This window comes from Pithys albifrons, chromosome 6 (assembly GCF_047495875.1).
Source record: "Pithys albifrons albifrons isolate INPA30051 chromosome 6, PitAlb_v1, whole genome shotgun sequence".
NCBI lineage: Eukaryota > Metazoa > Chordata > Aves > Passeriformes > Thamnophilidae > Pithys > Pithys albifrons.
The window spans coordinates 5,520,385-5,772,147 of NC_092463.1; the positions used below are offsets into that span (position 1 = coordinate 5,520,385).

Here is a 251,763-nt window from a genome sequence, read left to right on the forward strand (position 1 = left end):
CTGCCCTTCTGGGAGAAACAGGGATGTTCCTCCAGATGTGGAAGGCTGATCAGTGCACTGAGTGTTTCCACTCCCAATCTCAATCCCAGAAACTGAAGAATATCATTTTCCCAAGTGATGTCCCCAAAGTCACCACTGCTGCAACTTTCTGCTTCTCCTTATGGTAGCAAGGAGGGAAAGCACACAACTTGTAGAACACCAAGCTTTGCAAATTCCTTTAACTCTTGAGTGCACACAACAATAAGAACCTCCTGAGGAAAGGTGCAATCCTCTGTTCTGAGCAACACTTTTTATTAAAAAAATCATAAATCCCTTTAGATGTTCCCCTTGTTTATTAGCTTCTGAGCTGACTGTGCAACAAATAAGGCTAAAAATAGCTTACAAAGGCAGGAATAATGGGTGTAAAACATTAAAGATCCCAAGTATTATATATATTCCCTGATCAGTTTTGTGGGCTTTTGGAAGTGCTTGGCTTTGCAGAGGAACCTTGAGGATCTCAGTGCCAGCAAGGCAAGAAATAACACAAATAACAAGTGGTTTCTCTCAGTGAATTCACTTATTCTACTGAATCATAGCTGTATCCTGCTCATCTTTCACCATAAACCTGCAGAAAACACACAGATTGTTCTGTGGTTGTGTCTATTGCAGGTTGCACTCAAAGATTCTGGGTTTAAGGCTCAGCAAAAAACCCACCCTGAGGTGTGCAGGGCTGAGCATAGAGTGGCAATGTCCACAGTAATGGGGACAGGAGCAGGATAAGTCTGCATGGACATGCCAGCCTGGCCCAGGGCAACACGGCACAGCGCTTCCAGCTCCCTGGGACAGAAGTGCTGGAGTGTGTCACCACCTGCATTCCTTCTGGTAGAGCTGCCTGGCGAGAGGGGGTCTTTTTGAGTGACTCCCATGCTGGATCTGACCCTCAGCACACATCATGTGTCAGAATTCCTTTAGCTGTTGAGTTCCCCTTGTTAAACCTTCTCTGGCTCTGGTCACAGACTCCTGGGATCCTGTTCACTGAGATCATCCATCACTCCTCAGCTAGTCCAAGCAGGCCCTTGTGTTGTGCCCTGAGGTTTCTGCTACTTTCACTTTGATTTCCCCAGTGACTCATCCATTTCATGCCACTGAGGGGGATTTACAGTCCATCTTTCCATGTCACTTTTCCTCCTGCAGGAAGCAGTGTTGATTTCCTAGGAAAAAATATCTAGAAGTGCAGAGCTCTTCCCTAAGCACTTCAGCTGGGGTGACTGTACATGCTTCAAGATTCAGGCAGTGCATGGCCAGCAGCATGGGATGAGAAACCCATTGCTCCTTTGCAAATTTGGAACAGCAAGAAGGTTGGCCATAGTATGGATAGAGCATGGGATGAGAAACCCATCGCTTCTTTGCAAATTTGGAACAGCAAGAAGGTTGGCCATAGTATGGATAGAGCCTTTTCCTCCCACGTCCAGCACAGCACAGCTGGGCATGGGGTCACCTAAGCCTAGATCCCATTGTGAGTTACTCCTCCTGCAGAATTTGTGATAATTTTATTCTTCCAGTGCTTAGTTACTACCTTGTGGCTCTGTAACTCTGAAAGCAGATCTAGATGCACACTCATCATTTATTATTAATAGTCAGAGTCGCCACATAAAAATACAAAAGCAGCTGGAGTGAAGAGGCAGTTCTGCTGCTGAACTAAGCAATCTGCCAGCATCAGAACTGATCTCACCAGGCCTCCAGGCTGCAGCTTTTGCAGCTCTGGAACATGAGCAGCCCAGCCACTAATCAGCCAGTGTTGCACAAAATTAAAGCTTTCTGATGTGCTTTCCAAATTACTCATTTCAGACTCTCCAACAAACCTTTCAAAGAGCAGCATGGGTTGAATCTGTCTTTCAAACGAGGTTACAGAGAGATGCTCTTAGGGCTTGCACTGCATCAGGTGCAACCTTTACTCCGAATGCTTTTATTTGGGATTCTGCAGTCCTGGAGGCAGAGTTGCTGATCTCATTAACAGAAAGAGGTTTTTCTTAGGATCATTAGCAGAAAAGCTGTGCTCAGGTCTCTGCTGACACCTACTGGACACACAAACCAACACCAGTGCTGAAACAGAAGCAGTAACTGGGGATTTTACACCCAAGCTATTCCGGTTCTGGTGATGCATGACAGGTGTTATAACCCATCAGGCTGTCACTTAAAAGTACGGCTAATTGGACTGCTAATTGTTCACAGTTCATAAATTATGCACACAGCATTTGCTTTTAATGGAGACTTCATACAGAAATTGGGAAGAGAGTGGAAAATAATTACTTGAATGAATCTGATGATTAAACCAGAAGGAAAACTACCACTTGCCTGTAGTTGGAGCAGTACCTTCTAAAATGCTTGTCATTCATCAAGACTTCATGTTTTCCTTGTAAAATATAATGCATTAATACAATCAGTGGCATTTGTATCATCATCAAATAATAGGTCACCCTTAAACTGAAAGTCAATATGCTGGAAAGTCAACAGGGGACTAAAGAGCCCATTTTTAATTTGTCTTTGACTAACATTGTGACTGGTATTCAGGGTTGAACTGATCTTCAAATCATGTTAACTGCTTTGTTTCTAATGACAAACATCCTACACTGAATAAATCATGGGATTTTTTATGAACTGGGGTTCTAAGAAGTGACCCAATATCCTTGAGACTGCAGTTTGCCTTGTCCAGGCTCATCTCAAGGGAGGAAAAAGCAAAGAGCCACAGCTGGAGGGTTGGAGCCTCAGAGATGGCTTTACAGTGTCTAAAACTTGAGTGTCTTGCTGCCTTCTGACATCTTCAGCCCAAAGGGGCTGAAGGGTGACACCAACATGAGCATGTGAGAGATGTGACAGTGATGTCCAAGAGTGGCTTGGCCAGAAGGCAATTAATACAATGTTTTCTTACCTGGGAACAAGCAGCTGTGACCACGGGCAGAGTTTTCAGAGTGCCAGTTAAACACTGAATTAATCCTCTGGTCTCTTTCTCACAGATGAACACACAAAACTATTATTAGGTACAGGAACAGACTGACACGCTGGTTTGTGTGCCAGCATGGCCAAGGCCTTCTCACACACTCTGTAATGTCAGGTGAGAGGCAGAAAGCTTCAGCACAGCTGGGACACAACAGCATTTTGGCAGGCACCTGCAGCCTTTAGTGTGGTTTATGTGTCTCCCTCTCTGCTGTCTGTGGTTTATTTAAGACCCCTCACTCTGTAGTTGTGTTTTTTAAAGCATACTTTTCAAAATGTGGCTTTAGAGACCTATCTACCTCACTTGTTCATAAGTGCTGTGATAGGAGGAGAGGCTGAGGGAGCTGGGGGTGTTTAGCCCAGGGAAAAGGGGGCTCCAGAGAACCTTCTCACTTTCTACAACTCCCTAACAGGAGGATGTAGCCAGAAGGGTGTCAATCTCTTCTCCCATTTAACAAGTGACAGGATAAGAACACAATGCCTGAGATTGCTCCAGAGGAGGTTTAAATTGGATATTAGGGAAACTTTCTTCATGGAAGGTGTTGTCAGTCACTGGAGCAGGCTGCACGGGGCAGTGGTGAAGTCACCATCCCTGGGGGGCTTTAAAAGATGTGTAGATGTGGCACTTGGGGACATGGGTTAGTGGTGGGCTTGGCAGTGCTGGAGTAATAGACTCAATGACCTAAGAAGTCTTTTTCAACTGAAATGATTCAATGATTCTGTGATTATGAGAAGTACAGGCCAAGCACAGCTTTAAAACACAGGCTGGCTTTTTACTGGAGCTGCAGCAGGTCCATGTCAAAAAGGATCTGGTCAAGAATCTCCCCTTGCTGCAGCCTGATTTAGTGTTTCACAGAAATGTGCTAATTTGTGAGGCCTCAAAGACTGCAGCCTGCTGCACTCATTCAACTCTTCACATACAAGACTAACATGGCACTAACCAACACTTGATAAAAATGTTTTGAAATCTGTGTTACTCCAGCTTCACTAACACCTTCTCGCTCTGTTAGTTCACTCCTGATGCAGCTCCCAGGGTACTTCATGGTAGACCTCAGTCCTGGCATCCCCAGCCCTGCTCTTGCTGGAAGTAATTTCACAGAAATGTTTACCTGGCCTGAGGTGCACTGATGAGGGCATCAAATCATTAGAAAACTAAGCCAGCAGGAAAAAGAGGGTTGTTTAGTGCCTGAGCTGGTTAGCAAGAGTCAGCTGGGGTGGTGGGGACTGAAGGGAGAAGAAAGATGGCCAGACCCAAGCACTGAAGGAAGCAGAACCACACTTTTCAGGGACTTCTAGCCACATCTGTATTGTAAATTATCCCACATCAATCTTGTTACCTCCTGCAGCTACCTAGGTAAGAGTTAAATCTAATCTCACCATTCACAACCCCCTTTTTTCATTTACACTAGCCATACCTTGCTGTGGAAGGACAGGTATGCCAGAAATTCCTGTCCCACCCTTCCAATAAGCCATCACTGTGGAAAGATATGAGTTTTGTCTAAACAAGTAAGAAAACGCTGCTCAACTTGCAAAATCCAGTAGCTGCAGGGCAAAGTAGCAGTGCTGAGTAGTCAAAGGTCAAATCTTTTCCCAGTGGACTTCAGGAGCATGACAGAAGTTACAGTAAATGCTTACAGCATGGAAACCAGCTGCATTAAAATTTCACAAACAAACAGGTATTATCATTCATCTGGCAATGTTTTACAGGAATTCCCTTCCCAAGGCTGGCCTGAGAATGATGCCAGGCTGAGACACTTTCATTTCCTGCACAGAAGACAATTTATTTCTTGTCTCACAAAATAATGACAGTATGTTCATTTGCGTCACAAACAGTTGAAAAATTCGATAAAACTGAAACATTGTATTTTTAAAGCCTGTACAAGGAAAAACACTGCCTGTCTCTCACACTTAACTCTGGCAAAACAAAGGAAGGCCCAATCTTAGTTTCTGGTTCAAAATACTAATTTAAGGCTTTAGGCCTTCAAACAAAAAGGTTATACTGATAAATTAATACAAATTTATGCCATGCAAATACACTTCCATTGTTTTATTTTCTTTTTTTTTTTCAATGGCAAACAGAGCTGGTTTTTAAATATTATACTCCGGGGGATTGCTGCCATCAATACAGTAATACCTGCTCTCTGCATATACACATTTTCACATGATGAAGAGCACACAGGGAGCACATGGTATTGCTTTACCTCCCCTTCAGATACCTCCCTCACATGACTTCTCTAAACACAGCTAAACTCTTAGAGACATGAGACACTTTGGATGAGCTCAAAAAGAAAACACAGCTTGTGCACAAACTCAGTGACACCACAGCCTACGGTCACGTCCTTTTCCTCAGTCTGTCTGAGGAACTCACGTTTCTTATATTTATAATATTTTGAGTTGACTGTACCTGCAAAAAAATAGAAAAGGGCACTGAAATTCTGACAACTGACATTTCACTTTCCTTTCCTTCCCACCAGTATCTTACGACTTCCCTTTCAAAATTACTTTTTTGGTATGCTTCAGTTTAAGTTAAAAAAATAGCCTTAACAGGCAACTTTTTTAGCCTGTCTTACAGTCTATGACTTCATGACTATTGGCACTTCCACATATAATGGGTTAAAGCAACATTTTCCTGCCACAATGCATTTTTCACAGTGTGGTGTTTTCAGAGTGTCTTCCAGCTGCCAGTGCTCAGCTTTCAGTTGCTTTTTTGGCACTTAAACAGTTCACAGTCAGTCAGTTTGGGCTGCACTGGTGTGTCAGCCTCTGAGCTTCACTGTGGCACTTTCTGCAGGACTGGAGCAAACACTGTTTTCTTCTTGCAGTCGAGCTCCTGCGTTGACTGGGCTCAGAAACTGCCATCAGTGCGTCAGACCTGCTGAAAGGAAAGGGCTTCCTTTCCCTCTGGAGCTCTTGCTGCTCACAGTCTGGGCCACCAAACCAGAGCTCACACACAGGAGAAGAAACCACACTATGGCTTGTGTGCAGTCCCATCTCTCCAATTTTCTGGTAGTCTGGCTGCAAAGGGCTCCAATCCCTGGGGCTTCCCCGTTTTCCTCCGTGACAAACGCGCTGCCCAGTGCCTCCATCCCAGACCCCCATCCCCTCAGAGGCTGGTGTCGATGGTGCCTGCTCTGGCCTTCAAGGTGGTCTCAGAGATGGTGTCTGGCTGCCCATCCCGACAGAAGAGCACAGCGGGAGTCTTGCAGGCCCACATGGCCACCTCTCCCCTGCTCGCCGGGCTGGAGGAGGACAGGGCGCTGCCCGGGGTGCCGCTGTGCCGATTGATGTAGCGTTCCCGGACACGGTCAGCCCGGCCTCGTGGCTCTGGCTGGCGGCTCGGGACCGACAGGTAGGCGACCACGTTGTTCCTAGTCCTGTAGCCGCCCTCCCGGCTGCGCCGCAGCAGCACAGAGATGTTGGGGTTGCGGGCGGCGTAGATGAGCGGGTTGATGGCGCCGTTGGCCCAGGCCATCCCGCTGGCCACAGCGTCCATGGTGGGTGAGAAGGGCAGGCTGCCAGCAGCCGCAGCCAGCCCCAGGATGCAGTAGGGCCCCCAGCAGCAGATGATGGAGACGATCATGATGAGGACGGTGGTGGCCGTGCGCATCTCGCCGTAGGCGCGCAGCAGGTGCCCGTAGGTGGTGAGCGGCCGCACGCGGCTCTCGGCCAGGCGCACCGCCCGGCAGATGTTGAAGTGGCAGAAGCACATGACGGCGAAGGGCACGAGGTAGCAGAGCACGATGAGGGCCGCGCCGTAGGGCGGTCCCAGCCGTGAGGAGCCCCAGGGCAGCACAAAGATGCACCTGTAGGCACCGGGACGGGCTTCGCGGTGCCCCTCGCCCGCCAGCCCGTACCAGGGCCCGGCCAGCGCCAGGGCGCACAGCCAGACGGCCGCCAGCAGCTGCGCAGCGCGGCGGCGGCCCATCTTGTGCCGGGGCTGGCGGACGATGGCACAGTAGCGGTCGAAGGAGAGCAGGGCCATGGTGAGCGTGGCGGCGATGCCCAGCCCGGCGTGGAGCGCGGCGCTGGCCAGGCACAGGCGCTGCCCGAGGAGCCAAGCGCCGGGCGGGCGGCCGAGCAGGCTGAGCAGGGCCAGCGGCAGGCACAGCAGCGCGCCCAGCAGCTCCGACAGCGACAGCGACAGCACGAAGGCGTTGGTGACCGTGCGGAGCTGACGGTGCCGGGCGATCACCAGCACCACCGCCCCGTTACCCAGCGCAGACAGGGCAAAGATGAGCAGCAGCGCGGCCGCCTGCGAGGCCAGCGCCGCCGCCGACCACGCCGGCCCCGCCGCCGCCGCCGCCCCGCCGCTCTCGTTGCCGCCGCCGCCCCGGGAGAGGTTTCCCGGCACGGCCGCCGCCGGCTCCATGCGCAGCCTCATGCCCGGCTGGCCCCGCCGCGGCTGCGGAGGCGCTGCCGCCCCGGCCCCGCTGACGTCGCTCGGCCTCCGTTGCCCGGGGAACCGGCCGGGCTGGACACGGCGGAGCGGAGCGGAGCGCAGCCGAGCGCGGGGCCGGGGCACGCCGGGCAGCACGGCTGGGATGGGCACGGGGACCTCCCCTCGCCCCACACCGGCGTCCCCACACAGACCCTGTAAGCTCCTCTACCCTCCTGGCCCCTGTCCCCGCAGCCCTCTCCACCACGAAGAACCGGTTACCCCCACTTTGGCAGGAGCCGGGACTACCTCACCCCACACCGGCGTGATTCCCATCCCAGAGTCGGGGATAGGTCCCCACAGACCCTTTCACCCCCCAGATCCTATCAGCCCCTCTCCCCTCACAGGCCCTCTTCCCTCACATCCCTCTCCCCTCCTGTCCCCATCCATCGCGAAGGACCAGCTACCCCCCCCCAATGCTTTGGCAGAGGCTGGGACCACCCTGCTTCCCACTCTCCAGACGGGATTGAGGGATCACCAGCTGTACCGTTGAGGGATCAGGTCAGGGACTCCTAAATGGGCAGCACGACCCTTCCCCCCTCTCTCAGCCATGCTGGAGCTGCCTGACCCTACCTGAAAAGTTTCTTAGGGATGGGGGTAGTGAATAGCTAAAGAAGTTCATGGCTGAGGAGCTTCCAAATGTGCTGTGCTAGGCTTCCTAACTTGCTCTCCCAGCTCTTTCCCGGGAGCCAGGCTGGTGGCTGATCACAAGGGAGATGCCCAGAAGCTGAAAACACATAGTGGAGTTTGCTCCAGCAAGCACAGAGGATGTGCATGTCACTTCTTACTCCCCTGGACCAGAAGCTGTACAGGATTTACCCAGAGGTTACAAGAAAACTGCAAGCAAGAGCCCCAAACACTATCCTAAAAAACCTTCATTCTCAGAATGAGATTTTTGTTTCTTCACATTTCAACATTGTAATTGTCAACTTGGCAGAAGAAATTCCTCCCAGGCATTTCAATGCCAAGCTCACCAGTGTGACTTTCTCCCTTCTGCTGGATGAGCTACTGGGAGATGATCATTCTCATTTTCATGTCTCATTTTAACAAGTGCACCCAGATACTCCCACAAGTGTCTTCCATAAACAAGCACCATTTTGTCCAGAGACACGGTGAAAATCACAGGCCATGAGTGGTCTAAAGCTCTGCTCCTGCCACTGCTAATGCTTGATTTGGCTTTTCCATTGGCAATCCTCCCTGGAAGGATTCTGGCAAAGCAAACACTGACTGCACTCCACTGCACAAGCTGGCCTTGGACTGAGACAAAATCATCAGTAAATAATTAGCAAAAGTCATTATGGCTCAGACCTTCAAATACAGCTGCTGCTGTTGAAAGTTAACCACGGGGTATTTGCAGCCAGTGGTCTGAGATAAGCTAGAGAGGAAGGCTTAGGGAAGCAGCATGGTATGGACATTCAGTGAGGACAGTGGAGAGTTCTGATGAAATCCCTGCATCCAGCCCTGGAATGCAGGAGGGGTCTGGTGGAGTGAAGCAAGTCTAGTTGACAAAGTGGGTATCTGGACAGGCCCAAGAAGGGAAGCTGGGGCATGAGACAGAGCAGCATGGCTGGCTGAGCAGGAGGCCAGGCAATTCAATCCAACAGCCATGACACTCAGCAGAATCCTGGAAATGTGGGAAAACGTGAGGAGAAAGGAAGTGTTTTCAGCTGGCATTTAATAGGAATCTGGCTTTGAAATTCATAATTTGCAGACATAGAGAAGGCACGTAACTTTGAAGACAACTCTCCATGATCAGCTCCGACTACTGTGAATTACTATTAGAGGGGAAAAAAAAGAAAAATGTTATGGCTTCTCAGAGCAGCCCATTTATGCTAATCACTGTGCACCCAATATGCTAATCACAACAGGGCAACACAGCTTGTTATCTTGAAGCACTGCAGATGCTGTCAGACCATCCAAAGCTGTTCCTGCTGCTCTGGCACATCACAGTGAGCTGTGTGGAGAAGCAGAACAGAAATCCATGGGCAAGAGAGGTGCAGCACCATCAGTGAGACTTTGCCATCACCCATGGCTCGGGTCACTTGAACAAGAAGCCGTATTTCAGTGGGTCCTCCTCCTCAACAGTGAAGGTGGCTGTGCCAGTGTAAAAGGCTTCTCCTGAGACTTCCACAATGACAGCATTGTAGTCCCCAAACTTGGCTTCCTGCAGAGGGATTAGGATCAGGACAGAGGGGATAAGTGGTTCCATTTCTCAACTCCACAAAATGCCAGTGCTACCCAGTACTTATGCAGATACCCCTCCCCAAGCACTCTGCCCATCCCAAAGTGTGCAGCAGCCATGCAAGACAAAGAGGTCTTACTGTTATTTGCTTCTCTCCTTGAAAACCTTGAAAGTGTGAGGTTTGTGGAAGGGAAAGACCCCCCAAGCACCTCCTCCCTTCCATACACCCTTCCCCAGGCACAGAAAGGTCTTTCTGCTTCTACACTGAGCCAAGGCAACAGCAGTTTTCCAGCAGTCCTTGAGAGAGGTGGAAAGATCAGCACAAGCCACTTGCCTTCACTGCCTTCCCAGTGAACAAGGACCCTGTGGTGCTGCTTCGGAAGGTTCTGGTCTGATTCAGCTGGATGAGTCCCTTATGGTACTGCAGGGCAATGCGAGCTGTCACACCTGAACCTGTGGGACTTCGGTCAACCTACACGCAGTGGAGAAGATAAATCAGGCTCTAGTATTCTGGGGTTTAAGAGGAAACAGTATTGCTCCACTCAGATCTCTCTGCCACCTTTATACTGTGCTTGGGGGAAACCCCTCTAGCCCAGGGTTTTGTGCAGGATCCACAGTAACAAATGAGAAAAAATGAAGCAGGAGCTTTGGGGTACTTCTGGATTGTGATTAGCTTTGTGATTAGCTTTGGCACACTTATAGGGATGGATGATCTAATAGTTATTGAAGCTATTTAGGAAGCACCTGAAAGCTTACCAGCATCATAACCGAAAGACTGAGAGGGACAGAAGCCACCTGAACCATTCTTATATAAGGCAGGATCAGTTTTTCTTACACTGAGAGAGCTGCTGGCCAGTTTGGTTTTTAAAACCTCCAAAAACAGAGTGTTGCAAAACTTCTGAGGTGACCTGTCCCAGTGCTCCATACTCCTCACTGCTGGGAAGTCCAACTTCCCCCACCATTTATGTGATACTGCAGACAAGGACAGAATTTTATATCCCATTTCTTGGCTCTGGTCATCCCCAGAAACTCCTCCCTTAGATTAAGACTTTAGGGACATGAACTATGTTGGGATCCTGCCTCAGTCCTTGAATCCCTGGGAAATTCCCATCAATGGATTTATAGGTATAAACCTTTTTAAAATGCCACCATCTAAGATGTGCAGAAGTATTTCTGCCTTTAGGAATTAAAACAGGACGTATGAAGTGACACTTGGCTCTTCAGACATTTGACAGCAGGAGAAACAATCACTGCCCAAACTGAAAGCAGAACTGTCCTTCTCTGCAGTGGATGCAAGAGGGGACAAAGGTGGTCCCTCATGTGACTGCAAAGAGCCTGTTTCTGTACCTGTTCATCTGCAAACACACAGATGTTTGTGGTGGGCTCCTCACTAAAGGCATCTTTCCCATCTGTCAGTATGGTGCCATAGAGGAAAGCCAGGTCTTCACTTTCAGGGTGATGAAGCTTGAACTGGGAACAGCACAGAGAGGGTCATATGCAGCAGCACCATGTGCAGCAGCACCATGTGCAGTACAGTTTTCATGAAGAGACCAGAGGAAGGGGATAAGGCCACACTGCTGCATTTCCACCTCTGCTTCTCTAGTAGCAGAGGCAGATGCAGCAGCAGGAAGGCAACCTCCTTCTCACATCCTTGTAAAGACTCTTAACATTCATCAAGGGGCTGGAGGGATGGGACTCCCCCCCCACCATCCTGAGTGTCTCAGTCTGGTGCAGCCACCCTGAAGGGAAGGTGCAGGGGTGCCACAGTGCTCTCCCATACCTGTTTCTTCACCGCTTCTGTCACTGCACTCGCTGCACAGACAAGGTCTCTGGTCTTTGAGGAGCACACATCAAGGCCCAGCTGCTCAGCGCTGAGGAAGGCATAGAAAGTGCCACCGTAGCCGATGTCAACCACCACCTTCCCATGGCCAGGGACATCAATGGCCAAGTCTGAGCAGAGAAAGGGGAGGGAGGTGAGCAGTGGAAACCATACTGATCCATGGGCTTGCACACGGAGTGAAGGAACCCAAGGGCAGTGGACAGGGATGATGACTTGAGTGCTCCCATGCCAGAAAGCAGCATGTTACACCTTATGCCATCCCTGACAACATCTGAAGAACATCGGAATCGGACAGGGATTTGCCAGATGCCCCTCAGCCAGGCCCCCAGCCCCCCAAACCCCAGCGCAGCAGGCGCGGCTCCCACCGGTGGCGGCGGCGAAGGCGGGCACGCTGTGGAAGCGGACGGGGTTGCCGCTGCGCTGGCCGTCCCAGGGCACGAAGGCGGTGACGGGCCCGCAGGGGCAGCGCAGGCGGACGGCGGTCTCGGGGCGGGAGGGCTCCGGCACCAGCCCGTAGTCGAGGGCGAAGCGGCCGAGGGCCAGCACGGCGTGGCCGCACATGGCGCTGTAGCCGGCGCCGTGCAGGAACAGCGCCGCCAGGTGCGCGCCCTCGGCGGCCGCCTCGCCGCGCACCACCACGGCCCCGTACATGCCGGCGTGCCCGCGCGGCTCGTGCACCAGCGCCCGACGCACGTGGTCCTGCGCGGCCGCCACCTCCCGCCGCAGCGACAGCAGCGACAGCCCGCCCGCCGCCGCCCGCTCCGCCGCCTCCAGCCGCGGGAGGATGCGCAGCGGCTCGCCGCCAGTGTGCATCTCCACCGTCTGCAGCACCGGGCCCGAGGGCCAGTGAGGCGGCAGCGTCCGCCCGGCTCCGGCGGCACCGACACCGACACCGACACCGACACCGACACCGACACCGACACCGACACCGACACCGACACCGACACCGACACCGGTCTCCGCCGCCATCGCTCGCGCGCCCCCGGGGCGGCACCCCGGGACCGGGACCGCGCCGCAGGCCACGCCCCCATCCGAGACCACGCCCCCGACCGAGCTCGAACTATTCACAGAGGCCGTACCCCATGACGTCACTTTCCCGCCCAAATACACGCCCCTGTGAGGCCCCGCCCACGGCCGCGGCACAGACCACGCCCCGTCCTGAGGCCCCGCCGCCATTAAATGACCACGCCCCCTCGCAGCTGCCACGCCCACAGTCCAGGCGGAGCCGATGCCGTGGCGGAAGCGGAAGTGCCGCGGCGGAAGTACCGAGAGGGGCGGTTGCCGGGTAACCGCGATGTTCCGCGCGGGTAGGACAGGCCGGGAATGGGGAAGGGAAAGGAAACGGGAAAGGGAAAAGGGGTGCGGATTGGGGTGGAGGTAGGGATGGGTTGTCAGCGACTGGAGGGGGCTCGGTTCCTCTGTCGGTAACGGCCCCTCTCGGCCGCGCTCTCCCCGCAGCCGTGGACATCCAGCCCGCCTGCCTCGGGCTGTACTGCGGCAGGACCGTCCTGTCGGTGAACGGCTCTCTGGAGACCTACGGGGACTGCGGGGTAAGTGCGGGGCTCGGCGAGGGGACGGGGCGGCCCGAGCGGCCCCGCGGGCCCGGCCCAGTCCCGGCACCGGCGCGGTGGGGCCGCACGGGACGGGCTCAGCTCCCCCACCGGAACCGGAGCTGCTCCGGGACACGGGGCCCGAAGGAGCTGCTGCAGGCTCGGTGCGAAACCCGAGCTGAGCGGAGGGTCTGGGATAGCGGGAACAGAACGGGATGGTGTGGAGAGCGGCCCTGGAAGCCCAGGGGTTTAATGGGATGTTATTCCTAAGGGAGAGAGCAAGATCCAGGGAGGGTGGGAAGAAGGGGAAGCAAGAAACCGCTCAGAACAGTGTTTGTGAGCAGCCTGGTGGGTGAGCGGGAGGTGGGAGAGGAAAATGGAATTTTGGATGAGCCTTTAAAAGATGCTTCACCTTTGTTTATATCAAGAATCAAGAGCTAGAGGGAGCAAGGCCAGTGTAAGCTGAGAAATTACTGAGGTATTGTTTCATCTCTTTAAAAATCAAGTCTGTTTCTTGCCCAAGTGCTGCTTCAAGCTGTTTGTCCAGGAACTTCCATGACTTGCTGTTGGTACCAGGGTTGTAAACACCATCTCTGCTCTCTGTAGGTGTGTCCCAGAGGCCAAAGGACTGATGACAACAAAATCTGCAGGGAGTGTGTGGGATCCCCAGACCGCTATGACTGGCTCTACCTCGGCTTCATGGCCATGCTGCCCCTGGTGCTACACTGGTTCTTTATTGAGTGGTATTCTGGAAAGAAGAGGTTTGTGTGCCTCAGCTACAGATAAGTTGTTTAAAAGTGGAAGTCTTGTATCCATGAGTGATCAGTCAGAGATGATAAATTGATCTGACCAGCAGTTCTTAGAACCCCAGAATGGTTTGGGTTGGGAGGGACCTTAAAGACCATCTATTTCTACACCTCCTGCCATGGACAGGGACACCTTCCACTAGACCAGGTTGCTCCAAGCCCCATCCAGTCTGGCTGTTGGTTGAGCTGATATGGTAGCATATAAGCTTTGAGAAAGTGTCCTGCAGATCCTTTTTGCCAGTCATTACCCTTGGGGCATGGTCTGTATCTAATGTGGTCGTGCCCAGGCTGTCTGGCAGTTTGGGCTGGGCTGGGTTTTCCAGTAGGCAGGAGCAGTGGGTTGTGTCACTCTCTCTCTCCTGGGCCAGACCTACCACTCACAGAGGCCCTGGCCAGTGGAAGAGAATGGATTTGAGTTCTCTCTTTTGGAAAATGTAGTCTGGGCTTTGGTCTTAATAGCAGAGCTGCTGTGACCTTCACATTAGCATGGTGCATGAAGGAATTTCTGAGAAAAGGGAGTTTAAACCCACAGCTGCCATGTGGCCATTAGGTGCTAGACTGGAACTTTTAAGAAGTAATGACTGGAGCAAACTCAACTGTTCTGGGATTGAAATGAGATGATCTTTAAGGTCCCTTCCAACCCAAACCATTCTTTGATTCTGTGAACACTGAAAACATGGGAGACTGGGAGAGTTTAATATATATATGGTCTTTAAAAGGATCTGCATCTTTGAAAATGTTGCTTATATCATAGCTAACAATATAACACTGTTATTAATGTTATATCATAGGTAACAAATACCTGAAGGGAAGTTCTGGCCAGGTGGGGGTTGGTCTCTTCTCCCAGGCACTCAGCAATAGGACAAGGGGGCACGGGCTCAAGCTCTGCCAGGGGAAATTGAAGCTGGAGATGAGAAAAAAATTCTTTCCAGAGAGAGTGCTCAGGCATTGGAATGGCCTGCCCAGAGAGGGGGTGGATTCCCCATCCCTGGAGGTTTTTCAGCTGAGATTGGCCGTGGCACTGAGTGCCATGATCTGGTAAAGGGACTGGAGTTGGCCCAAGGGTTGGACTTGATGATCTCAGAGGTCTTTTCCAACCCAATCAATTAAAAAAAATGCAGTGTGTTACCCTCACTGCTGCTTTCTTTGACCTATTGTATTTTACACTAAATTATCTGAAATTCTAAATGAGTTTTCACACTCAACTCTTTATTGAAGCAGAGCTGTACTAACTTTGGTCACAGTGGATATTAACTCTGCAGAAGGTTCTGTTTTTCAGTCAGTGTTCAGATTTCCTGTAGAGTTAGGATAACAGTAACTCTGTGTGTTGTTCCACAGCTCCAGCGCGCTGCTGCAGCACATCACGGCCCTGCTGGAGTGCAGCATTGCAGCACTGGTCACCCTGCTGGTCAGTGACCCCGTGGGGTCCCTGCACATCCGCTCCTGCAGGGTGAAGAAGCTCTCGGACTGGTACACGATGCTCTACAACCCGAGCCCTGACTACATCACCACAGTGCACTGCACTCATGAGGCCGTCTATCCCCTGTGAGTGTGAAGCCTTTTGTGCTCCTGTCTGTCCCTTCCTGTTGTACAGCTGTGTTTCTGTTCGTGCCTCTTCTCAGAGTGTTCAGATACAGCTCAGATTGATGAGTATCAGTCCCTGAAGTCTTTCATGCATTGAGCTGTTTCAGGCATGAAACATTTAGCAACATTTTCTGAATAACCAGAGAAGGTGGCATAGTCCAGGCTATCATCTGGGTTGGAAAAGACCTCTAAGATCAAGTCCAACCTATGATTGGCCACCACCCTGTCAAGCAGACCAGGGCACTAAGTGCCAGTCGTTTCTGAAACACTTCCAGGGATGATGACTCAACCAGCTCCCTAGGCAGCCCTGTTACAATCACTCTTTCTGTGAAAAAATTCCTCCTGATGTCCAACCTGAACCTCCCCTGGCACAGTTTAAGACTGTCCTCTGGTCCTGGCACAGTTTAGCTATGAGGCTCAAAGCGTCTTTTTTTCTTTTTGTTTTCCTTTGCTACATCTTGACCGGATTTCCCCCTTGGAAAAGTGAGACCATAATTTTGTGTTTATATTCTTTGGTTATAAGTTCTTTAGACTTCACTGAGTAACCCCAAATTCTCTGGTTGTGCCTTGAATCTTCATAAAAAAACTACATTTTAAGGAATTTCTCTTTTTTTCTTTTTTTTTTCTCCCCAGGTACACAATTGTGTTTATATATTACGCTTTCTGTCTTGTGTTAATGATGCTACTTCGGCCTCTCCTGGTTAAGAAAATTGCCTGTGGTTTAGGAAAGTCTGATCGATTTAAAAGCATTTATGCAGCACTGTACTTCTTCCCCATCCTCACCGTGCTGCAGGCTGTGGGAGGAGGTCTGCTCTGTGAGTTCTCTCCTAATAACACTCATAAACATACCTGTAAATGTACACTGAGAAATAATTATGGGAGGGAGGGAAGGGACACTTTGGGAATAGGGACATTGTTTAAGGTTATTGTGAGGAATCTCACCTGAAAAGGCTGCTGATGTCCTCACCAGGCTCCTGACCAGCACTGCTTTGCCTCAGCCAGTGCTGCTAGAGACTGTCTCTTTCCCAAAATAGGAATAGAAGGGGTTATGAGAGGAAGTTACTTCAGAGGAAGTTAATTCTACTTTCTGCTAAGGCAGAGTTTGTCTGATTTTGGAGATGGATGGCAGTGTAAGTTTGGGGAGACTGGCTATTTTTGGTTTAGCTTCCAACATCCTTGTTATGTGTGGAGACATGCCACAAAATCCCCTCTCAGCCTGACTACTTTTCTCATTATCTGCTTTTTTCAATTTGTGATTTAAGTGTAGAATAACTCCACCAAGAAAGAGAAATTTGAAAACCTCAGAGAACACTTGCAGAGCTGTGCTTGGCTGATCCTTACTGCTGTGCACGTGTCATGTGCTGATGAGAGATGGGCTGGAGTAGCTTAGCTTGCTTCATACCTCTGGTTATATGTGGAAAATCCCTCTGTTGGACTGTAAATCATGCATTTTTTTTTCTAATGTGTTCCCTTTTTTCTAATGTTTGCCTTTAGATTATGCCTTCCCATACATCATCCTGGTGCTGTCCTTGGTTACACTGGCTGTGTACATGTCTGCTTCTGAAGTGGAGGTGGGTAAACATGTTTCCTATGTTAAAACTCAGAGCATAAAAGACTCGAATGAGCAGAGACAGCTTTATCTCTTACCTTTTCTGAGTAGTGTATTCTGCATTTAAGCCTCTTCCTTTATGCCTTCTCTTGGCTGGAGGAAGCTCCTATGAGACACTGGTGCTGGAAGGGCTCAAACCTCAGAGCCTTCATACAATCCCTGTGCTCCACCTATGACATCTCTTAAATATCAGGAACTGGGGAACAGGCTACTAACAGGATACTGTGTTTATTTTACAAGTCTTTCAAGGATCTCCTGGTGAGAAAGAAAAGGCTTGTTGTCCTCTTCAGCCACTGGTTGCTTCATGCCTATGGAATTATCTCCATTTCCAAACTGGATAAGCTTGAGCAGGACCTGCCATTGCTTGCCTTGGTTCCTGCCCCTGCCCTCTTCTACTTGATAACAGCGAAGTACACGGAGCCATCACGCATCCTCTCAGATGGTGGAAATGGACACTAAAAGGAGGCTGTGTCAACCATCCCAATGATATGGATTAAGCAATTTAGTCAAGCTTTGGAAACTTCTGTTTTAAAAGAAGTTGTTGATGTACCAGACTTCTGGTGAAATGCCTCTGGGTGAGACTGTATAATATGAAAAAGCTGCACTTTGTATCCCTTGTAAGTATCTGGTATAGATCAAAGGGAATGTCTTTGTATCTATTTATCACTGTGAATCTGTATAAAAAGCTTGTGACACACTCTAGACAGCAGTTTGCTTGTGTATGTTTATTTCCTAATACAAATTTGAATTAAACAACAGAGCCTGGTTTTCAATAGACTTTAAATAAAAAAAATAGAGCTCGAATATACCAGAGTGCTTGTTTTTCTGATCACATACTCTAGCTTCTATCCCCCCCCAGAGGAAACAGACTGTCTTCATTTTATCAAAAGATAAAACACGTGCCTGATTCATCATGATGTTTGGGTCTGACTGCTGGGTAAAAGGAGAAAAAATGCATTATAAAGTTCTCTATAAATTATAGTTTATGCTCTGTGTGTTTCTTGTAGGGAGACCTCTTACCAGAGAGCATTAAGTAGATTAGATGAAAGGTTTTCTTTTCTTGGTGGTTGGGTTAAGAAAAAGAATTGGAGTCTCCTTGTTTCCCTAAAGAAATGATATTATCTGTGCTCTACCTTCATCAAAATCTTAATGTGAACACCTTGATAAAAATTGCTAAAGCTCCTGAGGCTGTTCAGAAATGTTTGGCCATGCTGAGCCAAATATCCACTGACAGACTTAGTCTTTTCTCTGTTGTACAGGAAAATGCTCAAAGTGTGTGTCCTGTATATTAATCACCAGTAACTTGGTGCTCTGGAGGGTCTAGAAGATGCAGAGCAGCACTGAAGGGCTAAACACATGGGGGAAGAGTACTAAGATCCTACCAAATTAAACTCTTCCCACTGTATGGATCATTTGCTATAAAAGTGCTTATTTCTATAATAACTGTGGCAGTAATGCAGTGCCTTATTTCCAAAATGCAATTTTACTTTTTATATGGTAACTGAAATACATTTATGCAAACAAGAAGAACAGAAAATTGAAATTCATCTTTTGAATAAAGCTCTCCTCTGACCATCCGTTCAGAAGATCTACAACAGAGTTGAGTTAAAATAGGGCAGATTGCTGTGCCAAAAAAGCACCATAAAAGATACTCTTAAAAGAAAGTCACCTTTTTTGTTTTGAAATAGTTAACATGTTACCATTAAGCACTGTCATGTCATTCAGGATTTTGCCTTTCCTGACTTGTGGTTTTCTGCTTCAGAGTTCAGTGAAAAAAAATCTTTTATCTGCACATTGTCTGTGAAAAAAATAATTACAACTGAATATTACCACAGTTTTCTAAGTATTTCCCAAAATGTTTCACTATTTCTAGAAAGATCAGGAAGAATAAAATGAGTTTTGGCTTATAGAAATACAAAGGTTAATGTATTCCTCTAGACATTTCCTCTGACATTAAAAAGACATGTTTTCTTTCAACAACATCATCCATTTCACCTTGTTGAACAAATTTTAACCTTTGCAAAATCACAAACCACTTGTGTCTGTGCTACCAAATCAAATGGATGAGGGTGCTGAAAACAGCCTGAGCAGCACAGGTCATACCCAAACAGGGGAACCCTTCCTTCTTTGCTCCCACCAAACTGGGTAGACTCAGTCATGTTGGATCAGCTCTGCCAGTACCCAGCTGTTTTCTTCCTGAGGGGACCCTTTTATTCCAGATATGTGATCAGATAGGGCTGATAGCCCAGGGCCTGGAAGGTGTACAGTGTATTTTCAAAAGTGTATCTCCCACACTGCACAGGCTATTCCACATCTCACCTGCATCCCAGCCCCCTCCATGTGGCAGGGAAGCCTTTTCCTGCAGTCCCTGACTGAGCTCAGCAGACATAGGATCTCAATTATGCCTCAGGCAAGTGCCTTGTCCTTGGATATTCCTCTTTGTTTCCTTCCAAATTAAACACACACACACTCCACACAAAGGGTGGATTTGCTCTGTGATGTTTATGTTTCATCCTCTTTCACAGCTAGTTCTTTGTATAAGAAAAAACAGCAGAGAATTTCATACTGAGAAGGGACACTGTCAAGCTTCGATGTACTCACCAATTTCCATCTGTAGTTCTCGGTGGTCACAGTGTCAGGTTTCCTGTTGATCTCCTATTTGTCTCAGTCCAGCAACTTCATGGTCTCTGCATGGCTTTTCAGCTGGCCAGTTGCAGCATCATGTTTGATCCACATCTCATTCCTCTTAGTAATAAACTCTTCACTGCTAACAGAGCTCTATACAGAATCTTTTAGAATAAAGTGAAAAGGGGTTTGTTGTGTGGCAGATTTCATTTGAAAACTTCAAAGAACAATCTGAGACAGCTTTTTTTCCCTTTACCAGAGAGGAGGGAGAGATAGAGACTGGGGAAGCAATTCCTTATGATCCCCGAGAAAGGAACAAGGTCTGACATGCAGTGACCTTCCTGCTGCTGCAGTGTCACCCAGTGACAGGAGCATCCCTTTTCTGCCACCAGAGGCTCAGGTGTATATGACTGGTTTGTTGTGCCATTTCCATTCTAACAGGAGTGAAGAAACAGGTCTCCCTTTTCTGAACAGACAATTTCCATGTTGATGTGCTTTCTGTGGAGGTCAGCAGAGAGATTTGCCCATTATCAGACCACTGGTGCACAAATCCTGCATCTGATCAGCCTCATAAAAACCCTTTTTGTAGTTTATTGAGCGTTTCCCCTTGTCCTGTTGCTGTTTGCCTGGGAGAAGAGCCTGACCCCAGCCTGACTACAACCTCCTTCCAGGGAGTTGTAGAGAGTGAGGAGGTCCCCCCTGTGCCTCTTTTTCTCCAGGGTGAGCCTCCTCACCCCCTCAGCTGCTACTCATAAATGAGCGTCTGAATAGAAGCTGGTTCACAAATGCCCTTAACAGCTTCTTTTTGATTTGCTCACGTGCCCAAGGAATGCAAAACCAAACACAAGGGCAGCTTGATTTAAATGCTGGGTTAGAGCTGAGCTGAGACCTTGGGTATCCCCAGGTGGGAGCACAGCAACAGAGAGAAAGGTGTGTCCCCAACCCCCAGCCTGTCTCGCCCAGCTCCGGTCTCCATGGTCTTTACTGTGAGGAAACAAAGGCAGTGGTGGAAACTTTGCAGAAGCAGTGTAGTAAGTCATAATTTATTACCACATCCTCCTTGAGCTCCCCAGTAGTTTTGATTGACTGCTGAGTGGCTCTTTTGACCTCGTCATCTTTCTTTTCTACAAAGTAGAGAAAAGGGGTTCTAGACACTGTAATGACTGAACATTAGAGTTGGGTTGTAATAAATTAAACTGGGCTCTATCAGTAAGTGGCTTGTTTAACTGGTCTGGCTTTTTATTTATTTATTTATTTTAATCTTCTATACTTTTGTTTCTCTCTGGGTTTCTTCCAAGGTTAGCCTGCTTATATTTCATTCTTTTCCTTTAAGTAGTTTTTCAGTTGCAGTTTTGATGTCATTCTTTAATGAAACTAAATATTAATCAATAATCTATCCAAGCAGCATTTAATGCATTTATAATTCAACATATCCATGGGAAAGAAAAAAACCAGAGAAAAGAATACTGAAAATAATCTCAAGAGGTCATCTTAGTCCATCTCTGCTCTACACCAGAATCAATTAGACCTAAGTACCCCTGACAGATGTTTGATTTGTCCTTAAAAACCCCAGTAGCAGAAATACTCTGTCTCTGCAAAGCTCAGACAACTGTATCCAGGGTTTTACTGTGTGAGCTGTCAATGCTTTCTTGGGGCCTTTTTTTTGTATTAAATCTGTTCTGTTCTCAGTTATTTGTCTCAACAAGTGATCAAGGAGGAGAGCTTATGTCTTGCTATGAATGTTTATTTATTTGATAGCTATTATAGGCAACACTACTATGTCTTCTCTTACATTTGCACATTTTAAATGGAAAAACTGCACATTTTTTCTTTTTTTTTTAATAATTTTTAATGAACCCCTGGATCTCAAAAGAATCTACATCTTCTTCTAAAAGAGATGATCAATACCAGACACTGGACTCCAGCTGTGTCCTGTATCAAAGCCAGCTAGAGGTGAGAACTTCACACCTTAAGCCTTTCCAGGCTACCTGTCTTTTCATAACAGACTGGTCTGACAGTTGCCTTTTTCATTGCTACAAATCTTTATTGACTTATTTTCAACTTTTCAGCTTTAATTCTATTTATCACTGTCTAAATATCTCCCTCATGATGAATTTGTACAAACGTTTCTACCAAAATGCAAAATTGTGGATTTTATAAAAAGATATTATTAGCTTATCTTCCCCCAAATTAAATCTCTAACTTCCTAAAATAATTCTGAAATCCACTTTTGCCCTGCAGAGGGTGCTCCGGCTCTTATCATGTTTGTCATCTGCACATATGATAAGCATTTGTTCTATCCTATCATCTCAGTCCTTAAGGAGAAAACAGATCAATTCCAGTATGAGAACAGACCTCCCACAAAGTAACAGGAACCATTACTTTATTTAGTCAGTAAAGCACAGGTAACAATTACCCAGGATGATTTTTCCACCTGCTTTTGTTCAGCCTGAAAAAGAGACAACTGAAGTGACGTACAATAAAGGTGTGTAAAATCACACACATCTTTTGCAGAAGAAGATGAGAAGACAACACTGTTTCTCATAGCATAAAAACTGCAGACAGCAGGTTTAAAACAAAAGAGAATTATTATCATTATGAAATAAATTATATAAGTTCTTAGGGAGGATGAATGTGTATGTGAGCCAAAAGAATCAATCAGTGATAGGAGAATATTGCACTGAAGATCCAGCATAGCATAAAATTCCACCAAAAGCTATTTAAATGCAGATATCATCTTCAGCCAGAGAAGTTCCTGACATCCCATTTGTCATGGAGATTATAGAGTAGAAGGGTCATTCTATATTTGACTGTTCTTATATTACTTCTCCCAGCAGGACTATTGATCACTGCAGAAGGCGGAATCCTGGTAGGGCCAGCACTGAGTCTTACCCAGTACAGCTATTTTGGGAACTGAAGCTGATTTGAGCTTCATTCACCTATTCCTGATGTGCACTTAAATATAATCATGGATGGCTCTGAGTGGCCAAAAAAAGGTCTGATTTGATGTATGTGCATCACTCAGCATAATGAAGTCTCACCTTGATTAGGGCCAAGGAAAGACAAGTCACAAATTAAATGACTTTTCACTGGAAAAATACATCTCTTCTGTTTTGCTGCAGAAGGTAAAAACACAGAAAGGGAGAAGAGGAACAATCTATACAGACTGGGAGAGCTGAAGAACAGAGAGACAAGATGATACCAAGGAAACAAATCTGTACAAAGGAATGAAACTGGGCTCAGCATGTGCCGTAACACCAGGACTGAACCCACTTCTGTACAGGACTACAATGTCAAATATGCTGCACTACATGTTTTTGTTCCCTCTGAGACTCCGAAGTCGGGTAAACCTGTCACATCCACTCCTGTGATCAAAGACTAGAAACATCAGAAAAACTCAAAGTGTAAAGTATAGATGTTTGGATATTCTCATGAGCTTTTTTTTTTAAAGGACTGTTGCAGAAGAATGAGTAAAAAGAATAAAAACCAAGTAAAATATGGAGAACAGATGAAATGGCTCCCTTGGCAGAAACAAGTGTGTGAAGCAGGCAGAGAAAGGTGATCTAAGTCTCATTTCTATGGACTACTTTGATATTGTGCATCATTGTAATGCTACAAACAGAGCACAATGAGCTTGATCTGACTCCTGCAAAGGAATTTATTCCCCTCACACAGACCACCTCCATGAGACAGCATTCAGCCAGAATCATTTCAAAGATGAAAATAGTGCAGAGCAAGTACAAGAAAATACTGAAAGCTCTGAAAGAAAAATGGGGAACAAAAGGCAGTTTCAATTTTTTCATCAAAATAGGAGGAAAAAAACCAAAGCAGAAAATAGTTAGAAAAGGAGAAAATGTTACAGTGTGTCACTGACTGAAAATAAGGTTACAATTGTTTTTTCGATTTGGTTCTGTCCCAGACACAAGGGAAAAAGCAATCCTCTGATTGCACTGTATTATATGTGGGAAAAACTCTTTTAGAATCGATCATGTTAAGAAAAAACAGAGTGAATACCAAGGTATGCTTAGTATCCCTTTTGTATGTTCTGCACAGCTCAGCTGTCACAAAAAGTATGGGAATGAGTCCAGCATAATGGTTCACTTAGCAGGAACAGTCTCATCCCTGATTTTTAGGGAAGTTTGAGGAGTTACATGACCAAAGCTGCCCTGTGTGATGTGGGAGCACAACCTCCCCACCAGCAAAACAAGAACAATCCTCAGGGCCTGCTGTAAATCTGCCTTTCTAAGGTCAGACGTATAAGGAGGATATTTCCTGCACTCCTGGCACCCAGTTTATCCTGCCTCAAATCAGACTATTGACCAGGAGTCAGACAGTTTCCCTGGGGATAGTGCATATGTTGAAGACCAAAGGAGCACTCAGAATCTTTGAAAGCTGCTTAGTTCATATCCAGCATTTCAGTGCCCTGCTTTCTTTGGGAAATAAAGCTCATCAGTGTTTTAAGGAACACTAAGTAGCCTTGGGTGATGTCTTGACCACCATCACTCACTCCAGTAGATTTACAACAACAAGAACTCAGAGGAAACTTAGACCAGTGTCTAAAATGGGGAAGGCTGGATGATGAAGGAATCCTGGGATTGTGGGAATGCAGTATCAGTGGAGGGAAGAAGGAGTCATGGGGCTTGGCTAATGGAGGCAAGAGTGGGAAGATGAAAGTGGTACATGATGATTGGAGTCAGGACTTTGGATGGTAGGAATGCTGTAGAAGAGCAGCTGGAGTGGCCATGGGATGGGGGGAATGTGGCTCCCACCCAGTGCTGCCTAATGCCAGTTTGGCAGAGCTTTTAACGGACCAACCTCTTGTTTGATATGTACAGGTCTGGAGAAGAAGTTATGAAGTTAAACCAGCTTTGGACAGATGTGTGTAGAGCCACCACTAGTTAGATTTTCCCCATGTGCAATAAAATTTAACAAGAAAGCAAAGGAAGAAAGGAAAGAAGGAAGAAGTGCAAAAAACCCTATGAAAACTGCACATTCAGCTTTCCAGACCAGAAACTCAACCTCATCTTTGTTGACAAATCCCCTCACAGTTCTCCCACATCTGTCTGCCCCATTCTCTTACTGCTCACATAGTCCCTCCCAATCAACATCCTAATCTCATTCCCACTATTCCCTTGCATCCCAGCACACAAGACCACACCCTCAAGCTCATCCCACCTCTCATTGCTCCTGAAGTCTTTCAACATCAGCCTGCGGCCTCAGTAGTAAAAACTGTGAGACAATAAAAATACTTCTCTTACCTTTCCCAGTTTCTTATTGAAATTCTTCTCTCAAGCAATTTCGGATTGTAAAAGCAATAACTCAGAATTAAACTGAATCCAAACTAAAGTAAGCCAATGTAGACATATTTAGGAGGGTATTAAAAAGAAAAAATAAAAATTAATAGAAAATTTTCTGTTCTTATTCTCAGGTCCCTCATGTGAACATAAGCTACATATTTTGAGCTCTATTCCATTCAGGTATCTTTATTCATTAACTGCCTCTAATATATCTGATGAGAATAAAACCTGAAAAGAAGTCAAGGACTTACAGAACTAGTAGGATTTCTACTATCAGGTCTTAAATGACAAGCCCAGGAATGTTTGTGGGGAGAGGTAATATTTTCTATAGAAAAAGCACAGAAGAAGAAAGTAGATGCTTTTAGTAAGATAAGTTTTACAGCAGCAGGTCTACAGGATAAAATGGGGAAGCTTGAGCACAGATTTATACTTGTTCCTTGGATTGTGTATTTCTGTGTTTTACAGGATGCACTCAGATAAGGGATACTTGTTTTCTTTTTTTTATCTCCTATACAAACCAGTGGTCAGGCAAGAAGCATCAGCCCACTTACAGAAGCATTTGAAAAAAGAAATCTGATACAGAAGAGGAGAATACATCAAAGAGAAAAAGAGGAATAAGAGGCCCCAAGATCTTACTAGACTTGCAGCAAGAAAATACAGAACCAGAAATCCATATTGACCAGGCTTTGGGAGCATGTGGCAAATCCTGTGATGGGAAAAAAACCCAGATACTTTCTTTAACTCAACCCAACCGAGTTGTTATAAAAATACAGCACATAAAAACAAAAACAAAAAAAACCAAAAAAAAAAGAAAAAAAGGGAGAAAACTAAAAGAAAGACAGTGCTTCTGTTACACTCAGGCTCTGAAATTCTTGGCCTACAGCTCTCTGATCATCACCACATTCTGACTGTTTGGATCCTTGAAACATGTGTATGGTCATCTTCCCTAGGAAAAATGTTTCTGCTAAAATTACTACTCAGAAAAGTAAAGCCAAGGCATTTATAACTGCCTACAAGATCAAGGGCCATGGCCGGATGCTGGCTGCAGCTCATTTTTTACAGTAATTACATTGTTAATTAATGGCAATATTAATTTCAGGAAGACATTAATGAATTAGTTCTGCCATCAAGAAAAATTGCAGAATTCGGAGCAATGATTTTTCCCAAGTTTCCAGGAACTCGTGTTTTCTTCTTAGTAGGAATTCTTAGATCAGGTTGTACAGGGAAATGGGTCACATGGGAAGAGCTTCAGCTTTGTCCACATGACTTTGGTCATACAACCCTTCAGATGGCCTGTGGCAGAGCAGGAGAGAAGCAACTGTGGAGCCAGCTTGGAAAATGCTAAATTGAGGATCTTCACACTGGGCAACATGGGTGTAACACAGACAAGCCCATAGGATATAGAATCATAGAATCACAGAATCGATTGGGTTGGAAAAGACCTTCGAGATCATCAAGTCCAACCCTTGGTCCAACTCCAGTCCACTTACTAGATCATGGCACTCAGTGCCACATCCAAATATTTGGATTATTTTGCTTGTTCACATAGTTTTTGATGCTATTAATCTCAAGTAACACACAGAAAAATCTCTATGCCATAGCAAAAGTCTCACCAAGGTGGAATTTACTTGGTAACTTTTGGTACATTCTAGAGTTTAACAGTACATATTAGGAAAAATTTCTCCCCTGAAAGGGTTGTCAAGCCCTGGCACAGCTGCCCAAGCCAGTGGTGGAGTCCCCCATCCTTGGGGGTATTTAGAAGATGGGTAGATGTGCCATTTGGGGACACAGTTTAGTGGTAGGCTCAGTAGCACTGGCTTAACAGAAGGACTGGGTGATCTTGGAGGGCTTTTCCAACCCAAATGGTCCTGTAAGTATTCCAGCTGATAGGATGGTGACAGCATGTGCAGGGAGAAATGACTGACTTTCCTACCATGCAGATTGCTAGAACATCAATATAACTCTAGTCCAAAGGCTGTGAATATTTGTTCCCTGACAGCTAATTCAGATTAATTCCAGCTGTCCTTCAAGGCTTTACTGTGTGCCCACTGAAGAGTTTCATTATATATTTGACATACTTTATAAATTTTGGCTGGCTCTTCTTAAATATTGGGGGAAAATTTTTCCAGCAAACACTGATGCAGGTTTAGCAAAATGATCAAATCAAATTATCTACTACACCTTACTTATTTTCTGAGAGTGTCTATCTTTTTAAATTCTTTTTTTCCCCAGTTGCTTGCTTTTTTCTTTCAGTTTTGCTATGAGAATTAAATACAGCCCATAAAAATAAAACAGACTATGTGAAAACAAATGAAATTTCCCAAACAGCAGATAATGAATCCCTTTACTGCCACTGGTGGTACTTTCCTTTTTTAAAAAGATTTCCTAACATTTCTATGAGACTACTTGTTTTCTAGCATCTCTGAGATTTCATAGTCAAAACTATAAAAATTAGAAAAACTACAACCTACAGAGAAAGAATACTGGGGAACAATGGTTAAGGCTGTATTTATTGTTCTTAGTGACTAAAAGAGTTTAACAAAATAATCAATGCAGCTTGGTAAGGAAAAGCTGAATAAAATGAATCCTTGCCCATCCATACGTTATCAATAGTAATTTACACACCATAAAGCATGACATGTACCAGTACTTGTGATAAGACCATCTAAGACCTTCCATTCCAAGGAAGAACCTTTCAGTTATTTCTATTATAACTTTTTCAGAGTTTTACTTTTTTCTGATATGGTTTTTTTTTCCACCAGTTTCATTAAAAATGGAAGGGCTGCCTGCAAGCACTAGAAGAACAAAGAAAGCAGGGCAGGCTTCCCTGAAGAATGGGCATTGTGATTTATTTTTGAATAGCTCCAGCAGAATGGCAGAAGGTGACAGGAACATGAAAGCTGGCAGTGAGAAAACAAATATCTCCCAAGTCTCTGTTGGAGCAACTCTCAAAGAGAAAGATGGATCTCTAGCCCAGCTCCTGATTCAGAATTATTCTAGTGTCCCTTTTTTAACTGCAAACTATGATTTTTGATGAGGAATTTGCCTCAAGTTGTGGCAGGACAGGTTTAGGCTAGATATTAGGAAAAATATCTTCTCTGAAAGGGTGGTCAGGCATTGGAACAGGCTGTCCAGGAAAGCAGTGGAGCCACTAACCTTGAAGGGATTTAAAAGACATGCAGATGTGGCACCCGGGGACACGGGTTAGTCGTGGGCTTGGCAGTGGACAGTTGGACTCAATGATCTTAGAGGGCTTCTCCAGCCTTAAAGATCCACATTTCTGTGACCCTTGTCTGCAGCAGGTCCTTAAAATTAAATGCTGAAAGGGAAACTCCCTCTGCCAGTGTGCAAAGCTGCAGAGTTTTCCCCAAGCAGCTCAGCAGGGCTGCAGAGGGCAGGCAGCAGCAGCAGCCTCTGCTGTTCCACAAAAAAGATCCTAAAAATCCAGCTTGCTGCTGCAGCAGAGGGTTGCCTGAAAACATCATTGTCTACCTGCAGGGGTGAGGGCCAAGCACTGCTCACTGTGTTTTGATAACATTTCTGTTGCCCTTAATCACCTTGCCAGTGTGATTTTCCATACATCCCACGGTGCAGGATTCTATCTTTCCAAAGGGTTTCTTTGATTCTCAGGCAGGAATTCAATTCCATAAGCAATGCTTCCCAGTGCAGACTGCAGCTGATCTTATGCAGCTGATCTTCATGTGCAGCAGTAAAAAGGGCTAAAAAATAAATTAAAAATATGCAGAAGCTTCTTAGCTCTAAAAACCCATATAGAAATACAAGATAATGCATTAAGGGATTGATTCATAATCTTTAATTCTCTACTCTTGGTGCTGTCAGCTGGTAAGGGATAGCTGTGATTCTAAGACAGTAATATCCCTGAAATCACACACTCATTTCAGCAGTTTAGTCTTACCACATTTTCCCTGAGTCATCTGCATTTATCAATGAGAAGAAGCCTGCTCTGTTCTCACTGAGAAACTGCTCTTATTCATACTATTTATCTAAGAAACTCTTTAGACATACAGTAAACTGAAAAATATTACTCCTTTCTCCCCAAAAAAATTTCTGCACAACCAGCTCTTGTAGCCAGGGACAAGAAGCAGGATCACATGGCTTGAAATTCAGTATCTTTTCTCCCAGAAGAGACACTGATGTGTGGAAGGGAAGAGCCTGCATGGAGGCACTGGGGATGAAGCTCCTCTGTGCAGGGGCATTGTACTACAGCATCTCTTCTGCTTTGGAGGTAACAGTTGCATTAGGGCACATCCAGCACTGCAAAAATACTTTGGGAGTGCAGGATGGGAGCAACAAGTCCAAACAACTGTTTGACTGCAAAGCAGCCACTGTGCTGCAAGCAGAGAGAGGTGAGGGAGGGAACTGCCCATAAGAAAGCAAACAACAAACATCAAACATAGCTAGGGAAAAAAAAAAGAATAAAAGAAAAAAGGAAAGATCTGTTTCTTGATGAAATTCAAGCTGATCTAACTCTATAGTATTCCAAAAGGGCCAGTCACACTCTCCCTGGCTCCCCTGCCACATCTCATCCCTTGTCCTGTGCCACCATGAACAGTCATGCAGCCTCATGGTTAACTGGGATAAAGAATTCCAACTCCCTTGCTTCTTCCAAGAAGAAGAAACCCTAACATTCACCTAGGTCAGCTCCATGACCAGTTTGTTTTCTGACTACAGTGCAAAGAGAAAGGTGGTGGCAGAATATGCCTTGGCCATTTTAAAAGTCAAGATGTACCTAAGAAAAAAGAGAAATAGAGCTCAAATTTTATTTCATCTGGATTTGAGCTAAGGCTTTAGCCTCCCATCATAGCCAGTGGAGAGGATGAGGAAATTCCAGCTCATGATGAGCTTCAGCCCAGAGAAAAGAAGACTCATGGGAGATCTTATCGCTCTCTGCAGCTCCCTGAAAGGAGGGTGTAGCCAGGTGGGAGTCGGTCTCTTCCTCCCAAACAACAAGGGACAAGACAAGATGAAATGGCCTCAAATTGTATAAGGGGAGGTTTAGATTTGATATTGTGGGAAATTTTCTTCCTTGAAAGGCTGGGCAGGCACTGGCACAGGCTGCTGAGGGAAGTGTTGGAGTCACCACCCTTGGAGATATTTAAAGATATGTAGATGTGGCACTTGGGGTCAGGGGTTAGTGGTGGACTTGGCAGTGCTGGGTTAGTGGTTGGACTTGACCTAAATGACTCTGTGATTCTTTTGACTTGCTGTAAACATCTGTTCTGGGATGAAGGATGTCTAGAAGCGCCTCTTTGCTGTCTAAAGGAGACAGTTGACAAGTGTTTGGTCAGGTGAACCCCACCCAGAAGCAATGTCTCATCACATAAGTATTACTATCCCTACTTCCCACAGAGGGAACTTGCAGCACAGAGCACTCAAGTGCTGGAATCAGAACGGAGTGCTGCAGATATCTAGTCATTCCTAAAATGCTTGTGTGTGGTCTCCAGTGAAGATCTCTCATTTACACTTTTAGGTGAGAGAATAACCCCTCAGTATTATCATCAGCAAGCACCTATCTTCTTCCATTAATAAGTGAGTTACTTCTAGCACTGAGATTTATTTTATAAAATACTTCAAATTTTTTAAATGCATATAAAATCCAATTCTCTTGTGGTTTGGCTTCTTTTTTTTCCATTGCTGGTTAAGTCAATACTACCTGTCATTTCTGCAATAATCTCTCCTGGAAAAACCTGCATTCTGAAGCAAAGATTGCTGTTATTTATAGTCTCCTCTAGACATTCAAGTGTATGACTTTGAATTTATTCCTGATAATTAAAAAAATTCACAAGTGATCAAATAGGCACTTTTTCCTAACTAAATATTTGGTTTTTTAAAGTTAGTTGATACTGGATATTTTCTATGTCGTTCTCCTTGCTCAACTTCCCAGAAAAGTGGTGGCTGCCCTATCCCTCTAAGTGCTCCAGGCCAGGCTGGGTGGGGCTTGGAGCTACCTGGTCTAGGGGAAAGTGACCCTGCCCATGGCAGAGGGATTTAAAATTAAGTTAGGACTGGTCTTTAAGGCATCACAACTTATGTATAAAACCAACCCCATCTTTCTCCTTTGCTTTTGCTGGCACTTAAAATCTCCTGCTGAGACACTGCGGAAAGAAATGATACTGTTGAGCTTTGCTGTCTACAGAGCCAGTTTTGTATCCATGCATATCAATTATTCTCATTTCCTTGGGAAGGTGAAATATTTAGAGGTGTAAAATAAATGTGTAAAAGGTTTTAATTTCCTATGAGTTACATCCTCAATTAGCTGAAGCAGTGACAAAGAAAACAGCTTTATGATTTCAGCACATTACATAAAACACTCATCTGATAAGACTTACATAGAGCTGGTCTGAAGCAGGTGATTCAGGAGAAAGGAAGGTTTTAGTAGGTTTACACTAACCTAGATAAATACATTATGGAGATGCTTTTAAAACACCTTCAGTTTGAGGCCATTCTGGGTTTAATGGCTTCAATGGTCTCCCAGCAGTTCCCTATGAACAGCCATCCTCAACTCATAGTTGCTGTCAGGTCTTTTATTATCAAGCCTGCCACAGTTCGAGAGGCATTAGGACAACATTCTCAGGTACATGGTGGGAGTCTGGGAGTTGTCCTGTGCAAGGCCAGGAGTTGAACTCAATGATCCTTGTGGTTCCCTTCCAACTCAGGGTATTCTATGATTCTATGGATCTGTAAATCACACAATGCAGTGGTTTCAAGGAAAGACAAATTGTTAAAAAAGACCTCTTTGCACCCAGCCATAGGGCAAACCACCCACCTACTGAATGATGTGCATCTGCAGAACCCACAACCATCAGTGGGTTCATCCTCACAGCATCTCCAACAGAGGGAGGTGTTGTTTTTCTCCCTTTCCCCAACAGCATTAACGTCCTTATGATTCAAAAAACTCTACATGAGAAGACCTTTGTCTTCCAATGATTTTTGTGATGCTTCAAACTAAGTTGCTGTGGATTCAGAGCTTACAGTTGCACAGAAGTAAACCATGAAGACACTATGGAGTTGAAACAAGAACTTCAATCCTCAGTCCTAATTTACTTTGGTGACCATAAGACCCTTCCTCTTTTTACTCTGACAGAAGTCTGTGCACACCTCAAATTTTCCTACCCCTCCTATAAATGACATTTCTGTTCCCCATTAACACCCCAGCAGGTGAGCTCCAGCTTGGACCAGGTGTGTGATCCACACTAGTCAGCTTGGCTTGTTCTGTCACAGACAAACTTCTGCAGGCAGCAAAGTGTGTGCAAGTACCCCCACCTTCACCCCAAACTGCCTCTCTTGCTCTGGTGGGGGAATATAACTCACACAAAAGACCACTTCTAATAGTACAACCATGAAAGATTAATTCCATGGTTACCGACTAATTCAATCCTGTATATTTGAAACGAAATATTAAATTTTCCATACCAATTTCTTAATAGAAGCAATTATGTCTTCAAGACACTGCACAATTTCCCCACTGAATGCAGAGCCTTCATTTTCCAAGTGTTCTGCTAAATGAAAAATGCAGTGAAATTAGAATGTATGGTTTTTAAGCATCAAATACTGCTCTATTGTTCTGCAAGAATGAGTCTGAAAGAGAAGGATTTTTTTTAATTAGTTGCTAAAGCTGTTTTCCCTTGTTGTAAAGTAGGTCAGCATCTTTCACACTCCTCCTGCTGCACAGAATAGGCAGATGCACAAGTGGCTTTTGAAGTCCACAGGACCTGGTAAAATTTTCAGTCACAAAATGCTTGCAACTGAACTTTTGCCATATTAATCTTTTAAAACAGTAATTCAGAGAAGTTTACAGAGGTTATTAAACTGAAGTAAAAGCTGTGGATCAAAATAATTTCCCTTTAAGCAGGGTGTAGCTAATCTTTAGAATTCTTCCAAGCAGTCATGTCTTCATTACATCTCTTCCCAACCAAAAATACTAATCCGGATTCATCAAAGCCTGAAGCAAGATTTACATTACTCCAGGAGCTACTCTTTGTGTTGTAAATTTTAATTTATCTTGAGCTGGAATAATAAATGAAGGATTTGAATTCAGCCAAAAGATTATTGTACCTGTTACAGCAGCATGAAATTTTTTTATACCCTGATTTTGTAACAGAGTCTAAATCCTCACAGGAGGAGGAAAAAGAAAATTTGTAATCCGTGAATAAGTGAACTTGTAGTGAAGATAAGGCACTGGGCCAGCTGAGATGAGAGATCTGCTTTTAATCTCACCTACTAACTTGTCCATTTCAGTGGGATATTTATCCAGAGGTGGTGGGAACAGAGACCGGCATCAGCCACAACCTCTGCCTTACCTGCCCATCCCCATCCCCATCCCTGGCAATGACCTCCTGCCAGCACAGCATTTTCTGGGAAATGTCACCAGGAGAGATGGAAAGAACACCCATATAAACAGCAGATTTGGTGTTCTATAAGAGCAGTTACTGTTCTCTAAGGGCAGAATTTCACCAGTTTCACCAATTCATAGCAATTCCAGGCAATTCTTTCTAACAATAACAATCTGAAATCACAGTGTTTTACCACCTTCAAAACAACAGACCTATGAGCCATTTTCCTCAAAATAAAAATATTTGAGTCCTATTGTGCATAAATGAAAATGCTAAAATCTGACTTAAGTTCTGCCTGTGAAGACCTTTCTTCCAGTCCTTCAGGTCATCTCTCTTCCATGGTCCCTCTTGATTTCTTTTTATCTGTTTGATTTTTTCCTCCTTTTATGTACTAACATTTTCTTTCACAAAGATCTGTATGTCCCAGAGGAAACATCTCCTTTGGAAAAAAAATGAGGACAAAGCATTCAGGTATTTTCTGTTTATTTCTATGTCTGTTATTAAACCAAAACTAAATGCCAGATGTAAACTAACATTAGGGAAGTAAGGATTTCCCAATGCAGGGGTTTTATTAAAACAAAAAAGTTCCTCTGAAAAGTCTTGCCATTTTTCACTACATGCTGCTCCAAAATCCAGCCAGCCTTTGTTTCCAAACTCTTCTCTGCCAAAGTTTTTCTCCTAATCAAACCTTTAAGCCCTCTAAAATGGCAAAAAAATCAAGGACACAGAATCACAGACTATTCTGAGTTGGAAAGGACCCACAAGGATCATCGAGTCCAACTCAAGTCAATGGCCCAAACAGGGGATTGAACCCATGACCTTGGCATTATGACAACCAAGTTTTCACCAACTGAGGTGATATGCAAAAAAATGTCAGCTGTTCCTTTTCCATCCCTCCTGAACTCTGTCACTGAGTGCCACAGGCACAAACTTCTGGCTTCAGAACAACATCAGTTCATCTTCCCTGCACATCTTGCACACCATGTTCTCCAAAACTATGGAATCAATTAGGTTGGAAAAGACTCTGAAGATCACCAAGTCCAGCATTTCCCTCACCAGTGCCAGGCCCATCACTAAACCAGGTCCCTGAGTGCCACAGCAACATGTCTTTTAAATCCCTGCAGGGATGCTGAGTCCATCACCTGCCTGGGCAGCCTGTCCACTGCCATCACTGTCACACGCAGCAGAGTGGTCACTGCTTTGTCCTCCTTGCAATCCCTTCTCCTGCCTCCAGCTCCTCTGGGCACAGGATGAACTGCAGCCTGACAGCGGCCAGGAGGGCAGAGTGCTGAGGTCATGGACATTTCCTGATGAAGTGTTTCCACACCACCTTAGATCTCATAAACCAACTCATGTCACCCCAAGCCATTTTTTCTCATGTGAGAATGCTTTTTGTGACCTCCTGGTTATAAATAAGCTCTTCAAGGGACATTACAAACATACAGCACTTGAAACGGAGCTGGTGAGATAACGCCCTGCAACCCACCTCAAAGGCAACAGGGAAACTCAGGCCCCTCATTCCATACAGTTCTTAGTCTGATAGCTGAGGCCTCCAGAAGTGAATATTTTGTGATAAACATCTAAAAGCACAAACTGTGCCCAATCCTCACTATTTGTAAGAATCCAGTTTTGTTAGACAAGAATAACCTTCCATTACAGTTAAGCAGATTTGACAGTGATGGAAAGTTTTGAATGTTCTGAAATTGGACTACTTGGAATGATAACCAAAGGCAGTGTGGATTCCACCCCTTGAGACTGTTCCCTCATAATACACGTCTGCCTCTACATCTCAAAGAGGAGCATTTTAGAGCCAGATAAAACTTGTTTGAAATGTGTCTCCTGGTACTTAGTTTATTTGGTGCTTTTTCTCTGGGCAACTATATTACTCATAGAGCAATTTCCCTTGAAGAAATCCTTCTCCTGCACAATGATTAATCTTGCCTTCTAAAACAAATTTATTCTGTTTTTAGCCATTACTTCATCTCCTTCACGAAGGCCTTCACACCGAGTTGCTGATTGTGAATTGTTCCAGCTTGGCATCCCTGTAATCCATCCAGGTACCCTGACAGCAGGCTGTATTTCTTACAGGAGTCCCTGTGATAAATGTGATTTTATAGGTCACATTTATCTTCCAAGAAAGCCCAACAGCTCCATAGGCAGGTTCTTGTCTGATACAGCACAGGGAAAAAAAATTAACATTCAAGACAGTTCAAGAGCTTCTAACCTCTCAAGACCTGAAAAGAATGAATTTGTGCTTTGAGCATATTTTAAATTTCCTTCTGCCTGTAGATCCCATGCCACATGCTCACTTCAGAGGCGGAGGGGACAATAAGCATCTCTCTTGCACCACCTGCCACAGCACCTGAACCACCGTGTGAGCTGCAGTCGCTTCCTTAATGTGCCACCAGACTTGCAGGTGAAGGAGAGTTTTTCTCAGTGCTGCCCTACAACATCAACAGTGGTGACAGAGAGGTTTGTGTCACAGGTAGAGGCTGCAGCTGTCCATGAAAACCCTTTTTTAAGTGCAGCTTCCAGAAATAAGATGTAGTAGAAAGGCTCAAAGAGAAAAATACCCAGACATCTTCACACAAATGCTTGCCAAAAAGTCTTGGGAGTCCCACAGAGGAACCAGATGGCCCCATATGTGATAGTAAAACCCAAAAGACAAGGAGGAAATGCATTAATAACCATGGCAGCCATCTCATTAGAAACACATGGCACACACATGGCCCTTCCCCACCAAACACTCGCAGTGACTCTTCTCTTTGGATTTTACATCTCTGACCTTAACCCCAGTAAACAGCAAAAGACAGTCCATGGCCACTGTAGCCATGGGGACCACCTTGGCCATATTTTCTTAGGCAGATATTTAAAATGGAAAAAAATAGTAAAGGCAAAATAATACCCATTTTCCTTATTAATCCTTGGCTCCACACATCCCCACATTAGAAAACATGTACAATACAAGGAAAACATCATCTTACAAAACACAGTGCATACAGCAACTCTAGGTTCTAGCAGTTAAATGAAATAATTCCTGCCTTGGAAACTATGCTGACATCTCAACCTTTCAAAGTGTGCACGATTTCAAAAGAGAAATAATAATAATGCTTAGATTCTTTATTTTCTTTTCTCAGCCTGCACCTTGCAGTTGAGTTGCATTTTGAAGTTTTCTGTTTAAATGCCTTTTTTACACTTATCACTGTAAAATCAGGGCATCTAAGAATAAATATCCTCTATTCAAAATGGTAGATAGAATAGTGACTGTATGAGGCAATATCAGGTGGAACTGCTGATTGTTTCTGCATGAAATAAGCTGACAGAGACAAAGAATCAGCAGGGTAGCATCACCTCTTTAATTATCTAAGAAAGTCTCAGAAAATGCGCTGCAACTTTCCTCTGGAGACAACCAGCTTGACAGGAGATGGTCCCATTTTTTACATAATATTTATGGAAGCTGCCACCTTGCCAAGCTGTTCCTGGAGACCTTTGTTCCCAATCAGTATCAATTTACAGCTCAGCAAGGGACAATCAGCAAAGGTGGTGCCATCCTTCACCTCCAGCACTCCAAGAAATTGCTTTGGAAATTGAACTGTGCCAAGAACAGCCACATTTTAAATGATCTGCTCTTAAACCTGTTCTTTGGGCACACACACAGGACCTGATCCCATCTCTCCTCCTGATGTTTGCAAGAGATGAGGGAAATCAGCACCCAGTGCCTTGTAGATTGTAGTAAGACTCTTCTGCAGTTTAAATGTGCAAAGTATCTCCAGTTCACCCCAAAAATAGGTGTCTTCATGTCCCTGCAGGCAGAATATCATTATCTGGGTGAAAGTAGTAATCCCTCACCATTATCTGGGTGAACATCATAATCCCTGGACTAGTAGAAGACCTGCCCATAGACCTGGACTAGTAGAAGACCTATTCTACCTGTCTTAAAAAAAAAATCAAAAGAAAACCAAAAGGAAAGAAAAAAGGTCATTGCATGATGTTAATGGTTTCAGTTGTGTACCTGACTAAAATATAGGCACCTCTGGGCCAAGTAAATATTAATTTAGAATCATAGAATTATAGAATCTTTATGGTTTAAAAGACCCCCAAGATTATCAAGTCCAACCATGAACTCAGAAATACAATGCCAAAATACTGAGGGCAAGTGCTTCATTCTCCTGGTGAGTTTAGCTCCTCAACTGAAAGAACTAAAGGTTGTTTCCTTTTTAAACAATAAAGCATTTCTAGGTAGAAAACGTAACCATTCTTCCCAGTTCTTTTGGATATATTGCAGTTCTGCTGCCGAGGTGGCACAGATACCTCTATAAAAATGTATCAGTGGAATTACAGATTTTAATGGAAAAATAATAGTATTTTCCCTTTTTTAATAAACAATATAATTTTTTATGTGGAAAAACAGCCTCTAAATCAGGACTTCTGATGTGAAACAGTAACAGGGTTTTTTTCCAGCAGATATTTCAAGCCAGGGCTTCACTAGAACTTAAAACAGTTCTGAAGAGTTGCAAAGGACTCCAAACCCTTCAACACTCAAATGAAGAAGTCTAGTGACTCCTACATGAAAGGCCCTCCACAGGGCTCTCTCCTCTTCTAGAGACATGCCTTTTCCATTGCCATCATGCTGTCTCTGCAAGTCAAATAAAACCTTATCTGCAAGTGTTGCTTTCAAACTGCTGTCAAAGATGAGGGTGGTAAATAAGGTACAGACATATAAAGTGCATAAGCAGAGGATAAGTCATGAATTGGGATGGTTTTACTGCTGCTGCAGGACATTTAAGCCAAGAAATACCCTGATTTCTAGCCCCAGATTTCTAGGAATTTATTGCTGCCCTGTATCTGAAATAAATTTAGCTACTGCAATGATCATCAGATGGGGACAGACAAATCCCTGCCCAGCCTTAGGTGAGAGTAGCTGGGCAGTGCAGGGCCAGCTAAAAGAGCCAGCAGGATGTTAGGCCTGAGTAAGCAGAGGTAGTTTTGTCTAGGAGGGTCTGCTCTCTCCTTCCTTGTGCTACAACTCCCAGCCTGAACCCGGATAAAGCAAAGCATGATCAATGTAAATGAAAATTTGCATCTCTCGTGAATCACCTGCTTCCTGACAGGTTTATTAGAGTAAAAGCTAAGAAGGGAATTCTAGGCTATTTCTTCCACTTTTATTTACTTATGCCAAAAAAACCCCTTGAGTTTGTTTGCACTCATTCCTATTAACCCATCCATCACAACCTAGATGTAATCTGGTTTCCCTTTACCCTGCATATGAAATGGTGTCACAGCAACCAGGATTCATGGGGGGAGACATGGACCAGCCTTTCTTTGCAGCACCTTCCTAACTCCCAGGAAACAGGAAGAGGAATGAAGCCCTACTTGAATTTGCAAAAATTGACAAAAAGCCTTTAAAATTTTGTCACAAGTTTAATGATGGCATCACTGGTGCCTGGATGTCTCTGCTGAGCCTGGAATACCTTTATTGGGATCACAAGGATTATCAGTTAATAATAAATTAGGAAAGTAATCTCTTCTTCCACCAGAGAGGGGGCCAAATTTTGAGTTCATGTGATCTGGAGAGAGCTTCTCTGACTTCAGCAGACCTACCTGTCCATATCCATGTAATATTCTCTTCCTGATAAATAAACACAGAAATTCTCTGATGGTTAATGCACTGGTGCAATAATTGCTGGGGAGATAAAATGTGTGTGATTCCCTTCCATTATCTCTTGTAAACTTACTTTTTTTGTAAACTCATTTTTCACATGGGGAATTGCCACCTGCTTGTGTTATCAAGACACTTGGCATTGTCTGCAATTATTTCCCACCTTGAATGACTCAGAGATTCACAGTGCTCATTTCTAACTCCTATTTGGGAGTGAGTGTTAATTTCCCCAACCAATAATAAATTTTAATTTACAAATGAAACCCATGGAATGCAATTTTTTTTTCCCTACATCATCATTTGGCAGCTTAATTAAGCACCAGCTTAAACAGATTTTAGCCTTCCTGGGTTTTATGTCTAATATACATGTAAAGAGCAATTATATTCCACTTTCCCAGCCTTTGGTTTGCTAAAGTAATAAAGATGAACACTTTTGGAGTCCATTCCTGTTATAGCCCCCACGTTCCCTTGGATACCCCTGACAGCACTTCTCTGTCCCACTGAGCACTTTCACATCATGTTTGACCAGTTTCCTCACCAACATTTTTCTAACCACCAACCTTCTAGACAACAGGGAATTTTCTGTTATCAATCCAGGACAGAACCCTGTGATGCAAAATATCACCTGATTTGTACTGCTCATGGGCTTCAAGACTATCCAGCTTCTTCTCATATGGCACCCCAATGGTTTCCTCTATATACTTCACGACTTCTTACCTTTAGCAAAGCTCAGTAGCTTCTTTATTTTCATTTTATGTGTGAAAAATTGAGATATGGCTGATATTTGGGAAAGTTCACTACAGACCTCTCAATTTTAAAGCTGCGAATTACCATCTTCTCATGGAGCTCTCTTCTATTAATTGATGTTTTATCTGCTTCATTCATAATTTTTCTTGTGGCACCATATCCATGACACCTCAGCCCCAGGAACATGGGTGTTTAGCAGCTTCTCTGCTTGGGTTTGGTGTTAGTTTTTTTTCAAAACTGAAGTTATGATACTGTAGTTCATCCTGCTTAACAGAGACCGCAGCATTTCCCTCTAGAAGACTGACTTACTCAAGTCTCTTGTGACTGGAGAGCTGTAGGAGTACTTTGGCTAAATGGCAGTAGGAACAATGTTTTCTTTTAATTTGCACTATTGGTATAGGATGTGAGTCACAGACTTGTGATTGCTGCGGGGAAAGTGGGCGAGATAAAACACTCGAGATGCAGAGAGATTTTTGGTTATATGATGATGTCAGAATTAAAATTTAAGATGATTTCCTGAAAGTCTGGTGCTCAAAAGCAACAGTAGTACTATCAGAATTTTATATTCCTTAAGGGTGTTTCTAAGCTGGCATGTGAAAACATGGAGTTTACTTTTTGACAGTTCTGCTCTCCGTAGATCATCACATCGCTATATTTCAACTGAAAATAGTTGTAAATTGTTTAGTTTTTTAGGGGGAGAAGCTGTGAAGAAGGTTTCCAGGACTTCAGGACATTCCATCTTAAAGGAATATAGGAGGTGCTTCCCCAGACAGGTTGTGCTAAGAAGGTTACAGTCCACCTCTTCCTAAGTGCCTCAAAATTTGCTGATCACTGACAAGCTGATGTTTGCTGGTAATGGCTCAGTAATTATGTTTAATTGGTGCCAAAAATGATAGTTTTTCACTCAGCCTGACAATTGTGTGGATGGTGGTTTCTTTAAAAAAGCATCTGTGGAATTAGGAGAAATGAAATTATGCCTCATGTCTAACTTGGCAAATGAAGAGTATTTTGTGTAAAGACATCTGCTATTCAAGTCACTCCACTGCCTGAATGTCATATATCTTTTTTTCTTTTTTTTTGTCACACCTATAAAACATTACAGTAATTTTTGATGAGACCGTAGATGACCTGTTGCAGTGAGTCCAGAAGAGGCCACAGGATGTTCAGAAGGCTGGAGCACCTCTGCTATGGAGACAGATTGAGAGAACTATGGTTGTTCTGCCTGGAGAAGGCTCCAGGGAGACCTTAGAGCCCCTTCCAGTGGCTAAAGGAGCTCCAAGAGAGATGGAGAGGGACTTTAGATAAGGGCCTGGAGTGACAGGACAAGGGGTGATGGCTTCAAACTGACAGAAGGCAGGGTTAGATTAGATCTTAGGAAGAAATTCTTTCCTGTGAGGGTGGTGAGGCCCTGGCACAGGTTGCCCAAAGAAACTGTGACTGCCCCATCCCTGGAAGTGTTCAAGGCCAGGTTGGATGGGGCTTGGAGCAACCTGGTCCAGTGGAAGGTGTCCCTTCCCATGGCAGGGTCTTGGAACTGGTTGAGCTTTAAGGTCCCTTCCAACCCAAATCATGCTGAGATTTGCTGATTCTCTGATTTTTTTGACTGGTCTGGGCTACTTTACATCACATTTCACCTAAATTAGAGGGCTGTACAAAAGAAGTAAAATTGTACCTAAATCCTCTTTACAGCTCACTCATAAAGAGAAATACATGCAGAGGGACCTTACTGTGAATGACAATTAGCTTTGCTGGACTGAATTATTTTTTCATCTAAAACAAAAAGACCCATGAGGAGGCATAAATTGGAACCTTGAGGATGGAACACTTTGATACTCAATGAACGCAAGAAATGAGCCTGACTTGCTGGTTAAGGGGCAGACAGGAGGGAAAAGCAATGAAAGCATGTCAGCACAGGGGTACTTGTGCTTTTGGTTTTCTTAGACAGACTCCTTCTGCAGCTCTATCCATCCTCTAATCCTGACCCTGGTCCCCGCAGGAGCAGGACCCCTCCCAGTGTTTTGGCTGAGGCAGATCAGGAGTGAAAGGGAAGATGAGAACACTGGCAATGCAGAGATGAGCACATCCTGGTGGCAGAGGGCTTGCCCCAGTGCTGGACAGGACAGCCTACCCACATACCTGCCTGCCCAGGTAACTCCACCTTGCCTTGCACGCACATGGTGACGTCCCCAAATGATACATCTGGCATACATGTTGATTTAGCACTTTCTAGGGGAGCTACAGAAGTGGTGAAGGCAGCTGGCAGTTCCTTCAATCAGATGCTGACCAGAGGGGAGTTCCCACAGTGAGCTGGCTGTTGCCTTGCAAGCAAACCTCAAAGAAAAGGAAATCAACAGCTCAGATAATTGAAACAAGCACTCAATACCATGTACCTACTTACAGTCAGTTCCCATTTCCCTGTGCACCTGTGCAGAAGGGTCACCCACTCTCAGCATCTTTCTCCTGTTGTGTCAGAGAGCAAGGTTCAGCCACTCTCTCCTATGAAGGTGCTGAGCAGCAAGGAAACCTGGCAGAAATTAATAGAGCCCATTCCTCCTTCTGTTTCAGGCAGTGCAGCTCTTGACTCTTATCAGTGGACATATCTCACCCTTATCCAAATACCATATGTCCCACAGTGGCTGCTTGTGCCAGCCAGTCTTACTGGGCTCCCTCACACCAGCAGACTCTGATTCCCAGCATTCCAGGAAGCTTGTATGCAAGTTCCCTAATGGAGCATATTTTAATTCTCTTCCTAAGAAAATATTATATTAAAAGGAGCCAGAAAGAAATACATCACACTTGGTCTTCTCAAAGCTGCACTGGGCAAACAATGGGCACAAGCTTGCCACATATTTCCCTGGATCCATATGGAGAAAGAAAGGCTGATAAGCTCACAGTTGACTGACTTGTAACCCACCAGGACATGGATGGGAGCCAGCTGCCACCTGAAAGCATGCAGGGTCACAGCAAAAGCTATGGGGAAGCAAACTCTCTTTAACTGGATTAGCTGCTCACAGAATATTGTATCATTCTTATCTCCTCTCCAATTCCAGGGTTTTCCTGACACACACGTGTTTTATGATCTTACCAGATTAATATTAAAGAGCAGAGGGAGCTCAAAAGAGATCAGTAACAGCTCAGAGGCAAATACATAGGCTAGAAAAAAAGTGGAATACTGCTTAGGCCCTGAGAAGCAGGGAATCAAAACCAATGATCTCAGAGACTGTTCCCATTTCACAGCAAACTACCAATGGATATTCATTTCAAGGTACAAGGACAGACATTTAAGTGACAGAAAGCTCTGATAGAACTCTTAAGTAACCATTGAACCTCTTCTTAACAAGCAGCAGTATAGGACTGGGCTTATAACATTTCTGCTGGAGAAGATCTTTTAAAGCCATAGAGCATAAAAAAGACACATGTAGATGTTCTAACAAAATTTTTTCTCCTGCCAGCACTCCAGCCACTCCTGATTTTCTATCCCCAAACCAGAGTTAAACTAGTTTCAGCTCAAATTAGCGCAGTCATTTGGGCTGGCTTTGAAAGGTTAGGTCAGCTCAGCAGGTAGACCCATTATCTTCCTTGAAAGGCAGCACCATGTTGAGCAGATCAAAATGCAGCTGTATTTACATTAGCCAGCCAGTTCCCAGCCATGGAAAGGCCTGGTCTGCATCTGTCCTTGCATCTAAACAAGCCTCCCAGCTCTGACATCTACCTTAGAGACCTCTCAGCTTCCTCACCAGAAAGGGAACATCAACATTGCAAACACTCCAGAGATAGAGACACAGCTTGGGCCAGGTATTTAGACCACACCTAACTAACCATCTGAACAATCTCACTTGATTAAGTGGGTCGTCAAAACATCCATCACTTGCTTATCTGATTACAGCAGCCTCTGAACCAGGAGGACAAGCTGACTCCTGAATCACCACTGATGTGATGTCCAGGTTCCTCAGCCAAGGAACATTTTGAAGAGAAATTAATGATTTAATACCCTCCACTGCATTTTACCCAGGCAGAGTGAGCTGCTTCCCAGGTCTCACCTGCATAGAAACCCTCACAAGTTTGCTGCTCTTACTGTGTAAGCTTGTATACTCTTGCTCTTCACTTTAATTGCAAATGAAGATCACAACAAAAGGGCTTTGCAGCCTGTGTATCTCAGAGCACAGCTCAGCTCATGGATGTGTCATTCTGGCATCTTCAGCTATCTACTACTGTAGGCACACTAAAATATTCTTAAAAGTAGAGCTCAGTGCTGGTTATTTTTCCACTCACTTGTTTGAAAACCATAAAAGATGAATGTACAAGCCCTCCCCATAGTGCTGCTCTATGAATGAGACTTACCAGGGACACTAAGGGTGTCACAAGCTTTCACTCCCCATATGCACAAGGACTCTGTTACTGCAAGTTGTGTAGCAGGAGTTAATAGAGGTTGGCTTTCTCCAAGCTTCCATGCTCCAAGGTATCATGGAAAGTGCTGCTGTGACCCCAGTAAGGGGTAGTGGCCATGGGCAGCGTTAGCAAACCAAACCCTGGGTTAAGCTCTCTGCTTGTCCCATATCCCACCATAGCCTTTCCAACTGGTTCCACCCACCAGATTAACCCTCCCCAGCTGCTCAGCAGCACTTGCAGGTTGTTATTATGGAATATATGGAAAGTCAGGGTGCCTTAAAGGAAATCTTGGAGCTGGGTTGGAAAAGGGGATGTGAGAATCAACAGAAGTAAGGGGTTTGTGGGGGTACAGTCAGCATGATGAGGGCTTGGATTGGGGCACAGTGGGGTTTGAGAGAGGGTGATGCTGGAGGAGACAAGAAAGGGGTTCTTGGTCTCTATTGATTTAGGCTCTTAAGAGTATTTATACTCTGCCAGAAGGTTTTATTTTGCTTTATTTCCAAATATGCAGGAGATGCAGCCTTTAAATCATGCTTAGGATTCAGCATTGCAAAAGGCCTGTCTTGGATATAACTGCACTGGTGTTGTCAGGGAAGAAAACGTTTATGGGACCTGTGGAATGGGACACGAAATGGGCTCATTTTCAAAATCAACATGTTGGTCCCATATACTCATCTTGTAAGTAATAAGAATTGTGAAGGTCAATCCTCAAGAATGTTTATGTGGTCTGTACTACCTTCCTCAGAGACACAGGGAACTCTAAGGCAGTTAAAGCTGGAGGTACATTGAATTGAATTTTGACTTTTAACTCGAATTTTAACTCCTGACTGCAAACTGCACATGCTGAACCAAACATATTCCATGTGATCAAAAGCAACTTCTGCCCCTTCAAGGCACTCAGTTTTTCATTGAGGAAAAGTGTTCCTGTATCGCTCCAGGCAGTTTTTCATGGAGGAAAAATGGTCCTGTCTAGCTGCAGATGACATTTAAAAGTCAGTCCAGTATTTTTAAATATGAGCAAAGAAGAATTTTTAATATAAAGCTGAAGTGAAAATAATGTTATTTGAGACTCATCACAAGAATTAACGAGTCCACAGCCATAGCAAAGTTTCTAACAACTCCTCATGTGCATTTGGTTTGTGCTTTTGCACAAATAGAACTGCAGCCAGACCTAGGACAGATGTCCCCATGTCTGTGACTAAATGAGATGGTGAATTAATGAATTAACCTAAAGAAATACTTTAAAATTCAAAAAGTGATTAAAAATCCATTTTTTGTAGAGAAAAAATCAGCATAAAAACTTTTGAGACAGAAAAAGGCAGTGATTTAGCTGAAAATATTTCAATGTTTGCATTTTTATGCAAAAAAATAAATTCCACAGGTGTGGTCCACAAATGGGCAAATTAAGCACTTCACCAATTGTTTGTTTTGAAGCACTCTGGATAATTTTCAACAGTTGTTTCTTCTCTTGCCTGATGGTTCTCAAACACCAAACACCAGTTTTTAAAAACCTTCACTTTTGAACAAGAGTAAATGTTTATTTCAGTTCCCAGCCCCTGGATTTAGTAACAATTCCACAGTTTAAAGCAGATTTCAAAGAACAGCTTTGGATAAGAGAGTAACTTGGTGATAAGGAAACTGCAAAGTCCTCTGTGTTGTGCTGATGCCTCCATAGTGTGCTGCTCATGATTTGCACAACATGGAAATAGAGGAAGGGACGCTTATCTGATATTTTCTACACCACCACCAAAAGAAACAATGTGCTAAGATTCTTCTTTTATTGCCAGATTCAAGTGTGAAAATATTAGATGAGCTACATCCTGCTAGGTGTGTACTACTCGTTGGCCTGCACCATTTTGTGAGGGCGAAGTGTGTTCAGAAGTCCAGGGGAAGAGACAGAAAATGCTCCTTTCTGCACTGTCTGTGTCCAGTTTGCAAATGTCCAGATAATCCCAGTGGCAACAAGAGGGAGATCTTTTTACATTTAGTAACATTTATTTCTGCATTCGGTATCAAGTACATAAGTGCAAATATTCAGAGTCCATATTAAGTCCATTAGGAACTACAGAGAATGTAATACAAATCGTAATAAATTGAACATGCTGGAACTTTCCAGTTACCATACATGTAAATCAGCCTGTCAATCCTTTACGACAAAAGTACTGGGTTTTGTTTCCTTTTTTTTTGTTTTTTTGAGTTATACAAAACTGATTACCATAAGTACCGATTACTGTTTATTTTATTTGTGCTGGAAAACACTAAAACATCAGTCTACAATTCTATATAGTTAATAAAGATGAATCCAACCAGCAACCCAGTGACGTAGAAGCAATTTTAACTATTGCATCAAGTGCGCTAAGCAGGAAAGCCCCTAGCCACATGTAACATTAAAAGTTATAGAAGCAATGCCAATAGAAGAAGGAAAAACACTAAAAAAAAAATTAAATAAAGAGGTCAATATTATTTAGGCTCTCACCATCATGCACTTTATAAGCAACACAAAAAACCACATCTAGTACACTTTTCTCTTTACTATACTTTTAGTGCTTGACACAAGTGATTGCAAATATTCTAAGTGCAGAAGCAGTAGGGGAAAAGCACTGCTTCTGAGTTTTATGTTTCTAAGATTATGGTGTTGAGGAAAAAAAAAGAATGATAAATTTGCAGTAAAGTGTAAGAACAGAGCTGCTTCACTCCAGATTTCCCCATTATTCACTGCTGTGGTCGATGAATTCTTGCTGTCTTGCTTTACTCTGCCTTTCTCTTAGCACCTGGGATTTTAGCTTGAATCCTAGAAATAAAGTAGAAAAAGAAAAAGAAGGCTTATATGGTGATGCAGTTACTCCATTCCAGTGGATCCCCACTTGGATTCCTATCCAGGGTTAATCTCTAGCTCACACTCAGTGTGTTCTCTCAACAGGTGGACTAAAGTGTAGTAAGAAAAAGAAGTGATGCCCATCTGTGTGTTCTTACAGGCCTGGGTTTTGGTGATTCATATAACCATGGGGTGTGCTCAATGTCTTCTACCCCACTTCATTATTCCTCTACAGTCTGCTGTCTATAGAAAGACAGGAATTAAATTGCAAAAAAAAAAAAAAAAAAAAATAAAAATCAGTACAAACCTTTAGTTCTGCCCAGGGATGAGGATTTTGCAGAATAACAGAATTACTTGCTGTAAGGAGACCCTGGAAGTCTTTGAATCACTTTCTATACGAGGCAGGACTATTGCCAATGCTAAATCATGTTGGCCATGTCTTTGTCGTGCTGCATCTTGAAAACCTCCAAGGCAGGAGGTTCTGGATCCTCCCTATGTAACCTGCTCTAGTCCTAATCTCCTAGTGGAAAACTTTCTCTTAATGTCCAACATCAACCTCCTAAACTAGATTTATATTGTTGCTCCTTGTTATAAACAACACCTGCCACTACTGAACAGTTTGGCTCGATCATCTTATAACTTCACATCACGTACTTAGAGGGTCCTATGAAATCACTCCTTGCCAGGCTAAATAACCCCAGTTTCCTCAGCAGCTCCTCATGAGTCATTTGCTCTCTGTACCCCACCATTTTGTAGCCTTCCACTGGATACCTTGTTTTTCACCCAACTTCTGCAAAGCCGTGGAGAAAAACTGCTGAGATCCATGGATCTACTTTCCAGATCAGCCGCCCTGCTTCAGTAATTCTCAAGTTTGGAGAGCTACGCTTAGACCCTCACTGTGCCCTTAGAGATCCCACAAAAGCTTTCGATAAAGACAATGCTTAGGGAACTAGAGCAGACTGCATCTAAAATTTCATCCATGTCCTCCAGCCATTCCATAGAGGTTCATAACACTAAAAATCGTGGTGACTCCATTGTGAATTTTCTTTCTGTAACAGGGTGGTGTTCTAATTCCCACCTTTTCATTAATGGTACTATTAACTGCCTGAATGTAAAAACGCAGGCCTGGATTGGGCAGTGGAGAGGGGAATTAATTCATTCCTTCTATTTGTCCTGGGCAGGTAAAAGAATGGAAATGAGTCTCTGTTTGGGCTGCTCTGTCCACAGTTCCCCCAAATGGCAGGAGAAGGGGGACAAGGATGTAGAGTCACAGCTCTGCATTAATCTGCACTCAGCTGAGGAGCTCTGTGTTTCTACAGGGATCTGCCCTCCCACAGCCCCTCACATTCCAGGATCTGGGAAGGACATCATTGACAGGACAAGGTGTCCCCAGGAACCACCCACGCCTCAGCCACCCCCAGTGCACCACAACTTCACAGCAAGAGTTCTGGCCAAGTCTGCTGCTGGACTCACTTTGCCACGACAGTGTTCATGTGGGTCCGCACAAGTCCCAAGTATTGATCAATCTGTGCCTGCAAAGAGCAAAACGACACCAAGTCAACCAGGCAACAACAAGGCAGAACCACCAAGACACCCGAACTGCCCTGTAAGGACAGACTTACCTGGTACTTGTCATATACAACAGGGAGAGTAAACATAGACACCACAGCTGAGGAGAAAAAGAGCACAGTGTTATATTCCTGCAGACCAGATGCCTCCAGAGAAGAGACCTACTTCAGTGACAAACATGTATCATGACACTTGGTCAGCTGATCCACCAGGGATCTTTGTATTAAAAATGCACTTGGCTGAAACCTCCCAAATATGGAATTTCCCCCTGCTCTGGGACTATTAGCTGCAAAGCCAATAAACCGCAAATTAGTTCTGGTAGGAGGGACAACGTAATGGGATAATGAATATTTACTGGGAAGGGAAATAAATGTTGATGGTTTAACTGCAGGGAAGGCTCACGGAGGATAGGGTGTTTTGTCTAAGTTGAAATTGTGAGGGAGTTTAAGATAAAAATAGATTTTAAAAGAAAAGCTGATTTTTACCCATTATCAGAAGAGTCAGGCCATTGAAGAGGGCTCCCACGTAAGTCAGCAGCCACATTAGTACTGCAAACTAAATTAAAGATGGATCATTACATCACCTCCAGTGCTGGCAAAAGAAGGAATTAGGTTGCTTAACTAGCTAATAAAACAGTACATTAGCCTTTTTTAGTGTGGAAGGGAGTTGTTAAATAAGGCATATTAGGAACTAGATAGTCTTTCTGGGTGTATAAACACCATTCTCCATTCTGTTCACTGCTTCTCACCCTCCTAGCTGAGCTTTCATGTGTATTTAGGTCTTAATTGGATATATGTAGGACTCTGCATTGAGAATGGCATAGGCAAACTTCTGCACCCAGTTTTTATGATGGCAGGAGACATCAGGTTAATCAAAGCCCCAGAGTGGTAATTCCAGGTACTGAAAACTCTTGATGCTGAGATAGGTACATTTTCCTAAAAATCTTTACTAACTTAGGAGCCTAAACCATGTCTGCTCTCTTAATGATTTTTCGTTTGCTCTGAAGAACACCTGCTTGGGTGTAAAGCTGGAAATCAGTAATTCTTTCAGCAGGGAGTGAAAAAAGACCTTCCCGCACAGTAGAAAATGCCACAGGTAGAGAAAATCCAGATTAACAAGGGGAACACCATTTTGTAACAAAGTAACAGAAAGCATAATGCAGAGATGCTTCTAGAACTGTGGTGGAGCTAAGCTCGTTCTGCATATTTATAAATCCTGTATTACACATCAATACATTCAAATACAGAGTGCCAAACCTCTAAAGTGCCAGAAAAAAGAAGTTTTTAAATCAGAAGGGACAGCAACTTTTATGTCTGGAGCTACACAAAACTAGGTTTCATGACAACCCTGTCAACATGGGAAGCAGCTCTTTGAAATGTAGATGGATCCTCTAGAGAGGGTTTAAAAATACTTAAAGCAATCCTACTTTTAAAGAATCCACAAGGTCCTGAACGAGAAAGAGTCTCCTCAGCTCTTTGACTGTGCTGTTGACGTATAGCTGGAGACAATCTGTGTATTTCTGGATCTGGTCCTGTGAAAGATTCATCTCCATCTCCAGGTAGGCTCTGCCAGAAACACAAGTCAGGTTACAAACCCAGGCAGGTTCACCCTCTCCCCATGCAGAGCCTGGCCTTGATGGGATCTGTCTTTTTAGCCCACCCAAAGAAGGATCCAAATCCTAGCTGAGGGGTTTCATAGAATCACAGAATGGATTGGGTTGGAAAAGACCTCCGGGATCATCAAGTCCAACCCTTGGTCCAACTCCAGTCCCTTTACCAGATCATGGCACTCAGTGCCATGGCCAATCTCAGTTTAAAAACCTCCAGGGATGGGGAATCCACCCCCTCTCTGGGCAGCCCATTCCAATGCCTGATTCCTCTCTCTGCAAAGAATTTTTTTCTGATCTCCATCTTAAATTTCCCCTGGCAGAGCTTGAGCCCATCGTGCCCCCTTGTCCTATTGCTGAGTGCCTGGGAGAAGAGACCAACCCCCACCTGGCAACAACTTCCCTTCAGGGAGTTTCCTTACAATTTTCTGTGCTATGGGCTCTGCCTGTGAGTCACAGCTCAAACTGACCCAAGTGCAGCAAAAGGAGCAGCACCCCAACTTTCTTTTCAGTGCGTGTTTTTTAAAACCACATCAGTTCCATGACTTGGTTTACCAAGTAGTTGGCACAGCAGAGGAGAACGGATCACTGTTCTCTTGGACCAAACACTACAGACCCTGTGAAGGGTGGAGAGGGCACCAGCATTGGGACTGACACCATCACCTAGGTAATGGGTTGCTGTATAAAAGATACAGATAGCTTCCCTCTATGCCAAATAGATTGTGCCTGGAAACAATACTCTTCCTGCTTGCAGAGATACTGCATTAGCTCTAATAAAACTCTCTTTTGCTGTTTGCTTAAAATTTTCTGGATACTTTGAATTTCAGAGAAAAAAATCCCATGTCTTAAGAGGATGATGATTTTTGTGTTGTTTTTTGCCTCTCCAGGATCTGAGCCAATACAGCATTACATCTCTTGGAACACAGAACAACAGAAAATATTAATTTCTGTTTTGTGAGCAAGAAAAGAATTTTATCCAGTATAAAAGCAGCATCTAGAGAAACATGATTTGCCACTGGGAATGGATCCTTTACAAGACAAACAGCTCCTGGGCCATGCCTGTAAAGCACTCACTTGAAGGGGTGGCCCTCGTCCGTCTTCTGCACAGCCTGTAGGACCGATTTGTAGATTCTGAAGCTAATGGTGGCCGAAAGGCCGGCGAGGGCCAGGTAGGCCACGACGCTGACGACGCTGAACTGGGTCAGGGAGAAGAGCAGCAACAGGAGGCTGCCAAACACGATCCCTGTCTGCTTGATGTCACGCCAGTACAACAGGTCGATAGCTGGGGAGAGAAGACCAACATGTTAAAGGCGGGAGCTGGAAGGGCATCAAGGATGCCACCACAGCCACAGCGATGCTTGGAGTCCTTGCAGGAGGGTAGAAGGAGGAGTGATGCTTCTGCTCACACCCAGCATCAACAGGAACTCCTCAAGAGAAGCAGCAAAGTGACTTGAGTGACGCACTGAGGAAATTACAACTGATGACCTACTTGAAATCCTTGTTTTCCTTGCGCCTGTGCCTGGGTTAGATAAGATGGATGAGTATCTCCAAGCACAGCACGGTGGGTGGGTCTCTTGCAGCAGCAAGGAAAATGCAAGCTGGGGTTTGTGTTGTTGCTAGGTCTGTATGGAAGATTTCAACCTACCTTACTCAGTCTGGAAGCCCTGGATTGTTTTTTTGTCACAGGTTCAAATGCCAAATCACAGCATTTCCCAATTTTGGTTGTCGGTAAATGAATGAGAAAGGTTGGGACTAGCCACCATAAACAACTTTCCCATTCAAAGTTTTGACAATATAATTTTGTTATTTTTTAAGTTTTGAGACAGGAAAAGACTCCTGGTTTTACCACTGCTTAACAGTTACATGCCTAAGGAAGCATTTTTCAGATAAGGCCTTAAAATACAGAATCAAACTCTTTTGCTACTCAATTCCAACCATCTCAGAAACACTAAAAACAAAAAAGGCTTTCTGCTTGTTATGTAACCTTCCTGTCCATGGGGGGTGTTGGTTAGAACAAAACAAGTGCATAAAACCATTTTCGACTACTGTATTTTTACATTTGTAAAGCAGTTAATTTTTACAGGGCTTTTCACCCACTTTGTATAGTTTATTTCAACCTTTCCAGCAAACAATCTTACCAGCAGGAACAGACACTATAAAAGCAAAATTTTATAAAAGGATTGTGGAATATCCAGTCCACAAAGGTGAATTTAATTTGCACATACCTACAGCCTTTTTCTGAGAGGACTCTTTATCCAGCCAAGGAACATGCTCATGACAATCTAAACAAAACGGCTTTAATTTCACACAAGTCCTCATGAACAGCTTGAACACACCACCAGTCAAACAGATTTCATAGATACCACTTGTCAAATCATTCTGAACAAAGAGTAAATTCAGGAAAACTGCAAGCTGTCAAAAAAAAAAAAAGTCACAGATACAAAAAGCAACAAAATTAATCCAGCCCAGTAGTTCTTGTATCTGATCTCCAAAAGCTGTGAGTCACCACATCTTGTTTGCCTGAGTCAATGAGGTATATTACTCATTACTATTACATGTATTAGTGCTGCATTTCAAAGCAATGGGTTTGAATGTAAAAATTGCTGTTGTATTACTGAGCTCTTTTCTCTCCATGCAACATGCACATCCTACTATATTCTTTATCAATATACAATACATCATAACATTTTACTATTTCTAAGTGTCATCTCTCAGCATTAGACCTGCAATCGTGAGCACACACGACTAGATCTACAAACTGCATGGAAGCCACAGGACAAGAGATCTTGGTGCATGTTTGGGGATCCTGGGTGCTAACTTCAAAAAATAGGGACTGGGCTGGAGTCTTTCCAGATATATGCCCAAGCCTCCTTCTTGCAGAAGCCCCAGGGCACGGAGCAGGGGATGCTCCAAAATGCAGTAACAGAAGAGTGTGAGCACACACCTGTATCAGGGATGTTCAGCAGCAGACAGGGATGTATTGATACAGCTGGAGCTCCACAAAGTGCTCACATTATTGAGGTGCTGCAGTAGGCAACTTGCAAACCATCCTTACAAAATGGCATCCAGAAGACAAGTGTGCAGGTTGTACCACTTTTTCATATGCTTTTTCAGTCAAGGTGCTGCAAAATTCGGCAGCACAACAACCTGGGGTGTTTTCCCCAGCAAACAGAACAGGATATATTGTAGTTACTGTCAGGGGGGTGAGGCCCTGGCACAGGCTACCCCATCCCTGGAAGCATTCCAGGTGAGGCTGGATAGGGCTTGGAGCAACCTGGTCTAGTGGAAGGTATCCCTGGCCATGGCATGGGGGTTGGAACAAGATGATCTTTAAGGTTCCTTCTATGCCAAATCATTCTGAGGTTCGGTGATTATTCACAACCTTTTTGTGCTTAAAAATCATTTTTGTGCTTAAAAATTCAGAGGCCATTATTGGAAATTTACACAAGCCGCACTTTAGATACTTGAATTTTCTATCACACAAAACCTCCACATAAAATTAAATAAGCACAGGTGAGCTAACTCAGGCACATCATCTGTTGATGACAGAAAAAGGCCACCTACCAGGGGAAAACACTCCCAGGGACACAGGCAAGCAGAAAGGAAAACAAATGAGAGCTGAGCCAACAAAAACAAACCCCACTCCAGCAGGGTTCCCTGAGTCAATCCCAATTAATGGTAAGACCCAAAATGAGCAACAAAGCCTCTTTTTTTTTTTGAGGATCTTCAACTCGTACTCCTGCAGACTAGCTGTGATCTGTATTCTCATGCAGATACCAAACAGCATTTTCTCGTTCCCCTCAAAAAGGAAGATGCCGAGTTACTCAAGGGAGACTTCACCAGGTGTGTGTCTAACCTGAAAGTTCCTGCCAAGGAATGACTGGGATATTTACTAAGCTGTATCAGGTAAGGAAAGGGTCAGAGCGAGATGGAGAGCAGCCAAATGACACAGTTCTGGGGACATGTGCATGACCAAGAGAGAAGATGAAAAGGCAGCTGACCTCCTTCACCAGCCAAATGAGACCTGAGAGAGAGGGATCCTGTGTCTTTTAGACCTGAGGCAAATATTCCCATGTGCATGGAAAAAATATGTGCCAACTCTAGGTGGAAAATCTCAGCACAGAGCAGGGAGATACGAGCTGAATGATTGGTACGTGGCTGTCCCACTGCCCAGGTACAGCCTGGGAACACATTCCCCACCCCACAGCCTGCCAGGTCTGTCAGGATTTTCAGGGGCAGGAAGCACATCTGTCCTCTCCTTGTCTCCCTCGAAGGGATGGGGCTGTGAGACTGCTGCCATGTCCAGCTGTTTGGGCAGGATTTGCTGCTCCTGCAGCCGTTCCTCATCCTCTCCCTTAAGGAGAAGGGAGTGAGGCAAACCACTTTGCAAAATGTGATGCAGGAGGGAGGGGATTCTCACAGCTCCTTGGGCAGGGAAGGGGGAGAAGAAGAGTCCAGAGCTAGAATCCATGGAAACTTGTGGAATCCAGCCATGATTGGTGGACTTCCCTGAAGAAAACACTTTTCTTTTTTGCTGACAGGCCTCAGGGATTTGAGCTGTATCAATTCCCCTGGAATTTGGATGCTGCTAAAAACACCTGAGCTGTCTGTCAGAGGCATGTTTTCTCATTCAGTCACAGCTTCAGTCACTTCAAAGGCTTTTTACATTATTGGAACGGAATAGAATAGAATAGAATAGAATAGAATAGAATAGAATGATTTCTGTTGGAAGGTACTTACAAAGATCATCTAGTCTAACTGCTAGACTACTCCAGGGCTGACCAAAAGCTAAAGCACATTGTGGAGGGCATTTTCCAAATGCCTCTGAAACACTAAAAAGTTTGGGGAATTGACCATCTCTCTATCAACCCTGTTCCTGGGTCCTACCATCCTCTTGGTAAAGAAATGCTTCCTTGTCAAGTCAGTAGTAAAACAAATTTTTTGCCCTACATTTCCTTACATAAACAAATCTCCCTTATAAGCAGGCAGAGGTACACTGGGTGCAGAATCTGGGATCCTTTGCTTGGGTGCCATTTCCTCCTGTAACCATTTACACGAGAGATAAAACACCTAATACATCAGTGTCTGGTGGTGTAAATGGAGACCAGGCAAAGGAATGAGAAATTTGCTTCTTCATCAGCAAGGGAACCCAGACTTGGGTGCTTCAACCCCCTTCAAACCATTTTTCTTTTTTGCATTCTGAACAGAAATGAAAATGAAAGATGAGGTCACCCACCCCATTTATATGTCTGCTTTGAGTTTCACCTCATCCTATATTCATGTAAAACTGATTAAGATACCATAAAACTCCCTCAAACATTCACTGACCCCAAGAGTTTACTGCCCTTCAACAGGTCACTATGTATAACTGGTGGCCTGAGTCTTTGACAAGGAGCAGCTCCCTGTTCCTGCATGAATCCCTTCCTTGGCATGCTGAAGACACAACCACCCAGGCTCAGAGCAGCCTCCCCAGCACATGGGGACACAGAGGGTACGAGGATGAGCTGGACTTGCAACATTTTGCACACACACACTCCTCTGCAGAGACACTCACCAAGACCAGCTGGCCCCATGCTCGCCCAGCTGAGACAGGCTTTGAGCTCAGCTCATAGGTGGGTACAGCATTCCCCAGATAAACTGAAGAACGGAGGATCCCTCACAGCATGAGTTAATGACATAATAATGAAGTGCTTTGGTCAATCTGTAGGGAAAGAATAAAAGGTCCTAGTGCAGTGCAGGGTCCTGCAAGCTCTGGACGTGCTGCTGATGGTGTGTGAGGGTGTGCACGGCGCTGCCCAGACCCCACTACAATGGCACAATTCTGAGCAATGCACACTGAATATGCATGAGGCAGGAGCCTGGTGCCACGTGAGGCTGTCGATATGTGGTTTGCACGCAATTGGACAGGGGCTCAATCTGTTTGGCTGAGGCAAGATCCACTTCCAAGAGCCAAAACGCCAACTTCAAAACACCCAAAGTTTGCAGCTTGGATTTGCAAGCAGAGTTTGGGCACTGAAACCAGCCTTGGCTTCAGTGAGGGCTGAGTTCCTGCTGTTTTGGAAATCACTACTGTGAAATCCTGACCATGCCCATTAACATGCAGAAGCTGTTCAGCTGCAGCTTTCCATGATCTCCCTTTGGCCTCTTGGAAGGAGGGAAGCAGCCTCGGTCACTTTGCACTCTTTCCAGTACAACTCACCAGAGCTCTGACTCATTTGCAGAGGTATAAAAGGACTCTGGGTTTTGCCAGAACTGCCTTAGACTCAAAACTATTCGTATTTATTATGGAGGACTTGCCAGCCATCTCTAACACAGGAGCATGGCAGGTCACTCAATGCCACTGCCTTTGAAGAATTTTCCTGGAGAAGTGTGTCTGATGAGCTGTTTATCTGAAAGTATCGCCTGCTCATGTTTTTTAACTCACAGAACTTGTAAAATCTTTCTCACATAGTCTTTTAGTTGAAAGAAAGAGTTTTCAGGGTGCCAAATTGGTATCTCAGCTATACTTTATGGCAAAACCTCTCCTACATAAATTAATGTGATCCTCCATTTGGGGCCAAACCCCAGACCAGCAATGCACAAAGGTGAACTCTGTGATACAAGCAAACACTTGTCAACATGAGCAACTGGTAAATATCCATGTTTGTGAGGCAAGTTAAAATTAACCTCACAAATGTAAGAAACAGCAGCAGCAGGCAATGCTTGTGCCAGCAAGGAATGGCTTGTGAGTACAGTGTGTGAAAGCTCTCGCAGTTCTCATCGTGGCTTTCAGCAGAAAATGTTTCTGCTCCTCACAACTTGGTATCAAAAAATCTAGAAAACAGATGTGGGGGCTGGAAAGGGCAGTGCTGGAGCAAGGGGTGAACCATTTGAGACAGCTGAGGTGAGCTAATCAGTGATGCTCCTGAGTCCATTCTCCCCAGGACCTGGTGGTTTATGTGGTCCCCAGAAGCATCATGGTGTGAGGCAGCTGCAGGCTCAAGGTCTTGAGCCAAGATCCCAGAGGAAAACCAGAGGATCCAAACCAACTGTAGCTAAAATGTCCTCACACCTTCAGAATCCCACATGGTTATGTTCTAAAAATATATTTTTATAAAAGAAATGGGGATCTCTCCATTCTGCATCTCAAAGAAAGATGAATGATTTTAAGATAAAAATTTATGAAGATCAACTGACCACTGGCTGGACAATTCACATCTTCCCCAGCTTCTCCTTCCTATACTCTGAAAATCTCTGTTCTCATCTTTTGACTTTTCAAGTTTTTCCTTTACTGCAACAACTGTGTGAAAAATCAACATTCATCGAGCAGCATTTACAAGGAAGTCAGTACAAAAAGTGTGGCAAACCCCTGGTATCCAGGCTTAAAATGAGGCCCACGGGCCTTGAGGACTGTATAAAAGGTTCTATACTCTTCAGCATACTAATAATATCCCTGGATCTGATCAATGGGTTGTACAGCTTCACTCCCTATCAAATACTAGTTTTAAAGACAAGTGAGAACAACCTGTCTACACACACCCTTTAGTTCTGTACAGACTGTAATACTATGACTTCATAAATATAAATGACTTCATAAAGCACTTTTCAGACCTACTGGGAGTGAAAAGATCAGAAAACATAATTTAGAAAGAACAATCTTGTCTATAGCATTGTCATAAAAATATTTGACAACAAATGCAACGATGCTGTAGGGTTTTGAGTAGAAATAAATATTGCTTGCACTCAAAGCAAGTTCAGTTTGCAGCTTTAACCACAGGATGCAGGACAAGGCTTTCCTTCTTCTCTCCAGTGAAGGATCCAATGTGGACACTGCTCCTCTCCCCACAACAAATCTGATTCTAATGCAATACAGATGGATACACAGTTGAATGAGCAGTCTGGTGCCTTCAAGAGACTGCTGTGATGAACAGCAGAGCCAAGAACGGATATCTGTGCTGTTTCATGAGGCATTATCTCCTTATCCTTCATCTCCAACCTTGAGGAATCTCTCCCTGCTTCTACCTTTTGTGAACACTCTGTCCATTAACTTCCTGTTCAGTTCAGCTTTGTGTCTTTATCATCCACCTGTCCCAAGACTTAACTTGAAAGTTCAGACCTTCTTGGTCCCCAAAGTCTGATGAGAGGATACCTGGAGCAAGAACAGGACCAGGGAAATGGAAAGTTTTTATACTGCATACCTTCCACATTATATATCCTACTCCATTTGCAAGATCAGGATGTGAGCAAAAAAGTACTGGTTGTCTTATATGAGGCACCAAAGTGGGTTTGGGTAGACAGAAGAGGATTGGCAATAAAAAGTCAGCCTTACAACTACAGCACACAGAAGCGCATCACAGTATTATCTCTTATTGATATTATTCATCAATGTTACTTTCGCTGTTAATAATGATTATGCTGTTTCTATTTTCATTTTCACATGAGAGATGTTTGAATACAAGGATTAAACACAGCAAACAGCAGGAGAAACACACACCTTCTGCTCACAAACTGTGTCACTACCTGCCTTGGATAATTTTTGTGGAGGATGACACTGCTCCCACCTTAAGTGAGCAGAAACCGAGGAGACCAAGCAGAGCCCCTGAATGCACAAAATGCCATTGAAATGTTGAGATTTTCCCAAGATGCTGCTGGACTAAAGTAACAGACATGGACCCTCTCTAATTCTATCCAAACATTTGAAAGTCTTCAGACTTTCAAAATGAATTGTTCAAACCTGTATTATTTGTGATAATTAAATGTGATGTGGAGAGAGTATCCTTTCTGATATAAAAAAAGCCTCACCAGAACTCACTACCCAGAGACCTAATGAAAACAAAACCAGCTCTCCAATGTTGCCTTCACTTATTGCCCCATCAGCCTCCTGCTAGAATTTAAATTATTCCTCAGAGAATACCTTAAAATAACCTTATTTGGGGGGAGTTTTAACCTTGCTCTGGCAATGAAAGAATATTGTCCATCTACTTTTAAAAGACATGGTGCTAAGCAACCTGGTCTAGTGGAAGTTTTCTCTGGCCATGGTAGGGGGTTGGAACTAGACAGTGTTTAAGGTTCCTTCCAACCCAAACCATTCTATGACTGTGATGGCACAGCAGGTGTGCAGAGCTCATTATCTCACTGATTTTTTTACCTCCTTGATCAAGGTGTTTATTGGGATGGTTGGCAGACAGTGTGAGGCACATTTAAGAGATTTGTTCTCTAACCTTAAGCTCTCAATCTTACAGTTGTATTCCCATCAACAGGAATGTGATGGAAAAAGAACTGACAGAAACCAAATTGAAACTAAATCTGAAAGCGGAAAATCTTGACAAATTTCAATCTAATTTCACAGGAAATAATCTGTGAAACTAGGAAAGAAATTCCTCATCAATTAGTGTAGTTATGTGAAACTATTAGTTAACTTGGTTGCACCAGGTGATGACTTGGTTGCAAGATTTTAGCCCTACCAAGAACCAAATATTGGGATAGATTTTTATTGTGTGCATCCCAGCTGAGAGATCAGCCCAGACTATTTTCATAAAAGCACTGAAGGTACCAACTGGCTGAAGTTTTGCTTTCATTATAAAGCTGTAATTAGATAGGCTTCACAACTGTCAATAAGATTACAGATTAACAGCATGAATCCATATTATTGCCACTGAACTTTTTTGGCCTTAAAGTGGGGAACGTCACCAGGAATAGTTCCCATGATCCTTTCAAAACCAATGAGGTAGGGAAGGTGGTTCTCTGAAAACAGCTGCCAAGAAAATGCTCATCAATAACTCCAGTTCCATCAGAGTTATGTCATCCAGATGAATTTGGTGAAGTCTGCAGTCCTTTTCCACATAAAGTTAAAAATGTAGATAATATTTAGGATCATGTCTATGAGCTGTTCACAGGCCTGTTTTTCCAGATCTTTACATTCTTTTTTACCAAGTCTTGCAGTAGGTTGAAGCTGCAGGAACAGGCATGTCACCTGTGACCACACAGGAGTTGGCATGTAGAAGAAAAGACTGGAAAAGGGAACACCCATGGAGACCAGTGTACTGACATCAAAAAGCTCCACCAAGCTGGGGCAAACTTGGGCACTGATGTCTTCTCTCTGGTGACCACTGATCTCTTCTCTCTGGTGACCAGTGACAGGACCCAAGGGAGTGGCATGAAGCTGAGGTTGAGGTTGGCTATTAGGAAAAGGTTCTTCCACCAGAGGGTGGCTGGGCACTGAACAGGCTCCCCTGAGGACTACTTGCACCAGAGAAGTAGTCACGGCTCCAAGGCTGCCAGAGTTCAAGAACTGTTTGGACAAGGCTCTCAGGCACATGGTGGGATTGTTTGGGTGTCCTGTACTGGGCCAGGGGTTGATCCTAGTGGGTGTATCCAACTCAGGATACTCTACAGTTCTATGTCCCTCCTAATCCAGAGAAACTTCTCTAGCAGGGTGTGAGGATGTGTCCTGCTGGGCTGGGCTGAGTGCCTGGGGAAGGCACAGAGGTGCTGCACCACCTGAAGCTGGAGGCACACCTCAGCCAGCAGGTGCCCTCTGGAAGCTGCAGACCTCAAGTGTCACACAGCTGGCACTGGCTGTGGGTGGCCCACAGCCACCAGGATGCCCAGTCAGAGCCGTTTCTCCGCACGCTCATGCATTATGCATGGCTCCATCCCAGCCTGCTTCAAATGCATCACCTTCCAGTGCGGGGAGATGACTTGGGCGTGGAAGGCAGCTGCAAATCCCCAAAGCCATCCATGTTAATATTTCAAATTAAGCAGATGCCCAGCAGGGCCAAATTACAGTCCTGCTCACCCAAGGGCTGGATTGTGATCTACTACTGCTAAAATCACGCTGCACCTGCAGGATGGACAGGTAAAACAATGCAATATTTCTGAACATATGCAACAACAGCAGTTGATTCACTGCAAGGAAAATAACAGCACATTGATTTAGCTGGGCAAAGCCAAAGCTTCACCAAGTGTCTCTGAAGCTCCTCAAGGTCCCCACCCAATTTTACACAAATTATAAATACTATAGGATCAACCCAGTGATACAGGTAGTTGTAAGCTTGACTGTTTAGTAATTAAAGCTTACATTAACCTCAGTGTTCTATCTCCGTAATTTCAGTAAAAATATGCTCTGTATTTATCAAGGTTTCTGTCTGCATCTGTTTTGTTCACAGACACATTACAGAGTTTTCAGGGAGGAACCATAATTCTATTGACAATGAAGCTGGCAAAATTATACAACTCCAGGTTTGCATGAAACTGATATTCTGGGTTGAGACAGAGACTACATGAATAATAGATATTAAAAGAATCAATGAATTGGGTCTTTATTCTTCTGAATTTTAAATTTCTTCTATTTTATCTGGACTGATCAAAGAATTTTGCTGACAGAAATAATATTCTATGACTATTTAATGTTTTCTGCAGGATCATTTTTGAATCATAAAGCACTACCCAAGAATAAGAAAAAAATATGCAAATGATGTGGAAGTGAGGCAAGTGATTTATCTTAGCTGCGTTGATTTTTTTCAGAGCTGGGGCCTTTTTCAAATCAGCATGGGACATATTGTGTCATTTAATTTTCAGCATATCTACCACAGTTTCAAAAATGAAAGCACTGAAGAAACCTCACTATTATTATTAATTATTAATTCAACAATAGCAGCATACTATTTATTATTCCTACTTTTTAATTTCTGAAAAAAATTTTTTTCTGTAAAAAAGGAAAATACTTGGTCTGCCTCTAAATACAGGTGGTACAGCAATCTGACTCAGCAAACCAACGCTTTTATAAGAATCAGCAAAATATTCAGTATTTTGAGGAAAAATAAACCAAGCAAAATCCCCAAGCCCCACCCTGTGAGGAAGTTTATCTGCAAAGCTCGGATGAACAGACCCTGAAGTTTGGTTGTGACTCTCCCATATAAGCTTAAGGAATCACGCAAACCTATGGAAAAGCCTTGCCCTTGATAACGGTATGGAAAGCTGGAGCTGCTGGAGCCTGGCATTTAACAGGTGCATCTATTTACTTTCCAGCTCCTCATCTTCTTTTAAAACCTCGTACATACAATTAGATGCTGAATTAAGATTGCCAAAATATCAAGCTCCCCAGAGACAAGTGTCTGTCTAAGACATCTGCCCCTCCCCGCCCCTCCCCAAAAAACACTTTGGCAAGGTTTTCGAGCTTCTGTTACATCGAGCTGCGTTTACGAAAACTATGTCTGCAAGCATCCTGGACCCTTTAACGAGATGATGCTCTGGAGTTCCCTCTCTCTCCCAGGGACTCTGTTGTGAGCATCGACACCATGAACTGACTATTCAGCGTAAACATGCACCTTAAAATTAAAAAATACATTCGAACAAAGCCTGTCCGGAGCAGCCAGCAGCCTGCCCGGCAGGATCAGCCGCGAGCTTTTCTCCCTCTAATCTGCCCACCGAGCAGCGTCACAGAGACTGTCTTTTATCAAAACAAAGGCTGGATGCTGGCTGGGAAGTGTGAAGCCGACTAAAAATGGCTGAAAAGCTGCCCAAGGCACCCGGGAAGGTGGCCAGCCCCACCCAGCGCAGACACCGACCCGCTCAAAATACGCTGAAAATCAGCCCAAAAAGGAGATGCTATTGTTCCCTTCGCCTACGCGGCAGCGAGACAACACTATGGCAGCGTTTCACCCCCGAACGCCTCAGCGGAGCGCTCGGCAGCATAATCAAAGGATTAATGTGGTTTTTTAAAGCAATCCCAGGGCAAAGTAGGAAGCAGGGGGCAATCCCGCGGCGTCCTGGCGCTATCGCCCTCCTTGCTAAAGCTGCGTTTTCTTTGTGTCGACACTAGGCTAAGCCTGGCTCTGGGTGTGTCCGTGGGCAGGAGGCACCCAGGCACCCAACGCCACCACCTCCAACCCTCTCCCAGCCCCAGCGGGCACCAATTCACCGTCACCCGGCTTTCCTAAAGCCCGAAAGGTAGGGAAATTATGCCAGCGAGATCCCGGCGGAGAGAGTCAAGGATGAGAGATGACGCCGCTAACGGCAAGGGCGGATGCTTTGGGAATGAGCTGTAAGGTGGGAAGGGAGGACCTGTATCCTGGATGCTTTCAGGCTGAGACTGCTGGAGATGGGAGAAATGCATTCTAAGAGTTAAGGGCTTTTAATCTTTCTTTCTTAAATTACGCCCAAAGAAAAGCTTCATGGGGGGGACAGAAAACAGCATGCAAAGGCCCACAGGTGAACAATGCAAAAATGGATGGATCCTGCCTTTGCCTCCTCTGCCATGCAGTCCTTCTAGCATGCAACACTAGAATAGATATAATACCCTGACATTTCCAGTTGCTCCAAAGACAGTCCATCTTGGTGGAATCGGCACTGGCTTGCATCTCGGAGAGCTGAGGAACTGCCGGTCCTTTCGTCGGAGGCACTGCGTTACCAGTCAGGCATTCCCGAGCATGGGTGGGTTAGTGGGTATCGCTCCCGTCTCCCCGCTCGGCTCTGGACTGATGCTGTAAGCAGCACAGGCGGAGGGGGAGGGCATATTGTACGCGCTGCGGTCTCCACTGCAGCAAATCAGCAGTGTGATGTGGTTGCCCTAGGGAGCAGGCTCCTTTGAAAAGGGGATGCAGTCCCTTTTCAAATCAAAAGCTTGCGCTCGGCGGCTTAGCCTCCTAAGCCATGGAAATGGTTAAGGCAACCTGATGGCAAAGAAATAAAAACAAATTGGGTGTGGGTGGAGGGGCGGGGGGGTCGGCGGAGGGTGAGCGGTATTTCCTATGTGTCTCTACTGTTGTGTCTATTCGTGTTCCAGAAATTTCTTGACAGTGATGGAATCTGGTGTTTTCTTCATTTTTTCATTTTTTTCTTCTTTTTTTTTTTTTTTTTCACCCAACCCCTTCAGATTTTGATGCTCCCCCCTCATCTCTGCCCAGCTGGGTGAGGTCAGGGAGCAGGCAGGAAAACAACAAGGTCAGCATCTGACCCCAACAGGGCAACCCCCATATTGCTATTTTTAAAAAATAGTAGAAAACAGCACAGTGCCCAGGGCATAGAGGATCACCCTTTTCCCTCTGCAAGCACAGGGTGACCCGTGTGGTTCCCCATGCCAAGCCCTGCTACACCAGGATGCTGAGGAGTCCCAGCTGCACCCAGGTTTGGTGTTGAGGGTATGAGAGCTGCCTCCTCTTGCTGCATAAACCAGGATTGGACGTGGAATGGTGCAGGTACACAGAATAATTTGTGGGAAAAGCATGTGCTTTCTGTGAGCTCACTATCAGCTAAATTTTAACACACCATGTTCTTAGCAGAACATGGCCTCTGCCTCAGTTTCCCCAGCAATAAACTACTATAAGTGGCCTTGCAGGGACATCATAACTAAGCAATGGTCATACTTGGCAAATACTGGGGGGAAAATGCTTTGCCAGCCAACCTGTTTGCATTTTCAGAATTTGGGGTGATTATTAATTACTAAGAAACTCCCCCAAAAGTCACCCCATTTCACTGAAGAGTGACTGAGATAATCTCACTTAGGCCAGTCATCACTGGGAGAACAACCCCAGCTGGAGACAGTTTTAATCTTTTGGACCATGACAGTTTGTGAAATAATTTTACCTTAGCCGTGTTATATTTAATTTAGCTTTTTTGTATGGAAACAGACACCACCACAGACACAGTGGGTCACATACCTATTTGTATGGGGGTTTGAAGCTCTCTGCCCTTTTGGCTCCAAAAACAAATGGTCTTTAATTCCTGAGTTAACAGGTATCTCCTCCAAATGGCAGTAGTAGGATGACACTTACCCTCCTTCAGGTAACTCATCTCATAGAAGGAAGCCAAAATTTAAGGAGAGATTCACCATACTGTGATCTTATCCTTTACCTCAGAAACTCTGCTGGGCTTATAGAGGCCAGTAGCTATTCATGTTTCTAAACCACATTTGAAATCCTCCAAAACATGTACTTAGGCTTGAATCCAGCATCTTCAGTCCCCTAACAGTGAAATAATTAACTAATTGGTGCAGAACTGGATTCAATTGTCATTGCATATAGTAGGATTAAATCATCTACAAACAACTTTACAAATCAGGATTTTGTGTTCTTCCTGGCTAAACAGGTTGGAAAGGAATGACTTCTAAGCATGGACTGATTGGTTTAGAACCTTTGCAAAAGCGGAGAATCTATCTATTGATACATTTTGATACCTTTGCAAAAGCAGAGAATCTCTCTATTGATATACACTGCAGCTCTGTGATGGGATATTTACAAGCAGTGTATGTGAAACAGAGCCATCATTCACATGAAACTCCTAAATCCTTGAGAACCTGGAAAAAAACCAAAGAGACCCGAAGTATAGTGCACAGGTGAAGTTCATGGCTATTGGGCATATACCAGCAGCAACACACTAGTGAGAAGGTAAAATATCTCTGCTTAGTCTCACTGTAATCCACATTTCTCAGTTAGGTATAAAGGACAAATTCCCTTTGGACAGAAGAGTGGTCCATGTACATTTAACATCCTACTGATGATTTCTCTTTGCCTTCATTGTAGGAATTTTTCTTGCCCCAGGCTTCATGTCTCCAATTCCTCTTCCAGGCTACCAAAATGAACCACACCATCAGGTTTCCTGCTTAAATTCTTACTTCCCTTTGGAAAAGTGTCACTTCAGACCTGGCCCACATGGCTGGACTGGCCCACAGTACTTCTAGAACTACTTTAATTCATAGGCACCAGAACCCATCACTTCATCACAGTAACAAGAACACTGCATTTGTGTCAGAAACAACTGAACTGGAACTGTAAGATGAACATACTTAGAAAATGTACAAGGGCTGAGTAAGTCTTTCAGCATGCACTCATTTATCCCAGGAGCTGAGGAAGTGAGGGACAGAGGCAGGTGAGGAACGCTGACATAACACTGTATGTGTGACTACACAGACATGTACAACAAGTGCCAATCATCCCTGCTGGATCCAGGACTAAAATGGCTATTGATAAAAAATTTATTTCTACAATGAGAATTTAAATTATGCATTCAGTAAATTGTGAGCCAGAATTAGGGCTAAACATCTGGTTATCAATAGACTGAAGGTAAGAACTGCTTCTTTGCACCAGAACTAAACCAGGACCTCCAACTCAAACTCTACTGGGCAGACTGGAAGGTACAAATAAGCATGGCACTACCTGGATCTGAAGGGTGAGATGCACAGAGATCTTGGCATCAACCACATGACACTGCAGTGTTGGAGGAGAGCTTTCCTGTGATCATGAATAGAAGCAGGATGAAAAGCAGCAAGTGGAATTTGCTTCCCTTCCCTTCAGAGCACTGTCCATTGGAAGCCTCCTTCTCCTGTGGATGTTACTGAAATTATTACAGATCTTAAGATGTGTTAGTGAGGTCATATGAAGCTGTGTTGATGGCACAGCCACAAGCCAAGTGAGCTCATCAATATTTGTATGTCAATTAGTTCTGCTGGAGATAATGATCAGTATATGTAGGATGCGTAGGGTGAGGACTAGTAAAATAGTTACCTGGTTGCTTTCAGCCCATCCTAACCTTTCATTCATCGAAACCTCTGGCTAAATTAATACATGAGTAGGATATCAATGTCTTCCTCATTTCTTTCTATCCCTACCACCTCAGCAGAGATCATAGAATCATAAAATCACAGAATAGTTTAGACTGAAAGGGGCTTTAGAGATCATCTAGTTCCAAACCCCTCGTCCATGGATGGAGTTGTCACCCAGTAGACAAGGTTTCTCAAAGCCCCATCCAACCTGGCCTTGAACACTTCCAGGGATGGGGCACTCACAACAGGGAGGGCTGGATGAGGTGCAGACTGCAGCTCAGCAAAGGACACAGGGCACCCTGCCATGGTGTGTGGGCCACTGGAGTCCTGCTGCTTACAGGGACACAAGAAGTCCTGCATCAGGACTCCAGCCCTATCTTGCTTACCTCCAAACGTCCTCCCACTTCCACAGTGACCCAGCCAGCCTGCATGGTGAGCTCTGGTGAGGTCAGAGTTAGCGACATGTAAGGCTTTTTAGGTAAATATACTTGAGTGGACATAACAGTCCTTAAGAGCTCAGAAGTCCTCACTGTTCTACCACAGGAAGGATCACACAGGGAACTAAACTTCAGGGCTGTCCCTTAACAATCCCACTGGAGAGGAGCAGTGGAATTGGTTTCAAAGACCATTTAATGACTAAAAATCCAAAGACAGAGCTGAAACCATCGCTAGTTCAGCTCCAAGTGCAGTGACTTTGAAGACACTTTGGACTGATTGTGTTTTTCGGAGCAGCGCTCTGCATCGCTGCACGTCAGCGCTCCGTGGGACACATTGAGGGCAGTGCCAGATCTGCAGCGTGGTGCTGTAAGATCCTGACATTTAGCACTTTAGGAGAACAATAGCATTAAGGGAGATCATTGGGTTTTTCTTTTAAGCTAATTTGTTCTTAGCATTAGCAACAAAAATAGGATGCTATTTTAAAAGTTGCATTAATATGTCTCGAAGCTCTAAAGAGCAATGGAGAATTTTTGCCTGAGTACTCCAAGCCAAGGGCAGCCAGCAATTACATTTTCCGTGAGGAGGCTGTCAATAGCAGAGGGATGGGCCAGATCCTGGCTCTGATCTCATTCTTCTCACTGTCTTGTGCTCATTCTTGCACATTTTTCTGGTCTGCAGAATCACTTAGAGGCAGCTCAAGTGATGAGGCCATAAGCTGGGAGATGCTGATGGGCGTTTCAGGTCCACTACTACACACAGTACAGGGTGGTACATAGACAGCTGCATCCTTGCTGTCTTTTGCCCAGGTCTTTGGTATTTTCTCTTAAGAGATGCAATGCAGTGATGAATTACCTTTCTTCTCAGGTCTTCAGACCACTAAAAGAATCAATAAGCTGGTAAAAAAGACAATATGATATTAAACTGACACAGTTAAATTCTGGAGCTGAATACTTTTAAAAAAAGAAGCCCCATGTCCTGGCCTGTCACACAATGTTCCAGGTTCTCTGTTATTTCTGTTTTAGTATTGAAGTGTTTAGGTTTATAAGGGTTTTTTTGAAATCATCAACCAAAATATTAGGGTAATTTTAAGATGTGTAGCTAAGCTTCTGCTCTGCTGCCTCTTTCACTTTCTGCTCAGCAGAACTATTCTTCATAGCCATTTTTGCTCAAAGTCTGAGATTCTCATAAGGCATTCAGCAGTAACCACATGACATGAGTCAAGTAAGTTTGTGAAAAAATCACACATGAAGCTTTGTGCTTGCTTCCCTGCCTGGGAACAAGGTGGCCTTTCCGTGAATCCTACTAAGTGAGCCATTTGGGGGGAAGTCCTTAGATTTGGTACTATTGTTAGGAAACAGTTTTGAACATCTGATGTGTCTCAGTGAACCTGGCACAGACCCTCTTCACAGAGATGACTGGGACTCCTGTGGTGCCATTTGAGCTCCCTGATGACTGCAGGCAACAGCTCAACTCACACATAAGAATCAGTTTTGATTTACTTCTGGTTCTTCAGTAGGATAATTTCTCTTGGTTCTTTAATGTTATTTTTGAACTGTGAGGTTCACAGAAATGAAGGCTCTATTCCTGCCATTGACCTAGAAAAGTCTTTTGATTCTTTCCAGTGGGACTATTTTACAGTTGCTGGGAACCTTAAAATCATGAGTTTCTCTCCTCTGGGGGAGGCAATTGCTACATCTTCATTCCTCCTTAAAGATTTGATCAGTAAAGCTGAAGAAACCCTAAAACTCTGGCTGACCTTCTGCACTCCCCCATTACAAAGGGCTCTCATGGCACTTGCAGCCTACTCCCATTTTCAGGCCTTCTGCTTCTAAGTGTGTGCTGTGAAATTTTTCTCTCTTACAGCATTGCTGGTGCTGCAGCTGGCATTATTAATTCCATTTCATTAACTGATCTTCCTAATGCACTGGAAGACAAAAGAGAAGACAGTCCTGAGACCACAGTGTGGCTGAGCCTCAGGAGATCTCTGTTCAGTCCTCTCGTCCGCCACAGGCTTCCTACGTGACCTTGGGAATCATCTCTCTTAAGTCTCCGGGTCTGCCTGGTCTATTTAAATTTGGGGCATTGTCTGCTTTTTAAGTTTTGTTTTTGCATCACCCAGCACAACATCTGCGGCTCTGACAAAGGAGCCTCACTCGTTTTTGCAATACAACTTGCAGGCTGTCGTTCTTGGACGAGGGGAGATCAAGCAAGGTTGTAATGAAGGATTGGGATTGCACTGCTCTTGGAAATGGTGAAATCCTGCCCAGTGCTGTGTGAAGATCCTGGGGGATCAGAGGAGCCTCCTCTCTGGCCAACCGTGGCCAGAAGAGATGACAATGATGGATTTTTAGCAAAATCTCAAAGTGAAGTCTGATGGCCAGTGCCTGAGCTGGGGAAATGAGGCCTGGGTTTTGCCACATGGCAATGCCACAAATCACCAGGGACCCTGTCCTTGCCTGGGCAAGGCCCTGTGTTGGAAATCTAGGAGGTGGCCCTGAAGCAGCTTGTCTTGCTGGCTCTTCCCTTGTGCTGGCACCCTGTAGGGAAGGCACAGCCCCTTTGAGATGCTTTGCTGGGAGAAGGAGGCAATAAAAGGGAGAAAAAAGAATGTGAGCAGGGACTGTGCCAGTACAAGCACATGGCATGTGACGTGGTGCCCAGAGAGAGCCGTGCCCCAGGCAGGCAGCCCTGCTGCAATCCAAAGTGCTAAGCCAACACAGCTCTGCCACACAGCAGCACTAGAAAGGTCCTGTCCTGCCCTTTGCTCCTCCACATATCCAGGTCCTGAGCTCAGGCAGCTCTGGTGCACCCCCAGGAAAGATGTTCCCACAGAAATGCCCAAATCTTTGCTTCCGTCTTGCATGGCCACCCCTCACTCCTGCTCTTCTGAGGTCAGGCACAAGTTGTGAAGCTCCCGATGCTGATTCAGGGGCTGGGATGCTCTGTCCAATAGAACTACAAACTGTGCAAGCGTGACTGCAAGCTAAACCAACAGCCTGGAGGCAGAGGCTCAGGAGTATGAGGTGTCATTTGCAGCAGTGCCACAAGCCCTTAATTTAGGTTGAGATTCTTATAAGCAGCCAGGGGTGCTTGCAGGTGAGCTGTGGTTTGCAGCATTTCTGCTGGCTCCTCTGCTCCTGTACCCGGCACTCCTCCTGCCAGCCCAAATCAGGCTGGAGGGGAAGGTGCAGAATGACAATATAGACCAAGCCTCCTTCCCCAGCCCCAGTTACCCCCCAGAAATAATTTATTTTGGGGAAGGGTGCCACCCAGCAGGCCCTGAGCTGCTCACCATGCTGGAGAGCTGCTTCAAGCATCCCACCATGGACATCTTTGCATCCCCACCCCACTGCAGAAGGAGGCTGGCAGTGTAAGTGCATTAGTGATGGAGGTGTGCAGATGCTGTGGCCATGCACACACGGGCTTGGCCGACACACAATTGTCATGGCAACCCCAGCTTTCCCTGGAAAACAGCAACAGAACACTAATACACTGCTGGATTCAATAGCCACACTGCCTGCTCCATGGATGCAAGACACCTGGGTACCAAGATGCCACAGCTCAAATCATAGTCAGGCTGGGAAGCCAGCTGTTAATGTGGAAAAATCTTGGCTGAGGTTACAGAGGGAGCAGGGACAGGTCAGACAGGGGTAGATTAAGAAGAAGCTGCTCCTGTCCTAAGCAAATGCAGTCCTGAAGCACTTGCAACAGAGGAGGCAGAGAGTGTGGCTGCTTCTTGCAGCAATGCTAACAGTGCTGCATGGCACGAAGGGCTGATGGATAAGGAGTGCATTAGTACTGTCCAGGGGAGGGGGGGGAAACAAAAGGAGAAATGAAGGACATAAAATAGTGGTGTGTAAGCCAGGAGTGCCAGTGCAAGGCTGTGGGAGGGAGAAAGCAAAGAAAGAATACGAGCAGGGCTCTAGTGAGAGTCAGGATGAGCACTGGCTAGAGAAGTGCTTTGGACAGTGAAGCAGCACTCTGAGTTTTAAATGTTATTATAGGCCTCTAGGGTAATTAGAATAATTAGATCAGTAAAGGATGTGCCAGAAGTGTTGGCTGAAAAGTGGTCAGAGTTGTGTTTGCTGGGGAAACAAACAGGAAAATAGTTTTGTGGGGGTTTAGGGCATTGATTGGAAGAATAGCTACACAGAAAAGCAGTGGTGGTTTGAGTATTGAGGGGCTGGCTCTGCCCTGGCTCATCCCCTCACGGGGGCAGTGGGAAGAGGATCATAGATATTATGTATATATCTTATGGAAGACACCATAAGCAAGGTCAAGCAAGCTGCCAGCATCCAATCAGCAGAATATGCAATGAAAATCCTCACCCTGGAGCCAGCTCATTAGAAACTTAAGATCAGTCATCCCTAAAACTAGTTATCTCATGCAAACAGAGGCAAAATGAGGAAAAAGAGAAGAAAAAAATGCAGAACTGCATGAAATCCACTGAATTTGTGGAAATGGGTTTCTCTCTGAAGAACAGATCCTATCTCCAAGTACTTGAATATGATATATCCTCGCTCCCCCTCTCTGCACACAATGAGAAAGTTCTGATTTGGATGCTGACATCAAGTATCTGAGAAAAGACAATTTCCCATTCTCAAGGCCAAAGGATTAAAGATGGATCAGCAAAACTCTTTCCCCTTTAGAAAACAAACCAACAAAAAGTCCTAAGGAATTCAGATTTCCCTGATGATATCATTAAACACCAGAAGGCACATTTTCCTGATTGCTTCTGCAAAAGGAATGGTAGCTCACTACTCTGGGATGAGCATGAATATAATAGGAGGTATAGGTGAGTTTGAATGTATATATGCCAAGTAGAGTTATTTCCCATCTTTATGAATTAATAAGCATCATGAAAGTCCACTGGACAAAAAAGAATAAGGGTAAATTTTTTCCTTATTGACAGTACCTTTAACCATTCTGCTGCAGAAATAGCACATGGATATGGTAGAAGCAGCAGGAATTTCAGAGTAACTGTGTAGATTTGCAGAGATCCAGAATTAACTGTTATCCCAGAGCACTGCACATGAGCAATGAGAGGTAAAAGGATAACATGCTACATTTTCTGCATGAATAGTGAATTCCCTTGCAACAGGTTTGTTTTTTTGCAGAAATGGGGGAATTCCAAAGAGAACAGGAAAACAGATCTGGGCAAGCATTGCAAAAGGTCTGCTGGGATTTCAGAACTGCTCTCCTGAAATGTTTTGCTACTTGCAAACATTTAAGTACATGGGGCTTTGATGAAACTCCCTGACTGAGACAGGTACCACCAAATATCTCTTTGTACCATATCAGTACAATTCATTCTTAATAAATCCATCCAGGTACCAAAAGCACAATATCCCTGTGTCCCATCTGAGGTTTTTACATTTCATATGCCAGGTACTCAATGTCTTGCAGATGAATCAGAGATAAAACATAACGGTGTGACATTAATTTTAAATTATGGTAAATTCAAGAAAGCTACAACTTTTTATTTGCAAACCAAACAAACCCAACCCCCAAACTCAATTGCAGTGTTTTGTTTTGGATGAACCTCTCCTCTTTCACAGGTGCAGTAGATGTGATCAGCTCTCTTGCTGAATGCTGGGCAGAGCTCTGAGTTTTGCTGGTCCTCAGCACCTGCAGGTCCAGGCTTTGGAAACCTCAGCCTATGCATACCCCCAGCAGGAAGCTGAGAGACATCAGCCCTGTAGATTAGGATGGGGGCCAGAAGAGAAGGATTTACTTCATTTTGGAAGCAGCAGCTCTCATGTTTTCCAAAACACTTACTTTTCAAGTGTGCTTTTTTTTCTCTTTCTTTTCCCAGATCGCCTGACATTTAAAGTGATCAAAGCTTCCTGTGAACCACAGCTTCTAAATTTCAGATAAATATAGCACCCTGCTCTGCATTTATTTGTTTTTCTCAGGTCGCAAACCTGCAGTCGAGACCTACTTATTCTGGAGCAGGGAGAGCTGCTGCTTTTCACCACGTGCTTCAGCAACTGGGGAGGGGGAGAGCAGAGCCCTGTGTGCAGGGTGCAGCTCTGCTCTGCTTCCAGCACAGGGTCTAATCCTGCTCTGGCAACTCGGAGCAAACAAACCAGCAGCCCCCGTGTTGGCTTGGGGAGCCTGAGGAGCCCTGGAGCGGGCAGAGAGGAAACGGAGGCGTGATGCTTGGAGACAGTGCATGGAGGGGAGGATGGAGATGGCCATGGCTGAGCATTGTGACATGCCCAGCCCACACTGACACACTGGAGGACAACTCTGAGCCCTTTGAGCCATGGTGAAGCTCTGTGGGCACTGGAGAATGGGTTAAACCACATGCAAGGCCAGGAAGGACCTGCCTCCACTCTCCCCATCCCGTCCCTCGCCCACCCACCCTCACCCACTCAGCCAGCCCAGCACAATTTATTTTGGCCTCCCCATTAGCTGGGAGGTAAACGTGGCAATTACTTTGCACATCCAAAGTGTCAGAACCCTTTGGCACATTTCCCTGAAGCTAAATAATTAATGAAGAGCTCTGATTAGTGTGAATGTTGTGGAATCATCAGACAGCAAAGAGTGACATTTATTTTTACCTCTTGATGCCTGAGACAGGGCTTTGTTAAGAGGCCACGAATGGATGGGGCTTCCATACTTCCCTGCAGCTGAAAGTGCTTGGCTTGGGGTTTATTCTGGAATGAAAGGTTTCTGCCCTGCTTCGTACTTAGACTACCACAGAGAGAAGCAGCCCTCAAAATTTAAACACTTTGCAAGTGATGGAGGATAAAATACACTTCTTTTCCATGTAGGAAAGACATCCCACTTATGGAGTGCCCAGCAACTTGTTCCCCTCAGTGCCTCATTACAGGCACTACATCTAAGAGGGTTTTTTATCCTCTCACCAACAAACAGGGTGAAGTAGAAGATATTGGATGTGCAGCTGCCAGGAGTGAGGGTAAGATCCTGCAATCCAGACCACCACAGCAGGATCCAGCCCCATGGAGTCATGCCTGTGGCAATGGGTTTCCAGCCTAACCTCCAGTGCCAGTGAGCTGGTGCCCCAGTGGGGTCAGAGAGTTTCTAGTAAGAGACTGCTGCATTAGCGACCCAGGAGCTGGTGGCTGTCACCTGAGGCCCATTTTCTCCTACAATTTCTTTCTTTCTGAATCAATTCCCCATACCAAAGACACCAGCCCCCAAATACCTAAACTGAGCCCTGCCTATGCCATGCAGGTCTGTGTGAGCTGCTGCCCTTTTCCCAGCCCTCCCTCATTTTGCCATCAAACTGCAAATAATCTGCTTTTTACCATGACCCAGGGAGGAGAAAGGCTGCCCAGAGAACACATGGAGCTATTACATGTACAAATTGGGTATCTTTGGGGTGCTAAAGTGCAGAGGAGGGTACAATCTTCACCTCTCCAAGGAGGAGATGAAACTATAGCAAAGGGTTTACATAAAAGCTGAACTCTCCTGATCTCAAATGCCACAGCCATAATGACACCATCTCCAAAACCCACTGTCCTTGCCCTGCCTCATGCATTTCACCTCTGAGCAGCACGTTCACATGCTCAGGGATGATACTTTCAAACCTCCACATCAACACCAGTCAGGCATCTTGAAAAGTTGCCTCTCCCTAAAGGGCTTTACCCCTCACACAGAGTTTTGTACAAACAGGATGTAAAGCATCCTTGCAAGGAAAAGCAAGTAGTTTGGAAATCATGTACTTTAAGTCTGTGCCTGGTTTTGCTTCATCCAACATGTGTTTCCATGGAAGCAGAGGAGGGAGCAGGCAGCCTGTGGCTGCAAATCACAGCTATCTCACTGCCTGCTCCCGAGTCTGAGGAGACAAATGGATCATTAAAAATAAAACAAAACTGAAATTTAAAGCATCCCTTTTGACAGCAGATAGCTGATATTTAGTGCTGCAATTCGTTTAATGGACTGGGGTCCAAATGCATCACAGCCAAATGAAACTGAACTTGGGCTCAACCTCAGAGGAAATGAGTATGCGCCGATTAAAGTGATTTTTATTCTTTTGTTGATCACACTGGTGTAGTGATGGTGTGAGCACAGAGAATGGCAGTGCAGCACACAAAGGCAGTTATATAAATGGATTAAAAAGATGTTTTCAGCATTGTTTGGAGGAGTATATCGCAGAGAAAGACTGAAACAAGGATGGTTTAGAAAATGCTGATTGTTTAGGAAAATGAACGGTTTATGTATTGATCCAAACCTGGTTTGCTGATCTCAGGACTGATTCTCCTGAAGTCAGTCTGTCTGTCTGTCAGTTGTTCTCACCAACATGTGCTCTGAGCAGAAACTTATTTTTGACTATAACCACAAAGTTTTCTTGGCCTTAAACAAGCATCTTGAGGCATCATCGCATCTCAAGAAAACATGCAGTTCCTAACAGCTTGCAAACCAGTTGCAAATACATCTTGCTGCTGAGCCAGGCATATTTCACTGGGAGTAATTACCACATATCCTCAGGTAAGAGCTGCCTCCTACTCAAAATGTGGCACTTGGTGACTTGAATGTAGCCGCTTTTGAGCGACTGAGCTGGATCTTTCCAGTGGCCTCGTGAGGACTCCCAGCAAAGTATCAGGGCTGATATGTGTGTGCAGCCATTATGTGAGCAAATGCAAAATGTCCTTCCTGCATTTATCCCCCTCAGAAAACTATATATCTGTTTTACAGCAGCCTGCCTTGTCCCAAAAGGCAGCAGGTTTTCACACCAGTAGGTACTTTTTTCTTGACTACCGGGCAAGAAAAATTAGGCACCCTTAGAAAACCTGCCAATTAGGAAACATGGTTGCAAACTCTGGGGAAGTAAAAAAATCCTGAGTTTTCAGTGCCTATGAGATTTCCGCCCCACAGCTCTGTGTAATGGATTTGGAGTTGTTGTCTATAACAGCCTGAATGCTGAATTTCTGAATACTGTGATCAATACTCCATTGAATAACAATACCTATTATCTAATGACAGCTCTGTGTGCTTCTAGTACTTAAGTTTAGTAGATTGTTTTCAGGGGGAGAACTGCAAAAATTCGAAGAATGGGTCAAATCAACTTGAGTTTTTTAGAAACTACATCCAACAGGGAAATACGAGAGATGAAAATGAAACTATTGGGGACAGTGAAGAGATTTAGCTTGGATCATGCTGATTCTACTTCCAGAGCCTCCAAAGGTCCAAGAGAACTCTATACCAGCAAATCCAGTTGAGCAAATGGCAGTACCACCAAAGGTATCCATCCTTCTTTTCCTTTTGCTAAAAAGGGTGTTTGAGATAGCAGACCCAGAGAGGGTAGGGCTCTGCAAACACCTTTATGCACAGGTTGGAGGCAGAGTCAGCCATGGTGCTGGTAACAGTGTCCTGGCAGGACCTGCAGCAAGTAGGGAAGCACTGGGGTTGGTTTGCATCTCTGGTTAGTGCTTTGTTGTCTTCCTCTTACCTCTGGGAATTGCCTGGTGGTACTGGCTGGTACCATGAACTCTGATAATCCAGGATTTTTCCTTTTAAAAAAAATATGTATGTCAAATCATAATAATGATTTGTGCATTATTATGATTTGATCAAATAATATAATACCATAAAAAAACCACAATAGTGATTTGTGTCTTGTTTCTGCCTATGCCATTGATAGGTGAGCCAATGAGTGTCCACTGGGCCCAAAGGCCTGAAAGTGAAAGCCTCCTGTATCCCATTCTCAACCTTGAGTCCACAAGGACATCCTTGGGGATGTTCACAGCCAGGTAGGATGGGGCTTTGAGCAATCTGGCCTAGTGGAAGATGTCCCTGCCCCTGATAGGGAGGTTTGAACTAGAAGATGGGCTGCCCAGAGAGGGGGTGGATTCCCCATCCCTGGAGATTTTTACACTGAGATTGGCCGTGGCACTGAGTGCCATGATCTGGTAAAGGGACTGGAGTTGGACCAAGGGTTGGACTTGATGATCGTGGAGGTCTTTTCCAACCCAATTGATTCTATGGTTCTATGATTCTAAGGTAGTTAAGGTCCCTTTCAACCCAAACCATTCCCTGATCCTATGATTCTATGACAAAGCTCTGCAAGTTTTATAAACATGTAACTCAGCAAAGGAAGAACAGCGCATTGAAATTCTTGGACCAAGTGGGAAGGAACTGAAAGGTGAGTGGAAAACTAGTGCAGATGAGTCTGCACCAGGAGGATGTCAGGAAAGCATTTGCCTCCAGACAGTCTGGGATATTGATCTGCAGTCACACAGCAGCCCATGCTGGACAGGAAGCATCATCAGAAATTGGCTGAGGGAAGGGGAGAAAGAGGTCAATAAAATCAAGCCGTGTGTCAAAGGGAGGAGGCAGGAGGAGGCTACCAGGGCAGCCTGTGCTGGAGCCACGGGTGTTTACCTCATGCTGTGTATCGGTGACCTTGAGAGTGATGCCATTATCTAATGGTGCCAAATTGTAGGAGGCACAGAACAAATTAATTACAAACAGGAGATTAGGCTTACGGTCTGATAAACAGCTCACGGAGTTCAATGAAGAGAAGTTTTAATGAGATTAAGTGACAAAGCCATCACTTAGAAGGAAGCATTAAACAGGCTACAGACAAGGAGAAAGAACTGGGGGCGAAGGCAGAGAACTATTAAAACCATCTGTGTTATTAAAAGAAGAGTAAACAAGGCCTGTGCCTCTCAGGGAGAAAAGGAGATGATAGTAAGGCATGCTGGCACAGCCGGTGGGAACTCCTCCCGTGAACGTATTGTGTGCAGCATCTGAGTCAGACTCGGGGGACCGGGATGGAGCACAGCAAGGGAAACCCAGCACACACTTGGGACTAACACGAGGAGCAAAGCACTATCTGGCTTGGTATAAATAACTGCAAGCAAGAGCCCTGAGAAGCAGTGCAGGAGGCCTGGGTGAGTGGGGTGAGGCAAGACCTTGGAGCCAGAGAGGGAGAAGAGCTTTGTCGGGGTCCAAGAGCAAATACAGCAGGAGATTGGATGGTAGCAAACAAGAAAAGAAACAGGCTAGCATTTAATATGGCAGGCTAAGAAGGACAGCTCTTAAATAATAATAGCTACTGCTAATGATGAATAATTAAAGCAGACCATTTGGTCTTCTGGCCCTTACGTAGTTCCGTTCCTCTAATGTACAGCAGAAGCATCATTTATAGCATGTGGCAGGAGGAATCTTGTGCTGGCAGGGACTGGCTGTGCTTCATTTCCTACCAAACCCACTGCACCCTTTTCCATGAGCTGTATTTAAAGCTGAGCCCAAATATATATAACTACCTGAAGGGAAGTTATAGCCAGGTGGGGAATGGTCTCTTCTCCCAGGCATTCAGCAATAGGACAAGGGAGCACAGGCTTAAGCTCTGCCAGGGGAAATTGAAGTTAGAGATCAGAAAAAAATTCTTTGCAGAGAGAGTGCTCAGGCATTGGAATGGCCTGCCCAGAGAGGTGGTGGATTCACCATCCCTGGAGGTTTTTAAACTGAGATTGGGGGTGGCACTGAGTGCCATGATCTGGTAAAGGGACTGGAGTTGGACCAAGAGTTGGACTTGATGATGTTGGAGGTCTTTTCCAACCCAATCGATTCTATGATTCTGTGATATAATGGGAGTGGGAGCAGCTTTGAATCAGACTGATCAGACATCTGAGGTGTAGAGGGTGGAGATAATGTCCCATGTTCATGTTACCTCCAAATAAAGGGATAAAACAGTTCCTGAAAAGGAGAGACAACAGCAATGGCAGACTTCTTGTATTTCATTTTTATAAGGAAAATATTTTATAAAGAAAATTTTAAAAAAATATGTGTCCTCATCTTTCCTCTTTGTGATGGGATAGGTGCAGTTGGGGTACATGGGGCTGACTGACATCATCAGGCATGTGACTCACTAACACCTGAGTTTACCAATTCTCACCTTTCAAATGGGTGTAATTATGGAAAAGGTTTGGGAACAAAGCAGAGCAGACCCCAGACCCCTCATTTTTGTCCCCTCTCCCTCGTCTTTCCACCCACCCTTCACGTGAAGAGTAACAATCGTGAGGGGACTGGGGGACTGAAGAAAGGAGCAGGCACCCAGCAAAGCACAGCTGTCCCTTGGCCACCACAAAATGGTGGTGTTTCCTGCATTTAATAATCCTCTTATACTGAAATTCATCCTGCATACTCTCCAAGGAGAGTATCTTACTGCTTGCTCTTACCATGGCTAACAAAAAATCCTGATCTTGATTGGGTCTCCAGGCACTACAACTAAAATAAGATCTAAAAACAATGATCAGCACAGAGCTTTGTTTTTCCTAAAAAATCAGGGAGCAATTTGTGCATGTTAAGAAACACATGTAGCACTACAGCCTTTCAAATTCATCTGCTATTCCCTTGACTTGCAATGCAGATTATCCAAATGCAGATCCCTGGATGCTCTATGATATGCAATTCCAGTAAATATTTACAACTTCTCTCTTCCTATTTTGGGTTGAAATATGCTAAAAGGATGCACAGGGTGTGCCTCAGCATTTTACAGCCTCTTCACTTTGGTCAGCAAAAGTGAAATCCTGCAGGAGTGACAGCCTGAAATGTGTTGCAATCTCACCTTACTGGAAAGATTCAAACCCCCAGAGCTAAATCTGATTTTTTTTTTAATGTACAAAACTAAAGTGTGTGGCAGAATCTTCTTTGGTGATATGATTTGTCAAATCTCTTTAGCCTTCACTGGGGATTACCCAAGATAAGCTAACAGAGGTGGACGCTCCCCATTTCTTAGGGTCTATCCTTGAGGAAGGGAGAACCAATCCTGGGAAAACACAAGCCTTGGTGGTTTAGTATGCACATGGCTGTGCATGCTTCCTTGTTGGCACCTCATTTTCCTGAGCCAGCACTATAGGGATGAGATGAAAACTTGGCCCACCTGGCTGGACTTGGATGTGAGATCCTGAGGAAACCTGAGCACAGGCTGGGTGGGGGCTGTAGGTCCTGCTGCTGAGTTTCTGATGTGATGGGGACCAGGAACTCAGGGCTCACCACAGCACACCCCAACAAGGACACCTTTAGAGGTGGATCAGCTACAAATCCCAGCTGCCACAACTGTTTTATGGCATTTTCTGGAAGTGGATGAGATGGTCTTGTCTGGTGAGAATGGCATAGGGGCTTGCTCTGCTTTTGGCTCAGGAAACAGAAAGGAACACTGGACTCTGCGGGAGCCCAAAGAAACCGGAAACATGGTATTTGGATGCAGCTGAGCACAGCTGGACCTGCTGATGTTGGGTTTGCAAAAGCCCAGACAGTTCCTGCTGTATGTGTTTCTGCTGCATGACTGACCCCTTGCTTTCTCTGCAAAACCTCCCATTTAGCAGCACTGGGAACTCCACTGAGAAAGCACAGAACAGGCAGGAGGAGATGGCTCAGGTATAGAATTATAAATACAGGTATGATACAGATCTATGCCTGACTCAAATTCATGAATAGAAACTGAAGCTCTGAACTCCACTCTTGCCCACAGGGCAAAAGCAAACCTCACATCTGAATAAATCCTGAAAATCTCAGCTGCCAGCATCTCCAAATTAGAGAGCAACAACAGGAGCTGAAGCCAAGTGATCTAAATAGTTTCTTCCAGAATACCCAGGAGGGCACAACTATATGCAACATTTACACAGTGTTTGAGGCAACATTTCTAGCCTTAGCAGACAGAGAGGTGCCAGGAAATGATTCTACTCCCCAGGCAGAACTCAAACCACAGCATAGCCAGGTCTGTGAGGCCATGATTATCACATCGATCTTTTCAGCCCCACTCCATGTAGCATCAAGCAAGAGCTAAGAGATGACTGCTCACCCATGGTACTCCTCTTGGCTACAGCTGTCGGTTGTAGTGCAGTGAATACTGCAAAGGTAATGCCCCTGCCCAGACTGTCCCTGAGAACAGAGTCATAGCCCAACCATCCTAAAGAATAGCCTTTAGTTCCCTCCTTTCCTTCAAACAGTTTGATAAGCCATTGTTTCCCTGTTTCTATGGGATTTGAAGTGGAGGGAAGAGGGGGAATACCTGCAAACAGCTGCCCAGATTCAGAGAGAGGGGCTATCACCTGGAGAGGAAGCACTAAGAGAAGGCATTGCAAAATTTGTGACTGATTTACCAAGGGGTGCAGGAACAGAAGAAAGCAAGACTCCTTTAAGAGGGGTAAGAAATGGCATGTTCTCCAGACAGATGTGTTGGATAAAGGTTAATCTTTCAGTCCTCATGGCTCTACCTGGTATATGAGTTGCCCCATCAATGTTTCCAACCCCAAACAGCTGCTTGCTGGCCGTTCCCTGCTCTTCACAATGCCTCCCCTCAAAGGGGTGGTCTCACATCCCAAAAGGAGCTAATCTGGGCCCCTGTGTGCAGGGCAGGAACATCCACTCTCTCCTTTACAAAAGGCTTGCACCGGGCAGCAAATGGCACTTAAAGGATGGAATCTCAGGCCAAATCCTCTGTGACCTGTGTGACATTTGTCTACCACATTTTTTAGCATTTTTTCTCCAGCATCCCCCTTCATTTCCTTTTGCAATGTCAGTTTGCCCAGCCAGCTCAATGAATAATTCAGCACCATTAAGCACGTGCCAAAGCTGTTTCAGCACTTAGTAGGATCAGTTCTTTGGTCTTTTTTCCATTTAAACTTCATTCCAACATAATCTCCCTTTCATTGCTGCTGGAGGAGCAAGATCTACAAGTAAAAAGCACATTGGCATAGCTATATGGAAATATAACTATATATATGGAAATCACCCCTTTGATAGGAATGGTGTGCTGCTACCCGTTCTGATGGATGCACAGTGCCTTGCTGCTCCTGCTAACTGCTGCTTTGAATGATGGAAAAAGCTGCTTGCCTTTTTTTTTTTTCCTCCCACAGACATCTATTGGATGTAATGTTCAATAACCAGGCAATAAAGATGATTTCACAAACCAGAATTCAGAAAAAGCTGAGGTCATTTCCCAGGTTTGTTGTGCAGTCCTGGTGTTATTGCAGTGAAATCAATTCATCACACCCAACAAATCAATTAATCATACAATGAATTAGGCAGGCTCAGTCCTTTTTCACCAGCGTTTCTAGACAAAAGGGTGTACACGTGTTTCAGCATTCCATCTATAAGATAATTTTAATTTCCTTCATTGCTTTGCCTGGGAATTTGGACAGAGTCACTGTCCCTCACTGCCAGCAGACAGTGCTGGGAAAACTGGGGCTCTCAGCATGGGCAAAACCTGTGGGGTCGCTGCTTCCAGCAGCCCTGTCACTGTGACTGAACCATCTTTACTGCAGTCCCCCAAAATGGCACCACTGAGTATGGACAGACCCTTTCCCTGCAAGGACCAAAGGCTGTTTCTGTGGAACATCAACTGCACACACAATTCCGAGTCAGTTTGCATGAGTACCATGTCTGAGAGCACCAGGCAGCACAGTCAGTGTGTATATCCAGCTGCAATAGCTGTCTGTGCACATGACTTGCAGAGGTGAGTGCTCATTTCAGAAGGCACAATTGCTACTATGGCTGTTATTAAATCCCACTCATTTTATGGCTCCCCAGTTGGAGCAATAAACCTCTGACTTTTAGCTAAGGGTATACATGGCCCTGCTGTTCCAGCACCAGCAGCAAAACTCCAGAGGGCATCCCAGACAAACAGGGAAGGCAGCCCATTCTCTCCTCTTGGGAAGTAACTTCCAATCTTTGGACAACTCTTGCACTTAACCTGAGCAAGTAAGCAGAGCTGCTCATGTTTCAGTGGTACGTTAGCTGACAAAGTAACCTTCAGAAATCCTGACTATTGATCTCCTCTGGCTTTTCTGTAAGTTCTCCTACCTTGTTTGTTGCCCAGATACAGCCCTTGTTTTGTTGATGCTATCAGCATTTCATTAGGATGTATGCAAGGACTCACCCCTGCCTCTGGATGGAACTGTCTGTATTTCCCAAAGAGAGCAGAAAGACCTGTGTGTGCAATGTCTGCCTCTGCCAGCATCACCCACTGGGTGAGCAGAGATCCTGAGCTGCTTTGAAATGAGTCCCTGAGAAAACGGTGTCTCAAAGACTGGGTTTTGATCTTACACCATAGTGGATTCCCAGTAACACCAAACAAAGCAGAGTATTTATGCCAGCCAGGCTGGGATGGTACCAGACCTTGGAAATTTGCTTTATCCCTTGAATTTTGCAATCTCATTGCACCCTCTATTCAAAAGATAAGAAGCAATTAAAAAAATTTACATTTTGCTCATTTGTATGAAATGTGCTGCTCCAACAGTGTTTATATGCAGCCAGATGATGTAGCAACAGCAAAAGCTGTTTTCCTGGCAAATTATTCTTAAGGATCCATTTTGAAAGAGGACAGTCTTTACTGAGATTCCTACTTTACCTGGCAATCTGGATAGTGTAATGACAAATCCTTAATGCAAGCTCAATTTGCTGCCTTAGAAGTCTTATCTCTTTCTCTCTAAGACATGGCTTTTTGCAAAGGTAATACTGATTATCTGTGTCCTTTTAGTGCCTCTCAAGTTACCCCAGTTCAGAGAGCTCCTGAGGTCACCTCTTGCTGCAGTTTGCACTCTCATGAACTGAGTTGGGGATTATTTTCATATGAACTGTGAGAAAGCTTGTACATCTTTTCCAGTGATGTTGGAGAATTGCAGGAAGGTACTGGAGGACTGGCAGCACTCAGATGGACATAATAAGTTTCCATTATAGATAGGATTCCTTCCAGATGTGATGGGAAGCAAACACCACCAGCTGAAACCTTTGGAAGAGACCACCAATTCCACCCAAATTCTCGTGGCACCATCTGGGAAAGGGTTTTTCTGAGCAAGTGACACCAAAGGGCTTTCTGTGCATAGACCTGTGAGATAAATTGAAGCTGCAAGGAAGATAAACCCTAAAATGAGATTTATGGTTAAGCGAAGCAATCCAACTGGCAGGGCTTTCCCCCCCAAAAAAAATGTTCACTGCTGTGGAAGGTAGCCTGAAATTAGTCTTGCTTTGTGTCTTCTGAGCCCTGAACAAGCAGGCAAAAACTTAGCTCTCTTGGATGGAGAAACACCTATTTCAGAAGCACAAGGATCTCTGGATGCCAAATTTTCATAAACAGTGCTCAGCTGGAGCCTCCCTAACTCAGAACATTTGTGAAATCTCTCATCACTACCAAAATGACAAATCTTCACTTTCAATGCTACAGCTGATTTAAGCAACCTTGACATCCCCAAATGTCCCCATCACAAGCAGGTTTGTGTCTGGCAGACCTGTGGTGGAGGCAGAAGATGATTGGCATGCAAACCAACCTGTCTTCTTGTAGCACTGGGGTTTTTCCATACTTGTTTGTATTCCTCACATAAATAAAATGGTGGATATGCAGAACACCAGAATGACCTCTCACTGCTTCAGTTCCCATGCACCCACTGAGCTGCTGTCAGAGCCAGAGGGGGAAGAAAGGATATGTGTGATACCTCTCTGGTAAAAAATAGCTGAATAAATTACTCACGTTGAGTAAAGGTCATGAGAGTTAGAAAAAGTAAAATAGTGGGAAGTGGTAACCAAGGTAAGATCAAGAGTTAAAGTGACAAGAACACAAGACACTTTCTTCATGGGGAGATTCAAGCTCTTTGTATTGTTAGACCATTGCATATCCCTGATTTTCGACATTGCTCTGAACTGACATGAACTCAGCAGCCTCCCAAGGAAAAGAAAAAAACTAAATCCCCCTTTCAGTCAATATTGCTATTATGTCCCAATCAGCAGTGCACTCTCAGAAGCTAAAGAAAAACACCAGTAAAATCAATACCCACCTCCAGGTTTTATTCCCAAAGGAAATCTGTCACACACCCACCCTTCCCTACAGTCAAATACATTCTTTTTAACCTCATGCTATCTACTAGACACAAATAGCAATGCTTAGGAAAGTCCTTATCCTGCTTAGCATCTGAAGAATTAGAGCCATCCTAACAGGTAGACACATTCAGAAGTTTGCATTCCACCTCTCCTTGAGACCTAGAGAGGTATCAGAGCTTAATCATAAATTAACATCTGTCCTGAAATGAGCCCAAACTCTTCATTTGAATTAATCACTGAAACTGGTGAAAACCTATGATTCCTGGCTCACAAAGCATTGCAGAGGTTCAGAAACAGCATTTCTAGGCCAGAAAACAAAATGTTCCAGAAGTTCCCTGCGAAGAACTAAACTTATGAGAAGACTGCATTAATAAGCAAAATATTATGTGCTAATAAAAGCAAAATGTTTTTATTTTTCCTTCACCTGATCTGTATTTTAGTATATAAACCTTCCTAAGCACCTTCTCAGCTAAAAACTTGAATTGGTGTGGATGTCTTATCTCTGAAAGTGCTCCAGGCCAGGTTGGATGGGGCTTGAAACAACCTGGTCTAGTGGAAGGTGTTCCTGCCCTTGGCAGGGGGATTGGAACAAGATGATCCTTAACATCCTTCCAACCCAAACTATTCTGTGATAGCTCTTTTAATATCAATCACAGGAATGCCATATAAGTGGTATAGTTTTTCCCTTTTGTTATATATGGCTTGAGTTTTTTTCTTTATTGTTTCTGTATGTCCAGAATAAAAACCCCTCTTTACTGTATACTGTGTCAGCCACCAAAAAGCTATCATTGCTGGCTTATAGGTATTGCATTTCTCTGTCAATAACAAATCTCTGAGGTCTGCTGGAGCATCCAGGCAAAGCATTGCTACATCAAGGCCTCTGCAAAATCTGGCCACCATCAGCTTGTCAGTGTAATAGCCTTGTCTGAAAGCTGAGTCATGAATTGCTGCCACCACAAGACACTGAATGGGACATGGTGTCAAGATTTTGGCTTTAAAAATGTGTTTAAACTGTGACTGATTTTGCATTCAAGGTGTGTCTGAATGAATAGAAAAATGACTCCTGAAGAGAGCAATTGTCTCTGTGCATCCTTCCCCAGGAGCAGAACTGAGCCAACCTTGGGTGCTCAGCCTGGAGAGGCATGGACGTGGATATGGACATGGGCAGAGCAAGCAGTGGGGTCACAGAGACAGTTTTTTGCACAGAAAAAGCCTTTCTTCTCTGTACCTCTTGCCAGCAGCAGGTACATGTTTGTATGGAGATACCCATCAACTTGCTGTGCTTGGCTTAGACTTTGTCCTGCATGGCTTTGATATTTAAACATTTGTCATAACCATCAGGCACCCTGCATGCAGTTTAACAAGTGGCTTTTTATGGGGTTTTGTTTTGTTTTGTGGGTTTTTTACTGGTCACCCTGTAATCTTGACTTGGCAGAAAGATTTTATAAACACCATTTTGTGTCATATTTATCAGAATGACTTGTACACTTCTGTTTGAGTGCTGCGACTGATGACAGCTCATCAGAGGCAGTCGCTTCCTCTGAAAGGGAAGATACATGAAAACAGAAGTATAAAGCCTGTAATTTTTTATAGCTCAGTACTTAACACATACAGGCAGTGGAGTAGAGAGCAGTCTCAAGAGAAGACATATGATCCTCCTACATTAAGCTATGCCCAATTTTAAAAGCACCTCTGAGCATCCAGTCACTGTGTTTAAGACAGTTTGACACACAGGCATTAAAAGTTTGACCTTACCCAATAGATGAGGAGTCATGTTCACAAAAAGAGAAAAAAATCAGGGGAGGAAACAGATGCTAGAGGTGAACTGGGCCAAATACTCAGGCTATGGATAACACAGGCTGTGAACTGAAGGGGGGGGGGGGGGGGGGGTGTATCAGATTTACTGATGCATTCCTGAAGGTCATATGAAGGTCATATTCTGATAAATGTACATGGTTCTAACTGCAAGAGGGATTATTGCAGTAATCACCCTGATCCCAGCCACTGCCCAGGCAAACCGTTATCTGAGGAGAAAATCCCATGTTCTTTGCTTTGTTCTGATCCATTTCAGGGTTCAGCCATGTGTAAATGACCACTCCTCACTTAGGAGACCCTGCTATGCTCCCACCAAACCAGGACTTCAGGAGGAACTCCAGAGTTAGCATCTGACTACCTATCAGCTCTCCTTGTCCCCTGTGCAACTACTCCTGTGGCCATAAAGGGCCAAACTCCTTCCTCCCTTCCTGAAAAAAACAGGGTCTGAGAGGAGTGGAAGAGACATGACATACAACACAAACCCCCCCAGTGTGCACACTGGTTGTTTCCACCACCACGACCTGCACATCTCCAGGTTTCTCCAGCTCAGCTCTGGTTGAGTTATCACAGCTTGATGGGGACAACATGTCAGGTGGCAGCTGAATTGCATGAACTGGCTAGAAATAGAAACTGGCTAGAAATAGAAATTATTGCATGAACTGGCTAGAAATTATGTCCTATCAGGTGTTCAGAGTAATTTTTTAGATTCTTTGCATGGAGTGAAACCTGAATGGCAAAGCAGATGGAAATCAAGACCTCTTGGTCTATCATCTACTGCTAAACCTCCCAAAATACCAAGAATGTACTGTGGAAGGGGTGAAACCCTGGTATAAAACTGTTCTCTGTTAGAAAATCACCCCTCACTCTGCTGCAGCTCTGTGTGCCTCAGATGCTTTCATTTAAAACTCTTTTCTTACTCTTTATTGTTTGTTTTGGTCAATCTAGCCAATAAATAGCTGATTGACCTTTCCCCCCCCCTAATTTTAGGTTGTAATACCTGCTTGTGGTTCTTGGAGAACACTGTGTCCCCCAAAATTCATCTGCTCTGCATTAGCAGAGCCCACTCCAGCTAACATCTAAGACATTCAAGTTCTCAATTTCTCAGAAATAGGCAAAATTTTCATAGTTCACTTTATTTTTAACTCTAGGCTTTTCCAACTGTTCAAAATTTCCTCCCTTCCTATTCTTATGTAGGAAATTAAGAGTCAAATGAGTCCAAGTAGGGAAAGATGGGTCAGCACAGCCTGCTGCAGAAATCTGAACAGACATTTCCAAGCAATATGGAAGCCATCCCTCTTGCAGCAATGGAACTCAGTATCATAGAATCATGAAATAATTAAGGTTGGACAAGATCTCTTAAGATCATCAAGCCCAACCATTAACACAGCACCACCATGTTCACCACTAAACCATGGGCCAAATGTGCCTTTAAACACTTCCAGGGATGTTGAATCCACCACTTTCCTGGGCAGGCTGTTCCAATACCTGACCACCTTTCCTGTGAAGAAATTCTCCATAACGTCTAATGTAAACCTCCCCTGGCACAACTTGAGGCTATTTCCTCTTGTTCTGTCACATTTTGGGAGAGGAGACTGACCCCTACCTGGCTAAAACCTCCTTTCATGGAGCTGTAGAGAATTTTAAGGTACCCCCTAAGCTGCTTTTCTCCAGGATAATATCATGCTGCTGCTTGCAGAGGGCTCTAGAAGCTCATCAACGTAAGGATGATCTCCATGCAAGTAACCTCCTGGAATTCAGCCAATGGTAGAGAAGAATAGAACAACAAGACTGTTCAGAAAGCTCAAAAACATAATCACAGGGGAAAAAATGAAGAAACTATAATTGCTTAGCCTAAAGTAAAGAAGGATGGAAGTATGGCAACTGTTTTTGGTAGATACCTGGGAACTGGTAAAGGATCTGCCAGCAGAGGCCTTTCCAAGTGAGTCACAAGCATCTGTCAACAGTGTTCTACCAGCAATCCTGGCTGTGGGCCAGGAGATGGGCTCTCAGGACCTTCTGAAGTTCCTGCCAGCCCATGCTACACTGAATGGTATCTGTTCTTTACTCTGCTCTGTGCCTGCTGCAAATGGCCCTGAGGCATCATCACAGGACTGACCCAGATTTTCAGCCTCCAACTCTCAGCTACCCCAAAACCCAAAACCTCTGCCTTTGCTGAAAAGGTGGACAGGCCAACAAGCCCCTGAGCAACCTGACCAAACTGCTTGAAGAGCAAGGGGTTGGGACCAGAGATCTCCACAGGTCCCTTTCACCTGAATTGTTCCATGAGTCCAAATAGGTTCACCAATCTACTCCCAAGATTTCATGGCAAGGCCAGAACTAGATTCATATGTTTACTTCTCTGGACAGATTTTATCCCACTCCTCCTACAGCATCACAAGGTGCAGACACTCCACTCCCAGGCAGGACACCCATCTCCCCTACACCTTTTCCAAGCAGGGACTTTCCAAAGGATGCAAAGCTACCAGAGCCCCATAAAAAGCAAACTGAAGCACGCAAAACAGATGGGCCAGAGTGTGGAGGCACTTACAGCAGATGGCACTGAAATATTAAACTAACATTACCGTATGCTTAAGCCTTGGCCTGGCTTGCTGCTGATTGCAGAGCCAGCCTGGTGAGAGCATGCAGATGAGAAATGAGCCTCAGATTGCTAAATCACCCAACCAAACATCCCCTTCCCACAGAAAAATGCCTCACTAGCAACTCCACCAGCAGCAGGGATGTGCTAACGCAATGCAGGCAATGTTTGGATGAACAAAAAGCATTCCCAATAACTTAAATTCTTTCCTGGATCTCTGCTGGAAAACCCTCTCCTTGAGAAACTATGTGAAATCAGTTTGTCTGTGGCACCAAATGGGGGGACACAGTGAGAGATCAAAGGGGAAAAGCCCACACTGCTCAGTGTTTGTTCACTCTGTAACAGCCATGGACACCACGGGACAGCCCAAGTGGAACCACAGAGGAGGGAAAACACCTTCTTCAATCCAGGGAATTCACCAGTGTCACTCCACAATCACAAGGGATCCTGACTGCAGGTTGTGATACTACCTGAGAGACACCAGGTGACCACATAAAGATGGGTGGCCCTGAACCTTGGTGACTCTCATAGGTGCTCAGAGCCACAGCAGCCACCAAGGGTGTGTGGTAAGGACACATTCTTGTAGGGGACTAACCAGAGTAATGCTTCAAAAGCATAAGGCATCAAAATCAGAATGCCTCATAGCAGGATGGCATAGGACTGTGCTGCAGAATAATGCACTTGAAATAATTAATTTTGTTTGACTGTGTTTTCAGCAGGATCCTGCCTGGAGACTGGGTCCTGACAGTTGTGTCATCTAACATGTGAGTGACAGCCAATCTGACAGCCCCAGCCCTGGGTTTGCCTTTTCTTAAGTGAAATTTTGCCATAAAATAAAAATAAAATTAAAGTAAACATTACTATGAATGTCCACATCTTTTTGTTTTTATAACATGGGCTCAGCCATCTGATCTGCAAGGTAACAAGCTGCTGCACATTTTATTAAATGGACCAAGGAGAAGGAATCTCCCAATACTGTCACTGAAGGAAGGGCTGGGGAAAGACATGCTGCTCCAGCATTAGGGAAATCTCCACTCAGGACCAGGTCCCCAGGCTGTGGGACACCATCCTAGCAGAGAGCAACCACCAGGCACTGCAAGAGAAGACAGGAAATGACTCGGCCAAGAAGGTTGCCTTGGTCCAGGCTTCTTTTGGGCTTCTTGCAAACTGCCACAGGCCAAAGGATGGGTATTTCCAGGACAGCAGGTCTTTTTTGAAATTTCCTGTATGTCCAAGCCATGTGGAAGTCCAGCAAGTAATAAAAACAAACAAACAAAACCCCAAAACAAAAACAAACCAACCAACCCCAAACCCCCAAACATCTGAGCTGGCATCCTCCCTTCCTGCAGAGGCACAGCCAGATGTGCTCTTAGCCCTGTCATGTAAGGGCTGTGTCCATCTCTGGAAAGAGGTGCCAGGAGTGATGTGAGGGCAGCGACAGCCAAAGAGCAAATGTTTGGCCACTGCTCTGCCTTTCCTTCTGCGCTCTGCAGAAGGAAAAGGAGTTGGCAGCTCTAACACAGGTAGCAACTGCACAACTACAGCCAAAGCCAAGCCTGTCTTGCATCAAGCAAGGCGATAATTCCGACCACGTGGAAAACTGAGAGAGGCTGCTTGGCAGATAATGGCATGGAAGAGCTGCACTGTCAAATCATGATAGTCGGCTCCAGTAAAATGGAGGTAGGAAGTCACTGCCCATTTTTGTTGTTGCCACTGGATGGCAATAGACGTTAAGCAGAGACATTGAGTTATCACTGCGCAACCCATACACGCACTTGCTGTGCTCCACCTTGTTATTTAGGGGGATGGCCGTGGTTTAGGCATGTCTAGCAGACACACCAAAAACGTCTCCGAGGCACAAAGCCACAGGCTGGCAGCAACACAATCAGTAAAACCGTTCCTGGGATCAGGCTGAATCTGGGCTTTCCCTCTGCACAGCTTCGCCATTTATTTCCTGCACTCAAAATCAATTTTTGTCTTGCCAGCCCTGGGCAAACACTTCTGATGAGCCATGAAAAGTATATTTAATGCCATAGATAGGAGTGAAAACGCGCTTGGTGGGATGGATTACAGTACTGTGCAGTGAAATAGTTAATGTTCACATGTGGAACTGCTGGCTGTTTTACAATTACTCATACCTGGCTATGAGCTGCGAAGGGCCACAGAAAGATCTATAGCAGGGTGTCAAAAAAACAGCCAGGCATGTTGAACAGCTTCATTTGATCCATCAGTTTCTTATGAATCTCCAGAAGCACTGGGCTAGCACTGTCTTGCCATGGCCATAGGGGGATCAGTGCCCACCTGGACTATGTAATTATCTCTAAAACCTTGTCTGAAGAAGGTGGCAGCATAATACTTCCAATGTGGCATGTAACAAGGAGTTAATGGAAAACAATTAGGGTTTTTCTGTTTCCTGTCTTTAACAAGTACATAGTCACATCTTGTTAGTATTCTCTTAATGACACATAACTAAAATTAAGTCAATTTTCTTAATGAACAAATGAATGATGACACTGTTCCTGCATGATGACATTGTTCTGCTGCCCCTCTGTTGTGCATCATTGCCACATCTCCCTCTGTTCTCATCACTTTGGCTGAGTGTGGCCTGTGCCAAATGCCTGCCAGGTGCATCTGAGCTGGAATATGACACATATGTGATGCTGTGATGTAAAGCTCTGCCAGGACCTCAAGCTGGTGTTAGGAAAGCAGTTCCTGTTCCCTTGGATGTGCTCTGCCACATCATTTCCCTGCCAGCCAATGCAGTTCCAGGCTGATGGAGCCTGGGAGGACTCATGGGGACACTGTGGTTCCACCAAGCCAGTTAACACATCTCCAGTTCACCTCTGATAATGACGAACTGCTGAGAGGTTTCATGTGAATTCTCCAAGTGAAGGACAAGCTCTCCTTTCTGAAGACAGGAGAGCCCCATACTCTACCTTCAACATGAAAATTTAACTACTCCCCAGACACAGCAACTCACTCATCTATGACTGGAGGGCAGTGTAAATTGGACTCCATTATCATCTACACTTTCTTATCTTGACCACACCTTCCCATACCTTGAAATCAGCTTTAAAAAAGATACACAGGTTTTAGCAACAATGCTCTTGAGAGGCTTTATGTTTTTGTTTTCCTTGCCATGGGCACCAGTGTCTCAAGGGAGAAAAGCACATACTGAAATAGTCTTCTTTGCACCACCAGGTAGTAATTAGCTGTCCTGGGAGGAAAAGTTCCTGCAACTACTGTCCTATGGGAATAAAGATAGGAAATACAGATACCCTGTGACACAGTGCTCACAAACTTAGATTTTCTCTGACCACCATACTAGAACAAGTCTGTTATCATGAGTTTAGGCAATGACAGAAATTCAAAGAAGCATGAAAGTTAGCCCCAGAAACTCTGAATACAATTAAGGGAGACTGAAAAGTGAAAGGGAGACTGAAATCTCAAAATTGAGGGACAGGCCACAAACTGGCCCTGTGATAGTCCCCAGCCACTTTCCCCAATCCAAGGCCAAATTGCTGGTTGTCTGCCCAGAACAACACACAACACATCATGGTTCCAGAGACCCAATGTCAGACACTGCAGGAGCGACGTTTAAGGTAAATTTAGTCAGCCCTACAGTTTCTATGGTTTGGGTAGGGCCTCATCTAGTCCTGAAAAAAGGGAATTTGGGAAAGGGGAAAGAAATGTCTGAAGCTCACCCTATTTGTCAGGGAGATGAGATGCACAGCATGACATTGCAAGCTCTGAGAATCTGGCAGGAAAACACACTTACAAGCAATAATCATGTGTTTCTTATTCAGGCTATTAATTTCATTAGTTAATTAGTGCTAAGAATCAGTATAAACATATTTTGTTATGCTGCAGATCTTGCAGTCCTCAGCACATCATGCAAGTTTGGGCCGTTTCCTCACTAGACTCACATGCTTGGGCTCACAGCAATAGGGAAATGGGTTTAAGTGTGCCACTTACACATGCCTGCCACATCTCCAGGCCATCACGTGGGCAACCTCTGCACAAATGCAGACAGAGGAAAAAGATGCTCTTTAAGCAGTGAGTATGGGATTCTCCCCTTCCTCCAAACTCTATCCAGCTGTTTGCAAGGAAGCAGCAGCTCTTTGAGTCGTAAAAACAACATCTGACAAGAGTCATGGACAGTCACTGCCCTCCAGCCCAGCCAGGGGGGAAAACAGAGGGGCAGCAGGGCAGGCATGGAGCAGCCCAGTGTCCCTTCCTCGCTCCCACACCAATCCAGACAGCCAGAGGCACACAAAGGTCCTGGCAATTTAAAGCTGATATCTTGCAAAGAATAAAGTGCCTTTTTCTCTTATGGGTTTTGTGAACTAAGCCTGTTACAGGCTGCAGGGACCCCCAGCCATCTCACTGTGCAGTGACCATGGTCCTCAGGGTTCAGCTCAGATTAAAACCTGGTGGTGCTGTCTCTACAGGTTGGTGGTTCCAGTTAGACCACAATGCCGGGCACAGAAAGCCTGGACCTGGCTGGCTCTGTGCTGGCTTTGAAGGGATCCCATGGGCAGACAAGTGCCCTCAAACTCACCTGAGTACCAGGGAAGTGTCCTGCCCTCCCAGTGCTGGATTAGGAAAGGAGCTCTCAGAGGGGTGCCCTAAGGCACTCAAAGCTGGGATGAGCCACCCACCCCCCTGCACTGGAAGCGTAAGCAAACCCCCTCATTATTAAGGATGGAGGGTGTCAGACACCATGAGAGAGATCCATTTAAGCTGCATGAGCTTCAGTGTCATAGAATCACAGAATGGTTTGGGTTGGAAGGGAACATAAATATCTAGTTCCCAATCCCCTTCCATGGGCAGGGACATCTTCCACTAGACCAGGTTGCTCAAAGCCTCATCCAACCTGGCCTTGAACACTTCCAGAAAATCCAGTCACACCAAACCCAACTCCTCTCCTCCTTCAAATCTTTCTTTTTTCCTAAATGTATTCTGAAAACCATTATCCTCACACTTCTGAGAGCTGCAGCAACACCTGCCTGACTGCACTCCTTCCCTGGTACAAGACAGGTAGTATTTCAAATTAAAAACGAGGATTTGTTCCTCTTTGTCCTCCAGATGTCTGAGGTATGAATCAGCCTTATAGTGGGGTTCCTGCACGATCCTGTACCTATATGCTTAAGCATAAAAATTATTGATGCTAGTACCCTTTTTTTTTATCTAAGAGAATGGCCAGGTCAGCGATGATGTGTTTGTTACAGACATTCCCAAATCCCAGCTGAGTGTATCTAGTGCCAGCAACTCCCCCTGTTTGGCACTACTAACACATCCCCTGCAAGGAACAGGCGCTTCTCCCTCCTCCCTCTTCTCATCAGCACTGCAAAAACCAACAAAAACATCTGCAATTACCTTTCTGCTTATTTAAAAACGGCAGTAGGAATGAAGCCAAGGGACTTCTTTTGCCAAAGTCCTTGGAAGACACTTTACTTTGGTTAACAACAGTTTCTTCGATGGGTTTCTTCAGGATTACTCTTTCCTTCAGCTCCTCGGTGCTGACGGCAGAGGTCGGGGGCTCAGCGTCTATTTTTGGTGCAACAAAGGAGCTTTTCAGGTAGGACGTGGACTCTGCCAGGTTTTCCCTGTTCATCCGGCTCTCTGTCATTTTAGTGGCTTCATAGTCTGAGGCGTCAGTGCGTGAGCTGTTCTCCTCCTTGATAATGTCCATGACCTTGGGCTTCATCAGAGGGGAGTCCTGCTCCCTCTTTGGGCTCTCTTCAGAGGCTGAGGAGGCATCACAGGACTCGATGATGAGCTCACTGTCAAGCTCAGCCTCCCGCTCCTCCCTCAGGATGCTGTACTGGATGGAGGGGGAGGCGGGTGATGGAGGGGGCCCTCCAATGTGGCTAAAGGTCATGTAGTTGGAGTGCAGCACCTCCTCGGCAGCCAGTGGGTCCTCTGAGACCAGCTCTATCTCTGAGTCCCCTGACTCAGCACTGCTGGCCTCGTTATCCACATGTGAGGAGGTGGCGGGGCGCCCAGGTTTGGCTCGCTGGTCTTTCTTCTCGGTGGGAAGGGCTGGGGATCGCTGCACCTCCGAGGTCTCAAAGGAAAAGCTTTTTGCTTCCTTGATGGCACTGATGAGCTCATCCTCCGATAGGCTGCCTTTGCCCTGTGACTCTGAGCCAGATGGTTCTGCTGCCCAGAAAGAAAATGGGGAGAAAAAGGAAAAAAATTAAGAATCATCTTTCCTGGATGCTTAGGGAACAAACACAACAGATTTCACAGCAGCATGTTTCCCCCAGCAAGGCTGGTAACACAGGCACTAAGTCTCCCCACCTGGGATGACTAACCATAATAACAGCTTATCCTTACAGAGCATTTCCCATGCATGTACTCTTTATAAAAGGAGTATCATTAGCATCATTTACTGAGGAAAAAGCTGAGGTACAACACAACAGTGGTCACTGCTTGATCAGAGGCTCAGCACGTGGTTTTCAGCAGGAAAATCACCAGTCATGAGGCATATGGGCTCATGGCACACATGAAAGCATCACATTGTCTGTTCAGGGGATATTGACACAGGTCTGCTCTGGGACAAACACACAAACACACACACACACACGGGTGGTGGGTTCCTGACACTGCTGATCCTAATAACCTATGTGTAGTTACTAACAGTACTAATAGTTTTGTCTAACTTTCAGGTATGGATAATTCCAGGTCAAAAACTTTTCTCAGTTTTGGTTTGGGTTTGGGGTTTTTGCTTGGTTGAGTTTGGTTTTTTCAGGTTTGTTTGTTTTTAGCTCAGTTGGGTCCAAGAATGAAACTAATGTTTTACTGTAATTCTTAATATAATTGTGAACTATGTTAACCAAAATAATTACTAACTTGTTACCCAGAATTCAAAACAAAGAAAATCAACAAACTTGTCTGCATTTTCTGGCTTGCCCTGGGGGAAGATACACTCAGAGGGTGAAAATGAGCAGGTGAAAAGTCTGGCTGGTCACTCAGGATTAGCAGGGAGCCCACATATGTCCTAGAAGGGAGAACAGCCCCAGATTTCCCAGCTGTTCTACCTCCCTGTATATCCCTTTACCATGTGGGACATTATAATGAAATAACAAAGAAAATGAAATTGCATGTAAAGAGCTCACAATAAGAAGCAATGGAGGCAGCAGGAGGTGCTTCAGCAGCTGTCTTGAGTTACTGCATGGGGAAAAGGCTTCCCTTGGTCATTCACAGAGCATCAGCCAGACCCAGACCCAGACTGCACCTGGTGCATCAACTGCAAGGCCAAACAGGCCACCTGAGCCTGTCTGTGCCCAGGGGGGGACCACGGCAGCATTTTCCACCCATCCCCATTCCTTGCTGTCACCTGGGCACCAACACCTCCTGATCACCCATTTCCACTTTGAACTTCCCTGACCCAGAGACCCCTGTCATCCACACACATCTTTTGAGATGGAAAAAAAATGGCTGAATTCCCCAGTCAGGTTGAAACAGCCATCAAGCGCATGTGGAAATTTGCCCTTTGGACTCCTGAGTGCTCATTCTCTGATTTTAAGTCATTATGTATGTGATGGAGCTCACTAAATGGCATTGCAGGTTGTGAGGGGTCAAGAAAACCATTGGGAAAATAGACCCCCAAGTTTCTTCCTGCAGATGCTGGTGAAGGGGCCCATGGCAGGACACTGCCTGCATCCACATGGCTGGGCAGCACAGTGGAGTGGAGAAAGTTTTCCAGCCCTTCAGCTGCAGGTGGGGAGCCCTGAGCTGACCTGTCCCTGGCTCCTGGTGAGTACTGGCCATCAGCCCAGCCCTGCTTTGCAGGCACTGGCATTGGGCCCCTGAGCCCACCCAGCTCTTCTGACCACATGAGGAAGCTCCCTTAGAACAGAGGGTGGGAAAGAGACCGCATTAGATCTGACCTGGGATAAAACAGCACCAAGCCTAACAGAGTTCAAGAAGATCTTGGACAACTTTCTCAGGCACATGGTGGGATTCCTGGGGCTGTCCTGTGCAAGGCCAGGAGTTGGACTCAATGATCCTTGTGGTTCCCTTCAAACTTAGAATATTCTCTGATTCTATGAAAACCATTATTTCTGGATACTTTCTGACTTAATTTCTCATGGCAGTAATGTAGCTGATTTCTTCCTATGCCTTTCCCAAGATAATTAAGGTAAAAGGAGGTTTTGATAATGGCACACCTGTGCCACCACATCTTCTTGGGAAGTGGGCAAGAAAACACCCTCCCCACACAATTGCAATTTTGGTGTGTGCATCTGCCAACACACATCATCAACAATTGTAAGCATGTATTGCTGGCATGTCTGCAGCTCCTTTGATGAAACAGCTTTCTTGTAGCACATCCCTCTTGCACAAAAACGTCCTTCTGCGCCCCAGAGTGTGGCCACGGACAGGATTAAGGTGTTGGGGCTGTTACAGTGCACTCCTGTCTGGATGCTGGGAAGGTTTTGTTGCACTGGGAGCTTGTGCATCCATCTCTTCTGGCTGGAGAGAGCTGTGCTGCTCTCCTGCATCCTGCCCGGCCTGTGTGAGCATTTTCTCCCTGAGCAATGACTTAATCTGGCACGGGTCCAAACGGGCATGTGACTTCCAGCTCTCGTAGCGCAGCAACGCGACGTCCCTGGGCTTCACCCTGCTCCTGCCTGTGCTGGCAGTTTGTAACTCTCAGCCATGGCATTTACCTTGTGAATAAAACAGCCCTTTGTGGCCAGCAGCAGGGTGTCACATTTACTGCTGGCACGGGGAAGGGTGTAAATACCCGCAGCCTTTCAGAGCCAGAGTGGCATAGGAACAGAGCGAGTCTTCCTTCCCCAGAAAGATGACGGCCAGTAATTAAAAGTAAAATGTCTTTAAAAGTCTTGATCCAAGCAGGGGGTGGCTGGGGACTTTGCCAGAATGCTTGAGGGGCACCTAGGAGTGGCAACTTTGCTGGGGCACTAGATAGAAAATAGCAAGAGCAGGTTTTTAATTTCTTCCTTGCTTTTGAGTGCAGTCAGGGCACAGCACATCCCAGGCTGTGGGAAAGGGGGGAAATCCAGAGGAAATACCCCTTGGAGCCAGCCCTTAAAAGAAGATGCCTGTTTCTGTCCTTAACACAATGGATAAGCAGTGCTTCTGGCTTTCCAGCATTGCGATGTGAGGGAGTGGGACAGCAGTTTGGCCAGCACTGGGGATCTTCGCCCACGGAGAGGAACATTTCCGTGCTGTCAATTATGCCTTGTGCCTTCCAGTGCCTCCTAGAAGGGCAGGAGCCCTGAGGCTCTATCACACACTGTTCAGCTATTTCACTAGGATACAGTTATGAATTGTCCCAAAGGCAGTCTTGAAGAGTTGCCAAAAACTGAATAAATAACAGTTAGTGTCTGAAGTCCCTAATTACCCTGAAGTGCCAAAAAAAAATTTTTTTTTATAAAAAATGGCATGTCTCAGGAGTAATGTGTGATGTCACCCAGTCAAATGAAAGAAAAATGGTACTCTAAAGTCTATTCGTCATCTAAAGTTTCTGGCTGATGCAGGCAGGATAAACTCACAGCTGTGGTGGATCTTTACCTCCTTTTTGTGTGTGAAAGTGTACAAATGCACACGGAGGTTTGGATAGGAAGTAATTCTCTGCGGGTATGGATTTCCTCTCTGGGTAGAAATCCCAGACTGCAAGGAAATTCTAGATGATTTTTTTTAATGCTTCTATATGCCATCAACGCAATGGAAATTTCAGCTCAGGGATGCTCATTGTCAAATGCCAGGTGTTTACTGCCAAAGGATTTTGATCCAGGATGTTGAAGTGCAATTTCCAGGCTGAATATTTTGCTTCCTGTCACAGAACATTATAATATTTTAAAAAGAATATACTGTCGTATTTTAACAGTGCCTTATAGAGTAGTGTCCTTTCCAAATCTTCGTTCACAAAGCCTAGCCATGATGATGATGATGATAAGGTAAACAAGCAATAGATACTATGTACTACTGCAGTAATCAGACAGTAAGAAAATTTATAAATGTGGGATTTTGGTAGCCCTGCAAAAGAAATCAGGAGCCTTTAAGAAACACTGGCCCTTTGTCCCTCCAGTCCTCCTTGCAAACGAGGTGACAGCATTTCCCTCCTTGGCACTTTATAAAAGCAGCACTCTCACATGAAAACAGCACTTCATTTTAACAATTTAACCTTATTTTCTGTGAAAGCATAGAGGTGTTAAGTCAGCCAATAAAATTTTTAAAATATGAACCCAGACACTCGTACTGCCCTGATTCCACACACCTCATTTCGCCTGGGGAACCTGGACAGTCACAGTGGCCAGGACACTCCCCAGTCACCAGGATCCAGCGCAAACCATGACCGAGGTGAAGACACTCCCAGAGATAGACACCACCACACCATTTCCCTTTGAGGAGAGATCCCTGCGTGGACAGGGCTCACCAAACCTGGACCTCTTTCCATACAGCAAGGGCAGCCCATCCTGAGCGACGTATTAGTAACGGACCACAGTGTTTGAATTTCCCTGCAGTTCAGCAACACAAAGTGGTGCATAAGCAGAGCAGGAACATCTGCAGCCATAAAAACTCACTAATTTCCACTCACACCCTGTGGGGAGTGACAGTGTGTGTGTCTATCTCTTAAGGTCTGAGATCACTGATAATGCATCCTTAAGGACCAGAGAGCCATGTGTAGAATGTGGGATACCTTGTAACCAGTAGAATCTTTCCATGTATGTAAGGTGAGGTAACTAACCAATGGTGTGCCAGCATGTTATATACAGGAGTAGATAAAAGAGAAGCTGTAACTAAAAATAAGGTCTTTGTCTTCTGTAAGCCTTCTGATCAGACTGTAGTCTGAGTTGTCTCTGCCTCCTCTGACTGCTGCAAATCTACCTTACCCCGATAAAGGGTGACCCCAGTAACACCCCCTTACACCCACCACACAAAACCATAGTAATTCTCCAACATGCAGGATTACAATTGCAACCACTTTGAATAGCAAAAAATAGTGCCCTGCACCAGCATTACCTGTGCCAGAGGATGGTGGCGTGACAGACCCTGGGCTTTCATCTTCTGGCTCTGACACTGTCACTGTTGGTACCACCTCATGGCTTGGCTTCAGACCAGTCTCTGGCTGAGTTGGGCTTGTCTCTTTGCTGGCAGCTTCCCTGGTGCTTTCTGTCTCGGTGAGCGTGATCTTGACAGGGGCTGTAACCACAGAGGCACTGTGCTGATCTCCAGACCTTCTCTCTTCCAGTGGGTCTTGCTCTTTGTCTGCCTTCGTGCCCTCCGGAGCGATCCGCTGAGGTTCAGCAGTGTGGGGGGACCCAGTGGGTACTCCCCGGTACGTATCAATAAGGTCTGGGCTCTCATCTTCTGAGTCAGAGTCATGTTTTTCTTGGTATTTTATTTCTTCTGATCTACTTATGTCCATGTATTTATAACCTTCTACTTTCATGGGATCTGCTAAGGTTTTATCAACTTCAGTAGACTCTGCAGGGGTCATCTCTATTCCCGAATCTGAGCTAAACAAGCCACGGGACTCAAACCCAGTCACATCTTGAACGGGATGCCCCAGAGTGTTAAACCCCTCTGTGCTGCCCGAACAGGCAATGGGGCTGTTCTCCTGCTGATAAATGCCCGTGTAATAGGTGGAGTCCCGCGGGGTGGTGTAGTGGACATCGGAGATCAGAGAGGTGTAGAAGGAGTTGTCGCCTCCATTGGCAGTGGAGCCATAGTCAAAGAGGTGGGATGAGGCTGTGACACCTAAAGCAAAGACACAAAAATGAAGCACGGTAAGAGACAAGTGCCTGCATGCATCAAGTTTTCTGCAAAGCAGCAGTCACCTCCTGCTGATTTTAAATTCGGTTTGTGCACCAGACTTGGCTTTGCTTGCAAGCTCTTTGGGACTGTCTCTTTTTATACCTTTGGGCAACATAGTGGCACAATCTGTCAGACAAGGCTTCCAGCTGCTGGTTTATCTTAAAATAGCTGTAAATTATCCTGATAGTTACTAAGCATTCCTGGCCAATGTTTTCCCAGCCTGTGACTAAAAACTTCAAGTGATGGCAATCTCACAACCTCCCTCACAATCCATCTCAGGGGCTCATCATCTGATATGCTATCCTATCCTGTCCTGTCCTATCCTGTCCTCAAAGAACAGTCTGAGTTGGCAGGGACCCAAGAGGATCATTGAGTCCAATTCTTAAGTGAATGGCCCATACAGGGATCAATCCTGTGCCCTTGATGTTATTAGCATCATTCTGTAACCTACTGAGCTAGTTCTTGAAAGAAATCTAATATCCAATATAAAAGTGTGTGTGTGTGTGTGTGTGTGTGTGTGTGTGTGTGTGTGTGTGTGTGTGTGATTATTTTAAATACAAAGACTTGGAAGAGTTTCATCCTAAGGAAACTTTTCATTAAGAAAAAACTTCTGCTGGACAGAAATTGAGAGGAAAAGTTGGTAAGCAACTTTAGATTACATTTTCTCATAAGAGTAGTCACTCTAAATTTGTGAAACATAAAGGCAGAGACTAAACGTCCTCATTTAATGATTTCCACGTGTTCAGAAATCTCTACCCTGTGTGCACCATCTACAAATCATGCTGGCATGAAGGTGGTTAAACCTCAACCCACACCCATGCATAATTTTCCTAGGCTGCCTCTAATTCCCTCTGTCACACTTTCAGTTCTGGGGATGACACTAATTAAATTAGAAGCAATGGCCACTCTCTCTTTGCAGCGTTAGTATAAAGCACACAGTGCTTGACAACAGGAACAGCAAGATTCCCATGAGGGAGGTGGTAAGACAGATTTTTATAGAGGTTGAGGGAATGTGGCGAGGAGGAACAAAGCCAATGTCCGCAGGAGCTGCGACGGGAGGGTGTAGCCTGTTAACCCCTTGTGTGCTGATGCACTCTGCACCACAGGGGCTGGCTGGCTTTCTCTGACCTCTCCTCATCACCTGCAAGGATTGTGGGCCTCCTGACCTGCTCAACATGTGCCATGTCTTGGACTACCACACACAGTGCAAACTTCATAGTGGCAAACTGCCCCCACAGTGCAAACTTCAGAGTAATATTAAAGGGACATTGCTGCAGCTGCAATGCCAGAAGCTGGGAAATGTCAGTGTGAAAGCTCCTGAGCTACTTGCATTTGGGTACTTCCTTTCTCCATGCATACACAGAATTACACTGTCTCTAGATACCATCACAACTGCCTTTCCCACAGCATTAAGCACGTGCAGCACATTTAGTGAGCCCCGAAGCAGTTTTCCCCCCCAATAACACTGTACAGTGTGTAGCTGCAGGCTTTCTTTTACTGCACTGCCTGACTGGATTTGACATGCACATCCCAAGCCCTGCACAAAGGCAGAGTGACCATTTCCCTCTTCGCATTTTTGCTCAGCGTTATGAAGACTTTCAAGCAACTTCTCTTCCTGGGCTACCTTTAGGGTGGGAACAGCACGTTACTCCTTTGGCCTGGGGAAACCTGAGAGCATAAGGGAAAAGCAACCTAGAAGTGCCACACCTTACTTTTCAGCCTGCCTGTGCTCCCTGCTCCTCACCCTCACTGGCTCTGGGTGCTGCTTCTCCCCCACTAGTCCTCAGTGCTCATCTGCTCCTCCACACACCATGCTGACAGCAGCTCCATCCCCACATCCTGAGGGCCCAGGGATTCACAGCAGCTTCTTTTGACCCAGGAGAGCACAGAGCAAGGGGAGCTGCAGCAGGTGAAAAATCATCATCACCATTCCCAGTCATTCCCAGCCTTCACCCCTTGTGTTCTCACTGCTGTGCAGCACCTCACAGAACTTCTCGTGGAAACATTTATCATCAAGGCATGATCTTGCTGCAGAGTGGTGAGGGTCACTGTGGAATTCTTCCTGTATATATGAATTTGGGACTTATTTTCCCCTCTCTATGTAACTTTACATTTACCTACTCTAAATTTCACCTTCTATTTTGCTGCCAGCTCACTCAGGGCTGCAAGATCCTTCTGTAACCTGCTGCAGGCAGCTCTCGTCTTCACTGCTCCAAATGACTCAGTCCCAACAGCAAAGCTATGTGAGAATGAAGCCTTAGAGGAAAACCACAGTGGAACCAAAGCAGGATAAGGGATAAACTAGGCTGACCAGCACCCAGATCCTACCTGAGGTCATCCAGTGCCTCACAAGGACAGCTCATACCCCAAGCACTAAATTACCAGTAAGCAAAAAAGGGAGAGGTTCATTTCCTTGCAAATGCTTTTCTTGCTGAACTTGCCTTTTTGAAAATTATCCATAAACAGGCTTGGATTTTCACAAATGTGTTGGTTAGCTGGAATTATCTGATGCATTGTTTACAGCAACATATTTCAGGCTGTGAATTGCTGACTACAGACTATTCATGCCTGTTGCTGCCAGTATCTGCTGTTTGTAATTTACTATTTGTGCTGGGTGAGTGGCTGTCTAAATCCCGGGGTTTCAGGGCTGCTCTTTCATTAGATGCTTCCTCAGTGCCTACTGGACCCCGCCAAAGGCCACTGAATTCACTAGAAAAGTCCCACTGACTCTGAGTGGCTGTGGACCAGCTCAAGAAGATGCCTGTGGAACACTTTTCTGCTCATGAGAAATACACTGTCACAATACAATCAGTGAGAAAATATCCATTTTTACAACCATCCCTGCCTTGCTAGCAAAGAGGGAATACAGAGTAAAAGGAGATGGAAGTTGCTGTCAAACCAATATTCACAGATGCTCCTTACAGCTTCTATTTGGGCTTTGTCCACAGTATATGTGAGCCAGATGCACAAGCATTTGCAGCTGATCAATAGAGCAGTGAAAGGGTTTCTGATGCATTTGTGTCAGGTGCTTCATAGCAGGAGTTATAGAGAGTTAGAAGTGCTCACAGGAGAGCCACAGTGATAGACTGGGAAAATATCATTCTATTCTTTAGGTTATTCATCAGCAGGAAATAAAAAATAACCCTGAAATAGACAACAAAAGCATCACATTTTCAAATAATACAAACTCAGTGCTGTAGCAGGTGTTAACATGAGAGTTGATTAATGGAATGGCTGTCAATCATAAAGCTTTTTTTTTCCCCTGCAGTGGTTTTGCAAATAACAATGAAACCAGAAAATGCTTCTCCTACTGGGGTTCAGGAGGAGAGACACTTATAGAGCATGTCAGCATGTTTGAGCAGAGGATTCACATTAGCAGGACATATGGGGATTCCTGCTCTCAAGGCGACAGCAGAGTCAAAAGCACTGAAGACAGCTGAAATTGCCTAATTAATAGGATTTAATGCAACTCTCTCTATCCACTGGGAATGATTTAAAGCCATTGGTAAAACTGCCTCACTTGGGAAGCGTGAATCTATCAGCTATTAGGCTGGCTATTAAAGACATGGAAACCTGTAATAGCTGAGCAGGCTTTTGCTGAAGAATAGTGAATTCAGAGCCTGGTGATTAAGCAACGCCCTCTCTGACTTTTAGTTTATTTGGTTCAATATCCGTGGGAAGGAGAAGCCTTGAATAGCGCCGGTAATGGATGACAGTGTCAGGTCTGAATTTACCCTTGTTACAAAGGGTTGGGCTTTTTAAATCTGGATTTCACTCAAAACTGCCCAAAAACTTGCCTGCCAATTCAGGTACAGGAAAGTTATTCAGGTCCTGAGAGCAGCAGTCCTGCTCTGTCGTAATATGAGCCCTGGGGAAATAATTTCACTTCCTGGGATCAGCTAAGAAGCAATGGGTCTGATTCAATCACTCGAGCACAGCTGAGATGCTCAGCAAGTTACATGTGTTTCCATCAACTGTAAAGAAAAAAAACATTGAAAAATGACTGTTTTGTTTCCACAGAATAAGTGAATGCTCCAGCAATCCTCTGCTAAAGCACTGGATTTAGACTATTTAGCAATTGACATAGGAAATAATTTAGAAATCAATGGTTCTGTGCAGAGTTACTCTTAATTTAAGAAATCCAGCTAAGACCCAATTTGGATTAAGGCAAGCTCAACTGCTGCAGCACACTGGAAGAGGAAATAAAAAGTTGGCTGCAGATCATAGACAAGAAAAAGAGCTAATTTAAAAAAATATATTTTTTCCCCAACTGGAGTATTCTCAGTCTTCTTAAAATTAATAATTTCCAAATGTTGTGTTCAATTTTCAGTAAAACAACCTGTTTTCATATTAACCTTTCTTAATCTTCACATGAAATTCTGGTAAACTTGAGGCATAGACAGGCTGACACAGAAGGATATTTGAACAACCTGGTGTTGTGGAAGCTGTCCCTAACCATGGCAGGAGGGTTGGGATGAGATGATCTTTAAGTCCCTTGCAACGCAAACCATTGTATGATTTTATGACATGAAATATTTCTCTGATTCTGTGACATGAAATTTCAGTTCCCCAGAACAGCTGGCAACCCTGCAATGTGAGGTTCAGTATTTATTGCGTGTCAGTGATTTGGTCAAAATCATTAATTTTTCAGAAGAGGAGAGAGAGAACTAGTCTTTAATTAGACAATGCCATTTTTACAGCCTGGAGCTGTGCTGAAAAGAGAAAAGCTCTTTGGCTGCAACTGCAGGAATCAAGGTTTCAGTGACCTTTTCAGACAAAAACAGGATAGTGGGAGCAAGCTGCTTCCAGCAAATTCCTGTAGGTCTTTTAAATAGTTGGCTCTGACTTTTGCTTTGGATATTGAGTCTCAGGAGTCATTACTGGCTACCCCAGGGCAGGAGGGCTGGTAGCTCCCAGAAGCAGGGGTTCCCCAGCTCTCTCCCATGTCCCTGCAAATCATGACCTCCTGGCAACAAGGTCCACCTTGTCCCATTTGGGCAGTCCTTGACCTGCGTTAATCCATAGTCTAGAGAAAGTAAAAAGCCAAGTCCCATAAAAAAGGGGAGTACTTTTTTTTTTATCTGACCCTAAGTGATTCTAGAAGGTCTGTCATACCTCATGTCACTGCCAGTACCTGAGCTCTTTAGGTGTCATCCAGAGATTTTAGATAACAAAGAGGCCAAAGCTGAGCAACAGGAATTTTCCAGCACATCAACTTTGCTCTGATCCAAGACTCCTGAAGGCACCTCAGAGCTCAGGGATATGAATCAACTTGCTTTGAGCACTGAGACTAAAGCCTGGTTCTTAAAAATACATCCTATATTCTTTTAAAGGCTCAAGGAGGTAGTGGGGCATTTTGCCAAGCTTTTTATTTTCTAATTACCTAAACAGGCTGATTTCATAGCAAGGCTATGGCATCATGGCATCCCATTGCACCTGACAGTGATGCAGGAGAGTTCCACTGCCTAGACCTTGCCATCACCTAAACAACTATACCTGGAGATCAAACCACAGCTGGAAAACCTCTCTGATGACCAGCAGAGACATGTTTCTCAGTTCTTCATCAGTAGTTTATATTCCACCCTCTCCTTCATTTTTCTCATTCATACGTGACCATCAGGTAAATGCATCTCCCTGCTTTCTTCAAAACACACAACAAAAGTAGCTATTAAACAGTCCTGCCTTTTCTGTACCACATTTACAATTTTGTCATCAGCCACCAGTGAAAAGCCTGTGCTCTTTGTGGAAAAGCTTAGCTCTTTTTATTCCTAACTTGCCCTTAAGAAAAGGAGAAAGAAAAGGAAATATTTTTTCCTATTCTTTTGACCCTGATACATGATATCTCATTATTTCCTTTTAGTGTCCCAACTCAGTGACCTCCCTCTTAAAAACATATATTGCCCTACTGTGGTCTCACCTCTGGCCATGTACATCTCATACAGATGTTCAGTGTTTTACCACTTATATATGTCTCTTCACATTACACAGATGGACCATCGCTCCCAACTCTGCCTCCAAATTCAAAGCACACCCTGTTTTCTTGGATCCAGACCAAACTGGTTTTCCCTCTCTGCTTGATTTCAAGTCCAACTCAAACCTCAGGAATGCTCCACAGATTTCCAAGTGTCCTTTGCTAGTACCTTCCTGGCAGCAGCAAGGGCATCTTGCAAAAGTGGCAGAAGCATCTCTCAGCCCCAACCCAAATCACACAATGCTTCAAAATAGGCTGGTTACCCACAGGATATTAGAGTGTATCACTTGGGATCCATGCTCTCAATTCTGCAAGACTCTTCTCCAGGGACTGCCTAACCCAAGACACTTCAATATCCATGTGAAGCTCAAAAGTATTTGAGCGCTGGTGCATCAACTCAAGTAGAGTCTGAGACCCAAACGGTTGAGAACTCTCATGACAAGCAGAGGCATCACTGTGCTTTAGATGACACCACTAGATCAGCTCTCACTGTACCTTGGATTAGCCTTTCTCAATGCCCAGAACCAGCTGTTAGCCCTGAGATATCCCACTTCCAGATGCTCTAGGTTAGACACAGAGAGCAGCAAGCTGCTTGCAGAAGAGCCACACCAGGCACACAGTCCTGGAAGCTGTGCCAGCTATTCCAAGCTGCCAGGAGATGGTGCTCTTTGTTTTAGCTCAGGATTTCCAAACCCACTTTACAGGGTAGTAACTTCTTTTCTTCCAAAATTCTCATAATCCTGGCTACAGGAAAGATAGAAGTCCACAAATCACATTGGAAACATGAATGGCCATACCCTGAGAGTCGTTTGAGGATTCATTTGCACAATAGATGCTATGAGAAAACTGGATGTATCAGAAGGATATGTGTTCCTATTTTATTATTGTTTCCTCCTGGTTCTCTGCATGGGTCCTGGATGTGTTGGGGAAGCTCAGAGCAGCAGGAAAGCTGCTTCCTGCTGTCTCTGAGCATCTGACACTCTGAGCTTAGCTCCTGGGGAAAGGAATGAGTCAGTGCATCAGCTGTGCAAGTTATTCATCCTTCCCCTCGAGATCCCACAGCAACCAGAGGAAACATTGCCATGCAGAAAGGCAGGTGCTGTCTCCTGCACAGGTAGGAGGGCAAAAGGACAGGGTTTTAAAAACAGGCTTAATTGTATTGACATTTTGATTACTCCATCGACTTCACTGGAGTGGCTTCTGATTCATCCCACCGGAGATGGAAGCAAATCCTAAACTCAAACAAGTTAATGATAAGCTTTGATGCATGTTAACCCCCTCCTCCAGGTCATTTTGCAGAGGATATGAGTTACTATGGCCTCCAGCCCCTGCTGGAGTTTTATCACTTTTCCACAGCTTTATCTGCCTATTGTAAGCAGGCATTGCAGCTTCCAGTTCCAGGGATACCCAGTTTTAGTCCTCCACATGCTAATTATATGGGGGAATGTGAGTCAACTGAGATCCCATCCCCCAAAAACCTTGGCTGCTGAGGATGAGCATCCTTTCTCAATTCCCCACCTCCTTGTAAGCACAGAGGCTGGAGTTGGGGACAAATTCTTTTCAGGGTCCAACTTGTGGAGGCCCTAACACTTTTGGGAGCTTCAGTTTGTCTGCTTGAGACACTCCCTCCAGCAGCAGGTGGCAGGTCACCATTATGTTACACCAAAGCTTGTTTTTTTTCCCTGTGGCATCCCAAGGCCCTGCCTGGGGACTTGTCTTGTTGCCCCAGCCAGCTTCTGGTTTCTTCCAGCAAGTGAGCAGGCATGGATCAGGTCCTGGCTCTGCTGCAGAGTGCTACAGCCCTGTCTGAGGGAGGGAAGGATATGCAGGAAACACTGCTGAGCTTTAATAAGATTAAGACAGATCCACTCTGGGGAGTGCAGGACGCACTGTGCTGCCGGCAGTGCTGTCCTGGCAGGTTGTTAGCAGCATCCTCTCTTTTGTCATGGATTTTGCACCACAACAGCTATTATCTCCCTGACAGTGCCTCTCTAAAAAGATACCAGTGTCCACATTTTTGCTGCTGCTGAGTAGTCACTGTGGGTATCATGGTGCACCCCAGACTAAACTAAGTCAAATAGAGGAGCGGGGCTTGATTTAGTGATGCTGAATGTCCTCAGCTCCCATGGATATCCAACAGAGCTCACATCTGCCAGGGGATGCTCAGCAGGTGCCCCAAAGCCAACCAGCCAGTGTGCAAAATGATTCAGCAGTTCCCACCCCTGCATGCCCTCCAGGCTTTCTGCTTCAACAAATGGTCTCAGAGAGCTCTGGCAGTAAAACCCTGGTATAAGGTCCGTGACAGCCCTCCACAGTACTCGGGACAGCATGAAAAACATGGAACATTGAAAAAGGAGCCTTGAGAAAAGCACAAGAGCAGTTTGAAATATGCACAAAGATTTGAATGCTCCTGCTAAGTGTGCAGCATTAGCAAAAAAAAAAAGAAAAAAAAGGATACAAATATCACTTACTGAGCTTCAACAAAAGTTTGGTTCATGAAAAAAGATTTTCACTCTGAGGACAGTAACATGATTGGTCAGTAGGGTTCAGTGACACTAAGATACTACCTAAAGTACCATCAAATGCTATTTTCTAAGGAAAATTAAAGCTTATTTTTAAGATGAATTCATTCTATCTCAGTATAGGCACATTTTCCCTGGAATGATAAAACTCCAAGTCCCAAAAACCTCCTCCAATCACTAAGTGCATTAGCACCTAAATCATGCTTTTCAATGATTTGAAATGGGGCCCAACTCCCTTTAAAGCACTAAACACCAACCTCACAAAATCGACATGTGTTTGACCAAGTCTCATTGATCTTTAAGTTCTAAAATACCAAAATCCCATTTCCAGTATGATACAGGAAATCCAGCTGCTCACTGTTTTAACCCTCAGACTGCTCCAAAGCAGTCAGTCACATTCTGAACTCAGACCTGGCTGTCCTCCAGTCTCTCCTGCAGAAACACTCTCTCCTGGCCAGCCTCCCTCCCAGAGCCCCCTCACAGGCACCTTCAGCTCATCCAGCTCCACCTTTGCTGGGTCCCAGTTACTTAAAAATTCAGCTTCTCACAATTACTGTAAGTCAATCCTCAGCCACCTGGCTGCAGATTCCCAGTTGGCCTGGAAAAGGGAGAATTGCCAACACCAGCTGCTTTTGATGCTGTGATAAACCCAGGACAGAAACCATTGCCCTGCAGCTTCAGGCTCCTTCACAGGGAGATAAAATCCAGTGTTTGAGAAGGGCTTTTGCTGAAATACAGGTTTTTGAATAAGAATCTGGCACACATCTGGAGGGGCTGCCACGTTTTCTCTATGCTCCTTGTACCTGACCACAACATCTCATGAAAAAAAATGAAAGAAAAGGCAGAAAGGGTTGCCTTGCAGTTGGTCTTGGCTCCCCAGGGTTGAAGCCACTCCAGCAACATGAATCTTCCAGGGAGACAGAGTGACAATTGCAATGAAGTTCAGCTGAAATCACTGAGGGCTCTCAAGAGGAAAATTAATTTTGTGACAATGCATAACACCTACAGTAATGTGTCAGGCACAGTAATTCAGGGAGAAAACCAGCTGTCAGGTACTGCAGGCTGGGGTAAATCAGGAGTGACTCCACCAAAGGCACAAGAGTTACACCTGCATAAAGCTGTCACTAGGGAAGGAAGTATGAGGCCCTGGGAGCCACCAAATAGAGTCTGAAGAGAAGACATTACGGGCCATAAATCAGGATCAAATCTAATGCCCAAGGGGCAGCAGGGAAATCTGGGTCAGAGAGGACACGGCAATGCGAGGCTGACGCAGGCAGAGACAGAGCTCAAAAAATTCACCATCTAAACTCTCTTTTCACCCAAAGTTTTCCCACTATAACATGACCTGCTTCGGAAAGACCAGAGGAATAGGTATGCTGGATCCTGGTGTCTACTGGCAGCAACAGAAACATTAGAAGGCCCATTGAGTAGGATCCAGAATACATAACATGAGAAAATATTTAAGTGAAAAAAAGAGAAATGGGGAGGTTCTGCTGAGACAGGTGAGGCTGCAGACTCTGATCCAAGCACTAATGTGGTTTCCTTGCACCTTAATTGAATTCTTTCTATTTCTAGAGGGTGGTGCCACCAAGGATGCACGTGAAAGTTAATCAAAAGGTTTTCAAAAGTATGTTAAACCTCTCAAAGTACTGCAGAATGTGGGGCAGAGCCACCGTAGTCATAAATCACCATCAACCTGCTGGCACCATCTTCTTCTTAAGGAGGATGGGGCCCATATGTGCTATAACTAATGCTACACATGTCCTTGCCTTCAAGGTCTCTCCTTTCTATACCTGCCACTATGTCTTTTCTCCTATAAAGTATGAGTTTACTCCAAGCAGAGACAGGAAAATCCTCCCTAGACAGCTCATTTCCCTGAAGGATGTTTTTTGAGATTTATCCCACACTTCACTCTAACTTAGTGAAGAACTAATACAACTACAAACCCCTCCATCCTCTGGCTGTGAATCCATGACATCAAAACTATTCACCCACTCAGGAAAGCAGCCAGAAATTTTGAAGTCTGTGCTTTGAGTGGAGGCATAATTAAGATGTTTTAACATTGGTTAGTTTGACTGTTGCCCTTCCTGAGAGCCCAGGAGATGTCCTGCTCCTTCCTTATTCAGCAATACTCCACCTCTTTTCATTTGCAAAGCTTGAAGGATTGCAAGGGTGCTGTGGGACCTCTGTGGTGAGCTGGGGCCTGGTCAACAGGCTGGCTTGGGCACATTTCACAGACACATTGGAAATCACCTACCACTACTGGGTAACCTCAGGATACTGAAGACTCACCCACTGCTTCCTGGGGTAAGGAAAACTAGGACATGGCTATCTGGCTCTGGCCCTTTTCTGTCCAGCAGGGCAGGGATAGGGACACTGTTTTGCTCTAGGGCAGAGAGCTGCTGATCACTGCTTCTCTGGAAGAGCAGAGGAAAGCCAAGACAAAGTCCTGCCTCTGCTGTTTGCAGGGAGACCCAGCTCCCTGCAGAGTTGGTGGCTAAATCACAATGTTCTGCAGATTTAAAGACAGCAGAGGCTGCACTCCTGAAAGCTTCTGAGATCGTGGCAGAGCAACCTTGATTCAAACCAACCATTTGCTGGAGTTACTGTGTGTAATTAAAGCAGGAGGGGGGCAGCAGCTTGACAGCAGCGCCAGGACCAACCTCTCTGTCAGGAGCTTCTCTCTGCACTCGGCAGCACAATCTGGTGTTTGAAAAGCTGGGGATAATCACACAGATCGTGACGCCTCGTGCAGCTTTCCCAGAGTCTCTGCTGCATGGGAAGGGTCAGGAGCCAGGCAACCGTGGAAGCTGCAGGGAAAGGCATCAGCAGCCAGCACTCCCTTGGCTCCTCCTCTGCCCGACCTCCATCTGTGTGCTGACTGTGCCGCTGAAGTACCTGTGGAGCAGTGATGGCCCACCACTGCCTCACCCACAGCTGCTGGAAGATTTCTAGGAAAAGATGCAATGAAAACTTAGATTTCCAGTCACAGAGAGGGCTGTTTTCCTCCTTAGAATGTCCCTTCCCCCAGTGAAACACTCAAGACTACAAACCTGTTGCCATCATGACCTGAGCACTGAAATAGTTTCCTATTCAGCCAGGAAGGTTTCATATCCTAAACAACTGAAGGTTTTTAAGAGTAGCTACAGAAGTAAATCTTGAATGCTGTCAATAGAGGTGCTCCTGCTTAAGGGGACAGGATAAATACATGACCTGCACAAAAGCTCTCCTGCTTCAGGCTCTAGCACAAGCTGCTTTTGGATGACAGATATCTAGCTGTGAAGACTCTTCCATGCCCACAGATACACCAGGTACAGCACTTCAGCTAAGACAGCAGCTTCTACAACAAGTTCTGGACAGGAAATCTCTGCAGATATTGCTGATTCACCCAAAGGTTTGTGCCACAATGGTAAAAATGTCCAAAGAGAATACAAAATTATGGCAGACAGTTTTTCTGCAGTGTTTTCAAAGAGATAGAAGAGGACATCCAGGAAACTTCAGGGCAAGTGAAGCCAACATGTTCTCTGGGAAAAGCCCATTTTTAGAGTCTACCACTGCGAATGAGCCAGAGGGCATTTGGAAGAGCACTGCTACTAGGTAAGATCAAGGATTAGAATCAGAGAATGGTTTGGGTGGAAAGGGACCTCAACAACCATCTAGTTCCAGCTCCCTGCCATGAGCAGCAACACCTTCCACTATCCCAGCTTGCTCCAAGCCCCATCCAACCTGACTTTGGACACTTCCAGGGGAGGGGCATCCACAGCATCTCTGACCAACCTGTGCCAGTCCCTCAGCACCCTCACAGCCAAGAATTTCTTCCTAATGTCTAATCTAATCCTGCTCTCTGTCAGTCTGAAACCATTCCTTCTTGTCCTGTCACTCCATTCCCTTGTAAATAGTCCCTCTCCAGCTCTCTTGTAGCCCCCTTAGGTACTGAAAAGCTGCAATTAGGTCACCCCAAAGCCTTCTCTTCTCCAGGCTGAATAACTCCAACTTTTTCAGCCTGTCTCCATAGCAGAGGTGCTCCATCCCTCTGAGCAGCTTCGTGGACCCACTCTGGACTCACTCCAACAAGCTGATGTCCCTCTTGGGACCATACAGATGGATGCAACACTGTAAGTAGGGGGTCTCATCAGAGTGGAGTAGAGGGGCAGAATCCCCTCCTTTCACCTGCTGCCCACATAGCTTTTGGTGCAGCCCAGACACAGCTGGCTCTCTGGGCTGCCAGTGCACCTGGCCAGGTCATGTCCAGCCTCTCTGGCTTATGCTTAAAAAAAAATCTAATGGCCTTCTTGGCTATAATCTTGGTTTTAAGAAGTAATGGAAAAATACTTGCTAAATGCATCAGTGGAACACTCTTTCCTCAGGGATGCAGCATATTCCCCTTGGGCAGAGGCTTGGAGTGCAAGTGTGTGTACAGTGCTGCAGATTGAGCATGACTGAACACCCATCAGGATACTAAAGGAGGCAAAAGGCAGCCCCCAAACAGAAATAAAATAAGTAGGAGCTCATGAACTAACCCTTCAATATAAAATAGAGAAGGTCCCGCACAGAGATGGACAGGGCAGGGAGAAGAGGCGCCTGCTATTTACCTGTTCCTTGTTCTCTGGCACAGAAAAACCAGGAGCCAGGTATTTTGTGGTTTATTTCCCTCATTTAGGAAGAGCACAGAAAGCAAAGAAGCTGCTGATGGCACAAGTACTGGAGGACAGGACACTAGAGACCAGTATGAAGGAGAAAGGAATAACAGGGATAAATGTACATTGTATGGAAGGGGAGAACAAGATCACAGTCTATAAATACTCTCAAGGTACTGCTATAAGCAAAGGGAGGGAATTAGTCACAGTCTTAGAGGATGGGAGAAAAAATGGCTTGAAGTTAAAATATAAAATTAGGCTACAAGTCAAGGTGTATGTCTTGATGGAAAAGGGCAGAGGAATCGAACAGGGAGCACAGGGGTGCCCATATACCATCTCCCCATTACAGCACATCTGGATGGGCCTTAGCAGGGAATGAACTCCAGTTCTGCCCTTTGAGGTGGTTCCAGATGTCTTGTTCTGGCACCACTGTCAATAGCCCAATTTTGCCTTTTGTAAATCAGCATTACAGATGAAAACTGGGCAAATAAGAGACTTTTTGGTTTGGCAAGAGAGAATATTAAAGGGAAGTAATTCTGCTTGGAAATGAGCTGTAACAGTTTGGGGGGGTTTCGGGGGGGGGGGTGTTAATGATTTTTTTTACGTGAAACAAAAACAAACCAATAAAAATCATTCTAGGTCAAATCAATTTAATTTGACCTGAAGCTAAATGTCAGATCTGGTTTACAGCAAACTTCTAATGCAAGAGGGAAATGCTGTGCATCAGGGTGTCCCTCATGGCAGCACGTGCAACACGGTGCATAAGGAGGGTGTCCTTAATTTTCCCTCATCACCTTTTATCTTCTACCCTAACCTCTCCCCAAGTCCAATCAGTCCTGCATAGAACCCGTATGACCGAAGTCCTAAATGATGCTCAGACCCATCTTAGCTCCCAGCATTTTGGATTTAAGCCCATGAAATTATTCACCACATTGTACAGTTGCTATGGTAACGCCCTATTGAGTATTAATACGAATCACTGTCCCAAAATCCCACGTATTGGAAGGAGTTGTGCAGGAGGGGTAAGAGCAATCTCTGCCTGCACAGCTTTCCATTCCCTTCACTCCCAACAGCAGATGATCCAGGCAGGGGATTAAACTTGTCCTGTTTCCTCAGCACTATCAGTTATGGCACTGAGTTGTGGAGGACAAACAGCAAAGAGAACTCCCACTTTAGGCCCAGTTTGTCCAGTGCAGCTTCTGTTTAAAGCTGCTCTTTCACAGCAACTTGCTTATGTATTTTCCAGAAGTGAATGAACAAAATTTAAAATCAGGCAATGGGTATTTCTGGTAGTCCGAGCAAACAAGTCAAAACTGAATCCCTTTCTCCTCCTTTGTTCACAAGAATTTAGAGTATGACCCTGCAGACATTAAACTTTTCAGCAAACCTTTCTGAAAACTTCCCTTTCACTAAAAAGAACAATCAAATTTTTTCCCAATGTTGAATATTAGAATAGTGCAAATTCCTTAGCAAATACAAAATTAAGTCAGTACAGGGATGAGGATGGACAGAGAGCACTGGATGGAGGAAGAACCAGGCTGCACTCTGCTCAAAAACACAAGTAACTACATTTTTCCACTAAAGTTTTCCAAGAGAAAAACTGGCTTTCAGTAGTTAAATACAACTAATTTATTAGGCAATGGCTTTCCACAATAAATTAGGAATTTCAAGAAGTTTAAAATAGCATTTGATGTCTTATCCAAATGCCACATGGCTCAGGTGCTGCTTTTCTTACTGTCCATGAGGCCAGCAGATCCTCACATCAGACATGGGGCTGTAACACAAAAAGAGCTCCCAAGGCCCACGCAGCTCCACACAGACCTGAAATATCCCAAAGGCAGTAACCAACACTGGGGTTGGAACTAGGTGATCTTCAGGGTCCCCTTCCAACCCAAACCATTCTACAATTTTTCTCCTTTAAAAACTGGAAACAGGAGATAGGCTGGAAGTTGAGGATGGGAGACTGCATGAAGAGAGCATTTCCAACAGGCTATTTTTAACCTCACTGGCTCGAATCCACTTACCCTGGAGCCATTTAACACTGTTTTGTAGTGTGAAAGGGTCTTTATGTGGATAAACATTCAGGTCTGTCACTGTAAGGTACTCATAACATATGGACAGACTCTTCAGTTTTAACATTTTCATCCAGCTAAAAACATCAGCTATAGCCTTAAGGATTTTATGCCATTTTTGACCACGTTGATAAACATAAACAGCCATTCCAGTGAGATTTTTCCAACTGCACATCCAGGATGCCATGAGATGCCTCCTTTGGCTGCCATTCCTGTTCCCAAGCCAAAGGCTGTGCTGGCAGCCCAGGTCAGTCCCCATCTTAGGGACTCTCAGTCTCCTGCCTGGACCTGCTTGAGGTATCTCCATGTGGGTCTCATCCAAGCTGAAGACCAAGGTCAGCTTAGCCTTCAAAAGGGAAAGCAGAAATGGCTTTTCCATCCTAATGACACATTTCATTCCCCAGCCCAGTTTACCCAGTCTCTGCACCTTTTAGCTAGTTCTCAAGTCAGCTTTTAACCTCACACATAGATTTTGGCCATCTCTGTACCAGGTGACTAAACTGCACCAGAGATCTTTGATACTTGCCTGCCCCAGGGGCTACATGGGCAGAGCACTCCCAATAGATTGGGGGTTGTGATAATGAGAAGGAAACAGCTGAGAAATGCAAAGGATGCAGAGACAAGAGGCAGAACAAGGAGCACTCGCTAAGAACAGACAGAGGTAGTGGGAGAGAGGAAAAAGATGAGGTGTGGAGAGGGGTGGAAAGTAGAGGGGAAGAAGGACACTGGAGAGGGAGAGAAATAGGTAGAGCAGAGTGAGAGTTAAATGAAAGAAGAGTGATGCAGAAGAGTTAAAGCCACGGGAACAAAGGACCAGAGAGACAGAGAAGAAAGCAGAGACTGAAGTATGAAATGGGTGAGAAGAGACAGAAGAAATTTTAGGAGCTCTAGGATAGACTCACATACCTGTCCGTATGAGCACTCTGAAGGTTACTACATTTGATCTACTCTCCCCTCATTCATATTTATCCCTCATGCATTTCTGGGACACTATTTTTAACCATGTACAAAACCACACTAGGAGCTTTTCTCACTTCCATTTTGGAGGAAGGGCCAGGCACTTCCCAAGCGCAAGGCAAATCTCTTTTTAGAATAAATTCAGAAAGACTATCAGAGCAAACCCAACGCCTATGAATAAATAACTCTGTTCCTGCGGAGGAGGCTGTGGCAGGGAGCTATTCTCAGATGCGCACACAGCCCCAAAGAGGAGGATGTTTGGGAGTGAATGAGGAGGTGGTGCCCTCCTGCATGGAATTTTACCTGCCTCCTCATCCATTTTACCTGTCTTCCTGTAGGGAAGAAGCTCTTCCAGTCTGGAGCAGCAAAGAGCACGAGGTACAACACATACACAAAGGCAGAGGAACATGGTGAACATGTGCAGGTCCTGCTGCCTGGACCAAGGCAGCAGCTTCTTGCACCATGGCCATGCCAGTCTGCTGGGTAACAGCCCGAGACAGGTTCAGCAGCTCCAGACTGATGCTATTTTTCTTCCACATCAGGTGTGGAGCAGGCTCAGTGCTGGAGGGAGCAGGGAGGCAGGATGCTTTGCTCTGTGCTGCCATCCTCATCAGCAGGGCCAGGATATTGCTGGCTAACACAGCTACAGGGGGCAACACTGGGCAGGGAGAGGATTAGCTTAAGGCAGAAATGTGCTCATTTAAGGCTGAACCTTCCCCCAGTGTCATCTATGTGCCTGAATCAGTCAAATAAGCTGTTGTGTCCTGTTCCTGAACATTGCAGCTGCTGTGCCCCTCACTCCAAGCATCAGCTGAGGATGATTTAACCAGTTATAGGAGGAAGAACCAAGAAGTTTGTATAAGCTGCTGATCCCTTCTTGGGTAGGACAACAGGGAAGGAAAGGATTGAGTCTGAGGAAATATCAGATCCAGTTTGTTCCCCTTAAAGCTGCTGGAGGCTGACACAATTTAGGCCTGCCTTAAGGCTGCTCTAACTCTAGTTAGGGTCACTCTCATCATTCCACATGAAGTAGTCACACATGGAGATGTACAAAGCCATTTCTAACCACCTTTCCCCCCAGCCACATGCCATTTGACCATACAGCACATTTAGCCTGCTTTGAAAAACATCTGTCTCCCTCCCTGGGAGGTGGCTGGGGTCAGCTGTGAGCCAAGACACAGGAATTAAACAAGATCTGACAGGACTCATGCAACAATCTTCTGACTATTCCACTCTTGTTATGTTCCTGCTTTTTGGCTGCTGTATTTCACTGATTATCTCAACTGTGCAGCCTTATTCACCTGGAAGTGTATGAAGGACATTGATGAATTTTTTAAGATGGCACCAAAGGCATCACTTTCATGAGAGGTAAAAACAAAACAAGACTTTTGTCCATCTGCAATCCAGCTTTACTTCACTGCCTCTTACAGCAGCTGGGCTGACAGAGATGCATCCTCCTGAGAGTCCAGACATTAAACCATCAGTAATGTGCATCAGAGTCTGAGTGCCTGCACAGTTTATACTCATTAAATTGATGTGCAATCTTAAGATACAGATTCTTGTTTAAAAATTGGTAGGTTTCCTAATTCTGCTCCATTCTCAAAGTCTCTGGGACTGGACCCCCAGAGGGCCTGACAGCAGCAGAAATGGCTTTAATGAGTTAGCACGCTGGGCTGTGTCTTGTGGCCAGAGGAATATAACAGAGATTTAGGGAGAAGGCAGGAGGGTGAAGCTGGGTGGAAATGCAGCAGCAGTGCTGAACTCCAGATAGGATTGTGGCTGAGCAGCAGAGGCTGTGAATATGCAGAAGTGCTGCTTGATGATAGAAGCACATTCTCCAAGTGAATCCAACTGCTCTTGCACATGCAAAAGTGGAGAATGCACAAGTGTCCATACAGGAATCAGTCTCTCCCAGGGTACTCCTCTGCCATGCAAACACATGCAGAGCATGGGCAATGCAGGAACACAAACATTAAGAAGGTTTGACAGGTTGCAGAGTTTCAAACACAGCCTGCCTGGATGCCACACCTAAAGAAGGAGATGGATATCTCAGATCTGAGTCTTGCTGACAGCCTTGGAAATGGCTGAAGATCCCTCCTGCTCATCAGAACTTCAGCCCTTGAAAATAAACCTATTTCCTATCAGTGCTTGGCAGGAGATGGCAAGAGAAGGCAGCCTTTCCAACGGGCTAATAGAAGTTGGGTAAATGCCTCCCAGATGTGCCAGGGCTCATACTCACCAAGGTGATACACTCTAAGCTTCTGCCTTCTCCAGCCCCACCCTGATTGGCATCTCCACGACCTTCCTCTCAACTGCGCTTTTTGGGGTCTTCATAAAAGAAAAGGACATCTTATTTGTCTCCAGCTACAACACTTTTAAACCAAGGAGTCTGACTTTTGGACTCACACAGGAGCCTGCTGCTTTCCAACATGTTTTAAGGACACTTGATGGGCAATAGAATCAGTTTTCAACAAAATTCCAAGCTATAAATGGAAAATGTTGGGATCATGAGGTAGTGCCATCCCCTTCCCCAATGACAAACACTGTCACAGGGCCCTTTTCAGGACATCAGCCTCTGTCTTAGAAATCACTTTGACTTTTGGTTCCTTACACCAATTAGAAAATTGTTCCACAACACAACTGCTCTGATATTCAGGAGTCTCCTAAATTTCCAGCCTAAATTTATTCTTCACCAACCTACATCTATAAGTTTTTCTGTCAGCATCAGGTTTTGCCCCTGGAAAGTATTTATAGGATGCAATCATTCCCTTGGAGCTCTGATTTTGCTAGACTGAACAAATTACTGTCACCAGTCTCCTAAGGAAAGCTCTCCACCCTCGGACACTGTATCTCATGGAGAGTCCAGGATACCTGGTGCCTCGCTCTGGGAAGTTTCTGTCTTAAATTCTTCTTCAGTGTGATGACCTTTAAGCCACTCTTTAATGGTGTTTCTACACACAGAAACACATTTCAGTGCAGTGCAGACAGCTCACACCATTATTTCAGTTGGCTGGAGTAGCATGAAAATCCACTGATAGCAGTAGGTCAGTTTCTAAAGCATTATTCTTCTTGGTTCGGCCATCATAATTTCTGCTCTGGTATCTTGAGAGGAAGGAAAATACTAGTAAGAGTCAGAAATTATGCTGAAATTGGAAGCATACAGCACTGTGAGGGTCAAGAAAGCAGTTACCAGAGTTTCCATGGCAAGTGTGGCCTCACAGTAAATACCATATCAAAGAATCAAACCCAAACTACTTCAAAACACATCCATATGTACCTATGTGCATTCACACCTCCATGCATATCCCTTTCTCTCTCAAGCAGAGGGATTAACTCCCAGCCTCTAAAATTGCTGGAATCACATTTCAGGATGACTACCACACTCAGTGCCTTTGTGAAGTCTCTACATCACCATACTTGAAATGGAAAGCTCTGTGCAAGTCAGAATGCTCCCACTGAATTTTAGTGAGAGCATCCTGGACCATCTGTTGGAGATTAAGACCACAAGGGAGAAGAGCATTAATAAATGATCTGCAATTCCTACCCTCCTCCACTTTGAAACATTGGGGGGGATAAAATATTCCCAACGCCCAAATGCACTTTTCAGCAATAAGTAATGAATTAGTTGAGCATTAAGCACACAAGAAAAAAGTTTAATGCAGAACCTGAGCACCATCCTATCTCATGGGGCTATTGTTTCAGCATGAAGAATTATATATAGCTGAGTCTTTTTATTAGATTAATTCAATTCTTTGGCTGCTTAGACTGCTGCTGTATATCCTTTCTAAATCAAGTTTGCTTTTCTATACCTGCAGCTATGGTTATCCTGCTTATTTTCCTGTGTATTCCACTGTGAAAATCATGATTAAGTTCATTTGTCATAAAACAAACATGATGCCATGAATGATAAATAAACGCAGAGTACTGCAGGGACTGGCAATGCAGCTCAGCTTCCCTGATGCTGGGAGGGGTGGGGAGGGTTTGTGTGTCGCTCATGTCTGAGATTAGAAAGCTTCCTAATGAAGAAATTTGCCTAACAAATGATGTAATTTCTGGCAAAGCCACAAGCCTAATTTGCAGGGAAGAGCCCAGCGACCCCAGCATTACCTCCCCAGGCGCACAGAGGAGGAGTTGCCTTGGCTTGCTCTCAGGCCAGGAGGACACAGCACAGAGGCAACAGCAGGGGCTGCCTGCCTGGCCCCTGCCCCTCAAACCCACGTGCATGGGCTGCTTGCACCCACAAACCTCCCCAGGGTTCTGAGTGGGACATTCACCCCAAGGGGACACTGCCTGCTGTCACCGTCACTGCACACAGGGGGATCCAGGGAGCCCATCCAGTGCTGCACACTCCCCCACTCCTGCCCCCTTCTATCTCACTTCCAGAAGACCAAGGGGATCACTGTAACAGTCACAGCCATGTTTTGTTAAATACATCTCAGGATAAACTATCATATTAGGGAGTATTTCACCAGAACCCATGAGAAGAGCCCCAGCCCATATCCAGCTCCAAGCCAACTGCAGATGGCTGGGGTTTCCCACCTCCAGCATGGTACCTTAACCAGCAAGCTGTTGGGATGTGTCTCTCACCATCTTTCCCATCCCAAACTTTAGGAGGTGCTAAAGCAGCCCGGCCCACCTCCAGGAAAGTCACCCCAGCACCCCAATGAGATCCAGGGCATGGACAATTGGAAATGAGGCCCTCAGCTCTGCTGGGTACCACAAGCTCCCTCTCCCACTTCTTTCATCTTCTGGGTGCTGCCTATTTTATCACCATCCCTGGATTTCAGTACCTGATGGAATTGAGGCCCATTTTCCTCATTATGATTATTTAACTGGAAACAAGTTAAATGCTAAGCTCAGATCCCAGAAGACAGAGTTTTGTGGCCTCCCCTGGTTGGCAGATGAGGTGGATGCCTGCTGCAGTTCCCACCCTGTGTTGCTCTGCTCTTGCTTCCAACCTTTGTGCCGGAGTTTCCATTGCTGTCAACTTGATCTGCACCAACTTGCTTACTTCAGCAGAGCCCACAAGTTCTTACTAAGAACTCTTAATTACTTGTTTAACACAAAACACAGAAATAGCCAGAATACAAGCTCATGCTTTGCTCAGCCATAGCAAATAGAAAAAGCTGTGACTCACGAGCTATAACAAGGTCTCTGCTGCCAATAAATCAATCCTACTCAAGCTCTTCCTGCTCCAGTTCCCAGCCCACCCAGGAAACTTTCTTGCTCTTAGGTTATCTCAGCCCTCAGGCTATTTCTTCACCTAGCAAGCCTAAATAAAAACATTTTTTGCCATTTTCACTGCCCTCTTGCTCCACAGATCCTCAGGCTCACTGACATGTTTTCCACTAACCTCACACTCCAAGGCATCCATCCATGGGTCCTCGTGCTCAAGGTCATCTCTGGAGCTGACAAGTCCTAAACAAAAAATCTGCAGTAGTGGCCAGTCAGATACTGCAGACCAGCTAAACACAGCAACACAGCCACTGAGATGTGAACCCCTGAGAGCTGCTCCAGAGCAGAGACAGGTCTTCTTTCATCACAGGACAATGGACAAGACTGAGATAGGAACCACCTGCAAAAATCCAGAGCAAGTTTATGGCCTCTCCCTAAGAGTTGCCAGGGAGCACTCACTCTGTTCAGCTGTAGGTTAATCCTGCTTCATTTACCTTACTTACAAGTACCACCACCATGCTGGCTTTATTCCCCAGTCTCTTCTGTGTTCCAGAGGGGGTTCAAATTCATCATTCCCAAAAATCTCTTCGGCCAGTTCCCTTCCTAGCTCCTTCCATTATAAAGCTCAAGTTAGTGGCTGTCCAGTATCCTCTCATTAATGCAGTATTTTCTCTTCCATCCATAATGAAGGCAAAATGCAAAGCTAACCTGCTTCCCTCTCCAAGAGCATCACCTCCTCTTTCTAAAGCCTGTCAGACATGTGTTTTCTTGCCTTTCTGACTCACTGATTGACAAGGTGTCCTCTCTTTCCTTAATTGGTCTAATTACATGCTGTCTGCTGCGCTGTGAGAGCTGTAAATAAAAAGCTACTCACGGGATCATCTCACTCTGTACTGTCCTCCAAAAGCAGCCCATGAGTCTCCACAGCCTCTGCTTGAAGTGCAGACTGGAGATACATTTGGTGCAGACCTACCTAACCAGTAGGTCTCTAACATGGAAAGGCAAATGCTGTTAGTTTGGGGGTGTCTGTAGGAGCTCAGCACAATATTTAGCTGATCACAGACCATTCCTCATGTACCTAAACTGCTCTCCACATCCAGCTGCATAACTGCAGCAAACCGAGTCCAGGTCTGATACGAACTGTATTTTTACCTATAATGTTTTTTTAGGCATGACATCTCAGTTTTGCAGCTATTCCCATATTTTAGGCCTAACTGAAAGTTCAATTAAGCCAGGTCTAATTGTTCAGTCAGGTCACCTCCATCCCCTATAGGAACAAACTAGGGGAGGAATTAGTAAGTTTCTACAAAACTGATCCCAGAACTGGTACAAAGACATTCCAGCTACAAAACCCTTGGGGATTATCCAAACAGCACACAGGGAGACAGGAAGACTGTGCCGAGTGCTGGGAATTTTCCCACAGATATTATTAAACAAGGAGAGGAATTGCTCCTTGTGAACAGAGTCTCAGTGCTTTTTAAATTCAGTCTCAGAAAGACCTGCAGCGAATCGATGCTGCATCTCTAACTGCAGAGTGGAAGCTCCCCAAACAACCAATAATGGGTTTTGTCAAAACAATTAAATTATAAAATGCATTTTTAAGAGTCACCAAGTGACTGGCAACACTAGCAAGACAGACAGTAAAAAAAAAAATTCTAACAACCTGCTGCTCAGTGAAGAAGACACAAACAGCAAAGCTCCCCATCAAGATGCACACAAACAGCTCAGGCACAGAGAGTGGAATTTCACAACTCTACACGGCAGTGCTGCAGGTTTGTATCCCCTTTTCCTAAGGCACGGAGCACTGCAGGCACAGCAGAGCAGGGACAGTCCCCCAGCAGCAATCCAGTGCTGCAGTCACTTCTAGAGAGAGTAACGTTGCTGGAGAGAGTGACCCTTCACAGGGCCAGTCCAGCAGAGCAGACTTCCCATTTTACAGGTGAGAAATCATGGGATTGAAAATTTGAATGACCTGCCCAAAGCCACACAGAAGGGTCAAGGAAACAAATAGTCATTTCAAGTCACTGCTCACCCCACAAAATGGGTGTCTATAGTGTGTTTCTTCACTTGTGTGCACTCAGCAGGTGACTCCTTACAGCCCCAGCAAACATTGCTGAGGGCTCACACAGTCCTACTGCAGCACCATGTTCAGAATGCACCCAACGTCTTCAAAAAACAATGTTTTGGAATTTTAAAACCTCTTTCAGGGCATTACTCTTGCATTTAAACAAAGTAGCAGCAATGGAGACACTTTTATTGAGCTTGGTCTAAATGTGATCATAGTAGTTTTTTCCCCCTCAAAAGGAAAGGTCCATCATTGTAACTTAAAAGTGGAGGTAAATGGGTTCATGCAGACACCCAAGGCAGCAAGCTCCTCACTGTAGAACAGACTTTGTAACCCACTAACCTGACATATGATGGCAAAATAATATCTAGCTCTTAGAGCGTCCTTTTCATCAGCACATCTAAGAAAACTTTCTAAATGCTGGTTGTGTCAGTGTTTGTAACTGCCTGGAGAACAGGGAGAGCACAACGAGAGGGATTTCTGAAGATCGCTTTGGAGCACCAGGTTTGATCAGTACCATCCTACAATGGGAAAAATCGACGCAAAGGCTGCTTAAATTCAACAGAGCCGTTATGCAAACTTCAAGGGGCTTTGAAGCAGAACACCAGGGATTACTGGAACTTTTGCTACAATTGCTTTTACAACAATAGAACCACATGATGATGATATGCTTTGCCTTGTACATCTCCATATATCCAAGAGCTTAAAATGAACTGTCATTGTCTGCTCCCGAAGCACATCCACAATGCTTCTGTGTGTCATATGTCCAGCTCTAAGTGATGAAAAGGATCCCACATCAGACTAAAGAAACTTTAAAAGACCAACTTAGAAAATGCCTTTCCTAAGGTTTGGGGCTCCTCAGTGTTTTGCACAGCACATTCAAGCTTTAGAACAATGCCATCTGTCATGACGTTGTCTTTTTTGAACTGACACCAAGAAGGATGGGATAGCCGAAGCCTCATCAGTCCCACTCAGATGTCACACCTTGATATCTGTACAACAAGAGATCTCTGCAAATAACTTGGATGAATCATAAAGCTCATGAAGTGCCTTGGGCTTTTGTTTTGTTTTTTTAAAGGTAAACTTGCTACAATATCACACATTTGTGTAAAACACATTCCTCCCAGAGAACAAGTACACTCTTCGGATGCAGAAGGTCCTCTGTCTACATTTGCCCTTTAACTGCATGATAAAGAACCTCATTCTCAGGAATCCACAAGCAACCAGGCTGTGAGAAGGAAAAGAGTTTTAAAGTGGAGGAATAGATATTAGAAAAAAAAATCTTGACTGTGAGGGTGATAAGGCACTGGAACAGGTTGCCCAGAGAAATTGTGGATGCCCCATCCTCAGAGTGTTCCAGGCTGGGTTGGAAGGGACTTTGAGTTACATGATCCAGTAGAAATTGTCCCTGTCCATGGCAAGAGGGCTGGAATGAGATAATCTTTAATGTCCCTTCCAACGCAAACCATCCTTAATATGCATCTACTGTTCTTCTGCAAGAAAGAATTGAACTAAAAGTTCTTGCCTTTAAATTAGCAAGTACCACTTGTCTGCAAAGCAAGTGGAGCCAGAGGAGATAGAACCATGTCCAGTCAGCATGAATCCAACTACCAGCAATTCTGGTGGGAAGTGTCATGTGAAACACCCTGCATGGAAAGGCTGGTGATTGACCACGAAGCATTTCCTTACTGATTAAAAAAATCAACAACCCACAACTATATGTTTTGCTGCTCACCACTTTAGCTAAACCATACCCTACAAAAGTTCAGGTTTTATGCCAATCAAGAAACAGCAGTGTCCCACGTGAGACAATCTAACACACACAGAAAAGCACACAGGAAAGCAAGCAGAAGTCTGTAACCAGTCAGTCAGACTTGGAAGCAGTGAGACACAGGCTCCACTGCTGGCTCCAAAAATCACTTTATACATCTTTAATAGCTTATAAATAAAGCAGCATATGAACAGGGACTGAAATTGGGTCCTTTGCCTTGGAGGTGTGCCTGAAGCACTAGTACTTTTCATCTCCAATCTGGCTGCATGCAGGCTCCTGCACTTACCCTGCTGGGGTGCAGGTTGTACCCAGCTCTCCCAAAAATGAGGATAAGGCACTAATGTCCTAGACAAGGGAAGAGTCCCACCCCATCCCTTTTCCTTAACTCAAATACTCTCTTCATCAACTATTTGGGCTTTGCAAACTCTGTGCCAATGGCCTGGGTGCCAGAATTGGAACTGCAGCTTTCTAGATGGCAAGTTCAGTATCTCCAGACTCACCACTGCTGTGCAGACACAGTTGGGGATGCAAGGGACCCCCAAAAGGAAAGGTGTTTGAGGAAAGCCAGGGTGGGACCAATGGCTCTGTTCTGAAAAGGCTTTGCTCCCCATAACATTTATTAATATCTCTTTTGTTCAACTCTAAGAACAGGGCAATGTTTTAAGTGCCTTTTCTAGCCCAGTGCCAAGAATAAATTAATGATGTGTATTAATAATATACCACATTCTTAATGAAGCTAAGGCCATTTTCTGATGCATAAAACAGTAAGCTAAAAATGACTAATTTTAAAATCAATACAAAATTCACTCCCCAGTACTACCTCATAAACTATAACTTTTATGCTGCATCGTAAATATTAGATGAAAGTGGTTGAAAAACTCTGAGAAAGTTCTTCGCTTCAATCTCAGAGGTGAGCTGCAGGTTTACAAGTGGTTTTGGGCCTCCTTAGAGAAGGAAAATAGGAGAATTACTGACCACAGTGAAAGACCATTCAGAGGACAATGTTACCTGGTAATACACGAACAGCACATGGTGGATAAACACAGAGGCGTTACTTTAACTTGCAACCTGCAGCACAGGACACCACCAATGCAAACATTGGCTGCCTCCTCTCCAAATCATCCTGCCTGGTCCAGGTCCACTCATAACATTCCTCTCTAGCCTCTGTCCCCTTTATTCACCAGTAACAGTACACTAAAACCAGTATGATCCTTCCCCACTGTCTCCAGTGTGCTGGCTTAAATCCAGGAAAACAGGTCTGTCCTGGCTGGCAGTGCCAGCAGAGGGACAGTTGGGGTTACCAGATATCCAGGTGAAGAGGAGCAAGGGAAGAGGGGATCCTTTTTGACCTTCAGGCCTTGCACTGGAGCAGCAATCTCATGCTGCACTTTCCCACACTCAGGTCTGACTCACCAGCCATCCAGCTCTGTGAAGCAGAGTTGTTTATCCAAAACACAAGCACTTCAGAGAAAAGCACCCCAAACGATGAAACAGGTCATGCCAGGTTTACCAAGTACCTGTCTCTCTTTTCACCCAGACCATAACGCTAAAAAATAAAAACAATCCAGGAACACCAGAGAGCAATTGCCCTGGGGTTCCTCTTGGCCCATCTCTGGCTATAGAGTTTTTGTTGGGGGCTTTAGTGGGGTTTTTTGTTGTTTGGGGTTATTTTTAAACCTTTTCTGGTTGCATCTGTGAACACAAGGACCATGACACATAGCACAGCAGTATTTGTGAAGCATCACCCAAGACTGTGTATCCAGAGCTGAGGTATGAGAGCACTCAAGGGTTTCTGAGGGCATAAAACCTTCTGGGATGGGACCAACAGACATGGAGGGTGTAGTCAGACCTCTAGACTCCCTGGAATCAGTTCTGACCCACATTCCTTCTTAAACTAGCTAAAGCTGTGCTAATCAGCCCACCCACAGAAGACACAACTAAGCAGACAAATGATAATGATCCAGTTTTTGAGCTGGACAGTTGTGGGCAAAGAGACCCTCACAGACATGAACACAGGATGCACAACCTTAAGAAGGGCATTTTCCCTGCTTTTGAAAGAAAAGAGTAAGCATTCTTGCTCTCAAATCTTTTTTGCTTCCACACAGATGAAATTTACCCTCGGTGCTTTTCTGACAAGAAGTGGCTCTGTCTGGCTCTTAATTTTGGAGAAAAGGCCTGTAACCCTCAGCTACTTTAATTGGGAGAGACCACTGAAAATAATAGGTTTCCATCAGTAAATAACTGTCTTACTGTGTCAGTAAGAGGACAGATTTGCTCTGCATGAGCTCTTACACACAGAAACCAAACAGATACATGAATGTGGGTGTGCAACATCACCATTGAACAACTTGCTTGGGTTACACTAATCAGGAGGATTTGAGCAGTTCCAACACTTAAGTACGAGCCCCACACAGACCCTCATGGCAATATAAAGGCTGATTGTCTGTACTGCAGGTATTCATCAACTATTGCAAAAAACTGGGGGCTCACTCCAGCCTCCCTTTCACACAGTATTAATTAAAAGGAAACCATGCAGGTACACTTTGGCCTGAAATAACATTTGCTACCCACAAATACAAGCATCCAGCAACATACACACAGAGAGGCAGAATCATCAAGAGTACCTGAACCATCTAAATGGTAAATCCCAGTTCTGCACTAAGCAAACTGAGTTTTTCTTACTAAGACAATGTAATCTCTACTGGCCTCTCTAAACCCAAATAAATCTGAGCAGAACTAACATAAAGGAAAAAGAATACATTTTTTAACTTAGTACAAATATTAGAAACAGAGTTTGTTTCTAATTTGTTTTCTGGGTGTGCCTTATTCCCTATTGTCTGTAAATAGATTTTATCCTGATAAATTAAGCCAAAATGCCAACTTTTAAAATACTAAAGACAGATTAAATGAGTGTTATCACTAAGAGCATAATATCCTGGGTTAGAAACATATTTAGCCTCTCATAGTATAGGCTCCTAGAAATATCCAGTGTTTCCTCTTACAACATGAAACCATTGCTCCTTCTAGCCATGTCCCCAGCTGGTAGCAGGCAACAGAGCAGAGTCTTAAAATAGATATGGATGTAGGACACACTCTATTTCCCAAGGCAAACTACAGGCAAAATACCATGGCCATTAAAAAGAAGGAAAAAAATAAAAAGGCCCCCACACAGTAAATTTACAGAAAGGAAACAGGTTGGCTGAGGCAGGAACAATTTAGTGTAGGTGAGATGCAGCTTCTGTATTGACCAACACAGTAACACCAATACAAGGACACACTCACACATCTTCCCAGCGCACAGAGGTGAGGACACACCATGCAAATGCCAGAAAAAAAAACGCTGTCCTGCTTCTCCACATAAATCCTTAGCTCTGGGCTCTTTGCAAGCTGAGGGAGGCACTCCCATTTGGCTGCTAATTAGATAAAGCTGAGCTAATTAGCAAAAGCTGGTGTTCAAATCAAAGGGGAGACAAGAGGGTTGTAGGAGAGGAAATTCTGGCATATGAGTGGCTCAATGAGCACTGCTGGCCACTGATCAGATATGTCCTCTCTGTGTATATTTATGTTGCTTACATTAGCCCACTGGAGCGGCTATTGCTGATGTAAACTCAGAGGTGGAAGAGGGCAGGACATGGGATCGAGGAATTCCCTGTGGCTATGGCTGCAGCAGCAGCAGCTCTCACAGCTGCACAGACATAGGTACCAGTACATGCACCCAGTGGAGCTGCTGACTCTCCCCACATAGCTTTAGTGGCATGGACAGCTCTGTAAAACCAAGCAGGATGCCAAGCTGGAGACTCCCAGATGCTGTAGGGGAAGGATCAGGGAGCCACGTCCAACAAAGGGCACCTCTGAACCAAAACCAAACACAGCTTTGGTGTTTGCTGCTTAAAAAACTGCACAGGAAAACCTCAGTGCCAAAGTTTTCTGCCAACACACAGCCCCCCTGCTTTAAAACAAGGCACCTGCATCTTCCAGAGTGTTTTTGTGTTCATGCAAGAACTTTGGCTGAGCTTTCTTTATCGTGTTATTCTGTGCAACAGGTCAAAACAGTGTGTTTTCCAGGGTGGCTGTGCACAGAGCCATCAAGCATCGTGCCACCTGCATTGTGGACACAGCACTGTCATACCAAAAAATGGGGTGAAAAGTCGGATGTCTGGGAAGATAATCAAGCACAGCATGTTTCATTCCAGTGAAATAAATCATATGCATAATGCACCATACCCTGCGAGAGTAAAAAAAAAAAAAGAATTTATATGCAAGTCACTGAATTCCTAGGATGTTTTTTTCCTGAAGCAGCATGTGGGAGCCCCCGTCAGAAATGCCTTGCAAACCCCACAGGTCGCACAACAGTTTTACAAGTCCTGCTGCCCGTATTATCTTGAGATCGCTTTTATTCAAGTACAACACTGCCAGCCTGCGTTAATGCCAGAATGTTAATATCTAGGGAAGCCAATCTGACTAAATACCATGCTGCTCTAATGAGCAATTTTTCTGTATTCACCAGCAGTGAGGCTCTGTTGTCGAATGTAGTTCTCCGTAATTAGCACCCACTCGTCGCACTGCTGTGAGCTGGTGTCTGAAGGCAGAAATAAGAAGGGAAGCCCATAAAGCTGGAAACTCTCCTTCAGTGAGCTGTTTAGGAGGGGTAAAGATGTTCTGCAGCCCTTTTTAGCACACAGAAAGGAGATGGATGGAGAGAGAAGTGACGATATGTTCCAAAATATAAGGAACATCTCAGCAAAGGTATACTGGGCTGAAAAAACCCTCCAACTATGCTTTGAAAGCTTATCTGTAGATACCTATAATGTCAGGGCACATCCTCTATTTTAGGCTCACAGTTGAGTTTCCCCTCTGAGTCAAGGAATCCCAGTGATTTTTCCTCTCCTTGAGATAAGGGTTTTGGTGGGAGACTCGTAAATAAACGACCCTATACGCTGCACAATTCAGCTACAGATCTCAAAGCAGTCAAAGGTTTTACAAAGCTTGTTAGGAACCAGAAGCTTTAAAAGGCTCTGGCTGACCCAGCAGGTTGTTACATGGCTCAGAGGATGGTGTTAACAACTTGGATGGTTTTGATTTTGGGCACTGAATGAAGCAGATCTCATTCTCCTCAGCTCTGTGCAATTTTGGAGCAAAGCTGGGGGTTGCAGAATTGCTTTGTCTGAGAAACACATTGAGGGAGAAGCAGTTTAAGAAAGAGAAGTACCTGAATCACCTTTGGCTGTGTGAGAGGCACTGCATACCCTGCTGGCACTAGCACTGGTGTTCTTGCTAGCCATGTGTTAGCTTCCCACACCCTCCTTACCCTGGTCACTGAATGAAGGTGGATAAAATGAAAGCCAAAAATAATGTAATGGATTTTTAAAATTTTTCAAATATCTTTTTTTAGGCTTTTAGAACGGCAGTTACAACAAACTAGGACACATTTCTGGACCAGTAAGTAAATATTCAACAATTTTAGACATCTTTTCCCTCAAATCCCTGACTAATTAATTGCCGAAAAGCTCAGTTTGAGGCAAATTATTATGTAACCACATGTGGTAATCATCAATACTACTTAAGAAAGGGGGAGATGGGGGGATGGAAAGGATCAAAACTGGTTTTTTTACTTCCCAAATTTTAGCTTTGAAACTCCCATGCTCTGTAATTGTAAGAGGGAAATAGTGAGATTTGTAATCAGTCATTTCAGGCATTAAAGAATCTTCTCATCCTGGTAAGTGCAGAAGGCAGCACAGTTTTGCATGGCTTGCACCAGCCCTGAGCTCTGTTCTTGCTACTTAAAACCCCAGGTTCTTCCTGGGGAACCTGGAGTCTGCAGCACAAATGGGAGTGCTGATGCTCTAGTGCAGGGAAACAGCTAATTTCTTCTGCACAGGTCAGGTCAGAGAAGCTTAGGGTTGGGATGGAGCCCTGACTTTGGCATTTCAAATGCACTTACAAAAGATTTCAAAATGTAAGACACAAAGATGTTAAGTCTATACTGAGAATGAGTATGATGCTGAGGTACAATGTGCTGTAAGGGAGGTACGCAGGACAGCACCATTCAAGGCAGGTGAACTCACTCTGCTTTGGCTCAGCAAGTGATGAGTGGATCAGTATATCTGCTGAAGTATTTGGCTGTCAGCAGATTCATTCAGAAGTATTGCATTGAAAACATCAGCTCCTCGTCTTTCGTAGTTTCAACACTTGTCCTGTAATAAATCTTCATCCAAAACGATGCTACCTCAACAGCATCCCCATCTGCAAACTAGCAATCCAGTGACAGATGAGCTGTGAATCCTCTGCTCAGTTGCAGGCACATGTTTTGCTAAGTTGTGAGCTTATGGAAACCATGTGTACCAGCTGACAGCTGAAACAGCAGGTCATGCTAAATCCAATCCCTTTTTAGCCCTTGATCTTTCACATGCATGAGACCAGCCGAGTCACTGCCTGTGCAGGGTGGAAAACACTGGCCTTTGATAGTGACAAGAATTATTTTCCAAATAAAATCTCACTGCATTACAGGTCAGTCTAATTCTCCTTGATACAGGCCTGGTACTGGACATCATAGTCATCCCTGTCTGTTGCTATAGGAACTCCGCTCCTGCAGATCAAAGTTATAAAATAGACAAAAGGAAGAACGAGCATTAAAACCAAGTAATTTTCTAGTTTCCCCTCTCCACGCACATCTGAAAAAAAGACAGCAAAATATCAAGCTCCCATAGATTATTTCCCTCCTACAAGAAATTATGGAGAGAGGGAGAGAGGAGATGGAGGGTCCAAATGAGGCAGCGGGACATAGTAGTGGCATGGCCAACCCCATGGCTAATGCTGAGACATGTGGGGGCCAGAGCCAAGAGAAGCAGCACAGGAGGGGTCAGGCATGGCCCCTCTGATCCTGCTGGAATCAGTGAGCACACAGGGCATAGCAAGGAGTCTCACAGGGTGTTTCCATTCACAGGGTAGGTGGTTAAAAAGCGTTTTCCTGTGCAATGATCAGACCATGTATAACCTTAACAGCTCCACAGAGCTTTCTCTGGAGGTTGCCTGTGGTTGAACACAGCAAACAATGTTATAACAGGGACATACTTTTTTCTCTCTCTCCCCCTTTCCGCAGATGTGTGAAACCCATGTCCTTGAGTACCTCTACCTGTGCACCCATCTTTTGGCTGGATCTTCACTCTTGTCTCTCATTCAGCAGACACTATGCTGGTACATTCATAAACATGTATTTATAACTCTCTTCAAGTATACATCAGACTATACACAATGCCACCACTCACCTGGTCTCCTTATAATGCTGTTGTTCTTACTATTTTGCTAGAGTTTTGTGATAACTCCAATCCTCCATGAAGGCACACCAGTGGGGCTAAGGAAAATACAGTTCTCACACGTCTCTCATAGAAGGATTAGCAAAAGCCCACTGATTGCTAAAAAACCCTCTCCTTTCCTTTACTGCAGCAAAACAAGGTAAAGAGAGGCGGCTTGTGAGTCTTCTCCCAATAGCTGAACATGATTAGTGTCCTGATTTGGGAAACCATGTGGAAAAAAACCCCAAGGTTTCTCCCCATGAATGCAATAGAATTGCTCACTTATAACAATCATTCTCTGCCTTAGTTGAGCATGAGGAGCTGGTCCTTTATCGTGGCCAGCAGGAACTTTGTGCCCTGAAGATGCAAATCCTCATTCTGAATGCCCACAATGCTGAAGGCAGCCCCTGGAAAACAGGAGGAGACATGAGGCAGCATTTGTGCCTGGGAGCATGTCTGTTTTCCCTACCAATATTAGCTGGTCCATTAGAAATTGTTATCTCTCCTTCAAGTTCTGCCTTGTGTATCCTCAGGCTGTCAGGGCTGCTGCACAGTTCTGACTCTGGCAAACAGCTCTGACGGCCAAGTTTGGGGTGTTACAATCACATAAAGATTGGGCTGAAGGGGAAGGGGGAGGAAACACATTAACTAATCCATGCACCCTTTTCCAGATCTCACTAAACTTGCATCAACACTCCATAGGAAGATATCCTGATGATTGCATTTGTTAGGAACACGACCAATCTTCAGTGTGATTGGGATTAACTCATGATTTCTTCCGCAAAAAGGAGTTTGACCCCTTCCTTCATCCAGATTGTTCCTTTGCTGAAAAAATAAGCTGGATGTCTTCTCTTTCTTTTATATATAATTTTTATTTTTTTATTTCAACTACTGAACAAATAAAATCCTTTTCTTATTTAGCTCCCTAAGGCCAGCAAATACCTGCACATACCATGAGCACATGGCTAATCGAGGCAGAGTTAGCTGCATGGGAAAAGTGCTCACAGCACAGATCATGGAGACCTAATGAAATCAATGAAGAATGAAATTAAAACTTGGTTTTTGGAAGCTAAATACCTTTCACTCTCCATCAATGTCCTCACCACAAAATGCAATGTCTGCGATGAGGAGCAACGTTTATACGCAAAAGGAGAGAACGCTCAACGCAGCAGAAATGGGCTGAAAAACCTAAAAATAAATACACAGTCCTGAGAGGAAGACATCTGGATTCTCTTAGGAGAGAGCCATGCAGTGTTTACTGCAAAGCAATAGTGGCGCTTGCAAATGCAAATGTGTGTGTGAATCCGAAAAAGCAACAGACTGCAGGAGCAACACGAGCGCGTGGGATGCGACACAGCATTAGCTGTATCTGCCTGGGGATTTTTTATAAGGGTAGGGAAAGAAAAAGTGAGTTAGTAATGCCAAGAGAATTTAGCACGCTAAACCTGATCACTATAAGGATTGATTCTGGCTTGAGTGTTTCAAAGAAAGAAATCAATCACCCAGCTAATTCATTTTTCCTTCTACTTGAAGTTGGTGGCTGTCATTGCCACCCCTTTCATCAGTGTCAAGGGGTCAATAAAACTCACCTGTAATAATCTACATTTAACAGACCATTACAAGGAGATACCCTTTTTAAAAAGTCAGCCTGGAAAGCCTTGCCTGTCTCCTAAAAACTGACATGGGAACTTCAAGAGCTCTTCAAAGGCTCTGTTATGCTCACTAAACACAGAGCTGGAGCAGTAGCGACTGCTGGTGCTGGTCTGTCTGAGGAGATACATTCCCCACTCATGCTCAGTCACTGTGGATTGCAGGTGGGTTTATAGTCTCATAGAGTGCTCCCCACATGACACTGTTCTTAGAATACACAAGAGCAGGGTACACAAACTAGGCTGAAAATAAGTTCAAGCCTGACTTTCAAGCCGTATCTTCCAAAGAGAAACGCTCTTAAAAATATCATCTACCTCTCTGGTGCACACCTGGTGCAATGGTACCTTAGGTCTGTAAAAACACATGCTCTTGCACACGAGCACACAATCCATTAACCTTAGTGCACATACTATTATTAATTATTATTTGAACTTCAATACACCCTGGAAGCACTGATAGTGATTTATATTCCTATATGCTGAAAGCTGCAAAAAGAATATAGTCTTGCCCCAAATGGCTACAGTCTGAAAAGGCAGATGAAGCACAGGAAAAATGGGTAATACAAGGACGTCATGTCAGTGTAACTGGGACCATTTTCTATGCTGGATCTGTGGATCTCTGAGGAAGGATCTCTTTTATCACATACCCGTAGAGTATCAATCTCAATAGTGCCTTGACCTTGACTGATAAGCTAGATTTGTTAGGAAGACAAACATTTTCTGAGAGTGCTCACCTGAGATCCTTGGTTTTTCTGAGGGCTGGAAGCAAGAACCAAGCACTGCCTTACTGAAATTCTGTTGGCAAGAAATTTGCTTTGGAGGGAACTGTATCACCAGTGCCAGACAAAAAGGCTGGATTGCTTTTAAACAGACACTGAACAGCCACATTTTTCACAGATGTCCTCCCACTGCTTTCAATAGACCTGTGAAAGGCTTGAACTTTTAAAAAGCTAGGAATTGCATTTGAGTTCCCAAATGGCGTATCTGGGTTTTTAATCTGGATCTCCTTTACTATCATATTGCTTGTTCTGAATAAATTATCCAGAAACCTGGGCCTTTTTATTGTCCCTCAGTTCTGCTTTCTATAAATATGTTCATTATTTGCATGTTGTCACTGAACACTTAATACACTCTCCTGTGGAGCTGTGGCAAATTGTTAGTTTGGAATATATACACTACTCATTAGCCACTGTGGAACTAAACAATTAACTCACATTATGTCGTCTCCTTCAGCTGATGATGAGAATAACCAGAAGCAGATTATGAATAACAATATTGCCATTATCAAGGAATAGCCCTCTAGAAATGAAGAGAAGCATCACTTTCATACTGGGGCACTGAGGGATGGATGACCCACCTATCACTTGATCAGAACTCGAGCAATCACTTGTAAGTGCTGCTTTATCCCACTGTCATAACCGCTTTATTTTAAAACAAAAAAGTTGTCAAAGAAGATTAAAAGAAGCACTGTGAAATAATTTCCTGCTTTGAGCCACAGAGCAGAGAAGGACTGGATAAAGAGAAGTCCCTGTGTGCTTTCACACTCATGTGTGGTACAGAGAAGAGGGATGGGGTCAGGCAGCCTGCACACGAAGCAAGGCAGCAAACTCTCATGCTGTGTCTGGTTTGGGGAGAGCTGTGTGGCTTTGGGCACCCAACTTAATTTCTCCATCTGTTTATTCAGTTGGCCTTGATACTTCCACACCTGCTATGGGGAAGAAGCAGCACATGTGAATTGGGATCCATATAAAAATGTTGAAGAACCATACAAAATAGGGATAGTTTCTTATTTCAACTATACCAAAAGCTAGGAAGAAATGAAAAAGCTTCTTCTATTTCCCATCCCTTTCAAATATGGACATGCACAGAAACACACTCTTTCTTCCAAGATAATTACTCACAGAGTGAGTTTGACCTTGCCATAGCACTATAAGATGAAATCTTTAAGCATGAGTTCTGCAGGATGTCAGATTAAATGATGTAATTTTAAATTCTGAGTTAAATCCATGAAGGACCATTTCCTTCCACCAGCAATCCTCCATCCATGAAATGCAACTGATCTTTAGCTTTGCTTTTTTTATTCTCTCTCTTCACATTAAACTGCTGTAGTGAATGGAGAAGGTCACATGCTCCTCTTCCTGCATCTCCATCTCGACTCTGCTGTATGCAAGTGTCCACACTCAATTTCCAATGTATTTTCAGCTTCCTCTGGATACCTGAACTCTTTAGGAAGGTAACTGTGTTTTCAAGTTGTGTAACCTCCCAAGCAATGCATTAATGTATTAGGAGGTCTCTGTAAGAGCCCTGGCCCAGAATATGGCTTATTGCCTTTTCAATAATAGATGGATTCAATTCTATTGACTTGGTTTTTAAGAAGAAACACTTTTTACTGTGATATATTACTTTATCATACCATCAGCAGCCATTAAGGCTGCAGGATTTAGCATGTCATTGTCCATCTGTAACACAGCACAGGGCATCTGATTTTCAGCAGATTATTCCCACCTACAGCGTCAGTCCCAGCCCAAGACTCTCAGGTAAGCTGTGTCCCTGCAGGCATAAATCACCTTTGCATCTTGCTGCTCTGTGGTTCCTGGTTTACAGCAGACATGGCAGTGCAAGACCAATGGCAGGTGTGTCCCAAGAACGATTCCTAAAAGTTTGCTGGGAAACTGCAGGGTGCTGATAGCCTGTGTGACTACAGGGCTCCTGTCAGCAGAACCACAAGCTAATGATCCATCAAAAGTCTCAGGCATCAAATGGCTATTTTTAATTTTCGCCTTTAACCCTTAAGAGACATTATGGATGTTTGTGGCTTGCAAGGTTTGCCTGTGTTCCCTTGATCCTGCAGAAGGGACAAGTCACTCCCACACTTCACGCCAAGGGCAGAATTCCAATGCCACATTGCAGGAAGATGGACTGAAGGCACAGTACTAATTCCAATATACATGTGCACAGTGCATCTAGCAAAGGAGATAGAAGCTCTGGGCAGGGCAATCAGGCATGTTTTGATGATAAAAGAAAGGAAAATTCCACCCAGGTGTCCTATTAAAACTCCCTTCACAGGTTTAATCTGTTCACAAATCCCATTTCAGATTTACAGACAGTCTCAGAGCTGTGCACCAAAAAAAAGAAAGTTGTTCCAATTTAATCGTGAAGTAAATCCTGACACAGCCCTTCAAAACTGTGCTGAGGTACATCCACACCTAAAATTAATGTATGAAATAGCCCTTACCTACTCATGCATGAGCAGAGCAGTGCTATTTTGCACAAGGGAAGAAGCCTCTTGGGCTGTTTCCAAAGCAGGACACTACATTTTGGTGTGTTTAGGAGCTCTCCTACTGTTTCAGTGAAATATGTTATTCACTTCATGTGTGCAGTCAGCACCAGCCACATTGTATTATTGTTCCTCAGGCTACTGACACTGCACTCCATGGGCAATGGCACTAGAGAAATTATCTCTGTTTTGTTTTCCTACTTATTTAGGTGTTTCAGCCCGTGCCAGTGGAAGCTCTTGATACTCAGTGCACCAACAGCAGGTGTTTATCTGAATATGAACTGTAGACACACCTGGTATTTCCGGATATCTGGGGGCAGAGCTGTTGTTATAACCTGCTGGGATGCCAGGCCTGACAACTGTATCAAATCCCTAAATTCTCTTTGGACAAAATTTCCAGGTGGGAAAGGAGGCTCAGCTCAATATATAGATAAGCTCTGCCCCCTGTGCAAGCCCTGCTCCAGCAGTCTCCATCCCCAGGGATCTTGCCCTAATTCTGCCCTAATTACTGAAAGATGAACAGTGCCTGGGGTCAGGCATAGAGAATGGCTGGGGGGAACCAGCTGGATTGCTCTGCCCTACATGGCAAAATGCTCCAGGGAATAAGGAACACTGGTTTCTATTCCTGGCTCTAGAAAGCAGTGTAGTCTCTTGGTGATGAACAGGCAACCCACAGCAGGGACAGACAGTTGTCTCCTTCTCACTGCACTGGCCAGAGCCCATGGGATTTTATTCTTTATTGCTTTTTAAACAAGGTACTTTGTTGGAAGAATAACTTAGGCCAGGATTTTCTCATTCTTTCTCAGGCTTACACTTAAAATAATGAGTTAATCTTTAAAAGAGCTACAGTAGGAGGCTTTAAAATGACTCAATGCTGTATTTTGAAAAGAACTCGTGGATCGCTTGTGTCTCAGAGCTATTTATACGCTACCTGCCAGGGAAATTCACAGATGAACAAACTAGCAAGAAACATGCTATTCAAGAGAGACATTCTTAGGATCTGGAGTCAAAAAAACCACACATAATTGCATAAGGGTTCTGGTTCAGAGGGCTCTACTTGCTGGAGAGAAACTCTCCAACACAATTTGTCCATATGCTGCTGTAAAGGGGCTCTTCCCTCTGCCAGAGAAGTCACTACCAAGCAGGTTTGGAACCCAGTTCTAACAAATTGTTATTGCAGAAGCATTATCTGTGCTATAGCTGTCATGTGAAACTAGGCTGCAAAAACCAGCAAAATGCCTGGGCACTAACTGGTTCATGGCCTGTAGTTTCATGGGTGAATAATAATAAACAGAAGTGAAAATCCAGCACTTGCCTTCCCATTAAAAGCGTCATTAAAAGGTGTGACTGGGTCTCCATGAGTCACTTTGCTCACCAACAAATAACCTCAAGAATTTCTCCATCGATAAAAACCAAGTGTAATAGTACTTGATGCACCTTGCAAAATGCTAGAAGGAAATTTTGGTAAGAGGGGGAGAAGCACGAGTAAGACACCCAGCTCCAAGATTAAGATGCACACAGGTATCTTGTGTTAGGCTCAGGCACTTACTGTTTTTAACAGCACCAGAATCAATGCAAGGCATGTCTCCAAATCCCTCCTTGGGGTGATCCTGACTGCCTCAGCCTGGGCTCCTAATTAGCAGTTCAGTGCCTGCCCAGCAAGTGAAGGCAGGGACTCTCCCACACATCCACATTTGGCACTGGGCTAAGATTGATTTCCTGCTGCTGCTGACACAGAAAGCAGCCTGGGACGGAGCATTAGCATGGAACTGGAGTTTCAGTGAGCATGGAAAAGGGAAAGCACAAGAGGCACATTGCATTGGCATAAGGAGATCTTTTGGGGACATCCCCTCAGAGAAGGGCCTCCCCACACCTCCCACTACATTGCAGGGAAGTACTGGGAGATTTCTTTCTCCTCCTCCTTCTTCTTCTCCTCTTCCTCCTCCTCCTTGCTGCAAGGCAGATAGCAGGGTTGCAGTACCCAGGGGACACCCCAGTCCTGCTGCAGATCATGGCTAGGAGGACAAAGGCTTCAGATTTCATCCTCCTTGCCATACTTTCCTTTTTTTTTACTCAGGTATTTTCTAAGCTTTAGGGAAGGTTCTTTTCACCATGGATCCCTCCATCCTTGGTGGTTAAACGGACGCACTGCACAGTTTCAGCCAACTCCTGTGTCTTTGCCCCACAACCTCAACACTGCTAACCTTTATGTTCCCAAACCAGCATTTATTTGTTGTGAGCTCTCTGCAACCTCATTAATATGCACAGGGATGTAGAAATGATGCTTCACAATCTCTCTCTAGGCAGCCACAGAGGTCTCTGGAGGGACTGTGGTGCTGGGACAGCTGAGGGGCACTCAGCCATGTAACAAAGAGTGAAAACCATGCCATTTACCAGATCAGCTGCATAAATATTGCACAAGGCAGAGATGCAGAGGTCACCCCTGAGTATCATTGAGGTAGGCAAGCCTGCTGGGCTGATCTCTCCTGATGGGTAAATGGAGGTTTCCCTTCCCCTCACTGTTGCCCATGGAGGTGCTCTCCCAACAGTAGAAAGTCCCCTGTGTGGCACAGCACAAAACTCTTTGTCCTTGACACTGTCCCCTCACTCACTGACCTGAAGAGTTCAGCAATTTTCCTGTCCTCGCAGACCTGGACTAGGGTGCTGGTGGGTCAGATTTGACTAAGTTTTCTTTTCCCATCCCACAGAAGAGCAGTTGAGGGTGTTCGCCACTGGGAAGGCGGATAAAGTGCCTGGCATGCTCAGCTGCCTAGAAAAAAGCTGTTAGTTAAACACCTCAGACATCTCTGGAAATCCCCAGTCCACACAAAGTCAGCACTCAGGGCCTGCCACCTGCCCAGACACAGCATGGAGTGGGGATGGAGGAGGGAAGCAGCACAGGGACCACAAAGCCCACCCCTGCTGCACAGTCTCCTGCGCTGCAATGAAACTCCCACCTCAACAAGGGTGGTGGCCAAAACTCACCATGAGGGCAAAAACACAAGAAAAGTATACAACATAATCTCACTGTTCTCTTTTTTATTACATCTGTTGAGGTCCTTGCAAGTTGCAGGGGATCTGGCAGAACTGCTGCTGGAAAATACGCCTTTTTTATTGAGAGGAGTGGAAAAAACTCCCCTCCTTTGTTAACATGATCTGCTGTTCTGATTTTGTGTTTGATGGAGTCTTTGTCTCATATAACTACCCCCATTCATGGCAAACTCTACAATGGACATCTTTTGAAGTCAGCAGGATTACAACCCCACAAGGACAAGTCCCTTCCTATCTGTCCCTTTACACTGAATGTCAAAAAACATTGAACGACATTTACAGTTGATATAAAATAACTATTTTTAAAAGTTCTTAAGAGCTTCCCAGTAACCCAGACAGGATCAGTGCACAGGAAATAAATGTTAGTGGCCAACACTGCAGGCTCATCTATAGAGGTGCCTCTGCCAATGCCTGTGCTCTGTGAGAAGGCCCGATCCATTTGCACAGAGAGCAGCAGCCCTGGACCACATTTGTCCAGGTTTTCATGATCAACACCAGTCAGGGCTCCTGGGTATGGCCAAGGGCCAGTCTTATCTCAGGCTCACTGGAATTTTTGTCTTTTTAAAGGTGAACTGCAAAGCAATTGCTTCAAATCTAAAGGACTGCAAAAATAGCAGCATCCCAGCAGGGTTTCCCTGTCTGCCCTAAGGTGCCTGGCTATTTATAAAGTGAGACACAATAAGAAGACTGAGGTGTTTCTATAGGCTGCTGTAACCATTTGGCTTCAGAGCAGGTCAGGGCATTAAGGGCTGAGCCCCAGCAGATCTCTGAGGTCTGCTTGTTGCAGTATCCTACTTGTGTATCCCGGGGATGGAGAGGCAGTCAGACACATAATGGTTGTTACCAGGTGCTCACAGGCTAACAGGGATAGAATCATAGGATCATTAAGGCTGGAAAAGACCTCTAAGATCATCAAGTCACACTGTTAACCCAGTACCAGCATGTTCACCACTAGACCACATCCCCAAGTTCCACATCCACATCTTTTTCAAACACTTCCAAGGGATGGCATTTACAGCAATTCCCTGGGCAGCCTATTCCAGTGTCTGCTCACCCTTAGGCTTTGGGTGGTCATTTTTCCTAATATCCCATCTAACCCTCCTCCCACCCATGCCATGGCACAATTTGAAGCCATTTCCTCCTACCCTGTCGCTTGTTACATGGGAGGAGAGGCTGACACCCATCTGGATACACCCTCCTTTCAGACAGTTGTAGGGAGTAATAAGGTCCCCCCTGAGTTTTCTTTTCTCCAGGCTAAACACCCCCAAGCTCCCTCAGCTGCTCTTCATCAGACTTGTGCTCCAGACCCTCCCCCAACTCCACTGCCCTTTTGTGAATGCGCAAATGGAGATAAGCACCTAAAAAAAGAAAATAAAAGAAACTATTCCAGGATGGATGTTGAGTTTGTCTTGGGTCAAAGCCTTTTGTTTCTAATTCCAAACATGAAAAAGTTGCTATCTGATGGCATGGAAATTGTCCTGGGAAGACTGTCCCCCTTCCCGACAGAGGTTTCTAATCCCCTTCCCTCTCCCTGTCCTGCACTGTGTGTTCTCTCTTGCTTTCAACAGCCCAAGATCAAACAATTTCTATTCTGTGAGCAACAACTACCTGGAGATTTGGGCTTCTGGGTGCAAACAACATGAAAAATGTCGTGGAAAATGGGAAAACAAAGTTATGGCAACTATACTGTGTTTTTCAAACACCTCCAGGAGCTTTCCCCATTATGGATGGGGAAAACATCCCCTTTGCCAGGGCAGTGACCCTGTGCATGCCACAATGCACTGCCACGTACCAACCTGGAACACTCCCTGGTTTAACATAAGAGCAGGGACAGGGGAGAAGGTCAGGAAAAGTAACACTTCTCCAGAAGTGCAACTCTGCTTGTTGGAGTGGAGTTTTGTTCTCAATTTCAGGATCCCAGTGTCAGCCCCCCTCACACAGTTCAGTATCTTCTGAAGGACACACCTTTCCGCGGTTTATTTCCAAACACAGGAACAGCAGCTAATTCCTCTTTTGAACACATCAAAGAAAGCAGAAGAAATATTTCTGAAACTTTCTCAGAGGCCTCAAGGGCCATTTATTTTTTGTAGTTTACCTTGAAGATCCATTTAACTATTTCTTGAGCCCCAGATGCCTGCCTAGATGGGCCAGAGAGGCCACACAGCGTTCAGTGTTGAGGAGGAAATGCTGAAATTCTACTGAACAGTGTGAGTATTCAGCTGGAGCCACTCCCACCAGGGATGCAGCATCATACAAAATGATCTGGGGGGTTTTTATCATTCAGTAGAGATAACAGTAAATATGATGTACACAACAATGTTCCTGAGTTCCCAGATCTCTTACATGGGAGTTTTACCAGTTCATAACAGCCAAAAATCAAGCCTGTGGATGGTGGTTACCTTTCCACTCCTGGTGCACACATTTTCCCTACCACCTGCCTGATGCACTGCCTGGTCCAGATTTGTGCAGCACATCTTCCTGTCCACTCTCAATTGGTCCCATCTGCTTTCCAGGAGGAGCTCTCCTCTGCATAACCCTGCCTGTCACAGCAGATAACAATGCTCTTTGTGCCTTTCCCCAAGAGACAGATGGAATGCAGGGGAGCGGGAGGCGTCTCAGACACCCTGTCACAGTGTCAGGAGGGGCTGGCTGTGATGGGCTGGTGGAGAAGAGCCCTGTCTGACACCAGGGCTTTGCCAGCAGGAAGGCACTGATGGGGATCCTCTGACTCAGTTCCTGTGTGGGGAGTTACAAGAGCAAATAAAGGGATCTTCAGCTGGTGCTCGGGGGAGAAAGGGAGATAAAAATGAGCCCAATGAAGTTACACTCCCCAGCAGAAGCAGAACTGCAAGTAGGACACGCTTGGATGCAAGGGATGACCTGCAAATATCACATCTCCGTGGAAATGGCCTGGATACCAAACCATATATTAACTCCTTCAGTAACAGAGCATGGTGCCAAGGGCTTTGTTTCCCTACTCTGAAGGTAAACACAGAAATCCTGCCTTAAATGTAGCATTTCAAATACGCTCCCACAACGCACCCAGCTAATTTTACAGTAGGGGAAAATGCATTCCTGCTCCCAGCTAGTGAGGAGCTCAGCCAGAACAGTTGATGGCCTTCAGATTTTATCCTCTCCGGAATAATCCCAGTTTCGTAACTAAGGGATATAGCTGACAAATTTCTCAATTTGCAGATTAGAGAAGGGTCAACCCCAGCTTAATCAGCTGCTGTGGTGGGTCAGGAGGCAGGGTAACTCATAAACATTGTGAAATTAATAAAGTTATTTAGCATATTGTGTACGCAGTTTTCCATGCTTGCAATCCAAAGGAAACAGAAAGCTGTGACCAAAAGCCTTCCAAGCAATTGCCAAATATCTTCTTGAAAAAATCAAGATAGGAATGTAGCAGGGAAAATTCAACAGAGTGCAAACTGTGAGGGATAAGATTCAACCCTCCCAAGGATAGTCCAGGGGCAGAGAAGGGTTTGAGAATAGGCCTTTGCAAATCCATAGTCCACCTGAACTCAATAAAACAGAGAACAGACATCAGTGGTGCTCTGCTGGCTTATGGTGACCAAGGGTCTAGGTCTGCCACCCCAAGTGTCACCTTTGGTACTTACAGCAAGGCACAGTCCATGTGGGGGTGGCAAAGATGTTATGGATGTCATTGGTCTTACTGGAAGAACGCCAGTAGAGATTTTTAAAAGAACAACAGAGAGGCAGATTTGTGCAAAAAGAGGTAGTAAATATCTGTGGTAAATATTTCTGCTTTATTTAAATCTCCTTTCAAAACATATTTAGGGCTTAACAATAGACTTCATATTTTGTTCAGGATTTGAATACGTGTTTTCATCCACTCCATCCAATTAAGGGTTGCTGGAATTTCTGCCATTAGAAAATACTCTATTTTGTGCAGATAAATGGCACAGCAATTATATTTGGGACAGACTTTATTAAGGTACTTTGGAAATCAAGGCTTGGGGGCACAGCTTGACTTCTGGAAAACTGCACTCAAGAATAAAATGTTATTCAGCAGGGTTGCACATTTCATACTTTCTATAAACCAACAGCAAAGCACAGCAGAGGTTTCTGTCAATACCTTCATCCCTCTGGCCTACAAACCTTTGTGTGCCATTTCCATCCTCCACTTGACCTACAATCTCCATGCAATCCTCCCTAACAGGACCTCCTGATGGGTTTCCTCCAGCTTCCCAAGCCTTCTTTAGCAGTTACCACAACCTGGAGACTGTCTCTCTTCTCAAACCCCCTCACCTTTTGCAAACTGGTTGGTGGAAATTGTCTGCCTTGTCCTTGGGTGCATCTGCTCTCCCCAAGAACACCCTGCATGCCCACAGCAGTGCAGCACTAAGGCTCAGCTGCTCAGTCCTGCTGAGAGGCTTGTTTTGTGCAGAAGCTCAGCTCACAGGGCCAGGATGGCACCTCCACAGAGCATGGCACTGCCCAGGGTGGATGGACAGATGGTTTATCCATGGTGCACTGCTTGCTGCCACTGGGGTTCAACTGCCTGCAGCATCTCTCTTACCACTTTGCTATTCTCTCTCCACCTGGAGATCCTGCCTGTGTCTCCACAGCATCTGCAGCACTTGCATCCCTACTGTGGTGTTTCTTCTGGCCTCTCTGGGAATACCCACCACACTTCACACTCTTCAACTTGTCCTCATACCACACCATTTGACAAAGGGAGTTTCTCCTGAGCTAATCAAGGCCTGAGGAATGCAGAGTACCACTTTTGGGGTCCAGCACACCCTCTCAGCTGCCCTCAATGCAAGGAGCTACTAGCTGAACAGGTAATGGTGCTCCTTTTTTTTCTGTCCTGCCTTGTTAAAATGTTATAACAACCTCACAGGGAGCAGAACAGCAGGAGAAGTGGCTCGTGGAAATTAAACCAGAAAATAAACAAGCCAACCCCCAGCAGGAGAGATGTGGCAGACACTCTTGCTCTGCTCCCTTTGCCTTAGTCCAAAGCAGATGGTGTGAGCTGGATCCCACTGGATTTACATTCAGAGGGGGCAGATTCATGGCCAAACACTTTTTCCTCTGGAGAAATCAAGACTTCTCAAGTGTTAATCGAGTTTTCTGCCTGTGAGCTGATAGCACAGCACATGAGCAAACATCAGCACTTTTGTCACTACCTTGCCCTTATTCTATTATCACCACCCATCTGCACAATATGCTGCTGGCAAAGAGTGCCAGCTCCAAGAGGAAACCATTCCTCATCTCTGAGGATGGGGAAAAGAGGGAGAAGGACAGGAGAAAAGACATGTGGACACAATGGTTGCCTGTCCCTTTTCTAGCTGCCCAGTCAAATCACCTCACAGCAAACTCACCACTGCACCTTCACCTTTTTCCTTCCTTCAGGTCAGCTTTTCACTCCTATAAAACAAAGACTCCATACCAGCTTATTCCTCCTTAAAACCAGCAGCTTCACCAGTGCAAATTTACCCTGTTAAAAATGGAGTTTGTAGCACAAATAAGGGATACAGGATTTCCCTGCTGCATTGCCAGAACTGAAGATAGGTGAGGTTTGGGAGCTTGATAAGTCATTTGGTGAAAGGCTCACTCTTGATGAATGCCAGTGTTTGGAAGTTTCTGCCAAATTCAGACAATAATTTTAGTTAAGAAAAAGGATTTTGTTGCAGAGTGGTTGTGCCAGACTGTACTGCAATTTATGTGTAGTGTCTTTTGCCTGAGCTGACTTTTCATAAAAATAATAAGTAGTTTCCAAAGTGCAATGAAAGGAATTGGCGGGGGGGAAATTGAACACCTGGGATTTAATAAAAACAACTTTTCGTTTGGGGCTTTTTTTGCTTTTCTGGAGAAAATGAAAATTCCTTGTCTCAGGCAGACCTGCAGAAATACATGTATTTTTATTTCATTAATTCAGCCTGTGAACCAGAAAGAGAGAAGAGCCTTGCTCAGCAGAGCAACAAGACACCCAGCTGGGTTTCAGAACCAACTCAAGTGCTTTGTTGGTGCAGAATTGCTTCAAGGGCCAGCAGCCAACTTTTAAAATAGCCCTCATTACCTTTATATTTATAATGGGAAAACAGGGGGAAGTGGTCAGGAGTAGCAGGCAGAAGCACAGCAGAGAAAACGGTGATACAAGCGGGTTTTAAAAGTCAGAATCACAGAAAGAATGAGACTGGAGGGGACCTTTGGAGGTCTCCAGTTCAACCTCTGATCAAAGCAGAGGTATTTCAAAACTAGCTGGGGTTGCTCAATTTTTTCCTTCTATCCACCTTCAGCTGAATAGAGGGAATAATCTATTCTTTCAACTCCCTGGATTTGCTCTTGCTGAGTCCTCACTGCTCACTCCAGTTTAACTTACTGACCACCAGAACCTTTGCACATCATTCTTACAAAACAATTGCACCATGTGCTTGCAACGTACCCATGTATGTTTGCATGAATAAATGCATTATTCAGATCATGCTAGCAAAGTCTTAATGAATTTTAAATTAATAAAGACTAAGAAAGACTCTAAAAAATTCCAATACTATTCATTGCCTGAATAGGGTGTTGTTTTGCTTTCAGTGCCCCATAACATGGATTTTTTTTGGCTTTCTTTCAGTGACCCACATGGAACCAGGGCCATGTCACAGAGCAGGACCAGGTATGTGGTGGGAAGGTGACTCAGGGCTGGAACAGGACCTGATTCCCTCTCAGGTGTAATGGACCCACATCCTCTCCTCAGCTCCCCAAAATATGAGACTCTCAGCAGAAGGTGTTGCATCTGGGGGGGCCCTGAAATGTGGCAGCATCTTGATTGCAAAGGTGACGTCCATCTGTCTGTGAACATCACATGGTGATGCTCAATTGGAGCATCCTCAGGATATCCTCAAGAATTCCACAGGAAAAGGCCTCAGGTGGAATATCACAAAAGAATTTCTCTAAATTCCTAGAAAAACATGTTTTTTTCCCCATGGGATAATGATGCTAACTATTAGTCTGACTCAAATCCCAGCATTTGAATTTCAAACAGGATGGAAGTTCTTCTCAGTCTTGCATATAATGAAATAAAAAAATACTCACAGTTCAACACCACTTCAACAGCATGTCTGATATGTTTGAGACCACTGATTTGTGAAAGAAAACAGAAACATTTTGTAGAAAACATAATCATTGCTTGTTGTAGCTATCCAAGGTTATATAAAACGGATATATTCCCTTCAAGTGTGGAAAACAATGTTGCCTCATAATCATATAACAAAAATCTAGGGATCTATTTTAAAAATGGATTTTGTCCTTGGCTTTTCGTGGTGGCTGATGGCAGTGTTTGTTTGCAGCCAAAAATATCGTCCAGGGCCCCAAATCTCTGCACCACCAGCAACATGAAGAAACTAAGAAAGCTGATTCCAGTCAGTGCTACCCTGATACCATCTCAGCAAGATTTTGTTGTGGTGGGAACATAATCTAAAATTTTCTAATCATGAGTGCCCGCAGTTTGCTCTCTAAATAAAATCCTTTCTGTAATAAGAGTGTAGCATTCTTAGATGCCAGGAACTGGAAAAGGATTTAGACATTCCCAGCACTTCAAAATCTCAGTCCATTTAAGTTGAATCAGCAAAGCACAGAATATCCAGATTATTTTAAGCATCCACCGAGTTCTATTTGAGACTTTATTTTCCTTCTTACATACAGACTGAGATCTATAAATATTGAAAAACATGAGAATTGGGTCTTAATTTTTTATGAGAAAAATACTAGTCCGATCAAAAGGGAAACAACCATCTGGCACCAATCCTACCAGATGTTTTCCTAACCATTCTCCATTTTTTCTTCCCAAATGTATGTTTTCTGTATACTCAAAGAACTGCCATGACCCCCTCTTGTTTATCCATGCCCAGCTTCAGATTTCCAAGCCTGTTATTTCTCTCCCTTTCTTTCTTACTTAATCTGTCATTCCTTCAGTCAGTGAGTGGCATCTATTCAAAAACCAGTATTGTGTTTTTGGAAAGAATTTGCTTTTTTGTTATGTTTGTGGTTCAAGGGATTGTGGCTGACTCGACAGCTGTGTTTGAAAGGACAGTTTGTTAGTAATTTAAACCAACACCAAGGGCCATAGACCAAGGAATTTTGGAAATAACCATACCACCAAGATGAATTTACAATATTCACTTACACTGTTGATGTCTGGAGTAGCAGAATCATTGCTGGAACAGAAATTAGTATATTGTACCTGTGGAGACACTTTCCAAACAGATGATGTCTCACTTTTGTACCACAGGAAAAAAAAATAATTGATAACTTCTTCAGTCAAGTAGGTCAGGTAATCTGAACTGCTGCAGCTGTACCGACCTTTACAGTGTAAAAAATGAAGATTATTTTTCAATCCAGGCAGGTCATTGACTCTGTCTTACATCAGCAGCAGCCTTTGCTGCTAGGCAGAGGGAAGATCACATATGTCATGTTTTATATTCATGAAAAAGAGCTTTATATCCAATGAAATGGTACTTCAGAGAAGGCTATTCTGAAGCCTCTTGTAGCTGAATGCTTTAAAGAGATCTTCAGGAAAGATAAAGTGTTTTCCCTCCAAACATAATAAACATACTTTCCTGAAAAATTGTTGGACAAGCAGCGTGCTGCAAATAGCAAAACTACCTGTCTCCTCACAGGGGGGTTGGAACTAGATGACTTTTGAGTTCCTTTCCAACTCAAGCCTTTCTGTGATTCCATGGGGATGGATCTTTTGTGGACCTCGTGATTCCCCATTAAGCTGCTCACAGACTGAGACCCAGAGGTCAGCAGAAGATGTGCCACTGGAGCAGCTGCACTGGAGCTGCAACACCCACTCTTGTTCTGGGGTGGGAATTACAGCCACCCTAATGCCCAGGAGAAACCCAAATGTACAAGAATTGCAAAAACCCCAAACTCCCAACTTTCAGCAGAGGTAAGAAAGCAAATGAGTCAGATGTTCCTGAAGAAGGTTCTGGCTTCACCTAATAAAATTCCCACAGCTGGACACATACATTGCTGTGACCCAAATGTATCCCTCAAGTGGATCTTAGTGTTATTTTCCTAATTTTGGTACAGAGGGGATGATACAGAAGTGGTTGAGCCACCATTCCTGGAGAGATTTAAAAGCGATGTGGAACTTGAGGACATGGCTTATGGTGGGCTTGGCAGTGCCAAGGTTAAAAGTTGGACTCAATGATCTTAAGGGTCTTTTCCAACACACATGATTCTGTGATTCTATGACTCTATTACACATTTAAATGTTTTTGTATTAGCTAAATCCACGTATCATTTTTCATCAATACTTGAGAAATTACTTTTTTGGCAAAGAAATATTTGCCAAAGTCAATGACAAACGTGTATGTATCAGCATCAAGAGAAAATAAACCCTGAAATCAGCACTGTCAAGTAGGTATAAAAGATGTGTTTGCTCAAGCCTCCAATCAAGGATCCTCGTTAAATAATCATGTGACTCATAGAAGAAGCTACAATGAAGCAGCACAACTCACATTTCAAATATTCATGAGCAGTCCGTAGAGCCCAAATGCAAAGGGAATAATTTCCAAATTTGGCTCCTGAGTTGGTCTGAGGAAACGCTGTTTGCTCACCAATATTAACACAGCTGAGAAGAGGTGCTACATTTCTCAAAAAAAAGTTCATTGATTATTTCTTTACCTTTGAGGAGCATGGAAAATTTTACTTAAGGGAATTGCCTGGAAAAAGTAATTTCTGTAAAACTGGACTTTGTTCTCTTTTGCTTTTCATTGAATTAAAACTGTTCCAAAGCAAATCAAAAACATCGAAGCCAAATGTCAAGCATCTAACATTTCAATTCTTTTTCTCTGATGTCACTCTTACTGCTTTCACTGTTTCATCAGAGGGCAACAGTGACTCTGTGCATAACCAGTGTGAGTTACCCAGGCACTGAATAACAGTGATGATGTATTTTACAAAGGTATTTAATAAAACAGCCCCCCCCAAAGCTTAACTGAGGACCCCACCAGAATTTCCCACACTGCCTGAGCATTTTCCTTTCAGCACAAGCTATTTTATCTGTATGTAATACATGGTAAGTCATGTCCGTGTTGCCCTCCATCTTCTCCAGCTCAGCCAGCAATTTTCCATGGGACCTTAAAGCTCATATACTTCCAACACCTTCCACCATCCCAGGTTGCTCCAAGCCCTGTCCAACCTGGCCTGGAACACTTCTAAGGATGGGGCAGCCACAGCTTCTCTGGGCAACCTGTGCCAGTGTCTCATCACTTTCACACTAAAGAATTTCTTCTTAATATCTAATATGGATCTCCCCTCTTTTAGTCCTTGTCCTATCACTATCTTCCCATGTAAAAAGTCACTCTCGCTCTTTTATATAAACTCCTATTTAGTACTGAATGGTCACAACAGATTCAACCCAGTCTTTTCTTCAGGCTAAAACCCCAACTGTCTCAGCCTGTCTTCACAGGAGAGCTGCTCCAAGTATTAGTGGGTTTTACATTTCACTGAAACCCAGTCAGACAACAGTCAATATCTTACTGAAGTAAACCATTAAGTTTGTCTTCACAGTCTATATTTATAAATCAATGAGGCACTTTTCCCATTTTCCTTTTGACTTAATGTTCTTAACAATACTAATTAAATCAATTTAATAAGCCTATACTTGCTGTATCTTTTCCCCTTTCCTCCTTCCTTGGATGCAGGCACTATGCTGTTAATCTCTACCTATCACTGCACACTTCATCTTTTACGATTTCTCCCTGCCAAGCCTGCATTTATTTAAAATTCCTCATTATTACTCACTTATCCCACAGCTGAATACTGGTCTGTTTGTCCACCTTTAGCCACTGAATGCTGTGTTTAGGTTTGTCTGCAGGAGGCAGTTCAATCCCTCCCTTCTACTTAAAGCAGGGGTTTTCCTCCAAAACAAACAAAAAGCTATTTTTTTTAAATAATAATTACCATCCAAAGACACTGAAACACAAAAATATCAGCCATTACTACTTTTCTGTGGCTCATGGTTGATGTGCACTTTCAAAGGCTAACAGAAGCTGCTGGTTTGAACAGGGCAGGGACCAAACAAAGAGGAGAAAAGAAGAAATTAGTGTATTTCCTGATGCCATCCTTCTTCCTAGCTTACAGACTCACTAAAAACAGGCCAGAAAGGCCTGAAAGGCATCACCTAGTTCCATTGCTGGCCCCAGACAGCAGCATCACTTCCTATGCCACCTGAGTGATGCTCCTCTGCACTGCTCACTCCAGCAAAGGAGCTGCAGCCACCATTCCCCAGCAACCTGTGTCTCTCTATCCTAAATGTCCACATTTTCTGAATCTCTTGTGTTGCAACTGAAGCCACATCCTTTCCTGGCAGTCAACTTAACTCAGGCTTTCATGTATTTAATGTACTTACAGACTGCTCTTCCCCAGCAATTCTCTCTTTTAGCTTAAGGACACCTAGTTCTTTCAGTCTTCTCTCCCAGATCCCATTTCCCAGACATCTGATCACTCTGGTCACTCTCCCCTGGGTTTTCTGCATTGCTCCTGTGGTGCTGTGCTCCAGATTGGACACCCTGCTCCTCCCCAGGCCATTTGCTGCATCGTGCACACAACCCCCACATTGCAGTACCTCAGAGTGGCATTTGCTGTTTAGCAACAGCAAAACAGCACAAAATTTGCAGCCCAGGATGGCTTGGATTTGGCTTGTGACCCTCAACACCCCAGTCCTCCTCTGATGGACTCGTCTGGGGTTTCGCATCGTGTGCTTATGAAGTTGGCTCTTCCTGCTGAGGTGCCCTGTCCCTGCATAACCTTTTCCTATTTATTCAGAATATTTATACAGGTGGCCAAGATCATTCTGATTTTTCATGGTAGTCCTTCTTGTTTCCAAGTCCTAGATGTAGGAGCTGGGAAAGGTCAACCAATCTCCAAGGGTCTGGAAAATGAAGCCAGCACACCGGGTCCTGCCATGGCACAGAACTCCTCCAGGTATTACTCATACGATGAAAGGTTGAACAGATTTATCTCTGCCTTGAAGAATGGGGATTTCATGCCCTTCCAGCTGAGTGAAAGAAATAATTGAAAAACTGAAATGCATTCAAAAGCATTTTTAAGCGTAATTATGTTAATAGCTCCAACTGAACAAAGGGTGGAGTGAGACAGTTTTGCAGGCAAAGTCTGTCTCCAGAGCTCATGAGCGCAGGAGATGTGAGCCAAAAGGCACCTGCAGAGTTTATAACCTTAACCCTCTGCCACTGCAAGCATAAAACTACCTAATTCCCTTCATAAATTGATGATAAATCCATTGCTTGAGAAATCCAAACTCTTGAGAAATGCAAACTCTTAAAGAGTACTTTGAATTTCTTTGTATTTCTATTCATTTTCCCCTCTATCCTGACTTCTCCTCCCCTGCCTGATGCTCATTTGCAGTTTATACAATTTTATCCTTCTGCCTGCACTGACTTTTAGTGCAGTTCATTTCTCCTGCCAGTTTCACCAACCACTAGCAGCAAACACCCCTTTCCCTCTCATTGGACAAGGTTAGAAACCAGCTCCTCTAACTCATCTTCTCAAAAATTGGCTTGTACCTGGCACAGCAGAGCAGTGGTAACCAGAAATGTGAGTGAGCAACTGCAGGAAACATGGTGCTTTGCTCACATCTAACTTTTTCATTTCTCAAAGCTGTAAGAGCTTGAGACACCTGGTGCTGGGTCCAAGCAGGAACAGAAGAGTCCTGGTAAACTTTGGACCTTACCTGCTCTGGCAGGAACTGCCATCCAGCTAAACGGGTTTAAAATTGCTTGAAACCTTCTGGAATAGGCTATTTTTTTCCCTGAAAAGCTGGTTAAAACATGCAGCACAGCAAATTGCCACTGCAGCTCCAAGTTCAGCGTGGGGAACGGGAACCCGCTGGTTTCTTGAACTCCACTTCCTGCTCACAGAGGAGCTGCATTGTTTTCCTGCTCACACGAAGTGAGAAGGGGAGGGCTTTTCAAAAAGTTGTCTGGTAGAGAGACTAAAAGGAAAGAGTCTGATTTGTTGTCTTCATTGACTTTTCTTCCCTTGCTTGACACTGATAGGCTGGTCACACTTTTAAGTGAATAACGGAGGGATCGCTCTGTAATGTTGCTGACCTGTTGGAAAACATCCAGGGGAGAGCCACCAAATTGATAACGATCTGGAATACCTCTGCTATGGAGACAGGCTGAGAGAGTTGGGGCTGTCCAGCTTGGAGAAGAGAAGGCTCCAAGGAGACCTTAGTGCCCCTTCCAGGGTCTAACAGGGCTCTAAGAGAGCTGGAGAGAGACTTTTCACAAGGGCCTGAAGTGACAGGGCAAGGGAAAATGGCTTTAAGCTGAGAGTAGGCAACATTAGATTAGATCTTAGGAAGAAATTCTTTACTGTAAGGTGCTGGAACAGGTTGCCCAAACAGTTTGTGGGAGCCCCATCCCTGAAAGTGGTGCTGGAACAGGTTGCCCAGTTTGTGGGAGCCCCATCCCTGAAAGTGTTCAAGCCCAGGCTGGATGGGGCTCTGAACAGCCTGGTCTAGTGGAAGGTATCCCTGCCCATAGCAGGGAGGATTGGAACTAAGTGATAGGTCCCTTCCAACCCAAACCATTCTATGATTTATGATTCTATGATAATTATTTAAATCTGAGGATGCTGGGCAGCTGCAGCCTTGGGGAACACTGTTGGCTTCATGCCTTCTTCCCCACAGTGGTGGCAAAGTCCTCTGCCATAAAGAGAGAAGAGCCTTGGTTTTACAGTTCAGCAGCCATTAGATGGGATGGACCAGGAGGCAACTTCATTTTCACCAGTCACAGAGAACCAAGGTCACACTGCTGCTGACTGCATTAAATAGGTGCTCACAAATCCTGTTTGCTGGTGCACTAGCTCTCAGTTCTAAAGGCCATTTTCAAGCTGAGAGTAAAGTGTGTTTATGTTGTTACTCTTCAGACAGCAATGTCAAAGAATAAGTCATAAATGCAGGGTTGAAATTAAGCACACTGATTGCAGCAGTTTGTGCCTTTCCTGACATGAGCTGGAAGTAGAGCTATTGCAAAAAAATTCTGTCCTGTGGGAAAATTTCATATTATTTTCAATTTTCTTTTCATCTCAAATCAACGGGAAACAGAAAACTTTTCTATGGAAGAGAAAGCCCCACAGGAAAAACATTTGGAAATGTTGAAACATGTTGCTGCAGCAAATTTAGCAATGTCAGTAGAGATGGCAAATGACACATGGTATTCCCTCTGTGTTGTTGAGCTGGAAGGGTGATGCCTTTGCAAAACATAACTAAGGATCCTTAATAAGAATTTAAAAGTGAAAACATGCAGAAAAAATTATCTTCAGAAACCTAAGTAAAAATAGCTGCCCTACATTTTTTCAGAAGAGAGGAATGACTTTTTGGAGTCTCGGCCTGAGAGGCCCCACAAAACTGAGTCACTGATGATGAAGCTGAGACCCCTTTGGAGCAGCCTGGCACTGCCTGGGCCTCAGCAGAACCAGACCTAGTTCAAATTCAGCTATTGGGGACTATTTGTAAGACCCTTCACTCCACCATGGACTACTTGCCCCATCAATAGAATAGTTACAAAGGCATCTTACACCTCCGCAAAATGCAACCTGAGGAACTACAGATTAGTCTTGCATTCTGTGCTTTTCACTGACTCTTGAAAAGCAAAGGGAGATGTTGGAAGAGAGCTGGCCAAGAAAAAGAAAATAGAAGCACACAGACATTATAAAGCAAGACTCCAAGTACAACAGTCATGCTAAACTATGAGTTCCAGTAAATACCAAAGACCCAAGTGGGTTACGGGCAGGAAAGGAGAAAACTGACTACTAAGAAAGTGCTGGAACATGTGGCATTTCCAAAACACTGCTGATATGCTGAAAAATCCCTTTTCTGCTCATTTAGCACAGCTGGAACATTGCTAAGATCAAACCCTTCCTGTGAAATATTTTTTGCAAATCAGCACAATCTACATCACATTTTCCTTCCCTTGGTGGGAAGGGAGGCATCGGGAGTTACCATCTGGCTGTGAGGACACCTCATAGGAAAAGCCAGAAGAAATTCCTGAAATCCTCATTGCTGAAGCTCAGGTTTTGGCCGATATCTCAGAGGGACTGTGTCCACTCTCTGCTAACAGCTGCAGGCAGTTGTCTGCAGGCTGAGGTGGGAAAACATGCACCAGATTTTATGCAGATGTCAGACTGAGCGAACAAGTAGTAGAAGAAGGAGTGACTGAAGCTGCACTTCTGGGATCAATTCACAGAACAGTGTAGAAACAGTTCATCCAGTGCAGATCACATCAGAAATTATCTTGATGACAAAGGGAAAAAGAATGAAGCTGTTCTGTGCATCTTCCTACTCTTTAGGGTGCAATCAGAGCACATCTTCAGCATTGCTATTAGCATTCCTCCTCCAAAGAAATCTCAGCAAAGCACTGAGCTCTCATTTTCAAAGATGATGCTGGAAAGCTTCCCAGATTATATATTTTCCTCTTTAATTTATACCTCTGAGAATAATGCTAATCAAGGATGCAGTGAAAGTGGTGAGACTTCCTCAGCCCAGGCTGATTTATTAACAGTGGTTGCATTATTCTCACTTGGAGAACGATGCTAGTATCCCAAGCTTCCATTAAAAAAAAAAATCCTGCTTGCTGGTAAGTTATCAAATGCAAGCTGACAATGTACTTGCACAGCAGATATGCATAAGTGCATTGCACTGTATGATTCATCTGCAAAACATCCAGCATGCTGGAAGCTCAATTTAAAGTAGGTTAGAAGAACAATTCATTAAAAAGCAACAGCAGAGAGAGAGGGGGGAGAAAGAAGCCCAAACTCTAAAATCTTCTGCTGGTAATGATATGTTTTCTTACTCTTTGATCAGCCCCCTCTCCTCATGTTACTTTTGAATATAGTTTGGATGGCATAGGGATGGACAGCCATGTAAAAATACATGTAGCTAGACAAATATTCCAAATGCCATCTTCCAGGCCTGGCAGATCTACCAAATATTCCAGGAATTATACATGGTCTGTTTAGCACGTTCAAAGTGGAAGGAAATTGCATATATTTCACAGAGCATAAATCCCCAGGCCTGTCTCCTTAGCTCTGACCTGAACTTCTACTACACAGACACTGGATTATAAAGACTAATGTCCAAAGGACTTTCAAGAAAAAAAGATTCCCAAAATGGCAACTGGCTTTTACTATGATAACTGCTCAGATAATCCCCCATAATCTCCAGCAGCATTTTTTAGACTAGGAAAAAAAACCCAATCAGAAAAAATGTACATGACATGGCAATTCTAAAATAAAGAACGTTGCAAGCCAGAATTAGTGCTTTTAAAATGAAACTTATGTGTATTTGGAATAAATGTCCTACTATAAAAGCAAATTTAGACAAAGTACGTTTCTACTAACACTGGAGCCAGCCAAATCAGGTGAAACACTTGAGCTGATTTGAGAATAATTTGAAAATCTATGCTTTATTAATATTATTTTAATCCATGTAACTCTTGCAGAAAGATTTTTTTTGTCTGATGACAAGTTTCTAAAAAACATTAAATTTCAGGGAATTCAGTCCTATCTCCTGGCAGCAGCAGCATTTTCAAAGGCAGAGTTCCTATTTCACCCATGTAAAAATAATGTAGGTTTTACTCAGTGACTCCACATCTGTCCATAGGACCAGTTAATTGTTTGCTTGACTTTTTAGCCCTGTAAGAAATGTACCCACATTAAACACATATGGACCTTTTTGCATCTACTAAGGATCTCCAAAATTTTTATCTTTCCAGTAACAAAGATGCCCCTTCCCAGTAATTTTGCTATAAGGATTTCTTAGTTAAAGTGATAAACAGACCCACTGCCTGGAAGTTCCAACCCTCTTTTTTTTTCAGAGGAGGTGACTCCCCTGGGACTTCAAACTCTTCACACATCATCTCGGAGCTTCACCTCTATGCTCAACACCTTTCCTACAAACTAGTTATGCTCACAGAATCACAGATCATAAAAGCAGACTTTCAGGATAACCAGGAAGTTCTGAGAAATCAATTCCACATTCAACCCCGGTGATCATTTGCTACAGCAACAGAGAAATCAGCAACTACGTAAATGCTGCATTATGTCTCTTTTTAAACTGCAAAAGCTGCAAAAGAGAGAAATCAGCCTCAGCCTTAGGTCAGCCCTACATCAAAGGCAACTGCCTCAATTTAAGTTTAGTGCACAGCAATATTGCAGTTTAGAGCACTTGGTCAATGGTGTTTACCAAAGCTATAAACCTTTGTAATAAAAAGGAAAAAAAAGAACAACAACCCCAGCAAAATGGCAAACATGGTGCATCCTAAGACAGAGATGAGTGCTAACCAGAACATAAAAAAATTGGGATACACATTTTTATAACTTTTCTAAGGGGCAGGAGAAGACATTTCCCTTTGTACTGCAATCACCCTGCCAACAACAAATGATTGCTGCTCACATCACACAGCTACACCTGCATGGAGCAGTTCAGCTTCCAGTTCAGCTCAAGTGCACATTTCATTTCCAGCGTGTTGCATCGTGCTTCACTGCCAGAGTCAACAGCAATGAAAATATCCTGCAACACAAAACACTTCCTATGCATGTGAGCAGCAAGCGCGTCTCTTTTGCCTCTCCATTAAGGACATCAAGGGAAAGACCTAATTAAGACTGATTGGAATTCAGACCCCTCCACACTTTGGTAGTCAGCAAAGAGATGATGCCTGTGAAACCTCACTGACCCCTCCCAACACAGCACACGGAATGCTGCTCAGGGAGTCAGAGCAGAGGTGAGACACTGCTCTCCAGGTCTGCTGTCTGCAGTTTTCACCTCCCACTCTGGACGTGGCTTTGGTGTGTGTTCCTCACGCAGGGAGAGGGATGCAGCTGACCTGAATATGGGTGAACACTTGCACAGAGGTGGCAGATTTAGAGCGACTTTTAGGCTGTGCTTAGAATTCAGCCCTCTGCCCTGCCAATGAGCTTGGGATTTAAAACATTTCCAAGCAGAGCTGCTCTGCTGGTGATGTACATCAGGACCTCCATGGTGTGAAGGACTCCCCTGCTCCCTGACATGCAAAATGCTGTTTGTGCTGTGCATAGGCATCCTCCCTGCACCAGCCTTGCTACCTCCTGCTTAGGAGGTAGGATTAGGCCTCTAAATGGCAGAACTCCCTTGATGATTGCAGCCCATAAATGCAGTCTGTCTCTCCAGCAGTGCTTTCACAGATGCCCCTGAGTGCTTTTGGGAGCAGTGTGGAGGGGGCAGGCTCTGCAGAGGAACATCAGCACAAACTCTGATGACTCGGGCTGTCTGCAGCCCTTCTCCAGACAGCTGTGCTGCAGAGGCTGCCCGGGGTGAGGATTTTCAGGCTGTTTGGTCATACAGCCAGTGACTAACGCAGTGCAGGGGAAGCTGAGAATGTTCAGATCTGTAGCTTCTGCATTCGTGGCTTTGGAATGTGTTGCCATGGGGTGAGGGACAGCAACCCGGGCTGTGTTTGGGATGCAAAGCTTTGGCCAGATGCTGTGCCCTGGTGCTGTTTCCTCCTCCTCAGCCACGGGGCTCACCCAGGGGCACCCACATGTGCACCCAAGACATGGACTGATATTTGCACAGAAAAAAAGCTTCAGACACAAGAGAAGCACAAGATCCCCAGGGGCTGGCAGCAGGGAGGTTTCCAGCCTGACAAGGCTGACCCATACATTTGCTTTTTACTGTCTGCAGTTAACAAGCCCTTCTATGTCTTTTTGCCAACAACAAATCAGCTGCAGTTAATAAATTCAGCACTGCTGAAAAATAAGACATAATTAATGTCCTGAATTGCACAGAAAAGCCTTGAGCTGACATAACTCTGAGGGTCTGTAGTCACCCTTGTGCAGAAACCATCTTTTGGTGAGCAGCCTCCCCTGCCTGTACCCAGGCAAACATCCCACTGCAGCACTGCATCCTGGATGGGAGTCACTGCTATTCAAGGGACATGTTGGGAATGCTGCAGCTGTTGATGGCATTTGTGTTGAAATAATCTCTGAAGAACCAGACACCTTTTCTGACACGAGATCTCATGATTGTTGGAGGATGCATCAAGGGCAGGTGACTCGTTACAGCAATGAAAGAAAGATTCAAATAACTCTCTTATTAGCTGTTATTTAAATAAAGATGGGAAAGACCACTCTAAAGGAATATTAAAATATAAAGTCAAATATTGAGATAACAACTCAATATTTGAAAGAGGCTGGCTTATGAGGGCTGTAGTAATTTCCAACAATTTTTATTCTCACCTAGACACACACCACAAATCAAAATAAACAGCAGCAACATTATAATGATTTTCATTCTAAGTTTTCAATGTATTTATATGCTATTTTTCACAGTGCTGTAATGAGGTAGGTAAGTGCTGGTGCCTCCATTTTACATACAACTGATCTGAAGCAGTTTAGTCTAATGGGTAATAAAGCAAATTTATCTATATCTTCCAATTAGTTTACCCCTAAATTCAGCCCAATCCATGCTCACCTTTATGCATGCACGTAAGACCATCCTAATTTTAAAGCAATTAGGAATGTGCTTATGTTCCATACAATTAGGATCTTAAATATATGACTGAAACAAGGACAACTGAAATAGGTGATTCAAGTCCCCTCTATTTCAAGCCTTGTCTTGCAGGTGAGTGCCAAGAATTTATTCTCACTGTTTGTTGGAGGTGTGAGGTTTCTTGGAGGAATAAATAGGAACACTAAATGTGGGGTGTGTTCCTGAGTGCTGAATCATGCCAAGTCTACAGAAGCACATAAATTTACTTTTCCTAAATTAGAAAACTAATTACAAATAATGCTTCATTACTTGAAACATGCTTTGCTATTTGAGGGCTGTCCTTTCTTTTGCAAAAAAAACCCCAAATAGCAACCCAACAACAAGAACCCCCAGAATTTTGAAAGCAGTTCTGATCTGGCAGTAAGAGAATAGAACATGAAAAACAGACACAAGGACATAATTGCTGTATCAAAAATGAAACAGATTAGTATGCACTTGGCCCATTTTAGAGGCACTCTGACTACTCAGGAGGGAAAGTGAAGCAAATTCCTAAGAAGTCACTCATTTAAAAATCTCCATTCCCTGCTGATGATGTGGACCTGTGGCACAACTCCTTGGGTATTTCAGGAATTTTGAGCTAAAACACAGGTGCAGAAAATAATTAGGTCTTAGGGCCAAATCAGGTCTCGAGGCTTAAAGCAGAGCATAACACCAGTCCTGAGCATCACGGGCCAGTCCAGGCCACACAGCTGGGCCAGCATCCTTTTGTGGGACAGTCAGTGAGGACATGAGAAACAGACCTGTGGGATCTGCCCAAACATTTCCAGGAGGGCTGAGACAGAGGCAACACAAATCCCCACAGAGACTGGGATCACATGTTGAGTGTACATGTACTGCACACTACAGTTTTGGGGGAAAAAAAGTCATAAAACATGTTATTGAATGGCATCTCCAGAGCAGCAAGAAATAAAGAGGCAGATATGCCTCCTAGGACACTTACACCCATGAGATACAATGAACCACCCATCCCAGGGGAGATTCACAGCCCAGAAAATACTGCAACATGCAAAACCCAGTGCTTGCTGCAACTGGGACATCCTAAACCTCTCCCCTCCATGCCGTTCTCTTCCTCCCCAGCCTGTCCTCCTCAGTTCCTTGCCTATAAATAAAGTATTTCATTACTGAGTGATGAAGATTAAAATAACGCAGGTGAGTCACTACTTTGCTCTTTCATCTGCCTCATCCTCTTCCTCAACCCATTTGCAACCCCAAAGGCTGAAAAAACCGCATCAGTGTGGAAGCCAAAGCAGGGATGGATCTCCCTGCATTCCTGTGGAGAACAGGGAAAAACCAGCTGCATTGTCATCTCTGTGGATTTGAGAACTACATTACTGCACAGACTCTAAACCAGGAGTTTTTATGCACCTCTGAGAGTACCCTCAGATGCAGGCACTTGCTGGAGGAGGCCAACAGGAACTGTTGCTCCTGCTTACCCAAGTGGGAATAGAGGATGGTATTTCAGTAGGAATTTTGGTGTTTGTTGTTGTTTTTGATGGGTGACTGTGGGCTTTGGCCACTTTGTCAAGCTTCATGAGGATTATGGGAACAGAAAGATCCAAGAAGAAATCCACTGTGTTCCTGTCCCTCTCTGCAAAATCTGCTTGCACTTACAAAACCCCAGGAAATGCAAAGAGCCTCTACCAAATGATCTGTGTCACCTTCATTCATAACCAGTAGATCAGAAGTTTTGAGTGACTAATCCAGGGAGCAGAGAAAAATTAAATCAAAAAGGACAAAAATGTCAGGAATAGAACTGGTTTGAATAGATACTCTTCCAAAGTGAGACTAAATCTGGCCTCAGTTGACTAAATCTGAGCAAGATTGCCTGTCAGCTGAGGGTATGTTTCCAAACACCTGCTGAGGCTCCCCTGTGACACGCTTAGGTCAGTGAATCCACTGTATCAAGACTTTCTACAGAAACCCAAAAAATCAGGGTTTGGATCACGGCCTTTACAGTGCACGAGTCCCTGACCAGTATATTGCCATGGATGCTTAGGGAGTGGAGTCCTAATAAAGCAGTACCTGGGAAGGCCACAAAGAGCCAGTTGCCCTGGGGAACCTGCTGCATTTGTTCATGATCTGACATCCAAAAAAGTGGCAGTGCCAAACCTAAGTAGTGCAGACATGCATGTTCATACCTCCTTCTCTCCAGCCAGGTGAACCATGGAACCCTCATCTGCCTCAAAACCATCAAAAACCTCTTTTATGCTGAGGTGTAAAGGTGTCGGTATCTCAGCCTCTCTGGTAACTGGAGAGAAACAATAAACTGAGATTTACAAGTGATGTGTTATCAGTACAAACACAAGCTTATGCCAGGAGCACCTCAGTACAGTCCCCTGAGGCCAGAGGGCTGGTGGGTTAGCTTGTGGTGAAAGCAGGCAGCTACACAGCACATGCCTTCAAACTCAACCTCTACAAACCATGTGAATTAGAAAGATGTCTTTTAAAAATGTTCTTAAAGCACTGAGCCTAGAGAATCTGCCCTTGTCATAGAGCAGCAGGAGCCAAGTCCACTTGTAGTCTTGCATGCTGTATCCATCAGAGAACAAAACACTCTGGGGATTTGCTGTCTCACTGCTCCTCAAGAGGCAGGGGCTGTTCCTCAACTCATCTGCCTCATCCAGGCAGCTCCTAGTCCCTCCTTCCCACCTCTCCTCACTGGCACATACCACATGGGTGCTGTTCAGTCCCATAAGCACAGGACTTTTGTGCCACTGAGGCACTCCAGGGGTTTCAAGCCAGCTCTGGCTGCTGTTCCAAAAGGGTTCCCATAGGCCATATTTGCCATCCCATTGTGTCCCCATAGATGTGTCCCAGTTATTAATGCCATCCCCTGTGGCACTGGGCACCTCTCCTTTGGGCAGTGGACTCCACTCGTGAGCTGTCTTTGGAGGCAGCAGGAAACAAGCCAGGATTTGTCAGGAATGTCCTGACTGCTATGGCCTGTCTGAAGGCAAGGACCATCCTGGAGTGAGTATAGCAGGCAGGGCTCTCTGGCAACAATCTCAGTCTCAGCTACAAGAACGTAGGGGCATAACACTGCTACCTAAACCACCTTACAGATACCCACCAGTGCACAAGGCTCTCCACAACTTCCTAGACCCTTCCACAGGAATCATCACTTCTATGAGTTTCTTTCCTTTTCCCACTCTTTTTCCCCCCTAAGCACACCTGCACCATGGAGGTACAGTCCATTCTTACATTTTGCCATTTCTCTGGAGGAAACTACACGTATTTGTCCTAGGGAATGCCTGTGTAATATTTTTGAAAATAATTCTTGTCAGGGAGTTTAATCACTGTTGGTGTATAAAAATAACAGAATCTGTGACCAGATGGTGTGTTGGGTGACATGGGGCTCTCTTCACCAACATGCAACTGCTCACCAGCCTTTCAGGACTGCTTCACTCACCAGTCCTTTCTTGCAAGAGCTCCCTGCAATCTCCTCTCACCCTGAACCAAATTAATTTTTGGGAAGGAGAAAAACTGCATTTGAGGGAAAGAAACCTTTTCAGCAAAATCCAGGGTCCAAGTATACAAGCAAGAGAAACAGCTTTGTCCCTGCTCAGAAGCTACTGGAGTTGCTCTTCACTGGATCTCTGCAGGAGGAGATGCCAGCATGGGATCTGCAGCTTCTTATTGCCCTGGCTTTGCTTGAGCAATCTCTGAGCTTTCCACTGCTCATGGGAATTTTTTCCTGCAGTCTCAATCACTGCCGATTTTGGTTGATCCAAAGAATGGGGAGTGAAATCCATCGCTTTTCATCATTCAGAAACCACTCACAAGGTTTTGACACAAAGCCAGCCTGGCTCAAAGCTGGGCCCATGGCCAGCTTGAAAATATTCCTGAACCTTTCAACAATCCCTGGCTGGTTTTCAAACTTAAAACAAAAGCCAAGATCAGGGAAAGTTTGCAAGTTTTTAGGTTGTATAAGAAAATTTCTGTACAACCTGTGATAAATTCCCATCATTTATTTTCAGTTGTTTTCATGCTGGGACAATCTATCAGATTCCAAACCCTGCTCTTGCCCCAGAAAGCACAACCATGTTTTCACAAAATAAGACTGGTCTGATAGGTGTGGAGGAAGATATGGGATGTGCTGGGAAGCTACCTGAGAAACATTCTGTCCAATTCACTCTCCTTTGGATGGATTGCTCGTTGTCTAAAGTGTCCCCAGATGGCCCATCATATAAGGAGTGCTCGAGTTTATGGCAGTCTGTGTCGGTGTTCTAAAAAGCTGAAGTTAGGTATCTCCTGCTGGGTCTATTCCTACAGCTCAGGAACAGGCAGGAATCTCTCTCTGAGCAGGAGAATTAGAGGCTTTTCTGAAAAACGACAGTTTTATATATTCAGCAATATTAATGTCTTCTTATTCAGAAACTTCTGAATACTTGGCCACATAGAGAGAAGAGGGAAATTATTTACTTCTCCTGGTGAAGGGAGAGGGAGCTGTAGGTCTCTGGGTGATGTGGAACAGAAATACAGATGCTGCAGCCACAAACAGAGACAGACTGTGCGCAGGACTGCGCTGGTTGGGATGCTGCTCTGTCTGCCATGGTTGGCTAGACACACACAGAGCCACATAACAGTCCTTTATTAAACAGGGAGAACAAAATGTGGAATGTTTAAAGCACATTACTACTGTTATGATATCACTAATTTGACAGGCTGTCAATCCATGGCCAGCAAACACCAATAAAGATCTGTACCACTCACTTTACCTCCACCTTGCCACAGTCTGACACATACAAACGTGTCTAAACCCTCTTTGCAGAAGACTGCAAAAGCTGATAATTTCTTTACTTCTCTTTTTCTTCCTCCTTTTATTATTCTTTCCTATTTTTTCTTTTTCTTCTCTTTCTATTTGCCTAATCTGCATTCTGTGTTAATCTACACATCAGGTTCAGCCTGAAGAAGCCTTCATTAAATGTAAGCAGCATCACAGTGATTCCACTTAGTGGGAATCTACACAATTTAAGGGACCACCCCTCTTTGTTCTGTACACTAAGATTCAGCATGGCCGTATTTTTATCCATCAGTGAACAAAAAAAGCCCACAAGATTCTTTTCCCCCTTCTTTGTGTCATTATACAGCTGAGGCAACCCCACCTGGAGACTCCAATCTTGCCCCTTTTTGCACACCCTCAAACAGCCTTACGCTGCCAGCCATCTGCCTGTCTCTCCAGTAGAAAGTCACGTTTCACAACCCAACAGTCAGCTCAGCGAATGAGCAGCACATCAGCAGATTAGCTGCCTGCCCAGAGCTACAAAACAGCAAAACATTTCCCACATCAGCCGATGGGCGTTAGATCCCATTTTACTACTGAACTCAGTCACATCAAGCAGACAGAAAAGCACAGGGCAACATCCATGTTGAGAGCAGACACATGCACCGGTGCACACTCAGACCCTGGAAAGCCACACATATGGGCATCAGCAGAATAACACACATAGACACTCAGACTGTGCTGTTTCTGGCCAGCTACTCTTTGTGCTGATTGACTGGAGGGGATTAGAAAGGACTCAGCCCAAAAACGCAGCTCCTAATGCTCCTGCAGCTATTGCATAACAGAGATCGATTCCCATCCCAAGCCCTGACCCTCAACTTACTCAAGACAAGTTTAATGCTTCAGTCTGTGTAATGGAAACATCTACTTCCCAGTGAAGAGGAATCTAAATGCGATGGAACTGCTCCCCCAGGGCTGGGTTATTCATTTGGCTCTCTGATGAGTAGTAATGGGAAGGAAAGTAAGAAAGTGTCACCAAGAAGGAAAGAGAATCATCTTCCCCCAAACATTTCTACCAGGAGCTACAGGAAGCTGAAGCTTCTCAAGTTCATTAATAGATATACACCTGCTACCAGTACACCTATTAAAGAAAGGAACCCTAGACCAAGGGAAATCAAACACATCCCTAAAGTAAACTGAAAATCAATGAACCTGCAGACCCTAAACTAAATGCAACCAAAGCCAAACACACCTCAAAAACCAAAGGAGGAAAACACAGCAACCAAAAAGCCCACAGTTAAATGAACTAGTCTCAAAAGCATGCAGAAAATGTACAAACACTCCAGAACAGGCACTCCATTAAAAGTTGCATGAAAAAATAACATAAGAGGCCATGCAGGAATTCCAGGTGCACGAGGAATGGCTGAAGTAACTCTGCTGAGATCTGTCGCTCCAGGTGTGAACAGGTGTACAGCAAATGAGGATAGAGCCACATCAAGTTAGGTGAAATCAAGTGCGCTCCAACATCTGACTGAAATCTGGGTGTCCTTTGCCTAACAAACTGCAAAGAGCTTTAGGGAACTTGGCTGGCTCCTGCATCCCCCTTCCCCCATATCAGCAAAAAATAACTATTTGCAAAGGCCGCGGTTCCTCGTTATTTTCTGTTTTCCTGTATGCACTCACTAACACGTTAGTAATGTTTCCAAGCAGCCAGGCTGGGAGAAGAGAGGAAGGGACAGGAACGAGACAACCAGGAGATGCTGCTGCCTGGGCCCCTTTGTTGAGCATCTCTGGGTACCCCTCGCCTTTTACCTGGGGATGCAGTCGCCATGGCAACGGGCGGGTGTTCCCTGGCGGAGCCGAAAACCAGCTGTTCGCGCTGCTGAGCCCCATCTCCATCCCGCAGCGGAGCCCCAGTTGTGTACTGGTCCGCCCCGTCCGCAGCCCAGTGCACCCCAGTGCCCGCCAGCAGCAGGTCCTGGGGGTCCGGCGGGGCTGACATGCTGCCTGCAAGGCGGCCGCTGATCTCCGGCTCTCGGGATGCAGCGGGAGCCACCGAAAGCGCTGCGGTGGCCGCCGGGCTGGACGGTGCTGCGGCCGCGCTGGAGTCTGGCCGGCTGCGGGGACCGGGAGCCGCCGCTGCTGCTGCTGTTGCTGTATCTCCACTAGCGCTTATTACGCAGGTGAAAATGGCTTGTTAGTTGGAGCCTTCCAGCCCTTGCGTCACCCTGTGGCTGGCATATCACAGGGCAGGAATCTGCCAGCCGGGCTGCTGCTCTCCCCCGTTTAACTGCTTCAGCAGGGTAGGCATCGGCTTGTGTGGGTAAGGGAAGAAATGCCCACCTTCCAGGCGGGCACACTCTTCCCTCGCCTCTCCTGCCGCCTCCCTCTCGGCGCGCATCCCCCTCCTCCGCATCCCTCCGCTCCAGAGCATCCCGCAGGCGCCGCAGACGGGCATGGCAACGCTCCCGCCGGGCGAGCCGCCGGCTCCTCCTGCACCGCCGGGCTCGGCGGAGAGGACAGGCAGCCCTAAAATCACCCCATTCCTGCCCATTCCTCCTCGTCTCCGCCAGCCCCTGACCCATCGGGAGAATCCGCACTCATCTCCTGCGTTTGTTTACCGTGTTGGCTCCTCTCTGTTGGAAGCCCCGCCAGAGACATGGTAACAGCTTATTGCATCTAAATGACACTTGTCAAAATAAACTCACAGCAGGTGCCTGTGTGCCTTTTTTTTCTTTTTTAGTTTTTTTCTTTTTTTCTTGGTGTGCCACTGTATTTGCTTACTCTCTGCTGGAGGTAATGTGTGCTTACTGAGGCGATGAGAAATGCCAGGGATCCTGGCAGTTAGCGAGAGCAGCAGCAACATGAGATACATTCACGGTAAAAGCACAGGGCAGGATCTGTACCCCCTCTGAGGTGAACTAGGAGCAAGTTACCTTGCCATCCTTTTATACATGAGAAAACAGACTCGGGTAAATGGTAAGGGATCATTCCTGTGTTGCACAGAGTTCTGGCACTGTCAGGTCAAACAAACGAACTCATTTGTAGAAGGGCCTCTCTCATGTCATGTGACAGGTCAAGCTACAAAGTGGAGAGTAATTGCTCAGGCAGAGGACTTTATTCGCTCCCAGCTCTTTTCCTGTTGCAGCAGCAGATCTCCAGCTGTGATGTTTATGTCACAGCATCCCTAGGCAGGCTTCAAGACCCTCTCCAGCAAGCTTGGGCCTGAGTTTCAAAACTTAACATATTTCCACTTTTTCCAGGCAATGGGGTAAGCCCACAATGCAAGGTGAAAAGCATTTCCATTTGTGTTACCTTCACAGGGAGTTGCCATCCTTATCGTCACTCCAGTCAAAAATCTATTTTTGGGAGCTGTCCTGCTGCTGCCTGAGTCATAGAATCATAAGATCATAGAACGAATTGGATTGGAAGGGACTTAAGAGACCACCTAGTTCCAACCTCCCTGCCATAGGCAGGGACACCTTCCACTAGACAAGGTTGCTCAAAGCTCCATTAGCCTGGCCTTGAATACTTCCAGGGATGGGGTATCCATGACTTCTCTGAGCAACCTGTGCCAGTGCCTTACCAGCCTCACAGTAAATAATTTCATTCTATTATTCAATATAAAACTACTCTCAGCTTAAAAATATTCCAACTTGCCCTATCACTCCCTGCCCTTGTAAAAAGTCCCTCTCCATCTTTCCTGTGGGCTCCCTTCAGGTTCTGGAAGGCCCTGAAGGTCACCCCAAAGACTTCTCCTCTCCAGGCTGAACCATCCCAATTCTCTCAGCCTTTCAGTCCATGCTGTTCAGTCACAGCTCCCCGGAGCCCTTTAAAAATGGGAGTGGACCAGGAAGTGGACCAGGGATTTGGGTGTCCTTTAGGAGGTCTGCAGCCAAAGGTGCCAGTGGAGCAAGATGCTCAAGGTTAGCCAAGCCACACTGGAATTGAAGTGACTGCTGTGAATTGAAATAAACTCTGCTGTCTAGATGTAGAAAGGGAGTTTTTAAACACTAGGACATGGTTCTGCCTGTGTTGCATAGTCCTGTTCTATTGTGGAGATACTGTAAGCTACAACAAGATTGTGCTTTAAAAGGGTAATTACATGATTGTTCTTATATTGTCATGAAAATCCTTCAGGATTATATCAGAATTATATTCAGGAGTTTATCAGAAGTCTATTCAGAAGTATAGGTTGGTGAGTTAGTACTTGAGGCGCATCTCAACAGACAGTGTGGGCCTAATGACCAATAACTTCCTTCTTGTTGTAAGTTTCCTAGTGTGATTAGTTACCAAAGACAACGTTATCACACCCACTTCTCCCTTTTCTATGCTTTGTGCCCTCTTTCAAAATCAGTGTTATTCTATAGGTCATTTTACTTTCATAGCAACATATGCTTTGACACAACCTGCAAGACCATCAGGGCTAGACCAAGAAAACTATTTCAAACCACTTGGCTGAAAATAGATATCCATACGGTGAGGTGGCCACAGAAAGTGAAGGGACTGGAGCACAAGGCTTGTGAGGAGCACCTGTGGGATCTGAAGGATGCTCAGCCTGGGGAAAAAGAAGCTCAGGGAGGGACTTTCTCTCTACAACTCCCTGAAAGGAGGCTGCATCCAGGTGGAGGTCAGTCTCTTCTCTTAGGTAACAAATGACAGGACAAGAAGAAATGGTCTCAAGTTGCAAGGTTCAGATTGGATATTAGGAAAAGAATTCTTCATAGAAAGGGCAGTGAGGCTTTGGAATGAGCTGCTGAGGAAAGTGATTGAGTCACCATCCCTGGAGAGATTTAAAAGACATGTAGATGTGGCACATGGTTTAGTGATGGGATTGGCACTGTCTCATTAACAGTTGGATTCATTGATCTTAAAAGTATTTTTCAATCTAAATGATTTTCTGATTACCAAGAAATCTTCTATTTACCTACTGCTTTGTTAAAACAATTACAGTGGTAAATGTCACACAATATGGTAATCAAATTCAGCTTTACTTACGAGTTAATTCCAGGTAATCCATGCTCCAAAACCACCAGAGAGAGCAGGAAGACATATCTTTGACAACAGTTTTAAGGTTTTTTGATCTAGGGTACCACTATGGAAAAACTATCTGACCCATGCAGCTCTACTGAGTCCCTCATGGTGTATTCTGACTCTCCTGTAACTCACACATAAATCATCTATTAATTAAGCATTATTTAACATATTTGGGAGCCAAGGGTGAAAACATTCCCCTCCAGTGTGCTCAGCCCCCCTTATACAGAATCATAGAATCATTTAGATTGGAAAAGACCCTTAAGATCAAGTCCAGCCATAAAGCTAACACTGAAAAGCTCAACATAGAATGATTTGGGTTGGAAGGAACCATAAAGACCACTTGGTTCCAATACCCTGCCATGGGCAGGGACACCTTCCACTTGACCAGGTTGATTGAAGCCACATCCAACCTGGCCTTGAACACTTCCAGAGGTGGGGCAGCCACAGCTTCTCTGGGCAACCTGTGCCAGTGCCTCACCACCCTCACAGGGAAGAATATGCCCAAGCTCTTTGGATTTTTTTTATTTCAAGGTAGGACTTGTTTGCTGCAGGTCAGTAACAATGATTTTAGTCATCATGTTTGTATTGCCAAGTCACATATCTAGGACTTACCTCATGAGGAAAAGATACTAAATTTCCTAATTCATGGCTTCCCCTTTGACATGTAGCATGTCATGCACCTGATTATGATTTTGGTAAGATTCTGATGACTTCAAAGTTCCTATTAATGATATTGGTAATATACAGTATGTTTTCAAAAATACATCTTCCCATAGATCTTAATACATGTCCTTATTCATATTTGCAAATTTTCTTTTGTGTCCATCCCTCTCTGGGGTGCCCTGTGATACTATTTGTGTGAGCAGGCAATAGATTGAGGTGCTCAGAGGGCCTGTGAGAACACTGAGCCCCTGCCAGCTTTTCTGTGTGAGCAATATGCGATCACAAAGGTCTTCTGATAATGCAGCATCATCAGAATGTGTGCACAGCAGCTGGCAATGATTCATTTCTGCAGACCAGAAAGGTTATCACAGTCTGAGGGCTGCTGGTTAACAAAGACAGTGTTATTACAGTAAAAGAAGAAAGATTGTGGACTGTATGCTCTGCTTATTGAATAGAAATGGAGACAAGCAGGAGCCAGCAGTGTGCCCAGGTGGCCAAGAAGGCCAGTGGCATTCTGCCCTGTATCAAAAATAGTGTGGCCAGCAGGAGCAGGCAAGTGGTTTTCCCTCTGTACTTGCCAGAAGTGAGGCCACACCTCAAATCCTGGGTGCAGTTTTGGGTCCCTCATGACAGGAGAGACATTGAGGTGTTGGAGCGTGTTCAGAGAAGGGCAATGGAGCCAGGAAAGGGTCTAGAGAGTGGCTGAGGGAGCTGGGGGTGTCAAGCCTGGAGAAAAGGAGGCTCAGAGGGGACCTTCTTGCTCTCTACAACTCCCTGACAGGAGATTATAGCCAGGTGGGGGTCGGGCTCTTCTTTCACGCAACCAGAGACAGGACGAGAGGAAATGACCTCAAGCTGTGTCAGGGTAGGTTGAGGCTGGATATCAGGAAGAATTTCTTCACAGAAAGGGTTATCAAGCATTGGAAGGGGCTGCCCAGGGAGGTGGTGGAGTCACCATTCCTGGAGGTGTTTAAAGAAAGGCTCAATGCCATGGTCTAGTTGACAGGGTGGTGATCGGTCAAAGGTTGGATTTGAAGATCTTGGAGGTCTTTTCCAAGCTTAATGATTCTGTGATTCTAAGTAAATAAAGAAAAAAAAAGCTTTTTGCCTCAGGGATCCAAATTGTATTGCAACTTTATTTCACCAGTTCTTGTACAGTCCTCGGGTGACCTGGAACAGTCTCATGCAATATTATCAGCTCTGCTCATCACCACGTAGTATTGGGTGGGAAAACAGAGGTCTGATTTCAAGCCTTGGATACAAATCCTGAGCTCCTACTGCCCATCATAGGTGTAGTGCATACATTTCTGATGGCAAAGCTTTGGTTTGCCAGGATGAGTGAAAAAAAATCAATAGGAACAACAAGACAAATACTCAAAAATCTTGATTGATCGATTTTGCTGTGTAGAAACCTTTGAACTTGGCACAGCCTGGGCTGTCATATCTGAAGTTATGTCACAGTGATTTTTTAGATCCCCACAGGAAGATCAAGGTGGATGAAGATTTAATCAAATATGTGCTCAAAAGAGGTGTGAGTTTAAGTCATACTAGGCACAAGGAGAAAAAGCTGAATTCTTTCTATTTTCAATGCATTTACAAAAGCACCTGGTAGTTTATATTGTGTCATGCAGCAAACTGACTTGTGCAGGGCTCATCTATCCCTGCTCGTTGGTATTTAACTATCTTGATCTACCCTTTGGACATTATAAGCCTCTGAATGTCTGAAGTCTGAAAACATAGACACACAAATTGCTTCCCTTTCCATTACAGCCCTTTGTGTTCTGGGATTGCTGGATGCTGCTGGGCCAAAGTGACTTTGGACCTGGAGGGGATTTATGGTCTCAGATGTAACATTACCAGCAAAGAGCACAGGACCTGACAGGGTATATCAACAATTCAGCAATAGAAAAAAATTCATCTCCTCTTCCTTGAGGATTTATTCTTGAGGTTTTAGAATAAATGAATTGCAATAGGAAAAAGCAAAGGAAAAAAAAAAGCAAAGAAGCTTCTGACATAAATAGGAAAATGAAGATAAGTTGAACAACCTCCCCTACCCCACAGAAAAGACTTCAGCACTGTAGCAGCTACAGCCTGGTTTTCAAATCACCACATCTGCACTGCAGACCACATGGTTTCCATGTCTGTCACATCCTCTCCCTCAAACAGGCAAACCTCTAGGAGAGTCTGACAGCAATGGGCTGGCCAGTATGCATGTATTCCCTTCCACAGCATGCAATCAGACCTCATTTTGACACAGGGAGGAACCCCAGGAGCCATGCTGTGGGGGAAATCAGGCACACACCTGCCCTACAAGACACAGAGAGGTATTTGGACTCCCAGAGAAAGGCTGGAAACCTGGTGAGAATAATGACTTCTCCTGGGAAAGCCAAACTAGTCAAAGTCATCACTACAGACACGCAAAAGGCCTGAGAGAAAAGGTGACCCATGGTAGTGGTGGCTCTTCCCACAGCAAAAATCATCCATCATTGTTCAGTCCACCAAACAGCCCTTGCACACTGGTGCTTCTGAGAGAGTCCCTTGGACCTTATGTTTTCACACCTTCTTCCTCTCCATCTCTACAAGCTCTGGCAATGAAACGAGTCAAGCAGCCTCTCCAAGGTCCTTTCCGTCTATTCCTCCCACTGCTACAACTACCAAGGCAAATGCTTCAGGTCTGTTTGGAAATACATACCCCAACCACCTGCTGAGCTTCAAGGCATCCACCTCCCCACTTCACCTACAGCACTCCTGGGATTCACCACTCAGGCTCCTATCCCTGCACAGAATGGTAACCTGGAATAAGTTCCTGCACCACCCAACTTTGGTCCTGGAAGCAGAAGCATCCCAGTGCTAGGAAACCAGACTAAGTCCAGAAAAGACAGAAGTTTGAGTACAGGTGTGATCACAGCCTTCCCAGATGGTGTGGGGTGTGTTCTCCTTTCTAATGAACAGAGATGAGACAGATACTCTGTCCAAAACTGCAGCTCTGTAAAATGATCCCCTGTAGAGTCCCACCTCTTACCACATGCTGTAAAATGGGGAAATTGGTTCAAATGGGCCTTTAGTTAGTGCAATTTCAAAAATCATGGAGTCCAAATAGTAGCATTTTTACTGCATATTGTGTAATTTAACAGCCCACCTTCACTTTCCAAGCTCAGAGCCTCAGTTTTTAGCAGACAGTTCATTGCTCTGAGGTTCCTCTGGCTGTAGCCATAACACAGCAGTGCACGAAGTCCCTGCCTGGCCCTTTAACTCCCACATCAGGAGAGAGCTTTCAGCATCTCTAGCACTGCAGTTGTAATGCAATGTGATTAAAGGTGGTGCTTTTCCTGGGTAAGCCTGACTGACTGCTCTGTCCTTCATCCCCTCCACATCACCAGCCGCCCTAGGAGCAGTGAGGATTACCTCTGTTTCTCTGAAAAGAGAGTTTTACAAGGAAATCCAGTGACAGGAGCTTAAACAGCGAAACTATTGCACATGTGATCTGGCACAGCCATGGAGTGGGTGTTTATCAGGTGTCAGAGAGGAGAAAACCCAATGGGCCTCTGATGAACACAACCATCTCCCCCTTCTCCCCAGCTTCAATCTCTCTGTAGAGAAGGAGAGCTGAGCAGAGTAGACAGGTGAGTAGGTGGGAGCTCTTGGATGTGCAAGATACATCAGTAGTGGCCCAGTTTCAGCAGTGCTTGTAGCTGGATTGCCATCCAAGTGTCTGAAAGGCTGATTAGTCACCTCTAGAATATATATCTGTTGAAATGGCTCCTTGTCCAGGAGGATGCTGGACCAGGAGTCTGAATCCAAATCCATTATCTTATCCAAGGATATTATTTGCAACTACATCCTCCATGTGGAAGCAGGATCTCTGCATGCTATTCCAGGTGTTGTTCCTGAGCATCTTCAAAATAGTAATATTTTTTCTCTTTTTGCAGTGCTCAACCCAGGGTTATTGCAAGAAGAAGCATTAGAATTTGTCCTGTAGACATTCCCAGCTACATGGAACAGAATTCTTTTTTTAAGCACTGGCAGAGCAGTTTCAGAGTCATCACTGAGAAAAATGTTCACACTGACACCAGTGGGTCTGGGGCTACTTAATTTCACTAGTAATGATTGAGCTGAAAAGAAAGCATGAGACAAGACAGTCTGTGTGAGCTCTGAGCAGATCATACAGTGAGCAGAAATTTATATGGGCAATGGTTTGATAACTGGTAAAACAGCCAAAGTAAAGCAAAAATAGTTACAATAAAAATATCCACGAATTTGCTTTTGGGAGAAGCTGAAGAAAGCAAGGCAAAGGTCCAGCCAGAATTGTATTCATCATCAGATAGTTAGGATGGCACTCAAAAAGTACAGCCAGAGATGCAGAAACAGTGGGGATTTTAATGAATTCTTATTCCCTTGCATTACATCAGAAGGCATTTGTGCACAGACTGCTCTCTGCACTTACACAGCTCCTCAGCAAGTCTATCAGGGGTTGGCTTTTGAGCCCTGATTTATGCTGATCCACGCCTTTAGCAGGCTCTGAGTGTTGATGATGTACCATTTGCACATCTCCGGAAACTCAGAGATACTAAAGATTACAGCTTGTGAGCTGGAGGAGGCAGAAATGGTTTTCATTTACAATTTGTCATGGCACAGAGGGTATCAGAGACTCAGCCTATGGAGATAAAACCTACAATCACTTCAAACCCCACAAGAGATTACTCCTTTTAGTGTAACTGAGTGGCACATCCTGCATCTCTAGGACCCAGAACAGCTGCAATATGAAAATATTGACAAAACTGCAGTGAAAGGGAACACGTGCTTGATAAAAACAATGCTTTGTGCCCAGGGATACCTCTAAGCAATCATTACCTGAGGGCAATCAGTGCTTCTAAGAGTTTCTGTGAGGATATCTACGTGCCTGGGGGTTCATCTAGAGACACAGTGCTCACAGGTAACCTGGGAGACCAAATCTAATCTAAGTGGTCTGAAGACAGAAAAGTCTGAATATGATAAAACTGATTATTGCAAGAGCTGCCTCTGTGTAACCTTGATAGCTGGGACTCAGGTTCCCCTAATGAGCAACACACTTGTCATTTCTTCCATTTTTGTACCACAGACCTAATTTTCTTGCTTTGTGTACAAATGAGAACCAAGAACACTTGTACAGCAGCCACTGGGGCCAATCCAGAAATCAGGCTCAGAACTCCCCATTTCTAATTATTCACTTATTTATTTAATCTGAGAAGAAGTTATCTGAGTAAGAGGCCAGTGCCTGTGGCCCTGTCAACCCCAAGCATGCCTGCACTATCTCAAAATAGACAGGAGATACTGGATGTGTCCAGCTGCCCTTTGGGGCCGGCTCTGCCTGTCAGGAGGTTGGGTATTAGACTGTAATAGTGAACACAGCCCTTTACCAGGCAGTGCCCACACCCCCATCCATGACAGGAGAATTGCAAAGCCCTGCAGTGCAAAGTTAAACACCATCCTGAGGGATTTGGATGCTGGAGACCCACAGATGTCTGAGTCGGGCAGGAATTGTATTTACAGTCTGAAGCCAAGCTCGTGTTGTTCTTAGAACTTTAATCTATTTTTTATTAAATTCATTAAATTAAACTCCAGTTAACAGGAGTGCTGTACAACCAGGCTCTTATTTTACATTTGCAATTAGTCCTATTGACTTCAAAGAAGCTGGTTTTGTGTAATATTTGCAGGGTTGGGATTTGGTTTTGCATCCATTTGATATATCATTTAGCACTTGATACCAGCCCTTCAAAGAGAACATTATTGCTTTACATTTCAAAATCACTTTGTAGTGCATTCTGTATATCACATTATTCAAATTGGAGAGAACAACCTGCATATTCTCACCAGCTCTACTTATCTGTGGCTTTATTTTGTGAACTAAATGTCTGTGCTGAACACAAGGCTACATTCCCCAAACTCTAGCTGATGTCAGTGCTGAAAAAGCAAAACCAGGCAGGATTAATCCCTGATATAAATAAACCCTAAAATCATCAATTTTCATTCTCTGCCTTTTCCAGTGGAGTCAGTAGATGAGTAAATAAATCTGATTACTTGTTTTTATAACATGTGGCATATCCTTTTCTTAATGTAACTAAACTTTTACAAAAAATCAAAACCTGAACTTAAAGCAAGGCTCTGCTGGTTTCTTGTGAACAGCTCCATTGTATAATTAAAGTCATTTTCTGCCAAAAAAGAGGTGAAATCCAGTCCAGGGCCCTCTGCTGGATTGCAAGGCAATTTTTATCTTCCTCAAGATGCTGAGATGAATTACTGCCCTGAAAACCTCAGAGTCTGCATCAACATCCAACCTCTGCCCTTTAACATTATCTTTATGAAAACAGAACTCCAGATTACAGCTCATCTCTGCAACAACTCACAAGCAACACTACAGGGAAGGGTTTCCAGAGTAAGGCATAAAGAATCCATCCAAGAAGAAAGAAAACAACAACCCATTCACTGTAATTTCTTTATCTGAATGCTTATCAACTCCCTACAGCTGAACATGGTAGAGGAATAGATAAGAAAACAGAGACAGATCAGAGCCAGTGAAAGGCTCTGTGAGAGGAAATGAGCTTTTGACCTTCACACAGCTTGGGGAGTTGGTGAGAAAAATTGAAGCAAGTGGAATGAGTTGAGTATTTTCTGTGCTTTACACTTGGAAGTCTTGTCAATCCTTCCCCAAGGAATGCCTTGTCTTCAGGTGCTGGAAAGACCACCTGTTCTCATAATCCTGCCATCTCCCTTGGGCAGCAGGGGTTCTGTGAGGTCTAGGACCTCAATCAGCAAAGAAAACTGGAGATGGGCTCCAGTGGTGGGGGGAAAGTGGGATAACTGGGCTCCCAGGACAACATGAGAGAGGCTAACTCTAAATAGAAGGAGGATTGTGATGCTAAAAGGAAGCATTTCAGGTCAGCAATGTCTCTGTTCAGATGTTAGAATAACAGGTTTCACAAGCTCTTTCTGAACAAAATTAACCTGGAAGCCATGATTGATTCCTTCCTCCATGTCATATACAGAAGCTAAAGAAGTTTCTGAAAAACAATGGAATCCTGGCAAATCAGACTCTCCAGCCAGGATGATGAGATCAAAATAAGATAACACATAATAAGTGACCATATTGTTCAACATAGAGTTGAAAACTTCAAAGCTGTAAAGAGGCTGCTTGAGGTTTGACTTGTGGAAACAGAGAGGAATCATTTGTGATTTTTTCTGACTTCTTGAAACTTTCTTAGCATTTCCTTCTTGTAGCTGTATTAAACTACTAGAGTTTTGTGCCTTAGTGCTCATTATGGTGAATACATGGAAGGGGGGGTTCCTGCATCTTTAAATGTTCACTGTTTCATATAAAATAGGGTTTGAAATAGTTTTGGTTAATATGACCACTGAAGTGAAAGTTAAACATTTTAAATGACACCATCTCAAAATAGTGGTTTGGATTCTGGATTTGCATTTCCATCTCCCACTTGAAGCAGAATCAGCAGGAGATAATTTGTGATACTGCACCTCTGTCTTCAGTCTTGAAAGTATTGCTGTCAGAGTTTTGTCCAGCTCTGCTATTCTGAGTATTGAAAGTTACATCAAGTGAGATCATAAAAACGAAATGTGAGAACCTGAAGTCTTTTTGACTTTAATTATTCATCTGCTGCTCTTGGACAGAGCCCAAAATTTCAATGCTTTTAGCAATTTGATTTTGTATTAAGAATAAAGGGTAAGTGCTTGACATCTGCTGTGTAAGTGGGCATGGTCAGATACCAAATGCTCCCAGTGCATATTTATTTAATCAAGGAATGCAGGTTTCTAAGAGATAGATTAAAAGACTTCACTGAGAACAATGAAAGGAGCTTGTACTGATATGCATGGGAATGAGTCTTAAAATGTAAAGAGTCAAAACTTTAGTTTTAATTAAAATCAGAAAACTCATTCAGAGAGCATAATTTCCCAAATATGTCTGCTTTAACTTTGGCTTATTTTCCATTAAAACAGACAACCAATGACATTAGAATTTGTATCTTCATCTTCTGTTACAGATTGGTTCTAGTTCACTAAAAACATCACTGTGAAGCCATTACCTGTTGGTGTGATAATGACACTCTCTAAAACATGCACTGTCCCCAGTGCCACACTGATACTCTGCAAAGGATCCAGGCTACTATTTTAAAAATATATTAAATCTAAGCACCACTGCCTGTTCCTGTCAGAGAAAAACACTTAGACCTCTATCCTACTGTTCTTCTATCCTACTGTACTTTCCACATCTCCCAGTCTCCCTACCATCATTTTCACCATTAATCTGGAAATCATGTTCCAGCAGCTCTAAACAGAAACCCTGTGCTATGTTTCTCATTCAGATGACGGAAGACCCTGCTGTGTGCCTGAGAAAGAGAAAAAGGGATTGTTGAGCATTTCCAACATTGTATATTCCCCAAATGAAACACCAAATTAAATGGCAGCTTAATATTAAAACCAAACCAAAACAACAAAAAAACAAAAACAAAAACCCCACAAGTAAGTCATCTTCAGAGAGAACGATTAAGTTGTTAAAGATGAAATTAAAATTAGAATTCTGTAGTCTGCCCTGGACAATCTTTATACCTGAAATCTGATTTTTTAGGTACTGACTTCCATGGCTATTGCCTTAGTTTTATAAACTTCTCTGAAGCCACCTGGTCTTAGAATCTGAAGTTTTTCCATGATGTTTTTAACTGTGTAGCTGGAAATGTTGGTCCTTGTCTCCTTTTGAAATCATAAAATCACGGAATGGTTTGAGTTGGAAGGGACCTTAAAGACCACACAGTTCCAACCCCCTCCCATGGGCAGGGACACCTTCCACTAGACCAGGATGCTCAGGGTCCCTGGGCATCTTCCACATGAAAAGTATAACCCCTGCCTGCTTCTTCCTGGGATGCAGACTCTGCTCACCCCAACACTAACACCACTTGCCTACCAGCTGAGCAGGTAGGAGTCCCCAGCCCAACAGTCATGACTTTTACCACTATTTCCTCCTTTTTTACAGCCTTCGGAAAATCCACCTCCCTGTGCATCCCACCTTCAAGGCCCTGGGACATGGCTCATATTGAAGAGTGACATTTAAGACTGCCTTGTTCATGACATTGGCCACTGCAGGGCACCTCTTGAAAGTACCTGGATTGCTGCTTTATTCAGACTTATTTTAGACAAGCTGAATTGTGAGTCACCCATGAGTCCCTTTGAGTAAATATTGCATAACCACTCTCAGGAAGTTTCTTAAGAAAGTAATTCTCCCTCTGCCCTTCAAATGTTTGTGCTCTCAAATCTGCCCTCACCTTGTAATACAGAATTGCTTAAAACATAAAGATATAAGGGACTTCCTGGCTTGCCAGACAGTACTTTTCTATTTCAGGCAACAATATCAGATAAACTGTTTGCTGTCATTTTAAAATAAGGTAGAGTGTTCTGTCCCTCTTGTTTCTACTGAAAAGCTATTCCAAAAACTCAGCTCCTCTCAGAGCTAGACAGATTCTTCTAATTTCCAGCCCAAATTTATTTATGGCCAGTTTACAGCCTTTTGTTCTTGTGCCAACAGTGTACTTTAGCTTAAACAACTTCTCCCCCTCTCTGGTGTTTTCTTTCCTGATGTATTTGTGGCTTCCCAAAAGTCACTCTCTATTTTCATTTTGCTGCAGGTTTTAAACTTCATGCAATTTGTTCAGGTTTTATTCATAACAGTTTTCTGAAACTAGCTGCAATGCCACAGATGTGCTTTTTACTAGAGTTAAATTAAGAGAGACTTCATGCCATAATGCCTCTGTGTATGCAGATCAAATTGACAATCCCCACTTCCTTCTCAATATACCACTGTTATTTCATTTTCCTGCTGTTCTTCACTTAACCTCTGTTTTTCTATGTACCTACTTACATTTCTACCTCCCACTGAGAATAAGAATATAGGGAGCAGGAAGGGCAAAGCAATTTCCAGAAGTATCAGTTTACAAGAGAGAGGTCCTTTTTAAAAACTAATTTCCAGATTCCATTTCCTAGTTGCTCTTTTTTCCCCTCCAATTGGTATTTGCATCCTGTTCCAGAGCTGGATCGTTTACACATTTTTAATTGTGCCTTTAAGTGCTCTTTTAGATAATGGAAATTCATTCATGGATAGTAGTTCTAACACAGATTTTTTTCAGTCTAGTTCAACTCGCTAACTATTGTCCCTGTGCCCCACCACAATCGTCCCCAGTAGTCAGAATTGTACCCTGGTGTATCTCAGACAACTGCCCTCAGTTGCCTGGCAGTGTCTTCAAAAGCTTTCCCAAGATCCATCAAGGAAAATTAATTCCATGGCTCACATACCTGAGAGCTAATTAAAAATCCTTCCTGTTTTTTCCAGGTGTTGAGCTTTAAGACAAAGCTCAGGTAAACTGTCCAACACTCCCAGGAGTCAAAAAGGGTTGTGAAGTCTGATCAGCCAGCAGCTGTGCTACTGTGAGTCTTAGTTAATCCAATGATTTGGCTATAAAAACTGAAGACAGATAAAGGGAAAAGAAATGAATAAAATAAGAATTAAAAAGAATCATAATGAATCAAGCCAAAGGATTGTTCAGGGTCCTGTCTCTGAGGAGATCCAGTTGCAGCTATTTAGACAAAGTGCACACAAAGAAATCAGGAGCAAAAATACTCCCTTTCTCAAAGACTGAAAAACCTCTGCCCTCCTTCATCAATATATCGACCAATTTGCTGAAAGGCTCCCCAGGTCACATACTGGAAGTGCATCCTTCTGTTTAACGGCCTTTGATGGAGGTATATCCATAAATGTTTCTAATCACATTTTTAATTCATTTATGCTTTCAGATTCCATGGCATCCTGTAGCAACAGGTTCCACAATTTAATTATAGGCTGATTGAAGTAATACTTCTTTTTGTTTGTTCTGGACCTGCCCTACAATTTCATGATCTGCTTGTATAATAAGAAATAATGGCTACTGTTCCCTATTTACATCTTCATGCCACTTGTGGGGTATATTTGCTGTATTTTATATACCTCTGTGATTTAGTCATCTGCTTTCCAAGGGGATAACTTCTATTTAGCCTCTTCTCATATGGAAATCATTCCATACTGCCAGTCATATTCAGTACTCTTCCCTGAGCATTATCTAGTTATATTTTAAAAATGCCCAAACATGTCAAGGTGGAACTGGGAAGAGGTCAAACTGCTTGTATGATATAAGGTGTGGAGACACTGGGGATTTACTGCTACAGTGTGATGCTTTTTGTATCACCTTGCAGTGGTTTCTAACTTTTTTATCTGGATTTAATTTTTAAACTGCTCCCAAGTGTGGAACTGATATTTTCATGGAATGATCATAAAATGACCCTGAGATCATTTTCCTGAGATGTGATAGCTAATTTGGAGCTCACTGGTGCATATCTCCTCATGGCTGTTCCTCCTCATGTGCAGCAGTTTGAAGTTATTGACATGCAGTTTCATCTACTGTTTCACGATATGCTTACTCAAATTTTATGAGATCCCTCCTGCATCGCCTTGCAGACAGTTTTGTTTTTACGAGCCTAATTCCACATAATTTTTAATGCCTGTCTCATCGCTGTTCTCCATTTCCCACATCATTTATGAGTATGATGAGCAGCACATATGCAGCACATGTCCCCCCTGAACTGGGAGGATCCATCCCTTGAACACCATTGTCCCCTCTGCCACCTCTTTTCAGCCATCATAGAATTATAGAATCAATTGGGTTGGAAAAGACCTCTGAGATCATCAAGTCCAACCCTTGGGCCAACTCCAGTCCCTTTATCAGATCATGGCACTCAGTGCCATGGCCAAGCTCACCTTAAAAACCTCCAGGGATGGGGAATCCACCCCCTCTCTGGGCAGCCCATTCCAATGCCTGATTACTCTTTCCGGAAAGAATTTTTTTCTGATCTCCAACTTAAATTTCCCCTGGCAGAGCTTGAGCCCATCGTGCTCCCTTGTCCTATTGCTGAGTGCCTGGGAGAAGAGACCAACCCCCACCTGGCCAGAACTTCCCTTCAGGTAATTCTAGACAGTGCTGAGGTCACCTCTGAGCCTCCTCTTCTCCAGGCTAAACACCCCCAGCTCCCTCAGCCTCTCCCCACAGCACCTGTGCTCCAGTCCCTTCACCAGCCTTGTTTCTTTTCTCTGGACTTTCTCCAGCACCTCAATGTTTTTCCTGAACTGAGGGGCCCAGAACTGAACACAATACTCAAGGTGTGGCCTCACACTCTTTTGCCCTGCAGCTCACTGAGCCTCCCCCCAGCTTCCCTCCCTCATGCCCAGCTTGCTGGTTGCTCTCAGAACACTAAATCTGTGCTCCAGCACTCTGCAGTGACAGAGGTACTTTCAGCCACTTGTGTCCTCTGCTTTTGGAGACTCTGCTCTTTAGGGAGCTTGCTTCAGACCCCAGTGTTCCAGAAGTGGAAATACATGGAATCATAGAATCATTTAGGTTGGAAAAGCCCTTCAAGAACATCAAATCCAACCTCTAACCAGCACTGCTGAGTCCACCATGAAACGATGACCTCAAGTGCCACCACATCTGCATGTCTTTTAAATCTCTCCAGGGATAGTGACTCTGCCACTGCCCTGGGCAGCCTGTTCCAATGCTTGACAACCCTTTCCATGAAGATATTTTTCCTAATATCGAATCTAAACCTCTCCTGGCAAAACTTGAGGCCTTTTCCTCTCATCCTGTCACTTGTTGCCTGATAGAAGAGTCCAACCTCCACCTGGCTCCCCTCTCCTGTCAGGGAGTTTTAGAAAGCAAGAAGGTCGCCCCTGAGCCTCCTTTTCTGCAGACTCAGCTCCCCAGGCTCCCTCAGCTGCTCCTCATCAGACTCATGCTCCAGACCCTTTCCCAACATAATTCCCTTCTCTGGACACACTCCAGCCTGTCAGTATCTTTCTTGCTGTGAGGGGCCCAAAACTGAACCCAGGATTGAGATGTGGCCTCACCAGTGCCCAGCATGGGGGGACAGTCACTGCCCTGGTCCTGCTGGCCACACACAGTTAGAGAGACCACATCACACGTGTCCAGCAAACAGGGATACACATCCCGTGAGCCCCAGACTCAGGGACACAGGAAGCAGATCATGTCTGCTAAATTGAACCTTGCTGCATCATCCTTATCTGGTGACATGGTGAGTGACAGAACTTCTTTTGTGCACAAGAGTGAACATCACCTCTCACTGATTCTGTCTAGTGAAACTTCGGTGCTGTGTGAGAGGCTGGAGAACAGGTTTGCAGATTTGCAGGCACATCCCAACAAGCTGGAGAGTCTGCCTGGATTTGTTACAACTGCCTTAACAGGAGTTCAGCCCATTTCCTCTTCTGGTGAAATATTAGGCAGAGGGCAAGAAGATCTAACCCACATAACCATCTTTTGAGTCCAACTGCAACCCCAAAAGTCTAGAGAATAAAACAGTGGATAAACTAATGCTAAAAGAAGTTGTTGCTTTCTGCCTGGCTTCCATCCAACTTGGACCTCTGGTTATCTCCTTTGGTGACTGAAAGTCTAGAGGCATGAGAAACACACAGAAAGAAGAAAGTGGTTTTGCCAAGAGTATTGCCAGTGCCAAACCTCACTGCAGTCAGTGAGCAGTGAATGTTTTAACTGTTGAACCAGAATTTAGGAGCATGTTGTACACTGTTTGCTGCTTCCCCATCCACACATCACCAATTTCTAATTTGTCTTTCACACCATAATCTCATAAATAATCCTCAGGGACACATGTCATGCAGGCAGATTAATTTTGCCATGATTTTAAGGGGAAGAGATCAAGACAGTGTGGACTGTATTTGATGCATCAGGGTAGGAAGGTCAGCATAGCCATTCCTTCCCCTATAGCTGAATTTGTCTGCATAGTCCTGTGCTGTCTCTGGCTGATTGGATTGTGGCACCACTGTATTATGCTTTCAGTAGCACCTGTAAAAACATCCAAGACGTCTTTGTTTTATTAGAAAACTGAAGACTTCACTTGGTCAATGGCTGGTTTCATTAGAAGATCTCATACAGGTATTACCAGTCAGCCAGTGGCAGCCCTCCCAATTAAATCCCGTTAAATTAAAATTTCCAAGGTTTCAAATACATGTTCCAAATACAAGGGAGATTTCGGATTCTCTCTTTCTATTACATCTTATAATTCTATTAAAAAAGCAATCAGATTTCCCTGGCAAGAGAGAAGCAGTCTAACCTGTTCCTGGTTCAATATGCAGAGTTTCATTATCAGTGACAAATTTAACATCTTTCTCATTCTTTCTCCTCTATTTTTTCAGCATGTCCCTAGAAATGTGAACTAGTTTCTGAAGGCAAAAGCTGCTGCCTGAGCTTTATTACCTCTGTGGCAGCACATTCCTAGGTCTGACACACTGTGGAAGCTGCTGGGGTGGTGGGTGGCCTTTTTAAAGCATCCCTTGTGGTTGACCAGTACCAAAGCCAACTAACAGTAACAAATTAATTCACCTTTGTCCTCTACTTTTGTGGTCTTAAGGCTCAGACCTTGTCTTAAAAACATGCTAAGGACAGTCCTTAAGGCTTTATTCATTTACAGGACAGTGCCATACACTTCCTCAGTGCCTTCATTCACAGGTGTCATGAGTCAGTGAACATTTTAGCATCCCACTGCCTTTAAATACCTGAGTGTTTCTGAAATCAGACTTGATGCAAAATTTGGTTTATCAGCCTCCTTCATGGTTTTCCTAATTGTTTGCAAACATTTTAATTGGTTTAAAATTGCAGCCTAAAAGTTGGGGGAAAATTACATGGAGGTATAACTTTGCATTTTTAAAATAACATGTTTCATGACAGTAAATCCAGTGTGTTGGGCTGCAAAGAGCAGAGTGTTTTGTCTCTATTTCTTACAGCAGTAACTATTTATCATACTTACCTTTCCCCCCAAAATGTACAGAGGTGTGATACAAACAGCTACTCACATATATTTCCCAGGAGATTATCTTATGCTCACAGCCAGTTGAATCCAACCAGCTAAGTTCTTTTTCATATTTTTCCTCTAGATTTCCCTTTTCTATCCTTGTTTTCCATTACATATATTGTTTTCTTTCTTCTACGTATAAACTGTAGAAAAGGCAAATAAATCTCAGCTGTTTCTTTTGGCTTTTCTCCTTTTATTGTGGTTCCCCTTGGACTCCTGTTCTGTTCTCCCTCAGTTAATTGTCTCACAGCCATGACTGTTCTCCACCACTCTGGTACAATGGTCTACCCCATGATTTGTAACCCTGTGTGCTCCCCTTCCCTTCTCTGTTTTTGTGGAATCTGTTGTGCTGTGTAATTTCCTGGAGCTGTAATGAAAGAGTGCTTTCATTATCTAGAGGGTATATATAAGCATATATATAATTCCTCAATATACAAGACTATATAAGTAAGCATTCATCAATCCAAACAGTTCTCTTCAAGCACTGGAAATACAGGGTCATAATTCCTTCAGTAAAGAAAAAGAAACTTCAGCCTAGGCCTTATCTAGAAAGCTAATTAGATTTTGAAGCAGAGAACTGGTTCATTTAAAAAAAAAAGCTGCTAATTAGCATGTCTTTCCATCTTTTACTCCTCTGTTGGAATTAATTTGGTCTGTGGGCAGCAGGACCAAGAGACAAGTCTCATCAGCTGCTTTCATTATGTCTGCTCTCCCTTGGAATCCCAGGAGGCCCTTCCTCTGCTCACATGTGTGTGTTGCAGTCGATAGCAAACCAGCCTTTGTTACTGTTGCTCTAGGGAGTTTTATAAGGAGTTTAGTTGAGTGAAATAAATAATTTTAATCCCAGCTGGCCCAGGATGAGGTTGAGAATATGATGCTGTGCCACAATCAACATTCTGGGGGAGCCACATTTCCTCTCTCCTGCAAGAAGGCAAGCACCTGATGCTGTCAGTGTTTGTGTTTCTTCTCCTAATGGAAAAATTCTCTTCTTGTTGGACTGGCTGGGAATTCTCTGCTAAGACACACCCCCATGGCTTACACCACTCTGAGAATGAATGTTGACTGGCATTAAGCTATGTGGCACTTACATGTGAATTTTGCTTTTTCTGTGGTTTTTGTTTTTTTAGAGGGAGGGGGCATTGAGTAGTGCTAATGATGTTTAGTTACTGTTCTTTTCCTGTTGCATTTATAAGAGCACAGAGACCCATGTTCAGGTGTGATTTTTGATAGAACAAGGGGAAATGGACTCAAACTGTGCCAGGGGTGGTTCAAGTTGGATATTATGAAAAATTTTGTAAGTGCAAGACTAGTTAAGCACTGAAACAGGCTCCCCAGGGAACTGGTAGAGTCACCACCCCTGGAAGTGTTCAAAAAATCAGTAGATGTGCACTTCACACACTATGGTTGGTATTTGGTTGAAGGTTGGACTTGATGATCTTGGTTGTCTTTTCCAACCTTAATGATTGTGTTCTATCACTCCATTGTATTCTATTACAAATTATGACTGAAGGGGTAAGATGAAGGTATGGAAACAAGGCATGAATGAAATTTTCAACATCAGATGTAACAGAACCAATAGATGAACCAAAAAATGAAACAATAGAGTGCCCTGAGCCCCAGTTTCTAGTTCCTCTATTATGCTCAGAAAGACTGGTGTATTATATTGCTAAAAGAATTTTCCAGAATTGTAAGTGCAGCTTTTCAGCGGAACTTCTGCAATCAGAGTCCCTCTCCCAGAGCAACTGAAGGCAGTTGTCAGGACTCTTGATGCTCAGGGCCTGACACCCCTCTTGACAGACTCATTCTGCATTTCAGATGGACTCAGTCACTTGGGCTCCTCGAAATTCTCCTTTGCCTTGGCAATCTCAGTATCTCAACCTGTCAGAGCACAGTCACTTCTATAACAGAAACTCACACATAATCCTTTTGACCTAGAACATTTTTACCTATGATGGTACAAGGAAGGGAGTTAAAGACACATTTTTGCGACATCTTTTCAAAAGAAATACATTAGTTGTGGATCTCAGAACCAGACAGAAATTCTTCACTTGGTTTTTTAATTAACTATAACATAAATACAGAGCCGTAAGTCCTTCTCTGAAAGTAGAACTGTTTCATAGTGATACAAGCTGATCCTTTTTCAGTCTTTCTTTCCCCAAAGCATAACAATGTTTGGCAGCCTTTAGGATGTTTCATTAACTTAGTCATTCACAACTTTATCTTAGATTATCATTTTATAATTTTAGTAATTTTGAGTCCATTAGGCTGTGTTATAACTATTTTACTGTGGAAACCTAGTATCAGCTAGATATGATTTCCTGTTAGCTTATTTTAAAAATGTCTTTATGTTTTTGAGGTTTTCACTATTTGTATTTGGGAAGTTTTAGATATGTTAGCCTGTTCAAAATAATAAATTGGGGTTTTTTTCTCCTCTATCACAATAACTCAAAAGCCTACTCATTCCATTTCCTACTATCAATCTTTACTTCAGGAATTTGAACAAGAAATGTATTCCTGATGTAACATAAAGGGATATCAACTTGCACAAATAATTCAGAGACACGATGGAAGCTCCTGGCTCAGTCAGAGGAGACTTTGAAATTTTCAGGTTCTTTCTCTCCTCCAGCAAAATCTAAAAGGTAATGTAATGTAATGTAATGTAAAAGTGTCATGGAGAATACCACTATTTTCTCTTGCATTCACCAACTTTCTGTGCTTGTTGGGATTAACATTTGCCACTAGTCTTTGGGTTTGGAATTTCCACTACCAGTGGCTTTCAAAAACAGGTTACAGAAACAGTACACAGGGAGGGTTTGGAAAGAGTCCATTCTGCCTTGGAGTAAAGAGATGAACTAGGTGACTTCCTAAGGTGCTTGCTAGTCTTGCAATGCAGGGAAAACTGTTAATGAAAAAAAAAAAGAGAAAAATATTCTTTTTAAGATTTCCTTAACCTGGTTAAGTAGGAGTCCATTACATGCTTAAAAAATGCCTTAAAGTATCCTTGTTCTGTGAATTACATTAGAAGTTCTCTTCATTAAAAGATACAAATAGCTCAGGGTAGGTCTGCTGACACCAGATCTCGGATGCTTTTCTTATCATATCTGTCAGACTGAGATGACAGGGCTTGGCATCCATGAAGCCAGACCAATTAAGGTATTATTTCATCCTGGAAAGCTGAGGGCACTTGTTCCAGTCCGGCAGGTTTTCAATTTCCATTGTGCCTCAGAGATGCAGAGCTGTGCTATTCACCATGGCAGAATGCAAGAAAAGAAAAGCAGGTGGGAATTCCTCACTGCATTTCATTGTTGCTCTTAAGTGCAATTCTTTTGCCCCAAATGGTGGGCAAAATATTCCAATGCTACCTTTTTGAGGTTCACATTTCCTAGAGACCTCTGGTAGCAGCCTGTAATGACATCATGTCCCATGGAAGATTTACCTTGGTTTCAATGAATCTTGTTCAAACCTTTGATGAAAAGAAAGACAAAAAGGATGAAGACTGAAAAAAATGATATTTTCAAAACAACAGAGTTTGTTCTCTGATATAAATCAGAAGTATTAACCACTAAGACAAGGAGTACACTCACATTACTGTATCTGCAGATCCTCTTTAGAAAACATGGCAAGTTTTGATCCCCCAATCTTGGAGAATTTACCTTTGCCAGCTTTGAAAAATACAGATTGTAAACTTTCAAGAGTTTAGTGGGTTGAATATTATTGATAAATTATTGATATTACTGATAGGAAGGATAAAATTTAAATGAATAAAAAGCAATACCTTGCAACTGTCCATGTCAAGACTGTCCATGAAAATATCTGGTTGAAATTTCACAAGTGCTGGTTTCTAAGCTGCCTCAGACCACACTGAGATTCACGGTACAAAAGGATTCAGCATTGACACAACACTATCCCCACTGACGCTCACAATATTTCACATGCATGTTATTGGGCAACTTAAAATGTCAGTGGCTGGATATTGTTGTGCCTTTATCATATTCAATAGCCCTGTGTTATCCAGCTTTCCATGCTGCTGTTCAGTTCAGTCTCAGCATTTATCACTGAGGATCTGTTAGCTGGGCATTAGGTTTAGTTTCCAGCTCACAACTAAGTTTGTGGCCTCCTTTTCTGGATCTCAGGCACACTAAATGAACACACCATTACAGGAGCTGTGTCAGTGCATGCCAAAGAAAAACCCCTTCTCTGGCTTAGTCTCTGTCTTTATCTACTTGACAAACCCACAGATCACGTTGGTTAATTTAAGCAAGGCACTACAGCAGGAGCTCAGGCTGATGCAGTTTGGTATAGATGATCCTATATCCCTTTCCTGAGCCAAAGCATTTCAAGTGCTGGAGTCGGTCCAGACAAGAGCAACAAGTCTGGTGAAAGGACTTGAGCACAAGACCTATGAAGAAAGGCTGAGGGAGCTGGGGGTGTTTAGCCTGGAGAAGAGGAGGCTCAGGCGAGACTTTATCACTCACTACAACTCCCTGAAAGGATATTGTAGCCAGGTGGGGATTGGTCTCTCCTCTCAGGCAACCAACAGTAGGACAAGAAGGCATGGGCTTAAGCTCTGCCAGGGGAGGTTTAGGTTGGATATCAGGAAGAAATTCTTTATGGAGAGAGTGGTCAGGCATTGGGATGGTCTGCCCAGAGAGGGGGTGGATTCTCCAACCCTGGAGGTTTTTAAGGTGAGACTGGACATGGCACTGAGTGCCATGATCTGGTAAAGGGACTGGAGTTGGACCAAGGGTTGGACTTGATGATCTCAGAGGTATCTTCCAACCCAACTGATTCTATGATTCTAAGATAGAATTTCTCATTGTGTAGCTGTAGGTATCAGACTGCATTTAGCTGCATTGAGTACATATTGCTGGACTGTCACCATTTAATTAGGTGATCTGTAGGTGCGACTTCATTACTTACTATTCAACAAGCCTGTGCCATTTCCAGATTTAACTGGAAGAGATCTATGCTTCCATTTGGATGGCAAATAAAACGATTTTTCACATTTTGAGTTCTGCTTTTAAGCCAATTTCTAATACAATTTATATGTGCCCTGCAAGTTCTATTTTTTCTACACTGCTTATTTTCATACATTTTGGTCCATAATTTTTGTGTGGTTTTTTTGCAACATTCCTCTGTAGGCACCCAGCTGATGGTTTCTGAACAATTCCCTGCTTTCATTGACATTTTCCATGTTCAAGTTACTCTCCTTCTCAAAATTTATGTCAAAAATTGCTGTCAGAAGGGACAGTGACTCAAACAAAAAACTGGTATATATCCATGACTGCATGGTGCTATTTTTTGTTTGCATAAAGCAAGTGTGCCAAGCCCATGAGTCACTTGGCAACTGCTAATGTATAGATCAATGCTGAGCTCATTTCTGTCTGATAACACAACATCCAGTCCAGAGCTGGCTGAAGAAGTCACTGCAATAATAGAACAATCTATAAGTAACGCCTTACTTGTTGTTTTTAGAAGCACTAATGAAGTTTTATTGGTTTATGCTTTTTTTAGTCTCCTTGAAGACTTCCAACAGCTTTCCCCAAACAAAGTCATCTGAGATAACTCATTTTTCCTCCAGAACTCTCTCCAGTTGCAGCTGAAGGGGTGACACTTCCCAGGTGCTTAATGGGAAATCTATTATTTAAACACTTGAAAGGCATTTGACATCAAAATATTTCTTCTGCTAAAATTATTAGGGGAAAAAACCCACCACAACCAAAAAAAAAACAAAACAGAAAACACCATCTCATGTATCTTACCTGATACTACGAGCTGAAGTGATAACAGTGCTATTAATGCTGAGGCACAGAGAGATTTGTTTCTAAAATGTAATCTCTTTAAGCATTCACACGAGGTCTAACATGACAGCTTCTTGCCATTTAATCTGACATTTCATCTAAATATGCACTGGCTTGCAGAGATGATTCCAGAAGCACTTGGATTAATAAATGACACAGTGGAAGTCAGAAATATCCCAGTGATACAAAGCAGAAGCAGGCAAAAATCTGCACATAGATTACAAACAGTATTTTTAAAGGATGGAGACCCTTCTACAGACAAATACAATGGTGACTGTTTAGCAATGCCTGTGAAAGCATCAAATATCAACATCAGCAGAAGGCAGAGACAGAAACACATCTATGACACAGTGGACCATGAGAATCTGAAGAATATCAGCTTCAGAAGTTTCCATGACAGTCAGCAAAACTACAAGGACAATTCCAAAAGTAAATATACAGCAGCAAAGCACCATCAACACTTAAGCAGTTGCTTTCACTGTGCTGTGAAATTATCTCAAATTATACTAAAAGGCATTAGCAGAATTAGAGGAGAATGTGCCGCAGCAGAAGGTGAAAGATAACTCAGAATGATTAATTCAGTCTGAGATAGATTTGAAAATCCTTTACATTAAAAGAGAAACCTAGCAACTGCTGCCAGACATTTTTAAAGTGCTGTACATGCAAATATACATTTTAATGGCTTTATAAGCCACCACAAGATTATGTAGCAGTGACATTAGCAAGTTCTTAATGAGCTAATGCTTAATAATGTAATGCTGCCCTGCGTGTTTGCTGCAATTGGAGATTAGGAATATTACAGATTTTAGGCTGCCAGAGCAGGTCACTGTGAGATGATTCAGTTACCTAGAATGGGAAAAAGTGTCAAGTTTTACAATAATTCCCCTCTGGTAAGATGCGAGTGGTGCTTTCCAGTCAAACAGAAATCCCTATACCCAAATTAGATCATTTGGCTTTCCTCACTGCCAATACTGAGTCATCCCCATAGACACTCAAACAAAACCACTTGCAATTTGCTACTGAGAGTACCAAGGAATATCTGAATTTGGATGTAATGTCCAGTTTCAATGTTTGTTCATTCAATTACTGTTTAAAAAAATATTAAACAGATCAAAAAAATGCTGTCAGTTGGCCTTGCTGCCTAAACTGTTTTACTGAGAAGGGTTTCCCTAAGATCCTTTGTCAAGGAAAAATGTAAGAAAAAACAAGTAATTTGCTAAACAAGACCCTCTTTCTTGGATGATGTGATGTAAAGGGGACAGAATACTTAAGGAAAATTACATTAAAATTTCTCTGGTGAAGGCTCACAGGGGATATTTTGGGGTTTGAGGGTTTTTTCCTCTTTGAATTAGAAAGTGTGCAAAATTTTCAGAGCATTAATTTCAAATTGTTCTACTGTATACTTGTTATGATATGTTAATTCAACAGAGCATATTTGGATTCGTGGACTTAATTTGTTATAGACTAAAAGAAGTGGTATATTTAGATACGTATATATATATATTGGTATATATATAATATATATGTCTTTGGATAGGTGAAATACAGCACCCATGGACAGGGAAGTCTTAAGCTGAAAAGGCCTTTACAAGGAGGAATAAACGGAAGGTACTGCCTTGTGTGGACTTGGAGTGACATCTCGTGACACAAAAAAGTAGTGCAAATAACAAGCTACAGACAGACCTGCCTTGGCAGGACTGCAGAAGCTGCTCGACCAATTTTTCCCTCTCCACTAAAAACGTCAAAAAATATTAATACAAAGACTTGAACAAATGTATTTCCTATTTTCAGTAAATTTAACCTCCATACTCACAAATCAGACATCTTTGATGGCATTTTGTTTCAGTGAGGATCCAGTTTTCTGCTGAGCAATCCTAGGACTGGGAAGTGTCCAGCAGGTCTCTCACTGCAACAAAATGCAAAAAAACCAAAACAAAACAAAAAAACCAAACCCCACAAAACCAAAACAAAAAAAATCCCCAAGCAAACAAAAAACCTCAACCAACCACCATAGTGATTTAATCGTAATTGCTCTTAAATTGGTGAAACTAATCCAGTGTAAAGGGCTCAGTGAGCACTTTATTTTTGGTTGAGACTGGCCCATTTTACCTGACACTGACATTTGTCACTGATTTCATTTAATCCACACTAAAATCCTGCATTTGGCACAGTTAATCTCCACTGCCCCTACAAGATAAACCCCTGCACAGGCATGACAACCTCCCATTGCAAACCCAGAGTACAACTCCCAAACCCTCTTTTTTTGACACTTCACAAACCAGCTTATCAGCCCCCCCACCACCACCCCCCTAAATGTGAACAGAGCAGCGGGAAAAGTCATTGCAGCTTAAATTAATCACCAGTGTGGGAGAAGACCCAGGATTCACTAAATGGCAGGAGTATTTTAAGCACTGGGCTTACGAGGATGTGGACTCTCCATTTCCTTCTGCCCCTAATGTTGATAGGTTAACATCAGAAGTTTAATTAAAAGTGCGTAATAAACATGTCCTCCCCATTGTATTTTTCCCTTAGTCATTCCCTATCCAAGTTTCTTCTTCCCATGACCCCCTAGGGTTCCTTTCCCGCCACTTTTCCCTATTGGTTTACTGTGAAATTCCACCCCTATTCCCCATTGGTCCATTTTCAATCCTTCATTTGCATGCCTTCTGACCAATGGGAAGCTTAGCTCCTCCCTTTGTTCTAGAAACTTCCCTGCTGAGCCCATAATAGTGGGCGATCTCAACAAAACGTGCTTCTTCTGCCACTGAGTCTCCTGGTGTCCGGATCTCTCTTGTGGGTGTGGTGTCCTGGAGGGATTGGAGTGGAAGGAGCAGTCCTTGGTGTGCTGGTTTAGAGGTAAACCGGCAGGAGAAATGAACTCTACACAGAAGAGATTATAAGTCAGAGTTACAATTTTAATAACAATATTACAATAAATACAATGGCACGAGGAAAAATCAGTTTTAATCCACAAAACCCAGTATGACCCACCACTCTGGGGTACAAACCCCACATGGTTCCCCCAAGTCCCAAAATAGAAGCAAGAAACCTGTTGGTGCAAATGACGGTCCCAGTCTGGTCGAGAGCAGTGACCACAAGCTGGTTGAAAGTGATTGTCTCTTCCTGTTGAGGTCCTGCTGCTCCTCTGGATCCAACAAGTGGTCCCTGAGGTCTCCTTACACCCTGATTATGTACCCTCAGGGAGCACCCAGTCCCTTCTCCAGGGCGGGGACTCACACAATGGGTGATTAACTCTGGAGTCATGGGGTATCCCGGAACTGTTGATGGCCCATTAGCAGACACACCCCCCAGGCTGGGTGTAAAGGTGCTAATGACTCCCTGGGCAGTTGCTGCAAATGGTCCATTGTTCTTGGGAAACGAATAGAGGGGGTAGAATACACAGCTTTAATCACCCCCACACAGTGATAACTGGTCCCACCTGCTGAACTAGGACACTTGGCTTTGAGGGGCTAGAGCTGAATCATTTAGAGCTGAAATCACTAAGCTGAATCACGCATAGCTGAGCCCCTCAGTGCAGAATTGCTCACCAACTTTTGGTGGAATTCGTCCACCGTTACATCCGGACTGGATCAGGTGCCCAGCAAAGGGCTGGGGAAGGTGTCCAGTGTGTTGCTGTCAGACTGTTGGCCAGGCATGGTGGGAGAGCACCAGAATCCAGTTCTCACTGTCTCTTAGGGCTGGAGCACTTCTATGGGGACAGGCTGAGAGTTGGGGTTGTTCAGCCTGCAGAAGAGGAGGCTCCTGAGAGCACAACATGAACTGGCCAATCTGCAAGTGTTTGGTAAGACATGAAGTAATAGATTTGTAAAGAGGCAGCATTTGGAAAGCAAAAATTCAGTTCATGATAATGAAGATACACAAAAGACAAGTCTTGAAATATAAGACAGGCTTCGAGTCCTATTATCTCTCAGTTATTTACTCTGTTATGTACTGAGTCCAATACAAGGATAAGTGGGTGCAGACCCCAACCTTCCTTATGCAGGTGGTCAGAATAGCTTATACTATACTACTTTCTGGATGTTTAGAAACTCATAACCACCAGCCACCACATACCCAACTCCAGGGAGACTTTAGAGCCCCTTCCCAGTACCTGGAGGGACTGCAAGAGGGCTGGGGAGGGACTTTTGACAAGGGTTTGGAGGGACAAGACAAAGGGAATGGCTTCCCACTGCCAGAGGGCAGGGTTAGATGGAATACTAGGAAGAAATTCTTGATTCTGATGGCGGTGAGACACGGGCACATGTTGCCCAGAGAAGCTGTGGATGCCACATCACTTGGAGTGTTCCAGGCCAGGTTGGATGGGGTTTGGAGCAACCTGGTCCAGTGAAAGGCTTATTCAGAGTGTAGTTTACATGTAGTGGGGTTACTATACCATGTAAATGTTATCAAAAGGAAAAAAAACCCTGCTGCAGCAGCCCAGGTCATTACTAGCAAGTGTTTGTTAATTGCAAAGCTTAATCACAGCAGCTGTCTGATTACTTCAAAACATTGTAGCAGAGGTTTTCATACTGCCAGTTATATTCTGATACATTTTTTTGCATACATGCAAAGGGGCTTTTATTCAGGTTTTTGGTGGATTATGAGGTCTAACTGGTTTGTTTATACTGTGTCTTTATGCTTTGTGCAAATACAGCTACTGATCCAGGGATAAGTGGGTGCAATTCCTCCCCCTTCTTTATTACAGTGATCAGAATAGCTTGTACTATTACAGTATTTCCTGGACCTTTCAAATCTAAAAAGAAGAAGTTAATTAAAAAGCAATTAAGTATTCCAAACAATTTCAAATATCTTCTATTCTAATCCTCATTGTGATTCCATTAGAAATACAGATTCTGGAACACAATCTTTAGGAATTTACATTTTCGTTTCAAACTCCTTTGTAAACAAGTGACTTTTAAACTATGTGAGTGGCTCCACATTTGATGATATTACTGCATTTTTTCTTGAAAGATACTAGAAAATAGTAGTCACTGCAGAAACTCGAGATGATGCACGTGGTAAAAACCTCAGAACCTTGAGGAAATAACTATAGAGCTAGCAAGCTAATAAGTTGGGTTTGTGTTAACTCTTTTTCCCAGAGTGGAAACATGGATAGAATAAATAGAATAATAGTTGCATTTCCAGTTCACATGTAATGGTTTCTCTCATGAGAACATTGATCAAGAGGGATTAGAAATGGCATTGGGGATGATTTTCTCAGATTACCCCAAATTTGTTGTAGGCATGAAATATTTCTAGTCTTATTTTCATTGGAGAAAATATTCAAAATATTTCAGACCCAGGGTTTTGCCTGTTGCTCAAGGAGCTGTGGAGTAGTAAGTTAACTATGAGTTTTCTTCCCAGCCAACTTTATCCAATTTCCAAACCGCTACAACAATAATCATATTCTGTCATAAACACTCCTCTCTTTTGTTCAAGGAAGAAGGCACTGTTGAAAGCAGTAAGGATCAGGCACTTCTTTACTTAAGTATCAAAAAAATCCCATTTTTAGATACTTATCAAATTGTTTAGTATAGGTTTTTGTCATTTAGAACCTACTTTTGGGGTTTTTTTCTCTCTCTCATTGGAAGCAATATTGTTTAAAACTAGAATAATTACATTGAAACCTTTACAGGGAAACTCGTTAGAAAGAAGATATTTTAATTAAGATAATACTTTATTTAAAAACGCATTGTCATTTTTTATTAATCATTGTAGCTGCTACTGCTTTCTTGTTGTTGTCTCCATAGAAAAGCTTTCTCAATCAGCAGAATTCTGCACAGAGGGTGTAAATGTTATCAAAAGGGGTCTCAAAACGTTTGGAACTACATAAAAATTTTCTGTGCAAGTTATTGGCACCTTCACAAAAAAGAGCCTTATATTGTTCAGTGCAAGGTAATACTTGTGAGAAAACAGAAAAGAGATGTTCTTCAAAAATGTGTATATTTGCAAAACTTTATCTTTGTTGCAATGAAAATTCCAGCATTGAAAATATAAAAAATTTTAGTCTACTTTGGTTGAAAAATAACTGATGAAGAATACAAAGGTGAGTGTGATGTCCTTCTTATGATTTCTTCTCTTCTAACTGGTCTAATGTATGGAATTTTAATAGTATGGTATAAAAATGTGTCTAATAAATAAGGAAATTTTAGAATTATTGAACCGAAAGAAAAAATTTAACTCCAGTTTATAAGAATTAAGGCTGAAACATTATTTGGAAGTGCTTAGCTGTCAAGGTTTTCACTCATTTTTAAAGCCTTCTGAGATTCTTTCTGTCAATAAGATTTTTTTAGTCTTTTTATACCTGCAGATTTTTATCTCAATTTCAGTATTATGTGAAAGGATTGCTGTGCAATATTTTATTATTTTATTTTATTTTATTTTTATATTTTATTTTAAATTTATATTTTATTTTATTTTTTATTTCATTTTATTTTATATTTTATTTTATTTTATTTTATTTTTAATTTATTTTTCATTTCATTTTATTTTATTTTTTTTTTATATTTTATTTTTTAATATTTTATTTTATATTTTATTTTATTTTATTTTATTTTTAGCATTTGGAATTTTTCGTATTTTTTTTATAACTTGTAGACATTATTTCAGAAGAAAGTTTTATCCTGGCTTCTTCTTATGCTGTTATATATGAAATTAGCACCTATGAAAAATTGGTATTAACTTTGGAATTGGAGGCTGGTCCAGAATCAGAGCTCTGTGATTAGCAGTTTGGCAGGTGAAGGGAGAAGAAACATCTAAATGCCCATTTCTAGCAAAAAACCCATGCATGTTTCTGGATTCCCTGACTCTTTGCACCCCAACAGGGAGATGGAATTGCTGCAGCTCAGTCTGTTTTCTCTTGGCTGAGCACATGAAAAAAAAATGGCAGAGGGAGATACTGATACCAAGACAAAAGTAGTCAGAGCAGAAGGAGATGCTGATAAGGATGAATGAGAACAACCACTGTGAACCTTCAAACCCATAAAAAAAAATACAAGAGAGAAACTGAAGCATGAGGACAGGTACAGAAAGGGAAGGCTGAGAAATGACAGCTGACAAAGGACAAGTGTAAAGGCAAGAGAGCGTTTCCAGAAATGATTATTTATTAGCAAGGATGCTACAAACCCCAGGGGCATCCCAGGCAGAGAACTGCAGTGTCATCGTGGAGAGAAATGATTGACATCAGGGATTTAGTTCTCATGATATCCCCAAGGCCAAGACATGGGCTGCAGCCAAAAGCTAATGAGCACTCATGACATGAGGCATGACCTGTTAGGTTTCTCATGCACAACTGTGAAACTAAGGCTAGGGGACTGTTTATTTCCATCACAGTATCATTTACAGAGGCTTTCCGAGCTAATTCCCTTTTGGCAAAATGCATTCTCCCTTTCCATGTCAAAAGAAAGCTATAGTTTACAACAGAGGCCAACATTGTTTAGACTCCAGTCAAATTTGTTTTTACATTTGAATGATCTGCCTCGTAGCCTACAGGCTCTTCAGCATTTGCAGTGTTATATTAGATTAAAACTGTATTATTTAAAATATTCACAAGCTTACATACTCTGCAGAATTTGCAAGAGGTCAACCTCGCTGGGAACTTGGAAAAAATAGGAAGGTAATACCAGCCTGGCATTTCTAGCTCAATCATTCTCATTACTGCCAAGGATTTATGTACATGGTTTCATCTTTCTCTAAATCTAATAAAAATTTCCTACCAACTTTCATGGTTCAGAGTCATATCCAACATGTAAAGGACTGATCACCCCAAAGTCTATGTCAAAACTCACTAGGACTCATCTTTGTTTAGTCCAAAATCTTTTCCATTGATGAAGTCACATCAAAGAGTATAAAAAAAAATGTATCAGTGGGATTTGTGCACATATTTATTTTTATTTTTCTCTGCCTTTAGTATAAAGGGCTTTTAATTTAAATCTAAATCAAGACTGTTTGGCTGTAAATAGAAACAGAAATAATGACTACATTTCTAAGCAGATACTAGATAATCTATTACTTTTTCTTGATTTGCCTTTATCTGTAATAAAAAAAATTGTTTCCTGCCCTGCGTGAATATAGTTCTTCAGGCACATCCCCAGTCAGGCCCCACGTGACAGCTGGCACCTCAAATGCCTGCAGCTCTTCAGCCATCCTCTGATGGGCACAGGCTTTTCCACTTACACCCTGAAGACCATTGTGATGCACCTCCTGAACACCGTACCTGTGTCACGGTGGGGCAGCAGGCAATTCCTGCAGAGGCTGGGGGATAGCTTGGATAACCTGCACTGTTCTCTGGAAAAGAAACCCTTGGACAACTTTGTCATAGGCAGCGAGAGGGTTCCAGTGGAGATCAACTTGCTCCCTGACTTCCAAGTGGCTGAACCACCCAGTCTGTCCCAGCACATGGCACAGGATCCAGCTGCCCACCCAGGCCATGCAGGAGTACATTTTGACTCCACCATTGGCTCAAACAACTCCTGCTCACAGACGAGCTCTGCTCCTGGGGCTCACAGCCGATGATTGACAAAGTATAGATTAACAGTGGTTAATATATAAGTAGTTAATATGTAGTTAGGGCATTTTTTCCCAGTAATCCTGAACCTGCTGTCTTCTTGTTTCAATAAAACATACAGCAAAACAAAATAAACATCCAATAAAACAAAATCGGGATCATGCAATTTCTTATTGTACTTGGCCAGACCTATAGTGCTGAATTGGTTTGAATTAGAAATTAAGCCTATTTGCACCCAGCCCATCTTATCTCGGATGATGAGCTGGAACTCAAGGGGGTTTCTTTCCTGCTTAACTTCTACACCTTTAATGCATCAGGCACCCTATGCCCTCCCCAGGATAAGGAAAGCATGCTGGACACAGAGACCAGGCTGTCTATCAGCAGTGGGATTTGCTGCTGCACTTTCCCTTCGCAGCAAAAGCAGAGTCTGGGCAGCCAGAGCTGATGCAGCTGAAGAGCCCATGGAGGCTGAATTCAGTGGGGACACTGTGCAAGGAGAAATAAGTTGAAATTTGGGGCAGTGTTCAGCTGTTTTATGCTTTCCCCTCCAACCACAGAGCAGCCTTTGCAGCCAAGGGGAGAAGGTGTGCACTTAGCTTACGAAAATAAACAGTGTTCTCAGCTGCATTCCTGGATGTAGTGTTTGCAAATCTGATATTCACTTGTGCTGCTCTGGCAAGCATTAGTTGGCTCAAATATTAAATATTTACAGAGCATGTGTCATGTGCAGACTGTGAGGAGGGAAAGCATCACCACCCCCACTTACAGGGGAGTTAAGTGACCATTCCATGACTACTCTGGAAAGTCCCTAGCAGGACCTAAAATCCATCAGAGTCGCCAAGGCACAGGGCTGCTCTCTTTCCCACGGACATTGGGAGCCATCCTGTTGGGAAAAGGTGTCCCTTGCCAGTGGAAAGGAGTAACAGGGAATTCAGCACAGGCAATCAGTCAAAGTTTTGGGTGCCCCACATTAAAAACAGGCCTTTGCATACACTGTGATGGCTTCACTGAGGTCAGGTGACTGGACCTCAAGCATGTTTAGTTTCATACAGAAGATGATTCCAGAGACTTTAAAAACCAGCTGCCCCATAATTCCAAAAATCATCCAGACTTCTGAGAAAACTCATCTCTTCCAGCCTTCACAGCAAACAAATTATTGCTCTTTCTGTTGATAAGTCATAAATTATCCTGTTGTAAAAGGGAACAGCAGCCTGAGGAGCTGTGCTCTGGCCAGCTAGCAGGCATTTTTTTTAGCAGGGAAGGGCAAAACCCCTTTGCATTTAAGGGAGATGCCTCCCAGTTTACCCGGGTTGTTGCCCAGCAGCCTGCAGTAAAGTTCTCATAGATGGCTTGGGAATAATGCATTCCCCTTGCTCAGGGGGTGTCAGGTGGATGGAACTGGAAGTCTCTCAGGACTGGTTGTCTCCTGCATGTTTATTTTATTCAATGGTATCATGTCAGTGTGTCTGCCTAAATATAGCTTCTGTGAAGAGCATTTCTAAGTTTCCTGTTGCAGTTTGTCTCTCAGTTACCTTACTGTAAATGGAGGAAAATCGATGTAATCTCCATTACATGCTGCCTCTAAATGTGCCCTGCTGGAAATTCTGCCCAGACTGACTCTCCTGCCATGGAAACTGCCCATCCTCTCTGCCTCTCTCCTTCTCTCTCCCTCCTTTTTTTGTTGAAATAACCCAAAATTTTCTCATTTAAAACCCCTTCAGTCTCCTTTGTCTGATGTGCCCTACAGATAAGGCTTTCACAGGAACTGACAGTGCAGAAACCATGGAGTCCCTGGATAGAGCTGCAACTCCAAAGTTGGGATTAATTGACTCTGGCATGTGGACATGACAATTCCAGCAGCTTCAATAGAGTAAATTGAGCAGAAGAGTCAAATTCAAGGTAATCTCTGAACTGCAAACATAAGCCTAGAGATCACTTCTTTTGTCTTTTACAGACAAGATGATCCTACAAGTAGCAAGAAAATGATTGATTTAAAAATTTATTCCCTTTGTTGTGGTGTTTAAGTACAGCTCTTTTGCCCATCCCCACTGCCTCCCAGTAACATGTATCCACAGATACACAGAAAAACTGCTATTATCAAATCCCTGCAGTGTCAGTGTCAGCCAGTCACCAGCAAACAATCAGGGCTATAAAATTCCAACAGATGTTATGCTGGAGATGAGTAGTTTGAAATACATCTGCAAGGCCAAATCACACCCTCTTTTTTATGCCGCAGTCTGCCATTTTTCGCCCACAATTGGCACTTTGCTTCCAAATGTAGGTGGTGCCAGAGCCCCCAGCACACACTGGGATGGAACAGGATGGAGGGATGTTGTCCTGTTGGGCCCTGCCTGCAGTGACCACCAACAGAACGGTCATTTTCCTAAACAGGTTTATTGAAGATTTATTATTATTATTATTATTATTATTATTATTATTATTATTATTATTATTATTATTATTATTATTATTATTTTATTAAAATATCCCTGTAATCCAACACCAGGGGCTTTGCCAATGCAAACAGACTCTTAGAAATGGTCCATACTGATACATATTTTTAAAAACTCAGTCTTAAGGTAGGATTTAATATCCAGCAGGGTTGTGTTAGCATGTGCAAAAACAAAGCACCAAAGACTCAGCTGCTGCAGGAAAGTGGAGTGGGGTTATGGCAGAGACAGATGAAGTCATAGCAGGGGATGTCACCAATGTGCTGCCCAAGGCAAGATGGGGCTGGGGCCACATGTCCTGCACTCCCATCATGGGTCCCCAGTCCCTCAGTCCAGCAGGGATGTTTCATCAGGAGATTTTGTTTGTATCTTGCTTCTTGGTCCTGAGAAGGCTCGGAGTGGCTGCTTGGGTGTCCCTGAGGTCAGGAACTCCTGTACAGCTCCATCTGACACCTGCCTCTCCAACTGAGATTGCCACCACTGTTGTTTCTTCCAGCCTGAAGTGGTGCAAAGACAACTCCCATACCCACAATGAGGTGGGGATAAGAAGGGATGAGATGAAGGCCAGACATTCATCAGCTGCCTGCAGGCATCGCTCCAGAAAGTGCTGATTTCTCATTCACAACGTGCTTATGCCAACTCAGTGTCAGAGACTGAACGTGGGACGTCACCCCTGTGGCAACTACAGAAACTACCAAAGACATGGAAGTGGCTTTGTAATTGAAACCACATGCAATGCCCTGCCCTCATCCTGGAACTGCTCAGGATGATCATTAGGACTGAAGAGGTAACGAGGATGATCAAGGCAGTCTCAGTTTCTTTATCCCTTGTAAGAGGGTTTGCCCTATACGATGATATCTTACTTCAGAGCATCCTGGTCAAATGGAAATCAACACTAGATAAGTAAATGCTGATCATCCTGCTTAAAGACTTGAATTAAAAAGCTTTGCCAATCAGCCTTGATTGACAGAAAAAGGACAGGGCATTAGTGTCAGTCATGTGGCTTTATTAGGCAAGACCTTCACTTAAACCTTTTAGTTTCCCCATTAATCAAATTAGGAACAGACCTGTATCATTAATTGCAGGATTTACACATCACATTTGACAGTGAGAAAAAACAAATCTACATATTAGAGTCAATCTAGGAGCTAAACCCTGTGCTAGAGAGAACTGTTGCTCTGCTGTGATCAATAAACCCATTACCCTTCAGTCAGTGCCTTGACTCCGAGAGAGCCCCTGGAATCAGATCTGATTATTGTGATGTATTGCTGTGATTTGACTGTGCTCATCTGAGAGACTGGGATCAGACTGCATGGAAGAGCAACAAAATAAAAAACAAAAATAGAAGTAGAATAATACCTTGAGCAAAGACATCAGAGGTAAAAGAAAACCATTTGGAGAGATGAGGCTGACAGCATGACCAGGAAGATACAGCATTTGAGAAAATGGGGTGCAAAGCTGGTACCTGCCTTGGCTGTCTTCTGTGCATTGCTCCAGCTGAGTGCTGCCCAGAAGCTGCTCGGTGTGATGCTGCTGCTGCACATGGGACAGTCTCCACCTTCATAAAATCAGCTGGTCAGGGATGCAAAGGGTCGAGGCTGCTTTGGAGGGCCAGTGTGAGGCTGTGCAATTTTCATACACATCTGGCATTGATCCTACACTGCTCCTTTTTTTGCCCTGGGGGCCTGTCGCAAACCCCCCTCCTTGCTTTTAACAGATATTACACAAATATCAGGCAGCAGTATTGGATGCAGAGGTTGCTCTCTCCAGCAAATGGTGGTTTCTGAAGCACTTCCATGACTAACTACAGACCTTGCATATGACATTGGCTGTTTTTCCCTGATGTTGGTCCCCCAGCCATGCCTACCAAGATAGGAGGAGATGAGACAGATGCTGATGCCAGTCCCAAAGACCAAGAAGACACTCAGTTGTACTCAATAAAAGGCACTGATCTCATGGGGGTGGTAGGATGAGATCAGAGTTCTGCAGGCTGGAGCCTGAATTCATTAGCAGCAGATGGGGCCCCAGTTTTATGCTAAACTGTTCATTGTGTATGTGGTGGCACATTTGAAGGATGCACCTAAAACACAGATGCAATTTCAAGATTCCATTAGAAGAACTTTTTTCCTGCCTGGATTGGCCAATATATATTGGATTTGCTCTAATTACAGTCTTTGAAATGAGCCCTGAGAAGTGACATCTGAATTGTTCTGGTTTTATTTTTATAAACATGAATCATGTGCTGCTTTGAAAAAAAAAAAAGCTCAAGCCCTTTCTCCCACATTTTCAAGCATTCCTAAATACTTACAAAAATACTCACCAAAATTAACTTGGGAAAGTAAAAGTTTGAAGATACATTTGTATTTAGTATTTCAAATTCAAACACCAGATACCTCATTGCTTTATGCACAGCTTTCACTGTAATGCATTGCTTCTGTTTCTGTGGAAAATCCCCAAATTATGGAAGAAAATTAGAGTAATCCTGTGACTGTTTTGTTTGTATTGCAGGGAGGCTCAGGCAGAACACAGGGGTTGGATGTAACATCTCTTGGGGTGTAAAAGCTTCAGAGGCACCACAGTCCCCCAGGATTTTGTGGGTGTGTGCCCATCAGACCCCTGGGGAGGAGCAGACTGGGAGGTGGGGGCAATGCTTCTTCACTGGCTTTGTCCGTGTGCTCTCCCTGGCACCTGACAGCCCATGATGTGCACATCATGATGTGGAAAAACAGACCAAGCAATGGCTAATTTGCCTCCATGGCACCAATTTATTTTTCCAAATTGCTGAATTATACAGAAAAAAAAGGCTCTTGACATGTATACACACCTATTTATTAGCTTGACAGTGACCAGATAACAACCTGCTGTGTAATTAATAATTTTGACAGAATCAAATAGATCCTTTGGTAACTACAGACTGGAATAAAATTTATTCTACAGACTGTAGTACTTCATAAAAGCCTCAGCAGCATTCAGGACACACAGTACTAGACAGGGAAGTGGAGAGCCCACCTTAAAACACTTTCCAATGTAAATATATCAGGCAGACAGAATTTATTTGCTTCTCACAATAACTCAGCCCTTGACTCACCACAGACCAGGCCCAGTTCAACACAGCTGTGTCTGAACTTTCACAAAAAGTGTCTGAACTTGCACAAAAAGTGTCTGACTCCACAGACAAAGGCTGCTCCTTCTTCGATAGCTTTCCAAGGACCTTTCCTCCCTGTCAGTAGGAGAACCAGAAAGTAGAAGTTATAAAAACATTTTTTAAAAAACCCACATTATTTATACACCCATTTAGATATGCAGTGATTAAAATCAGCCACTGGACACCATGAGCCACCTGTGCTGACTTTATTCCAGCTGCTAAGTTCAAGTTTGCATATTTGCAGTACTCATCTTCTAAACACACTTAGCACCTCAATGCTCCTGAAGGCAGATACAATGTAGGCATGTTGATTAAGTCAGTGAATAACATGTGCATAATTAAATTGCCAGACTTGATTCTCTTTCATTCATGCTCTTTACAGTTTCACATGACACACAGTCCACGTACAAACTACACTGATAGAACAAGTATGTTGTAATTAGGCCACTGATGCCGAAAGGGTTTTTTAATTTTTCAATTTTCATATTTTGTAGATTTTAGAGACACAGTAGATGTAATGCTGTAGATTTTAGTGAATTAATATTTAGCAGCTTGTAGCATAAAATCCTTCTATCTCTACCCCTGCTCCAGAACAGGCAGCTGAGATCTGCCAGCTGTTTAGTCTCTTCCTCAAGGTACCTGATTAAAGCATATCAGAAGAGAACATAAACATGGAGCAGTGTGACCCGAAGCCCTGGAGAGCATCCAAGAGACCTTTGTGTGCTGAAGAAGAGGAGGTGGATGAAGACAGAGGGTCCCAACGACCCCAGCCCCAATTCAACAGGGGTAGGAACTGGGAGGGGACAGAGGTGGAACTGGACATGTGGACAGTAGTGATTGGATAGGTTATATTATAAAAACTATAGAACTTAGAGCTTGCGGGCGCGTGCGTCGATGTATTCCTGGATGAGCAGGGTTGCTCATTAAAGTGCCTGCCCATTATCTTATCTCCTACAAAACTTGGCTCAGAGTCTTTTTTACAGACTTTTACGGCAACACCACTCTATTAAATCAAATTATGTTGCTCAGTATGTCTGTGCATGTTGCACAGGCTTCCAAGTAAACTGCACAAATCATGAAAAAAAATCACAATAAGAATCTCCAATTATTAGATTCCAAGAAGTATTATTTAGGGAGTGAGTCCCATTCTTCCCATTTGAGTGAGAAGAAAACTGAGACCATAGAAAACCTCAGAGAAATCTCATGTATTTATCAACACTGATCCCACTCTAGGAGACAAAGTTTTATCTAATTAACCAAGTATCACCCACAAAGCAAACAAAGTGACTGCCTGGATCTAGTAAAAGGACTGGAGTTGGACCAAGGGTTGGACTTGATGATCTCAGAGGTCTTTTCCAACCCAACTGAGTCTATGATTCTATGATTCTATGAAAGGCACGTGTTCCAGCAGAATTCCATCCTTCACCCCTCTGTCACCATCACTGCTGCTCAGCACTGGAGTGGGAACAAACAGAAGCACACAATCTTACAGCTGCTCCATTGTTACCATGTTAGCAGAAGGACCTACAGACATGTTTGCCTATGAAAGAAAGGTTTGCATGTTCAGAAATGCAAATGCTCCCTCTGCACACCACAGAGAAAGCTGCTCCCTGAAAGCTGTGCTGAACTCAGGAATACAGTCAAGGCATCTGTGACTATTAAGGTTTGCTGCTTTCCTCCAAGAAATACTAAAAACTACAGTGAATACACAGTTGCCTGTGAAGGTCAGTAATGATCCCAGTCCTGGGGATGAAAACTGGAATACTTTATTGAACCTGCAACATGCAATTTAAGGTTTCTGAACAGCACATACTAATAGGGAGGAAGGGTTATGGTAATTCAGGGAGGGCTTATTTCAATTAGAGAGTTCCACAATACCTTGCAGAAACAGTCACTGTTCTGTTATCGCAGGGATTTACATGAGGGGAAGAGAGAAACAAAGGGTTTTAACATGAATTAAAGGCCTTGCTGGACTTCAGCAAGGCCTTTGACACTGTCTCCCATAATATACTCCTGGAAAAGCTGGTAGCCCATAGCCTGGACAAGTGTACCCTCTCCTGGATTAAGAGCTGGCTGGAGGGTCAGGCCCAGAGAGTGCTGGTGAATGGAGCTGCATCCAGCTGGTGGCCAGTCACCAGTGGTGTTCCCCAGGGGTCTGTATTGGGTCCAGTCCTGTTTAACATCTTTATTGATGATTTAGATGAGGGGATTGAGTCCATCATCAGCAAATTTGCTGATGACACCAAGCTGGGAGGGAGTGTCAATCTACTGGAAGGCAGGAGGGCTCTGCAGAGGGATCTGGATAGACTTGAGAGATGGGCTGATTCCAATGGGATGAAGTTCAATAAGGCCAAGTGCCGGGTCCTGCACTTTGGCCACAACAACCCCCTGCAGCGCTACAGTCTGGGCACAGAGTAGCTGGAGAGCAGCCAGGCAGAAAGGGACCTTGGAGTACTAATTGACAGGAAGCTCAACATAAGCCAGCAGTGTGCCCAGGTGGCCAAGAAGGCCAATGGGATCCTGGCCTGGATCAAAAATAGCATGGCCAGCAGGACCAGGGAAGTGATCCTTCCCCTGGACTCTGCGTTGGTAATGCCACACCCTGAGTACTGTGTTCAGTTCTGGGCCCCTCAGTTCAGAAAGGATATTGAGGGGCTGGAGTGGGGCCAGAGAAGAGCAACGAGGCTGGTGAAGGAACTGGAGCACAAGCCCTATGGGGAGAGGCTGAGGGAGCTGGGGTTGTTTAGCCTGGAGAAGAGGAGGCTCAGAGGTGACCTCAGCACTGTCTAGAACTGCCTGAAGGGAAGTTCGAGCCAGGTGGGGGTTGGTCTCTTCTCCCAGGCACTCAGCAATATGACTAGGGGGCACGGGCTTAAGCTCTGCCAGGGGAAATTGAAGTTGGAGATCAGAAAAAAATTCTTTAGAGAGAGAGTGCTCAGGCATTGGAATGGGCTGCCCAGAGAGTGGGTGGATTCACCATCCCTAGAGATTTTTAAACGCAGATTGGCCGTGGCACTGAGTGCCATGATCTAGTAAATGGACTAGAGTTGGACCAATGGTTGGACTCGATGATCTTGGAGGTCTTTCCCAACCCAATCGATTCTATGATTCTATGATTCTATGAATTGATAATATTTATCTTAAAGTCCGTCTTTATCTTGGAACCAGAGACAGCTCATCATCATGGGTGAACATCAACAGGCCTTGTCCTTAGTGATGGGATTTTTTCTCAGCCTCTGTTGACCAAAGTTTACTGCTTAAGCTTGTCAGTTTTCTTGCTGTTGGAAGCTAAATGTTCAGACCTTGACAGTTGCCAGTGTGTACAGACCACAGTGACAGGTTCTTGTGGCAGCTGCACTGAGGGCCTGAGCAGCTCTTCAAAACAGTGCCATGAAAAAGGAGAACTGGACAAATTTACTCAATCTTTGCACAAAAATCTGGCCCCAGTGATGCCAGTGATTGTTTTTCTAATAATGGAAATTGGGTCCGGATTTTAATCCAGATTTTACTTCCAAAGTTATTTCAAGGAAGATTTGCACTGTGAGAAGTTGAGTTGATCGAGGCAGGCAGATTTGCAGCTTTCTGTACTCACAGAACCAGCAGGAAAACTTTTCTTAAAATCATGGTGCTTTCATTTCTGGTAGTTTGGGTTGTGGAACCACATGAAGCTGAAGATGGTCTTAAGGAAAGTCTCATCATAAGCAAACTTCATGGAGTCTTCTAAAGGTATTTCTACAACTTCAATCAACCCTCCTTCTTCAGGCTGATCAAATCCTCCACTGGTTTTCATCTGATCTGATACTTCTGGATAAAACAGTGTCTGCCTAGAATCCTTCCAACTCCAGACCTGGAAAAATGTGGAGAGGAAATGTCTGTTTTAGATAAAAAGAAGGCAGCAAGGAATTAGGAATGGAAATCTGGGTCCCTAACATTTGTTACTAAGCAACAACAAAATGCAAGTCCTTACTCTCTGCTAATGTAAATTAGAAATTATACTTTTGTTAAGACAGATATTGATTGCTAGTTCTAACCCCCTGCCATGGGCAGGGGCACCTTCCACTATCCCAGGTTGCTCCAAGCCCTGTCCAACCTGACCTTGAACACTTCCAGGGATGGGGCAGCCACAGCTTCTCTGCCCAACCTGTGCCTGGGCCTCAGCACCCTCACAGGGAAGAATTTCTTCCTAATATCCAACTAACCTTGCCCTCTGTCTGTTTGAAGCCATTCCCCCTCATCCTGTCACTCCGTGCCCTTGTCCAAAGTCCCTCTCCAGCTCTCTTGTACCCCTTTAGGTACAGATTTGCTACAAGGATCTGGAGTATTTGGAAGCATCAGTGCTCCACAGGCTCCATTTGAAGACAGCTGACAAGAAAGGAAACACTCTCCCCTCCTGTCCTTCCTTTGGTGGTGCACCAGGCTGAAGAGTGGAGCCCACAAAGACTGATTTTTTGTTGCCTTTATTTTATTTTACCTATATATGAATGCCTCGATTTTAAAAAAGGGAGAAAAGAGACTAAGCAAGCTGCCCAATTGCTTTATAACAACAGCAATATGATTATTCTAAGTTCCTACACATATTTACTTGTAAAGAAGCTCTAGAAGGTACTTACACAACCTTTGTATGAATAACCTTGATGCTCACTTGAGGGGAGATTCAAATTTAGACTGGCAGTATTTCAAGGACTGTTTTCTGCTTGAATACTCCAAGCTTGTGCACCTCAGGTAAGCCTTTTCTCTGTGTTCAGGGATGTTTGTTAGAGCTGCAGGTACTCCTGTACTTACAGTGTGCATTTGAGGTTGTTTATAAATAGCATTCTGCTTACTTTTAATGCCACTTTCTCAAGCCAAGGATCTTTTTGTTCTGGCAAGGAGAAATTAATAAATCACTCTGGTAGGGATGAAAGCCAAACCAAAGGTTTTTGGATGAGTAATCTTAGCACAGAATCTTTTTAATTTTTTTGAGAGAGAACAATATTTTTAATAGTGTAGCACTGATTTTGACTGTTATAATTATTCTTTTTTTAAGAAATCTTTCAATTGATTGAAAAGCTGGGGAACCTACTGCATTTCTAGGGTGGTTCTCTTTGTAAGGTGTCTGATTACCCCATAACCTTTAAGGAATCTTATAGTACTGGATAGAAGTACAGGAGTTTATTGTCTTTATAGTCAGACACAGGGAAAATGGCCTTGCATTTTTAAGTTATTTGAATTGTGTAGCACAGAGAATAAATGAGCCTCTGCCCCCAGGTTTTCATGGCTGGTCAATGAACTGCCTCCTTTTTCTCAAGTTTGACTGTAGAAACTGCTGCAGATACTTGCAAACCATAATTGCTTTAGAAGAATTCAAATACATTTAAAATATGGCAGTGTAAAAAGAGAAAATGGACACAATGAGTTATATCTGAGTAGATACTGATATTTGGTGCTTAACTTTGAATGGAACTCTTGAATAAAATAAGGTAAATTTGTCTGTCTCTGCTTGTGAGAGCAGAGCTATAATGAAATGAAACAGGCTAAATGTACTTTTTGTGATTCTTCTGAATAGGAAATAGGAGAAAAACATGTAGAAATCACTGAAAAAAATCACTGCAAAACAAGAAAAAATACTGTGAACCTCTTCTCTGTGTACATTTCTGCTCACAGATTGAGTTCATGTTCTATACCTTGATCACCATTCTGTACCTGGGACTTCAGAACATACAATATCATGAGAATGGAAATAAAAAGCATATTTAGAGTGCCCAATCAAATTCTGAGGCTGAAATTTAATAAGTTTCAAATATTTCTGTAGAAAGAAGTTTTCAGTGTAGCAGAGTAAGTGCCTAAGTTGTAAGAGATACTTAATGTGTCATTGGCCTTGTTAACTTTGGGGGTTAAAAGGGTAGAAACATTTTACAAAGCATCAAATAATTTAGGATTATTAAGAAATTTTACCCTGATAGAGATGGCTTGGAGTTCCAAAATCCCCACACTGGTGTTTCTAAGACTGGCTCCTGGACTTCAGAAACAAATCAAATTCCACCCAGATGTACCTACATCTGTATTTCATTGCATCACAGGAGGGCAAGAGCATGTTCAGGGCAGTCACAGGGTGGATTTATATCCATGCTGGTATGTCCCAAGATTTTCTGGGTAAGCCTCAACTTATTTTCATGATTTTGCTTATTTATTTCACTGCCTTACAAGACTCATTTTGAGACCTGTGGTGGAGCCAAGATCTTTGCCATAAGCACTGGGAAACACTTGCCCTGAGCAGCTTGTGGTGCTGTGTCCCCAGTGGAGCAATGGTCTTTAGGACAACCAGCTTGTAGCTGTGAGACAGAACTGATGAATCCATTTCTTTTTTTTGCATCCTTGATATTTTTGATGGTATTGTTAGAATTTTAGTACAGTCACTACAGTGCTTTTCATCTTTTCAAGTGCATTTACTATTAGGGTATGAAAGTTTATTTTATACATAAGCTGAGAGCTTGAAGGGAGCCAGAAGACCTTTTCAATCTGAGGGATAGCAGGTGCCTTCTGAGCTCACAAAGTTTTAGCTGCCAAAATCAACTAATTCCCTGGGATTCAGAGCATGCCCATTCTGACATTGTGTTTCAGTTAATGCCATAACATAGTGGGGAATATTTTTAGAGGTTTTCTTTCCATTTGCTAAGGGATTTGGGGTGGTGAAACACTGGCACAGGCTGTCCAGAGAAGCTGTGGGTGCTCCATCCCTTGGGAGTGTTCCAGGCCAGGCTGGATGGAGCTTGAAGCAACCTGGATGAATGGAAGGTGTCTCTGTCCATGGCAGGGGGATTGGAACCAAATGGTCTCTAAGGTTCCTTCCATCCCAAACCACTCTAGGATTCTATTAGATCCCATTCCAGTTGCTGACAGGCAATTTATGCATCTTCCCTGAGACACAACTACCAGCCTGACACTGTTCTTAAGTTGAAACCTCATGGTCTGAGGTTTATTTGGCAGAAAAGTTCAGCAATAATTAACCAAATCCTCACATTAACATGCAAATGCTCAAACTTCAGTGTTGTAATTCACCAGAAATAACATCCTCATAAAAAAAGAGTCATAAGAAGAAAATAAGCTTTCAGCAGCTTTGTGGTGTTTGTATGAGGTTTGAATCTGCTGTCAACATTTATTGTACTATTCTTGCTTCTCATACTATTGCTAACTTCCTGGTAGGGATCTTCAGCAAAGACAAAACTTGTGGCTACGGAGGCAAATAACTCACTTGTGTTTTGGGATTGGGGTTTTTTTGGTAATACCAAACATGGAGACTACTTTTATTGATTATAAAGAAGGAAGGAGGGGAAAAAACTCTTACAAGTGATCTCGTGATGACTGTGAAAAGCATTATTATGGAATTCGTGTTAATCACAGTCTGCTGTCCTTAGTAAATGCTGTGCTATGTGTAAAGTTGAAATGGTCACAATGTCTATTCTTGTCTTTTGCCTGCTTTTGTAACAGCATAATGAATACCTGGAGTCTTTCCCTATTTCTTCTGTTTGTAGACTCTTAATAAGAAAAGATGGAATCTCTCTCCTGTATATGCAACCCTGAATTGCCAGTTAAGGAAAAGCAGCTGCCTCCAATGCTGATGGGTGGTTTCCAGGGTCTGGATGTACACATGGTGTGCTGCATCATGGACATAAGAATGCTGTTGTTTAGTAAAGGATAACACAGAAGACTGCAGGGAGAAAATTGCTGCTCCCTTTTTCTCTCTCATCATTTTTTCTAGTCATTTTTCTGCTATTTTATTCCTCTGATCTCATTATATTTCTTGGTGTTACCTCTGCTTCATTCTTCACATTTTTATGCAAATCTGTGGCAAAGGCACGATTAATGCTTCCAGTTTTTCTCGTTATCTTCTTGTCCTTTCCTTGCCCATTCTCTTTTCGTTGCAAATTGTCTCTTCACACTCATTTCTCACCAGTGCCCTCCACTAGAGTTAGTGAGGAAAAGTGCAGGACTAGTTTGGAAGGCTCCACAGCAGCACCTGCAGCATCTGTATTTACTGCTTGTGGAATAGATTGGCTTAGTGGTTTCTTCAGCCACTTATTTCATAATTTTCACTTGTATTTGTTTGAACACAGTACCATTTTGCTCTTATTGTGTTATTCCCATCAGTGCTACACAGAGCACAACACTGGCTTTCTGTTCTTTCAGTCTCAGTTCCAGTCATGGAGCACCCCAGTCCTGGCTTGAAAGCCTCATCCTAACTCCAAGTCTGCCTCTTCTGTCTCAAATCTTAAATTGATTCCTAATCCATTTATCTCTGGTATTTCCAGATACCTAGCCCTAAGTGTCATTCTGGAAGAGAAGGTAGGGAAATTAATTCAGGACAACTCTTCTCTATTCTTCATTGCTCTCCTTTTCAACCTTTCTTAACAACATTTTTCACACCTGCCTTCCTCTTTTTGCTCTGATACAGATTTTTGGATTGCAAGCACGTATTTTCAAATGCAGCATCTGTTGTCCTGTTCAGTTTTATTACTGTTTATACAGCACCTCTCCTATGAGGAAAGGCTGAGACAACTGGGTTTGTTCAGCCTGGAGAGGAGAAGCTTCAGGTTGACCTAATTGTGGCCTTCCAATACCAGAATGGAGCCGACAAGAGAGATGGAGAGAGACTATTTACAAGGGTGTGGAGCGACAGGACGAGGGGAAATGGCTTCAGACTGACAGAGAGTAGGTTTAGATGAGACATTAGGAAGAAATTCTTCACTATGAGGGTGGTGAGGCCCTGGCACAGGTTGCCCAGAGAAGCTGTGGCTGCCCCATCCCTGGAAGTGTCCAAGGCCAGGTTGGATGGAACAACCTGGGACAGTGGAAGGTGGCCCTGCCCATGGCAGGGGGTTGGAACTGGAAGATCTTCACAGTCCATTCCAATGCAGGCCATTCCATGATTCTATGTCATGGTTATTTGAAGAGGCCCCCTGAGGTTCCTTTTCCTGGTGTTAAATGCTATTTCAGCACACAGAGCTAACAGGCTGATTTTCTTGCACATATCTCTCATTTTATTGGAATAATAACACCATAAACTATTTTATTTTCCCTGCCTGCCATCCCTTATCATAATTCATAGTTATATTTTCATACTGTTTAAATTTGTTTACATTTTTAAGGGATGGTCTCAGTCAGATAAAGATACCTGTCCCTTGCTTTAATCTTTGCAGTGATCTGACAGAAAAAAAAAAAGCTTCTCTTCTCTGTGACAGTCCAAGCTTACGGGAATGTCCCAAAACAGGGTTTCTGAAATAATAAGCTTAGGCAGAAGGCAAAACCCACAGGGATCCTAAGAAGTCATTCAAGCATGGTAATTCAAAGTTTGAAGAGATCTTGTACAATATGTGCTGTATGGCCTGAGTAATTGCTGTTACAGGAAGGACAGTTTGCAGATACTGGGGATGGCCATGAGGTGGCACATGCAGCCTTGAAAGGAGCTCTGCAATATTCCTGAAATCTGTCCCAGTGGCATTTCAGCACCTTAGGAAGCTCCACAAGAGGCTTTGGCTACTGAGAATTTGAAGAGTAAGAAGTAACTGGACATGTCTGATCTTTTCATGACACCAGTCATGTTGTGGGACTCTGTCACTGCAGTGGCTTAGGACTGATCAAATGTCAACCAAATTTGGAAAAAATTATGGAATCTTTTAAGGTAGTGATGTATTCATGACACAAAATGATATCCAAAGGATATCTGGCCTCACAGGTTCCACTGTTTATGAATTCTTTTGTATTTTGGTTTTCACTGCTTTTAAATATTAGCCAGCTACAAATGTCAGATTTGGGTTTGTTTTGGGTTTTTTTACCAAAGTGTATTTGTTTCATTTTAAAAACCCTAATAAATATAAAATACATGGTTTTATTAATATGTGTTGCATACATATTAAAACATTCACTTGTCAGACTTTTACTTGTAGCCTTTTACTACAATGAGCACCACTGTTTGAACCCCCAAGCTAGAATTAGAACCATTAAGTGTCTTTTCTCCCTCACTCAGGGAAAGTGAGAATTGCAAATGGTTTCCTTGGCCACAGTTCTCCAGCTTGTGCAGTGAATCCCATCTACCCAGGAGCCTATTCAGCATTGAGGCCATGGAAGTGGTACAAGAAAGTGATGCATGTAATGGAGCAGAAGGGTTTGTCATCAAAAGATAATCAGTTGTACCTGCTCAGGAGATAGACTTTTAAGGTCATTAATTGCACCTGCCCAAGAGATGAACATCACACCCATTGGCTGAAGTGCTCTGCACTCCACCCCTTCTCTGGGGTATTTACAGCACAGATTCAAGTGGTTGTAATGACTGAGCTGCAAGAGTGAAGGAGCAAGAAGTCTGAGCCACCAGAATAAAGATGAGACTGAGCTATGAAGATAATAGAGAGTATGAATATCTCTCCCCCTGCCATGGACTGGTGAGGTTTTGCTCTGTTGGTGCTGCATGTGTACTTCTGGCAATGGTGTGTGTTTGTAGGCACTTGTTGGTATAAAGTTAAGGCTAAATTAACATTTTATTCTAAGCTCATCTTTGACTATGGATCCTTGTCAGAAGTTTCATTCTTCAGGACACAGTCTCTGCTTATCCAAAGTTTTTCCAAGACAATAACAGGTAAGGAGCTTCCTCTTTGAATGTTCTCTTAAACACTTGTGCTTGTTTAGTGGACAGAGTGAACATGAGCAGTTCCATGCTGCTGTTTTGCCAGGAGCCCACACTAAGCACAGCTCAATTCATGCAGGTTCACACCCACTCCTCATACAGTGGGACTGAGTGAGGGCTGCAGAGGGCAATGTACACACCACAGAGGAAATCTTCACCCTTAAAGCCCACAGACTTTGTCTTTAAGCAAATAAAAATGAGAAACAGAGTTATAAGCAACCAGGCTAAATCACTGTATTATGTGTATCCTCTGAGTGATAGATTCTGTTTTACCTTATTTTTTTCAAAAGAACAGAGTGAGATTTGAGTAACAATTTTACCTGTTCACTGTGATACACGTTCCAAAATTCTGAGTGCTAACAGGGGACAGCACCTGTCTCTTTATAAAGGAACTGGGATTGTTTCTGGTTTCTTAGAAGGGAGGAAATAAAAGCTCTTTATGGCAGGTGATCACACCACAACATGGAGCAGTTTTGGACAATGCAGGAAGAGAAGCACTGCAGGAGACCTGTCCATGCTCTCAGGATCTAAGCTGGGCTTTGACAGTCTGGCAGTTGTTTATCCTGCACAGGATGTTAGAAAGTCAAGTTAAACTCCTCTCTTAGCCTGTGTGAATCTGTATGTCAAAGAGGTCTAATGGTAGAAAGGAATTAAAGTGTTAGGTCTTCATGGAAGAAGACACTGTTGACTAACATTTTGAAATTACTGCCAAATTTAGCTGAAAAACAGCATTATTTTTACCCTGCTTTGTCCACTAGAAATGTGAGCTTCCTTGGAACAGAGGAATTGTGACTGCAGCCACAGTGAGAGGTTTGTGTTAGACCATGAACTGGTCCTGCCAGAAGACTCTGCTGGGCTTTAGTGTCCGACTCCAGTATTGGCTACACTTTGATTAAGAGGCAATTAAACCCAGTTTCTAGCAGATCAGTTTACAGAAAGATGTTTTCCTGACTTTATTGCTATCCACTTCCTTATCAAATTTCTCTCATTTCATGCTCAGTATTAAATTTATTTAATTAAAAATTAGAAAGTTTACAAATTCCAAATTCTTTTTATTTTTTACAGTTCAATGAACAATGTCTTTTCTACATACAATATAACTATGAAAGAGGGAAAGAGAAACAGATTTATTCTGTCTCTTGATTTGTAACATGATGGTGGTGTTTTCAATGTGGAACTGACAGTAAAGGTCAGGCCTCAGCCTGCTTCATAAAAAAGCCCACAATATTTGCAGTGTTTAAGGCCAATATTTATTCAGGTACAAGTGAGATATTGATGTCAAATTTTCAGTAAAATGGATTTTGATATGATTATTACTTTTTTATTCAGGTTGGCCCCATGTTCTAAACTAACACAAAAATTAAAAATCAGTGTTTCCATTTGGGTTTGATTCTGATGCTGCTTAGATTTATTTAACATTGCTAGAGCTGGTGTTCCTCTGCCTATCAGTTATTATGCATTGTGAACTATAATTATTGGGCTGAATCCTAATAGCATTTTCTGTTGTGTGAAGGACATGAAATTTCAATGAAAATTGGTTTAAAAGGAATGTGTCTGGGAATAGGACACAACCTAAACTATCAGCCTGTCCTTTGAATTTTATGGAATACTTGACTTTATGCCAGTTGTTCTTTAAAATGTTTTTTTTCTGTGAAATTTGGTGTTACCAGAATGTCACCTGAGGAAAATAAACCAGTAATTTCAGAGATAGAGGAGAAAGAGGGAGATAACCATTTTCTTCCTATTTTACTGAAGTGCCATCTTTCCAGTGATCTGTGTTTGCTGTGAGATATTAGCAATTCTTCACTCTTTTCCTTTTTCTAAGGTTGTGTTCCCTGTCTTTGCTCAGCTTCACTCCTCCTTTATTGCTCTTGCATAATGGAAGAGTTGCCTGTCCCTTAGTGCCAGCAGCATCTGTTCCCTTCTCTCTGACTCCCCATCACTTATTTCAGGGAGATGTTAGAGAACAAATAGTTTTAAATAACTGAAAAGGAGCCATCATAGCCTTTATTGTCTTTCCACTGTTTGATGCTTGGTTGTATTCACATTTTAGTATCTTTTTGTGGTTTAGCAGTAGGATTATATTTGCATTTGCACTCCAGCACTTAAAGTTTTCTCATTTTAAGGGCAGCCATGGAGGATCACAGAATTTGGCTGCATGTCTGGCAAAATTGTTGTTTCTGATCTACTTTTGGCTGCAGGGCAGCTCTAGACTTAAAAGCACTTCTAATGCCTATCATTAGCTTAGTGAATTTACTGCCTTAAATAATATTTATGACCTGGTGAGAAATTAAGCTCAAATCCTTTTTTATATGGAAGATATAGCAGCATGAATATTCTTGGTTTTGAGGTGTGCTCACAAGGCAGGATTGGGCTGGGATGGATGAGAGGAACAGGATGAGATTAACTTGGATCATGAATACTGTGATATTATTAATAGAATCATAGAATCGATTGGGTTGGAAAAGACCTCTGAGATCATCAAGTCCAACTCCATTAGCAGCCCTAGCTCTGATATTATCTCCAGTTTGAATCACAACACTACAGTGGTATCACTTTACCGCCCATTTGACCTGTATGATGGTCATTTCATGTTAACAAGCAGAGAGACCTTTCTGGAGCACATCAAACAGGCCTGATATTGAAAAAGGGGAGTGCCAGGCTCTGGATCCAATTTAGTCTATTTAAAGATTAAATGTGTCTGAGTGCTTTAACCAAATATTTTGCTGTGAATCATAACCATGTGGTCATTCTTGAGGGCATTAAAGGCTTAAAGTACAGCTCTTCAACCTGAGATGGAACCAGCTGAAAAAGTCCAGGGAAGGAATCAACATTTCACAAAAATACACTCCCAACATACTCAGTCTTGACATCACACACAACTTGTGGCATAAAGTACTTATCAGCACTTGAAATTCTAACAGTTATAAAAAGCTGAAATCTGGTCCTCCACCTTGTAAGTTCTCAGTCCCTTGCAGTGTAAGAGACTTTGTGCTGTCCCAGTCTAACAAAGTGAATAAACTCTGCAGCACTTTTGGTCTAAGACATCTCTAAGGCATAATTCCTTCCTTCTGGCTTCCCTTAGAAATTACATGGTGGCCTGTGCCAGATACCAAAACCATGCCCTGGCTTTAATTGTGCTGTCTCAGCTGCCCTGAAGGAGGGGTGGGAGCAGAGGCATTCCCAGCCCTGGGATGTGCATGGACACTGTCAGTCCCTGTTCCTGCCTGGATCTGCCTGCAGCAGCACAGCTGTGCTGACTGGAGCTTCCACACAGCCATTACTCAGCCCTTTTATTGACTCTCATTTAATTCCTGTTGCCCAACCAACTTCTGGAACAAATGTTTCTCTCTCTGCTTTATTCCCCTTGAATCGGTGCATTTAAATATTATTTAAATGGCTCAGTCAGAATTGGCAGATTTAAACATTAAAAATTTTGGAATGGAGAGACTCTTTAAAGAGTGGTGGGTTTTAACGATCATTTAACACTAAATTTAATATTTTGTGCAAGTCAGGGGAACAGAGTACTATCTGAATAGAATAACACTCAAATAATATGAACAAAAAGCCAACACAGGAATCAGAACTCCATTGGGGCACCCAGGAAGCATCCAAAAAGATGCTGCCTTGTCTATTTAGCTGGTCAATTAAGCTTCAATGAACCTCTGAATACATACTAAGATATAAAAAGAAATAATAAGAGCCACTGGTTCCAGCCTCTGGTTCTTCGTTGTTATTACTTAGGTATTTATTAGACTAAACTTTTAATTTTGCTGTGTTGTTTGCCATCAGCCTTGTGTGTCAACAACTCCTGAGTATTACACGTCATTAACCTCGTAAGTGATTGGGGTGTTGGAACTAGATGATCTTTAAGGTCCTTTCCAACCCAAACCACTCAATGATTCTATGATTGCATTGGGCTTATTTGGTTGTTAAAATATATCTATATTCCATTCACAGACAGACATTTTTATTCATTATGTGAGGAATGTATTATTTCATGTAGTATACATTTAACTAGTGGATAGTCCAACATATTCTGTGTGTACAGGGTAAGTTTGTGGTGATGTCTTGAGGTTTCAGTGTCACCTCTAAATCCTTTAAGCATTTCTCAAGTGTGCTATAATTTTTTTTGTTTGGTTTTTTGTTTGTTTTTGTGGGTGGGATTTTTGCAGTTGGTGGTTTATTGGTTTTTTTCTTAATACTTCTAGGTCAAAAAGGAAACTCCTAGAATTTAAAAACAAATACTAACACATTTTACACATTAGTGAGGTTTGTAAGATTAATAAACTGAGTGAGCCCATGTGACTCCAGAGCAGTTTATTCCCATCAATGTCACATCAAATCTGGACAATCGGAACTGGCCCAAAGGTACCTCATCTTGTGTGTGGTGAGTAAACAGCTTAGGCAGGGATGACACAGTGGCTCTGTCACAGGTCTGAGCAAAGCTCTAGTTCTTGACATCCACGAGGTGACAGTACTCCAAACAGAAAGGAAATGCAGGTCTCTTTCTTGTATGTAAATTATATTTGCATTTAAAAAAGAAAAAATCATTCTTCAAGCAATCCTCACTTCAGCTGAGTGTCATTGGCTGGTTAAAGGCTCACACTGACCTGGATGGAGTCTGGATTTCTAATGAAGTTGCAGAAGCATCACAATATATTACAGGATCAAACATGACCCAGGTTTGATGTTCTGTTTTGTTGAATCTTGTACCAAGTGCTATAGAAAAGGAAAACTTCAAAATAGTTCTGCACCTTTTTTTATAATAAACACTTTGTTTTCTGGTTTTTGTGAAGACGAAAGTTTTGTTCTTGCTTCTGGCAGTGGCTCAGAAATTATTTAATAAGTGCTAATCTTACAAAGATCTTTCCTAGTACCAAAAATTATAATAAGCATCTCATCATAATTCTTCCCAAAGATGCAGAAAAACATGCACTGGAACTCTTTCCCTTCTGTATTCTGATTATTTTAAAATCCTTAGACAGGATCAAGCCTATAGCATTGCTTGAATTTCCTGTGGTCCTGACTATGATCTGTATTAGCCATCAAATTTTCATCGACATTTTTAGCTTTCATTTTCAGCTGTCTGTGTTTCTAACAACCGTATAGTTCTCAGTGCTATCATTTTTCCTATTTTTCATTCACTTCTGCTGTAGTGGAATAAAAGGGCCATGGCCTAACCCAGTAGGGCTTATGAGTATTTGCTTTAATCTGGAAACTTAAAAGGGTGAAGATTTTTTTTCAATGTAAATGAAACTGTGTGCTGATTAAGTGTTTAGTGTTCAACTTTGAGTGTCTTTAAACAACTCCTTAACAGCCTTCACATTTTTTTGATTTAGATTTTTGTGTCACTTATTTTGCTTATGTCTGGTTTCAGCATATGAAAAGTTTCCTTTTTAAAACACCGAGGCTCTGCAATGGATATGCTGATCAGATCGACCTGCTTGTTCTTTCAAAGGCAAGATGAGTCCTTAATCTGCTTGCTTCATTTAAGGATTCCAGGAATTCCAAATGCTCTGGGAGCATTTCAAAGGAGAGTGTCAGTGACTCTTCAAGAATATTGAGCAATATTTTAAAGAGCAGGGATGCTGGTGGCAAGTGCAATGAGAGAACCACAGTGACCCAGGAAATTACAGCCAACTACTTTGCATTCTCAGCAGAGATTGGACCTGAGAATTTTTCATTAGAAAATTTGGCAGCTTTGCTTAGTTTATTTTTTCTGCCTGCTCAGAGCCCAACACTTTTCCTGATGTCACAGAAGTATAATATTGACAGATGTTGAAACATTAATTCTCCTAGTAAAGTTATAAACATAAATGCTCTGATGCATATATAGCAGCAGTTTTCTAACACTGACCCTTCAAATATACCCCACCCTAAAATGTAGAGGCTTAGGCATATTTCATATCTAAAGCCAAATGAGCTTTGTGCATATTGAACTCTCTACACTAATCCATTTCTAGTGATCAGGCAGGATTAACATTTCAGAGTTCTACTAAATACCAATATGAAAAACAGATTGCAAGAGAGCCAGTAGGTCTAATTTTGAACCAGCAAACATTAAGAATAACCCTTGGAATGTTATCTCTTACCTTGAAAGACCATGTAAAATTATAAACTAATTAAGTAGTCACTGATGAGCAGCAGGACAGTGGAGAAATTCTTTTCTCTTAGGAAAGAGCCTTGTCTTTACATTATTCAATGCTTAATCAGGTGTAAATTCTCAGATCAATCAGATCAGGTCTCTCCTGGATCCTCCAGTGATGGGCATTGTAGCTGAGCCAATATTGAAGCTGTTCCTCCACTGGGATCATCAGTTTATAACTCTAATTCAGCTGCTGATATTCATAGAATTTGTAGGAAGTCAAGGAGTGCTGGTCTGAAAAATTGGGCCCAAACTCATCAATAGGTTTAAAAATTAGTGGTAAGGCTGGCAGATGGATACAGACATAGCACAATCCCATTAGCCTTGTTTCCTTGGGAAAGTGAGCAAAAAGCCACAAAACCTCAGTGGAGGGAGCTCCAAGGTCATCCTAACCTGTTCAGATCCATCAGCTGAAATCATGTTAATCTGCCCAGTATGAAAGGTTAAAAGCTCCTCTGTCAGTTCAATTTGTTATTGGAATATAGAATAGCTAGAGGAAAGCACATTTCTGCTGATAACTGTAGCATTTTATTCTGTGTGCATTAGGGAATTCATGTTTAGAAAAATTGCCAGGAAAATTAGTGCTTTAGTATATGTCATAAACACTTTGTGACATCAGGGAGAAGGGATTCATGAAGGGTACCATAAATACTTCAGGAAAATAAAACAATACAGCCAGAAAATGTCCTTTAGTTATCACCAAAGCGAATCTAATGGTACTGATTATTTAAGTGATTGTCTTAGAGACAATGTAGATACAATACTGGATAATTTGGGCCCCTACAATAGAATCTGAATTTTTTGATTGGGACTCTGATCTTTCCTCAGTGGCACAGTGATTGCTAACATACCATAGCAAAATGAGAAATGGGGAGTCTGTCATACAGACAGGATCCCTGTTGCTGCCACATGTCCAAAGCCAGATCTTTTCTAAGATGCTCATTTCAGAACCAGGACAGCAAAATCTGTTTGGTATAGACATTTACTTGTTTCTGCTTATACTTGTCTTTTTTTAATTTGCTTAATTCAGACCTGTGGGGCTGTGTTATCAGACAGTTTAGAAATGTCTGCAGCATGAATTTACAGAACAATCTCGTGTCTTTCAGTGGTGTAATCTTCCTTCCCAATGCCAAGGGGGGGTTCATGATACAGTCTTTGTTTTAATAATACTAATGATAAACTAATTTCCTCTGATGGAAAATGGTCTTTAATCTCCTTTAATACCCTGTTGTTTGTGGGGTTTGTAACAAGAGCAATCAATCAGCACCAAGCTGATTGCAGCCACTGTTTCCACTTTAGGGTAGCATTGCAGTAATCTGACCCAGAATCACTGAATTGCTGCAAACTTTTTCAAACTGTCCAATCATCTGTCTAAAGATGAAACTCTTGAATCAGAAAAATGTAATTGGCAGTTTTGCTAATGTGTTAGCAGAGGAACATTGTTTGATTAATTGTGTTTCCTTTTTTTACATGTATTCTGGCTGACCTACAGTCACATTGAATCAACACTGCCTGGACAAAGCTCCCAAATGGGGGAACAAAGAGGCAGCAGCTGCACTGAGAGGTGGCCTTGAGGCTTCAGACAGCAAAGGAAGGAAATACCACCAGCTTTTTGAAGATACTTCTATTTCTCCTGTGCTCTGCTGAGGAGGAAGGAGATGTCTTCAGTGTCAGCAGCTTTGGATCTCCCTATTATTACCTTCTCCCAGCTTGATAGAAGCCAGTACATTTGTGGGTTTGTTTGTTTTGCACACTTGGTATGTTTGGCATCATCTTGTTGGCTTTGCTGAGCTGAGTTCTTTGAGAACAACTTGTTAGGCCACTTCTTTCATCAAACCAACTATACCAGGCTGCTGTCATCTGTTCTTTGGACACTTGGAGAGGTGGTCAGGCACAAATGGAAGGTTTTTAACCTCTCTACAAAGGATTTCATTTTGAGCAAGGCCTGCCTCTCTCTGCTGGTTTGATCTGGGAGAGTGTATGTGTATCTCTGATCAGACTGATCATTGACATCCTATTTTCATCCTTAAGTTTGTACAATATTACACAAAAAAACTTCAGGAATGTATTCAGACAGTGAGAAATAAATTGAGATAGTATTTCAGTCCCCTGAGCCTGACCTGTGAAAATTCAGCTGTCTTACACTGTATAAGGTTCTGATGGCAGTCACAACCCCTTGTTAGAATCAATGAGTTCAGTCAGTTCAGATTACTGTACCTTTTAAGAACATAAAGAAGGCTTTTCTATATTCATCCAGAGTTCTTCTGCAATGTTGTGTGTAGTCTAAGCAATCATTCATCTTGCCATTAAACCTCCTTTCCTTTGCTCATTTCATAAGTGATATTCTTTTCATCATCCTCTGAAGGAGACAGATGTACTCCTTTTTGCCATCAACATTAGATCAGCCTGTGTCCTAAAAAGCATTTTCAAATCACCTTTCAGTTTGCATTTCTCATCTGTGCACTTTTTCAGGACTGAAACTTCCTGGACCTGTCAGGACTTATTTACTCACTTCTGAATATATAAGGCAACATCCATTGTCAAATTCAGTTTTATCATCTCAGACAAGTCTTGCAAAGTGACCATGCAGAATCCCCTCTATACATTGAGTTTTCTCTACATGTTGGTCAAGTTTATAGAAATGGCAGAGACTGAGCATCAGAGAATCCTGCAGAACCCAGTTGTTGTGTGCATCCTTCTCAAGGCTTCACCCAGCTCTTCTTGCCTTCCTTCTTTGCACCTGTTCAGCACCTGGAGTGTGGGGGAAAACATGAATTTGTTTTCAGATTTTCTGGGGGAAAGGGACACTGGCAGAAGCACACATGGATATGGGATTCATCATAATGAATGGGCATTCATCATAATGTCACAAATTGCTGTTCTCATTTTGCTGATCTGCTCCCTCATGGGAGATGAATATTCTTTGCATAGACTGGGGGCTCAGAAGACTTGAGTTCAATAACTGTAGAAATGTTCCTTCTATTCATGGGAGGGATTTTTTTTATTCTAATGCCTTTTATCTTCCTCTCCTTTTTTTAAATGAGGAATTTTACCTTTCTTGAACACCCCTGAATTTGGCTGATGTTCCCAAATTTAGTGTAAGTCAACGTAAATATTCCATTATGTTTCTCAGCCTGCTTTTTTGAATGTGACTTACTCAGTCACTGACTAAAACATGTCAGAGGTTTGTTCAGTAGTTGCTACTTAAGAACCTTTAAATTAACACTGGAATGGAAATCAGTTCATTATTACAGGGTGATATGATTAACACTGAGCCTTCTTTTCCCACAAATGCAACATGAAGTATTTAGTAAACAATTATGCATCATTTCAGGTTTGTTGATACTTCTACCATCTTCAGTTAGCAATGATCCAGTATCATTGTCAAGATTACTTTTGTTATTGATATACTTTCAAACAGCTTTTTCACTCCCTCCTTTTCTGCACTTGGTCTTTTCATCAGTTTTTTTGGAAGTTTTTACTACTTAATGCCCATTCTGTTATTTTTCCATAGCTGCTTTCAATTTCCTGTTAAGTGGGCACTGTCCTCCTAATGACTGTTGACTTCTTCCTCAGTTGTGAGACATTCTAGAAACAAAAATGTTCTTAAACACTCCCCAGATCCTTTTGACTCTTTCTCCAGAAGCTGAATTAGCTCTTAGTTTTTGCACTCTGAGATAAGGCCATGTAAAGCCTAAAGTATTACTTACACATCTTAACACAAATTAATATTGCATATAGATATGCAGTTTGGGTGTTGTTTTGTTTGTGCTGTATAAATGCAATCAACTCGTGTCCACCACGTGCCCAGCAATCACCGGTGTTTAGTGGTTGTGTGGAAACTGAGGTTGCCAAGCCCCTGGTTTCATTAGCTGGGTTGAAAGGAAGAAGCAAAGCTAAAATGAGGACTCTTGTTTTTTCTTCTCTTTATTATTAATCTATTAGCTCATGCTACTTAATTACAGATCAGACATAACAGAAAGGAAGTTTTGACAAGCAGATTAGGGGGAGAATGCATGGGGATTTATTTCGTCCTGTTGTCATTCAGCTGTTGTGAGAACACACACAAAGGTCACCGTATCAATCCCTTACAACCCAAACTATTCTGTGAGTCCATGATAAGTATTTTGCCAAATTAAACAGTAGTTTAAAACTGTTTTCTTTTCATGTTCTCAGACTTCTGTGATCAGAGGAGTGGGTTCATTTATTTTTTAGATTTTGATGGGCTGAATCCTGAAAATTTAACCCAGCTTGCAGAGTGGAGTGGTATATATGTAGCATTTCCACCTCCAAGTAATAGATCATTTCCAGCATGTTTCTTTTATCATATATGGATGTAATTCCTATGAAACCTGTTCCAGTGATTGGTGAAATTGCAGTCATCCATATATGCTCTTCATAATTGCACAGATAAGCAATACCAATGATAATGATTGACCTAAGTCTTGTTTCTCAAGATGCCCAGATTTTATTTAGGAAGGTATTTTGCTTTAAGTAGAGATGGCAGATAGATTAAATCAGACACACTGCCTTCCACTGTTACTGATGTGGTCCAAAACAACACACAAGTAATTCAGTCATTTTATGAACAGATTTTGCTTAAGAAAAACTACTGATCATTGCTTGTGTTTTCACTGCCAGTAAATGTAGAATATAGGATAAGAGCTGACTATCAACCCCTGGAACAAGTAAAGTAAATGCTATTCATGTTCCAAGGACAATATTCATGCATTCTATAATGGGTGCCTAATGCAGTTATCACAGTATTAAAATAGATTTATTTCCTCTTCTAGACAGACTTTGTGTAGCAATCTCAGGTTTTGTAAAATCAGGAAAAATAAAAGGCATAGTATCTTCTCCCTTTCTTCAGCTCAGAAGAATTGACTTGTTTTCATTGTTGGTAAAAGGTACTTACCCTGAGTCAAGAGCTTTCCAGTATTCCATGCTCTGCCAGTGAGAAGATGCACAAGAAGCCAGGAGGGGACAAAGCCAGGACAGCTGAGCTGAATTGGCCAAAGGGATATTCCAAGTGACAGAACATCATGCCCAGTGTATAAACTGGGGAAGTTGGTTGGGAGGCACCAGTTGCTGCTCGAGGATGGGCTGGGCACCAGTCAGTGCTTGGTGAGAAATTGCATCATGAATCACTCATCTTCCTGATATTTCTCTCTTTTTTGTTGTCTCCCTTGTCATTAGAATTATTATAATGTTATTATTATAATAGTGTTTTATTTCAGGTCTTAAACTGTTCTTATCTCACCCCATAGGTTTTGCCTTTTTTCCCTACTGTCCTCTCACCCCAGTAGGAAATGGGGTGGGCGGGTGAGTGAGCAGAAGGTGGTACTTGGTTGCCAGCTGGGGTTAAACCACAACGGTGTCATGCAAGTATGTCCATGTGGAACAAGAACAGGAGCAGAAGTACCTATACCTTCACAGGGTATTTGTATCTGATAATTTTTTACAGAAGATTCAAAGAAAATTTGTTCTCTTACCTCACACTGTTACCACATAATCTGGGTTTACAGCTGAAATTACACTTTCAAACACTGACACAATGTGTAACACCGTTAAAAACTTCTCTGTCCAATTATCATTAAATAAGGCTCCAATTCATCTTCTTGATGATCTTCACCAACATAATTATATTCAGCTGTAATTTGATAACACAAGAACATATTGTCTTGTCTTTAAAGATACTATTTCATCCCATCCATATCCACTGGAAATAATTTGACACAGGTAATAATCTTCACTTTTATTGTTGGTTTGTGTTAGCTCTCACTGTCCTTCCCATGAAAGTCCTTGTCTCCATCACTGTGGTTCATTCCTGCCTATCCCTATCCTTGAGAGAGTGTTTGTGCCTTCCCTAATGCCTTGAGATGCAATTGTGTACCATGAGCTGATCGCTGCTACTGGTCACCAACACCCCCTTTTTCCATATTTCTACCTTTGCTACTCCTGTTGAGAAGGGGCTCCCTGGACAAACTACCTTGTTGTTCTTCACCAGACCTTGCCCTGAAATCCTCCCTGACAGTGAAACCAAAAGAAAGCTTCCCAGCAGTTGGGCATCTGCTGTGTTCACTGTCTGTCACACTGACCAGTTTCATTGCTCATTATTTTCTTGTGCTCACCCATCTGTCAGTCTGTCTGCATTCATTGGGTGTCCCTCATCTCATTTTACAGTATAAATTCACTGGAACAGAGATTTCTAGTAGGATTCACTGTTAGGTTTCCTAAATGCAAGAATAACAACAGCAAGGAGTCTGAGAGGGGGGCCAGCCCAGCACGTGTCTCCTACAAACAGAAGGGTTATTGTCTCTGTAGCCCATTTATCACTAGGATCCCACTGATTGAAAGAGTTTATTGTCCCACAGCAGACCTGTGTTTTTTGTATCACAGCATGAAACTTGTCTGGAGATTTGTTTGATGAACTGAATTCCTTCCTCCCAGCTCAAAACCCTGCAGTGTTCATTTCAACCATTGGTTTCAGCAGAAGGATCAACAGAGTAATGAGGAGACCTGGAGTCTGTTCCCACACTGTTCTTCAAACCTGTTCTCTCCTTATGTGTCTGTTTCATATTTACAAAGCACAGAAACAGTTTTTACACATGGGAAGCACAAGTACTAAAGATGATGAGAAGCATCAGTATGATCGGTTCTATTCTCACATCCTCAACACATTCAGCTTTTCCTCAACCTCTTTGCTTTATAGATAAAGCTGATACAGATATAAAACATATCTGTACCTATAGATATAAATACAAGTTGAAAGAGGACAGATTTGCATTGGATCTTTTGAAGAAAGTAATGATTGTGAGAGTGGTGAGGCCCTGGCACAGGTTGCCCAGAGAAGCTGTGGCTGCCCCATCCCTGGAAGTGTTCAAGGCTGGGTTGGATAAGGCTTTGAGCAGCCTGGTCTAGTGACAGGTGTCCCTACTCATGGCAGAAGAGTGGAATATGTTCTTTACAGTCCCTTCCAACCAAAACCATTCTTGGATTCTGTGATTCTATGGTAAGAAGCTCTACCAGTAGACAGCTGCATCACAAGAATGTACCACTCCAATTCTCTCCTTAAGTTTTTTACAGCCAGGGTGCTGTCATCCTGCTCAACCACATTTAAACTGGTGCTGAGCTGCAAATACTACTTGCTGCACTGAATTTAACTCCTTCGATAATATCTTATGCTTCCCACACCTAGGGGTTTATGTCCTTATCGTATCCTTGTATAAATTTCTTGTGTTTTACTGTAAAAGTGAAGGATATGAGCTTCTAGGTCCTACCAGAATAAATGCTATAATTTGAAACTGTCTTCACTGCTTTGCCAGATCTCAGTCTTCACATTGATAATAGGTCACTGCTGAAACTAGGTAGGTTAAAATTCATGTACATTCAGATTCTGTCTCAGAACATCATCAGTCAAGAATGTGTTATCACAGATCTCTGTCTGGCTACATTGATATCTCTGTTTGCAAACTCAGGCCCTTCATAAGTTAGTGAAACACATTTTCTCACTTGAAATCACAAAGCCTGTATACAGAGTCCAAAGCACTTTTGGATTGAGTAAATTCACGTGTAAATGTTCTATTTCAAAACTGACCTGTGCTTTCATTCGCTGGACATCACTTAAATAAAAACATGGCAGAATGAATGAGTAAAGAAATAGAAGCATGTTAAGACTGTATCTTCAGAGAAATATCTGGTTTATATTCAGGTTCAGTGAAGATGTTATACCTCATTAGCTACAACAGAACTGAGCCATTTTCTCATTAGATCATCCAAGTGGATGAACACAAAAGATTTTTCAAGTTTGTCAGTTGCATTTTAGTTGTGCTTTTTAAAGTGCTTGTTTGAAAGCAAGAATTGAAACCGTATGGTGTTGCTTAAAACTTAAAAAGTGCTTTTGATCTTAAACTTCAAAAGAGATTTTCCCAGCTTTAAGTAGGCTGGCACTTTATTTAGTACTGGTTTAGGTAGACACCAGAACACTCTGTATGTAATATTTTCTTGTTTCATGCTATTGAATTTTTTTAGTGTTGTCATTGCTGAATTTGAGATGATTTACAGTTTTTTGCTCACAAGAAGTAGATAATTACTCTTTATATCACTGCAAAAAAAAAAGATATTTCTATTGTAAAGAATAAGATATTGCCTCTTTATCTTTGGTTTTTTTCTTGTCTTATGAAGTGTTTTCCCCTTGAAAGCTCTCCAGATGACTCCAGATTTCCTGAACTGACAGCAAACTTTACAAGGCATAATCCTCTCAGAACAACAATTGGGACCATGAGTGAAAATATATAGGCATCCATTGGGTTCTGATCTGATATTTGGTCATGAACTTGGAGACCCTCCACAGAATAAGTCAAATGAAAGTGAACATAAACAAAAGGGGGTTCAGATTGCTCAATATTTAACACAGTTACACTCCTTCATGCTACACTACTTCCTTACCCTTCCTTATCCCTGGAATTGTTCAAGGTCACCCTGGATGGGGTTTGGAGCAACCTGGGGTAGTGGAAGGTGTTCCTGCCCTTGGAAGGTGGAGGTTGGAACTGGATGGTTTCAAGGTCCCTTCCACCTTGAGTCATTCTAGGATTGTGTGATATTCCTGAATACTTAACATAGTTATAGTCCTTTGTTTTACATATTTCATGGTCAAATAGAGCACTTTTAACAAGGACATCTTTATCTTTTCTGGGTATTTTGGAAATCTCTAACTTTTACGCAACCTTCCAAGAGCTGGCAAATGTCTTTTCTGGAGGAATAAACATCAATGTCAGTTCTTCACCTTTGGATGGATCTTCCCATTCACTTTGAACCATTGATACAACAATTAGTCTTTCAGTGCTTTCAAAAGCTTTGCCTTTTTGTTGGTTTTTAGTCTTGGGGTTTGGGGTTTTCTTTAATTTATTAACCAATTTCAGACTGTAAATTAATGTTTAAACTACACTGGGAACTGAATAGAACTGATGTAATGTTGTTCTGGTGAGGAAAACTAGGAAGAAAAGAGTGAGTGCAGCACTTGGTGACTGGCAGCTGGGGAGGCCGTGCAGGGGTAATATCCATGTGCATTTTGTGTTACAGATAAGCCTCAGAACATGGGAATTACAACAAATAATCTTTGAAGCATCCATGCAGAAAGAGCTCTTGGGCAAGCCAAAGGAGCAGCAACTAATCTTCTAAACCATTTGGTGCATCACAGTGTTGCTGCTTGAACCAGCCAACTGCACCAGGGCCACAAAGGAAATCCAGGCAGGTGAGGCTCTTACCAGCCTTAAAATCTGCAGCTTTGTTCCATTCGGGAGTTTTTGGAGGGATGGGGCTGCAGCCAAAGCATTTCATTTCAAGTATTACTTTTCTTTCTCTATTTTTAATCTGTTTCCAGATTCACCAAAAATGTATTTACTCTCTCTCGAATCCGTGCTTATTCCTGTTCCATCCCTAATTCAAGACTTTGCCTTGTTTGTTTATTTTCTCTTGTATGAAGTCTGGTTTTGCTTAGTACCTAAAAATATTAGGTATAAAAGCAGAAATGCAAGGGTAGAGCTGTTACTGTCATTAAATATATCTGATAACTATGATATAAACAGCAGTATCTTGCTATTACTGGCTGTCAGCAGCTGGAATGAGTGTGTGACTTAGTGTTACACTAAAACTTCTTAACATGTCAGATGTTTCTTCACAACAGGGAAATGAACAAACCTGGAACTTGACTTTTACAGTTCCATCTTTACTATCTAAAATCAGCTCTGTAAGCCAGTGAGGTGATTCTTTCTGGAATCAGCCTGCATAGTGTCTTTTTTTGTAATATTAGTCTCAGACAAGTTATTTTTCTCAGCCATATTTCATATATTATTCTATTTGTACACTATGGTATAAGCTGTGATTTTTCCTTGCTACAAAGATGTTTAAAAGCTGTAGGTCACATTTGCTAAGGAAAAAGTGCTACTTAAGGACTTGTTCCCAAAGATGTTTCTCCATAACTACCTGAAGGAAGTTCTAGTCAGGTGGGGGTTGGTCTCTTCTCCCAGGCACTCAGCAATAGGACAAGGGGGCATGGGATCAAGCTCTGCCAGGGGAAATTGAAGTTGGAGATCAGGAAAAAAATTCTTTGCAGAGAGAGTGCTCAGGCATTGGAATGGGCTGCCCAGAGAGGGGGTGGATTCGCCATCCCTGGAGGTTTTTAAACTGAGCTTGGCTGTGGCACTGAGTGCCATGATCTGGTAAAGGGACTGGAGTTGGCCCAAGGGTTGGACTTGATGATCTCTGAGGTGTTTTCCAACCCAGTCGATTCTATGATTCTATGAAAACATCTTCAGTTGGTATTTACATAAGCACAGAGGTGATGGGAGTGGTTTCCAAAGGAACAAATATTTCTGGTGTCACCAAACCTCTAGAGAGGAAACACTTTAAATAAACCTTATTCAAACAAAGCAGTGCTGTGCTGACTCAGATGTGGCAGATGAGAAAGCAGTGGTCAGAGAGGAAGTGACATTACTCAGTGTGACTGAATTATACAGAACTAAATTCCCTCCAGCCTTGACCTCAGCTGGTCTCTCACAGGGCTGGGCTCTACCTTCACTTCACACTGTCCAGGATCCTCTTACAGGTACATCTGTTTTACTGAAAATGTAGGTTTTTCTGGCCTAAAGTTCTATATGGCTTTTTCCCTATGGTGTAAATTGATCCTCATACATTAAAGAACTCCCAACACATGGAGACCTTGTATTTTAAAGTAATGTAGATGAGCTGCTGTAGTAACCATCCTGTCTCAGTAGCTGTTTGCATTTCCTCACATGCCACATGTGCTATTGGATTTTCTCCCATATCTCTCAGCCTGCTGTGGCATTAAAACACCATGCTTATTGTCTGGGTATTTCCAATTTTTATTATATCCAGCATACTAAAATTAGAAGAACATCACAAGGGCACCTAGACAGTGGGGAAAAAACAAACAAACAAAAAAGAACAAAACAGAAATGTTTGTCTTGGATTAAGCAACACTTCACATCAGGTGAAGTGATGTTTCAGGGCAATTCAGACCTTTTTTAACTTTTCTTCTCATGGCATCTCTTCAGGCAGAGGTAAAGCTATTCAGGTGTCTTAACAGTCTAATTCTTACCTTTCTGTTATTTGACTTATTTGAAGTAATATATTCCCTACATTTCTTAAGTGAAATTATATTTGTAGCGTCTCTGTGTTTTACTTGTTCCTGATATTTACTTAATGATTTCAGTTTTACTATATTAATAATGGTAAATCCTGCAGACGGCCCTAAAGTAAAAATTAATCAAGTACACTGTTATGTGATACTTTTACAGAATCTGTCTTTAATTAGTGCTTATTTTTTTAACTTCAAGGAAGATTCACTGATACATCAAAGCAGGAAGACTGCAGTAATCATTTCAGCTAAATTTGTTTGCATTCCATCCCAGGAGCAATATGAACCCATGTCTTTTTCTCTTATTCTTTGCTAGTCAAAGATGTTGCTTTGTAATGTAGTCTGTCTGTGTAGGAAGGAAAATCCCAGTTTTCTGAGTCCAAAAAGTTTTAAGGTTACTTCAGGTCCTTTGCCAGTGCTCTTCTACCTCCCAGTGTCCTTTTTTCCACTGATCCTCAAGGTACTTTGCAGCCATGAGGTTTCCTAGGACAGGAAGCATCCAATTAACAACGTCATTCTAGCAAGCATAAAACACCAGGAAAATCAGTAGTGGAAGACAGAGTGGGAGTGGTTGGTGGATGCATCTTGAGAGTCACCCTTTGGAGTGACTGAATTTTGTTTGAGGTTTGTAGGGGACCTAATTAATCATAACATTTGTGTATGATTTTTAATTAGTAACCTAAATTTACTGCAAACTAATTTATTCAAATGCATTCTATGTATAATATATAGATTTCCATTGAAAGTGCATGTATTTTTCCTTTGCTAAAATCAGGTGAAGAAACAACCCAAATCTCTTAAGAGACAGAGTTTCTGCTCACTGTACTTCCAAAATTAACAAATGGATTTGCTTGAGTTTTCTCATACTATCAGAGAGATGATAATGAGCTGTTTAATGTACAAAGGCATGCACTGTTTAATGCACAAAAGAAGGAGTCTGGATGCTTGCTCAGTATGGAAAACAACTTTGTTTAGCCACTGGATTCTCCCCTGCTTAAAAGAGAACATCCTATTTGTTTGCCTTTCTGAATATTAAGATCTTCCAGGTTTCATTTTGTTCAGCTTTAAGTATTTTAGTTGTAAATTATATTTTAATAGACAGAAAATTATAGCAAAAAGATGATTTTTTATAAAGGATAATTTGGACTTGAATACAAACACCTGTGTTTTAGGAGTGTTGGGTGTTTATCCTGCAATGGCACCAAGCAGAAGGCTTGGAGTAAGTCCCTCCATTTACCTGCTGCCCATAGATGGGAGTGATAATGAGATGTTATTATCTCACATGTTCCTTTAGGTCACCTCCTGGGGCACCTGCCCTAATATCAGGTCAGTGCTGGTTCCACATTATCACAACTGGGACAGGCTTAAAAGCTTTCTCTTTATCCAGAGAAACCAACAAGTTAGATTGGAGCTAAAAGATGCAACAGGTTTATGAACCATTAATGTCACATTTCTCTGCTTGTTATTCATCAATGGCCTGTTTGTGGGAACACAAATTCAGCATTTCGTCTTCTTTGTAAATAACCTCTTCTTCATGGAACAGAAAAGATTGCAAAAATGCTTGGAGAGGGATATAACAAAGTAGATGATGAGACCTTGGCTCCTCTGTATTAATGCTAGTGCTCCAAGTTAATTAATCAAAGTCCTGATTTCATCCATGAAGGGAACATAATAAAGTTATTGTCATGGGGGTACATGATAGGAGTGAATGTCATATTATTAAAGTAGCATATATGTATTTTTATGCCTACTTCTCTAAATTAATGGATTTTTCAAGAACAGAATCTCTGTGGTTTCATGTGGAATTGTTACCAGCCTCCCTGACTAAAATAACCTGAAGAGTCAAAAGAACTGTGAAAATGAGAGAAATTCTGGGACAAAAAAACCTTCCTGATGATTGCTCTGCAGACTTCAGTGGTGCTATCAAAGGGAGAGTTTGGGCATTTGTAATTCATTTTAATACAGTGATTGTGAATGTATAATGAGTAAGAAATATTAATTATGTAATTAAATAATTTAATTTGGTGATGCAACCATTTATGCATATACAGAATACCTGTGGGGCTCAGAGATCCCTTTGGTTTGTTCTGTTTTCACTCACCCTTGTAGAAATCAGCAATAAAATTTCAGAATTTAGTTTACTGGAAGTCTAAATTAAAATTATTTCTTCTGATTTGCACTAGAAAAACTGAAGGGCAGAATCTGATCTCTCCAACTTTACTCCATAGTGAGTTGGTCTATTTTCCAAGAGCTCCATGATCTTAATTAATCTTCATTTTTACGGAACTGGGAAACTATCATGTAAATTTTCATGCAAAGGTGAGGAAGAAATAAAAACATTAGTACATACCAGCTGAAGGTTTTATGCTGGTGCATTCACTGTGCAAGATTTTGCTTTGCTGTTCAGAAGTAGTTTAATCATACAAACTGCCACTTGGTTATAGCAGATGGGCTTAGTGTATCTATAGAGCCTTTCTCACATAATGTGTGTGTGTGCACTGATGCAAGGAATAGCAATGAAACTACATCTGAATGCAATTATGGACTTTATTATTCTGCTACTTAAAAAATACACTCCACTTTTCCTATTATATTTTTTAAAATATAGTCTTTAGGGTATAGTGTATATAACTATAAAGGGGTTTAACAAATAGATTGGTATACAAAGCTATAAACATGCAGCTGTTAATTTCTAATAAATTATAAGTAGTTTAAAAGCAAATGTGGATCACTTACCTTCCTAGAAGGTCTTAGTTCTTAGAAGAATTTAGAGGACTATCTCTAAAACAAAAACTTACTTTTAGACTTGATAAATATCTGATAGCATTCCCTTTGCCTACCAGGTCAAATTAAATTACCACTAGAATTATGGAGGAGTTTTTAATTTAATAATTTGAGTTCCTATGCTAATTTGGAAGCCATCCCCAAATTTCTACGAATTGCATTATTTAATTTCTACAATTAAGGTAATGTGCTCAATTTATGCATATTAATTTTTGTTTTCCCTGGGTGATTTGAACGAGGGGTTAGTATTAATTATATTTGCAAGTAGCTGTAGGCAGTAAGTGTGAAGATTGCTACCAGAGCAGGCATCCCCTTTCTGGCTGGTGAGTTCTTTGTCTCGTGTGTGGTTTGCAGGGCAGCCACGAGGTGTCTTTGTTGTACCACTGAATTCCCACATCAGGGATACCAACACGTGCTAAGAGTGCATGGGGGAACAAGGACTCTCCCTCACTTCAGCGAGGTTATGGCAGATTTGGACCAGAATAAAACAAATATTTGGATCCCATTCTTGCAGTTTGGGTTTGTTCTGGTACAGATTATTGCAATAATATTGGTCACTGCTGGCTGTCACCTGTGTCCAGTCAGGTGTGTTCACTGAGCCAGAAGGACCTGAACAAGACATGGTAGTATTAGGGAAAACAATTTGTACCTCTAAAGTGAGCCTGAAGGAGAGAGAAACATGAGCTGAAGCAGAGGAACAACACAAATCAAAAGGCAGTCCCCTTATGAGTGAGCTGGTTGTAAAAGTACCAAGTGGAGGAAAAAGAAGTAGAACTGCTCGAGCAGCATGTGGTACCCACAGCCCTGGTGTCACTGATCTCTGCACAAAGCCAGTCCCAGATCCCTCACAGGTAACAGGATTTTAAGGCAAGACTTAACAATTGGCCTTAAGTGGGGATGAGGGGAGAGGAAAGGGCTGAGTGAGCACAGATTGCTCTCTGCAGAGATTGCTCAGAGCAGCTTTTTGCTTCTGTACTTGCCACATAATTCTGAACCCCACAGAAACCCCCTTGTAGAATCCTGAGTTAGAACTATTCTGTGCCTTAAAGCAGCCAGAGTTTCCTACAGGTCTTGGAGCTTGCAGCCTGCTGCTTCCACCTGAGAGGGAGAGCACTGCCCTGCCCCCCTGTTACAGGTGAAGAGCTCTCATCTCTGTAGGCTGAAAAAGCATAACATGGTAAACATGGAATCTGAAAGATGCCTGTGCCCCCTGTAGATTGGCTTCTCTTTAATTCTGAACTTAGCTATGCTGTAATTCTTTTGAACTTATCTATTGTGCAAAATGCTCTTTCAATTTTCCATCTCTGCCTATTGCCAGGGCTACTTTAAGTGCAAAATTTTATAATGGAAATCTATTTCTATTTGTGGGGCTAACTGCATTCTATTTAAATACACTTTCAGTCCCTCCAGGTTTCAGCAAAAAAAATTTCCTTTACAAGTTAACAGTGCTATTAAAGACAGTTAAATGCAGAAGCACCATAAATATACAGGGCACTCACATTACAAAGCTTTTAGAAGAGATGTCTGTATGTCTAGAAGACACAGGTACAGCACTGGATTGGGTATGTGAGTTCCAGGAAATACACATTCAAGATGTGAGAAGTTTCTGAGCACTTTGCTGTTTTCTCCCAAATTAAGTTGAAAGACTAAAAGAAGGGACATGGTGCTCTTGGCAGTGCTGGGCAAATGACTGGACTTCACATCCTCAAAGGTTTTTTCAATCAAAATGATTCTATGATTCTAAGTTTTAATAACATTTTGTTTGGTTTTGAGTCATACTCCTGCACACAGAGTAGTAGCGTGGCAAAGGGGCTGTAGCTCAACACAGACAGAAGCCTTGAGGCCATGGTCCTATTTCTGTGCTTCTGCCTTATTAAACTCTGATTTTCTAGTATAAAATCCAACACTATGTAAGATTCTGTAATTGATGTTGGAGCACACAGGACAATGGAGGTCTTCTCACCCCAAATGATCTGCTTGTGTACAGGACAAGCAGCTCTACCCCAGCCTATGCAGCACAGAGGCATTAGTGGGGTACCACCAGTTCCAAATTTGCCAGTGCAGCCCCAGACACAAGTGGCCAAAGAGCCTGCAGACAGTTCAGCAGGAAAACTATCATTAGCTGACTGACAAGAAAAGGGATAAACCTTCAAGTAAAATCCCAGACAAGGATTTAAAGGCTTGCAAGAGAGACATGATCACTTCTTTGGCTGGATTCACTCAGGCCTGTCTGCATTTACTTATCAATCTCTTCTGAGAAAAGAATCTCAGAAGAAAGAAAACCTCCTCAGAGCATTGTTGAAGCTCACTCAGAGTTTACTTCCTCTGCTGGGAAAGGAAATGCCTCTGCACCCAGCAGAGGAGTTTGGCTCCATGAACTGCAGAGTTTGGATCCCATGTATGCACTGAAACCAATGGAATGTTTTGGTGAAAGGTTGAAGGAGTGGCCCTTGGTTTTCTTGTGCCTCCTGACTCTGAAGAGCAGTGAAGCCTCTCTTTAGCACAAACACTTTGGCATCCAGGCTTGCTGCATACACCCTCTGTAAGATACAAAATGAACACAAACAGATCTGCTACAGAGGCCTTGCTTCTCAACTGTCCCCTGGGCAGAACTTGGGAATGCTGGAGTCTGTGTCTATTGCCACCTTCTTTAAATTTGTATAAAGTTGATTGTCAAAAAAAAGCAAACAAAACTTTGACTCTCCTTGTCTGTGCATGCACACAGACATTTAGAGAGTCCGGGTACTGCAGCATTTCAATAGCTTTTGCCTGCAAAGTGTCACGCTTTTCATCTACCATTTAATTCTCCTAAATGGATGTTACTCTTCCTCCCATTACATATCTCCATTGCTTCCATGGAACATTATTTGCATAAAAGGAACTGAATAATTGATAGAGGATGTGAGCAAGAGCCAGCAGACAGCTTGGTAGGGGTTTGTTGGTAATCCCAGCGAGTCCAACACATAGCTCATGGCTTGTTTAATGGGATGGAAGCTGACAGGGTTTCCTTGTAGCTCTGCCACACAACTCAGTGCTGCTGCATGACCTCCTTGTACTCAGCTACTTTGCTTGTTGATCTCGCTGCTCTTTCCCTCCATTAAGGGGAGAATTCTTAAAGCAAGTGATACAGTCTGCTACAGTTTGTGCTCACATACACCACCAAATGCTGCCACAGCAGAGCTCTGCCATGTTTATTCTATTGCTTTTATAAAATAAAAAACAACAAAAATCTTAAATTCATCATATTATTAAAGGCAAACTTTGGGAACAGCTTTCATTTACAAGTTTGATCTTTAATTCAAATCTGAGTTTCATTTTGGGGCTCAGTAGGTGTGGATTTTTTCATATTAAGTTTTTTTTTCTTAAAAAGTACGTTAAAACTGTAAAACTCACCCTATGCAGATTTTTTTGCTCCTATTCTGCAACATAAGTCTTATACTGAAAGTCTTCTGCATTTTAGCTGTCTCCACTTAGTGAGATGACTGTCAGAATGAATATCTATATTTCTGAAAAGAGAAAAAGCCACAGAAGTGATGTATCTTGTAAATAAAACATATTTGGCAGCTGTCTCAAAAAATATCTAAAAATAAACTAAAATGCAATTATTTTTCTTTTAAAGTTTTCCACATTTCAATAACTCTGTATTTCCTAATGATAAGCAGCAGTATTAGGAGAGCCTGGAAACAGCTGGAACGATTAGTACTTTTTTGTTTGGTGAGGAGCTGCCTCAGCTGCTCTGACAAGCAAGCTGCCATTTTCAATGTGATCACTTTTGATTCTAAAGCACTTGCTTTGCTTTTAACTTTGTGCAAATCCCTCTTGATATTTCTCTTTTTAAAGCAGATGCATTTCCATATGTCCATAAAAGTTTCCCTGACAATTCAGCCCACTGTTCAGAATGACTTCCCTGATTCCTGGTGGGTGATTTGTGAAATGAGGCTGCTTTGTTCATTAAGGAGACGTGGACATAATGTAAAACATACAATATCCTTGACCACTGCACAGATGTTTTTGTTCTGAAAGGCACTCAAAGTTTCACTGATTTAATTAACTTTTTTTTCCCCAATTTATAAAGCAATTTATTAAGAACTCTTTCTTTTCCTGATAAATATGTTATTCTATGGTTCAAATATTACTCTTAAAGAAGGAGTTTTCAATATTCTCTGAAGAGAAATATTTGAGAGTAAAAAATATTTTTTTACAACAGAAAATCATGAAAATAACTGGTCCAGATACTTCTGTCATTCTGCCATTTTCTGTCTTCAGAACTGTGCCTGATGGTTTTTTTGGGAAAAGGCTTTCTGCAACACAGCACACCTTGTTAATGTCTCAATATTTTATTCCTCAAAAAATGTTTTACACATGCTTTTTCTATGCTGTTAAAAATAACTAGCAACCAAATACATATCAGTAGTATTTTTAAATTTCAGTTCTTATTCCCTCCCATCAATTTGGCTGAAAACAGGTATTTGCAAACACTGGTAGCCTAATTTCTTATGGCCTTTCATTTTTTATGAAGTGTTTTCAAAAGACTTCAATCAACCTTAATGGTGTGTTTTTAGTTAAGGAAACAGAATGGAGAGAAGTCAATTTAAGCTCCCCAATGAACAAGTGTGTACAGAAAAAAAAAGCCATAAATGGGTTTAGAAAACAGAGCCAGTACAAGCAAAATGCAGCAAGCAGAGCGCTCAGGGAAGCCAAGATATAATGGAAAGAGTAAAATACTGCAGAGCTTTTTAAACTATATACAATTGGAACAATGGGCTGGACCCAGACATCCATGTTAAACTGTTAGGAGATAGGTGAAAAGCAAGCTGCAATTCTGTAACCAAGGCTAGAGAATACGAGAATGGAAGGGCTTAAAGCTGAGGCAAATGAATGTGGGGCAGTTTAGCAGCATAGAAATCAAGTCAAAATTGGCATATTTCACTGTTTAATGTACCATGTGAAGAACCATCTCCTGGCTTGCTGTATTAAAGGACTACTAGTACCACGTTCCTTAATGAAGCTGCTTTTATGCCACCTGTGAAATAATAATTCCTTTTTTTTTTGAACACCTATTTTTACCAAAATACTGTAAAAGCACGGGGTAATTAAGTCATGTAGCCTCTGTGAGAATACAGTACAGATCTACAAACTATATAAAACAGAAATACACGAGGGAAAATATCACCCCAGCGATCGTTTAATTGTCTCTCATTATTTAAACATGGCATTAATAATACATAGAACATATTTTTCCAAAGCATCACAACCGCACTGGTAAAAGGGTAACTACATTAATATTAAAAATCCAGAGACTGAAATAATTCAGTCCTGCTAAACCAGAGTGATGCACTCTGTCTGGGCCCCACCACTGCTTTCAAACAAACTCCTGTACAGAGTCCCAGTGATTATCACCCCTTGTAGCGCAGCGTATCAGTTTATACATGGCTTTTATGCATCTCACAGCTGAGTGCAGTTGTTTTTAATGTCTGCCTCACGGTAGGATTCAATCCATTTGGGTGGCTTAATGCAAAGATTTCGTAATGTACACAGGGATGAGCAGCGCTAAGGCAATGAACATCGTACTCATTATTCTTTTAACGGGAATGTCAACAAGAAGAGGAATTAGAGAGGAAATCGTTGTAACTCCAAAAGAACATCTGACTAACCACTACAGATGACATGTTTTTTCCCTTTTTATCCTCTTCATGATCCATAAAGCAGGATTTTTCCAAAACAATTAATTTGGTTGCCAAACCCTTCTTAATTCTAAGGAGATTTAAAACTCATCTACTTGGAGTCTGTCTCATGGAGTTAGACCCACAACCGGATTACAAGCTATTCCATCATATGGCTGGTGTTAGCCCAGTTGCTGCTACGTGGTACATAATTGGACTGTTTAAAAAAGAAAAAAAAAGAAGGAAGACACATAAACCTCCAAGTCTTCTTTACACTAAGCCCACTGGCACCTCTGCATTTTATTATTTGGGTTACTTTCTCCTCAAAATAAAAGCTCAGCAGCCTATGAGAAAGAGTTTTCAAGAACTTCTAAGTAACCCTGATATACAGCCCCCACAATTAATTCACTCTAAAGTAAAGGAGCCAATGAACAGCACTGGGCTTTCCAATCCTATAGCAAAATGGAGGTTTAAGTGGTAAAATGGTCCTTCTTTGTGTCTAGTCTTGGAGAGCATATGGCAAATTTCCACTTAACAACAGCCTTGGTTTGCAACACACACTAATTCCCATGTTAATTCTTTTAATTATTGTGTATGTGTGTTTGTGCACACACAAGTCTCTGTGTTGTTTTCTTTCTTTAAAGAGAATCAGTGACCTTAAAAAGCTGAAGCAGACTTAAATCCCAATTTACCCCTTTGAAACATCACTAACTTAGGGTTGGGGTCATGGTGATGGCTTTGTTCTCTCTGCTGGTGGTGCACAATGTTCTGTGCTTGACCTTTGCAAGCCAAGATAGGGCCAACAGTTAGATAATTACATAATGTCTTTACTGAGAGCCGTGGCCTTGGGCCACAGATGATTCAAGCATCCTGCACAGAGCACGACCCCCACCTACCTAGCCTTTGTGCACATTGCTTTTGTGTGGGAACTGTAGTGCCCAGGGAACAAGGAAGAATGTCCCAAAGTCTTGTCCTGAGATGGCACTGGAAGTATTGTCTCTTCAGTGCACCCAAAGAGATGAACCCAGCAACAAACCAGTGCTCTCATTTGGTAACAGTTTTCTGATTGATCAAACCTAAACCAATTCCAAAAACCAGAAGCTTGTGCCCTTTATCAGTCCCTTCACTCATTCTGTCCCCTTCTTGTTCTGTGACTGGACATGATATTGACAGCACGAGATGCATCTTCTTTTTTTTCGTGTTGGCCTTTTATGTCTTTTATTTCTAAGGTTAAATATAACCTGAATTCATAACATTAACACAAACAAGAGCAACCTGGAATGACCTGATCACCTAATATGCACCACACTGGAAAAAGACATGAGGCAACCCAGGAATCTGAAAGAAATAATGAATCAGTTACAGAGAATGGAGTAGAAGAGGTGTTTGATGTGCAGCTTAGACAGATATTTGATGACAGAACAGGGTGCAGTCCAGATAATGTATCTGCCTGGGAAAACCCTACCCATTTTGCAAACCGGTAAGTCAAAGAGACGCTGATGCATGTGAGGTTCAATCATTCAAGTTCCAACAGAGCAGCCCAATTTTTACTTACACTTGAATCATTTAACTGTTTAAAGTTTGTTGTGCAAGGAAATAAACTTCTTAAAGCTAGACATCTAAATTCAGATAGCACTTTAAAATTATTTTATTAAAAAAAAAAAAAAAGAAATGCACTGGCATTAGATTTTCACCTTTGGGTTTCAGTTTTCCAGCTTGTAATAAAAATCCAAGGAGTCCTGTGTCTACTCTTGTCCCAGGAAAGGAGTTGCCCCATAGTGCCTCTACCCCAGTGCTGATCCTCTTGAGAGAAGAAGGCTGAAGTGTGATTTTATGTTGAATTCCATCTTCTGAATCCAAGGTGAGATTTCTCTTCCCCATCTCCAACATGCAGCTTTGACCCTCTCCCTGCTGCTCTGCTCAGCAGTGTGTGGGATCTGTTTTGCCCTGACATAGAAAAACACAGGGAAATATTATTATCCTTTCTTATCCTCACTCTCTCCAGGGCTCAGAGGGAATGTCCCTTCTTCAATTCCTTCTTTTTGTGCATATTTACCAACATTAAATAACAATACCCCTGGTTTGTTCAGCACGCTATATCATCTAGAACCAAACAAACTGCAGCATCTCCTAAAACACAAATTGTTTTTAAAAATCTCAGGCTGGCCAGCTGCTTGGAGCCTCCCAGCTAGGAATGCTGCCTTCAGAACCCACACTTGATGCTCCAGCATGGTCTCTGTGTCGCTCACCCATCTGTCCATCTGTCTGCATGGCGGGTTGCCAGCTCTCAAGTTGGCCTGATCTTTATCCAGGGTACCAAAGCAACACGGATTTGGACTTACAGTCTCAGTAACTGCAAGTGTCACTTCTTGTGCTCAAAGTCCCTCTGCAGTGACAGCATTCCCTTCCTTGCTAGACTGCTATCTCAGGTTGGTATTTCACTCCTATTGGCCTTTCGGCTCTCTTTCTGAAAGCAACACAGGGATACTGATGCAGAGCTGTGAATATAAAATAATAGACACTGCATTTTTTATTCATCATTTTTATGTATCTAAACATGTTTTTTCCGCTTAGGAGTTACGTGTTGAGGTACATGAGCATGTAAGAAAATTCAAGTGTTGTATAGTAGGAAAACTCAATCAAAAAACTCCCATCAGTCTTACTGTGACAAGAATTTGCCCATAAAGGTAATTTTGCTAAAGCTGTTTTAAATTACGCAGGTTAGGACCCAAATTCCACCAAAATAAATGAATTTTTGCCAGAGACATTATCCATCATGGTTCTGGAGACCAGTTTAAGGTTCTGAGCACAGTGAATGTGGTTTCGCAGTATTTTTCTTTCTATTGTGTAGTTCCATATATGAATGTTCTCACTGGAGTTGTTTTCTGATCCCATACAGCAACAGGCTTCTTGTTGGGGCCATCACAATTTATAAATTACTTCCAAAATCCCTGGCTCAGAAGCAGCTTGTTTTCTTTACAAATTCCTCATAATTTCAGTGAGCATATTTGCTTTGCAACCCTCACAAAGGCACTGCTTTTTTTGTCTGAGATCTGAGTATTTTATGTCCTGGATTGAGGAGAGCAAGTACCAGATTGTCACTGTAACTGTAATTTATCTCTCAGACAATTGTTATACAGCAAAACATAAAATTAAGTTTTTAATCTGGAAACAATTTATTTAGGTTCTTGTTTTCTATGACAATTGGGATTATGCAGAATTGATTGTAACTCAGAGGAGAGATCTTATACTTTCTATCAATTAGCATTATAATTGCGCATTTACATTTAGAGCCTTTTTTCATTTAAATAAAATCTTTAAAAGGAGAAAGAGACCTATGGAAAGAAAACAGCAAGACGAGACTGACACATTTTCCATGGGAAAATTGCTGTAAGGCAAAGCTTGCATCACTTCTGTGGATGCACCACTGTCATGACAGTAAGCAGAGGAGTCAGGGTTGGTTCAGGGAAGGTTTGCTGAGCACCACACAGGCAGTGAGACAGAGTGCAGGGACCTCCATGTCCCTCTGCACTCCAACCTGTGCCAGGGAAGAGCAATGGCTGGGACAGCAGGAGTGGGAGATGAGGGCAGGGCTCATTCCCAGACACCATCAGTTATTCTGGCAAACCAAACCAGTTACAAGAGTTCCGCAAGCTCATTGTACTCCCACCTGTGGGAAGAAGTGCTAAGTGAGACCACTTCAGCACTTCAGGAAATTTCTGAGTCACATACCAAAACCTTTCCATGCTTAACAGAAAATTCTTTAAAAAGTATCACTGGTGGGCTGTGCTTTCTGCACAGGACAGGGTTGTAATTAGACATGGATAACTATTTCCAAATTTCCCTATTTTTATTCTTTCCATTTTTACAGGGTTGGTTTGTTTTAGCTTGCTAGTATGCTCTGTTCTTTTGTTGGCATAGGGTCTTGACGAGATTCTTCATCAGATTAAGCTTTAAGAGAAAACACATGCACAGTGTAGCTCACAGTTCCTTTGCTGCTTCTGTAGAGAAACAGCACAAAATCTGCAGAGGCACAGAGCCATCCTCAACCACCCTCATACTCACGCCAGCATTCAGACTCTGTCAGTCTCCTTCAGGGGCAGTAATAACATTATAATGGGACCAGGAGACAAAACTGTCAAAATCTTTCCAAGACAATCTTCCAGGCTCATCAGCATAGACAATCATTCCTTTCACTTCTGAGTAATAGGAAGATTTTAAGCAATATCTTTTGATTTGAGTTGGACTTGAAAAAATGACATAGCTGGGGGCCTTATTTGAAAATGCAACGAGACTGAAATGTAAAGTGCAATTTCCCATGCAGTCTGTGGGGAGAATGAGGCACTTGTCCCAGTTCTCTTAATTGTCTCTGATTGCTGTTTGTGTAGCACAGTCACTTCCTCATCTTCAAAATCACCTTCAAGGGATCCAACATTTTTCACTTCACTGTTTTAAATCAAGAAGGGCTAAACATCCACCCATTCAACCATTATATCTCTTTTATGTTATTTATGTGGTTTATGCTATTAGGTTTTAAAATTTTGTTTACTTAATTGGCCTTAATGTGTCCTTAAGTAACACGTTTGAGGACACATCAGTGGGACTGGGAACATGTTGATTAAGGTGTGCTTAAGCTGACAGTTAATATTTTGTACCATTTTCCCAGCAGCCATCACAGTTATGGAAGAAGTGCTAATTTTCAAAAAATGGTTAGAGCTTGATTATTATGTTGGTTCTTTATTCACTTGGCTTCATCATTTTGTTGGCGCTGCTCTGTGAGAGATGAAGTACTGCTATTATTTCTACTCCCAACTCCTTTCAGTCTCCTGCAATCATTTAGGCACACGTGTGACATTGCTCAGATAAGCAATTCTGTTTGCCTTCAATGAGACTGGGCAGATGAATACACTCTGTAAAACAAGCTGCTCACCTTCAGGGGTGACCACAGGGTTTTCTGGCATACATCTGAGAATGAGAACAAGGAACAGTAAAAATCACAGTTGTATGTCCAACCAAATCTTCTGTGCTTAAGTAAAGAGCTTTCATTCACAAGAGATGTTCTGTCAGCTGGAAGCCCTAGAGCCTCTGTTATGTTTTGGGAAGCCCAAAGCAGACTGGTAGATAAAGGAGGTAAAGGGGTAAGGTATTCACAAAGAGTGCAAGCCAGAGAGGCCACTCTGGCCTCTAAAGCTAGAAGGTCTGTTTCAGACTGTGGCTGAAATATTAGAAGCTGGTACTTCCAAGTTAACCAACACAGCAGAAATCCAACTTAGCTTTTTACATCAAATTATTCATGAAAGTCAGCAGGAGCTGGAGATAAACTATTCATTCAGTGCATATCTATGTGAAAGGGACTCTCGGGAGAGATCCTCAAGGTCCTGCCAAGAAAACAAGTGAAAACATTTTAAGAATGGGAAGAAACATTTATAATTGAAATCACCAACAGTGTATTTTGATTAGTTAATTCTACCAGAATAATGATGCCACCTTTCTTTAGATAAGGGGGTGGCACAAAGTAGACCAGAGGAGGGTATGAGGGCAGGAGGAAATGTGACTGTCACTCCAGCATATTCTGCCAGCCTGCTTTTAAACATGACTCCGTGGGACCTCTGTGACCCAGACGCTCAGGACACCTTGACCTGACTAGGGAGTACCCAGGTACACCTGCCACCACTTCCCTTCACTTCTTCCCTCAGTGTCAACATAATACTATAATGTCATCATACCACTGTCAGCTTCTTGTGGAGATGTGCCTACAACAACACCTACCACCTCATACTTATCCAAAACCATGTACTGAGTAGCCTCTGATTCCATAACAGCAGAGTCACAAATGAAAGGCAAGACTGCAGACAGAAATCATCACCCTTTTGCTCTTCTGCTAGAGAAATATTAAGTGGAAATGATAATTTAATGTTGTCTTATTTTTCCATGGCTTCTTGTTGTTCTGGTTCCAATTATCACAGCAGTTCTGTCCAGTCATGCATCTGAATGTGCTGCACATGGTTCCTGCCCCATGGAGCTGACAACAACAGGGTAGGAAACCACGGATGGGCAGAGCCCAGCACACCACAGAGGAGGAAATAATAAAATAAGCCAGGTTAGCATGAGTTTTGGGATTCTCAGAACACCTGAACTTTCATCTTGAAGAAAATAAAACTCCATTAATAATAAAGACAGTGCCAGTTTCAGATCACTTAAGCTAACTGTGTTTTTCCCCATAAAAAGAAAGCTAAAGCCACATAAAATGTGAATTTTCTTTAAAACCCCTAGTCTAGCAACAAAGAAAGAGAATAAAGATGTTTTTAAAATGAGAGGTTTTGCTTTAAATACAGTATTCAAAATGAAAAGTATTAACTGGTTTTTGTTCTTTATCTTGAATAACATGTTAAGGGGTTTCTTAGCAGTATTGGTGGCAATGGGAAGAAGTCAGGGTAAACTTGGTAGAAACCCCAACCCACACTTAGCTGTTCCCTATTGTAACAGTGAACAAAGGTTTCATTAACATCTTACCCCTTGGTGGGCCCAAAAGTCCCTTTCCAACACAACAGGAGCCTTGAGCCTTCAATTTGCAGCTCTGTGGAGAGGACTTACGCCTTCAGGTTTGGCATGTTGTTCAGCATTTTTTTTGCCTTTATCCCCATAAAAAGTTATCTATGAGAAGCAGAGATGTTTTAAAAATATGTATTTTTAAATAAATCACCGTGTACCCAGAGTGTGCTCATCTCTCAGACTGGGTGTCCTTGCCCCAAATTCTCAGCATCAACCCAAACTCAATCTGATTAATTCACTGCCCCTTGAGAACACACTGTATTGCCCATCCTTGCTCCTTGCTGGATTTAAGATGAGGCAATTTTGGAAAAAAAAATCTGCTGTCACCTGTGCATTTAACTGTCACCTTTACAGAGAATCCTGCAGTTTGCAGTCCTTCCCAGCGAGGTGGTGATGGCACCCAAGGCGTTTGGCTTCCCCTCACTCAGTCCTGCCTCACAAGCACAGTACCCTCTGTTTGCCTTGAGCCCTAAGATCAGCCTTTCTCATGTGTCAAGGTTTTCTAATCCACTTTAATATCCAAATATGTCAGCATTTCCTGATGCATTTTGTGCTTTGCTCCAAGGGCACAAGAGCATGTTGTGGGAAATGTGTTCCCTTCCTTCACGGAAACAGCCTCTAACCTTGTCCGATCTGCTGGCTCACTCCCCAGGGAAATGCACCTTTGTGGCCTCAGGGCACTGTGAAGAAGCATCCCCTGTGCTTCTTGTGTCCTTTCGAGCACTTGGTCTCAATGAAAAGACAGAAACAAAGAGATTGCCGTGCTTTTTCAAATGGGAATCCAGAAAATCCCACTTGTTTTGCAAGGATTTATTGCAAATTTAGGGGGTTTTTTTCAAAGCAAACTGCAGCTTCTCAGCTTCTTCACCAAGGTCTGTGTTTCCAGTTTGTGTTCCAGCTGCTGTAAATAGGGAAGAAAAGGGGCTGCTCTCCTACCTCGAGAGGGCACCACAAGACAGTTGAAAAAAAGGAATGGAAGCAAACAAGCTTTACCTCAGGCACCAAATATTCCTGTCATGAGGATGTTCAATTACAGTAATTAGCAATAATCACATAAGCAACAGCAGCTTCCCTTACCTCCCTTCACCCCTCGGAAGAACGGAGTCTGCTTCATTAAAACCTCCGCTTCCTCCTTAATCCCAGGGACCCTTTCATGGGTGCTTCCTTCAGAAGGAAGGGAGGAAAACCGGAGGACCTGGATGCACCAACGCAGCTTCCCAGTGCTGCTGCCAAGGTGCTGGGTCAGTGCGTTAACTGCAAAAGGAAAACAACGTATTAAGGATCATCCAACTTCAATACATAAACTTTAAAAGCGTGGAGAGTGTTAAACATTAACAGGACTATTAAACACACCCTGTGACAGCAGCAACACTTTCAGTAACGACTCTGACCTACTTACAAGAGATGAGTGCTGCCTGTGAGGCAGGATTTGGTTTTTTTAAAAATAATTATGTTTTCTCTCCTACAACCTGGAATCCAACCAGCTTAGCAGGACAGCACCTAATTTGCAGGGGGGATGCTGAATTTTAGCAGATTTACTGAAGGTCACATGAAACTGCATATGTGTCAAGAAAAGAATTTTTTACTTTTTTAGTCTGGACACATCTCAATTCAGTATCTTAAACTCAAGGCCATTCCTCCACCCTCCAAACGAAGCATTCCAAAGGGGAGGCACAGGGCACTGTACTTGAGGGAATGCAGACAGCAAGGCAGCCCCAGGCAAGGCTGGGCTGTGTCCAGACGCACAAGGAATGGAGCTGAGAGGTTAAAATCTGCAGCCCAGATCTCCGTGTAACACAAGTGACTCATCCTACCATGTCATGAATACCTTCCACCCTGACCTGCTCCAACAGTGAAGTCAGGGGTGAGCAGACAAATTGTAAATAATAATTAATTAATTTTAGCAACAGTTCTACTTCCTTTCTTTGCTATATTCCCTTTATAATGTTATTCTAGTTGTTTTCCTTCTTGACAAATCTAATTTTTGATGCTATTGATAAATTTACAGTATACAAAGAAATTTCATAAAAGAAAGAAAACATACAAAGAAATTTCAGACCAAAGAAGTAAATTAAACAAAGTAATTAAAGTATATTAATCTGTTAAAAACTACTCAGTGAGTTTGGGTAAAGAAAGGTAGAGGGTTTTACATGTGCTTCTATTTCTGTGTGGATGAAAGAATAGGTCTGTATATTCTTGATCTCCAAATGCTTGAAAATAAAGGCTGCCTCCAACACAAAGGCATCTTCCTCACTGACTCCCCAGCCACCAGGATTGTGCTCTCAATGTCCTTAATGCATTGCCTGAGACACCCAGTATAGACTGTAAGGTCTGGATTCAAGGCAAAGGCCAAAGTAACAAATGTCACACTTGGGTGTAAATCCATGTTGTGAATTGATAACTGTCCCCTGTGAATGCAAAAATAAAGGAGAAAAACAGGAGTTCTCAGCTCCATTAGGCTCTAGGACCTTTCTATCCCCAAAATAAACACACAGCATGATAAAGGTGAGTAAAA

The 251,763-nt window shown here is 43.4% G+C and overlaps 4 protein-coding genes across 7 annotated transcripts; 1 reads left to right on the forward strand and 3 right to left on the reverse strand.

Annotated features, from left to right (window-relative positions):
- Positions 1-4,772: 4,772 nt before the first annotated feature.
- GPR135 (G protein-coupled receptor 135) lies at positions 4,773-7,364 on the reverse strand. Its single transcript, XM_071559361.1, has one exon. It carries the CDS (start codon positions 7,352-7,354, stop codon positions 6,077-6,079), a length of 1,278 nt encoding a protein of 425 aa, XP_071415462.1. The 5' UTR covers positions 7,355-7,364; the 3' UTR covers positions 4,773-6,076.
- A 1,702-nt stretch (positions 7,365-9,066) lies between these two features.
- On the reverse strand, positions 9,067-12,460 carry L3HYPDH (trans-L-3-hydroxyproline dehydratase). 2 transcript variants are annotated; one of them, XM_071559362.1, is made up of 5 exons: positions 11,796-12,460; positions 11,371-11,540; positions 10,938-11,060; positions 9,925-10,062; positions 9,067-9,572 (listed from the first exon to the last, which is right to left on the reverse strand). In XM_071559362.1, the coding sequence occupies exons 1-5, from the start codon at positions 12,397-12,399 to the stop codon at positions 9,447-9,449; spliced, it is 1,161 nt and encodes a 386-aa protein (XP_071415463.1). In that variant the 5' UTR covers positions 12,400-12,460; the 3' UTR covers positions 9,067-9,446. The 2 variants fall into 2 exon arrangements, with proteins under 2 accessions (XP_071415463.1, XP_071415464.1); XM_071559363.1 differs by having other exon boundaries at positions 12,384-12,453.
- A 200-nt stretch (positions 12,461-12,660) lies between these two features.
- JKAMP (JNK1/MAPK8 associated membrane protein) lies at positions 12,661-17,783 on the forward strand. The gene is made up of 7 exons (XM_071559364.1): positions 12,661-12,737; positions 12,889-12,980; positions 13,587-13,741; positions 15,125-15,331; positions 16,004-16,185; positions 16,865-16,941; positions 17,220-17,783. Exons 1-7 carry the CDS (start codon positions 12,725-12,727, stop codon positions 17,436-17,438), a joined length of 945 nt encoding a protein of 314 aa, XP_071415465.1. The 5' UTR covers positions 12,661-12,724; the 3' UTR covers positions 17,439-17,783.
- A 28,242-nt stretch (positions 17,784-46,025) lies between these two features.
- On the reverse strand, positions 46,026-168,162 carry RTN1 (reticulon 1). Of its 3 annotated transcripts, none has more exons than XM_071557307.1 (9): positions 167,551-168,162; positions 100,200-100,937; positions 94,581-95,363; positions 51,115-51,322; positions 49,861-49,999; positions 48,920-48,989; positions 48,488-48,534; positions 48,339-48,397; positions 46,026-46,841 (listed from the first exon to the last, which is right to left on the reverse strand). In XM_071557307.1, the coding sequence occupies exons 1-9, from the start codon at positions 167,738-167,740 to the stop codon at positions 46,799-46,801; spliced, it is 2,277 nt and encodes a 758-aa protein (XP_071413408.1). In that variant the 5' UTR covers positions 167,741-168,162; the 3' UTR covers positions 46,026-46,798. The 3 variants fall into 3 exon arrangements, with proteins under 3 accessions (XP_071413408.1, XP_071413407.1, XP_071413409.1); XM_071557306.1 differs by having other exon boundaries at positions 94,581-95,366; XM_071557308.1 differs by lacking the exons at positions 94,581-95,363; positions 100,200-100,937; positions 167,551-168,162 and adding an exon at positions 63,320-63,561.
- Between the last annotated feature and the right edge of the window lie 83,601 nt (positions 168,163-251,763).

Bases quoted from the DNA above. Each gene is read 5' to 3' on its own strand.
- RTN1 (XM_071557306.1), bottom strand. From the start codon at position 167,740: ATGTCAGCCCCGCCGGACCCCCAGGACCTGCTGCTGGCGGGCACTGGG. The intron at 51,323-94,580 runs GTAATTGCAGAT...TTCTCTCCCCAG, and splicing joins GTTTTTAAATAAGCAGAAAG to CTATCGACCTGTTGTACTGG. The intron at 46,842-48,338 runs GTGAGTCCAGCA...CTTTATTTCTAG, and splicing joins ATGAACACTGTCGTGGCAAA to GATTCAAGCTAAAATCCCAG.
- GPR135 (XM_071559361.1), bottom strand. From the start codon at position 7,354: ATGAGGCTGCGCATGGAGCCGGCGGCGGCCGTGCCGGGAAACCTCTCC.
- L3HYPDH (XM_071559362.1), bottom strand. From the start codon at position 12,399: ATGGCGGCGGAGACCGGTGTCGGTGTCGGTGTCGGTGTCGGTGTCGGT. The intron at 11,541-11,795 runs GTGGGAGCCGCG...TTCTCTGCTCAG, and splicing joins CGCCTTCGCCGCCGCCACCG to ACTTGGCCATTGATGTCCCT. The intron at 11,061-11,370 runs GTATGGGAGAGC...TGCTGTTCCCAG, and splicing joins CAGAAGCGGTGAAGAAACAG to TTCAAGCTTCATCACCCTGA.
- JKAMP (XM_071559364.1), top strand. The intron at 15,332-16,003 runs GTGAGTGTGAAG...TTTTCTCCCCAG, and splicing joins CATGAGGCCGTCTATCCCCT to GTACACAATTGTGTTTATAT. The intron at 16,942-17,219 runs GTGGGTAAACAT...TTATTTTACAAG, and splicing joins TGTCTGCTTCTGAAGTGGAG to TCTTTCAAGGATCTCCTGGT.